Source organism: Coregonus clupeaformis, unplaced genomic scaffold (assembly GCF_020615455.1).
Source record: "Coregonus clupeaformis isolate EN_2021a unplaced genomic scaffold, ASM2061545v1 scaf0353, whole genome shotgun sequence".
Classification (NCBI taxonomy): Eukaryota; Metazoa; Chordata; class Actinopteri; order Salmoniformes; family Salmonidae; genus Coregonus; species Coregonus clupeaformis.
In genome coordinates this window covers 118307-406664 of record NW_025533808.1, presented here as the reverse complement: position 1 = coordinate 406664, position 288358 = coordinate 118307, and the positions used below count along the sequence as shown (strand labels likewise).

Sequence of the window (288358 nt, the reverse complement as noted above, 5' to 3'; positions counted from 1 at the left end):
CTTAATATTTGGTACAGTAACCTTTGTTTGCAATTACAGAAATCATACATTTCCTGTAGGTCTTTACCAGGTTGCACACACTGCAGCAGGGATTTTGGCCCACTCCTCCATACATACCTTCTCCAGATCCTTCAGGTTTCGGGGCTGTCGCTGGGCAATACGGACTTTCAGCTCCTCCAAAGATTTTCTATTGGGTTCAGGTCTGGAGACTGGCTAGGCTACTCCAGGACCTTGAGATGCTTCTTACGGAGCCATTCCTTAGTTGCCCTGGCTGTGTGTTTCGGGTCGTTGTCATGCTGGAAGACCCAGCCACGACCCAACTCAGCACTCTCTTACTGAGGGAAGGAGGTTGTTGGCCAAGATCTTGCGATACATGGCCACATCCATCCTCCTCAATACGGTGTAGTCGCCCTGTCCCCTTTGCAGAAAAGCATCCCCCAAAGAATGATGTTTCACCTTCCATGCTTCATGGTTGGGATGGTGTTCTTGGGGTTGTACTCATCCTTCTTCTTCCTCCAAACACGGCGAGTGGAGTTTAGACCAAAAAGCTCTATTTTTGTCTCATCAGACCACATGACCTTCTCCCCATTCCTCCTCTGGATCATCCAGATGGTCATTGGCAAACCCAGACGGGCCTGGACATGCGCTGGCTTGAGCAGGGGGACCTTGCGTCGCTGCAGGATTTTAATCCATGACGGCGTAGTGTGTTACTAATGGTTTTCTTGAGACTGTGGTCCCAGCTCTCTTCAGGTCATTGACCAGGTCCTGCCGTGTAGTTCTGGGCTGATCCATCACCTTCCTCATGATCATTGATGCCCCACAAGGTGAGATCTTGCATGAGCCCCAGACCGAGGGTGATTGACCGTCATCTTGAACTTCTTCCATTTTCTAATAATTGGGCCAACAGTTGTTGCCTTCTCACCAAGCTGCTTGCCTTGTCCTGTAGCCCATCCCAGCCTTGTGCAGGTCTACAATTTTAACCCTGATGTCCTTACACAGCGCTCTGGTCTTGGCCATTGTGGAGAGGTTGGAGTCTGTTTGATTGAGTGTGTGGACAGGTGTCTTTTATACAGGTAACGAGTTCAAACAGGTGCAGTTAATACAGGTAATGAGTGGGAGAACAGGAGGGCTTCTAAAGAAAACTAACAGGTCTGTGAGAGCCGGAATTTTACTGGTTGGTAGGTGATCAAATACTTATGTCATGCAATAAAATGCAAATTCATTACTTAAAAATCATACAATGTGATTTTCTAAGATTTTTGTTTAGATTCCGTCTCTCACAGTTGAAGTGTAACTGATAAAAATTACAGACCTCTACATGCTTTGTAAGTAGGAAAACCTGCAAAATCTGTCTGTGTATCAAATACTTGTTCTCCCCACTGTACATGTCAGCTACTTTTTTTTTGGTAATCTTTATTTTAACAGGGAAAACAGACTGAGACCTGGATCTCTTTTACGGCTGTGCCCGTAACATGTTGACATGTACAGTTTTAGACATACAGACAAGAACATTTCAAACATACAAAACAAAAACACAATGTTCACAGAAACAATCACAGACAACATCATATTGTTCCTCCATAACATTTTTAAAATGGGCAAGGGACACCAAGTGCAACTTAAGTTGGATCTGCAGTTTGTTCCATAAATAAGGTGCAAAGGAACTGAAGGCAGTCCTACCCAACTCTGTAGAGACCACAGAAGTCTCTAATGTAATCCACATCTGTGATCTGGTTTTAAAATTAGTATATCTAGTGGAAATTAATGATGATATATATGGAGGTAGATATATACTACAGCGACTGAAATGGCTGCAACACTTAACAAAGAGCTGCAGTTAGTTTCAGAGTGGGTAAGAGTAAGTTAGTCCTACATATTTTTAAAACTAAAAGCATTGTATTTGGGACAAATCATTCACTAAACCCCTAAACCTCAACTAAATCTTGTAATAAATAATGTGGAAATTTACCGAGTTGAGGTGACTAAACTGCTTGGAGTAACCCTGTATTGTAATCTGTCATGGTCAAACATATTGATACAACAGTAGCTAAGATGGGGAGAAGTATGTCCAAAATAAAGCGCGCTCTACCTTCTTAACAGCACTATCAACAAGGCAGGTCCTACAGGCCCTAGTTTTGTCGCACCTGTGGTGTTATTTGCATATTGCATCCTGATTGGCCATACGCTAATGAGGGTCTGTGGAATGTAGAGGTTAATGAGGAAAGCTCTCTCTGTCTCTCCGGTTGGCTTGTAATGTGACGCAATGTCAAGTTAGCAATACCTGTGCCTTCATAAAGATACACCATTAGTAGTTATTTTACTCACATACAGACAAGTTTGATTACACGACACTGGTGTAGAAGTGGACTAGAACGAGTGTATTTACTAACAGAGTTTAGCTTACAGTACCTGGTTGAAAAGTTTTGGGAAGAAAATCGAGGAGACTAATCAGCATGGAAGACGTCGGGAGAAATGCAGCAGCCACCGGCAGCTGTGGGAAGAGGCCAGCCGCCCGTGCAAGGTGCAGCCGGAGGGGCACAGATGCTCACGCACAGGCCCAAGTGCTACATTCAGCATACAGCTGATTTTCTAAACCTCAAGAATGGACCAAATGTATTAGGAGGTTTGAGCGCTTTCGTCAGGCTGGTAGCCATGATTAGCTGTTCAGGAGTCTTATGGCTTGGGGGGTAGAAGCTGTTAGGGAAGCCTTTTGGACCTAGACTTGGCGCTCCGGTCACCGCTTGCCGTGCGGTAGCAGAGAGAACAGTCATGACTAGGGTGGCTGGAGTCTTTGACAAATTTTAGGGCCTTCCTCTGACACCGGCTGGTATAGAGGTCCTGGATGGAAGGGGAAGCTTGGCCCCAGTGATGTACTGGGCTGTACCGCACTACCACTCTGTAGTACCTTGCAGTCAGAGGGCCGAGCAGTTGCCATACCAGGCGGTGAATGCAACCAGTCAGGATGCTCTTGATGGTCAGCTGTAGAACTTCTTGAGGATATGAGGGACCCATGCCAAATCTTTTCCAGTCTCCTGAGGGGGAATAGGCTTTGCCGTGCCCTCTTCATGACTGTCTTGGTGTGTTTGGACCGTGATAGTTTGTTGGTGATGTGACACCAAGGAATGAAGCTCTCAACCTGTTCCACTACAGCCCGTCGATGAGAATGATGAGAACTTTTGTGAAAGAGCACAGTTTGAAAGATATGGCATACAGAAGCATACCGGATGGACATCATGAAAATGATCGGAGAGGTTGAGGATAGAGGAAGTTCAGGAGTAAAAACAAACAAAATATAATTATTGTAAATTGACTGTGTCCATAAAATGTATATAGTATGTATAAGCTGGAAGTAGAGGCATAAGCGTTGTTGTTCACTAGTTTACTCCAATTAGGGGTGGGGTTGGAAAGTAATAAAGGAAAATAAATGTAAAAAAATGATATGTATATATATGTATGTAAATATATTTATATGTATGTGTATGTGTATGTATGTATATGTGTATATATATATATATTTGCAAGAAAGAAAAAACATATGTGGGATTGGAAGTGATGCAGACAATACATTGATGGAAGTTACAATCTATCTGCAATGTTAAAGCTGATATACCCCCTAAATTTTTTTTTATAATATATATATATATATATATATATACGTATAAATATATATATATATATATATATATATATATATATATATATATATATATATATATATATATATATATATATATATATTTAAAAATGACTTCTAGGACGGCAGTTTCAGACTGAATGTATGGAACGATCGATACAGCAACGGAATTAAATTCAGGATGAGTCCTCAAGCTACAAAACACCTTAGCTAGATGTTAAATTGTGCAACTAAGACCTTCCCGCAAAAACATCAAAATGAATTACAGATTTCTTGATTTAGCTTAGATTAATTCAGACTATTTTGAGGGTGAAGTAGTAGTGGCTATGTTGTTGCTAGGTAACACGCTAAGATTCAGAATTTGCTGTGAAGGGGTTGCTGAGTCGGCACAGGACGTCCACTCGGAAGAGGCTGCCAAAGGGTGCAGTAGATCACTCGATGACTCAACAACTAGCCATTGACGCATATCGAGTGATCGAAGTGTTTGGTTTGAGATTCAGCTACAGAGAAGTTTGTACTCCTTAATTAATAACCTAAGGGGAAAGTTTATGTACAAGTGAGACCAGCTAGAAGCAGGTCCTTGTATGGTAGGATATTTAGCCTTTATTTAGGTTACGTGTCATTATTATTTGGTTATGATTTGGAGTTCCAATCCATAGGCTAATCGGTGCTTTATCAGGCCTGTGAGTCAAACTCGTGCTAAATTTGTGATGCACCCAACTGTCAGAGATGTGGCTATTTGGAGACAATTATTTTCACCTTACAGACACATTTACCACAAATTTAGTTTATTCTCTCTTTTCAAAATCGAAACAATTATCAAAAACTAAACTAAAACCTTAAAGATTGAATCCGCATTAGGGGAAAAAGCACAACTGTTCACCACAGCACTTTCGTCATTGTTTTTATTTTGTTGTAGAAACTGAGTAGAAACGGAGTAGAGGAGCCTCCAACAGTACAAAAAAAGTTTTCGCCCTCCCCCTCCTGGCATTTTTCCTATTTTGTTAACTTACAACCTGGAATTGAAATAGATTTTTATTTGGATTCCATGTAATGGACATACACAAAATAGTGCAAATTGGTGAAGTGAAAAATAAATAAAAAACTTGTTTCAAAAAAAAATAAAAAATAAATAAAAATAAAAGTGGTGCGTGCATATGTATTCACCCCCTTTGCTATGAAGCCCCTAAATAAGATCTGGTGCAACCAATTTCTTCAGAAGTCACATAATTTGTTAAATAAAGTCCACCTGTGTGCAATCTAAGTGTCACATGATCTGTCACATGATCTCAGTATATATACAGTGGGGATAAAAAGTATTTAGTCAGCCACCAATTGTGCAAGTTCTCCCACTTAAAAAGATGAGAGAGGCCTGTAATTTTCATCATAGGTACACGTCAACTATGACAGACAAATTAAGAAAAAAAAATCCAGAAAATCACACTGTAGGATTTTTTATGAATTTATTTGCAAAGTATGGTGGAAAATAAGTATTTGGTCACCTACAAACAAGCAAGATTTCTGGCTCTCACAGACCTGTAACTTCTTCTTTAAGAGGCTCCTCTGTCCTCCACTCGTTACCTGTATTAATAGCACCTGTTTGAACTTGTTATCAGTATAAAAGACACCTGTCCACAACCTCAAACAGTCACACTCCAAACTCCACTATGGCCAAGACCAAAGAGCTGTCAAAGGACACCAGAAACAAAATTGTAGACCTGCACCAGGCTGGGAAGACTGAATCTGCAATAGGTGATCAGCTTGGTTTGAAGAAATCAACTGTGGGAGCAATTATTAGGAAATGGAAGACATACAAGTCCACTGATAATCTCCCTCGATCTGGGGGCTCCACGCAAGATCTCACCCCGTGGGGTCAAAATTATCACAAGAACGGTGAGCAAAAATCCCAGAACCACACAGGGGGACCTAGTGAATGACCTGCAGAGAGCTGGGACCAAAGTAACAAAGCCTACCATCAGTAACACACTACGCCGCCAGGGACTCAAATCATGCAGTTCCAGACGTGTCCCCCTGCTTAAGCCAGTACATGTCCAGGCCCGTCTGAAGTTTGCTAGAGTGCATTTGGATGATCCAGAAGAGGATTGGGGAGAATGTCATATGGTCAGATGAAACCAAAATATAACTTTTTGGTAAAAACTCAACTCGTCGTGTTTGGAGGACAAAGAATGCTGAGTTGCATCCAAAGAACACCATACCTACTGTGAAGCATGGGGGTGTAAACATCATGCTTTGGGGCTGTTTTTCTGCAAAGGGAGCAGGACGACTGATCCGTGTAAAGGAAAGAATGAATGGGGCCATGTATCGTGAGATTTTGAGTGAAAATCTCCTTCCATCAGCAAGGGCATTGAAGATGAAACGTGGCTGGGTCTTTCAGCATGACAATGATCCCAAACACACTGCCCGGGCAACGAAGGAGTGGCTTCGTAAGAAGCATTTCAAGGTCCTGGAGTGGCCTAGCCAGTCTCCAGATCTCAACCCCATAGAAAATCTTTGAGGGAGTTGAAAGTCCGTGTTGCCCAGCGACAGCCCCAAAACATCACTGCTCTAGAGGAGATCTGCATGGAGGAATGGGCCAAAAATAGTGTGTGAAAACCTTGTGAAGACTTACAGAAAACGTTTGACCTGTGTCATTGCCAACAAAGGGTATATAACAAAGTATTGAGAAACTTTTGTTATTGACCAAATACTTATTTTCCACCATAATTTGCAAATAAATTCATAAAAAATCCTACAATGTGATTTTCTGGATTTTTTTTCCTTATTTTGTCTGTCATAGTTGACGTGTACCTATGATGAAAATTAAAGGCCTCTCTCATCTTTTTAAGTGGGAGAACTTGCACAATTGGTGGCTGACTAAATACTTTTTTTCCCCACTGTACACCTGTTCTGAAAGGCCCCAGAGTCTGCAACACCACAAAGCAAGGGGCACCATGAAGTCCAAGGAGCTCTCCAAACAAGTCAGGGACAAAGTTGTGGAGAAGTACAGATCAGGGTTGGGTTATAAAAAAATATCAGAAACTTTGAACATCCCACGGAGCACCATTAAATCCATTATTAAAAAATTGAAAGAATATGGCACCACAACAAACCTGCCAAGAGAGGGCCGCCCACCAAAACTCACGGACCAGGCAAGGAGGGAATTAATCAGAGGCAACAAAGAGACCAAAGATAACCCTGAAGGAGCTGCAAAGCTCCACAGCGGAGATTAGAGTATCTGTCCATAGGACCACTTTAAGCCGTACACTCCACAGAGCTGGGCTTTATGGAAGAGTGGCCAGAAAAAAGCCATTGCTTAAAGAAAAAAATAAGCAAACACGTTTGGTGTTCGCCAAAAGGCATGTGGGAGACTCCCCAAACATATTGAAGAAGGTACTCTGGCCAGATGAGACTACAATTGAGCTTTTTGGCCATCAAGGAAAACGCTATGTCTGGCGCAAACCCAACACCTTTCATCACCCTGAGAACACCATCCCCACAGTGAAGCATGGTGGTGGCAGCATCATGTTTTTCATTGGCAGGGACTGGGAAACTGGTCAGAATTGTAGGAATGATGGATGGCGCTACATACAGGGAAATTCTTGAGGGAAACCTGTTTCAGTCTTCCAGAGATTTCAGACTGGATCGGAGGTTCACCTTCCAGCAGGACAATGACCCTAAGCATACTGCTAAAGCAACACTTGTGTGGTTTAAGGGGAAACATTTAAACGTCTTGGAATGGCCTAGTCAAAGCCCAGACCTCAATCCAATTGAGAATCTGTGGTATTACATTTACATTTACATTTACGTCATTTAGCAGACGCTCTAATCCAGAGCGACTTCCAAATTGGTGCATTCACCTTATAGCCAGTGGGATAACCACTTTACAATATGTTTATTTATTTATTTTTGGGGTGGGGTAAGGTGGGGTAGAAGGATTACTTTATCCTATCCCAGGTATTCCTTAAAGAGGTGGGGTTTCAAGTGTCTCCGGAAGGTGGTGAGTGACTCCGCTGTCCTGGCGTCGTGAGGGAGCTTGTTCCACCATTGGGGTGCCAGAGCAGCGAACAGTTTTGACTGGGCAGAGCGGGAACTGTGCTTCCGCAGAGGTAGGGTGGCCAACAGGCCAGAGGTGGATGAACGCAATAGTTATGCACGCTCAATATTTATTTATTTATTATTACTTGTTTGTTACACAATATTTATTTATTTTGCATTTTCAAAGTGGTAGGCATGTTGTGTAAATCAAATTATACAAACCCCGAAAAAATCAATTTTAAATCCAGGTTGTAAGGTATCAAAATAGGAAAAATGCCAAGGTGAGTATGAGATGAGTAATGCAAGATATGTAAACATTATTAAAGTGACTATTATTCCATTTCTTAAAGTGGCCAGTGATTTCAATAGGCAGCAGCAGCCTCTAGTGTGCCAGTGATGGCTATTTAACAGTCTTATGGCCTTGAGATAGAAGCTGTTTTTCATTCTCTCGGTCCCAGCTTTGATGCTCCTGTACTGACCTCGCCTTCTGGATGATAGCGGGGTGAACAGGCAGTGGCTCGGGTGGTTGATGTCCTTGATTATCTTTTTTGCCTTCCTGTGACATCGGATGCTGTAGGTGTCCTGGAGGTCGGGTAGTTTGCCCCCAGTAATGCGTTCGGCAGACCACACCACTCTCTGGAGAGCCCTACGGTCGCGGGCGGTGCAGTTGCCGTACCAGGCGGTGATACAGCCCGACGGGATGCACTCAATTGTGCATCTGTAAACGTTTGTGAGGGTTTTAGGTGCCAAGCCAAATTTCTTCAGCCTCCTGATGTTAAAGAGGTTCTGTTGCGCCTTCTTTACCACACTGTCTGTTTCAGTTTGTTAGTGATGTGTACGCCAAGGAACTTGAAGCTTTCCACCTTCTCCACTGCGGTTCTGTCGATGTGGATAGGGGGGTGCACCCTCTGCTGTTTCCTGAATTCCACGATCATCTCCTTTGTTTTGTTGACGTTGAGTGAAAGGTTATTTTCCTGGCACCACACTCCCAGAGCCCTCACCTCCTCCCTGTAGGCTGTCTCGTCATTGTTGGTAATCAAGCCTACTACTGTTGTGTCGTCTGAGTTGGAGGAGTCATGGGTGAACAGGGAGTACAGGAGGGGCTGAGCACGCACCCTTGTGGGGTCCCAGTGTTGAGGATCAGCGAAGTGGAGATGTTGTTTCCTACCTTCACCACCTGGGGGCGGCCCATCAGGAAGTCCAGGACCCAGTTGCACAGGGCGGGGCTCAGACCCAGGGCCTCGAGCTTAATGATGAGCTTGGAGGGTACTATGGTGTTGAATGCTGAGGTATAGTCAATGAACAGCATTCTTACACAGGTATTCCTCTTGTCCAGATGGGATAGGGCAGTGTGCAGTGCGATGACGATTGCATCGTCTGTGTATCTATTGGGGCGGTAAGCAAATTGAAGTGGGTCTAGGGTGACAGGTAAGGTAGAGGTGATTTGATCCTTGACTAGTCTCTCAAAGCACTTCATGATGACAGAGGTGAGTGCAACGGGGCGATAGTCATTTAGTTCAGTTACCTTTGCTTTCTTGGGTACAGGAACAATGGTGGCCATCTTGAAGCATGTGGGGACAGCAGACTGGGATAGGGAGAGATTGAATATGTCCGTAAACACACCAGCCAGCTGGTCTGCACATGCTCTGAGGACGCGGCTAGGGATGCCGCCTGGGCCGGCAGCCTTGCGGGGATTAACATGCTTAAATGTCTTACTCACGTTGGCCACTGAGAAGGAGAGCACACAGTCCTTGGTAGTGGGCCGCGTTGGTGGCCCTGTGTTATCCTCAAAGCGGACGAAGAAGGTGTTTAACTTCGAAGAAGGTGTTTAGCTTCGAATGTGGGTTCCTCTCTGTCAAAGAACATTTAGAAAACTGATGGAAATGCCTTGGATTACATTAAGGGACATTTCCCTTCTCTGCTTCAGTTAAATCCTCCTGATGTAATGGAGGTGATGGAGGTAATTGGTCATTTAAAGATATCAGCAGCAGGTCATGATGAGATTGGTGCCTCTTTGGTGAAATCAGTGTCTTCCTCAATTACTGACCCTCTAACATACAGTACCAGTCAAAAGTTTGGACACACCTACTCATTCCAGGGTTTTTCTTTATTTTTTACTATTTTCTACATTGTAGAATAACAGTGAAGACATCAAAACTATGAAATGACACATATGGAATCATATAGTAAAAAAAAGTGTTAAACAAATCAAAATATATTTTATATTGGAGATTCTTCAAAGTAGCCTCCCTTTGCCTTGATGACAGCTTTGCACACTCTTGGCATTCTCTCAACCAGCTTCATGAGGTAGTCACCTGGAATGCATTTCAATTAACAGGTGTGCCTTGTTAAAAGTTAATTTGTGGAATCTCTTTCCTTCTTAATGCGTTGGAGCCAATCAGTTGTTTTGTTACAAGGTAGGGGTGGTATACAGAAGATAGCCCTATTTGGTAAAAGACCAAGTTCATATTATGGCAAGAACAGCTCTAATAAACTAAGAGAAACGACAGTCCATCATTACTTTAAGACATGAAGATCAGTCAATATGGAAAATGTCAAGAACTTTTAAAGTTTCTTCAAGTGCAGTCGCAAAAAACATCAAGCGCTATGATGAAACTGGCTCTCATGAGGACCACCACAGGAAAGGAAGACCCAGAGTTACCTCGGCTGCAGAGGATAGGTTCATTAGAGTTAACTGCATCTCAGATTGCAGCCCAAATAAATGCTTCATAGAGTTCAAGTAACAGACACATCTCAACATCAACTGTTCAGAGGAGACTCCGTGAATCAGGCCTTCATGGTCGAATTGCTGCAAAGAAACCACTACTAAAGGACACCAATAATAAGAAGAGACTTGCTTGGGCCAAGAAACACGAGCAATGGATATTAGACCAGTGGAAATCTGCCCTTTGGTCTGTTTAGTCAAAATTTGAGATTTTTGGTTCCAAACGTGTCTTTGTGAGACGCAGAGTAGGTGAATGGATGATCTCTGCATGTGTGGTTCCCACCGTGAAGCATGGAGGAGGAGGTGTGAATGTGTGGGGGTGCTTTGCTGGTGACACTGTCTGTGATTTATTTAGAATTCAAGGCACACTTAACCAGCATGGCTACCTCAGCATTCTGCAGCGATACGCCATCTCAACTGGTTTGCGCTTAGTGAGACTATCATTTGTTTTTCAACAGGACAATGACCCAAAACACACCTCCAGGCTATGTAAGGGCTATTTGACCAAGAAGGAGAGTGATGGAATGCTGCAGCAGATGACTTGTCCTCCACAATCACCTGACCTCAACCCAATTGAGATGATTTGGGATGAGTTGGACTGCAGAGTGAAGGAAAAGTAGCCAACAAGTGATCAGCATATGTGGGAACTCCTTCAAGACTTTTGGAAAAGCATTCCTCATGAAGCTGGTTGAGAGAATGCCAAGAGTGTGCAAAGCTGTCATCAAGGCAAAGGGTGGCTACTTTGAAGAATCTCAATTTGTTTAACACTGTTTTGGTTACTACATGATTCCTTATTTCATAGTTTTGATGTCTTTAATATTATTCTACAATGTAGAAAATAGTAAAAAATAAAGAAAACCCCTTCAATGAGTAGGTGTGACCAAACTTTTGACTGGTACTGTATATCTTTACCAAATCTATGCAAACTGGTATTGTTCCTAAAGATTTGAAAATGGCCGAAGTTATCCCCCTCTAAAAATCTGGGGATCCAAGATCTTTTACAAATTATCACCCAATATCTGTACTATCATGTTTTTCTAAAATCCTAGAAAAATTGGTGTATAAGAGAATGTTGAAACATTTAAATCAACATTATTCTAGATGAGCACCAATATGGTTTTCGTAAAAACTACTCCACAGTATGGCTCTTTTGCAACTTATGGTGAAATCTTTAGAGCCCTTAACAACAATGAATACGCTCTTGGCATCTTTTTAGATTTATCCAAAGCATTTGACAGGTTTGATCATGAAATATTACTTTCTAAATTGCATTATTACGGTTTTCATGATTATACATGTAATTGGTTATATACACTGCTCAAAAAAATTAAGGGAACACTTAAACAACACAATGTAACTCCAAGTCAATCACACTTCTGTGAAATCAAACTGTCCACTTAGGAAGCAACACTGATTGACAATACATTTCACATACTGTTGTGCAAATGGAATAGACAACAAGTGGAAATTATAGGCAATTAGCAAGACACCCCCAATAAAGGAGTGGTTCTGCAGGTGGTGACCACAGACCACTTCTCAGTTCCTATGCTTCCTGGCTGATGTTTTGGTCACTTTTGAATGCTGGCGGTGCTTTCACTCTAGTGGTAGCATGAGACGGAGTCTACAACCCACACAAGTGGCTCAGGTAGTGCAGCTCATCCAGGATGGTACATCAATGCGAGCTGTGGCAAGAAGGTTTGCTGTGTCTGTCAGCGTAGTGTCCAGAGCATGGAGGCGCTACCAGGAGACAGGCCAGTACATCAGGAGACGTGGAGGAGGCCGTAGGAGGGCAACAACCCAGCAGCAGGACCGCTACCTCCACCTTTGTGCAAGGAGGAGCAGAAGGAGCACTGCCAGAGCCCTGCAAAATGACCTCCAGCAGGCCACAAATGTGCATGTGTCTGCTCAAACGGTCAGAAACAGACTCCTTGAGGGTGGTATTAGGGCCCGACGTCCACAGGTGGGGGTTGTGCTTACAGCCCAACACCGTGCAGGACGTTTGGCATTTGCCAGAGAACACCAAGATTGGCAAATTCACCACTGGCGCCCTGTGCTCTTCACAGATGAAAGAAGGTTCACACTGAGCACATGTGACAGACGTGACAGAGTCTGGAGACGCCGTGGAGAACGTTCTGCTGCCTGCAACATCCTCCAGCATGACCGGTTTGGCGGTGGGTCAGTCATGGTGTGGGGTGGCATTTCTTTGGGGGCCGCACAGCCCTCCATGTGCTCGCCAGAGGTAGCCTGACTGCCATTAGGTACCGAGATGAGATCCTCAGACCCCTTGTGAGACCATATGCTGGTGCGGTTGGCCCTGGGTTCCTCCTAATGCAAGACAATGCTAGACCTCATGTGGCTGGAGTGTGTCAGCAGTTCCTGCAAGAGGAAGGCATTGATGCTATGGACTGGCCTGCCCGTTCCCCAGACCTGAATCCATTTGAGCACATCTGGGACATCATGTCTCGCTCCATCCACCAACGCCACATTGCACCACAGACTGTCCAGGAGTTGGCGGATGCTTTAGTCCAGGTCTGGGAGGAGATCCCTCAGGAGACCATCCACCACCTCATCAGGAGCATGCCCAAGCGTTGTAGGGAGGTCATACAGGCACGTGGAGGCCACACACACTACTGAGCCTCATTTTGACTTGTTTTAAGGACATTACATCAAAGTTGGATCAGCCTGTAGTGTAGTTTTCCACTTTAATTTTGAGTGTGACTCCAAATCCAGACCTCCATGGGTTGATACATTTGATTTCCATTGATCATTTTTGTGTGATTTTGTTGTCAGCACATTCAACTATGTAAAGAAAAAAGTATTTAATAAGATTATTTCATTCATTCAGATCTAGGATGTGTTATTTTAGTGTTCCCTATATTTTTTTGAGCAGTGTAGTTATGTATATAATAGAGAACAATTTGTTTATGCAAATGGCTATGCATCTACCAGGGCCAAGATATCCTGTGCTGTGCCACAGGGTTCGATAATTGGACCTTTGTTATTCCTAATCGATATCAGTGACCTTGCTGCTGTGTCTTCTACTGTACTTCTCATTATCTTTGCTGATGATACCAATTTGATTTTATCACACAATAATTTTGATTCACTAATTAATGAAGCCAACTCAGGTATGGCCACATTTTCTGAATGGTTCCAGATAAACAAATTATCTTTAAATGTTAAACAATTCAACTTTATTGTATTCAGTAGTAAGAATAAGAAATATTGTTTAAAAAAAATACATAAAAAAAAAGAGCCAGAATCTTAATTGATGGGAATTAACAAGTCACCTCCACTAGATTCCTTGGAGTTCTAATTGATGAAAAGTTATCCTGGAAATATAATTTACAATTTGTCTGTAGCTAAGTGAAGAAATCTGTTGGTATCATCAGAAAGATTAGTGGTTTGGTTCTTCAGGCTTGCTTCCTAACTCTTTACCATAGCTTAATTTAGCTATATCTCATTGACTAATATTGTCTGGGCCAGTACATATGCCACCTACTTACACAAATTACTCATCATACAAAATAAATTTGCAAGACTAGCCACCTCCTCAAATTACCTGGCTCCATCTGCACCTTTGTTTAACCCTCCCGTTGTCCTAGGGTCAAAATGACCCGCCACTGTATTGAACCAACTTTATTTAAAAAAAATATTTTTTGGATCATTTGTGAGAAGGAGGCAGTAATACTTTCTTTAAAGTCTCACTGCCTCCTTCTCACAAATGATCCCAAAAAAATAAAAAATAAATAAAGTTGGTTCAACACAGTGGCGGTGTCACACCCTGGCGCTGGGACTCTATATGTTGAGCCAGGGTGTGTTCGTTCTATGTGTTATATTTCTATGTTGGGGGTTCTAGTTGTTCTGTTTCTATGTTGGCCTGAGTGACTCCCAATCAGAGGCAACGAGTGTCAGCTGTGGCTGGTTGTCTCTGATTGGGAGCCATATTTAAACTGTCTGTTTTTCCCTTTGTGTTTGTGGGTTCTTGTTCCGTGTTGGTCTATGTTACCTAGGACGTTACGTTATCGTTTTGTTGTTTTTGTATCGTGTGTGCACTTTAATTAAATAAAGTATGTTCGCTCAACACGCTGCGCATTGGCCTACTCAATACGACGATCGTGACAGAAGAACCCACCATACAAGGACCAAGCAGCGTGTCCAGGAGCAGGCAGACTGGACATGGGAGGAAGCGCCGGGAAAGGAGATGGAGAGGTTGGCGATGGCCCAGGTGGGCAAATCGTGGTCCTGGGAGGACATGCTCAGGGGCAAAGGGCCATGGGCTAGGATTAAGGCCCTGGCGAGAGAGGAGCAGCGGCGTCAGCAGTGTCATCGTCGGACGGACGAGAGGCAACCCCAAAACAAAATTTAGGGAGGGGCACACGGCATGGGCGGCTGGGCAGCAGGAGGCTGCCACAGGGCGATTTGGAGAGGAGGCCACCGGGTTTGGGGGGCCAGAAGGCAGGTTGGCGGAGCCTGGATGGAGAGCGGAACCAACTTCCCGTACTCAGGCATGGCAGCATGGGACGGGGCAGGTTCCGCGGTATGCGGAGCGGCGTACGGTGCCACGAGTAGTCCGGTACGTCCTGTGCGAGCACCCCGCACGTGTCGTGCGAAGGTGGGTATGCAGCCAGGACGGAGTGTGCCGGCTCAACGCTCGTGGTCTCCAATGCCTCTCCGCGGTCCCGGATATCCTGCGCCAGTGTCACGTGCTGTTATGCCAGTACGGGTACACAGCCCTGTGCGGATGCCTCACACCGAGTGTGTGAAGGTAGGCATTCAGCCAGGACGGGTTGTGGCCGCTCTTCACTCCAGGTCTCCTATCCGTCTCCACAGCCCGGTCCGGCCTGTTCCTGCTCCTCGCACCAAGCCTATGGTGCGCATCGCCAGCCCGGCCCGGCCTGTTCCTGCCCCTCGCACCAAGCCTACGGTGTGCGTCGCCAGCCCGGCCCGGCCTGTTCCTGCCCCTCGCACCAAGCCTACGGTGTGCGTCGCCAGCCCGGCCCGGCCTGTTCCTGCCCCTCGCACCAGGCCTACGGTGCGCATCGCCAGCCCGGCCCGGCCTGTTCCTGCCACTCGCACCAAGCCTACGGTGTGCATCGCCAGCCCGGCCCGGCCTGTTCCTGCCACTCGCACCAAGCCTACGGTGTGCGTCATCAGCCTGGCCCGGCCTGTTCCTGCCACTCGCACCAAGCCAGGGGTGCGAGTCGTCAGCCTGGTCCAGCCCGTTCCTGCTACTCGCACCAAGCCAGGGGTGCGAGTCGTCAGCCTGGTCCAGCCCGTTCCTGCTACTCGCACCAAACCAGGGGTGCGAGTCGTCAGCCTGGTAAAGCCCGTTGCTGCTCCACGCACCAAGCCAGGGGTGCGAGTCGTCAGTCCGGTGAGGCCCGTTCCGGCTCCACGCACCAAGCCAGGGGTGCGAGTCGTCAGCCTGGTCCAGCCCGTTCCTGCTACTCGCACCAAGCCAGGGGTGCGAGTCGTCAGTCCGGTGAGGCCCGTTCCGGCTCCACGCACCAAGCCAGGGGTGCGCATCGTCAGCCCGGTCCGGCCCGTTGCTGCTCCACGCGCCAAGCCAGGGGTGCGCATCGTCAGCCCGGTCCGGTCCGTTCCTGCCTCACGCACCAAGCCAGGGGTGCGCGTCGTCAGTCCGGCACAACCCGTGCCTGGGTCACCGGTGCCTAATCAGGTACCGGTCAACGGCTCCACAATGGAGCTGAAGCTAACCGCTCCTGCTACGTCCAGTTCAGCTCCAGCCAGCGGGGCCAGACCGGACCAGGGGCGCTATGGGGGGTTTATTGGAGGGTGGTGGGCAAGCCCGGAGCCAGAACCGCCGCCGAGGAGGAATGCCCACCCAGCCCTCCCCTGTTTTGCTCTGGTTGAGGCGCGGTCACAGTCCGCGCCTTTAGGGGGGGAACTGTCACACCCTGGCGCTGGGACTCTATATGTTGAGCCAGGGTGTGTTCGTTCTATGTGTTATATTTCTATGTTGGGGGTTCTAGTTGTTCTGTTTCTATGTTGGCCTGAGTGACTCCCAATCAGAGGCAACGAGTGTCAGCTGTGGCTGGTTGTCTCTGATTGGGAGCCATATTTAAACTGTCTGTTTTTCACTTTGTGTTTGTGGGTTCTTGTTCCGTGTTGGTCTATGTTACCTAGGACGTTACGTTATCGTTTTGTTGTTTTTGTATCGTGTGTGCACTTTAATTAAATAAAGTATGTTCGCTCAACACGCTGCGCATTGGCCTACTCAATACGACGATCGTGACAGGCGGGTCATTTTGACCCTAGGACAACGGGAGGGTTAAGACACTCAATATCTTGTCTGTTTACGATGTGAATGTACGGCAATTATGCACTTTCTTCTACAAATACTCATACCTCCCAGACAGTTTACCTAAAACCTTCAATGGATTCTTCAAAGTTAATTCTGAAATCCATCTATATAACACAAGACACTGCAATAACCTTCACCCTCCCCACTGCAGCACCTCACATAGTCAATTCTCTATCAGATACAGAGGCACCATACTCTGGAATTCTTATCTTCACATTTGCCAAAACCTCATCATCCCTCAAAAACTACAAGCTAAGACTGGGGGTCAGCCTGATGAACCAAACTACCCAATAATCCCCTCCATGTAGCCTCACACTCACACTCACACACACGCACACACACACATAATCAAACAAGGTTTTTCTTGTATACTGAATATATCATGTACAATGATAATTAATATGCTTTGTTTAACTGATTGAACACATTTGTATTTTATTTTAACTTATATTTGTGGTGTGGTTTTCATATAAGCCATTTTGGGCTTCCAACCTCACCTGCACACCGTTTTTACCTGTTTTTTTAATCTGTACTATTTTGTCTTTCCCTTTTCTTTGGTGCGAATAAATAAATCCTAAAAACCTATATCTGCCTCATTTGAACGAACATTCCCAAAAAGTTTATACAACCTTCTCTGTCTGTAACGTATATTGAAGTTGCACAAGTAGCATGCAGTCCCTACACACTGCATTGGAGCAAAAACAATCAGTGTTTTGTATGATGATGAAGTCTAACTGAGTGTACAAAACATTAGGAACACCTGTTCTTCCATGTCATAGACTGACCAAGTGAATCCAGGTGAAAGCTATGATCCCTTATTTATGTCACTTGTTAAATCCAATTCAATCAGAGTAGATGAAGGGGAGGAGACATGTTAAAGAAGGATTTTCAAGCCTTGAGACATGGTTTGCGTATAATAATATGCCATTTAGCAGACGCTTTTATCCAAAGCGACTTACAGTCATGCGTGCATACATTTTTTTTTTTGTGTATGGGTGGTCCCGGGGATCGAACCCACTACCTTGGCGTTACAAGCGCCGTGCTCTACCAGCTGAGCTACAGAGGACCACATATGTATGTGTGCCATTCAGAAGGTGAATGGGCAAGACAAAATATTTAAGTGCCTTTGAACAGGGTATGGTAGTAGGTGCCAAGCGCACCGGTTTGAGTGGTCAAGAACTGTAATGCTGCTGGGTTTTCCACGCTCAATAGTTTCCTGTGTGTATCAAGAATGGTCCACCACCCAAAGGACATCCAGCCAACTGTGGGAAGCATTGGCGTCAACATGGACCAGCATCCCGTGGAACACTTTCGACACCTTGTAGTCATCCCCTGACGAATTGAGGATGTTCTGAGGGAAAAAAGGGGTGAAATTCAATGTTTTGTACACTTTGTGTACAGTTGCTGCCAAATCATAGCCACTAGCCAGAGTCCCTGAAAAAAGAATGTAACTCTCCACTTCAGTTTTGCTTTGGGGCAAAAAACGATCTGCGTTTTAACCACTCAATGATCATGCAAGTACTGCATGAGTAGGCTACCTAGTTTTTCCACCTTTGGGCAGCCGAACATTCTAGGCAGAGCATGTGTATCCGGACCGGTAACCAGAGTCTGATAATGGTCAAATTAGTTTCGCTGCGCCCGGTGTGCTATTATTTCCTTACATCGTTTGTCAACCACTGCTTTAGACTCCCTACTATTTGTGATGATAATCTTCATAGTTATGCTGCCATATCATAGCGAGAGTTGCTGAAAAAAGAACTAGCCAATGTTTGCAATGATAATAATCGCTATTTTGACTGCCTGTATGTTTGTAGGCCCTACGAATGAACATGTTGATCATGTCTTTTGTGTAGGCTACAACATGAAAAAAAGATGAAATCGCGCTTGAGGCATGGAATGCATAGTTCTAACATGTCGACCATATCTTTAGTATACATAATGAAGTTTCTCCCTCCATTCCAATGAGGGGGAAGTGGCAGTTTGAGTAGTGAGCACTAAGCAGAAGCTACATTGGCAGCAGAGTGGGCAGCAGCTACCTTTTAAAACACTTACACACACATGTGCAGAAATCTCCATATCAATAGCCACGGCAAGTCGGATTCCAGAAAATCCGGAACCGCAGCCACTCCCTAAAAATTATGGGGTGTATTCATTACGACGATTCTGTTGCAAAACCATTTACTCCAAGCGTAAAATGTTTTGCAACTAAAACGAGAGTTTCTATTAGACAAATTCTGGTATGTCCCTCCCCATTTCATTCCGTTTGCTCTGTTTGCTTCCATTTGACAGTACGTCCAACCGGCCCCACAACCGCAGACCACGTGTATGGCGTTGTGTGGGTGAGCGGTTTGCTTATGTCAACATTGTGAACAGAGTGCCCCATGGTGGCAGCGGGGTTATGGTATGGGCAGGCATAAGCTACTGACAGCGAACACAATCGCATTTTATCAATGGCAATTTGAATGTACAGAGATATCGTGAAGAGATCCCGAGGCCCATTGTTGTGCCATTAATCCGCCGCCATCACCTCATGTTTCCACATGATAATGCATGGCCCCATGTCGCAAGGATCTGTACACAATTCCTGGAAGCTTAAAATGTCCCAGTTGTTCCATGGCCTGCATACTCACCAGACATGTCACCTGTTGAGTATGTTGGGATGCTCTGGATCGACGTGTACGACAGCGGGTTTCAGTTCCCGCCAATATCCAACAACTTCGCACAGCCATTGAATAGGAGTGGGACAACATTCCACAGGCCGCAATCAACAGCCTAAACAAATCTATGCGAAGGAGATGTGTCGCGCTGCATGAGGCAAAGCTGGTTTTCTGATCCACGCCCCTATGTTTTTTAAAGGTATCTGTGACCAATAGCTGCATATCTGTATTCCCAGTCATGTGAAATCCATAGATTAGGGCCTAATGAATTTATTTCAGCTGAATGATTTCCTTATATGAACTGTAACTCAGTAAAATCTTTGAAATTGTTGCATGTTACATTTATATTTTTGTTCAGTATAATAAAAGAAAGGGGGAAACAACATAATTACTAAAATACTTGTAGCAGGATTTCATTTGAAATCTCTTCAATTTGTCCCTCAGTTATTTATGCATGGATGAAAGTAAATAGTGCATTACTAAAGGCACATTCTTAGAAAGGTCCTGCTGTTCAATTATTTAACTATATAGCTCCAACTGTTTATAACTATCATGTCAATGTTATCTCATTTGTCAGTATTCTCAAGTTGTAATTTTTTTAATAATTTGAATTTTTGCACTGACATTTTAGTTAGGGCATGCACACAGAAAAAGTATATTTAATTTTGCACTTCACTTGGACATTAGCATACCTAAATACCTTTCTCAGACAAGTGTAGGTCAGGCATCAAACTAAATTGAAATAGCTGCAGAGAGCGCTTCATTCAGGCATTACAATATTTTCTCTAGAGTCTAACCATATGGAACACACCCAAAATAAAGTATGACTGCAAGGCCACCGATCCAGACGGGCTGCAAGGTGGCCATAAATGACAAGCACTTCAGTGATTGGACACAGACTGCACACCTTTACCTTTGACCTTAGATGGGCTGCCAACATGGCCCTCTGTGCAGATGAGATGGAGAGCACAGAGTGAGAATAAGTGGGTTACAGTTGCGAAAAAGAAAGGAAACAAGTAAAGGTGTGGTGAAATCCAAGCCTAGTCTAGATTCGTTTTTAGATTGTGTATCTGCGGAGCAGAAGGTTGCATGCTTTGCATCTCAAAAAGAGATTGGAGTGGAATGTTTTATGTATGGATTTTCAAAGCAGGGCGCCTATCAAGAGGGTTATCTCTGGGGTGGGGCATGAAGTAAATGCAGATGATATAACTGAAGACCTAGATGGAGTGGTTGGTGCACATCGACTGACCCATATGGTGGATGGAGTAAAGAAATGTGCTTCATCAAACTATTGTTCTTTGATGAAGAGTCTCTCCCTTCTCATGTAAAGTTAGGATTCATGAGATACCCTGTTAGAGCTTTTGTGCACAAGCCCCTTCAGTGTCATAACTGCAAAATACATGGTAATGTGTCAAGTGTATGCAGACGGGAAGAGTATCATATGCCAGCTGAGTTGAAATGCTGCAATTGTGGTGACGAACATATGCCCAAATTCCTGACGTGCCCTGTTAGGGTAAAGGAGACAGAGGTGGCAAGAGTAAAGGCTGTCCAGAGGGTCTCCTATCTGGACGCGATGAGAAGAGTGGAAGGAGCGAGTGGTGGTGAAGAAACAATGGTAGTAGAGCCACCACCACCAGTGAAGTTTTCACACCAACTGAGGGATCATGATATATTACATGTTAAAAAGGTGGGCTTTGTGTCATTTATTGCAATGGTCATAAACTGTAAAGCACAGAAGAAGTCAGAGAAATTGGATTGGACTGTGACTGAAGGAGGGGGATGGGTTTTGCTTGTTGATGTGTCTGTCTATTTTTGTATTTTGTATGATATCGTTTTTCCTCCTTTTCCCGCAATGTATTTTGTATTTTCTCGTTCAATAGCCCGTCCAGTTGGTGGCGGTAATGCCCCATTAACATTTGATGCCAACCGCTGTTAAACCCCACCGAAGAAGAAGAGCTGCCAACATGGCGGCGCACATGAGACGCTTGACACATAGGTACAGAGCAGTGATAAACAAGAATTTAACATCACGTATAAGCCTCAGAGGATGTTTATCAAGGTCATATTCTCAGGTTCAAACAGACTTTTCGTCTAATCAGGTGCGGCGTACGTTCACAGATTTTTTTCATGAACTCTACCAACACATCATTGTGCCATCCTCCCCGGTTCGTCCGCGGGGAGACCCGAGTCTCCTGTTTGTCAACGCAGGCATGAACCAGGTAAATTGAACAGGCATCGGTTGGTGTTCACATTAAGTATTAGCTATAGTATTAAATACAGTAGACACTCATTTGATTATTGGCAAGGGGCTGTAGCGAAGAAAGCTAGCCTCATGCATGACACTGGAGATTTGACACCTCTGACAGTTCTGTTGCTCACTGGGTGTACAGTTCCGCGTGAACAACAGAAGTGAGCGAATATAGGCAATAAATAGGCCTACTAGCTAGCTATCTAAAGGCAATTCCAGTCAAATGCAGATTTTGTATCTTGTTGACTGTCCGTTGATTTTTTTTGCATACTACTAGTTATGCAAGTCAACAGTTGTGTATACATACCATACCTTAGGCCATACATCAAATGCCTTCATAGCTTTTTTGGGGTGCTGCAACTTCATTGGCTCTGAGTTGGAATGATGCCTCTCTTCTCCTCTTCACTTAGTTCAAGCCCATTTTCCTGGGAGCAGCAGACCCGCGCAGTGAAATGGCCACATACCGGCGGGTGGTGAATAGTCAGAAGTGTGTCCGGGCTGGGGGTAAACACAACGACCTGGAAGATGTTGGTCGAGATGTCTACCACCACACCTTCTTTGAGATGTTAGGAAACTGGTCCTTTGGTGATTACTTCAAGGTGTGTGACATACATAAAATGTGTGACATACAGGTAGCTATGATTCTATGATGCCATAGCAGTTTAAAAGGCAGGTGTAAAAATGCACATAAGCCTACTATGGAGAGTTAATTTTAAGGTCTACTTCATGGCAATTTGCTACAATGAACAAACATAGTAAAAATATAGTCTAGATGAGCAATTCATGTGTCATGAAATAACTAGTGACCGGGAGACTCATGGGCGGCGCACAATTGGCCCAGCGTCGTCCAGGGTAGGGGAGGGAATGGCCGGCAGGGATGTAGCTCAGTTGATAGAGCATGGCGTTTGCAATGCCAGGGTTGTGGGTTCGATTCCCACGGGGGGCCAGTATAAAAAAAATATGTATTCACTAACTGTAAGTCGCTCTGGATAAGAGCGTCTGCTAAATGACTAAAATGTAAAATGTAATAAGTTAAGGGACCACTATGGCATTTATGCCCCTTCAGATTAGGGTAATAAGCACTCTTATGTCCCTGTGCAGGAGGAAGCGTGCACCATGGCCTGGCGTCTACTCACAGAGGAGTACAGGATTCCTCCAGAACGCCTCTACGTCTCATACTTTGCCGGTGATGCCACCTCTGGTTTGCCAGCAGATGAGGAAACGCGCCACATCTGGCTAAGCATGGGGTATGAAAGCCATAGTTTCCTCTCCAAGATAATAACAACTTCCTCACTCATTTGTGTTTTGATCCTTCGCCATTCTCTTTTTTGGTTTATGTTTTTGTTTGTAGAGTGCCCTCTGATCACCTCCTGCCATTTGGGATGAGGGACAACTTTTGGGAGATGGGGGAGATTGGCCCCTGTGGCCCCTGCACAGAGATCCACTATGACCACATTGGGGGCCGTAATGCAGCCTCGCTGGTCAATGCGGACAGTCCTGATGTTGTCGAGATTTGGAACCTGGTCTTCATGCAATACAACAGGTGCTATACCTACTACCAGGGGCTGATAGTTTGGTTTTTAATTAACCATACTAAATACTATTTAGAACATGCTGTTTAGTATAAAAACGTTGCAGTAAGCAGCAAATATCAACATTCTAGGCTCATTCATAGGAATGCATCATCTAATGCACAACTGCGTTGTTTCCCACCATTCATACATTTTGGTACAGCCCATCCTCTTAACATGTGGGTCTGAAAAGGCAATTCTCTTCCTAAATAGTGTGCAGTGAATTCATACTAGATGAAAAGCCGAAATTAGTATGACTTCCTGACATTTCCGAAATGTAACATACTATAAAACGTTCTATTTTGCATACCCAATCAGAGTACTATTTAGAATGCAAGTATGGGTATTCGGACAAGCCCACTTGCTAACTCATTTCGTCTTTATTTCAGCCAAGGTCATGTCTCAAAGATAAAAGATAAACAAACACAAGCACTTTTGGCACACACAGCTAGCTAGCTAGGAGCAATTTCTGCTAATGCTCATGCACTCTAACCTTGACAGAGGATGTTAGCAAGACGACAACATCTTTACATTATTGTGTGACGAAAATATATTCCATCTGGAGTACACTCTACTATGGACTGTTAGACTTGAGTTTTCCATGACTGAATCACATTACTAGGGTGGATTGTGTGTCTGTGTTTACAGCCTATGTCTGACGCTGTGCTTGCGTTTGGCTGTTTCAGAGAGGCAGATCACAGCTTGCGGTCACTCCCCCAGTTCAGCGTGGACACTGGCATGGGTCTGGAGCGACTGGTGACCGTTCTCCAAGGACAACGCTCCAACTACGACACTGACCTCTTTACCCCTCTGCTGTCTGCTATACAACAGGTAAGTTTAGTTTGTTTGCAGATAATTAAGTACAATAAAATAGAGGATCAAATAAAATAATTGAAGAAATTTAAAGAAAATACATGTGCAGGTCAGGAAGAGAAGCAGACATTTTATTTAACCTTTATTTTATCAGGGAGTCGTACTGAGACCAAGGTCTCTTTTACAGATGAGCCCTGAATTACATTAATTACAAAAAATACACACATCAAAATGAAAGCAGAAAGAAAAGCACGGTCATAAAAAACAAACACATTCATGAGTAATAATGTCCTTAATCAGCTTTGTGAATTGCCCTAGAGGCACCAGAACATAAAATGTAAGAACATTTTGAAGATTGTTCCAAAAATATTTACCTAACTCAGTAGAGAACAAAGGAATTTCCAGAGTTAGCCATTCCTGAGACCGGTGTGGTAACTTGTATGTCTAAAGTTTAGTAATGATGTTAGGTACAGTGGGACTTTTTGTAAAGTGGCTTTATAAATGAAAACAGCAATGTATCAACCTACGTGATATCGGAGGGCCAACCAACTTTCTGGTAGAGAATGCAGTGATGAGTACTAAAATTGTTGCGCGTAAAAAGCACAGTGCGCTATGATAAACTGCATTTAACGGCTTTAATGAAGTGGCAGCTGCGTTCATATAGATGATGTGGTCCTCTGTAGCTCAATTGGTAGAGCACGGCGCTTGTAACGCCAGGGTAGTGGGTTCGATCCCCGAGACCACCCATACGTAAAAATGCGTCTGCTAAATGGCATATTATTATTATTATAGTCTAGGACCGACGTCGACTGAATAATCTGCTTTCTACTATTTAGCGAGAGGCAGGACCTATTTCAATAGAAGAAGCCCATTTTTCTCAGCTTCTTAAGTAACTCATCGATATGCTTTTTAAAAGACAGCTTCTCATCTATACAAATGTCAACAGTGTGCAAAGCTGTCATCAAGGCAAAGGGTGGCTATTTTGAAATATATTTTGATTTGTTTAACCCTTTTTTGGTTACTACATGATTCCATATGTGTTATTTCATAGTTTTGATGTCTTCACTATTCTACAATGTAGAAAATTGTAAAAATAAAGAAAAACCCTTGAATGAGTAGGTGTTCTAAAACTTTTGATCGGTTGTGTATATTTATCTCTTTTTTAAATATATTTTCCTTTATTATTTTCTCCCAACACCACCACCCCTCCCCTAATTGGCGTAAACTAATGGACAACAACACTTAGGCTTCTACTTCCGGCTTATACATACTATATACATTTGACGGACAAAATGTATTTTACAATAGTTATCTTTTGTTTGTTTTTAACTCCTTCCTTCATCTAATCCCTATCTCTGAAGAGCATCCAGTTTGATTTCTATTTGCCATATATTTTTAACAGTGCTGTTTCACAAAAGTGCTGATCCTACTGTATATACATTTTTCGGACACAATATATTTTATATTAGCTGTCTTGTTGTTTTTCGTCCCACCCTTCAGCTCCACTCAACCCCTCCCATCTATCTCTTAACACCATCCATTTTTTATTTCTATTTGCCATATATTTTTCAACTGTGTTGTGATGTTTCACAAAAGTTCTGAACTTTTCTATTCTCATAGTTTCTACAGATTGTAAATTAAAGATAAACATTTTTGCTAAAAGTATTATTATATTATTGATCGATTGACTATGACTTTTCAAACCACCCAGTAGTGCTATTTGCAGAGTTAGCTCCAGGTAAATGTTGCAATTCTGTCAAGTAACTTTTAAACCAGGTACATGCAGCATGGTCTAGGTCAATTGAGGAAAGCCTCTGAATTAGCAGTGAGTGATCAACACTATCGAAAGCCTTTGACAGGTCAATGAAGAGGGCAGCACAATGTTGCCTTATATCCATACAGTTAACCACATCATTTGTAACTAGGGATGCAGCAGAGATATTGCTATGACCTGGTCTAAAACCCGACTGATGTACATTTATACTGAACAAAAATATAAACGCAACAATTTCAACGATTTTACTGAGTTACAGTTCATATAAGGAAATCAATCAATTTAAATAAATTCATTAGGCCCTAATCTATGGATTTCACATGACTGGGCAGGAGCGCAGCCATGGGTGGGCCTGGGAGGGCATAGGCCCACCCACTTGGGAGCCAGGCCTAGCCAAACATAATGAGATTTACCCCACAAAAGGGCTGTATTACAGACAGAAATACTCCTCAGTTTCATCAGCTGTCCAGCTGGCTGGTCTCAGACGATCCCGCAGGTGAAGAAGCCAGATGTGGAGGTCCTGGGCTGGCGTGGTTACACGTGGTCTGCGGTTGTGAGGCCGGATGGAAGTACTGCCAAATTCTCTAAAACGACGTTGGAGGTGGCTTATGGTAGAGAAATGAACATTCAATTCTCTGGCAACAGCTCTGGTGGACATTCCTGCAGTCAGCATGCCAACAGCATGCCAATTGCACACTCCCTCAAAACATCTGTGGCATTGTGTTGTGTGACAAAACTGCACATTTTAGAGTGGCCTTTTATTGTCCCCAGCACAAGGTGCACATGTGTAATGATCATGCTGTAATCAGCTTGTTGATATGCCACACCTGTCAGGTGGATGGATTACCTTGGCAAAGGAGAAATGCTCGCTAACAGGGATGTAAATAAATTTGTGCACCAAATTTGAGCTAAATAAGCTTTTTGTGCATATTAACATTTCTGGGATCTTTTATTTCAGCTCATGAAACATGGGACCAACACTTTACATGTTGCGTTTATATTTTTGTTCAGTATAGAATACATTTCAAAGATAAGAAAGATCTTAGCTGAGAATTAATCAAGGATTCACATTTTTTAGCTAGACAAGAAAGTTTAGAAATAGGCCAATGAGTAATGAGCGAAACATGAGCTAAACCTTCCCTACATAGGAAATAAAACGTGATAACTTGCTCTATTTGTGCGTGATTGTGAAATTAATTATGACACACAATTTGGACAATGAACCTATTGTCTTACACCCACTGCTCTCTCCAGCTACTCTTGCCCTATGGTTCTGTTGCTCCCACGGGATTAAATGTATGTTCACTGACATCTATATCTTTCTTACAGGAGAATATTAGTGCCAAATTATTTGTTTGTTTGGTTTGTTTCTTTTTCTCATTTATTTCACATCTAAATTCATCTAGTGCTCCAATTGCCCTGAGTATAGAGGGAGGACTGGAGAGGCGGATGTGGGCAAAGTGGACATGGCATACCGCGTCGTTGCTGACCACGTGCGCACCCTGTCTGTCTGCATTGCTGACGGAGTCTACCCAGGCATGTCTGGGGCCGAGTGAGTCAACCTGCTGTTAGTCTCTCGCTGCACCATGCTCTGATTTTGGCTCATGCACAACAGGCAATCTGAAAGATGCCAGACTTACTAAGCTTTTCCACTTCATTTAGGAAGGAAATGATAACACCTAAAGGTATAACAAAAGGGTAGTTAACGCTAGAACCTGCTGGCCTTTGACATTTTAGTCATTTTAGCAGACGCTCTTATCCAGAGCGACTTACAGTTAGTGAGTGCATACATTTTCATACTGTAAGTACCTGATAGAGAACGTTGAGAGCGTTACCAGGCGTCTCCTTTAGCATCAGATGCATATCAACCCGCAAGGTGCCCAAATATAAGCACGAACGCGTGATAAATAGTGCATAAACACTAGTGGCACAGTGGTCTAAGGCACTGCATCGCAGAGCTAGCTGTGCCACTAGAGATCCTGGTTCGAGTCCAGGATCTGTCGCAGCCGCCCGCAACCGGGAGACCCATGGGCGGCGCACAATTGGTCCAGCATCGTCCAAGGTAGGGGAGGATTTGGCCGGCAGGGATGTGGGTTCGTTTCCCACGGGGGGCCAGTATGAAAAAAAAGAAGAAGAAGAAAAAACTAAATGTGTATGCATTCACTAACTGTAAGTAGCTCTGGATAAGAGCGTCTGCTAAAAGACTAAAATGTAAATGTAAAAATAAAAGAACTATTAGTTATATGTTTAGATAGAGTCAAGGATATGTGTTGTCTAATTCTACAAACTTCTAGTGAAAAATATGCTATTGGAAGAATAATCATTTGGTGGTGTTTATAAAGGTCTTAGAACATAAGAACATAATAGCATTTTCATTATTTTATGTTACAAGTCCATCACAAAGAAGTCCATTATAATGTTGTTTTGGCAGGTCTAAAGAAACATTGTGGAAATAAGAAAATGTATTTAAAAGAAAACAGAATAGCATATTTAAAGTGTATTATGTTTATTATGTTACTAGTCAAAACATTTGACATGCATGTGACTCTGAAGGAGGATTTGATAAAGTGATGCTCCTTTCCCTGCATCTGTCAATTACAAGATGTGCCCATCTCTAAAATGTACAATTTGACAACTGATAATATTGTCACTCATCAGACTATTGCCAATTTAATCTTGTCTTATTATGTGTGAAATTAGTTTTGGTATAGTTTCGATGGGCCGGCTGTGCAGGCTGACAGGCCTTTGTTTCCCCTCACTCATCAACTTGGATAGAGTCTAGGATATGTTTTGCATTATTCTAAAGGCCTGCTGCAACACGTAGCATGTTTTCGTTTCCCTTACAATACATTTGAATAGTAATAGAGTTACAGTAAATATAACAGTCCCATAACAGCTTCTTTTTACAAAGTAAAACTTAAAAGATAATGATATCCCACAAGGCGCGCGGTTAAATTCTTTGCTATAAACATGAGCGCCAACGCTGATAAATAGACATAACACAAAGTCGTCATTACACTATTGTCTTTCTAAATGAAATCAACCTCTTCACGCACCTTATCATTCAGTTAGGCCTAATTTTAATTCAATTGTGAAGTAACGTGCACAATTATCACCCATTCATCCATTTGTCATTCATTCAGTGAAGAGCGAGAGAGACGCATTCGCGCCTGGCTGGGTACCAACGTCCTACAGCGCATTATCTTGGCGGGTTAAGTTGGGAATAGGTGTGAATAAAACAGGTAACAAGGCGCTATAGGCTGTTTGCGATTTCAAAATTCTGACAAATGAGCAATGTAAAATACAAACATTTTGGAGGAGCAGGACGTCATTCTTTTTTTTTTTTTACCAAATCAAAAGTCAGTTGCTGTTGGCCGATAGCGGTTCTAGTGTTAAAGGTTAAATTAACTGAGAGTAATATTTCAATCTAAAATTAACATATCTCAATCCCAAAGATTGAGAAAGAAGATTGAAATGGTGAAATGTGTCTGGGATTGAGACAAATAGCTGAATCTACAAAACAGACTGTGGGAGGTCTGAACACATCTGACAATAATTGGACAATTGTAATTCTTATTCTCTTTCAATTATTGTGTGTGTGCGTGCATTTGTGTGGGCCTGCTGCAGGTTGGTGTTGCGCCGTATCCTCCGGCGAGCTGTGAGGTTCAGCACTGAGGTACTGCAGGCCCCTGAGGGAGCGCTGGCAAGCCTGGTACCCACAGTTGCTCGTATCCTGGTGAGTTTGGGCCTGATATCAGACTTGTGACCTTTGTGCCATCATGATCTTGATCCTCTCTCAACCACATCTCATTCTACAGGGTGATGCTTATCCTGAACTGCATAAAGAGACAGATAGGGTAAGTTAATTACCATGAAATGAGAGAAATTACATCAACAACACGACAACAACAACACATTTAATGACGGTTCAAAAAAAAAAAAGGGCATATACAAAATTCTGGACATTTCGTACACAGCCACATTTCCTATTAAGATCTGTTTTATTTATTTTCAGATCATTGATATAATCAATGAAAACGAGGCCCAGTTCCTGTCCTCTCTGAAGCAGGGGCGCAGAGTGATTGACAGGACACTCCAGAGATTGGAGAAAAATGACACTCTATTCCCAGGTCAGCTTCAGTATTAGGATACTAGGATACAGTACTAGGATAGGGTAGGGTATGTAATAGGGTATTTGTGTTCTACATTTTTTGGGCAATTTATTTCTGTAGTCAATCCTTTGTGTGTGTGCTTATCTCCTAGCGCCTGTGGCCTGGTCTCTGCATCGTAACCTGGGCTTTCCTCTGGATCTCATTGGACTAATGCTGGAGGAGAAGGGCTTGAGTGTTGACCAACAGGCCCTTTATGAGTTGGCCATTGAAAATGAAAAGGTAACTACAGTCAGTGCTTTTCTTTTCCTCTCCTTTTCTCTACCTGAAGCAAATATTGGTCTAATTTAGCTTTATGAAGCTGCATAGCCAATTACTGTAAAGTAACTGTCCAGTGTTTCCTGATTCTATGAAATATCACCTTTAATTAATTACAATGAGTGAAATAGTTTTCCTTCCAAAAAATGGTAATTAGGTATTTCTGTGTTTGAATGGTGTGGGCGTATACCAGTCATTACAAATATTAATGTGAGTACACCGCTGATTGGCCAGCTCAGCCAATGAACCAACATGTTCTATGAGGATATAGCAAGCATTTTCGAAACAGTCTGTTTGAGATTCAAATTTGAGGTGGAGTTTTTGTGTTTTTTCTCCAATTTATGCTTTGGCCACAAATACGAGTATAGGACGAGTCAAAAACAATATTTGGGTATGAGTTAAATGTGAGATTTTCACTGGACATCTACTTTAAACATTAAACTTGTATGATTTTACCACATATTAGTTTGTTCCTTTACTCAACACTGCATTATTTAATGAGTACTACATTTACATTAAAATAATAAATTAATGCTTAAGAATAAATTATGTATGGTTTTAATCTATTGAAACTATGTGAGGCCATCCAGCTTTTTCAGCATTCTTTGCAGATAACTGTTTTTACTGACAATTATGTACCCCATTCCATGGCAGTCTCTCCTCTCCCCACCTTAAGTGTAAGGTTCAGACCTCTATTGGGGATACGCTGGTCCATCTGGATCTGCACAGCCTAGCCCAGCTGCAGAGTGGAGAAGTCCCCCACACAGACGACTCTCCCAAGTACCACTACAGCTTGGCACAGGATGGCAAATATGGTATGAATGAGTTCTCGAGATGGAGACAACATGCTCACTCACAATTACAGTAATTAGTCTAAAATGGTTGGGTGCTGGATCCTCGCTAGGAAAATCCTTAGAGAATGAATTAGACAGCACTCCAAAGGATAATCTTCAATACTGCTCCAAAGGATAATATTCAATCAATATTATTATATTCAGGTCAATTATCCTTTGTATTGCTGTCCACTTTATTCTAATAATAATAATAATAATAATAATAATAATAATAATAATAATAAATAATAATAATAATATGCCATTTAGCAGACGCTTTTATCCAAAGCGACTTACAGTCATGCGTGCATAAATGTTTGTGTATGGGTGGTCCCGGGGATCGAACCCACTACCCTGGCGTTACAAGCGCCATGCTCTACCAGCTGAGCTACATTCTCTCTGAAAGGAGCCCTGTGTTTTTTATCCAGTGTTCCAGCCCTGCCATGCTACCGTGCAGGCCCTGTACTGTGGACAGTCTCTTGTCTCGAAGGTGGCCGGGGGCCAGAGGTGTGGTGTGGTGCTGGACCGGACCTGTTTCTATGCAGAGCAAGGCGGGCAGTCCCACGACCAGGGCTACTTCATCAGAGATGGACTGCCGGTCAGTGTTCGCTACACCTTGTTTAAGACGCCATGTTTATGTCATGTTTAAGTGCACTGTGTCACAACGCGTGTCTGTGAGCTGCTTGTTAGGGATGGGCCTGAAAATGTCCATACATTGCATGTTCAACTTTCCTGCATATGAATGTCCTATCCCTCAGCTAAATATTTACTAAGCTATTGAAACTAAATTCATTGAATCATTCCTTTCATGGTATGTTTACTTGCCTAGTTAGCTGAATTGGCTGGAGTTGATCCCTAGGGTTTTGGGATGTTGTGTGTGTTCCCTCAGGATATCCTGTACCCTGTTGAGGCTGTGCAGCTTGCTGGGGGATATGTGGTTCATCAGGTCACTGCTGCTGAAGTGCTGAGAAAAGGAGACCAGGTCCAGCTCTACGTAGATGAGGTATAACAATGTTCTACAGGTCACCTCTTAGCTTACACAATGGACCTTATTTAAACAGCAGACATGATCATTTGAAATCCAGCCTAGTTGGGTAGAAGGAAGCAAAAGTGCTCTGTTGAAGTCTATGGAAAATAGTGCTGAAACTATCCTCACGTTCAACCTTTAAATGAACAAATAAGTCATCAATCATCAGAGTATCTATAGTCACACTGTATTTGACTGCCAAACCTGTTTAAACATATGTTGGTTACCATAGACCAGGGGTGTCAAACTCATTCCATGGAGGGCTTAGTGTCTGCAGGTTTTTTGGATTTTCCTTTCAATTAAGCCCTAGACAACCATGTGTGGGGAGTTCCTTACTAATTACATTGACATTTTAGTCATTTAGCAGACGCTCTTATCCAGAGCGACTTACAGTTAGTGAGTGCATACATTTTTTTTTCAATTAAGTGGGCTTAATTCATCAACCAAGTACAAGGGAGGAGCAAAAACCCGCAGACACTCGGCCCTTCGTGGAATGAGTTTGACACATGCCATAGACAAATGCAGGTTAGCTTATAAAAAATATTTATTCATAAGGCTTCTGCAACAAAACTACGTGTGTGTTATTTGTGATAAATGTGTGTTTGTGCGCTTTAAATCTATCCGACTGGGCAAAAACTGGTTGAATCAACGTTGTTTCCACATAATTTCAGCCAAAAAATGTAATGTGAGGATGTTGAATCAATGAGAAAAACTGATTGGATTTGCAAAAAGTCATCAACGTAAGGGAATGTTGTATTTTTTTCACAAAACTTTTCACCTAAATCCAATGACAGGGTGACATTTTTGGTTGATTTCATGTTGTATTCACATGAATGTAAATCAAAACTAGACGTTGAACTGACGTCTGTGCCCATTGGGATGTTTGTGACGTATACTTTGTCATAAATATGATTATGTTAATAGCATATTACATGTCATAATTGAATTTGCTAATAAGAAAATACATGTTTATTCACATCCAGCCACAGAGACTAGCCTGCATGGTCAAGCACACAGCCACACACGTCCTCAACTTCGTCCTCCGTCAGCTGCTGGGTCCTTCTGTGGAGCAGAGAGGCAGTCATGTCGCTGCAGACCGCCTACGCTTTGACTTCAGCGTCAAGGTATACAATACGACCCGTTTTTAGCCCCTCTTGAATTTGATCATTTGTCGTTGTCCTCTTGGACTTTACATTTTTAAAATACTCATAGCAGCCTTGGGTGATTCAGCTTATAGTATGACAACTATCTTATATTATCTATCCACACATTTAAAACCAAATTCAGCACAGAATTTCGAAAACAAATGTTATTTAGCAACATAAGGATTGCATCAATCATCAGCTCTCTGTTTAATCTTGAACCCTTGTGGGGCTTTCACATATCTCTGTATGATCCGGATCCTGGAGCGTTTGGTACCCTGATCCGCACTATAAAGCGTATGTGAAACGTAAATGAATCCTGGCCGAAACGAATCCTGGACCCAGCCCAGGCTGTGGGTCCAAGATCCAGTACCAGGTATTGTGACGCAGCAACACTTTATGCTGATGTTCACGTGCAGAAACGTTCAAATACAAAGTTGCTCATTCAACTTTTGTTAGCCAGCAAAGGTTAGCTAGAATACTATTAACTAGCTTAATTAGGTAAATCAGCTCAAATAAAATACAATTACATAAAATAAGAGGAAGGGGTGACATGGACTGTCTGTGAAACCAAGACCTTACTGGAGATCTGGGGAGATGAGGATCAAGGCGGAATTGTCAAACACCCACAAAAACACAGTGTTGTGTGGGAAAATGTGTCCTGTACTGCTCTGCATTCCTGTACTGCTCTGCAATTTGTGAACGTATGGGGGCAAAAGGCTACACAAGGAATGCAGAGCAGTACAGGACACATTTTCCCACACAACACTGTGTTTTTGTGGGTGTTTGACAATTCCGCCTCGATCCTCAGGATAGGAGGACCAAGAGGAAAAGGAAGGCACCTGACACACACAGCACCATGGCAGCAATTGCAGACACACAGAAGAAACAATTTGTGGAGTTCATGAAGTTGGAGACTGACCGCCTCTTGAGCGAGGAGGAGCAGGCAGATCAACTGGTGGCATGTACAGCAAATGAGGAAAATAACAGTGAAAGGCAGCTTCAGCAAATGGAAGAACTCCTCAGTGAGAATAAGAGCTTTCTTACTGTGTTTCAGCAGCTGGCAAACACATTTGAACATGTGGCAAGGGCCCTTGTCCCACCTCACCAAAGCTGTCCCCCAACAACACAAAGCAGGCCCAACAACACAGCGTGGTATCCCCCCACAACACCATTTGGAGCTTCAGTGTACTCACCTATACACCATTTAGAAGGCTCCATCAACATCCACCACGACCACATGTCGTCGTCTGTAGCCATCCATTGCAGAATTTTTGTCTTGTCTGATTTGATAAAATACATATAATTCTAATTAGTTCAGTTTGGTTTTTAGATAATAAATCAGATTTAACAAACATCAATTGATGCAAATATTTATTATGTAAGGGATAAACGCCGTCGTTCTCAACATTACCTTGGAAATAATGGACGACGCAGCAGGACGAGGCGGAGCCGTTCATTCCTTATGTTCCGTTGCCATGTTCAGTGGCAACGTTCTTATCCCTTGCCTACTGCTAGCTAGCCAACTAGCTATGGCTACACAGTCACTACCTCTGCAGCCAGAATAACAGCAATGTTTATTCCGTTGCATTTGTTTAAGCTGTTTATTACATTTACATTTTAGTCATTTAGCAGACGCTCTTATCCAGAGCGACTTACAGTTAGTGAGTGCATTCATTTTTCATACTGGCCCCCCCGTGGGAAACGAACCCACAACCCTGGCGTTGCAAGCGCCATGCTCTATCAACTGAGCTACAGGGGACTGTATTCATAAACCATGTGCCATGGAATCGGTACATATCCCGCTTATACCACAGTTGCCAAAGAAAACAATACTAAGCACACCGGTAGAAATAAAAAACAAATAATTAATAATTTCATTTATATAAGCAAATTCATACTTTCTCATCTTTTGGTTGCTATCGACGCGACCCAGTCGTTTGTTTGATATTTATGGACGTGACCCAGTCGTTTGTTCTTTATGTTCCGTTGCCATGCTCACTGGCAACGTTGTTATCCCTTGCTTGCTAGCTAGCCAGCTAGCTACGGCTAACACAGTCATGCCCTCACCAGCTAGAATAACAGCAAAGTAGCTGTTTTCTATTGACATTCATTTCGATACATCCATAACAATAAGCTGATAATACCCCATTTTGACCTTGCATAGCTAGAAAAGTTTACCTTCTCGTCAGGACACTCATCAACACTGACTGTTAATTACAAGGAGTTCACATTTAAGTGATAATGCCCTCGAAGCCGGTGTTTGGAGGATATATTGGCACAGGTGTTGTTAGGCCCGAGACGAAGTCGAAGGCCGGCAAACCGTGCCAATATATCCTCCAAAACACCAGCTTCGAGGGCATTATCACTTTTATACAACAGGTTACCAACATATTCAAATAATTAAAAACGTTATTTTGATTTAGTCTTACTATTTTATCCTTCCACGAGATATAGTCCCGACACAAATCTTGGGTTGCCACCCAAGCCGGCTGGTCGTTCGTTCGATCGATTTGGTTGCCAGAGACACGACCCAGTCATTAAGTATTTTTGTTCTAAATCTATGGACTCGACCAGTCATTCGATCTAAATGTTCCGTTGCCATGATGGCTGGCAACATTCTTATCCCTTGCTCGCTAGCTAGCCAACTTTGGCTAAAAATGCTACCAGAATTACAGCAAAATCGCTTCATTTGCTTATATATTTAAGCTGTTTTCTAGTGATTTTTTTGGGGGAATACATCCATAACAATGAGCTAATGATGTGCGATTTTGCCTGGCATAGAACATTTGCCCTCTTGCCAGGCCACAGTTCAGAAGAGATAGCCAACTACATAGCTAACACAATCACTTCAAACTGAAGCTGGAATTACCGCAAACTAGCTGCATTTTGTGTTTTTTATTGACATTTCTTTGTATATATCCATAAAGACTATGCTGATTCATGATTTTGACTGGCTGAGAAAAGCTGCCTGTCTGTCTCGTCCTGACTCCCGACACGTTCATTAGCATAGGACAGCTGGAGATCGAATTTCAATATCGAAACAATGTTGCAAATGTCGGAGAGACGGATTATTACAAATCTCCGCTGTTGAAAACCAAATACTATTCTAAAAGAAATGGGAGATAATGTCTAGATGCTTTTTATACTGTAGTTCTAGAATATTCAGTACATTGCCTGGCTGAGCTAATGAGACAGTGGTTTGCGCAGTCAGATGGAACAGAGTAAATAGGCATTTCAATGTCATAGATTTAGCCTGTGGTAACTTGTGGAATATACACCGTCTGGAACGCGGTTTTAACCAATCAGCATTCAGGATTAGACCCACCCGTTGTATAATGACAATGTAATAGCCAACGATTGTCATCTTGAATAGATAAGGCCCCTGTAGCCTACTGTATGAACATGGATTACTTAAATGTTGTTTTTATACAACACAAAAAAACAAGACCAAGCCAATTAAGTATTTTTTTCATTTAATTCAATTGATTGTTTGCACAGCCTGTGTTTTGATTTTTAAAAATACTGGTTCATCGTAATATACAATTATTAAAATATATTTGACAGTTTTGCTTGTCATAACAAACTTCAGCAACTGATGATTTTGTTTAATTTTAAAGCCTGGCAAAGTATGATGCGAGTGCATCTCTGACATCACTGCTGCTGTGGTAGGCCCTGTAGTACCTGGTTCTCTCTTCCAGTTGCATTGCTGGGAATTATTTGTTGTTGTACTTCATCCTCCTCAAAAGACTCATTCTGAATTTCACAGCAATGATGCAGCACACAGCATGCCGTAATTAGTATGTTCATTATGTCACGGCCCCTCCTCTGCAGTGCAGGGGCGGTTCCTCCTGAGCCTGCCTGTGACAAGTGGGGGCTCGTCTGTAAGTTAAAGTTAATTGTACTGTAGTCTTACTTTAGTATTTTAGTTTACTTTAACATTTTGTCATAGTTGGTTAAAGTTTTGTCTAGATTGCCTTTGCTTTATTATTGATACGTTTGTTTATTTGTAATTTGGCTTATTTGACTATTGTTTTATAGTCAATTTGGGTTAGTTTAGTTCAGATTGACACATTTTTTGTTTGAGGGGATGTTTTGGTTGGGCCAATATTGTTGGAGAGAGCGTTGAGAGCCATGTGTTCTTTTGGTTTAGTTAATTTGGTAGTTACATTTGGGTAGCAATTCACTCTGGGTTTTTCTGGGTTGTTGTTCAAGTGGGAGTCCTCTCCTGTTCAGGCTTATCAGCGAGTGTCAGTAGGAGGCTTGTGGTGTTTTTGTTTTAGGTGGCAGTGAACATGGGTAGAGCTTCCCTTTTCCTTTTCCCTTACATCAGCTCGGGAGCACCTCCGTGCCAGTTTCTGGTTGTCTTTTCCACTCCACTGGTTTTGTGTGCATAAAACCTCACCACATGTGACTGCACGAAGACTAGGGCCAGTTAGTTCGTTGTTTTTGGATGATAGTGGGGTGTGGCTCTTGTCCTTGAACCCAGACTGACAGCAGGTGAATTGTGTTTTGTTTTGGAGCATTTGTAATGGTTGTATTGGCTGAGTAAAATGTCTTACATTCTGAGTGGTTTTGTTCAAGCTCCTTCAGAAGTAGCCTTAGAGTTGTGTACTAAGGAGCAGTTAATTGAAATTGCTGAACATTATCAGATTGAGATTGTTGATAATTTTTTAAAAAGAGACTGTTAAAGCAGGGTCTTATGGAAATAGGTGGTTTTTCGGGTCAATCTGCTAGTAGTGAGGGTACAAGTTTTCAGTCTTTCATTAACTTTTGAGCAGCAGAGGGAGCTGTTGCATATGCAGTTGGAGATAGCGCGATTGAGAAATGCTAATAGACCAGAGGGACTACCACAGTTTGATGTTTCACGGAATCTTTGTTTGTTGCCTAAATTTGATGAGTCAGATCTAGACACATACTTTGCTTTATTTGAGCGTATTGCGGAAGCTAGAGCTTGGTCAGATTTGGACATGACTATGTTGTTGCAATGTGTACTTACAGGTAAAGCACGCGAGGCTTTTGTAGCACTGAGTGTAGCTGACAGTAAAGTGTATGATAAAGTTAAATCAGCAGTTCTGAAGGTCTACGAGCTTGTGCCAGAGGCATCGTCAACGTTTTCGTTACAGGAAAAAGTTAGATTCACAAACCTATTCTGAGTTTGTTTGTGATTTGACTTCTGCATTTAATCGTTGGTGTACAGCTTCTGAAGTTAGTACTTTTGAGGGTCTGTCTAATTTGATTGTGTTAGAACAGTTCAAAAATTATGTGTCTGACCAGGTTGCTATATACATGAATGAACGTAAAGTTAAGTCTCCAAGTGATGCAGCAGTCCTTGCAGATGAGTACAGGCTAACACATAAAAGCCATTTTGAGTCAAACAGTGACATGTACCATAAAGATAACTTTACTTCTAGGAATAGTAGGTCACCTTATTTTGGAGCTTCTTTTCAAAGGCCTCAGCAGAAGTTTGGGTCTGGAGGACTTAAAGCACCGGTTAATGCTAATACCTGTCGCTACTGTTTAGTTGAAGGACATTGGAAGAAAGATTGTCCTCTACTTAAATCAAAAAAGTCAGGTCAAGTTAGACCTGCTGTGATGGCAGCTCCTGTTACAGCCTCTGACTACCAGAGAGTTTGATTCTCAGTCTTCCCACTGTGATTTTTCAGCCTTTATTTCAGATGGTGTAGTGTCCCTGGAAGATGGCAACCAAAATGTTTCAATCAAGATCTTAAGAGACACTGGAGCTTTAGATTCTTTTTTTTGGGAATCTGTGTTGCCGTTCTCCAAGGAGTCTGATACTGGCAGATGTGTAATGGTACGTGGTGTGGGTTTAGTTCCACTCTCCTCTCCTTTACATGAAGTTACCCTAAAATGTGGTCTGGTAGAGGGTGATGTAGATGTTGGGGTGAGACCCCAGTTGCCAGTAGAGGGAGTACACATGATTTTGGGGAATGACTTGGCGGGTAGTAAGGTGTGGGCAGATGGCAAATTAAACATCTTTATGAAGCAACCTTCAGTGTCCCCAGCAAGGGTATCTCCAGATCTCAACTGTGTGTCTCCTAAGGTATTTCCAGTTTGTGCTGTTAGCCGCGCTGCCTCTCGTAATGATGTTGAGAGTAAGCCAGAAAGTCTTGAGTTGCCAGTCAAACTCCAGACAGAACAGTTGACTAGTTCTAGAGATTCATTGATAGCTGAGCAAAAGGCTGATACTACCTTGGCTGATCTGTTTGATAAAGTTGTTCCTGATTCAGTGGTGAGGAATAGCGCTCAGTGTTATTTTCTTCTTGATGGGCTGTTGGTCAGGAAATGGGTTCCATACTATGATCAGGGTCTAGGAGAACCAGTCTTTCAAATAGTTGTACCTACTACTTTGCGAAATAAAGTGTTGCAAACTTCACATGATGATGTGGCAGGTCATATGGGTGTTCGTAAAACTTATAATGGTATACTCCGTAATTTTTTCGGGCCACGTTTAAAGCGGGATGTAGCTCAGTTTATTAAAACTTGTGATACGTGTCAGCGCACAAGCAAGCCAAACCAGGTTTTAAAGCCAGCACCTTTGTATCCAATACATTTACATTTACATTTTAGTCATTTAGCAGACGCTCTTATCCAGAGCGACTTACAGTTAGCGCATACATTATTTTATCGAACCCACAACCCTGGCGTTGCAAACGCCATGCTCTACCAACTGAGCTACATCCCCTGCCGGTCATTCCCTCACCTACCCTGGACGACGCTGGGCCAATTGTGCGCCGCCCAATACCAGCCGTAGGGCAACCTTTTGAGCATCTTATTATCGATTGTGTTGGGCCTTTACCACGGTCCAAGTCAGGTCATAGTTAAAATAAATAAATAAATATGCCATTTAGCAGACGCTTTTATCCAAAGCGACTTACAGTCATGCGTGCATACATTTTTGTGTATGGGTGGTCCCGGGGATCGAACCCACTACCTTGGCGTTACAAGCGCCGTGCTCTACCAGTTGAGCTACACAGTTACTTATTAACTGTTATGTGTCAAGCAACTAGATATCCGGCAGCTTTTTCCTTGCGTACCATAACTTCAAAATCAGTAGTTAAAGCGTTAACTCAATTTATTTCAACATTTGGGATTCCAAAAATCATCCAGTCAGATCAGGGGTCTAACTTTACCTCCGATTTATTTGCTCAGGTTCTCAAACAGCTTAAAGTTAAACACAACAAGTCTACTGCGTTCCATGCCCAGAGCCAGGGTGCTTTGGAACATTTTCATCAAACTTTAAAATCCTTGCTTCGTGCATCTTGTACAGAACTGTCTGCAGATTGGGAGGAGGGGTTACCTTGGCTGTTACTAGCTGCTCGTGAAGTAGTGCAGGAAAGCACAGGGTTTAGCCCAAATGACTTAGTGTTTGTTCATAAGGTGCGTGGGCCTTTAGCAGTGCTGCAGGATGGTGGTTTGCCTGAAGAACCACCTCGGAACCTTATTGACTATGTAAATGGTTTTAGGCTGAAGTTGTATAGGGCTGGTGAACTGGCGAAAGAAAAACTAATGTTCTCAACAGAAAATGAAACTGAAATATGACGGACAGGCTGAGCTCCGTGGGTTTAGTCCCGGTGATCATGTACTTGCTCTTTTGCCTCTTGTAAGTTCACCTTTTCAGGCAAAATACTGTGGTCCTTTCACTGTGTTGCGCAACGTGTCAGATTTGAACTATCTTATTGAAACCCCTGGTCATAGGAAGTCCTCTAAATGATGCCATGTGAACCTGTTAAAATATTATCACTCCCGTGATCTAAGCAAAGTGGAAGGCACTCCAGTGGTGAGGTCAGCGTTGACTGCTGCTCCAGTCACTACATCTTGTGGCTTTAACTTTGTGGAGGGGGGAGAAGAGGAGGTAGTTAGGGTTTCGGATGAGGTCTTACAAGGTCGGTTGAAAAACTCCCAGACTTTGCAAAACCTTGGGGTGATGAATTGGTAGCTCTTATGAGAAGCTACCCTGTTTTGTTTTCTGACACTCTATCGAAAACCCATTTAATTGAGCATGACATAGATATCGGAGATGCTAAGCCTATTAAACAGAGATGTTATCGTGTATCTCAGGAGAAGAGACTGCAGTTGGAAACAGAGGTGCAGTATATGTTGGACAATGGTATTGAGGAGCCATGTTGTTCAAATTGGGCTTCACCCTGTCTTCTGGTCAAGAAGTCTGATTCCACTTTTAGACCTTGCACTGATTATAGAAAAGTTAACAATGTTACTAAAGCAGACCTGTACCCTCTTCCTAGGATGGAGGACTGTATTGATCAAGTTGGGTCGGCAAAGTATGTTAGCAAATTTGATCTCTTAAAGGGATATTGGCAAGTACCCCTTACCAAAAGAGCTTGTGAGATTGCTGCCTTTATAACTTCATCTGGTTTGTTCTCTTATACAGTGATGCCTTTCGGCTTGCGGAATGCTCCAGCCACCTTCCAGAGGCTGATGAATCGGGTGGTCTCAGGTCTGGAAGGGTGTGCCGTGTATTTGGATGACGTGGTCGTATACTCAGACTCTTGGGAGGAGCATGTCGGTAGAGTGCAAGCCCTATTCGAAAGACTGGTGTGGGCCAGGTTGACTATCAATTTGGCAAAGTGTGAGTTTGCTAAAGCTACAGTCACATACCTAGGCAAGGTTGTGGGTCAGGGTGTTGTCTGTCCCGTGGAAGCCAAGGTTCAGGCTGTGAAGCAGTTCCCACAGCCCTCCACAAAGAAAGAACTGATGCGCTTCCTGGGAATGGCGGGGTACTACCGTGCTTTCTGTAAAAACTTTTCGGTAGTAGTGTCCCCCCTGACCAATCTGTTGAAGGCCAAGGCTGAATTTATCTGGTCCACCCAGTTAAGGCTCTTTTGTGTTTGGCACCTGTGTTGGCAGCACCAAATTTTGGGAAACCTTTCAAATTGCAGGTAGATGCCAGTCAAATTGGTGCTGGGGCTGTGCTTCTCCAGGAAAATGATGACAATGTTGAGTGTCCAGTCAGTTTCTTTTCCCGGAAATGTAATAAGTATCAGCAAAACTATTCTGTAATTGAAAATGAGGCTTTAGGTCTCATTTGGGCTTTACAGCACTCCGAGGTCTATGTTGGTTCTGGTTTAACCCCTGTAACTGTGTTTACTGACCACAACCCACTTATTCTTCTGAAGTCCCTGCAAAATCCAAACCAGCGCCTGATGCGTTGGGCTTTGTTCTTGCAACCATTCAACCTCGATATTAGACATATTAGTGGTAAGGATAATATCATTGCTGATGCTCTGTCCCGTGCTCCTTTAGCCTAGTTTGTATTTTCTCTCTGCTGACCCCTGCGGGCTGTCTGCGCCTCTTTTCTCTTAAATTGCTCCCCAGGTACCAGGACTGCTGAGTTTGAGGACGGACAGTCAGCTAGGGGACACGGGGCTACTGTTAGAAGCCGGGACTGGTATCCGTTTTTTTTGGTTTTTGGGAGGAATTTTGGATTGTTTTAAATATGTTGGGTCGTAATTTGGGTTGAGGGTGGGACCCTCATTTTAAGGAGGGGGGTGTCACGGCCCCTCCTTTGCAGTGCAGGGGCGGTTCCTCCTGCAGGCAGAGGAGGGTCGTTAGTGATTGGAGTTGGTGTGATTGGAGCCACCTGGGCTCAGGGGATTTAAAACTGCTTCACTAACCACTCTCTCGCTCTCCCTGCTCCTCCAGGTATGATCCTGGTTTGTTTGTTCCTTTGTAGGTTTACCTAGTTTCCACTCAGTCATGTTCACACACACACAGATTCATGCATCCATGCACCTTACCTACACCCTACATTATGACATTTCCACACCTCATTCCTTTTTCTTTGTTTAAAGTTAATAGTTTTTGGTTTACAATAAAGAACCTTTTGATTGGCCTATACTTGTTGTTCATGTCCCCTCATTTTTGCCACAGGCTATGAGCCAGCCTGTGACAATTATGTCAATGTGAGAGTCATTGTGTTTATGCAAACACCTCCATCTTCCCTTCAGTCGACCAAAAGCCCCCTCTACGGTCATGCGAGAACTACTGAACCTCTCATTACAGTTGGTATTTTATTATACTCTATAGGGGCAACAAGTTGCGCGGAAATAGCCAGGCATCTTTTTACTCACCTTGTTGCATGTTTTTGGATGAGTATGCTGAGAAACATATTCAACCTCTAACTCTTGATTCATCCTTAGAAACCGTTGGCCTCGGCGTTGTTGTGTGAGCCTCCTGTGTCGGTTTAGGCAGATAGTTTGCCGTTGTCCTGCTGCTCTTACATCGTTCAGTATATGCATCATGGTCCCGACATTTCGGCTATACTGTTGATTCAAGGAAATCATAAGAGAAAGTAAAAAATAATTGTAAATTGGTCTCCATGTTTAAGCTAGCAGGGTTTTAATGCAGACAGTCCCAGAATTCCCAAAACCATTCTGATACGTTTAAAACATTCATTGTGAAACCCAAACGTATTCTGTGGAATTGTCGCGAACGCTCCAGAGAACCGCACCAGGGTACCGAATTTCATGTGACAACACCCTTAGAAAAAAACTCACTGACGTATAGAAGCATGAAAACACTTTTTGGGATGTGATAATAATCATTGATTTCTGGTGGTCATTCTGTAGGGATCATTGAGTATTCCCCCGCTCCAGGAGATTGAGAGGAGCATCCACAACATTATCACAGAGAATAATGCGGTGTACATAGAGGAGGTTCCCCTGGCCCGGGCTAAAGACATCCCAGGACTAAGGACTGTGGATGAGGTAACCGTGTGTTGATTTGGGGACACTCCTACGCAGATTAAAAGGAATAATGATGTTCGTAACTGTATTTGCAAAGTGTTGTTCATGCACTTAGCAACATACATTGTAAGTGTCAACCCAATGGTTGCAATTTGTAAGTGCAAGATATACTGCATAATAGTGTGTTGGCATTGGAGGATTCATGAATCCTCTGTAATTCTTCCTAGTTGTACCCTGATCCAGTGAGAGTGGTGTCCGTAGCAGTTCCCGTGGCAGACCTGTTCAATTCTCAGACGGATAGACGGACGTCAGTGGAGCTCTGCTGTGGAACGTAAGTGTTGTCTGTCTGTCTCTGTCCATCTCACTCAATCACTCTTTCTCCCTCTCTCCGATAGATTCAAAAGGCATTTTTAAATGTATGACTTAATATTACTTGTTATTTACCATAAGATATTACGAAATGACAATATGTCTCACCTTTCGGCATGTGAGGAAGAGCCAAAATGTGAAAATGAGAAGAGACAGTCGAATTTATAAGCTTTATCGTGGGTTAAGGTTAGAAACAGAATGTATTTGGAGGAGTAGATTTGACAATTCCTATAGTAGTGAACAATACTAAATATTATATGTTCATTGGCTGTTCCAAAAGGGCCAAGCGTTTTTCTCTTTTTCAGGCATTTACTGAGGACCGGGGAGATCGGGGATTTGGTTATAATTTCCGAGAGGCAGATGGTTAAAGGGATCAGCCGTATCGTGGCAGTCACTGGAGACGATGCTAGAGAGGTGTGTTCTATACAAGCAAGAAGGCATATGATTAAATAGGCCGTGACTTATTGTGAATATACCAGAGGTGCATAGTAGCGGACTATATACAATCACGTCACTCATGTATTCTCATGTTTTACAACACCAGTTAGTCCCTCACGCAAGGCTTTTATGTTGCTGTTTCAGTATTAATTATGTACATTTTCCAATTTAGATTTAGGAAGTCGTATATCACTGATTTTTTTTAAAAACATTCCATGATCAAATAATATCTAATTTTTCCTGAAGTGTGCACTCCTTCACAACTTCCCACAAATCTAAAAGCATTGGATTGTTGGAGGCATGGGCTAGTGGGAATTTCCACCATATTTCTTAAACCAGTCGTTTCTTTTCAAATCAGTGAAGGGTAGTGAACAAGTGCACACTTTGGGAGGAAGGAGAGATAATTGGGACATTGCCCAAGTTGAAAGTTTTGGCAAATCACAAGGCTAGCAAGTAGTTTTCAACGAGATCCATTCTGATATTTGTTGTTGTTTTGGTGGCTCACAGGCTCGAGAGGCGGGACAGGTCCTGACCCAGGAAGTGGAGTCTCTGTTGGCACGTCTTGCAGTGGTCGCCAGCCCCTCCCTCGCAGATGCCCACCGGCTGGCCAAAGAAGTGGGCATACTGACAGATGTATGTATGCTTTTCCACTCCCGCCCCACTGACCTAACTGATAGTCATCAGACAGACAAGATTGAAAATGCTCCAAAAGGCAATTTCAGACAGTATTCAATTATGGCTTAAGTGTTTGAATAGCCGAGAGCATGGGGCCTGCATTTTTGTCAAAATTGAGTTATTTGACATAGCCTTGTTCTGTTCAATGTTCTCTACCTATAAAGTACTCTAAATACCTCAATTCATGTTGTTAAGTTCAAAAGAATACAAGATAAAAATTGGTTACACCATTCAAACTTTAAAGCCAATTTTCTCAGAATCATCTTTTTGCAGATAGAACCTTATAGTCCCAAGCTATCACATTACTTTAAATAGTTAGAATTAAATGCAAATATGACACAAATGCATAGGCCTTATATGTGTTTTGTCCCAGGCAGTGGATTGCACTCCCATACCACAGTGGAAGCGGAGAGACCTTCAAACTCGCCTCAAAGGCCTACAGAGGACAACCAACACAAGCATAAGGAAACTGGAGACCAAAGAGGTAACTCAAGCACACAACCCCATTGTCCTTTCAAACGTGTATTATTTCCCCCACAATAGCTACTTGACTTTAATGTGACAGGTAAAAAGTTGATCCTATTTTCTAACTTTTTGTATGTGAGAATACACATGAGTCACAACAGCATTATAAAACAATCACAGTTGTTAATGCATGATAAATAATGGTAATGTACTATTGTACTTTTAACTACTTTCTCTTTCTTACTTTTGTCCAATTTGCAGGCTGCTGTGAAAGCCCAATCACTATTCAAAAAGAATGGCAACAAGACTATTGTAGTGGACACTGTGGACACAGACTCTATATCAGTATGTTTTTCCATCTGAATTTCTGATGAGGCTCAGTATGTGTTCAGCATCCACAATTAGATAACTTTGCCCCATATTAAACTAATGCATCAGTACTCAGAGTGAGTTACTATATTTTATCAATCACTTTTAGTGCAACCATCGTTTTTGGGAAACAGCTTAGATTCTAATGATGCGCTTAAAGTGGGATTTAATGATGAACTTACCGTTACTAAGGCTCTGAGAAACTGAGCCTCGAATGTAGCATCTAGTTGATCCCGTTGCTGTCATTGTAGGTGCTGATGAAGACAGTGAACCAATACAGTGACAGAGCCCCAGGGACCCTGGTCATGCTACTCTCCCACCAGCAGCCATCGGGGAAGGTCCTGTGCGCGTGCCAAGTGCCCAAGGTATAGGGTCTAGCTCACACATCACTGTATAGGTCAAGTGAAAGTAATTGAATAGCAACAATTGTAACAACTAAAGCTGCATACAGTCTGAAGACACCTGTCTCTTATCACGCTCAATCTCTTTGTCTGTTTTTGTCTATGTGCCGGCCCAAACAGTCTCTCTTTTTGTCTGTATCTTTTCTCTTCTCTCTTACAATCAACACCTATGTATTTGGACATTGACGCTAACATTTAAATGTGTCTTTCTACTCCAGCATTTTGGATTTGAGGTCATATATTACAGTATAGAATGTCACCTTTTATTTTAGGGTATTTTCATACATATATATGTTTTACTGTTTAGAAAAAGACAAAGTGCTTTCATTTCTTAATGGTAAAAAAGATAGGGGAGAGTGGGGTAAGTTGTGCCGAAGGGTTTGCTGAGCCACCCCTTGTTTCTAGGAAACCATACACAAAATTAATAATGTGACCAAATATTTAGGAAGAGGTCATCATTTCATGGAGTCTGTGAAGGAAGAAACCTCATGGAAAAAGTGGTAAGCAAGTTAGGTCCAAAAAACAGATTTTCACAAAGTCAAATTAATTTGTGTTATATCTAAACCAAAGTAGATTGTTTTAAGACTGTTTTATACATCAGTTGGGGTCTCTATAAGTACAATATGAGATCCTAAACCTAGCATGAAAGTGCATCCTTGTAGCTGTATGGGCTAATATGGTCAAAATGATTGCTTTGTGGTAAATTGATCCAATGGCTAATCAATATACCTCAAATGAATTACATTTTGGCACAGTATTTTGAAGACACCTCATGTTCGTGTGATTAGTCAAGTTCAAATGATGAAAGATACCTTCCTCAGTTGGATTCGCCCTCCTCTATTTTCTTCCCAGGTGTAATGCAAGGCATTATTGCTGGGATATGAGGTTACACCAGGACCTGAGTCAATGTTAAAAGTGTTTGAAAAAAGTGCAAAGTGTTAGAAATGTGTCCCTATGCTAACCCTGTCCCTATGCTCAATTTACCCCATACCCGGGGTAAGTTGTGCCAAGAGACAACTTCTTTTGGACAACTATGGTTTTCAAAACTGTTATGTTTACATGAATTCTGATTATTTTCGGGGATAAACAACATCCTGAAATATATGTAGATATCTTTGTTAGAAAGAATAGTATATTTCCTTTGATATAGTGATCCTGAATGTAAATAATGGCTCAACATACCCCACTCTCACCTATGTACAGTGAATTCGGAAAGTATTCAGACCTGTTGACTTTTTCCACATTTTGTTACGCTACAGCCTTATTCTAAAATGGATTACACTATTTATTTCCCTCATCAATCTACACACAATACCCCATAAAGACAAAGCGAAAAAAGTTTTTTTTAGAAATGTTTGCAAATTTATGACAAAAAAACTAATAAGAAAAACACTTATTTACATAAGTATTCAGACCCTTTGCTATGAGACTTGAAATTGAGCTCGGGCATCCTGTTTCCATTCATCATCCTTGAGATGTTTCTATAACTAGATTGGAGTTCACCTGTGGTAAATTCAATTGATTGGACATGATTTGGAAAGGCACACACCTGTCTATATAAGGTCCCACAGTTGAAAATGCATGTCAGAGCAAAAACCAAGCCCTGAGGTCGAGGGAATTGTCCGTAGAGCTCCGAGACAGGATTGTGTCGAGGCACAGATCTGGGGAAGGGTACCAAAACATTTCTGCAGCATTGAAGGTCCCCAAGAACACAGTGGCCTCCATCATTCTTAAATGGAAAAAGTTTAGAACCACCAAGACTCTGCCTAGAGCTGGCCGCCCGGTCAAACTGAGCAATTCTGGGGAGAAGGGCCTTGGTCAGGGATGTGACCAAGAACCCGATGGTCACTCTGACAGAGCTCCAGAGTTCCTCTGTGGAGATGGGAGAATCTTCCAGAAGGTCAACCTTCTCTGCAGCACTCCACCAATCAGGTCTTTATGGTAGAGTGGCCAGACGGAAGCCACTCCTCAGTAAAAGGCACATGACAGCCCGGTTGGAGTTTGCCAAAAGGCACCTAAAGGACTCTCAGACACTGAGAAACACGATTATCTGTTCTGAAACCAAGATTGAACTATTTGGCCTAAATGCCAAGCGTCACGTCTGGAGGAAACCTGGCACTGTCCCTACGGTGAAGCATGGTGGCGGCAGCATCATGCAGTGGGATATTTTACAGCGGTAGGGACTGGGAGACTAGTCAGGATCAAGGGAAAGATTAACAGAGCAAAGTACAGAGAGATACTTCATGAAAACCTGCTCCAGAGCACTCAGGATCTCAGACTGGGGGCGAAGGTTCACCTTCCAACAGGACAACGACCCTAAGCACACAGCCAAAACAACGCAGGAGTGGCTTCAGGACAAGTCTCTGAATGTCCTTGAGTGGCCCTGCCAGAGCCTGGACTTGAACCCTATCGAACATCTCTGGAGAAACCTGAAAATAGCTGTGCAGCAATGCTCCTCATCCAACCTGACAGAGCATGAGAGGATCTGCAGAGAAGAATGGGAGAAACTCCCCTAATACAGGTGTGCCAAGCTTGTAGCGTCATACCCAAAAAGACTCAAGGCTGTAATCGCTGCCAAAGGTGCTTCAACAAAGTACTGATTAAAGGGTCTGAATACTTATGCTAAAATTTCTAAAAACCTGTTTTTGCTTTGTCATTATGGGTTATTGTGTGTATTGATGAAGGGAAAAAAACAATTTAATCAATTTTAGAATAATGCTGTAACGTAGCAAAATGTGGAAAAAGTCAGTGTCTGAATACTTTCCGAAAGCACTGTACGAAAATACTCTCAAATAAAAGGTTACTTTTTTTTTTACTGACGCCTTATATGAAACATTTGATCTCAAATCCAAAAATGCTGCAGTATAGAGCCAAATTAAAACATGTAGCTTCACTGTCCAAATACATATGGTATTGTGTGTGTGTATGTATATTCACACACTCTTGCCTGCCTGTTCTCTCTCTCCATCACACCAACACTCACTCTACATCTTTGTCTCTCCATAGGGCTTTAGTGCTCTTTCTGCAAGTGACTGGGCCCTGACAGTGTGTACCCGCCTGGGAGGGAACGCAGGTGGCTCTGCCACTGTGGCAAAGGGCACAGGGAGTGTGGCCGACCTCACTGAGGCACTCAGGTGTGCTGAAGAGTATGCCCAGGACAAGACACAAAACATACGCTGAGTACAAACGTCCAGGGATCACAAGCCCACATTTACCATAGGGTGTAGGCAAAATATACCCCTGTTCAATGGAAAAGTTATTCAGCTGCCACATGGGGGGTTGATATAATATACTAGCCTAAAGAATATATACTGATAAAATCTCATATCACAGCATACTACAGGTCGAAGGAACCTACCGTTTTGGGGGGGAATAATGACTGTGAGAAGGTCAGTTCGGGTGACTTTTAAAAGGACAGCCTACTCTAAAATGAATTAAAATAGAATGATACTGACATCTAAAGTAGAATTTCACCTGATGTAGCTATAAATAAATAGGCTGAGGGTTACCCATCTGCATTTACCCCATTGGGCTAATCATTAGCTAGATCATAAACATTATCCTGTTGCTAGTTAGCAACATACTGATGACTTGAATGTCCGAAACGTTGCACTGGCACTCAGCCAAGGATCATGTACTGTGAATATAATGTAGGCCTACCTATCTGTTACACCTGACCCATGGTACATTTAGCCCTGGTCTCCCCTATGCATTCAACACCATTGGCGAGCGCTAACGCACATAAACCATGCCACTGCTAAAAACTCTGGTTTTAAAATGGTGCACTAAGTGGAGTAACACTAGAAAGCTCTGTGATCCTCTTAACAGTGGCCATCAACAATGGTGTCAAAGGTGTGTTTTCCAGTGACTGCATTAAGAATGTTGTAGGCTACAATGACTTGGCATGCATGTTTTTCTCCACTGGCAATTTGAAAGCGCTTTGAGAGGGGTCTTCTTTTCTCGCATAGAATGTGACGAGCTGACCAATTGTATATGTACACTATTCTACTATGGGGTTGTCTAATTTTGCTGTTGCTTTACTTGTGTTGTTGGCTGGGGGAAATGAAATGTGGACACCAATTTTTGATTAGATAATTCAACATTCATATAACCAAAGGTACCGGGTCTCAGCTCTGCCTGGCTCTCATTTGGATCATAGGTGCCGGGCCTCGGACCCAGCGGGATCCGGACCAATTTAACCCCTGCTCTTATTTATTATGGATGCAAGTGTCTGACATTTCTGGCAGGACCCAGTATGTACATGTGTATGATAAGCATTATGAATAAGTAGTCAGTCAGAGATTTATATTGTTGTATTGTGCCTCTGTCCTAAGATTGTGGAGAATGAGGAAAGTCCAGTTTGTCCTGCGATGTACTGACTGCCAGCCTTGTCAATTTTTACAACGTATGAGTGTAAGCATTATGCATATTCCAGTTGTCTACTTTCTTTGTTTTAGAAGGAATAAAGACATTTGAGGTAATTTATTATTGTACAATTTTCACTAATTATTCACTTGATAACCTTGAGTAACTCAAAGCTCAAATTTTTACAATAGGTATAATTGTTTATTTAAATCGTTAAGGCATAATGGCAGTATTATTGAATCCTAAATTGTTGTATGACAGTTACGCTTTTTTGGTCATCTTCTCGTGCTGTAAAATTAAAGCCGAAATAGAAACCCATCTCCAAAACTCCACATTCATTGAATTCATATACTAAACTCAGCAAAAAACGAAACGTCCTCTCACTGTCAACACATTGGTAGGTTGCTGGAGTGGATGTTCAGGTGATAGCTCGTAGTCATGGTAGGTCTCCAGTAGCTGATCTTGGTTTGTCACTTGACAGGAGTCATCTCTGAGGTTGGTTCTTGGCAACAGTTGATCCATGTGTCTCCTCCAGATGATGTTTTCCGGTGTGTTAACTGTGTAGGACACAGGCCCTGTTTGTGCAACCACTGTGGCTGGTATCCACTTTGGACCTTTGCAGTAGTTTCGAGCAAGAACTCTCTCTCCAGCTATGAAGCTTCTGTCTTTTACTTTGCTCCGTCTCTCCACCTGTGCTCTCTGTTGCGTCTGTACAACCTGTCTCGTCTTTGGAGGTCTCAGGAGGTCCAAGTCGCGTGCGAAGCTGTCTTTTCATCATGGCTGACGCGGGTGCCACTTTGGTTGTAGCGTGGGGAGTGTTTCTGTAGGTTAACAGGAAGGTGTTTAGACGCCTATTGAGGGAGCCGTTCCATTGTGATGATTTTAAAGCTTGCTTCATCGTTTGGACAAACCTTTCAGCGAGGCCGTTCGTTGCAGGGTGATACGGCGCTTACTTGATGTGCTGAATTCCATTTGCTTCCATGAATGACCGGAACTCTTAGACACCAGTTGGGGGCCATTATCACTAACGAGTTGCGTTGGCAAGCCGAAGAAACTGAAAATTGACCGTAGCTCTTCGATGGTTCTCTCCGCTGAGGTGCTCTTCATCACTGTGACCTCAGGCCATTTGCTGTGTGCGTCAACTACGACTAAGAACATACGATCCTCCAGTGGGCCTGCATAGTCTACGTGGACTCGCTGCCAAGGCTCCCCTGGGAAGTCCCATGGGGGTAGTGGCGCTACCTGAGGCATGTTCCTCATCTTTTGACATGCAGAACATGACTTGACCTTGTCTTCGATAGCTGCATCCAGACCTGGCCACCAAAAGTAGCTGCGTGCAATCTCCTTCATTCGCACCATGCCACAGTGCCCTGAATGGAGTTCTTCAAGCACCTGCCTTCTCAGTGGCGGCAGTATAATGACTCGAAAACCCCATAGCAAGCATCCAAACTGAACTGTGAGCTCGTTTCTTCTCACTAGGTAAGGTTGTAGGCTGTCCGACATCTCTCCTTCTTTTCCACGAGTGACAATGTCCACGACCTCAGACATCACTGGATCAGTGTGGGTGAACTTTTTCACTTGGACAGATGTAACTGGGGCGTTCGTCACTTCCTTGAAGTAGAAGATTTCAGCCTTGGAGTGCTCAGTGTGTGCGACAGGTAAGGGAAGCCTTGAGAGGCCATCTGCATTGCAGTGCTGCTCAGACCTTCTGTACTTGATATCGTACTAGTGAGCAGATAACAATAACGCCCATCGCTGCATGCGGCTGGCTGCAAGCGACGGAATGCCGGTGTGGGGACCAAAGATGGAGGTGAGGGGTCTATGGTCCGTCAGCAGTGTGAATCGTCGGCCAAACAGAAACTGATGACATTTCTTAACTCCAAACACAATGGTGAGTGCGTCACGTTCTATCTGTGCATAATTGCTCTCGGCTTTACTTAAGGTCCGTGATGCGAAAGCAATTGGCCTTTTTCACCTGATGGCATGATGTGTGACACAACCGCACCAACGCCATAAGGCGATGCATCACATGCCAACTGTAATGGCAAGTTGGGGTTGAAGTGGGTTAGGGCCTCTGACTGAGCTAAGGCTGTTTTCACTTTCTTGAAGGCCTCCTCACATCCGTCTGTCCACTTCCACTGTCTGGTTTTGTTCAAAAGCTCATGCTGTGGCTTTAACATGTTAGCTAGGTTTGGCACAAACTTTGCGTAGGATGTCAGTAGTCCTAAGAATGATCTCAGCTGACTCACGTTCTGTGGGGATGGAGCTTCTGCAACGGCCTTCACCTTCGATGGCGCCTTGTGGAGCCCCGAGCTGTTGATGACGTGGCCTAGGTACTCAACAGAGGGCCGGAAAAACTCGCATTTGTCCTTCCGGACCCTCAGACCGTACTCCTCCAATCTCTGTAGTGTAGCGTTCAGGTTTCTCAGGTGCTCCTGCTCGTCTTTGCCGGTGATGAGTAGATCATCGAGGTAACATTGGACCCCAGTAAGCCTGCTTAGTATCTGGTCCATAGCTCTCTGAAACAAGGTCGGAGCTGAGGTGATTCCAAAAGGAAGCCTCCGGTACCTGGACAGTCCTTTGTGAGTCACTATGGTCAACAGTTATTGTGACTCTTGGTCCACATGTGTCTATAGATAGGCCTGACATCAGTCTATCTTACTGCATTTTTGTTCTCCAGCTAAACCAGAAAAGAGGTCGTCAATGAAGGGTAGTGGATATTTTTCAGCAGTCAAGACTGGGTTAATGGTGACTTTGAAATCACCACAGAGTCTGAGTGATCCATCTTTTTTTTTGACTGGAACAACGGGTGTAGCCCATTCACTAACATTCACTGGATCCAATACTCCACTCTCGACTAGTCTGTTTAGCTCAATTTCAACTTTTGGTTTTATGGCGTATGGGACAGGTCTAGCTTTGAAGCATTTTGGCTTGCTGTCTGGTTTCACGGTCAGTTTAACTGTTATGTCCTTCATACTGCCAAGTTCTCCTTTGAACTCATCCACGTGTTTCCTCAATATCCCTTGTAGGTTTGTGTCCTCTTTTGCGACCATGTGAATTTCCTGCCAGTTTAGTTTGATCTTTTCCAGCCATGTGCGTCCTAGCAATGCTGGATGGTTGCCTTTCACAATGTAGAGTGGTAGCTTTACCTTCTGTTTGTTGAGCTCCACTGTAACAATCACGCTTCCTCTCACTGGAACAATCTCACCGGTGTATGTTTTCAGCGTCATCTTTGTGGGCTGTAGTGTGAGGTGATGTAGTTTCTCCTTGTATACAGCCTCAGACAGCAAAGATATGGCTGCTCCAGTGTCCACTTGCATCCGTACTGCGTTTCCATCCAGTGGCGGTGTCACCCAGTACCCGTATCCATTGTCTGAAATTGACATAACATGCAAAGATTCTTCCCCTTCAGACAGGGTATCACTTTGTTCATCCTCTGTGTGCTCCATTTTATGCACTTTCTTTTTGTACTTCCTGAAGTCGCTTTTCCTTTGTTCAGTACTTTTGTTTGATTGTGTCTTTTTGTTTTTACATGCACGTTCGATGTGACCCTTTTTACCACAACTTCTGCAGTCTAAGTCTTTGCACCAACACTCCTCTGCTTGGTGACCTGGTTTCCCACAGTGATAGCATTGCTTCCCACCTCCTTGTTTTTGAACTCCATAGACACCTTATGCTCTTTGGTCGATGCACTTAGCTGTTGTGCGTCTTTATTTGCCATTTCCATTGACGTACTCACTTCTATTGCTCTCTGCAATGTTAAGTTACTCTCAGTCAAAAGGCGTTTCTGAATTGCCATCGCTGCGCATGCCACACACTAACCTATCACGTATAGTGTCACTCATTGATCGCCCAAATTCACAGTGTTCAGATAACTGTTTCAATACAGCCACAAACTGTGAGATTGATTCCCCCTCTTGATTTTTCTTATGAAACCGTAATCTCTCTGTGATTATCAGTGGTTTTGGAGAATAATGTCCTTTTAAGGTAGCCACAATTTCATCATATGATTTATCACCAGGTTTTTCAGGTGTTACTAGGCTGCGCAGTAGATTGAATGTTTTTCCTCCCATAACAGTCAAAAAATGGATTTACAGTCATTTGATTGAAGTACCATTTTTTTGCTAGCCAGATAAATATGTTGTAGGTAGATAAGTGATAATGCACGGATGTATCATCTCATTATTAATTAATTTTTATACATATAAACCATGACCCCTGATTTGACCTATGACTCCTTCAATGCAGATACTGTACCTTTGTATGACCCTAATAAACAACTATATTGGTAATGCAAAGGAAAAGTGCCGTATCTACAATCTAAATGTGTTTATTCAACTTTCTTGTTTTTCTTGTTGACTTTGTAATGGTAATTAATTTGACTTAGGTGTCGTAGGTCAAATCAGTTGTCATGGTTGATATGCATAAAAATTACTTCATAATAAGATGATACATCAGTGCATTATCACTTATCTAGCTTATCTGGATAGCAAAAAAAACTTTAAAGCCATTTTTCTCCGTTTCACTGTGGCATAGTTACTGCATTTTGCCTTTGTAGGGCATTGATCTTTACAGACAACGACCAAAAATATTGATAATTATTTTTTATTTTTTACTTACCCCACAGCCAGCATTAGCGTCGCTGCTAGTGAAACACTGGGAGTGATACGGCCTATGGCAGGAGGCTTCAAAAAGCAAAACTAAATCCTCAAAGTCACTTCAAATCAAATGTTATATCAACCCAAATACCATAAGTTGCACATATAAAATATTGGAGGATATTATAGGAATTCTGGTATTTATATAACATTTACCATAGAATATTAATTTTTTGGAGAATACACACAAATTCAGCACTGTGTACATTAGAGGGTAGCTGGGTACTGATTACAGTTCTACCACTGACATATGAGCTGTTTTGACTGCAACTAAGCAAATATATAAGGTCATTTTGATTTTGTACACAGCTATACCTAGTAATAACCAATTATAACTAATGTTCCCTCAAAACAAATTAGGCACTGAGCACATTTGAGGTCTGCTGTGCGCAAACTTGAACGTTGTAAAAAATTATGTGAACATTGAGGCTGTACCCGCTTTAAGTTAGTTTCAGACGGTGGTCAAGTAGGCTACTGTGGCTATTTGATCATAATGTAGACCTACCAGAGTGGCCTACCATCAAAAACAATGGTTAAAATGCATCCCATAATGTTTTAACATGTAAATAGCTGTTCTATCATTCAGCCTACAGTAGCAGCCAATGTGTGGTGTTCAATGTAAGCCTACATTCCATGACTTTTGAAAAAAAAAATGCAGGGCTTGACATTAACCTGATATTTCAACCTGCGTGTCCTGATCGCGTCTGGTGTGGGTGGACAAAATCAACATGCGCGTGATGGCGCACGCACGCGAGCGAGCGGTCTGGTCAGCATGTTAGGATCATACCATCTGAAAGTGAGGATAGTGAGCTTGAGGACAGTGACAGCAATGAAGAATGGACGCCAGAATCAGGTTTGAGAGGCTGTGAAATAATAGTTTATGCCCAACTTGTATTTTCTTATGAAAAGAGTGCTTGTTTCTAATATACAGTATTTCAATTAATAAATGTTCTGAAAATATCAGATTTGCTTGATGTTTTAGTACCCTTATAGCACAGTGTTGCCCTATTGGCACACAAAAAAGGTCTGGGTGTGGGGTGTAAAAGTGTTTTCTTTTATTTTTAATACATTATCAGAAAGCCTAAATCTTCCAAAAAATAGAATGGAATATTTGTATATATATATCTGAGTTCTGTATTAGAGTTCTTCAAGTATTTATACCATTGGCAGACTTTGTATACCATTGACAGATTTGTAGATGCAGAAAAAATAAGGTAATTTGGGTTTTGTATACAATATGTGGTATAGAAAAGTACAATCTTAGGTGAGTACATGGGGAGATATATCTGATGATCTGTCTATCAGGTCCCCCTCCACCCTCTGGTGGTATGGATAACTTATTATGTATCCAGAGAAACCTAGATTCAAATACTACAGGCAGAATTAGGTGTTTTTAGCTGGGGTCAAAATGACCCCTGTAAGGTTCTGTATTTGTTTTCTTAGTTCACCCTTTGTTCTTGTACGTAGCCCTGTTTCTTTGTGTTCTTGAACGTAGCCCTGTCTTTCATTTTTGTTCATTGATTTCACCTGTGTTAGTTACTCACCTGGTCTCATCAGCTCCTTATTTAGTTCAGTTCTTTCTGTTTGTGCCTTGTAAAGTATTGTGTGTTTTGACTCTACTAAGCCTTTTTATAGCTCGTTTGTGAGAACCAGTTTTAGCCTCCAGTCCTAGTTTTTGATTATCCTGCCTGTTTGCCTACCTGTGTATGACCATTGCCTGCCTGTGACCACGATTCCTGCCTTTTGCGAAGGTGAAATAAACACCTGCCGCGCTCTGCATGTCAATCTACACCTTTTTCTCCCTGAGTATTTATTACAACCCCAAAGTTATAATTAAGAACAAGTTGATTGACAAAGTCATGAAAAAGTTTAAGAATTGAATAAACCACCTTTGAGCTATGATAATAAATATGCCTCTGCGGTCAAATGTCCCCAGTTGGTAGTATGAGGGTTGGTAATATTTTATTCTTTAAAAATAATTGTTTTATAATAAAATAAAGAAGAAGCTAAAATAACTATATTAAAATAATAGCAATAATATTGCTAACCAAAAGCCATGCTAACAAGGTTTCCAAAATACTGCAATATGTGTTGAGGTTTTTGTACAGGGATGTTTTGTAAAAGATATGACAATTGATACAAATTAGAGCATAATAGAGACTGGCATAACAAACACAGTAAGTAAAGAAGATGAGGGCAGCAATCTGGTGATATGTTTACATTTTATGCGGTGGCTGGTGGCTACAAGTACACTTCAATATTTATTCAGCAGTCACTCTATGACTAAAGACACTGCTGGTCACCACAATGGTCCATCTAATTAGGTCAAAATTATACTATAGCGAATGATCTGCAATTCATTCGGAACAGTTCAATTTAAATCCATGTCCTTTGTTTTCCAGCAGGGCGCTCCAGAATTCTGAGCCCTCAGCTGAGTGAACAAACAGCAGTTTCCCCTCTCTTGTGGGCAGCCTATCGTCAATCACAACATCCACCCACTGTCCATACTGCCAAAACTGGAAAACCGAGCAGAGGTAGAACATGACTTCCCCTTCCTGTTCAGCTTTAACCTTAATCTTTTTTTCCTTTTCACCACTCCTCACAAATAAATCACTCAAGGTCGAAGATTTCCCTGAGAGCACAATAACATATAGGACAGGGTTACCCTACACCCCCAATCCTAACTTTTGGAGTGAAAATTCACTTTAGGGGGTAAAAAGACAAATTGATCTTAAATCAGCACTTAGGAGCAACCTCATCCATCACTACCAAAAACACATTGCTCACCTGGAAGTGAAAGATGCCAGCGTAGTTCTCCTCAAAGCTCTGCCCAGGGGGTACCACTCGAGACAAGTCAATGTCTTTGTCCAAGGTAAGAGAGGCAATGGCTGCCAGCAACCAACAGTCACCTGTATACATACACCAGTGGGTGTATAAGCAATAAAAAATGGGTATATATTCTTATGAATGCTTTATATACCTGAATCATTCTAGGGAACTTTGAGATTCTTCTGGATATTCATTTGTTTATTTTTATTTAGGTAATAATCCAACTTTATTGAATAACTTAATTTGTTAAACACTTCATATCTTACACTCGAAGTGCTAATAGTAAAATCATTGCATTTTAATACGTTAGTGTGCTACCAAGAAATGGCTCTGTGGCTTGGTAGAGTATAGTATAAATTGCCATAGATTACCAAAATTACAGAAAATTCCAGTAATTTTGGTAAATTACTGGTAGTTTTGTATCCCTTATTATTAAATACTAATATTACATGGTGCAATATTGTGAAACATAAATGCTGAATTGTTTGAGACTGCAGATATGTCAGCTCCGGGTAACAATTTTTTGAAAGAGAAATCAAAGTACTGTAAAAGCAAGGCAGAGTTAAGTGTACAAACATGAAGAGTAACAGCCAAAGCGAAGGGAGTACACAGCACACCAGTAAGCAAACATTCTCAGCATGAGTCATTCTTCATGACTATATGAATGGGCACCCTATGAATGTATAGCACCCTATATGGTAATAGAAATTGAGTCAAATCTATACTCCAAATAAGTGTCCTATTTCATTTCCAATCAGTAGCTAGCTGTGAATAAAATCTTGTTTGCTCAGTGTTGCACACTTGAGTCTTTCATGTCTGTGTAAATTAGGGGTGGTGTATTTTTACTACAAAGGGCGAACCTTGTGTACCATTTCTTAAAGTAGCAGCATAGTAGTCAAATGATGCTAATGTGTACTGTAGGCCTATACATTAATGTACATTTATTAGAACATTTCTGGGACACTAAAGTAAAGTGGGAACCTACCACATACAAAAAGTGTATAGACACTATTTTAAAAGTAAGAGGTTTTGCACAATTTGTTCCACTTCCATTTCATTCCCATTGTCTAGATGACTACAGTGACACACACCTTTGTTGTTGAATACATAAGCATACAGTATGTGTGTCACGAATTCGGCCGGGGCTGCCTCCCCTCCTTGTTCGGGCAGGCTTCGGCGTTCGTTGTCACCGGAGTACTAACCACTGCCGCCCCAATCATCATCACAATTGTCTTGTCTCGTTATCACACACACCTGGTTCTAATCCCCTAATTAGTCTGTGTATAAGTGTTCCCTCTGCCCCCTTGTCCTTGTGGGTGATTGTTTATTGTGAAGGTTGGTGAAGCGCATGTATTTTGTTCGATGGGAGTATTTTCCCGTGTGCCTTGTATTTTCCAGTGCACCTGTTTTGTGCCCTGGAGTGTGTTTTGACACATTTCTGCGTAACCTGTGGTGAATTATTATTAATGAACTGTAGAGTTTAATGGACTATGAGGTAGAACTGGGTTAATCAAGAGCATAAAGTTAGAATTCTTTGTTACTGGGCCAGGAATTGTATTGGGTCATTTAATTTCACTGTGTGGGTGAGTAGAGAGGGAACTAGGGTCAGATTGCTTGCTCTTGCTTAGATCCATGGTTGTCTTATCATATCAAAGACTGAAACTGGCTTGGGCCGTTTGTTTTGTCTTCAAACACAGTGAAAAGAGCCAGGGTTGAACAGAGTTTAAACTAAACATGAGTGTTTTATCAGCTTAATATTGCAGATTGTAACTTCCATCAATGTAATTGTCTGCATCACTTCCAATCCCATGTTTTTTATATATATACAGTGGGGAGAACAAGTATTTGATACACTGCCGATTTTGCAGGTTTTCCTACTTACAAAGCATGTAGAGGTCTGTCATTTTTATCATAGGTACACTTCAACTGTGAGAGACGGAATCTAAAACAAAATTCCAGAAAATCACGTATGATTTTTAAGTAATTAATTTGCATTTTATTGCATGACATAAGTATTTGATACATCAGAAAAGCAGAACTTAATATTTGGTACAGAAACCTTTGTTTGCAATTACAGAGATCATACGTTTCCTGTAGGTCTTGACCAGGTTTGCACACACTGCAGCAGGGATTTTGGCCCACTCCTCCATACAAACCTTCTCCAGATCCTTCAGTTTTCGGGGCTGTCGCTGGGCAATACGGACTTACAGCTCCCTCCAAAGATTTTCCATTGGGTTCAGGTCTGGTGACTGGCTAGGCCACTCCAGGACCTTGAGATGCTTCTTACAGAGCCACTCCTTAGTTGCCCTGGCTGTGTGTTTCGGGTCGTTGTCATGCTGGAAGACCCAGCCACGACCCATCTTCAATGCTCTTACTGAGGGAAGGAGGTTGTTGGCCAAGATCTCGCGATACATGGCCCCATCCATCCTCCCCTCAATACGGTGCAGTCGTCCTGTCCCCTTTGCAGAAAAGCATCCCCAAAGAATGATGTTTCCACCTCCATGCTTCACGGTTGGGATGGTGTTCTTGGGGTTGTACTCATCCTTCTTCTTCCTCCAAACACGGCGAGTGGTTTAGACCAAAAAGCTATATTTTTGTCTCATCAGACCACATGACCTTCTCCCATTCCTCCTCTGGATCATGCAGATGGTCATTGGCAAACTTCAGACGGGCCTGGACATGCGCTGGCTTGAGCAGGGGGACCTTGCGTGCGCTGCAGGATTTTAATCCATGACGGCGTAGTGTGTTACTGATGGTTTTCTTTGAGACTGTGGTCCCAGCTCTCTTCGGGTCATTGACCAGGTCCTGCCGTGTAGTTCTGGGCTGATCCCTCACCTACCTCATGATCATTGATGCCCCACGAGGTGAGATCTTGCATGGAGCCCCAGACCGAGGGTGATTGACCGTCATCTTGAACTTCTTCCATTTTCTAATAATTGCGCCAACAGTTGTTGCCTTCTCACCAAGCTGCTTGCCTATTGTCCTGTAGCCCTTCCCAGCCTTGTGCAGGTCTACAAATTTATCCCTGATGTCCTTACACAGCTCTCTGGTCTTGGCCATTGTGGAGAGGTTGGAGTCTGTTTGATTGAGTGTGTGGACAGGTGTCTTTTATACAGGTAACGAGTTCAAACAGGTGCAGTTAATACAGGTAATAAGTGGAGAACAGGAGGGCTTCTTAAAGAAAAACTAACAGGTTTGTGAGAGCTGGAATTCTTACTGGTTGGTAGGTGATCAAATACTTATGTCATGCAATAAAATGCAAATGAATTACTTAAAAATCATACAATGTGATTTTCTGGATTTTTAGATTCCGTCTCTCACAGTTGAAGTGTACCTATGATAAAAATTACAGACCTCTACATGCTTTGTAAGTAGGAAAATCTGCAAAATCGGCAGTGTATCAAATATTTGTTCTCCCCACTGTATTCCCCTTTATTACTTTCCAACCCCGCCACCCTTTCCCTACTTGGGGTAAACTAGTGAACAACAATGCTTAGGCCTCTACTTCCAGCTTATACTTACTATCTACATTTTATGGACACAGTCAATTTTACAATAATTATATTTTGTTCGTTCTTTTCTCCTGAACTTCTTCTACTCTCAACCTCTCCGATCATTTTCATGATGTCCATCCGGTTTGCTTCTATATGCCATATCTTTCAAACTGTGCTCTTTCCCAAAAGCTCCCACCATACAACCTATATACTTATTATGGACACAGTATGCTTACATTATTAGTTTTCTTGTTATTATTTTGTTGTTAGTTGTTATTAGTCCCATCCTTCAGCTCCATTCAACACCTCCCATCTATCTCTTAACACCATCCATATAGGATTTCTATTTGCCTTATATATTTCAACTGTACTGTGATGTTTTACAAAAATTCTGAACCTTTCTATTCTCATTGTTTCTACAGATTGTAAATTGAAAATCAACATTTTTGCTATAAGTATTATTATATTATTGATCGATTGACTATGACTTTTCAAATCACCCAGTAATGCTATCTGCAAGGTTAGCTCCAGGTAAATATTGCAATCCTTTAGCCATTCCTGGACCTGTGTCCAAAAACAAGCTACAAATGGACAGTACCAAAACAAATGATCTAATGATTCTGTCAGTCTTATCATATCAAAGACTGGCTTGGGCCGTTTGTTTTGTCTTCAAACACAGTGAAAAGAGCCAGGGTTGAACAGAGTTTAAACTAAACATGAGTGTTTTTGCAAGATAAGGATTGATTGATTGTAGTGCTCTGAACTTAATGAAAGTTGAGTTTAGCCGCTCTCAGAGACAAAGGAAGTGGGCGGAGCAATAAAAGAGCGGGAAAACGGAAGAGGACTATATAAGATGGAGGGAGACCGTAAGGGGGTGTGCCACTCTGCAGACTGGTATCGGCTTTGTTGAAAACTTTAACAAAGTCATTTCTTGATGCAACAAAAACTCTGTAAGACCTTATTTGTAATAAAGTATAGTGGTTATTTTCCACAACATAATTGGCGATCCCGGTGTAACAGTGTTGCTTCCGTCCCTCTCCTCGCCCCTCGCTTGAACCAGGGACCCTCTGTACACATCGACAACAGTCACCCTCGAAGCACCGTTACCCGTCGCTCCACAAAAGCTGCGGCCCTTGCAGAGCAAGGGAAACAACTACTTCAAGGTCTCAGAGCGAGTGACGTCACCTATTGAAACGCTACTAGTGCGCACCGCTAACTAGCTAGCCATTTCACACCGGTTACACAGGCAGGCTGGTTATAGAGATCTTTGATTGCTTTACCGTCTGAGAAAGTTTGAGCGACACACACAGATTCAGTGGCCACTATTTAAAGAAAGGTAAGCGGCGTTCTTACTTGAGCTGTGTGTTTCGATCAAGCTGAATCTGAGGGTGGGGTACGGAAGGGTACTCTCCAGAAATGTAAGGACCAGATTTAGCAGAAGAAGCAGAGTTTTTGTTGGAATGAGGAATAAGCATGCATGCAATTGATTGTTGATGAGTTAAATCCTACGGATACCGCTTTGGGGAGCTAAAATTAGCACCCCAGAGGACAGCTCGGGGGTAGGTGACTAGCCAAACGTCCACTACAGATACCGCTCTAACGTGTTGATCATTGTTAGAGGCTGCTAGGGGGTAGGTTGGACATACATTACTAAAACGGCCTACGGCTACCGCTCTAACATGTTTATCATTGTTAGAGGCTGCTCAGGGGTAGGTGACGCATCAGCCTGGGTGAGGTGATGCACAAATTAGACAGCGAATCGGGTAAAAATTAAGTCATCCTGAGAAGGTGACACCATAAATTGGATGTCGCGCTTTTCATCCCTAGTAGGTGAATGGTTGTGAATGCCGCCGGGGCTTCAAAGTATAGAGAAATAATAAGATAGAGTAGGTCTGCTCATCTTGTGTGTGGGAATGGTTCGTTTGAGCGGCTGTGGTTCATTCAATTGTGATTAAGTTGTCATTTGGTCAGCTTCGTTCAATCGTCTGACACTATTGTTCGTCCTGCTTGTCATTCTGTCTGACTCATTTAAGCACGAGTGGCGGCTTATCTGTGTGGGTGATCGGACAACAAAAAGAAATCCTGTAAATAATAGCCTTGTCTTTGTGGAGAAAGTGTAAGGAAAGGGACTATATTTTAGGTCGTTTGAAGGCTGGTGGAGAAAGGGAAAGCCCAATCTTGCATTAGGGAGAGAAGAATTAATAGTAAGTGGATATTCATTTACTAACGCAAAGGAGAGAGAGAGAAATCCTGTTGGAGGAACAGGTCACTTATACGGGGGTGATCATATGATGTCGACACATTGAATTTCGGTCAAGCTTTTAGGGGGTAATTAAAGTTGGGAAATTTAGAAGGGATATAGGATTATGGTAAAATTGAGCATAGTAAAGGAATATTCCTGTAGGTTATGCAAATAGTGATGAAGCGTGTTTGAGAACAACGTTGTGTGAATGTGATATGATGAAGAGATAAAGAGGTGTGTATGATAATGTTATATAGGTGTGGATAATAAGCTTTTTTATAGAATTATATCTTGGGGGGTGCACAACGCCGCCTGGCATAGAGTAGTGTAAGATCAGTGACCAGTCTATAGGATTCTGAGAGGATGCTATGACTGAGGGACGGGGGTCTAGGTTGTTAAATTGATGTTCCGCTGGGACTAGATTAGGGGAAATTAACATGTGGCAATAAAGAATCATTAGAAATACGATTGCGGTGGATGATATGAATAATACTGACATATGATGTATGTTATGTGTGGGTAATTGATTAATAGAGAGTGGATAAAAGTGGAATAATATATAAGTGCTTGCTTGCGGGCCCAAACACGTAGACGTACATAGGGGATGGGAGACAGTACATAGAGCGTGTGGTAGAAAAGGTTAAGCATTATAATAGCTATCTATCATTTCAGAAGCAGAGGTGATATAGTCAAGGAATGTTAGTAAATTAGGGGGAAAATATAATTCATTTGGTTAAGTCGTTAGATCTGTTTCCAAATCAATGAATGTGGGTTTGACTCGTTGACTGCTAAGTTATTTACATTGAGCGTGTGAGATCTGTGTCCTTCAAAGCTATTTTGTGATAAATGTGGTATATGCCAGATACTAAAAATACAGACCATTTATAATTGGAATAACGGAGGATGTACTTGTCATTCCGATAAAGCATAGATTCTGCATTACTGACTAATATCTAGATTTTCTGATTATAGTCCAATTACATTTATGGGTTGCTTAGATTTATAGAACAGTCAGTGTTCATTTTGTGTTATAAGACAACGATTTAGCAGCTGGCTGATTTCAAATTGAACGACTCCCGTATTCAACCGGAATAGGGGGGGAGAAAGATAGTTAGTTATTTTCTGTGGCGCCGAATTACATTTTGGTCAGATGGCAGACGCTCTTATCCAGAGCGATTTACAGGAGTGGTTAGGGTTGGGTGCCTTGATCGGGGGCACATCGACAGATTTTTTGCCTGGTCGGCTCGGGGATTAGAACCGGCAACCTTTCCGTTGCTGGCACGGCACTCTTGACCACTAGGCTACCTACCACCCAAATTGAGTTGATAATTTGAAAACTACTGAGAATATAATTGGCGTGTAAAAGAGAGACACTAGTGAGTACAAATCTAGCTGTAGGGGAGATTAATAATAGAAATCTAGATAGGAGAATTTAGAATAGGGAGTAGCAGTCCAGATATAAACAAGGAAAGGGGAGAGTTGAAATCCAAGGTTTGGGAATAAATGCCGAGACGAAGATTAGAAAGAGAACCACGGAAAACAGATACAAAAGTTCAGATACGGGGAAAATAGAGTACGTTAGTACAACGGGAGGGTTTTTGAAAAGTAGAGTAATGAGGATATTGATCGGGGAATGTAGGGTGTGGTCTAGCGACCTAGAACGAATAGGGTACTGGGAAAATAGCTAGGGACAGGAAAAGTCTCCAGGGCTATTTTATAGGTTTGGGATAAGATAAGGGAACAAAGAATAAGAAGAATATTAGAAGAGAGAGAAAGAGAGAAATCATGGAAAGGGAGAGTGAACCAATAAAGGCTGGTTCAACTACACCACCACCATACACCAAAGGGGGGCAGTATTCTCAGGTCACAGGTTTAGTCGCAATAACAGGGAATGTAGAGATAGAAGATTGTAAATTGACGGTATGTATGGGTGACAGCGCGAATGAGGGTTACAAATAGTCAAATGGTGTATCATGCTGCATTTAAACAATCGCTAGAGGGGTTGAATTTGAGTGTTATGGATTGTAGTAAAGTGTTATGGGTGTCGAATGGCCGAAACCAACATCACATTAGTAAACGATTTTATAGGAGGGGGGCCACAGGGCATGTGGGAAAGTACAACCAACGAGGCAAGAGATAGCATATTTGAGTTTTCGACGTCACAAAGCATGTTGGGGGTGATTGAGTGGTAGCAGTGCGGCTAGGGAAAAGCCTAGGGGTTTAAATCTTATGGGATTTTATTTTGTTTTATGTGCACTGGATTGTGGAATTCACTGGAGAAGGGAGCAGTCACAAGTGATGTTCTTGAGGGTTTTCTTAGTAGGGGGATCAGGAGATGTGGCAGGAGAGCGAGAATTTCGAATTTAGATTGTATGGACTGATTAAGAGGTATCAAAATGTAAACTAACTAAATGTGTACTTTATCTTCCAGGAAAAAGGGGGGAGTGATTCTCTTTTCTTTGAAATATTTTCTGAGACTATAAATAAGGCCTGGCCATTTTTTTGTTTGTTTATTGTTTTACTATATGGTGTTCAAATAACCACAAACAAACCACTTGGTTTGAAATGTTAGCTGTATAATATTTTTATTTGTATTTTAGGTTTTTTCACGGGATGGATGTGAAATATCTTGAAGGGGCAAACACATGTAATTTGGGCTTTTATTTACTGAGGGATAAGTAAATACGGGTGATTTATTTTGAAATGTATTGACGGTTGTTAATGAGTGGTATACTATTGATGGAACAATTCATTGAATGATTTCAATGACCTCTGCAAGCTGTCCTGGCTTTATAGTGTGACTTGATCACCCGCACTGTAAATCCGGAGGCATGTTGAATTGGGGGTTGATTATAATAAGGAATTGTGAAGAAGTATATAATTTGGCATTCATCCTATACATCATTCCAAACAGGACAAGGATGAAGTGAGAGAGTTAGTTGGGTTAAGATATCATCAAGGGTTGTCATTTTAAGTTCAATTATTATTTTTGGTTTAACAAGCAATATTGTTGTTGTTTTTGTTTTTTGAACACATGAATCACGATGTGATGCGTGTCCAAAGGGGGGAAGTTGTTAACGATTTTGTTCTTTTGGGATTACAGGGGTTTTACAGGTGTTTTAATGATTTTTGGGCTTACAGGAGTTTTAATGGTTTTTAATGGTTTTAATATTTTTAATGTTTTTGTGGTAAGACATGCAAATTGTTTTAAGGATATGAGCAGTAGTAATAATGTGTTATGGGTTAGGTTAAATCTTTTTTGTTTTTGTGATAGGAGGCAGGGTGTAGAGGCGGTCTGTCTATGAAATGAGTGGACTACAACGAGCTGGAAATAGGTGCGCTTCATAATCTCAAGGCTTCTCCTGACGGATGAGAGGACATAAGTAGCATACTGTGTCTCACCTAACCTAACAATGTTCTTAAGATTTTTTTTCCCATGGGTGAAGGGAACTCTGCCCAACGGAGTAGGAGAATCTGTGTATTTTCTGCGCCCTGGAGACTATGTGATGGTAAAAGACTACGGAAGAAAGAGTTGGAAAGAGTTGGCCTGTACCAGGTGTTGTTGGCTACCTCAATGATGGTAAAAGTGGCGGAGACAGATACTTAGATCCATGTTTCCCACTATAGGAGTGTTCCAACCCCAGAAGAGGAAGATGGCCCCGCCATTGGGTAGCATTGTTATCTTTTGTGTGTGTCTGTGCTTGTGTGTCCTTGCAGCAGTAACTCCGAGCTTCCTTATGGGTAGGCTGATAGAAGGACACTCTTCGCAGACCGATGTCGATAGATTGAGAGGGACTCTGGCTGATCCGGAGACCCTAGTGACGGAAGAAGGTTAACAGCTAAAGTGACCATACATCGTCGTCCAGGATACACCAACGGCGGTACGGATAGAGGGGAGCGCGATCGGGTATCATCTAAACCATTGTACCAGAGTGAGGGAACTGATGACTAAGAGACCACCAAGACTTTCAAGACCTTCTAGATCTTCGAGATATTCCAGACATTCAAGACATTCAAGACGCACCAGATATCCCCATCATTGATTTCTTTGCACTTGACTAGTTCCCTGAGAATAATGGGAATGGGGTACTGATAATAGTAAAGAGCAGAAGAACAAGACATATAAGGGATATAGACAGGATTAGAATGTATATTCCTGCACAGGCAGGAACCATAACTAAAATACAGAAAGGGATCACTATTAAAATACAAGGGTTAAATGGTTATTGGTGTGGGAGGAACCAGCACAAGGAGTATGGGGAAATCACATGGGGTAACGGTGACCTTAAGGTAAGATAATAAAAGAAAAAAACAAATGGATCATAGACATAAGGATAACAGTTCAAAACTTAGATAAACAATTTGATGTAGTACTTAGTGTTAGAGTTCCAGGGGGAAGTGTTGTTGGAGTAGTTATTCCTTGGGAAAGTGCACTAAACCCTGTACATGTTAGAGCCATACCAAATACATAAGAAAGGGAATGGAAGGAGCCGTTAAACAATGATTGGTATAGATGAGTACAATATATTACATTACAATTAAATAAAGAAAATAGTCTAATATGCACCACATCTCCGTTTAAAGAATTAACAGTAGTTCAAAATCTCCACAGTTACCAGGACTGTGTGCTAGGATTCAATCACAACTTTTGTAATATTTAGGAAATTCTAACTATAAACAATTTTATGATCAACCAGGATGAGGAGAGAAGTGTAAGCAATTGTTAGAATAGGAACAAGGAAAAGGGAAACACCAGAGTAATATCAAATGGACTATGAGGAAATATAGGAATGTTACAATAAAACAATTGGGTTATATAATTTGGGAGAATTCAAGGGAGAATGTGAAACTAGGTGGCGTTTAAACAGATAGCCTTTGGAATACAGGGACCCCTCAAATAAAAATCTATCAGGCAGCAGGATCAAGTATTAGAAATTGGTATTAAGAATGAGTGGTGAAACATAATAATTTGTCATATAGTCAATGCTTATAGGGATGTTTTGGATTAGAAATTAACTCAACTAAACTGTTTTGATCTGTCCTTTCCTGAGGTTACTACGGATAGTGTCGTAATGCATAGCAGAGATAATTCGGTCCAGAACGGTGTAAACCTCAATAAAAACCAAAAACCCTCTACCCAGCTGAAGAGGAGCAACAAAGGCGTTGAAGACGTTCCTGTCCGACACCACCTCTGCCAGGAGACCTGAATCCAGCATCAAATCAAAGCAATCAATTGCCTTCTCTTTTGTGCCTTTTCTCTCAAGAATGTGACAGGAGTCCATGTGGAGTGAGCAGGAAGAGAGATCTATGCAAATACAACATTCTTCATAGTTTGGGTATACTGGTTGGCAAAATGGACAAAACAGAATGATGGTGGAGGTGGGGCGGCTCAGGTGTGACATTGGAATTGAGACATTGCCATGGGCAATCCAAGATGAACTATGAAGCTATCTGAAGAACATAAGGAGGACGCCAGAAGATTGAGTGCCGGTAGAGGAAGGGAGTGTTAGTTGAGGTAGTGTGTTGAATTGAGGAGGTAGTATACACTGCTAAATTTATAGTAATTTAGACTAGGAATGCATTGGGATACTGATCTGTTGTAATTCTCGTTATGAGGAAGGTCATGTTAGAATTGTGGTAATATAACTATACAGTATGCCAGTGTCAATATGTGCCAAGGTGAGAGTTTTAACTTTGAATGATGGAACCAAGGTGACTAACTAAGAATTGTCATTCTAAATTTGTTTTGGGTAATTAATTTGAGTATGATTATGAATTGTAAACTGACAGATTGATCTGAATGAAGTTATGTGAGTTAAAGATATTGATATTATTCTTAAACATGTCCTAGGTAGTATGGCTAAAACAACACTACAATAGTTTTAATGTGTTAGGATACTAACACTTATATTGGAATTGGTTTAGGTAGAAATGTTAATATTGTTCATTATGAGTATAACTTTGAATGCAAGGATGGTGATTGATAGCATAAACATAATATACTTTTGTAAGGTTATGGGATTAGTCATCCCATGAGGAGGGATATGTGGTGAATTATTATTAATGAACTGTAGAGTTTAATGGACTATGAGGTAGAACTGGGTTAATCAAGAGCATAAAGTTAGAGTTATTTGTTACTGGGCCAGGAATTGTATTGGGTCATTTAATTTCACTGTGTGGGTGAGTAGAGAGGGAATCTGCCCTAGGGTCAGATTGCTTGCTCTTACTTAGATCCATGGTTGTCTTATCTTATCATACCATTCCTGGACCTGTGTCCAAAAACAAGCTACAAATGGACAGTACCAAAACAAATGATCTAATGATTCTGTCAGTCTTATCATATCAAAGACTGGCTTGGGCCGTTTGTTTTGTCTTCAAACACAGTGAAAAGAGCCAGGGTTGACCAGAGTTTAAACTAAACATTAGTGTTTTTGCAAGATAAGGATTGATTGATTGTAGTACTCTGAACTTAATGAAAGTTGAGTTTAGCCGCTCTCAGAGACAAAGGAAGTGGGCAGAGCAATAAAAGAGTGGGAAAACTGAAAAGGACGATATAAGATGGAGGGAGACCGTAAGGGGGTGTGCCACTCTGCAGACTGGTATCGGCTTTGTTGAAAACTTTAATAAAGTCATTTCTTGATGCAACAAAAACTCTGTAAGACCTTATTTGTAATAAAGTATAGTGGTTCTTTTCCACAACAAACCCTGTATTTTTGCGGATTAAAGCCTGTTTTTCTGTGATTTACCCTCCTGCGCCTGACTCTTTTAACACCACTACATCACAATGTGAGATAACATCCTTAATAACCCTGCTTTGGGGTGTGCACTATATTGTCTGGAAGGAATTGGTGTAGTAAAGGTGCCGTTTGGATATGTAAAGCTAATTTATTTTCAACCAAACAAAGTATAATCTCATCACACCTTATCTCATGTTATGGCAAATACACAGAACAATATAGGTATGGGGATAAGGTGTCAAACTCACCCAAAGCCCCTTGGCAGATGTCAGTTCTCGTGGCTCCTTCAACAATGACCTGAGGGCTTGAGCACAACTCCTGTTTGGAAAACGCATAGGTTGTTTACCTAACAGAATTAATATAGGAGGAATTCGGTTCATTTAAAAAGACTAAGCAATTGGTACTTTGCTCCAGATTATGCTAAAATGCACAATATAAGGCATGAATTGTTTCCCTACATTAAGACCAAATGAGCTGTATGGAGTTTAATTTGTTTCAAGGGCAGAGCAAAACAGTGACAGAATATAGGTACAGTACATTGAATTTGCATGCTTGAGACAGGGTGCCAGCACAAATACAGGCAGTAAGTTGCAATTACATTTTTATCAAGACTTAATTTACCTTCCAACACATCTAAATAATTATCTGCACTATGGTTAATCTTCAATCAAGAGGTTTGAGACAGACTAGAGAAATGTCACCCAATGGCAATCAATGATGAAGAAATCACATTTTCAGTTATTGACTAATTAAGCCTATTTATGCCTGAATATATTCCACCTGTCTGTGAAAATAAGTCATTGGGGCATAACATAGAAACTTGAGCCATGAGGAGGTTACCCTGGTGACATGGACACAGAAGTTATTTGGGAGGAGGGGGGGTTGGGGTGTTAATTGTTCCACCTTACAATTTCATTTTAATCTGTCAATTGTGGTAAGAAGATGTTGTCCATCCATGTATTTTTGTAAACAAATCCTGAACAATCCCAATACACAGAATATTAAATAAGGACACAGAAAGTAAGAGAAGGGAAAACAATGGGGCCTTCTAAAACAAAGTAAAACAAAAGCCTGAACAAGTTATTCATCCAAAAGACATGTTGTGAGCTCGATACATATATCTTGATGAAATTGCAACAAGAACCAAAGTAAGAATCAGATTGATAAGTGCCTCTTTGTTGCTGCACATCTAACAAACTACTAAAACAGAAATGGCTACTATCATGTGAGACGTGGATTGTCTGCCACATCCTTGTAGATATACCTCCTTCAGCTATCCTCCTTATACTGAGACAAAGTCCTTACCGTTGGTCTTTTCCACTCCACGCCCCGGGTTTTTGAGGAGTAGCGACCCAACTCATTGTACCCAAGAGAGTTCCAATCAGCAGGGAAGGATGGGTCACTGAAGAGTTTCCCGCTCTCCAGACTCTCCTCAGGCTCTGGAAGTCTTGCTTGTTAAAGGGGATGGCCTTGTCGTTGCTGCCTTCACCTTCCTCCCTAGCTTTCCTCCTGGCCAAGTGGTTAGCTATACTGGACATGGTGCTGTGAACTCAGATGGCTGCAGTATGTGAACTGTGCTGTAGTTGCTCCTGTGTGTATAGTAAAAGGCTTTTGGGACTGGGGAGATAGGTGTGAAGGGGTGGAGTCAATTCACCTGCAGTCTATAAAGACAGAGGTGGAGGTGTGGCATCTGTTGCCTGCACCATACAGGTATTGGCCTAAGATGTCTCAGCATTGTTGAGGAACACATTCAATTCAATGACCTGTATTAGTTCCCAGGGGGTAATTGTAGCTGACATACAACAACAGCAAAAGAGGAGTGCTGTGTGTGTGGACATTGATGGTCCTTCAAAGGGACCCCTATTATACAAAGTAGACTAGTTACTATTAGCCTAGACTATTATTAGTTTACTTTGTTAATGGAAAGTCTATCAGTGTTGGCTACACTACAGAGAACGTTCAATTAATATTAAATGCCCAGTGAATGGTAGAGATCTCTGATGCAGTTTGATTTTGGGAACTTGGAGCTAAATTGTTAATCCACGTGCATTGAGATTATTTATTTTAAAATATGTGTTAATGTGCAATTAAAGATGTGAACATTGTATGGAGATTTTAGATTGATCCCTTTCTTTTTCCGTAAGAGATGTTGAGAAAACACTCATTCATTTGCTTCTGACAAGCCACGCCTGTAAAAGTTTTGGGCGGAGAGTCACAACAAAACTTTCTATGGGACTGAAACATCTGTACATTTTAGGTGATAGCGACGTTGTACAGCATCTCACTGAAAAAGTCTAGAATGGCGTCTAACCTAGCCAAAAAGCGGGCATTGGCTGCAGGATTTGGCACCAATGCCAATGCCGTGAAATATCTCAATCAGGATTTTGAAGCGCTTAGGGCGCAATGTTTAAGTCGAGGAGGGCTATTCTCGGATCCAACTTTCCCAGCCGCACCCGAGTCTTTGGGCTTTAATGAACTTGGACCAAGCTTGTACAAAACTAAAGCAGTGCAATGGAAAAGGCCAGGAGTAAGTCTATTTTTTCCACCCATTAATGTTATATGCTTTAGTTTATTTAGAAATGTTTATTTGAAACATTATAATATATAGGGATTTCCTATTTCCCATCATATTTACTCCGTTCGTATTGTTGCCCCGTGCGTTTTTAACTACCCCGTGCATCATTTTGCCTATAGCCTATTCTGCGAGTATTTTCTAAAATATTCAGTAGAGGGGCTTTTGACGCAAACGAACTCAACTGCGTCAATAGCCTTTTCATGCTGCAGAGATTTGTCCACAAGAGGCCAGGATAAAACCAAGCTAAACATTGATTTATGCACTTCAATGATTGTAAAGATTTTGGCATTTGCGACGGCATAACAATATTTCATATGCTATGTAGATTGTGAATGTCTTAATATACCATTTGACAATTTTACTAGATTTATCAATTTTCCCTTTGCTTTTATATGAGATATCCTAAGCATAGAAAATACTGTAGGCTTTGTTTGTTTTTCTGCTATTGTGGTTAATGCATGGTTAAATGTGACATAATATCCTCAGGAGTTGTGCTCAAGTCCAGAGTTCATTGTTGGAGGAGCCACCAGAACAGATATCTGTCAAGGAGCTCTAGGTAAGTTATGTTACACTATTGTAGGCTCCACTGCAAAGCAATTTTTATGGGAAAACTGCCTTTGGAAAAAGCATCAAACGCAAATTGGACTAGTACAGCCCCTACACTCATGTCTTAAAACGTCAACTTCATGCACTGCATAAGCCCTACATCACAAGGCAGAACATTCCATTACACCATAGCCTATTTGTCAACAGTATTTTTATGTTATATACAATTTTCTGAAATTGACCATATTGAATTATCATTATAATTGCTCACACATTGATGTCAGAGATGTACCTACCCCAATTCTCTGTTGCTGATGAATGCAGGAGCAGATTTCAGGAACAGGACAAGACACCCTCTTTTTGACTGATGACTGACATAAGGGTGTGTATGTAATAGGCCTATCTGGCTTATATGATTCTGATGGTCATAATGCTGCTTGACAGTGTCATAAAGTGTATATTCTTAGTCCAAGCAAAGTGACACAGGATGGTCATACTGCTTCTTGACAGTGTCATACAATTTAAAAACATGACTGTAAACAATTCAATACAACAACAACACAGGATTTAAGAAACAAACTTTCAATCGAAAGGAAATTTCTTGGCAGGGAAAAAACACATTGGAATGTAGGTGTCATAACCAGCCATAGAATAACGCAATATACACTACCGGTCAAAAGTTTTCGAATACCTACTCATTCAAGGGTTTTTCTTTATTTTGACTATTTTCTACATTGTAGAATAATAGTGAAGACATCAAAACTGGTTGAGAGAATGCCAAGAGTGTGCACAACAGGTGTAAATAAATGGGTCATGACAGTGTTATCACCATATTATCACAGGTTATGACAAGTTATGTCAGCTGTTATGACATATTATGTCATGGTTATGACCCTATCATAATGTGTTATGACGCTAGGTGTCAAGTAAAGTGTTACCGAATTTTGTATTTATAGTTTTGCAAAAGGGCATCTAAGATATGCAATCCAGATACAAAGACAAGAAAGTGATCTGAAGTTTGGCAAATTAATTTGGGTATTTGATCATTGTTGTTCTGCAATAGGTACGTTTGGCCATAGTTCCGGAAAAAAACGCTTGCACGTGATTGAGAAAAACGGTATAATATAACTAATATTTTGTTACCTAGTTTTGTTAATTTGATTTCCTCAGTTGACTTAACTTGAACATTTAACTCAATGGCCTATGTCCTCATAACAAACGTTATGATAGGACGCTAGTTTACAGAAATGTTTGTCTCCAGTTAATGTTTAGCCTACCATTGCAAATGTCACAACTGCATTGAAAATATAATAGATATCAACTAGTTAAACCACTTAGAATTAGTTATTTTATTGTCAAGTGACTGTTGGCTTTTCGCTGTTGTCTGGGTGGACCTACCAGATCTGTTTATTGTTCCCTGTCCCCATTCAAACCTAGAGTATATGAGAGGAGATTAGCTACTGTCACGCCCTGACTCTGGGGACTCTTATTTGTTGAGTCAGGGTGTGATTTTCTATGTTGTATTTTCTATGTTTGGATCTAGTATGTCTAGATCTATGTTGGCCGGTGTGGTTCCCAATCAGAGGCAGCTGTCGCTCGTTGTCTCTGATTGGGAACCATACTTAGGCAGCCTATTGGCACTAGTGGGTTGTGGGATCTTGTTCCGTGTAAGGTATGTTGTTTGTCTACCTTGGACGTCACGTTTCGTTTAGTTTGTCGTTGTGTTTATTCGGTATAATAAACATATCACGCTGCGCCTTGGTCTGACCCGTTCATCAACGAACGTGACAGCTACAGACATATCCTTCCAGTGTGTTGCCACATGTCACAATGCACTCTTGTTTGCATTGGGCAATACCTTGGTGCACTCACTGCTTGTGGTAAACATGATAATACATATATTCCCAAAAAGTACACAACCTTCATCTATATAAATAACCCAAATATACAAACTTAGATCCTGTTCTTTGTTTAATTTTTTATTTAGGTGACTGTTGGCTTTTGGCTGCCATTGCCTCTTTGACGCTCAATGAAGATGTCATGGCTAGAGTGGTCCCCATTGGACAGAGCTTTGGGGAAAGTTACGCTGGAATTTTTCACTTTCAGGTAAAATGAAAGTGAAGAAAGTGAACAAATGTTGGGCTTTTGTTTGGTAGAATTTGTAATCAATGTGTACTCACCCAAAATACAAATAGGTAACAATGTGTACCTTTTACTGTAATCAAAATATACTACACGTTTTTAAACATTTAAATCCATAGGTTTGAAAATACACATGGTCTAAACTGAATAATTAAGGTACGAAATTGTATTGATTAATTTCTCTCCCTCCCATTACACAGTTTTGGCAGTTTGGGGAGTGGGTGGACGTTGTCATTGATGACAGGCTGCCCACAAAAGATGGAGAGCTGCTGTTTGTTCACTCAGCTGAGGGCTCAGAGTTCTGGAGTGCACTGCTGGAGAAGGCCTACGCCAAGTGAGTCTATATTCCTTGCACTTAATGATAAACTGGCAGTGTAGCAGTCAAAAATCTATGCGGACAGAACGCAAATATTGCATGGCAAATGCTAGGAATACAATACTTTCTTTAGGCAATGTAGGGAAAATATTGTGTGACCTATTTTAAACATCTGTGTGATCTAGTCTTTTTAATTTCACAGTCTTTCTGTCTTGCCCACAGGGTGAATGGCTGCTACGAGGCCTTGTCTGGGGGCTCCACCACTGAGGGCTTTGAGGACTTTACTGGGGGCATTGCAGAGAACTACGACCTGAGGCAACCCCCTTCGAACATGTTCCAGATTATTAAGAAGGCAATCGAGTCAGGGGCTCTGCTTGGCTGCTCCATTGACGTAAGGCTCTCTTCTCGGTCCTTTTCACGCTGTTTATTTTAACAGCACAGTTGTCACCATAGACATCGTTAAAATATATGTTTCAAGTTATCCTGTTGGATAGTGTGTTGGTTATACAGGTTTTCTTTGCACAGTGTGTGCCTTTAGAAATGGAAAATGGATGTGTGAAATACATTACGAGAGGTAGAGTAGAAAGGGGAAAATGTGTAACATAAACAGATCAATCAATCAATCAAATTCTGCAGTGCTTTTTTAAACACATTTGTTACAAAATGCTTAATAACAGTAACCTAGACCTAAGCCTAAAAGACAAAAGACCAAGCAGGCGTCTCAGTGGCAAGGAAAAAGTATTTTGGTAGGAAGTAACCAGGTCGTGTTGAAGTTTAAAATATATACAGTATGAACATCTAGGTCTTGTATAACAATTCAGTTCCGAGTTCATTCCAAGTTTTTTCTCACACCACTACAATTCTTTGGTCAAATCCCAGTTTTCCTGTGTTGGTGCAGATAACCAGTGCCGCTGATTCGGAGGCAGTCACACAACAGAAGCTGGTGAAAGGGCATGCCTACTCCCTAACAGGGGCTGTTGAGGTGAGAAAAAAACCGAAAGCCTTCCAAAATGAAAGTAGATGGTGTAGATGCGTGGAATTTTTAACATTTTGGTCACTGTAGAATAAAAAAAAGATAAATAGTTACATTCTGCTAACTATAAACATTCTGGTTATGGCAGAAGGGTGACTTAATGTAAAGTGTCATTCCACCACCCACATGGGTCCATGAGGGTAATTATGTGTAAGTTGTGCGTGTGTTTAAGGTGACCTATCGTGGCCGTAAGGAGAAGCTGATCAGAATACGTAACCCTTGGGGTCAAGTGGAGTGGACAGGGGCTTGGAGTGACAGGTGTGCCTTTATCAGAACAATAGCTCAGAGAAATGAATGCTCCTTGTACCTTATAGTAAAATGACCTTTCACTGCTTTGCCCTCCTTGCAGCTCCTCCGAGTGGAACTCCGTGGATGATTCAGAGCGCCAGAATGTCAAAGCTGATGATGGAGAATTCTGGTACAACAATTGTAGTTATTTAGAGTTGATAACCATGTGTCTGATACTAACACATTTGGGTAACACACTGAGCTGCTCCCCACAACAGTGTCATAATAATGTCATAAACATTACATATCTTATTTACATTTTAGTCATTTAGCAGACGCTCTTATCCAGAGCGACTTACAGTTAGTGAGTGCATACATTTTTCATACTTATGTCACCAAATGCCAAGTAGCAAACTTTTCAACAATGTGTGTTATAAGGCGATGAATACTATAGTTTAGATAACCGCCTCCTTTTAACGCTTATTCTTGAAGAAGAGTTTCCAAATAAATCACGCTGCCAAATTATATTAAGGTTTATGCTAATTTCTGAACTTGCACAATGGTTTTGCACTACGAAAATGTCGCCCTTATGTCACGGGCGCGATGTGAACCCTGGTCTCTCACAGGAGAAACCAACGTCTTGACCTAGAACAAGAGGAAATGTCCTCTTGGGCCAGTGACATTGATTTTGAAGTCACTTGCAGGTGACTTGCTACCTCATCACAAGACTATGAGCCCGACTCATGTCCGCTAAACTTAGGCTAAAATTGCTAGATCTAGCCAAAGCCTTAAGAACTCTTTTAGGCAAAAGATTCTAGCTGTAGCCAAAGCCTTAGACACCTGTTATGTCATATGCGTTCACGTAACAGTAACTATTGTGCCTGAAAAGGTTTTATGTTATGACCATTGAAAGGTGCATTCTGTAATTTCCAGTCAAAAGTGCTGCCCCTGTTCTTGTTTCTAAACTGAAGGGTGGGTTGTAGCAAATGTTGGTGTTTTTTGTTACGCTTACGTTTTTCTGTTTCGTTTTTTTGTTACGCTTCTTGCCCAAATGTTTTCATAGTACCTGAAATGAAAATGAAATGAAAGTTACAAAATGCACCTACCTTTAAAGTGTATCTGTCCCCTTTAATCGATCAACTGTATCAGCTAAGGATTCCACCTATTCTTGCCCATGTGCAGGATGTCATTTACAGAGTTCCTGCGGCATTACTCGCGCATAGAGATTTGCACTCTGACCCCAGATACGCTAACGGATGACTCTGTGAAGCACTGGAGCGTGTGTAACTATGATGGTAGCTGGAGGAAGGGTTCCACTGCTGGGGGGTGCAGGAACCACGCCCGTGAGTACAATTGCTAAAGTCTTCAAAAGTGACCATATTCGTCTCTATACTTTCACATAGAGAACAGAGAACCATTCATTTCAATGGAACCTATTTGATATTCATCAATAGTGCAAAAGCCAGTACAAAAGCTGGAATTATATTCAATTCATAGCAATGTTTACAAAGCTGGCAATGTTTACGCAGTGTCTTTGTTTAGTGGAATCAGTGGTAGCTGTTACAAATGCTGTGCACAACATTTTATTGAATATTAGCACAACATTCCAAGGATATTTGAAAGTAGACTAGAAATAGCACTTTGTTGTTTGTGAAATTATATATTGCTAATGTTTGTTTAAAACCTAAATAAAACGTAATAATTGGAATGTTAGCTAATGTTGGCTGGGAATGTTCTTGGTTTGCTGGGTGTACTGTTGTATTCAACCTCATTCAGCTTAACACTCCTCAAACAAAATACTTTCCAAGTAAACTCACACTATTTCATGCTTTAAAAAATCCAAGACACTTCAGATTATTCCATTACCTCCCTCCCAACTCCAGACACCTTCTGGATGAACCCCCAATTTGTGATCAGGCTGGATGAGGCGGACGATGACCCTGACGATAACGAGGTGGGCTGCAGCTTCGTGGTGGGCCTGATCCAGAAGAACCGGCGCCGGCTGAGGAAAGTAGGCGAGGACATGCACACCATTGGCTTCGCCATCTATGAGGTGAGGAAGGTCTTTCTCAACCCCCTGCGGTGTCTCGAGAAAAGGCGGTAGGTTTTAGCGGGCAAAGCAGTTTCACAAAACATTCCACTTACCCCATACTCCTTGTACAATTTGGACGAATTGAACTAGATAGTCAAGGTGTTCAGATCTCAAAGGAGTCTGACATGCTCTGTTGGCATTGGCCGATTTTGTCAAATGTATTTAAATGTTTTGTTTTTGGCGTTGGCCGATTTATATATTTGGATAACTGTTTATTTCGATGCTGCAATTTTCCAACTGACTGAAAATAGCTGTTATTTAGTCAGGATTTCATTGTCATTATGAGATGATTCTAAGACTATATAAGGGGCTCATACATGCATATCAGAATTCTTACAATGCATTATAATTGCATCACATTAACAGATATTTGCAGAAGACAAATGAGTTGATATGAGGTGAAAATATAGTTTTTTTCTTTTGTTGTAGGTTCCACCACAGGTGAGGGATTAACCAAAGTGACCGTGCAGTGTGTAATGACCAAATGTCAACAAAGGTCTTCTATGTATGTTTACATATGCTACAGTACCCTCCTTTTACTGTATTCCATACCAGGGGTTGGAACCGGTTCAGGGAACAGAACCAAAAACTGGAAAATAATAAACAATTTCGAAGAACAGAACCAGAACCGAGAATGAAAGTGAGCTCTACTGTTACGGAACAGAACCGTTATTTTAAAAGCATGGGAACCGGTTAACAATGTTATTTTACGTTCCAGGCATTTTTTTCCAGTCCTACAAAAACATGCAACATAGCACCTATGCAAATCCTTCACTGTCACTCAGAAACGTATTCCACTGTCTGCCTGCCTGCCAGCTGGAAATCTTTGCCAGTGTGTGTGTTTAGGCTACCTGCCCCTCCCTCCGAAGCATGCATAGTCTACTGTAGCTACTGACGTTACAGGCGTGATTCAGAAATTATGGAGAGAGATTTTTTATTGGTCAATGGATTAACTTTTTCAATGCTAGATAAGGATACTATAGTTATCACGTTTCACATTGGATTTATTAACTACAAAAAGGTAAGACGTGTTTTTATTTTAATTATAGTGCCGCTCTGCATACAAAAGCTTGTTAGCTAGCTAGCCTGTTAGCTAGCTCTGGTCTAGCTCTTGAAAACTCTAGGCGGCATTATGTGTAATGTAATGGAACTGAGAATTATGATCAAGGGCTAGCTCTGGTCGAACGTTATAGTTAAGCCAAAACTCTCTGAAGTACAAAGACATTCAAAGTTCCTTCATAGAAGCTGCTCCTCCGTAGGTATAATTCTGTTGGCCTAATTAAGATAATGCATGTCATAACAACAAGATGCCCAGCGCTCTCCTCACCCGCAAAATTTCAGTTGCATGTCGCACCCTGCATTACACTTGTCTGTCCAATGCATCTACATAGCTTGCCCGCTCCATAGCAAGCTGCTTTATCCATTGGTAAAATCATGTAATTTCGAGCTAAACGTAAAACTTTTTTCAGAGGTTTAAAAAGGAACAGAAAGGAACGATATAAACTGTTACTGCTTTTTGGTTCGAACCGGTTCAGAACTTTATTTTGCTGGTGGGAACAGCAGAATGGAACAAAAAAATTGTTTCTGTTCAGAACGAAACAATTGGAAAATAATTTTGGTTCCAACACCTGTTCCGTACTTTAAATAACCTTTATGACTGCATTTTGTTTGTTTGTTTCTTAAAACACACCCTGCATCTTTCCCTGATTTGGTTCATTCTCCTGTCAGTTTCATGGCCAGAGAGAGGTTCACTTGGACAATAATTATTTCCTGACACATGCTCAGAAGGCCCGGTCTGAGACCTTCGTCAACCTTCGAGAGGTTAGCACCCGCTTCAAAATGCCCCCCGGGGAGTACCTCATTGTGCCCTCCACCTTCGAGCCACACCTAAATGGTGACTTCTGCCTCCGCGTTTTCTCAGAGAAGCAGACTGAGACTCGGTAATGCTCTCACCTTTGTTCAGGTTTCATCCATTTTCAGGGCCAAGGGCCGATTCAGTAAATGATTAAATTACTCCTGCACACACAATTACCTCTGAAATGTAATGTGTTGATAGTCTGACTTGTTACTGCCTGCTAAGATATAACATTTTTGTTTTGTTTTATGTTGTGCTATCTAGACCATGTGACGATCCTGTCAAGGCAGACTTAGATGATGTGAGTAGTGCACAGACTGCCTTGGTTTCACTTAATTTTATGGTATTGTTTCCACTAGTATTTACCTGGTATTTACTAGGAAATTGGGTAGTACCAATGCTTAAGGTACTTTCTGATACTTAACACAATAATGAATAGTGCCTAGTCGTCCTTGTTAAGAAGAATCCCAAAGAAACAAACATGTTCTTCATAGGTTATTACTATGTAATTACCATTTTACCATGCCATTTCTAGTAAATATCTATTCGTTTATGTACTGTAAAACAAAGTTTGAATCCTGTTTCTTGGTTTATTGTGAGTATTGCTCTCATATCTTTACATCCATAAACATTCTTTTTATGTTCTAATATCAACTATATTATGTTTTAGGAGACTGTATCTGATGATGACGTCGACGCAGGATTTCGAGGCTTGTTTACAAAGCTTGCAGGAGATGTACATTCTTTTTTACACATCATTCTTTTGACACTTTTATCAGTGCATTACAACCTCATAACCACCTCGTCCACTTACAAAGGATGTTCGAGGGTGAACCTAAACATCATTCATCTTGAAAAGGTTTCTCTTTGGGGTTCTTGAGTATTTTATATGTATTGTCTTTTGTTTTATTTCTTCAGGACATGGAGATCTCTGCAGCAGAGCTGAAAACCATCATGAATAAGATTGTCTCCAAACGTAAGCAAAAGTTTTGTTTTGTGGATCTGAGGCAGATGTGAAGTGTATGTAGCTATGCAGTGTTGGATAGCCCATTGTACAAGTGATTTCACCCGCCCTGAGATCTAGTCAACTGTTGCTCACCCCGGTTGCACGGTTGACTTGAGTGACAAAGTGTTGTTGGGAACATTGGATCGTCCAAGGTTTGCTGTTCAGGGATGGTCTCTGTTACTCCTCCTACTTAGAAAGCGCACAGCATCAGATGGACCTGAAGGCTATTCCAGAAAGATGAATAAAGCAAATGCAAGCATTTATTATTTAGGTTACACTCATTGATGGCCTAGTACAAATGTATCAGTGCAACAAACAACTAGCAAATTCATCCACATGATTCTTGGAGGAGGTAGGACATTTGATTTCATTGGTTGAGAACATGTGAGTGTAGCCACAAAATCAGGATAGAGTTGAGCTAACCTGTGATGAAGCAGGTTTTTTGTGGATGATTCATTGTCATCGTTTCAGCTGTCTCTGGAGCTGAAAATTCTATCTGGAGCGGCATTGATTCAAGATCTGACAAACATTTGCTGGCTAACTCATTAATCTCCCTTTTCTGGAATATCCCTCAATAGTCATTTTTGTTGTTTTGCAGGAACTGATATCAAAACAGATGGCTTCAGTCTTGAAACCTGTAGAATCATGGTCAACCTCATGGATGTATCCTTTCTTTCCGTCAGTATTCCCATTCTAAATATGTTTGCTGTGTTTCAAACCGTTCCATTTATTCCATTACAGCCATTACAATGAGCCCATCCTCCTATAGCTCCTCCAAACAGCCTCCTCTGTTCTACACTATAGTATGTCAATCTCCTAACTTATATCACATTAACTAAAGTAATGCTTTCATCTGCTTGCCAGTGGTACGAATTTCCTTATGTTCCATGTTCAACCAATTATTCGATATGGTGTGCTCGTACTGAAAGTTTGAATCTTAACTCTACAGTAGGACAGTGGAAATGGAAAATTGGGCCTTGGGGAGTTCGCTACTCTGTGGAAGAAAGTGCAGAAGTACCTGGTAAGATATGTGTCGAGAAGGGTTTGAATTTCTACCCCGATGTGGGTGCCCTGATTGCTATTTTCTATTGGTAGTTCCCAGCAATTTCTACAACAGGTGCCACAGGTATGACAGAACATGCTCAACCAAAAACAATGATGAGGTGCATATCTTAGATTAGTCACACAAAGAAAAGCGGAGGGTCTTGACCCCTGTAATACGCTCATATTTATTGCAAATAGATGGCCATCGTTTCGGCGGCGGGTAGCCGAGCAGTTAGAGAGGCGAGCAACGGTAGGGTTGCCAGTTCCAATCCCGGGTCCGACGGTAATAATCTGTCTGGAAGTGAGCTGGCAACCAGAGGGTATCCTAGATGCCATTGTGTGCCCTTTAGCAAGGCACTTAACAACAACAACAGCTCCCTGGGCGCCCAGTGTGGCAGCCCCCCTGCATCGCTCCCTGTATGTGAATGTATGTGTGTCTTTCGGAGGGGTTGGGTTAAAAGCAGAAGTCAAATTTCGGACCTTGTGTTCAATTGACCAATAAAGTGATCTTAATCTAATCGACAAAGTACAGATATGTTCAATCTTTTACGACAAATATAAGGGCTCATATTTTTTTACACTAGTACTTCACAAGGAACATAAGATACTCAACATTTACAACAAAACTAAAAGATAAACTAACAAACAAAATTCTACTTAGGAACAATGCACAATGTATACAATTACACATTACATTAAGTTGGAAATAGTGGATGTAGTACTTACCTATGCTGATAATGTGGAGCATGCCATGTTTAACCTGGCAGTAATGCATTTGACGTCATTGTTATGACCATATGTTATAACAAAAAAATATTGAATTGGGTAATATGTGCCATTTGTTCCTACAGGGTATCTATAAGAAGAATGACATGGACAATTCAGGCACCATGAGTACTCCAGAGATGCGTATGGCCCTGAAAGAAGCAGGCGAGTCTCTTGGCATTTTCTGATCCTGTGACTACTTTTTAATTGAGCCTATCTTTTTGGCTTCCTTGGAGATTTCGCAGATCTGACATATATGGGTTGGTGAAAGTGTTCACCGTTAAGTAGAAGTAGATAGGGGAAAGGACAAATATCAATAGTATTGTAATGAGGCACCCGATTTGGAAAAGGACTGGTGCTAGTAACCTTAGAGTTCAAATTCCAGAAACTGAGTCGTTGAGCAAGGCCTAAGCTTATTGGTCATATAAGTGAATAATGTATGTGCATAACAGATGAAAAACCCATTGAAGCAGTTTGGAGTAAGGTGAATTGAGCTGAACTGAAGGTGTTTGCAACAGAAATAAAGTCTTAGGTACACAGGCTGTCATTGCACTCAATGCTTCACTGCTCAGTTTCTAACAAGGAAACTCTTCTTTTCCTTCCTCAGGCTTCACTTTGAACAACAGCATTTATCAGATCCTCATAGCTCGCTACGCTGAGCCAGACATGACCATCGACTTTGATAACTTTGTGGCCTGCCTTATGCGTCTGGATATGATGTTCAGTGAGTATTGTTGGCTTTCTCAAAATCCCAATCCATAAGATTTCCTGTTGTTCAATGGTCATCATTTCAGTTAATGATATAGCCATTTATTCTTGAGGAATTAAACTTACAGTTGCCTTATGAACATCTGTTTTACCCTATCATAACCCAAAGCCTGTTGTTTCACTCCAAATTATGTCGTTTGTTCTCTTCCAAACCAAGTGGCTGTTGGGCTGAAACACAAACTCCAGTTTGTGGTCATTTTAAAACTAATGAAGAAACAGTGTTTTAAAATGATATAAAATCAAGCAAATCTAACACTAGGCACTGAATTAATCATTTGGGCTGTAACCTGTGTGTTTGTTTTTACTGTAAATAATTGATAACTACTCTATTTTTTACAGGAGTCTTTAAGAAGATTGATGCTCATGACAGTGGCTCCATAGAGCTCGACTTCCATCAGGTCAGTTAATTAATTATTCAAAGAAACAATGAAGACTGCTCTGACTTGCATATGATGGATATGGTACTGCAGATAGCTTGGATTCACAACACAGGTATGCCTAATGCAATATGATGGTCTGTTCTTTTTGTTACAGTGGCTAACATTTGTGATGATCTAGAAGACCCCTGTTCATTCCAAAGAAAAAAATGTGAAAGTAAAAAAAAACAAGTATTAAATAAATTATTTAATGGAATTGTTTTAGATTTTTATATCACATTTTTGTATGGATTTTATTCAATGCTGCATAGTATTGTGTATTCATTAAGACATTACTAACTGTGGTATGGTATTACTGTGGTAGGTTTAATGTGAATGTCATTCTGTAAGAGGAACAACAATATATTTGTTCGCAAGCACTGTAATATGTTACTTTTTGTATTAGAAAATATGCCTTGTAGAGATTGTGAAATTGCTTTTTATTTTGGCTTGTTTTATGGAATGTCCACATGGAATTCCATGCAAATGCTTAAATAAAGATATATTATATTCTAATAATGTTAACAGTCGGAAATTAATCAATCGGCTATATGTAGGCTTTTAGGTTATAAACCAACGGTCCATAGGCATATACGGTCTATGATGCGCAGTTGCGCACTAACTACACACGGATCTTGGCCCTTTAATAATACGCTAAATAAGATTGGGTGGATAAAATTGGCTTGGTGGATTCGATTATGCTGAGCCGCGGGCCACCTGGCATTGGCCCGACACGTCATCGGGCAAAAGCGTGACTCCCTTCACAAACCAAACAGTAATCTGATCCGCTCGGTCATTTTGTCAATAAGGCAGCATGATGCATCGCCCAAAAACATACAACATCTCTTTTCCATAAAATAAATGTTTGAATTTTCTAACTAGTTTTCAATGGGAAGTCAGATAAAGCGTTTTTATCAAACGCAATCCCTTTTGCATGGGGAAACACAGAGGTAATTACTACAGGTGCTTTATTGCGTCTCTTTTGTTTTGAACGGGACACCTGGCTCACGCCCGGGAGGCGGCCCTTTTCCAAATCGAATGCAATCAATTTTCAGCCGACGCAAAACACACCAACACCGGCGCCAGGCGGGATTCATCGAACCCTCTCATTTTGATGCTGCTAACTCCTCCCACCGGAATGGGCTGGGCAAGACACTGCAGTAACAACACTGATTGCAGCTTTGTTCTGGCCTTCTTTACTCATATGACATGATAGACATATGTACACATATCAGTTTACAGAGAAACTGAACGTCACATCGAAAAGTGTCTAAAAAAAATTCGAGTCAGTGGTAAGTTATGTCTGATTTATGATTTGGAATGCCAGATGCATGTCTCTATGTGATTGTGTTATTGAATTGGACAATTTACCGGAATGAAATGCGCTGAAACTCAGCATAAAAGCAGAAATTGCATGTTACCATGCTTCATTGCAATGATAATCTATGTCAAGCATGTCCAGTCATGGAAATTAGTTTTGCACGTTATGATCATGCAATATGATATGATGAACTGCTGCATGTCAGCTGATTCCTCCAAACATGGCAGGCGACTGACTACTTTCTTCATAGAGAGACGTTGTCGTTGATGTCTTTTTACGATATAATTTATAAAACAAAATGATTTTTCTCTGAAATCCTCCATTACTGTCATACTCCCTTTACTTGAAATGCTACTCTCTGACATTGTAATTTATACAATTCTAAAAAGATAATGAGCTCATTTGATCCACTGAAAACATTAACAAATGTGATATTCACAGGGATTATTGCAGAACGTAAAGTAGCCTATAGGCCTGTACTTTAAATGACTCTCAACCATGCAGATTGTGGTTCAATGAATTGTTATTAAGGAGGCTAACTGATTGTTATTATGGGCTTATTGTAAAGGTGATGCAGCTTTCTGGAAGGGGTGTGAACCTGATTAGACTTATCAATACTCAAAGCAACAATTTGATCAATTTGTATAGGCTATTGGATTTATCCACGAAAATGATCATGACATTTTCTTGATGACCATGAAATGAACAAGAAATGCTAATTTAATGCCATGTTGTTACATATAATGTTGGCAGGCAAATTGGATTTAGTTACAATGGACTTGCCACAAGCATTTCAGTTTCAATCAACAATATTGATTCAAATGTATTGTTGCAGCCTTGTGTATTGATATATCAATCCAAATGAATGCATTATTAGTATTTTTTATCTTGTTACAGTATGAAAGCAGAATTAAAATATGGAGTATACCCCATAAAAATTGTATTTGATTGGTAATAGAAGACTAGTTCTGTTTATTGTATTAGGTGCATTGTGTAAATTAGTGCAAAAACAAAAGGGGATTCAAACTGTTTTAAAATTGAGCATCACTACCAGTTTATTGAAGTGTGTTTGATTTCCACAGCAAGTGTCTTTGGATGGAAGAAGGGAGTCATTGTCTGCAACAATTTCATTCTGTTTTTAGGACGTACTTTGTGATGTACCATACAGATGTACTGTCTACTACAACGATCGACTATCATACCATAAACCTTTTTTGTTATGAGACACAGTTCAGCGTTCAAAAACAGTTGCTTCTTGTTATAGGTCTGTGATGCTACAGTGCCGCTGTGTTGAAAGCAAGCCCTGCCCCCCTCTAGTCAATGAATTTAGTGAATGACATGACACACTGTACCATTCAGCTCTATAGGTACCTATAAGAGTTCTCTACCAGCTGCTGTCCTTATCAATCTCATGTCAGTGAAATGTACAACACGGACAACATGGACAACGAACAGTGTTGCTTGCTTGCATGTGTGTATAGCTCACTGCTTTGCTATACTACAGTGAAATTCTAGCTATGTATGTTTGTGACTGCATCTGTGAAGACTGAATCCTAAATTAACTGGACTTTTGTTTCCCCAAGCCTGCTGCCACTGTACCACTGAAGGACTGAAGGTACAATAATATAGATATGTGTTCTTGTCATGGTCTGTTCAGTGACTGGAATGGAGTCTAATGTACAGATTGGAATTGCAGTCCCTTCTCTAACCTAACCATCAAATAATGTTTTATGCTGTAGTTTCAGTTTTGTGACTGACAGAATTGCATGGATGGACACAAGGTGTCCTTCCTCTATATCCAATTATGTTAGAGCAGTGATCACTTTTTGTAGGGCAGGCCAGGAAGAATGCCTCTTCAAAGTACAGTGAGGGAAAAAAGTATTTGATCCCCTGCTGATTTTGTACGTTTGCCCACTGACAAAGACATGATCAGTCTATCATTTTAATGGTAGGTTTATTTGAACAGTGAGAGACAGAATAACAACAAAAAAATCCAGAAAAACGCATGTAAAAAATGTTATAAATTGATTTGCATTTTAATGAGGAAAATAAGTATTTGACCCCTCTGCAAAACATGACTTAGTACTGGTGGCAAAACCATTGTTGGCAATCACAGAGGTCAGACGTTTCTTGTAGTTGGCCACCAGGTTTGCACACATCTCAGGAGGGATTTTGTCCCACTCCTCTTTGCAGATCTTCTCCAAGTCATTAAGGTTTCGAGGCTGACGTTTGGCAACTCGAACCTTCAGCTCCCTCCACAGATTTTCTATGGGATTAAGGTCTGGAGACTGGCAAGGCCACTCCAGGACCTTAATGTGCTTCTTCTTGAGCCACTCTTTTGTTGCCTTGGCCGTGTGTTTTGGGTCATTGTCATGCTGGAATACCCATCCACGACCCATTTTCAATGCCCTGGCTGAGGGAAGGAGGTTCTCACCCAAGATTTGACGGTACATGGCCCCGTCCATCGTCCCTTTGATGCAGTGAAGTTGTCCTGTCTCCTTAGCAGAAAAAAAAATAATGTTTCCACCTCCATGTTTGACGGTGGGGATGGTGTTCTTGGGGTCATAGGCAGCATTCCTCCTCCTCCAAATATGGGGAGTTGAGTTGATGCCAAAGAGCTCGATTTTGGTCTCATCTGACCACAACACTTTCACTCAGTTCTCCTCTGAATCATTCAGATGTTCATTGGCAAACTTCAGACGGGTCTGTATATGTCCTTTCTTGAGCAGGTGGACCTTGCGGGCGCAGCAGGATTTTAGTCCTTCACGGCGTAGTGTGTTACCAATTGTTTTCTTGGTGACTATGGTCCCAGCTGCCTTGAGATCATTGACAAGATCCTCCCGTGTAGTTCTGGTCTGATTCCTCACCGTTCTCATGATCATTGCAACTCCACGAGGTGAGATCTTGCATGGAGCCCCAGGCCGAGGGAGATTGACAGTTATTTTGTGTTTCTTCCATTTGCGAATAATCGCACCAACTGTTGTCACCTTCTTACCAAGCTGCTTGGCGATGGTCTTGTAGCCCATTCCAGCCTTGTGTAGGTCTACAATCTTGTCCCTGACATCCTTGGAGAGCTCTTTGGTCTTGGCCATGGTGGAGAGTTTGGAATCTGATTGATTGATTGCTTCTGTGGACAGTTGTCTTTTATACAGGTAACAAACTGAGATTAGGAACACTCCCTTTAAGAGTGTGCTCCTAATCTCAGCTCGATACCTGTATAAAAGACACCTGGGAGGCATAAATCTTTCTGATTGAGAGGGGGTCAAATACTTATTTCCCTCATTAAAATGCAAATAAATTTATAACATTTTTGACATGCGTTTTTCTGGATTTTTTTGTTGTTATTCTGTCTCTCACTGTTCAAATAAACCTACCATTAAAATTATAGACTGATCATTTCTTTGTCAGTGGGCAAACGTACAAAATCAGCAGGGGATCAAATACTTTTTTCCCTCACTGTATTTGAGCGTAGTGCTTGTTCTGCCCTTTAAGTACCCAGCCATATAAAATAAAAAAATACAAATAAATTGGTAATTTAGCAGACGCTCTTATCCAGAGCGATTTACAGGAGCAATTAGGGTTAAGTGCCTTGCTCAAGGGCACATCGACAGATTTTTCACCTAGTCGGCTCGGGGATTAGAACCAGCAACCTTTCGGTTACTGGCACAATGCTCTTAACCACTAAGCTACCTGCCGCCTTCATGAACAAAATATGACCTGAGATTAATGGAGTGTTTTACATTTTTTGTGAAAAACTCCACTGAAAGTGTATGCTCAATAGTCAAACGGTATCTTCGAAAGGCTAGCATTTTTGTAAGCCCACTAATTAATTGACATGAAAATACCAGTGGAATTCCAGATAATCCAAACGCCTTTACATTGTGGCACTCAGTTTTATCTATGAAATATTCAGACAGCACTCAGAGAGAAGGTCCTACCCATGGCTGCTCTGGGCCCATCACTGCTCCTAGTTCTGAGACATTATCTCCATTGTCATGAGTAAAAAGCGTATACTGATAATGAGCCACATCGTACAGTGTCCTCTCTCATTTGAAACAATGTCCCTCTGCCTGCAAGTGTATTCTGTCGAGGCTATTTATATGCTAGCTTCCAGTAACCCACCTCTTAACACACACACACACACACACACACCCTCACACACCCTCTTATTTTTGTCCGTCCCAGCATGTACCCATTCGGAGGGGTCTCAGCACGTATCCAGAGGGACAGACTACACGCTGAGGGAATGGGAACCAACGAGCGGGCGCTGAAGTTCCTCAACCAGGACTACGAGGCCTTGAAGCAGGAGTGCCTGGAGAGCGGCTGTCTGTTCGAGGACCCCTGCTTCCCCACCGAGCCAACATCCCTGGGCTTCAAAGAGCTGGCCCCCCACTCATCCAAAACCCAGGGCGTGGAGTGGATGAGGCCCACAGTAAGAGACTGATAGGAGTTACACTGCTCCAAATTAATATTGTAGTTGAAGCTATACAAGAGATACACATGCAAATCCCTTGGTTGTATCAACCCAAGTAAGGATTTGTCCCTAAACTCATGAATGGTATTGCAAAAAAAGAGCGAGTGTAAACTGTTCTAGTAGTATCTTAAAAGCTTTTGCTCCAGCCTCTGAATCAAACCCTTGTTCCTGTGTGGTTAGACTGCAGGATTTGTATGTGCTACTTGCAGACACAGGGTACCCTAGATACATTTTGCGCCTGAGCTGAGAATTAAATTGTTATTTTGGCATGGAGGGGCACGATGAATGGCATGTAATGAGAAAAAAACAGATGCTCTTTTCAGCAGAGGGTTAGAGCGTTTAGAGTTAGCATTTAGAGTTAGCATTTCACCAAACCTGAAAAGGTGCTGTAAAAGATGAATCTATCATTCTGACATCTGTGCACTTACCGATAATTCCTCCCACCCCATGCAAAGGTAAAACACTCAAACAACAAATCAGACACCCTCCCTTGATTTTATATATACACAAATGGTTGTTGATACATTGCTGTGTTAACAATGTTCTACCTAGCCTGGGTGCCAGTCTATTTCTGCTTTCAAATAGTTGTTTTATGTTGGTCTTGGAACATTTATTTTATTCTTTACTACAGCAAAATGTTTGGTGGACAAAAAAATGAATGTAACTCAAAATCCCTCTTTCACGCAGCATGTGATGACACTGTCATTCTGTAGCAGAGGTAATGACAGCACTGATGATAGTTTAACGGTAATGTGGATGTGGGTGGGCGGGAGAGCTCACTTCAGTCAGCGTCCCTTGCCGGGGAGTGGTGAACAAACAGTCTAGAGGCCTACATGCCAGACATAGCTCCTCCAACAGCTGCTGCTTGTGTATACTAACTAACAGCACGAGCCGCTAAATGATTTGAACATATTAAGGCTGAGAGGGCAGTCCTACTCTCTCACACTAGCGGCAGCTGTTTACTCCTCAAATGATGCTTTGATGTCATTGACAGAGTAACAATCTACTTTTGACAGCCTTTCTGAAAGCTTGAAAAGTTTGACTAAAGATACTTTCTGTGTCAGTGCAAAATGTACATGGTTGAAGTTGCAAAATCATAAGGATACTGTAGCTACACAAGCTTTTGCACCAGATTTAAAAACATCAGCCACATTTTCATTCATGATATTTGTCTCGATGTGTACATATTTGTAGGTATTTATTTGATTGTTTCTGGTGTTACTTCATTTTCAATAGGAGCTTTCAGATAACCCTGAGTTCATTTTGGGCGGAGCCACAAGGACTGATATCTGTCAAGGAGCACTCGGTGAGTATCAATGTGTTTAGGTGTCAATGTGCTGTAATAGTTTGACACTAAAAGGGGGTTTAATAGCCTTACAAAGACTGTTATATACAGTACCAGTCAAAAGTTTGGACACACCTACTCATTCAAGGGTTTTTCTTTATTTGTACATTGTAGAATAATAGTGAAGACATCATCTATGAAATAACACATACAGTGCCTTGCAAAAGTATTCATCCCCCTTTTATAAAAAAAAATGTGTAGGTATTTTACCCCCTTTTCCTCCCCAATTTCGTGGTATCCAATTGGTAGTTACAGTCTTTGTCCCATCGCTGCAACCCCCATACGGACACGGGAGAGGCGAAGATCGAGAGTCGTGCGTCCTCCCGAAACACAACCCAACCGAGCCGCACTGCTTCTTGACACAGTGCCCGCTTAACCCGGAAGCCAGCCGCACCAATGTGTCGGAGGAAACACCGTACACCTGGCGACCGAGCCAGCATGCACTGCGCCCGACCCGCCACAGGGGTCGCTAGTGCGCGATGGGACAAGGACATTACATTTCTTTACATTTACATTTTAGTCATTTAGCAGACGCTCTTATCCAGAGCGACTTACAGTTAGTGAATACATTTTTTTTTTTTATACTGGCCCCCCGTGGGAATCAAACCCACAACCCTGGCGTTGCAAACGCCATGCTCTATCAACTGAGCTACATCCCTGCCGGCCATTCCCTCCCCTACCCTGGACGACGCTGGGCCAATTGTGAGCCGCCCATGAGTCTCCCGGTCGCGGCCGGCTGCGACAGAGCCTGGATTCGAACCAGGATCTCTAGTGGCACAGTTAGCACTGCGATGCAGTGCCTTAGACCACTGCGCCTCTCAGGAGACATCCCTGCCGGCCAAACCCTCCCCTACCCTGGACGACAATGGGCCATTGTGCGCCGCCCCATGGGTCTCCCGGTCGCGGCCAGCTGCGACAGAGACTGGACTCGAACCAGGATCTTTGTTGTCCTTAAGCCATTTTGCCACAACTTTGGAAGTATGCTTGGGGTCATTGTCCATTTGGAAGACCCATTTGCGACCAAGCTTTAACTTCCTGACTGATGTCTTGAGATGTTGCTTCAATATATCCACATAATTTTCCTTCCTCATGATGCCATCTATTTTGTGAAGTGCACCAGTCCCTCCTGCAGCAAAGCACCCCCACAGCATGATGCTGCCACCCCTGTGCTTCACGGTTGGGATGGTGTTCTTCGGCTTGCAAGCGACCCCCTTTTTCCTCCAAACATAACAATGTTCATTATGGCCAAACAGTTCTATTTTTGTTTCATCAGACCGGAGGACATTTCTCCAAAAAGTACGATCTTTGTCCCCATTTGCAGTTGCAAACCGTAGTCTGGCTTTTTTATGGAGGTTTTGGAGCAGTGGCTTCTTCCTTGCTGAGCGGCCTTTCAGGTTATGTCGATATAGGACTCGTTTTACTGTGGATATAAATACTTTTGTACCTGTTTCTTCCAGCATCTTCACAAGGTCCTTTGCTGTTGTTCTGGGATTGATTTGCACTTTTCGCACCAAAGTACATTCATCTCAAGGAGATAGAATGCGTCTCCTTCCTGAGCGGTATGACGGCTGCGTGGTCCCATGGTGTTTATACTTGCGTACTATTGTTTGTACAGATGAACGTGGTACCTTCAGGCGTTTGGAAATTGCTCCCAAGGATGAACCAGACTTGTGGAGGTCTACAATTGTTTTTCTGAGGTCTTGGCTGATTTCTTTTGATTTTCCCATGATGTCAAGTAAAGAGGCACTGAGTTTGAAGGTAGGCCTTGAAATACATCCACAGGTACACCTCCAATTTTCACCAGCAAGCAGTGCATGGCTTAAGTTATTAACCATATCTACTTCTGAGTATACACTTATATGGATAAGGCTGCTGTCATATGCACCCACATTAGGGCGCCGACACACTAGAATTTTATGTTTGAGAATTTCGGATGGAGCAAATGCTTTTTGAAGTTGTACTGTTGACGGACCAAAACTGACAATGATGCAGGTCATACACAATTTAATGTGTTCAAGCGTCTGAGTGTGGCCTTAGCCTTAGGATTTCAACCCCTCAATCCGCAGTAGTGACGTTAGGGACCTTTAACATTGCATTAGCAATCCCCATAGCTCTCTCTATAGGGAAGTAGCTAATGGTTACTCCCCACACTAACTTCGTTACAGTACATTACCCTTTAAAAGCTGAATACATTTTAGTCATTTAGCAGACGCTCTTATCCAGAGCGACTTACAGTAGAGAGTGCATACATTTTCGTACTGGTCCCCCGTGAGAATCAAACCCACAACCCTGGCATTTCAAGCACCATGCTCTATCAACTGAGCTACACTGGACCAGAAGACTTGAGGTTGCCTGATGGTTTTAACAATGTGATGATGGTGGGAATAACCCGTTTACATTTTCATGTGTAGATCTCAGCTGTTCTTGCTGCATGCCATTGATAGCAGTCTACTGATGGTGCATGATTTCTGTTAAAGCAAATTGGAAGCAATTTTCAAAGAGGAGTTGAGGTTTTGGAAAACAATAACAAATATTTGAAGGCTTGGCTCAGACTGGCCAAAATGCATTAAGTTGGCTATTCACTCACTACTAAATGCTGAACAAGGGTGATTTGAGCTGAGTGCTTGAAATGAGATAAGTGTTTTGTTTGCTACTAACAGCAGCCTTCAATGAAAGTGGTGGGACGGAAACCGCACCAGACAATGTAAATGTTGTGTTTTAAGACATATAGGTCATATTTTAGAAAGATGCACACATGACTAATTTAGGCTATGACGCCTTTAGATTTTGAATGTTAAGATTTCTGTATGGTTATTTGACAGTATTTTAATAAATCATTTGGAGCTCAGCTAAAGCTAGCTTATATTTATTCCCCTCTCTCACACTTTCACCTCAGGTTGAAATGATTACATTTGGAAATGCCTCTATCTCCCTCTTCTCCCATCTGTGCCAGGTGCCTCTATTCTGATCCTGCTCGAGGTTTCCTCCTCGTATGAAGGTTTTCCAGGCCACTGTGCATCTGCTTGCTGTTTGGAGTCTAGACCCGGTTACTGTGAAGCACTTAATATAATAATAATATGCCATTTAGCAGACGCTTTTATCCAAAGCGACTTACAGTCATGCGTGCATACATTTTTGTGTATGGGTGGTCCCGGGGATCGAACACACTACCTTTGCGTTACAAGCGCCGTGCTCTACCAGCTGAGCTACAGAGGACCACCGCTCAGTGGTGACAACCGCTCAGTGTTTATCAATACATTTGATTGATTATTTTTTACTATTTTCCCTCTGTGGCTAGGTGACTGCTGGCTCCTGGCAGCCATTGCTTCCCTCACCCTTAACGAGAAGCTGCTACACAGGGTGGTCCCTCATGGTCAAGCCTTTCAAGACAACTACGCTGGCATCTTCCACTTCCAGGTCCAATCAATCAAACAGAATAGACATTTTAATGAAAGATAATATAATGATACAGCTTCATACAGCGTGGTAGCCTACATACGTAAGAAATAGTGACTTGCCATATTCAGATTGAAGTTTGATTTGATGGATTTTATATCAACCTTTGTAGGTTGCATACAACAGCATAAAACAATTATAACCTTCATGTCTGACTCCAAATTCTTCATCAACAGTAATGACTGTTTTGTTTGTTCACAGTTCTGGCAGTTTGGAGAGTGGGTGGACGTTGTAATTGATGATCGACTGCCTGTCAAAGATGGCGAGCTGATGTTTGTTCACTCCGCTGAGGGTAACGAGTTCTGGAGTGCCCTGATTGAGAAGGCATATGCCAAGTATGACTTTCCTAATATTATCTATTGTCTGTGTCAAAAGCTTTAAAAATGTTTAATGGTTCTGTAAAACAGGCTTTAATTCAGGTATACAGTGCATCCATCTTAGAATTGAATTTTCTTTTTGCAAAGTTTTATTTGTTACACCAAGTAAACAGTGGGTAACGATTCTATATTCATAAAGCATACATGTCACAAGTCCAGTTAGCTCTGACATCTGTAATTGTATCATACATTCCTTAAGCTTTCATCAATCTATGAAGCTATAATGATATGTTTATTATGTGCGTAGGTGTAATGTTTGTTTTATGAACATTTAATTTACAAATATTGTAGATCGTGAATACTGGTGCATTTTTGCATGAAGGGACAGAATTATTTTCCAGGATTGACACATTGTGACATTGTCATTCCTTTGTTTTGTGTTAGACTGAGTGGCTCCTACGAGGCCTTGTCTGGTGGCAGCACCACAGAGGGCTTTGAGGACTTCACCGGTGGCGTGGCAGAGATGTACGAGCTACGTAAGGCGCCTAAGGATCTGTACCGGATCATTGGTAAAGCCCTGGAGAGAGGCTCCCTTCTGGGCTGCTCCATTGACGTAAGTGGCGTCCCTGTTACATGACACACAGGACATCCTGCTGTACACATATGCAGTCCTCTCATATAGGGGTTGTTTCTGGACGGGACCTAGGTCACTGGCGCAGGTCCTATGTTCTAATCTAGGTTGACATTTTCGCCCCCATTCAGCTTTTAAATTCCTCAAAACAACGGAATCACTCACATCATGAATCTTGGCTTATTTTTTAAAAAACCTATCTTTCCACATAATGGAATTGTGAGCTGCAGTATTCTCAACGTTTTGCCTCTGGGGATGGTTTGAGCCAAAAGTGGTCTCCTAAAATGGACAGAAATATTGCTTTTGATATTACCCCATTGGACAGAAAATCTTCCCATGCCTATGGGCATACAGGCAACACTCAAGCCAACATATTTTAGGTAAACAATAACCTAACCTCCATACAGCCTCTTTAAAGTGGAGAGACAAATAGTCTGTTGTTGACTTAGAGCAAAATCACAATAATATTTTTGGCCAAAGATGTCATGTGTGGGTGGCAATAGTTGAATATGTATGATGACATCTGTTTGCATTCCCAGATCACCAGTGCCTTCGACATGGAGGCAGTGACCTTTAAGAAGCTGGTTAAAGGACATGCCTACTCTGTCACAGGTCTGAAGCAGGTGAGTGAGTGAAAATAAGGCTTTGGATAATGAATTGTGGAAAAGTGATGGATATGCCTCTTCCTGCGGGCCATTTCAAGCCTTAGGCGATTGTGCCTGATTCGTACTATAGGGCAGACCCGAACCATACTGTAATAGCGCAGATTTTTTTTTTCTCCACATTGTCCTTTCCAGCATGGTTCCATGGTGGATTCGTAAGCAGGCCAGCTAAATACAACATAGCATAGCTTGGCTCAGCTTGACCCTATTGTGAATCTGCAATTGGAGGAAAGGGAGTGGTGTAAACAGGAATATGTATTATAGTAAACGTAAACAAATCACAAAATGCAAAATAAGAGGCACGTATTCTCCTGATCTTTCAGTATACAGGCAATATTTTGCAGAAATTATTTATTTCCAAATTAATAGTTATACGGGCATCTATGACTATCAAACAACATCTGGATTGAGAAATTCTACCGTCAAATTGGAAGTTGGCAAGTGGTTACACTTTCTAAGTAAAATCTGACCCACATTTGTTTGTGTGTCTGTCTATCATCATAGGTGGATTTCCGGGGTCGCATGGAGAAGTTGATCCGTATTCGTAACCCCTGGGGTCAGGTGGAGTGGACCGGGGCTTGGAGTGATAAGTGTGTTCACATCACAACCATCATGCTTTTCTGGACACTGTGTGCGCAGTGCCGCCTCTGCGTAGACTACACGCTGCGCGTAGGGCCCCGTGGCTCAGTCGGGTAGAATACACAACGTGCATCAGCAGTTTTTCTCTTACGTCAGTCACTGACAGTCACTCAATTAGCCCATGTCAGCTAACATTTTATAAGATTGCTAGGTATGTTAGTCAAGCCAGCTATATCTAAACCTTCATGGCTGAATTACCTACCGGGCATGAAGGGCATGTGCCCAGGGGCCCTGATCTCCAGGGGGCCCCTGACCTCCAGGGGTCCCCCATTGATTTTGTTAGTCACCCAGATATTGTATGAACATGGCATAAGGCAAGGAAAGATTTATAGAATTCCAGGAAATTAGCTTTAAAACTGCAACCAAATCTCGCTTAGGGCCCCCAAAAGGCTGCGTGTGTGTCTGTGTGTACATTTACATTTAAGTCATTTAGCAGACGCTCTTATCCAGAGCGACTTACAGGAGCAATTAGGGTTAAGTGCCTTGCTCAAGGGCACATCAACAGATTTTTCACCTAGTCGGCTCGGGGATTAGAACCAGCGACCTTTCGGTTACTGGCACAACGCTCTTAACCACTAAGCTACCTGCCGTGTACATCTGTTTGTGTGCACGAGAACTCCAGTGGACCTCTTTCTGAATTCGCTATTCAAGTTTCAAGTTTTATTAGTCATATGTATCGGATACACATGGTATACACCATCCAACAACATGGTTACTTGCAGGTTCCTTCTCGACAATGCTACAACAATAAGAAATAAAAAAATATAAGAATACGAACATAAAGTAAATTACTCAGTAGAATAGAATAATCATTTTAGCATAAGTATAATACAGGAAGCCACAATTTATAGTCTAATATTTACACTTGTTTTGGGGAAGGGGGGATTGGGGGGAAAGTGTTTTAAATTGTGCAGTATTTAACAATAATAATAAAGAGTCTGTTAGCAGCAGTTGTGATGTGTGTGTGTAGCATGAATGTGTGTATGTGTATATCTGTGTGGGTGTGTGTGTGCGTGAGTGAGTGCATGTGTGCTACGATACGGAGAATCAGTGCAGGTGGTCGGTCAGTTCAGTTCAAGTGTTCAGCAGTCTGATGGCTTGTAGATAAAAACTGTCTCTGAGCCTGTTGGTATCAGACCTCATGCTCCGATACCGTCTGCCTGACTGTAAGGGAGTGAACAGCTCGTGGCTTGGGTGTGTGGGTTCCTTGATGATGCTGTGGGCCGTCCTCAGGGGCCATAACCAGCCTCTTGAAGCACTTCATGATGACCGGGGTGAGCCTATACAGGGCAATAGTCATTTGGGCATGTCGCCTTGTTTTTCTTGGGCACTTGGATGTAATGGTCTCCTTGAAGCAGGTGGGGACTACAGCCTGGGACAGTTTGAAGATGTTAGAGAAGACGCCCACCAGCTGCTAAGCACTAGGGCTGGGATGATACCAGTATCGCAATATTTTTTCCATGGCAAAAATGAAAAAACGAAGCAGAACAAACTATTTGGTCCTTTAAAAACATTCGGAATGTAAAATATTGTCTGCTATAGCTTGGAAAATAAATAAATGTGACTCTGGATGACAACATGATGATGTTTGTTTCCAACATTAGGGCTGTTTTCCTAAAGAAGGTGAATCCGCTTTGTGTTTTGTTTCCTTGCCACGATACTAATGAGTATCGTGTTACTGGTATCATCCTGGCCCTAGTCAGCACACACTCATCTGGGCTGGTGGCTTTGTGAGTATTCACTGATGAGAGTTTTCCTCACGTCAGCCTCGGAGAGCGAAAGCACCTGGTCATCCAGAGCAGCGAGTTTTAAGGTTGTTGTCAGTAAGATCTTTGCATTACATTTCTATTGATCAATTATAAACAATACTCATCACTGTCTCTCTCTTTCTCTCTCTCTCTCTCTGTGTCTGTCTCTCTCTCTCTCTCTCTCTCTCTCTCTCTCTCTCGGATATTGCTATTAGTTCGTCTGAGTGGAATGCGATTGATCCAACAGAAAGGGAGGAAATGAATTGTCACATGGAGGACGGGGAGTTCTGGTGAGTTCACATTCCGAGATATCGCTTTGTGTGTTCTCCCCCCACAACGCTCAGTTGTTTGCTCTGGTGTCCTGTTTGTTGGGGCTAGACCCTGTATACCACACCTGCACCCGATAATAATCTAACCCAACCCACACCTGACCCAAACCCGATGGAAATGTATTACCATTTTATCAAACTTTTGACAGATTCCATCTGTCTCCCTTTCTATGCTCTCTGTATATCCAGGATGTCCTTCCAGGAGTTCCTGCGTCAGTTTTCCCGGCTGGAGATCTGTAACTTGACAGCAGACGCTCTGAGTGATGACAGCCAGAGTTTCTGGAACACCATCAAGTTTGACGGAGGCTGGAGGAAGGGCAGCACGGCTGGAGGCTGCCGGAACCATCCAAGTGAGAGAACACCATGACCACTACACTACACCCACTACCTTGTAGGCACTTGTGTAGACCTGAGAGGATTGGATAGTTGTAAGCAATATGGTGACAATTCCACCTGGCCTAGGTGGTAGGAGCTAGAGGTTGATTTTGGAGTCAGGGATATACTTCAACTTCATCAGCCACTGACTGCATGTCTGTTGTTTATCACATGAGTTGCATACATTGTTAATGGATTGCATATGTTACAACATACAAACATCCTAGTGAGAACTTACCATAACATATTTTATAAGGAATAGGCAGCTTACTGGGTAAGAGCGTTGTGCCAGTAACCGAAAGGTCGCTGGTTCTAATCCCCGAGCCGACTAGGTGAAAAATATGTCGATGTGCCCTTAAGCAAGGCACTTGTCTGCTAAATGACTAAAATGAATAAATGGATATTTTGGTGTGACTCTTTCAAGTACCTAGTTATGACATTAGGGGGTGCTGTAGGATCATAGACAGAAACAGATAAAGGAGAGAAGTGAACAAGTACTGTAGCTCTGGGGCCATATGTATCGGAAGGACGTGGTCTAAGATATTTATTTGCCTGTTTGTTTCTTTACCTTTACAATTCTTCACTTGGCAAAGTCACCATACAGACCATATCAACGGCGAAGGTTGGCTAATCTTAAAACGTTTTGTAGGCAATGTCTATGGCTCGGACCTGCATTGCAATTTAGGCTACCGAAATGTGAATGCAATGTGTAGGCTAGTATTCCCATGTTGAAGCCTTTTTGTGAAAAACTGGATACATGTTTTTTATAACTAGGCCGATTTTATAGGGTTACTATAGGCCTATGCCATTTAATAAACAATCTTCAAACGCACATCCATGCTCTCCTGACAAATTGGAGTTCATGACAACGGAACATCAAACACCATAAATACACAACCACATTAAAAGCTTAGGAGCAGGTTTTCATTGGCCAGTGAGTGGTTAAGCCCTCGTTACACCTAAATTAATGAAAAGCATGCCTCTTTACACCACCGCCAGCTGTTGTGCCCATAATTCCCACTGTCAAAACGACAAAAATATTTCTGACACACCCACAGTGCTGCGCGAGTGTGCTAAGATTTACGTTTGCATTTGGTTTGTTAAAATAGAGTCCTGAGTTGAGTTAGAATTGACCACAGGCATTTTCACTCGCTATGTTCAAAAGGAACCCAAAACCCCAAAATATGCATTATCATGACCTCTGCCTTCTGTCTTTGTTAGACACCTTTTGGATCAACCCCCAGTATAAGATTACCCTGCTGGAGGAGGACGACGACCCTGAGGATGAAGAGGAGGCCTGCAGCTTCTTGGTGGCTCTCATGCAAAAGGATAGGCGCCGCTACCGACGCCAGGGCCAGGACATGCACACCATCGGCTTTGCCATCTACGAGGTGAGGGGTCAAAGATGACAAGGTGACATGCCAGTAGCAGAGGAGGAAATTAAGCCGTAATAAAAGTCGATGAAGGGTAGAATAAAGCAAAGAGACATTTAGCCAAGTAGAGGTAGATTCTGTGTATAATGTCTGTTTATTTGATGTGATACCCAGTGACCAAAGAATCAACGATAGACCAAAACAAAATGTCCCTAAAACTGACCTTGTCCTTTCTATTTTCCTTCTTTGTCATCTATCGTTACAGATTCCAGAAGAGGTATGTAACGGTTTCACGCACGCACACACAAACAGACTAGCCCTATCTACCCCCTGTCCCTCTTCTCTCAGTTTAAGGGTTGTCAAAGTGTTCACTTGAAGAAAGACTTCTTCTTGAAGCACTCGTCCTGTGCACGTTCTGAGACCTTTATCAACCTGAGGGAGGTGAGCGCACGGCTGCGCCTGCCGCCCGGGGAGTACCTGGTGGTACCCTCCACCTTCGAACCTGGGAAGGAGGCTGACTTTGTCCTCAGAGTCTTCACTGAGAAGCAGTCGGAGACACAGTGAGTACAGTACAGTAGTACTTCAGGGATGTGCAACTTAAATGGAGAAATACAGTTGTGTTCACTTCAGCAGCAAAATTGTCAATCCTAAATAATTTCTAGTCTGGTTTTCTCAATACACCTCAATCAGTTGTTGGTAATTATGTACAGATGTCGGATCTTAATTTGACCCGTTTCGTCGCAGGAGGAAATTATCCTGCAGTAGGAGGATTTGAATGTTTGAAGAAATATTTAGAATCGCAGCCAGGGGGCAGCTAGAATCGGCGTTTGTATACAATGCAGTATCGTACCTACATAGTAGGCCTACTGCAGGTCCACTGGGCACTAGTTCAACTGGTTTTAAGATGTCCTTTTTCTCGATAATATATACTGTAGATCTAAAAAATCATAGGCTGTCATGCACCATTGCGTAGGTGAGGTAGCCTACGCAATGGTGCATGAAAGCCTATGATTTGTTATGATCATGGGGGGGAGTCATATCATTTCATATTTAGTTCGTATTCACCTGTCGGCTGCCACTCCAAAATAAAAATACATTTAAAAAAAGGTACATATATACAAAGCATTGATCATTATGATCATATTACAGAGTTTAAAAATTATAATACATTTAATATGTAAAGGAAAATAAACAAAAATAAGTGCGCATCGATCCCCAACCTCCTATCCCATTCCCCCCTATCCAACATGTCTCCATCCAACCACCCACCCACAATATCTATTTTATGTTATTAAGCTAGATAAAATGACAGTTGTTGATGTGTATGGCTGCATTTCAGATACATTTTTATACATTTGAATGTTGGAGTAATAGGACCTAGGCCTAGCGTTTGACTGCCCCCGCATGGAGAGAAAAATATAACTTTTCAGGGAATCACATTTGAATTTCCTGATGCAGCAGGAAAATTCTCAGCGACAAAAGAGTGATCAAGTTAAGATTCGACATCTGTATACCACTATAGCTTCTAGACATTGGCACAACTTGGTAAATAATTGGAATAAAAGTCTGTGTGACTATCGTATTGTATTGTATGGCTATTACTGAATGTAAAAAGCCGCTTTGGTATATTCTAAACATTGCATGTAAACATTTATGGAAATTATTTGAAATATTTGCCATGTCATTTCAGAGAACTGGATGATGACGTGGTGGCAAACTTTGAAGATGAGGTAAAGAGAGCTTAGATGTTCAGGTGTCAACTACCTTGCAATAAGTGCTTACACCAAGAACTTGACTCAGGGGTGTGAATACTTATACAATTGAGACATTCCATTTTTTATTACGGGAAAGATAATAATGTATTTTTCTTTTAGTTTGAAAGTGTGGAGTAGGTTGTGTAGATCTGTTTAAAAAAACATATTTTTAAGTTACTGCAACATGTCAGAACTTTGCAAGGGATTAAATACTTTCACAAGGCACTGTTATTTCGCTTGTTGACCATGTATGAACATGGATGGACAACCGAGTCTTGATATCTTCACAGGAGGACATCTCAGAGAGTGACATTGATGACTCATTCAGGGCCATGTTCGCTCAGTTATCTGGGGAGGTGAGTTTCAAGTTTGGTTTTGGTGGCATGGCTCCGAAATGCATTTGAGTGCAAAGCTAATGTGTTTTATGTTTAAGAACATGGAGACATTTGAGTGCAAAACCATTATCTGCTTTATGTTTTAGGACATGGAGATCTCTGTCCGTGAGCTCAGGACCATTCTCAATAGGGTGGTGACCAAACGTAAGTACTGTTCATTCAATGCTCTTCAGGTCCAGGGGGTTTAATGACTCATCATCCAGTCAATGCAATTTCTGAAATGTGGTCTGTTATCCTATATTCATGTAAGAGGGGCAGACACCATTGAGGTTTTTAAATCACTTTTAAAACCCCACCTTTTTAGCCGGGCCTTTAATAAGTGATTGTTTTACACATCTTCTGTGATCTTGTTCTTTTATTTATCCTCTTTACTGCTTTCACTTTTTTCATTTATTGTTTTAATGTAAAGTGTGTTGTGATTTTTAAATTTGATTTGATTCCCAGACAGGGACCTAAAGACTGATGGGTTCAGCATGGAGTCCTGTAGAGGCATGGTCAGCCTAATAGACGTATCCTTCCTCAGCTAGTCACTTTAACACTCCCTACCCTTTGTTTCAATACATGCTCAAGTTTATTTGGGCAAAGCATATATTACAGCAGTATTAATGAAAAGTACTATGCAGAATACTATGCACACACAACAAAACCAATTGCATGATCACAAAAAAAGTATAATTACATTGATATGTGACACAGACAAATGTTTCACTCAATTTCCAATCGCTATCATGACACCTTGACTCACCTGGCACGCAGAAAGATGGCAGCGCTCGCCTTGGTATAGTTGAGTTTCAGATTCTGTGGAATAAGATCAGAAAGTGGCTGGTGAGTTGAAATATGCTGATAATTATATGACAATATTTAACTTCTGTAATAGTAAAATTGACAATGGCTTGCAAGAATGCAAGGCAGACACCCATAGCTCAAATCTCTTATTTTCCCAGGGAATCTTCCGCCAGTTTGATCTGGACAAGTCTGGATGTATGAGCTCCTATGAGATGCGTCTGGCTTCGGAGTCTGCTGGTGATTACTCTATCTTCGCACTACTGGATTGGTAGTGTTCAGTAGACACTAAATATTTTTAAATAGAGTAAAACAGAGATGTACTAGCTACCTGAACTTGAAAATAATGTGTAGGTTTTGCTACAGTGTACCTACTGAACACAATCCAGGGGCTTCAATGAAACAGCTAATGACTATAACTTATGTACTATAACTCTACATGACTTATGCACTATAACACATTATGAATTGCAGAGTTGATGTTGTCAATGACATTATAGTTAATTCAGGACTGTTGATATCACAGGAGGTTGGTGGCACCTTAATTGGGAAGGACATGCTTGTAGTAATGACTGGAGCTGAATAAGTTGATGCCATTCCATTCTCTCTGTTCCAGCCATTATTATGAGCTGTCCTCCCCTCAGCAGCCTCCACTGATTGATATCAACGGATAACACTGCTTTCATCTTTACAGTTAGACTACAGTAGCCTGGTCCCAGATCTGTTTGTGCTATCATGTCAACTCCTTGTCACTTATTGCCATTGCATTACTATTAGTTGACATGATAGCACAACCAGATCTGGGACCAGGCTTAGACTACAGTATGTGATGTCGAAAAAACACTCTCTGGTTTTCGTGTGTTACATGCTTTATGATCTTCACTGGATTTAAGCTGAACAACAGGCTGAACCAGGTGCTTGTGGCCAGATATTCTGAAAACGAGGTCATCGACTTTGACAACTTTGTCTGCTGTCTGGTCAAGCTAGAAGCCATGTTCAGTATGTATTTTTTGCCTTTGACTACACAACCTGGTCCAGAAACAACATTTAGCCTTCAAGAAATTGGATATATGTAAGCTCCCCTATGCCTGATTGGAATGGTTAGTGGAGCCATTATCACCATTTTGCATACATATCTGATCCTTTTAAATTTGCAAAGGGGGGTGAAGGCTAGGCCAGGGATTGTTTCTGGACTGATTTTGTGAATGAATTCACATGATCATTGCATAACTAGGACCAGGAGAAATTCTTGACTTCTGTCTGTACTGGTAATTCTGTCATCCAGCACCAAGACATTGATGTAGTGCTCTCTGAAGCTTACAATCATTCATCAAGTCTTCATACCATAATAATCTCCATTAATATTCTACTTATCACACATTAAAAGGATACTTCGGGATTTTGGCAATGAGCATGCTAGCAGATACCCATAGACTTAGTCTTTGTGCTAACGCTAGGTTAGTATTGGCTCGCGAAACTACCTTCCTTCATACTGGACACAGAGACATAAAAATGGTATCCACAAGTTCATCCAACTCTGGGAAGTAGATAAATGGCCTCATTGCCAAAATGCCAAAGTATCCCTTTAAGCTTCAATGCATGTGAATTGTCCATGCACTCTTCTTTAACTGGGTAATTTATATTACTTCTGCTACCCAACAACTTGGTTCAAAATGGTTATGTTTCTTTTGTAAACAGCAAGCAGGGAAATACTTTCAGAGATGTTTCATCTAACAGTCTTTTTCAGTGTGTCCAAACTCCAGACCAAACTCCAGACTTCTGCTTTAAAGTTGTTAATAATTAGACCCTAATGTGAGATTTAACTGGTGAGTCTGTGGGGGATGTGCCTGCAGTGGTGCCTTGCATCGAATTACAGGTTAAAGATGTCATTGGTCAGATGGTCAAGAAATGTTCATGGCCTTAATTATAGTGTTAAAGCACAAATAAATATATATTTCCCCTTATTTTCACAGAGGCCTTCCAGGAGTTCGATAGAGAAGGCACTGGAACTGCTAAAATGAATATCACAGAGGTGAGACCATTTGAATCTCCATGATATGTGTCTTTTAATCACTGATTCACTATGGAAAACGTAACCTCATCCACTCTGTCTTTGTCTCTCACAGTGGCTGTATATGACCATGTGTGGTTGAAGTGTATGGTGATCTTGTATGCTGTAGAAGAGGACACATACACACCCATAGTAGAGGACACCCATAGCCTCAAAGTGCCTCCAAAGCATCTCAATGCACCCAACTAAGGCTTGCATCATCTCAAACAACACCAAAGAAACTACTACTCCCTAGTTTTTATCACCACTTCAAATACCTCGCTGCCTCTGCTCAATAACTTGGGAATTGCATTTAAGCTGGTCAATTACACGTGATATGAGATGCTCTACTAAGGGAGTCGCTGCATGTAAAGCACTGCACGCATTATACAATGGCAAAGCTTTCAGGGCATACCGTCGTACAAAGAATGCCTGCATTTTTTATGTTCCATTCCATTAGGTTTTCCTCTCTTTTGTTTAACCATTGAATTCAGATGCTAGTCTGTGATAAGAGATGATGACATTGTACTCTGTGACATTATGTATTTTTTGCTACCTTTCGCAGGATCTCTGATTTTATGTAGCGCTATAGGCTGCTAATGAACTGCAAATTGTACCGATGCCTTAGTCTTTAGGATACCTCAGTACAGTAACCTACACCAGTTAAAGACAGAAATATAAAAAAGTTCATAACACTCATCTTTTTCTCAAGATGCCAATTTTAGTTGAAAAATTGGTGAGGGTTCTTTCAACTCTTTTAAACACTAAATGTAAGAAAGGGACTCCTCAAAATGTGACAAGGTAAAAAGTAACTTTGATGAGGTGCTCTGAAGCAGGATATGTTTGTGTTCTGTGATTGGTGTAGGTTATATCCAATGCAGAACTGCACATTTAATTATGCAAATAATGTCACTGAATAAAAACTGACTGATCGTGTCACTTTTGAGTTACTCGTTTTCTAAAGATAAAGAACCTACAACCTTATATTTTGGGTTATGATGACACATGACTGTTACTAAGCATGAGACATTTAATGACTCTTCCAGAATAAATGGGTAATTGAAATGACCATTGAACATGGATGTAGCAGATTTCTCAAGATGAAACAGAAACATATTACATTTGGATACATTTATTGTTCAAGCCCTCGGTTACAAATTACCATAATGTGAGAATAGTGACATCAACAAGAAAAACTGTCCTCTTCCGGGGCAGGTCTATGGGTCGGAGTCAATGCTGTTCTACTCTTTGGTCTTTGCGTCCTTGCTCTCGATCAGTCCAAGAAGAAAGGCATCTGCTTCCAGTAGTGTTGTGTCGGTGTTCCCACCCAGGAAGCGAGATGTGAGCTCGAGGTCCTCAAGACGCAGACGTACCCTGCTCCCCCTCTGGTACCTCTCTCCATCCACTGTCGGTCGTTTACATACACAATGGAACTTGGCACCAAAGTCAATGTATAAATCGTCTTTGATTATGTGAAAGATCTTGCCGATTACCATTTTGTCCTTTGCTGGTCCCATCTGCATGAGAGGAGAATTTCGTAGCAATGACGCAAATGATTTTTCATTTCTTGTTGACCCAAGTCTGACAGCAGTTCCCGTCTGATCTTGCTTCTGCTGAAGGTCTGTGTGTTGTTCATATGCTGCAGCGAAGCCACTTTTCGCCTTGTCGGCTGCTGGTTTCTGCGTTTCTTCCACAGCGTTTCCTTCTGATGTCTCCCCGCTATCTGTGCTGTATAACGACTTGCGAATATCTATTGCTCGTTTTGGAAACACACATGTGCCAGTTCTCAGACATGACACAACCTTGTACAAAGCTGCCATGTTGGTGTGTCTGCCGCAAAGGATGGTGGGTGTTTTTTTTGTGTTACATTTTAAGAAAAAATGAAGGAATACCACAATAGTCCAATCCGTACTGTATAAAAAATAACAAACTCATTACATTTTTGGTGGCAAAATTAGTAGAAAAAACAAAGCCCTTAAAAAAAACGCTATATCGTCACGTTACATAACAAGCTCTCGGCCTTCCGCGTAAATATCCGGTAGTAGCTCGAAAAAGCAACCTTACATTTCTGTACTGTGGCAAAATCATGGAGTTGTTTCTTTCTGGTCCACTTCTTCAGTTTTGCAATGCTTCTTTTCCTACTGGAGTCTCTGTCCGTGATCTAGTTGATATTTTTACGAAAGAAAAGGTTAGTATCAAAATGGTCGTGTTATCAATTAAACTGAAATAATACTTCGTTGGTAGCTAACCAACCTAGCTAACTCTGGCTAGGTGGGTCGACACATCCAACAAGCTAGCAAACTGGCTAAATAACTAACGCGGTTTTAGCGGACGCTAACTAGCTTAACTAACTTTGCCAAACAGCATTTGAGTAAAGATGGTCTTTTCTGCTCTGTATTTTTATAACTAGCTAGCTAGTAACGTTACTAGCAGTACTAGTACTAGTAGGGATGTGCATCTTTCCATTTCAAGAGATTCGATACGCATTTAGATGGGCTCCGAAGCGATACAAGAACGAAACGTAAAATAATAATAATAATAATAATAATAATAATAATGTTTAGTCATTTAGCACAGTGGTTCCCAAACTTTTTGGGGTTGTTTATAAAGGAGCTCAGTCCAGCTTTAAACGTATTCTTGAAAGTTGTAATAGTAGAATGCAAATTGGGTAGTGCATCATCAGTTCCTCTTGTCATGTTTGTCATTGCATACCTTAAAGAGCTATTTATAACTTGTCAGAAATGTCCAGATCAACTAGCCTATGTCTACGGTTTTGTATTTCATTTAGGTTTTTTAGCCCATAGATATTGTTGTAATTTTTTAGTCACTCAAAATATCACACAAATTCACATTAGACATGGCAAAATGTATGGAATTCCAAGGAAATTTGCTTTAAAACAGCACATTTCTTGTGCATCCCATGACAAAATGTGTAGAATTGCAGGAAATAAGCTTTAAACCTGCACAATTCTCTCCACCAACAAGAAGGGTGTGAAACGAACAGTGCTTTTGCCAATAGAAATAGACGTGGGGTGCGCGGGATGTTACCCAATGCTGGAAGTGGGGGCCCCGATTGGAAAAAGTTTGAGAACCCCTGATTTAGCAGACGCTGTAATCCTGAGCGATTTACAGTTAATGCTTTAATCGTAAAATAGCTAGGCGGGACAACCACATATCACAGGCATAGAAAGTAAAATGTTCCTCAAAGTAGCTATCAGTAGAGTCAGAGCTAGGGGGGTCAAGTGCAAGTACTGTTTCAGTTGTTTGTTAATTTATTTTTGTTAATCTCTCGTGTACAGATGAAACGGCGAGAATCTGTCAAAGCCCAAGTAGAACAACATACGCTTGGTCCAAGACATGCTTCAATATAGGAATCTGATAAACTATGGATTTACTATTTTTCTTGATTTTTACAAAACAATGATTGAACACCCTTTTATCTTCCGCCCTTTGGAGCTTTATGGTTTTGGAGAAAAGTTCAGGAACACGATTAGATCCTTTTTATCAAAACACATAGCTCAGTGTCCTTAACACTAGGGACTAATCCACGATTTGACATAAGTCGTGGAATTAAACAAGGCTGCTCTATTTCACCATCACTCTTTCTTATGGCTGCAGAAATGCTGTCAATTCTTATCAAGAATTCTGATATAGAAAAGCTGAGTGTTTTTGATGACCGGAATTGCACTTCAAAATATTTAATGATATCTATCTTGTGAGAATTGCTTTGGCATAGATTATATTTTGATCACAATAACTGTATTTTGTGACTCAGAAATTGAAACGGACCATTTATTTTTCCTTTGTGTTTACAGCAACACATTCTGGAGTGATATGTTTGACTGGTTAGAACAAAAATCTTTCCAATAACCCAGTTTACTAGAGATAATGTAACTTTCGGTATAATAATGGAAGATAAGAACATAGAATTTCATTTAGAATGTTTTACTTATTTTGGGTACATTTTATATTCGTAAAAGTAAATGCATAAAAATGCAGCCTTTGCTTATAGTTTTTCAGCAATATTTTTTAAAACTTTGATTCATTGAAATGTATAGGAAGAAAAAAGAAATTGATGAATTAATTAAATGTATTAGAAGACCCCATAGCTTAAGTTATGCCTCATTGTAGCCTATATTTTATTTTCTTGTTTTCTTTTATATTTTGGTTTATTTAGCTATGTTGTACCCCTTGTGTGCTCTGTTTGCCACTGACTCTATTTGAATGTATGTTATGCCATATTGTATTAAAAACATTTTTAATAAAGAGCTGCAGTATTTCCTAGTTTTGGGTTTTCGTCGTTGATTATTTGGACGACTCAGGATTGGGCGAAGGCGGTGCTTAAACTTACCCTCCAAGCTCAAAATTTAGCTCGAGGCCTTGGGTCTGAATCCCGCCCTGTGCAATTGGGTCCTGGACTTCCTGAAGGGCCGCCCCCAGGTGGTGAAGGTAGGAAACAACACCTCCACTTCGCTGATCCTCAACACTGGGGCCCCACAAGGGTGCGTGCTCAGCCCACTCCTGTACTCCCTTTTCACCTATGGCTGCGTGGCCAAGCACGCCTCCAACTCAATCATCAAGTTTGCAGAGGACACAACAGTAGTAGGCTTGATTACCAACAATGACGAGACAGCCTACAGGGAGGAGGTGAGGGCTCTGGGAGTGTGGTACCAGGAAAATAACCTCACTCAATGTCAACAAAACAAAGGAGATGATCGTGGACTTCAGGAAACAGCAGAGGGTGCACCCCCCCTATCCACATCGACAGGACCGCAGTGGAGAAGGTGGAAAGCTTCAAGTTCCTTGGCGTACACATCACTGACAAATTTAAATGGTCCACCCACACAGACAGTGTGGTGAAGAAGGCGCAACAGAGCCTCTTCAACCTCAGGAGGCTGAATACATTTGGCTTGGCACCTTAAACCCTCACAGAGCATCCTGTCGGGCTGTATCACCGCCTGGTACGTCAACTGCACCGGCCTAAACCGCAAGGCTCTCCAGAGGGTGGTGCGGTCTGCCCAACGCATTACCGGGGGCAAACTACCCGCCCTCCAGGACACCTACAGCATCCGATGTCACATGAAGGACAAAAAGATAATCAAGGACAGCAACCACCCGAGCCACTGCCTGTTCACCCCACTATCATCCAGAAGGCGAGGTCAGTACAGGTGCATCAAAGCTGGGACCAAGAGACTGAAAAACAGCTTCTATCTCAAGGCCATCAGACTGTTAAATAGCCATCACTAGCACATTAGACGCTGCTGCCTATAGACATAGACTAGATGTCACTGGCCACTTTAAGAAATGGAACACTAGTCACTTTAATAATGTTTACATATCTTGCATTACTCATCTCATATGTACATACTGTATTCTATACTATTCTACTGTATCTTAGTCCAGTCCGCTCTGTCATTGCTCGTCCATATGTATATATTCTTAATTCCATTCCTTACTTAGATTTGTGTGTATTGGGTATATGTTGTGAAATTGTTAGATATTACAGCACTGTTGGTGCCGTTTGACTAGGCTACTGATATTGCCTGGGGTTGTAGATCAATGACTGTCAACACAATGAAATGCTTAGTTCTACACTGAAGGAGAGGACGCAGTTGTCACAAAAGATTAGGTATTTCCCGACGGTAGAAAGAAAATAATTTGAGCAAAACGTTTTTTGTGAACCGCCGATTCGTAACGTTTTAATCGATTTCCTGGCCGATGCTACATTTGGATCGGTTTGGGGTCCCGAAGACTGATGCGCTCATATCTCATACATTTGAACCGGGGACCGATGCGTATTGGTTAATCATTACGTCCCTATTAGCTAGCTACTGCTACTTGCCTAACGTTTCTTCTATCGTTTTCAGGGAATCCCGTCATCAGATCTCTACGTCAAGAATAATGGACGATTATCAGAGCTTGATGAGAAATTGCAGGCTGGAGCGGTGTATCGACTGGAGCCTCGTCTCTGTGGTGGGAAAGGAGGTAGCTAACTAACTAGTTATTAAAGTCTAAGGGGCAAGCAGTCTAGCTAGCTAACTAGCTAGTCTAGCTAACTAGCAAGCTAGTTAGTTAACAGGTTAATTACTTCCATCTAGTTAGCTAGCTGTTTAAGAAAATACTAATTTACTGTTAAGCCTAAAGTTGGTGGACAGGCGTGAAATGTTACTTACATTATTCTGAATAAGTGAGTAAATGAAAAACTAACTGTTCCATTATTTGTAATTGGCAGGCTTTGGGTCTATGCTTAGGGCTCTTGGGGCACAAATTGAGAAGACCACAAACCGCGAAGCCTGCAGAGATCTAAGCGGAAGGCGACTAAGAGATGTCAACCATGAGAAAGAGTAAGATGGTCACCCACAGACTCTATTTTATCTGGGATTTGAAGTATTTTCCTAACTAGGTGTCCTAGATGAAGCTCGCCTGGTGCATTTGATCATCAATTTGCACCTTTGGTGCAATGTAATGGACCTCGGTGTGACAAGTGAGCAAATTCGTTGAGGATGCTCTCTCTTTATCACCTAAATGGCATGAATAAATAGGTAATAAAAATGAGGTCATATTGTGTGTGTGTGTCTTCAGGATGGCAGAGTGGCTTAAGAAGCAGGCAGACCGCGAGGCAGAGAAAGAGCAAAGGCGTCTGGAGAGACTGCAGAGGAAGCTGGCCGAGCCCAAGCATCACTTCACAGACCCAGACTACGAGCAGCAGTGCCACGACCTCTCAGAACGCCTGGATGACTCAGTCTTAAAAGGCACTAATTTCAAATAGATATTTAGAATTAAATGGTATAATAGTATGTTTATTGTCCATTTGTAAGAATGGAAATGTTTGTTTTTCACCCAACCTCGCTGACACACACGGTTGGAAGCTGCACAGGGCCAAACACAGTGCATAGCCCCTGGTGTAATTTTTATGGAGATATCTTTATATATAGAGAGACATTTCTTTATGATCTGTGCTATGGAAAATGATTGCAATGTAAAGGGCTGTTTGTTCCATAGAACTAATTCAAGGATGAGTCTAACAGTCAGTTTTTTAGGAATGCAAGCCTCTTCCAGCGGACTTGTGAAAGTAGACGAGGCACCGAAACGCAAAAAGCCACCTCCAAACAAAGGCCAAGGGAAAAGTAAGAAGAAATGCTTTTGGTGAGTGAGCTTTGTCATCTTGGTTCAATGTTGTTGTAAAAAAAAAAAGACATCAAATGTAATGGGGGGGGAAAAAACTGCCCAGTAGTGAAATGTTTAGGATTTTACAGGACGGGTGTTGGCGGCCTGGATGACCTGGACAGCTCCGAGGATGACGATGCTGCAAGCGACAGCGGGAACTCTCCCTCAACATCTGATTCTGGCTCAGGGGTACCCGGTAGTCCCGTAAAGGGAGCAACCTCAGCTCACACCTCAGCCTCTCAGAGCAGAGCGGAACAAACAGCAACTCCAGAAGCTCCTAGCACAAGCAGCAACTCCAGCTCAGGACCCAGCTCTCCAGAGAGCCCAGCAGAGGTGCAGACACAATCTCAAGCAGAGGCAGTAGCTTCGGGCACCAGTGACGGTGGGGAGCAGAAGGAGGTGGTCCCCGCAGAAGAAACATTCCCAAAGACCGACAGTCTAAGCAAAGCTCAGAGTAGCACTAACAAACCCACTGTGAGTTTCTTAATGTTCCACTCAATATTTGTTCTCTTGGCCCTTATTAGTCCATTATTTCATGTTTTCAATATTACATCATCCATACTTGCTCCTTGGTTTTTCTGCTTGCACCTTGGTTTTTCTGGGTCAGCCCAGAATGCAAACAAGATGTTAAGACAACCAAAGTTATGTTTAATGGCTCATAATGCGCCACGAAAGGTACTTTGCAACAAGACCAACTGCAGTCAAGCAAAATAGAACAGCGTAATGAGCAGTTACTTTTAAAGATTAACTCGTGTGTTTCTCCCCCGGTATGCAGTGGGAAGATGGGCCCTTAGACCTCCAGGCAGTGCACTCGGACAAGGAGCTGGAGACTTTGGGGTTGGACAGGCTAAAGGCAGAACTGATTGCACGGGGGATGAAGTGTGGGGGAACCCTGTCCGAGCGCGCTGCTCGCCTTTTCTCCACCATGGGGCTTTCTGCAGAGGACATCGATCCTGCCCTATTGGCCAAACCCAGCAAGGGCAAAAAGAAATAACTGCCCAGTTTCTATTACAACACCATATAATAATGAGTCTTATGCTGAGTGGACGCCTGATAACTTGGTGACAATTAAGTCAACAGATATTAGTACTTGTTATAACCATGCCATGAGCCCCAGATTCAAAGTGTCTGATTATTTTTGTATGCCCCAAATAGTGGACACATTTTAAGATTGTCCCAGCTATTGGATATACGTCAGAATTCTACTATATTCTCAATGCATTTTATAAATTTTTCTAAAGTAGATAGATTTTACTTTTTGAAATTCTATGTACTGTCCCTTATGTTGGATGAAATGTCACAAATGAAGTGAAGTCTCTTTTTGAACACTCAAAAGATTTATCACAGTATCTGTCACCAATTGGTGACAGATTTTCATGCAAATATTCAAAAATCCTAAAAGGATTTGCTCATTTTCCTACTAGAGATGTTTCCATTAAATTGATTTGTGGCGGATAAATCTGTGCGTGATGACGTAGTGCACATTAAAAAAAATAACATTTCCATGTACCGAATAAAAAATAAATGTTATAAGTTTCCATTGCATTTTTAACTCTACAGATGGTTTTGTCACACAAAATTGCGATATATAGCGAATGTGCCTGCTGTAGTCTTGGTACGTGCGCTCTAGACAACAGATACAGTACGGGTATAGCCTACATGATGAGATTATTGACAAAAGAGCGAGATTATTTTGATTTGTCAATTGCAGCCAAGCATCGATCAGAATAAGAAACTCAATATGTATTGGAAAGGAGCATCAAGCCCATCTCTGTGCACTTTCACCCCCCTGTGAAGTTCATAACTAATTTAATCTGTAGCCTAATAAACTGCATGCTTTCCCGAGTCATAGTGGGAGGACCACACAACATATAATCGCATGACTCCCAAGTTTACTTTGACATGATGGTTATTATATCAACATTTGAGTATAAAGGCGTTTCCACTGCCATTTCTCATGTAATTAATTTTACAGACACAAAAAGATCCCACCTTGTCTGGCTTATTATGTTTTGTTGACATTTGGAAAGTTTACAGCCAAATTTGCAGTTTCCATCAGGTCTGTTGTGACATTTTTTATCCAACGTACTTTACTCACATAAAAAGGTTGGATGGCAATCTGGTTAGTGAGTGGTTGTTCTCACAACTCTTTAGAAGAGCATAAATTATCTCTGGCTTAAAAAGTAGGTTTATAACTATTTTCTTGTTTTTCTGTGGTCTTATCTACCTATGTTCCTTATTTGGATATACAGTGCCTTCGGAAAGTATTCAGACCCCTTGACTTTTTCCACATTTTGTTACGTTACAGCCTTATTCTAAAATTGATTAAATAAAACGTTTTCAGCAATCTACACACAGATGATGCTGTCTCTATTGCGCTCCACACTGCCCTTTCACCCCTGGCAAAAAGGAATACCTATGTGAGAATGCTATTCATTGACTACAGCTCAGCGTTCAACACTATAGTGCCCTCAAAGCTCATCACTAAGCTAAGGACCCTGGGACTAAACACCTCCCTCTGCAACTGGATCTTGGACTTCCTGACGGGCCGCCCCCAAGTGGTAAGAGTAGGTAACAACACATCCGCCACGCTGCTCCTCAACACGGGGGCCCCTCAGGGGTACGTGCTCAGTCCCCTCCTGTACTCCCTGTTCACTCATGACTGCATGGTCAGGCACGACTTCAACACTATCATTAAGTTTGCCGATGACACAACAGTGGTAGGCCTGATCACCGACAATGACGAGACAGCCTATAGGGAGGAGGTCAGAGACCTGGCCGTGTGGTGCCAGGACAACAACCTCTCCCTCAACGTGATGAAGACAAAGGAGATGATTGTGGACTACAGGAAAAAGAAGAGGACCGAGCACGCCCCCATTCTCATCGACGGGGCTGTAGTGGAGCAGGTTGTCCACATCACCAACAAACAAACATGATCCAAGACAGTCGTGAAGAGGGCACAAAAAAACAAATTCCCCCTAAGGAGACTGAAAAGATTTGGCATGGGTCCTCAGATCCTCAAAAGATTCAACAGCTGCACCATTGAGAGAATCCTGACTGGTTGCATCACTGCCTGGTATGGCAACTGCTTGGCCTCCGACCGCAAGGCACTACAGAGGGTAGTGCGTACGGCCCAGTACATCACTTGGGCCAAGCTTTCTGCAATCCAGGACCTCTATACCAGGCGGTGGAAGGCCCTAAAAATTGTCGAAGACTCCAGCCAGCCTAGTCATAGAATGTTCTCCAAGAGGCTTCTAAACAGCTTCTACCCCCAAGCCATAAGAATCCTGAATATCTAATCAAAAGGCTACCCAAACTATTTGCATTGTCCCCCCACCCCCCTCCCCTATTTTACACTGCTGCTACCCTCTTTTTATTATCTATGCATAGTCACTTTAATAACTACCCACATGTACATACAGCGGCTTGCGAAAGTATTCACCCCCCTTGGCATTTTTCCTATTTTGTTGCCTTACAACCTGGAATTAAAATTGATTTTTTGGGGGTTTGTATCATTTGATTTACACAACATGCCTACCACTTTGAAGATGCAAACTATTTTTTTATGTGAAACAAACAAGAAATACGACAAAAAAACAGAACTTGAGCGTGCATAACTATTCAAACTCCAAAGTCAATACTTTGTAGAGCCACCTTTTGCTCCAGCTCCTTCAAGTTGGATGGGTTCCGCTGGTGTACAGCAATCTTTAAGTCATACCACAGATTCTCAATTGGATTGAGGTCTGGGCTTTGACTAGGCCATTCCAAGACATTTAAATGTTTCCCCTTAAACCACTCAAGTGTTGCTTTAGCAGTATGCTTAGGTTCATTGTCCTGCTGGAAGGTGAACCTCCATCCCAGTCTCAAATCTCTGGAAGACTGAAACAGATTTCCCTCAAGAATTTCCCTGTATTTAGCGCCATCCATCATTCCTTCAATTCTGACCAGTTTCCAAGTCCCTGCCGATGAAAAACATCCCCACAGCATGATGCTGCCACCACCATGCTTCACTGTGGGGATGGTGTTCTCGGGGTGATGAGAGGTGTTGGATTTGCGCCAGACATAGCGTTTTCCTCAATTTTAGTCTCATCTGACCAGAGTACCTTCTTCAATATGTTTGGGGAGTCTCCCACATGCATTTTGGCGAACACCAAACCTGTTTGCTTATTTTTTTCTTTAAGCAATAGCTTTTTTCTGGCCACTCTTCCGTAAAGCCCAGCTCTGTGGCGTGTACGTCTTAAAGTGGTCCTATGGACAGATACTCCAATCTCCGCTGTGGAGCTTTGCAGCTCCTTCAGGGTTATCTTTGGTCTCTTTGTTGCCTCTCTGATTAATGCCCTCCTTGCCTGGTCTGTGAGTTTTGGTGGGCGGCCCTCTCTTGGCAGGTTTGTTGTGGTGCCATATTCTTTCAATTTTTTTATAATGAATTTCATGATGCTCCATGGGATGTTCAAAGTTTCTGATATTTTTTTATAACCCAACCCTGATCTGTAATTCTCCACAACTTTGTCCCTGACCTGATTGGAGAGCTCCTTGGTCTTCATGGTGCCGCTTGCTTGGTGGTGCCCCTTGCTTAGTGGTGTTGCAGACTCTGGGGCCTTTCAGAACAGGTGTATATATATACTGAGATCATGTGACAGATCATGTGACACTTAGATTGCACACAGGTGGACTTTATTTAACGAATTATGTGACTTTGAAGGTAATTGGTTGCACCAGATCTCATTTAGGGGCTTCATAGCAAATGGGGTGAATACATATGCATGCACCACTTTTTGAAACAAGTTATTTATTTAATTTCACTTCACCAATTTGGACTATTTTGTGTATGTCCATTACATGAAATCCAAATAAAAATCCATTAAAATTACAGGTTGTAATACAACAAAATAGGAAAAACTCCAAGGGGGATGAATACTTTTGCAAGGCACTGTATTACCTCAATTACCTCGACTAACCGGTGCCCCCGCACGTTGAGTCGGTACCGGTACCCCCTGTAAATAGCCTTGCTATTGTTATTTTACTGCTGCTCTTTAATTATTTGTTACTTTTATTTCTTATTTTTTTTAGGTATTCTTTCTTAAAACTGCATTGTTGGTTAAGGGCTTGTAAGTAAGCTGTTGTATTCGGCGAATGTGACAAATAACATTAGATTTGATTTGAATGACAAAGCGAAAACAGGTTTTTAGAAATGTTTGCAAATATATTAAAAATAAAAAAGATACCTTATTTACATAAGTATTCAGACCCTTTGCTATGAGACTCGAAATTGAGCTCAGGTGCATCCTGTTTCCATTGATCATCCTTGAGCTGTTTCTACAACTTGATTGGAGTCCACCTGTGGTAAATTCAATTGATTGGACACGATTTGGAAAGGCACACACCTGTCTATATAAGGTCCCACAGTTGACAGCGCATGTCAGAGCAAAAACCAAGCCATGAGGTCAAAGGAATTGTCCGTAGTGCTCCGAGACAGGATTGTGTCGAGGCACAGATCTGGGAAAGGGTACCAAAAAATGTCTGCAGCATTGAAGGTCCGCAAGAACACAGTGGCCTTCATCATTCTTGAATGGATGAAGTTTGGAATCACCAAGACTTCCTAGAGCTGGCCGCCCGGCCAAACTGAGTAATCGGTGGAGAAGGGCCTTGGTCAGGGAGGTGATGGTCACTCTGACAGAGCTCTAGAGTTCCTCTGTGGAGATGGGAGAACCTTCCAGAAGGACAACCATTTCTGCAGCAGTCCTCCAATCAGGCCATTATGGTAGAGTGGCCAGATGGAAGCCACGCCTCTGTAAAAGGCACATGACAGCCCGCTTTGAGTTTGCCAAAAGGCACCTGAAGACTCACACCATGAGAAACAAGATTGAACTATTTGGCCTGAATGCCAAGCGTCACGTCTGGAGGAAACCTGGCACCATCCCTACGGTGAAGCGTGGTGGTGGCAGCATCATACTGTGGGGATGTCTTTCAGCGGCAGGGACTGGGAGACTAGTCAGGATCGAGGCAAAGATGAACAGAGGAAAGTACAGAGAGATCCTTGATGAAAACCTGCTCCAGAGCGCTCAGGACCTCAGACTGGGGCGAAGGTTTACCTTTCAACGGGACAACAAACCTAAGCACACAGCCAAGACAACGCAGGAGTGGCTTCGGGACAAGATTCTGAATGTCCTTGAGTGGCCCATCCAGAGCCCAGACTTGAACCCGATCTAACATCTCTGGAGAGACCTGAAAATATCTGTGCAGTGACGATCCCCATCCAACCTGACAGAGCTTGAGAGGATCTGCAGAGATGAATGGGAGAAACTTGTAGCGTCATACCCAAGAAGACTCAATGCTGTAATCGCTGCCAAAGGTGCTTCAACAAAGTAAAGGGTCTGAATACTTATGTAAATATAATATTTCCATTTTAAAATATATATATCAATTAGCAAAAATGTTTAAAAACCTGTTTCTGCTTCGTCATTATAGTGTATTGTGTGTAGACTGGTGAGGAAAAATAACAATTTAATGTTAGAATAAGGCTGTAACGGAACAAAATGTGGAAAAAGTAAAGGGGTCTGAAAACGTTCTGAAGGCACTGTATGGTTGAATAAAAGGCCATTCTCAAAGTTTCAAGGATTTACTGTAATGTGTTTAGCAAAAATAAATGAATGCAACTTCCATTTTTTAAACCATAAACAATATGTTTCTCCTTATAGCTGAAAGATAGTATTTTTGGGGGCACAATTTTCCCCTAAATTAATAGAACAAAAGGTGATATCAGATGTTTTAAATCAAGCTTGACTTAACCATTTTTTTTACTATCAAGCCATAGTATTCTTTCTTTTCTGAAGTCAGAAATCAGAAATGTAGTAAAAAATGTGAAATCATTTAAAGCCACAACCTGCCATTTCAACAGCAGACCCTGCCACCATGTTTGGTAAACTGAGAGATGGGGCTGGGGAAATGTAACCATTCTCAAATTCACAGAGAGCTAGATGCAAGGATTGATAGTCTCTGAGATTGGCATGGTAGTTTTAATCTTACTTCAACTACAAATTGTTTAAACACTTATACTGAACAAAAATATAAACACAACATGTAAAGTGTTGGTCCCATGTTTCATAAGCTGAAAGAAAAGATCCCCAAATGTTTCCTTAAGCTCAAAAAGCTTATTTCTCTCATTTTGTGCACACATTTGTTTACATCCCTGTTAGTGAACATTTCTTATTTGCCAAGCTAATCCATCTACCTGACAGGTGTGGCATATCAAGAAGCTGATTAAACAGCATGATCATTACACAGGTGCACCTTGTGCTGGGGACAATAAAAGGCCACTCTGAAAGGTGCAGTTTTGTCACACAACACAATGCCACTGATGTCAAGTTTTGAGGGAGTCTGCAATTGACATGTTGACTGCAGGAATGTCCACCAGAGTTGTTGCCAGATAATTTAATGTTAATGTCTCTACCATAAGCTGTCTCTAATGTCGTTTTAGAGAATTTGGCAGTACGTCCAACCGGCCTGACAACCGCAGACTACGTGTAACCACACCAGCCCAGGACCTCCACATCCGGCTTCTTCACCTGTGGGATCGTCTGAGACCAGCCACCCGGACAGCTGATGAAACTATTTCTGTCTGTAATAAAGCCCTTTTGTGGGGAAAAATTAATTCTGATTGGCCAGTGGGTGGGCCTGGCTCCCAAGTGGTGGGTCTATGCCCTCCCAGGTCCACCCATGCCTGCGGTCCTGCCCAGTCATGTGAAATCCATAGATTAGGGCCTAATGAAGTTATTTCAATTGACTGATTTCCTTATATGAACTGTAACTCAGTAAAATTGTTGAAATTGTTGCATGTTGCGTTTAAATTGCGTTTATATTTTTGTTCAGTATATATGACTAAACAATGGACTAATATTGCCTAAGACATTCTTCAAGAATCAATTGGTATTATATAATTACTTGAAATGACCAGTCACCTGTGAACAGCAGGAAATATTCCAGACTGTGGCTTTAGTATTTTCTTTGCCTTCGAAAAGGCATCACAAAAATGTTCATATTTCCTTCAGATGATGGAGCTGTGAGCTCAGACAAAGACTTATAAAGACAAAAACTGCATAAAGAACAAAGATAATTGGCAGAACAGCAGAAACTGGAGCAGCAACACGACAAGGTGGACTGGGGACGGGGACAGCCAAGAGTCGTCAGGCCAGGTAGTCCTGAGGCATGGACCTAGGTCCTCCAGGAGGGGAGACAGATAGAGATGGGAGAATTAGAGAGAGCATACTTAAGATCATACAGGACACCAGATAAGACAGGAGAATTACAGAAGATAGGACAGACTGACCTTAGCACCGCGGCACAAAAACTATTGCAGCATAGATACTGGCGACTGAGACAGAAGATCACGTCAGTGACTCAACCCAGTCAAATCGAGTATAGCGGGAAAAAGCCTGGCACGATGTGATGCACCCCTCCTAGGGATGGCATGGGAGAGCACTAGCAAGGCAGTGACTCAGCCCCCATAATAGGGTCAGAGGCAGAGAATCCCAGTGGAGAGAGGGGAGCCGGCCAGGCAGAGACAGCAAGGGTGATTCGTCACTCCAGTACCTTGCTTTTCACCTTCACACCCCTTGTCAAGACTCACTCAATCATAAGACCTACTGAAGAGATGAGTCTTCAGTAAAGACTTAAAGGTCAAGACCGAGTCTACGTCTCTCACATGGAACGTCAGACCATTCCATAAAAATGTAGCTCTATAGGGGAAAGCCCTTCCACCAGAAATTGCTTAGAAATTCTAGGAACAATAAGGAGGCCTGCGTCTTGTGACTGTAGTGTATGTGTAGGTATGTATGGCAGGACCAAATTGGAGAGATAGGTAGGAGCAACTCCATGTAATGCTTTGTAAGTTAGCAGTAAAACCTTGAAATCAGCCCTAGCCTTAACAGGAAGCCAGTGTAAACTAGCACTGGAGTAATATGATCGATGTTTTGGGCTCTAGTCAAGATTTTATCAACTGTATTTATCACTAGCTGAAGTTTATTTTGTGCTTTATCCGGGTAACCGGAGAGTAGAGCATTGCGGTAGTCTAATCTTGAAGTGACAAAAGCATGGATTCGTTTTTCTGCATCATTTTTGGAGAAAAAGTGTCCGATTTTTTATAAATGTTACAAAGATGGAAAAAAGCTGCTCTTTAAATATGTTTTATATGTTCGTCAAAAGAGAGAAAAGAGTCCAGAGTAACGCCAAGGTCCTTCACAGCAGTGGAGGCTGCTGAGGGGAGGACGGCTCATAATAATGGCTGGAATGGAGCGAATGGAATGGCATCAAACACATAGAAACCATGTGTTTGATGTATTTGATACCATTCCACCTATTCCGCTCCAGCCATTGCCACGAGCTCATCCTCCCCAATTAAGGTGCCACCAACCTCCTGTTCACAGTTTTATTTGAGAGGACTGTACAACCATCGAGATTAATTGTCAGATCAAACAGCAAATCTCTTTGTTTCTTGGGGCCTAGAACTAGCATCTCTGTTTTGTCCGAGTTAAAAGTAAAACATTTGCCGCCATCCACTTCCTTATGTCTGAAACACAGGCTTCCAGGGTAGAATGAAGACTTCAATGTCAATTTTCTCATTGCAATTTTCTACGTCAATGTAAAATAAATAAAACCCAACAATAAGAAGTAGAGTACTAGGGCTATCAAACTACTGTATTTGATCAGGTGACTTTCTAAATAAAATTTTCAAACACGTATTTTACATAGTGTTCTAGAGATTGAAAGACAGCAAAACCTGACATATCATGTACAGTAGTTACACCAAATTGGGAAAAAACGATGTTTACAATTTTATATTTACAATTGCTCTCCACAGATTGTAGAATTTTTGGCAGTGGGTGGTTTATCACTTATCAGTGTAATAATAAAGTCTTATTTCAGGGTGAATAAAAGCAGGAACAATTTAGCTTACTTCCTTTGTGACTAAAGCTGCATTACACAGGCATTTGGAAAGTATTCAGACCCCTTGACTTTTTCCACATTTTGTTACGTTACAATTCTAAAATTGATTAAATTGTTTTTTCCCCCTCTTCAATCTACAGACAATACCCCATAATGACAAAGCAAAAACTGTTTTTATTTTTATTTTTGCAAATGTATAAAAAAAAAAAAATTTGAAATATAATACATTTACATAAGTATTCAGACCATTTACTCCAGGGTTCTTCAATTCCCTCCAGGATCGGAATTGAAGAACCCTGCTTTACTCAGTACTTTGTTGGAGCACCTTTGTCGGCGATTACAGCTTTGAGTCTTCTTGGGTATGACGCTACAAGGTTGGCACACCTGTATTTGGGGAGTTTCTCCCATTCTTCTCTGCAGATCCTCTCAAGCTCTGTCAGGTTGGATGGGGCGCATCAATGCACAACTATTTTCAGGTCTCTCCAGAGATGTTTGATCAGGTTCAAGTCCAGGCTCTGGCTAGGCCACTCAAGGACATTCGAGACTTGTCCCAAAGCCACTCCTGCGTTGTCTTGGCTGCGTGCTTAGGGTTGTTGTCCTGTTGGAAGGTGAACCTTCACCCCAGTCTGAGGTCCTGAGCACTCTGGAGCAGGTTGTCATCAAGGATCTCTCTGCTCCATTCATCTTTCCCTCGATCCTGACAAGTCTCCCAGTCCCTGCCGCTGGAAAACATCCCCACAGCATGATGCTACCACCACCATGCTTCACTCTAGGGATGGTGCCAGGTTTCCTCCAGATGTGACGCTTGGCATTCAGGCCAAAGAGTTCAATCTTGGTTTCATCAGACCAGAGAATCTTGTTTCTCATGGTCTGAGAGTCCTTTAGGTGCCTTTTGGCAAACTCCAAGCAGCTGTCATGTGCCTTTTACTGAGGAGTGGCTTCCGTCTGGCCACTCTATCAGGCCTGATTGGTGGAGTGCTGCAAAGATGGTTGTCCTTATGTAAATAAGGTATTTCTGTTTTTTATTTGTAGCTCAATTGGTAGAGCATGGCGCTTGTAACGCCAGGGTAGTGGGTTCGATTCCCGGGACCACCCATACGTAAAAATTTATGCACGCGTGACTGTAAGTCGCTTTGGATAAAAGCGTCTGCTAAATGGCATATTATTATTATTATTAATACATTTGCAAATATTTCTGTCATTATGGGGTATTGTGTGTAGATATATGAGGAAAATGTTTTATTTAATCAATTTTAGAATAAGGCTGTAACGTAACAAAATGTGGAAAAAATGAAGGGGTCTGAATACTTTCCGAATGCACTGTATTTGGCATATTTGATACCTATCTGATCTTTTCCCTAATATGTAAACAACAACAAAAACAATGGAATCAGATTTTTTTAGTTCAGATTTATACCACATCCATATGTGGATCTTAATCCTGATACATTTCTGATGCTCCATATGTGACCTCAGTCTGGATGGGCATATCAGATTTTTTGGCTCTGACCTTAGCCTCGTGAGAACCATCCTGGGCCAGGTTTCCCGATATCGATGGCTTAAGAGTGTTTAAATGATGCATCTTTCCTACAACAGCCGAAGATGTAACATGCGTTTCCCAAAACACCATGTTGAGAGAACAGTTACTAAGTGCGTCATTGGAGCATGTCGATACTGATAGGATCGAAAGAAAAAGGCAGTGCTGCTCTCGGATCAGCTTTCTCAATTCAAATCTCACTTTAAGATTATAATTATTTCACAATACTGACAACGGATCCGCTCCTAGAGAGATACAGTATTACCACCTACGGCTGCAAATATCGAGACGGCTTGTTCTAATGCTTACCCAATAAAATGCACTAAATCACAGAGTTGGCACTTCATTTGCGCACGTTAGCACATCATTAAATATATATATATATATTGTTTAAATTGTAAAGCATTGCATTTGCGTAGCATACAGTTGAGCAGACGCGTTTTTAGGATTTCCACACTTAGGGATTTTATTTTGCAGGGTGTAGATTTTTTTTGTGCCTTTTATAAACACATGTAATGCATTCTACGTCATTTACATGATAGAAGACATTAGCAGAATATTTTTTAAATACCACACAAATTGCCAAACACAGGATACTGTGCAACTCGCTATTCAGGTAGGATGCAATTTTGTAACTTAATGTATTATTTGTTCATATTTATAATCATTTGTTTTATTATTATATATCATTGTTGGCCTATTACATATACATTTTACATTTTAGTCATTTAGCAGACGCTCTTATCCAGAGCGACTTACAGTTAGTGAATACATATAAATAATATATATATATTTTTTTTTCATACTGGCCCCCCGTGGGAATTGAACCCACAACCCTGGCGTTGCAAACGCCATGCTCTATCAACTGAGCTACATCCCTGCCGGCCATTCCCTCCCCTACCCTGGACGAAGCTGGGCCAATTGTGCGCCGCCCATGAGTCTCCCGGTCGCGGCCTGGATTCGAACCAGGATCTCTAGTGGCACAGTTAGCACTGCGATGCAGTGCCTTAGACCACTGCGCCACTCAGGAGACGATATTATAATCTAAACCAGTTCTTTAAATAGTCTATGCAAAATGTGTTTTGTTTCCTTCTGTTGAGACATTTTTGTTGTCTAAAGTAAGTTTGTTCTGTCTTTTGAATTGTGTTCCGTATTTAGTTTAAGGTTATACAGTAAGTAGGCCTGTTGTAAAATAAATATCATTGTTGTCATTTGGTGGGTACGGTAGGCACTGGTTTTCTTAGGATTAATATGGAGTTGGTCCCCCCTTTGCTGCTATAACAGCCTCCACTCTTCTGGGAAGGCTTTCCACTAGATGTTGGAACATTGCTGCGGGGTCTTGCTTCCTTTCAGCCACAAGAGCATTAGTGAAGTCGGGCACTGATGTTGGGCGATTAGGCCTGGCTCGCAGTCGGCGTTCCAATTCATCCCAAAGGTGTTAGATGGGGTTAAGGTCAGGGCTCTGTGCAGGCCAGTCAAGTTCTTCCACACCGATCTCGACAAACCATTTCTGTATGGACCTCGCTTTGTGCACGGGGGAATTGTTATGCTGAAACAGGAAAGGGCCTTCCCCAAACTGTTGCCACAAAGTTGGAAGCACAGAATCGTCTAGAATGTCATTGTATGCTGTAGCATTAAGATTTCCCTTCACTGGAACTAAGGGGCCTAGCCCGAACCATGAAAAACAGCCCCAGTGTCACGACTTCCGCCAAGGCTGCCTCCCCTCCTTGTTCAGGCAGGTTTCGGCGTTCAGCGTCACCGGCTTACTAGCTACTGCCGATCCATTTATCATCACTCCATTTGTCTTGTCTTCAATCACACACACCTGGTCCTTATTCCCTCATTAGTCATTGTATAAGTGTTCGCTCTGCTTCCTTGTCTGTGTGGGTGATTGTTTATTGTGGAGGTTAGTGAAGCTCGGTGGAGCGTGTGTATTTTGTATCGACAGGAGTATTTTCCCATGTGCCTTGTATTTTCCAGTGCGCCTGTTTTGTGCCCTGCAGTGTGTTTGACGCATTTCTGCGTAAACCTGTATTTTGCAGATTAAAGCCTGTTATTCTGTGATTTACCCTCCTGCGCCTGACTCCTTCAACACCACCTCATCACACCCAGACCATTATTCCTCCTCCACCAACTTTACAGTTGGCACTATGCATTGGAGCAGGTAGCGTTCCCCTGGCATCCGCCAAACCCAGATTCGTCCGTCAGACTGCCAGATGGTGAAGCGTGATTCATCACTCCAGAGAACGCATTTCCACTGCTCCAGAGTCCAATGGCGGCGAGTTTTACACCACTCCAGCCGACACTTGGTATGGTGATCTTAGGCTTGTGTGTGGCTGTTCGGCCATGGAAACCCATTTCATGAAGCTCCTGACGAACAGTTATTGTGCTGACGTTGCTTCGAGAGGCAGTTTGGAACTCGGTAGTGAGTGTTGCAACCGAGGACCAACGATTTTTACGAGCTACGTGCTTCAGCAGTCAGTGGTCCCGTTCTGTGAGCTTGTGTGGCCTACCACTTCGCGGCTGAGCCGTTGTTGCTCCTAGACGTTTCCACTTCACAATAACAGCACTTACAGTTGACCGGAGCAACTTCTAGCAGGGTAGAAATTTGACGAACTGACTTGTTGGAAAGATGGCATCCTATGACGGTGCCACGTTGAAAGTCACTGAGCTCTTCAGTAAGGCCATTCCACTGCCAATGTTTGTCTATGGAGATTGCATGGCTGTGTGCTCGATTATGTACAGCTGTCAGCAACGGGTGTGGCTGAAATAGCCGAATCCACTAATTTGAAGGGGTGTCCACATACTTTGTATATATAGTGTATACAGTATCTTTACCAAATCTATGCAAATTGGTATTGTTCCTAAAGATTTGAAAATTGCCAAAGTTATCCCCCTCTATAAATCTGGGGATCCAAGATCTTTTACAAATTATCGCCCAATATCTGTACTATCATGTTTTTCAAAAATCCTAGAAAAATGTGTGTATAAGAGAATCTTGAAACATTTAAATCAACACTGTATTCTATATGAGCACCAATAGAGTTTTCGTAAAAACTACTCCACAGTATGGCTCTTTGGCAGCTTGTGGATAGAATCTTTAGAGCCCTTAACAATAATGAATACGCTCTTGGCATCTTTTTAGATCAATCCAAAGCGTTTGACACGGTTGATCATGAAATATTACTTTCTAAATTGCATTGTTACTGTTTTCATGATTATACATATAATTGGTTATATAGTTATGTTTATGCTAGAGAACAATTTGTTATGCAAACGGCTGTGCATCTACCAGGGCCAAGATATCCTGTGCTCTGCCACAGGGTTCGATAATTGGACCTTTGTTATTCCTAATCTATATCAATGACGTTGCTGCTGTGTCTTCTACCGTACTTCCCATTCCCTTTGCTGATGATACCAATTTAATTTTATCACACCATTTTTATTCACTAATTAATTAAGCCAACTCAGGTATGGCCACATTTTCTGAATGGTTCCAGATAAACAAAATATCTTTAAATGTAAAAACTATCGAACTTTATTGTATTCACTAGTAAGAATAAGAAATATTGTTTTAAAAAAAGAGCCAGAATCTCAATTGGTGGGAATGAAATGGAACAAGTCACATCCACTAGATTCCTCTGAGTTCTAATTGATGAAACGTTATCCTGGACAGATCATATTCAATTTGTCTGTAGCAAAGTGATTAAATCTGTTGGTATCATCAGAAAGATTAGTGGTTTGGTTCATCAGGCTTGCTTCCTAACTCTATACTATAGCTTAATTTACCCATATCTCATTTACTGTAATATTGTCTGGGCCAGTACATATGCCTCCTACCTATGCAAATTACTCATCATACAAAAGACATTTGCAAGACTAGCCATCTCGTCTAATTACCTGGCTCCATCTGTACCTTTGTTTAATAAACTCAATATATTGTCTATTTAGGACATTAATGTATGCCAATTATGCACTTTCATCTACAAATATTCATACCTCCCAGACAGTTTACCTAAACCCTTCAATGGATTCTTCCAGGTTAATTCTGAAATCCATCTATATAACACTGCGATAACCTTCACCTTCCCCACACCTCACAAAGTAAATTCTCTACCAGATACATAGGAACCATACTCTGGAATTCTTATCTTCACATTGCCAAAACCTCATCATGCCTCACTAACTTCAAGTGAAGACTGGGGGTCAGCCTGATGAACCAAACTACCCAATAATCCCCTCCATGTAGCCTAACTCTCACACTCACACACACACACACATAATCAAACAAGGTTTTTCTTGTATACTGAATATATCATGTACAATGATAATTAATATGCTTTGTTTATTTATTTAAAACATATTTATTTTTTTGGGAAAAACATATGGATTCTTTAGACATTCAGAAAGGTGAGAAAATGCATGCTGAGGGGCAAATAGAGAGCCACTCTACAAATTATCACTAACCCAAACAGGTCTATAATAGATAGAAAGACAAAATATGTTACAGCTTCCCCCGGTCTCCCCTTACTAAAAGTGAGCGTGCAACTTTCAAACGATTTCCCCCACTCTTCCCTACCAACAAATCAAGGAAATTCTGATGAACGCCACAAAGTTTTCAAGGACGGTAGGTAACTATTGAGAAAAGTAGCAAGCCCATGTTTCAATAGGCGATAAGATATTGTGTCATGAAAAGAGTGTGGATATTTGGCCTGGCAAAGCAGTTTAATGCGCTGATGGAATGGAAGCTGATACTGGTCGCATTCCACTGCTTACAGTGCATTTCCACAGAACACTATGGGGGTGATGAAACAACGGAGCCCCATTCATTTTCAATGGAGGGAAGCGAAGTGGACAGTGGGACCGTTGGGCGATGCGAGCATAGGCGAGGGAGCGTGAACAGAGCAGGACCAAAGTTGGGGAAAGCTGAACTTTATGCAAATACTCTGCGATAACGCAACGCTATTGACCAATCGAAGCTCACTATAGCTTCCATCCCTTACTGGATTGGCTGTTGATACCTAGCACTACCTAATCTGCTTGCTAGCTTCCACATGAGGGCGAAGCTAGAGTGGCTATTGGAATTATTGTGTTATATGGAAATGTACGATCAGGGGCGGTGTGTTCATTAGGGCGATATGGGCGACGCACTGCCAAACGGGAAAAGGAAGGGATTTTTTTTCTAATCAATTATATCACGGCAACAGTAGTTTTCAGTGTTCTAATCTAGACGTCTGATCTGCCACTAAATGTCCAATCAGGCTAAAGTCGTGCTTCAAATGGCCCCGCCCGTTTTGGGGCGATTTCAGTCAGGTTGAAAATCGCCCCAGAAGTCTCTCAGACTCTCATGTAAAATCTTTTTTTTTTCAAATATCAGAGCTTTCAATACAATCTCTATGGGTTCCGGGAGGGCTTACACTTACGTGCTTTCGTCATACGTAACATAACCATGAACATAACTAAGAAAAGAGCGGGTAGCAGCGTCAATCAATTCACGTACTACTGTGAAGATGGCTAGCGTTCAGTGCAACTCGATTGTCTCTTTGAAAGAAGTTCATTTTTGTCGGCGAACAAATCAAGATAAATTGGCAACGAAACAATTAGGACCTCCCAGACCAAATTTAATAATTCAACAGGTTTCTACACAGACACAGCTGGTGCTTGTGCTGAGGTACATAGATAGCAAGAAGATTTTATTTTTTTCCTGGGGCTTTTTCACAAAATCATGCCCCACGTCGACATTCTGTACCAGAAGCTACAGAAGAAGGACATCGATGCTGTCTTCATCAAACGTGCCCTCGACAGCTTCACAAGCAGTGTGCAGGCCATAAGGTAAGATTAAACAATATCATTCGATCTTTCTCAAAGCGGAGCTTTATTTGAAAATGTATGCATGAAAGGAGACATCATCATATTTACAAATCTATACAATTGGCCAGAATATGGTTGTTCATTTTTACAAAGCCATACAGATAGCTGTGTTTACCTTTTCTAGAAATTATTTTCAAATTCTGTTTTCAGGCAAAATGTCTATCACTGTTCATTTTCACAAATCTATACAAGAGGGCAGAATATGGAAGTCTATAAAAATGTCTTATTACCAATAACTTGCATCAATGTTTTCAGTAGCCTCTATCAAAAGCTCCTGCTTGCTTGTTGTGAATTATGCTCAGGTGCACATATTTCCAATTCAACCATGAGGCCTTTTTGAAGCAAGTAATGTGTATATCAGTATTGACTTATATGCTGCCCCTGTCTTCATGTTGTTGCTGGACATATCTTTTTTTAAATGTGTGTAGGTCACCTAAATCATCAGAAAAATTGCCCCCCCTGAGAATTTTTTCAGGAGCCGCCACTGTGTACGATCCGTCATTCGATGACACAGTCAATGACGTGATACCAACCATTGGTTGATGCATGCAACGTCTAAGCAGTGGAACGCGACCACTGTAATTATTAGTTTTTTACTCTGCTGGTCTCGGCTGGTCTCTGGAAGAAATTATGAGTCCTCATTGTCTGAGACCGAGTCAAGACTGAGTAAAAATGTATCAGACACTGAGACAAGACCGAGAAACTCAAAATGTGGTCTTGATTACTACAACACTGAACTGTTCCTTGTAGTTACTGCAGACTGCAGATAGATATTATAGGGAAATATGGTCACAATGCGGACACAGTGGACAGATAACAGACACATTTTATTACCATGTGTAAACGTGACAGAACTTGCTTGGATCATCTTGATCAGATAATGAAAACCACATTAGCGCAAGGTGAAAACAAGGCTTTTGGGTTTGTACAGCCTTTAGTAGCATTTAGAAAGCATATCGTACACACCTGGGAACACACCTAGGGGTCCGAGGATGACTACAGGACAGAAATAACACACTTTACCCAATGGTAAAAGGAAAACAGACTCATTTTGTATGTGAAAAACAACAACAAGGAAACAACAATAAACTTCAGAACTATAAAAGATGATACCGGGCCCATTCACATTGACTCAGAACAAATAGAATCAGTTGAGCAATACAAATATCTTGGAACTATAATTTACTCAAAACTCTCCTGGTGTCACGGTTTACTAAGCCAGAACCCAGAAGCAGACCAGGACAAGGTACGTTGAGACAAAGGTGAGTGTTTATTTAACAGATTCCCGAGTGAGGCTGAATAATCCAGGGAACAGAGCGGGTGGCGTGGATGGGTTGTTGAGGGTGCAGTGGTTGGTCCGGTAATGGCTCGGCAGCCGCCGACCATCAGGCAGAGGTGGGGAGAAGGTTCCGGGTGAGAGACTGCAGATAGAAACAAACGGAGGTAAGTACACGGCAAGCCAACAAGGTGCAAAACAACAAAACTAACACTAGTAGCTTAGAGGCTGATACGCTGACAAACATACTGTTCATGGCTAACGATCCGGCAGGAACTGGATGTTAGGCCAGAGCCTAAGAAGGGTGATGATCAGGACCAGGTGTGCAGATTGCTGATGGGATGCAGGTGCGGAAATCAAGAGCGCTCCCCGGAGCGTTCCCGAACCCTCGGGAAACTGGAGATCACGAACAGAAACACTAGTCACCAGACAGGACCCGACTCAGACTGCCGGGATCGTTACACCTGGACTGCAAACACACAACAGATATACAAAAAGGGACAACAACGCCTGTATTTCATGAGGATATGAATTAAATATCAGGTCAATAAAAGAATAACAACCATATTCTACACACCTTGTTCAGAGTGTTGTCACTTTCTGTTTCCAAGCCTATCCATAAAAATAAAATAAAAACTACACAAAATAGTAAAGCTGTCAAGCTAAATCAGTGGAGTTAATCTCAAGAACATGGAAGCGCTGTCCTTGGAGAGAGTAGTGAGGGCAGGAGCGAGAATCGCCTTCGACCTGACACACACACTCAACCCACTCAATCAGCTCCTACCATCAGGCCGCCGATGCAGAGTCCATCTTTACAAAACCACCAGAGCTCAGAAATCATTAATTCCCACCATTGTAAATCAATTCAGTATAAATCAAGAAATAACTGCTCAAACCCCCCACCAGAATTGACGAACTGAATTACGAACTGTGTCCACATGTCTGCTGTAGTTATTGCTTGTGATTTCTGTATGTATTTCTGTATTTATTGCACTTATTGGTGATGCTGTGCTGTTGTTTGTTCAGATGGAAGACACATTTCACAATAAAGAATTATTAAATATCTCATCAGAAAGTTCGGACCTCTTGGTGCAACAATTTAAGTTTTGGACTCACAGTAGCAGTGACCTGGGTTTGTGTCCTGGTCGGGCTACTCCCCATATTCGCTACACTGGTGTTAGAAGTGGGATGGTGAGGCCATCGAAAGTGTGTCCCAAGGGACTTGTGAGAGAAATATGGGGATGGCAGTAGCATTCAGTAAGCATGTAGAGACCTTTGTACAACAACTAGTGACCTCATCGAGAGGTGTAATAGTCAGAGTCCCGAATTTGCTACAATATGTTCAAAAACAGCAGTCTTCCGGTAGCCTAATATGGATGAGTGTAAAAATGATCATAATGGTTAATTTACATTATCATTAGTCTTCATTTTATTTTGTGGATATGGTTACTGATTTACTGATCTATTTGTGCATATGTAGCAGATGGGGATCTGTGAAACTCACTCCTCAGCCTGAAAGTGTCACCCCTTGCGCTATTGAAATAGGCATTTTCTGGAAGTGCAATGGGTTGGAACGCTCTAGGAGGGCGGTCATGTGTGCTTGCGAGGCAGAGGTCCTGAGTTTGCGCTGGGTAGGAGCCGAATTGTGTGGAAGTGGCACTCCCTAAGTATGCAGTTGCCACTTTGTCATTTGCAACTTCCATACTAATACAATTCGGTTTTGGTGAGCTGACTGGACTGGTTTTTAGTTGAGACAATATTTGTTTTGTCCTTAAGAGTTCAAGTAAATAAAACAGATGTGTTACAATGATTCCAATGAGGTGTAACTAATAGGACATAAATCAAATAACACTTTACAAAATGCCTGTGGACACTGACAGTCACACTTTGCAAAATACCTTTGCATGCGTTGCTGGATAAGGGGACTTTTATTCTGAAAACCAAACGGAAGTGTTACTTTGTCGCTACCTAGTGTTTATTGTTGGAAGAGAGGCTCACAATGGAATACGTCGGGCTTCTAATTGCCGGTATTTATATTCCCAGAGCGTCCGCGTCCATTTTCGCTGTTGTTCAAAGGGACCGTGAAGCAATTTGCCGAATGTGTTTCTGACGCTTCTCAGTAGCTTACTCTCGTGAGGCTGATTGCTTGGTTTCCAGACCTCGTCACCTTGGTGGTGGATTTGTAAGGATATATTTAGCCTATCTCGTTTGGGATATTGCCATTTGAGCAAGAGAAGACGCAAACGGAAAATCAAATTGGATTGCCAGGTAAAAGACGCTGGGGCTTCATTTAATTTGTTTTGACATATGGCATGAAGGTAAAGACCTACATACAATATAGACTATTGCGAGGGTTCACGTGTTTAAAAATGTTGACGCAGCGCAGCAATCATGCAGAATCGCATTTGCACTATTGTGCTCTGGGCCTGTCACGCCTATAGGCTAGTTGAGGGATAACCTATTTTATATAATTTTATAGTAGCCTAGACTATTTTATTAATTATTTCAATACCAAACAACGTCGTGTCATATGATCTAATTGACGTACCAAGAAAATAACCGCATTTAAAATAATTTTGCACTGAGCTGTCTTTGCAGAAAGGCTTTGTAGGATCCAGTGAGCGGAACAGTCTTGACTCTAGCCCAGTTTCTAGACAGATATTGTAATCTCCATCTAACAGCATAGGGTAACTAGCACCCCCTGTAATTATCACAGAAACGACTTTATGTTACACTTTCCGTTGCTGCCACTACCCGAGTTATGTATCTCATCTACATTTTTTAAGTCACTAACAAAACTGTTCTGAGGTAAGTTGATCTAATATTTCGTCATTTAGAAGAAAAAATAAATATATAGAACAATTTCAACAATTTTACTGAGTTACAGTTCATATAAGGAAATCAGTCAATTGAAATAAATTCAGTAGGCCTTAATCTATGGATTTCACATGACATAGGCCCACCCACTTGGGTGTCAGGCACAGTTTTCCCCTCAAAAGGGCTTTATTACAGACAGAAATACTTCTCAGTTTCATCAGTTGTTTGGGTGGCTGGTCTCAGACGTTCCCGCAGGTGAAGAAGCCGGATGTGGAGGTCCTGGGCTGGTGTGGTTACACGTGGCCTGTAGTTGTGAGGCCGGTTGGACGTACTGCCAAAATCTCTAAAAGGATGTTGGAGGCGGCTTATGGTAGAGAAATGGACACAGATCTGGTGGACATTCCTGCAGTCAGCATGCCAAATGTACGCTCCCTCAAAACTTGAGACATGTGGTGTTGTGACAAAACTGCACATTTTAGTGGCCTTTTATTGTCCCCTGCACAAGGTGCACCTGTGTAATGATCATGCTGTTTAATCAGCTTCTTGATAATCCACACCAGTCAGGTGAATGGATTCTTGGAAAAGTTGAAATGCTCACTAACAGGTTGTGTTCACTTTTTCCAGATTTTGTTACGTTACAGCCATATTCTAAAATGGATAACAAAAACTCATCAATCTACACACAATACCCCATAATGACAAAGTGTAAACTGGTTTTTAGAAATGTATGCAAAACGGAAATACCTTATTTACATAAGTATTCAGACCCTTTGCCATGAGACTTGAAATCGAGCCTGATCATCCTTGAAATGTTTCTACAACTTGATTGGAGTCCACCTGTGGTAAATTCAATTGATTGGATATGATTTGGAAAGGCACACACCTGTCTATATAAGGTCCCACAGTTGACAGTGCATGTCAGAGCAAAAACCAAGCCATGAGGTCGAAGTAATTGTCCGTAGAGCTCTGAGACAGGATTGTGTCGAGGCACAGATCTGGGGAAGGGTACCAAAAAATGTCTGCAGCATTGAAGGTCCCCAAGAACACAGTGGCCTCCATCATTCTTAAATGGAAGAAGTTTGGAACCACAAAGACTCTTCCTAGAGCTGGCCGCCCGGCCAAACTCAGCTGTCAGGGGAGAAGGGCCTTGGTCAGGGAGGTGACCAATAACCTGATGGTCACTCTGACAGAGCTCTAGTGTTCCTCTGTGGAGATGGGTCAACATTCAAGAAGGACAACCATCTCTGCAGTGCTCCACCAATCAGGCCTTTATGGTAGAGTGGCCAGACGGAAGCCACTCCTCAGCTTGGAGTTTGCCAAAAGGCACCTAAAGACTCTCAGACCATGAGAAACAAGATTCTCTGGTGTGATGAAATCAAGATTGAACTCTTTGGCCTGAATGCCAAGCGTCACGTCTGGAGGAAACCTGGCACCATCCCTACGGAGAAGCATGGTGGTGGCAGCATCATGCTGTGTGCATGTTTTTCAGCTGCAGGGACTGGGAGACTAGTCAGGATCGAGGCAAAGATAAACGGAGCAAAATACAGAGAGATCCTTGATGAAAACCTGCTCCAGAGCGCTCAGGACTTCAGACTGGGGCGAAGGTTCCCCTTCAAACAGGACAACGACCTTAAGCACTCAGCCAAGACAACGCAGGAGTGGCTTCGGGACAAGTCTCGAATGTCCTTGAGTGGCCCAGCCAGAGCCTGGACTTTTACCCAATCGAACATCTCTGGAGAGACCTGAAAATATCTGTGCAGCAACGCTCCCCATCCAACCTGACAGGGCTTGAGAGGATCTGCAGAGAAGAATGGGAGAAACTCCCCAAATACAGGTGTGCCATGCTTGTAGTGCCATACCCAAGATACAATCTTCCCAGCTCAGCAGATTTAGCTGTGAAGAGACAGAATCATTAGATCATTTGTTTTGGTACTGTCCATTTGTAGCTTGTTGTTTGTCACAGGTCCAGGAATGGCTGAAGGATTGCAATATTTACCTGGAGCTAACCCTGCAGATGGCACTACTGGGTGATCAGAAAACTCATAGTCAATCGATCAATAATATAATATAATAATACTTTTAGCAAAAAATTTTGTTTTCAATTTACAAAGGTGCTTCAACAAAGTACTGAGTAAAGGGTCTGAATACTTATGTACATGTGATATTTCAGTTTTTTATTTTAAATACATTTGCTAAAAAAAATCTAAAAACCTGTTTTTGCTTTATCATTATGGGGTATTGTGTGTAGATTGATTGAGTTCAATCTTGGTTTCATCAGACGAGAATCTTGTTTCTCATGGTCTGAGAGTCCTTTAGGTGTATTTTGGCAAACTCCGAGCGGGCTGTTATGTGCCTTTTACTGAGTGGCTTCGTCTTGCCACTACCGTAAAGGTCTGATTGGTGGAGTGCTGCAGAGATGGTTGTCCTTCTGGAAGATTTTCCCATTTCCACAGAGGAACTCTGGAGCTCTGTCAGAGTGACCATCGGGTTATTGGTCACCTCCCTGACCAAGGCCCATCTCCCCTGATTGCTCAGTTTGGCCGGGCGGCCAGCTCTGGGAAGAGTGTTGGTGGTTCCAAACTTCTTCCATTTAAGAATGATGGAGGCCACTGTGTTCTTGGGGACCTTCAATGCTGCAGACATTTTTTGGTACCCTTCCCCAGATCTGTGCCTCGACACAATGCTGTCTCGGAGCTCTACTGTCAATTCCTTCGACCTCATAGCTTGGTTTTTGCTCTGACATGCACTGTCAACTGTGGGACGTTATATAGACAGGTGTGTGCCTTTCCAAATCATGTCCATTCAATAGAATTTTCCAAAGGTGGACTCCAATCAAGTTGTAGAAACATCTCAAGGATGATCAATGGAAACAGGATGCATCTTCTTTTGCTTTGTCATTATGGGGTATTGAGAAAAAAAATCCAGAAAATCACATTGTAGGATTTTTAATGAATTTATTTGCAAATTATGGTGGAAAATAAGTATTTGGTCACCTACAAACAAGCAAGATTTCTGGCTCTTACAGACCTGTAACTTCTTCTTTAAGAGGCTCCTCTGTCCTCCACTCGTTACCTGTATTAATGGCACCTGTTTGAACTTGTTATCAGTATAAAAGACACCTGTCCACAACCTCAAACAGTCACACTCCAAACTCCACTATGGCCAAGACCAAAGAGCTGTCAAAGGACACCAGAAACAAAATTGTAGACCTGCACCAGGCTGGGAAGACTGAATCTGCAATAGGTAAGCAGCTTGGTTTGAATAAATCAACTGTGGGAGCAATTATTAGGAAATGGAAGACAGACAAGACCACTGATAATCTCCCTCAATCTGGGGCTCCATGCAAGATCTCACCCCGTGGGGTCAAAAGGATCACAAGAACGGTGAGCAAAAATCCCAGAACCACACGGGGGGACCTAGTGAATGACCTGCAGAGAGCTGGGACCAAAGTAACAAAGCCTACCACCAGTAACACACTACGCCGCCAGGGACTCAAATCCTACAGTGCCAGACGTGTCCCCCTGCTTAAGCCAGTACATGTCCAGGCCCGTCTGAAGTTTGCTAGAGTGCATTTGGATGATCCAGAAGAGGATTGGGAGAATGTCATATGGTCAGATGAAACCAAAATATAACTTTTTGGTAAAAACTCAACTCGTCGTGTTTGGAGGACAAAGAATGCTGAGTTGCATCCAAAGAACACCATACCTACTGTGAAGCATGGGGGTGGAAACATCATGCTTTGGGGCTGTTTTTTCTGCAAAGGGACCAGGACGACTGATCCGTGTAAAGGAAAGAATGAATGGGGCCATGTATCGTGAGATTTTGAGTGAAAACCTCCTTCCATCAGCAAGGGCATTGAATATGAAACGTAGCTGGGTCTTTCAGCATGACAATGATCCCAAACACACCGCCCGGGCAACGAAGGAGTGGCTTCGTAAGAAGCATTTCAAGGTCCTGGAGTGGCCTAGCCAGTCTCCAGATCTCAACCCCATAGAAAATCTTTGGAGGGAGTTGAAAGTCCGTGTTGCCCAGCGACAGCCCCAAAACATCACTGCTCTAGAGGAGATCTGCATGGAGGAATGGGCCAAAATACCAGCAACAGTGTGTGAAAACCTTGTGAAGACTTACAGAAAATGTTTGACCTGTGTCATTGCCAACAAAGGGTATATAACAAAGTATTGAGAAACTTTTGTTATTGACCAAATACTTATTTTCCACCATAATTTGCAAATAAATTCATTAAAAATCCTACAATGTGATTTTCTGGATTTTTTTTTCTCATTTTGTCTGTCATAGTTGACGTGTACCTATGATGAAAATTACAGGCCTCTCTCATCTTTTTAAGTGGGATAACTTGCACAATTGGTGGCTGACTAAATACTTTTTTCCCCACTGTACAATCTTAGTGTTAGGCTTTCAAAGGCACGTCAGACAAACGGATTGTAATTTTACATTTTCAAATATGGAAATGTGAAGTGCACATTTGGACTCATGGTTTTGTGGTTTGCTTGTATGACATCAAAGTGGTAATATAATCCTCAATGTCTCATCTTTCAGAACACATCGACTCCTTTTGATTTACAGCATTTCGCGCTCTCAGACAACAGCCAATGCGTTCCAAGTTAGGCGCAAATCAATGACAGTTTGCCATTTTCAACCCGTATACGGGATGACGGGCTGTGAGTGGAAAGGGCTACACAGAAGCAAACTGAATGAAACTGGGAGGGACCTAACTGCATTTGTCTAATAAACTTGTTTTAGTTGCAAAACGTACGTTTTGGAACTGTTTGGCCCTTCACGTCAGCGGGCGAAAGCGGGGAGGGAGGAGCGTCCTTCTCAAATCGAACAGTAATCTGCTCGTCCATGTTGTCAACAAGGCAGCATGGTACAGCGTCCAAAAACACACATCGCTTTCCATAAAATAAATGTTTGAATTTTTTAACTAGTTTTCATTGGGAAGGCAGATACAGATCCCTAGTAATTGCTACAGGTGCTTAATTATGTAACTTTTGTTTTGAGTGGACTTCGCTGTCGGACAGAGCGGGGCACCTGGCTCACGCCCGGGAGGCATCCCGTTTCCAAATTGAATGCAATCAACTTTTAGCCGATGCAAAACACGAGATTAATCGAACCCCCTCATGGATTACACGCCAGGTGTGAAACACAGACCGGTGTGTGCCCGGATAGTGAAAACACAACATGGAAACCATCCATGTTTGGTTTTAATTTACAGGTGGGTGATAGCATCTAACAATTGGATTTACTTATTTCTTGGGCACCGCTAGGCAACGCAAACAACAACTTTCTGATCAGAACTGTCAATTTTTTTTTACCCTTCGACCTGGGAAAAGCTATGTCAAACAGGCACAGACACAGGTCGGTAATTAAATTGAACGATAGCTAACTGTTAAACTGCTAGATGGGGAATACAATCTCCATCCAGAAGCTACGCTATCATGAGTCTTACTCTAATCTACACTATTTTGAGTAGATTGCTCTGCAGAATTTTGGCTTCTTTTCAAATTGGACTGTAACTACCAATTGGATATCACGAAATTGGGGAGGAAAAGGGGTAAAAGTACAAAAAATAAAAATAAATAAAAATGTTGCTTCCTTCCTCCATGGTTTTCAAAATGTTGGTGTTTGTTTCCCCCTTAAAGACTGCGTATCGGTCTGTGTAATTTGAAGATAACTACAGGAAACCGTGTAAGTCGTACAGAGGATAGCTAGATTGTTCATTTAGAGCAGTGGTCACCAACCTTTTCTGAGTCAAGATCACATTGGCAGTCAAAAAGCAAGCTGAGATATACAGCTCAGATTTCTTTTAGACATGACTAATATAAACCAGTTCTATAGCAATGAGGTTTGTGCAGTAGGCATATTACATTATCACGGCATATTGGCTATATGCCTGGCCTGGCAATATTGTTCTTACATTTACGTCATTTAGCAGACGCTCTTATCCAGAGCGACTTACAAATTGGTGCATTCACCTTATAGCCAGTGGGATAACCACTTTACTATTATTATTATTTTTTTAAAATTTGGTGGGGTAAGGGGGGGGGGTTAGAAGGATTACTTTATCCTATCCCAGGTGTTCCTTAAAGAGGTGGGGTTTCAAATGTCTCCGGAAGGTGGTGAGTGACTCCGCTGTCCTGGCGTTGTATTATATTTTCAAACTCTAGCTTTGATAACAGAATAGATCAGTTGGTGTAGCATTTGCGAGACGCAGCTGAGTATAAATTGAAATGATTTGCTTTTTATTTTACTGGACTGATGGTACCTGCATCTGATGGTCATGGTGCTTTCACGACAACTGGGAACTCAGGGGGGAACGAGGTCAAATCATGACGTCAGTGATCTTCAGGTCGGAAAGTTCCGGTCGGAAAGATGCCTGAGTTTCCGACTTGAAATTCTGAGTTGGATGAACGTTCAAAATGATTTTTACCAGTCGGATCTCGTTTTTTTTTCCAGAGTTCCCAGTTGTCTTGAGCTCATTGAAGTCGGAAGTAGGAGATTTCCGGGTTCCCAGTTGTTTTGAACACTGCATTAGTCTCAGCGGTTTTTCGTCTTCGTTATTTCTTTGTGTAATCCCTCAGGCTTTTCTGTTTTCTGTATTTTGCATGTTACTGTTGTTTAATATAGTTTAAAAAAAGTAAAAATAATAGTCTCAGCGGAGGGAGGGAGAGAACAGCAGAGGGTCCGCATCTCACGGTTCCTGCTCTCTCCTTCCTTTCCTCCGGAGAGACTGATCAGAGAGAGGGGACACCGTCTTCCACCTGATGGAGAAACTCGAGTCGCGCCTCATCTGCCTCATAATTCATGTTATTCCTATGACCAGAAAAAGTTAACTATTCCTCGATATTAAAATAGACATGACGAGCTGATAATAAAAATGGGGCTATCGCAGGGCTAAACACAGGGCTATCGATACACTTACTCATTCATTGCAGTGTGAGTGGATGTAGGGAGAATCACGTTTTGTATTGGTGTTGAATAAAAACAGTGACAGTGCAGAATAAAAACTTAGACATGAACTCACTCATAGTAACAGCAGCTCTTTGCTGTATTCTTTGACAGTCTCTCTGGTCATGGTTTTAAAAGTCATGAAATCTCACATAGGCTAGTATCAAACTTTGGCCAGGGTCGTGGAAGCTGTTGGTATGGTGAGTTGAGATATCCGATTGGCCAGCGCAGTAGGCACACTCGATTTAACCACAAATTTCCCACAAGTATTTTTGACTTTTCAGACAAATTAAATGGTTCCAAATGCGAACACTTTGCCTACCCGGTGTGCAGGGCTTCTGAATTAAGTGCAGATACCTGCAACAGCGCAACACAAAAAAAAAAGAAATTCAAGCCTTTGTCGTTGGCTTTTCTACAGAAATGTTAGAGCAATTCTGTTTTTAATTTGACATTGCTGCTGTACTGTGGTTGTGTGTGTAATGAAGGTGCTTCCCTTCAGTGGATCACATTTGATCACATATTAGCAGTGTTGTCTTCGAGTCCACATAAAGCGAGACCGATTCAAGACTGAGACCGGAGCCAATTGGGTCTGAGTCAAGACGGGGGGGGGGGACAAGGGGTCCAAAACCGAGACCAGAAAAATGCGAGTCCAATTCAAGACCATGATTGTAATTTTGTCAAATCGCCACCATAATAAGAGTTCAAAATGTCCAATATTTCTCTGTTCATATTTCTGAACAACATATGGATTCTTTAGCCATTCAGAAGTGAACAAATGCATGCTGAGGGAAAATAGAGCTAATCTACAAATTATTACTAACCCAGACACAGTAGGGAACAATGGGCCTTCTACGCTAAGGATTTATAAAATAATAATAATTATATTGTTATTTTTAATGATGTTCTGATTTCATCTCTTCAGTTTTAGTTGGAAAGGGAAAATATATCCAATCAGGATTTGGATTTGCTGGTCTCTGAGGAGATACAGTAAATCTAGCTAGATACAGTGGGGGGAAAAAGTATTTAGTCAGCCACCAATTGTGCAAGTTCTCCCACTTAAAAAGATGAGAGAGGCCTGTAACTTTCATCATAGGTACACGTCAACTGTGACAGACAAAATGAGATTTTCTTTTCTCCAGAAAATCACATTGTAGGATTTTTAATGAATTTATTTGCAAATTATGGTGGAAAATAAGTATTTGGTCAATAACAAAAGTTTCTCAATACTTTGTTATATACCCTTTGTTGGCAATGACACAGGTCAAACATTTCTGTAAGTCTTCACAAGGTTTTCACACACTGTTGCTGGTATTTTGGCCCATTCCTCCATGCAGATCTCCTCTAGAGCAGTGATGTTTTGGGGCTGTCGCTGGGCAACACAGACTTTCAACTCCCTCCAAAGATTTTCTATGGGGTTGAGATCTGGAGACTGGCTAGGCCACTCCAGGACCTTGAAATGCTTCTTACGAAGCCACTCCTTTGTTGCCCGGGCGGTGTGTTTGGGATCATTGTCATGCTGAAATACATTTTTACATTTTTAAATTTTAGTCATTTAGCAGACGCTCTTATCCAGAGCGACTTACAGTTAGTGAGTGCATACATTTTTTTTTTAATTTTTCATACTGCCCCCCCCCCGTGGGAAACGAACCCACAACCCTGGCGTTGCAAATGCCATGCTCTACCAAGACCATGAGCTACATCCCTGCCGGCCATTCCCTCCCCTACCCTGGACGACGCTGGGCCAATTGTGCGCCGCCCCATGGGTCTCCCGGTCGCTACGACAGAGCCTGGATTCGAACCAGGATCTCTAGTGGCACAGCTAGCACTGCGATGCAGTGCCTTAGACCACTGCGCCTCTCGGGAGACAGACCCAGCCACGTTTCATCTTCAATGCCCTTGCTGATTGAAGGAGGTTTTCACTCAAAATCTCACGATACATGGCCCCATTCATTCTTTAATTGACACGGATCAGTCGTCCTGGTCCCTTTGCAGAAAAACAGCCCCAAAGCATGATGTTTCCACCCCCATGCTTCACAGTAGGTATGGTGTTCTTTGGATGCAACTCAGCATTCTTTGTCCTCCAAACACGACGAGTTGAGTTTTTACCAAAAAGTTCTATTTTGGTTTCATCTGACCATATGACATTCTCCCAATCCTCTTCTGGATCATCCAAATGCACTCTAGCAAACTTCAGACGGGCCTGGACATGTACTGGCTTAAGCAGGGGGACACATCTTTCACTGCAGGATTTGAGTCCCTGGCGGCGTAGTGTGTTACTGATGGTAGGCTTTGTTACTTTGGTTCCAGCTCTCTGCAGGTCATTCACTAGGTCCCCCCGTGTGGTTCTGGGATTTTTGCTCACCGTTCTTGTGATCCTTTTGACCCCACGGGGTGAGATCTTGCGTGGAGCCCCAGATCGAGGGAGATTATCAGTGGTCTTGTATGTCTTCCATTTCCTAATAATTGCTCCCACAGTTGATTTCTTCAAACCAAGCTGCTTACCTATTGCAGATTCAGTCTTCCCAGCCTGGTGCAGGTCTACAATTTTGTTTCTGGTGTCCTTTGACAGCTCTTTGGTCTTGGCCATAGTGGAGTTTGGAGTGTGACTGTTTGAGGTTGTGGACAGGTGTCTTTTATACTGATAACAAGTTCAAACAGGTGCCATTAATACAGGTAACGAGTGGAGGACAGAGGAGCCTCTTAAAGAAGAAGTTACAGGTCTGTGAGAGCCAGAAATCTTGCTTGTTTGTAGGTGACCAAATATTTATTTTCCACCATAATTTGCAAATAAATTCATTAAAAATCCTACAATGTGATTTTCTGGAGATAGTTGACATGTACCTATGATGAAAATTACAGGCCTCTCTCATCTTTTTAAGTGGGAGAACTTGCACAATTGGTGGCTGACTAATTACTTTTTTCCCCCACTGTAAATCAGCCATTGGCTAGGCCATCAGAAGCTATATAGAAGGCATCTACCATTCAACTGTATTAGGGCAAAATGTTGAAGTGACAGTGAAATCAACCAATCACATTTTGACTTAATGTGTGGGACCATTTTTACAAAAACCTATGGAAACTTCTGCCTTCTCGAAGGCCAACAGGTCACTGCGCAGTAGCGAGCAGTAGTTTTCCCATGGTCTAGCTAGCTTTTGTTGTCGGCTAGTTTGCAGCAGCTGCAGCAGGTGTTGTTGCTAATTTGTTAGCTTCTCCCTTTTCAAAAATAACTTTCAACAAGAAGTTACGTTTTTTAAATGATCATCATCTGGTGAGTGGAACTGTGTTTTTAATTGCAGCACACTTGCTGTTGTTAGTGTGAAACGTTGCATTTAAATTTTAGGTCACCGGTTACTTTGTGTGCTAAACGTTAAATGTTTTTTGCAATGGGTAATACAAGTAATACTTGTAAATTTCGATTGGGGAATGCTTGATGGTTGTATTCTTATGATTGGGACCTACTTGCTTATTATTTCAGTGAATGGACTGCTTATCCTTTAACATCATGCTGTGTGTGACTGCTGTCTTTCCATCGGCCCTATGCAGTAGTGTAGTGGTGCCTGGAGAAGTGGAGAAGGCATCCTGTGTGAAAAACCTTATGTTTTATGAGTTTTCCTATAGATTGTTTTTGGATCTTCACAAAAAAAAAAAAAAACTTTAAAAAAAATAGAAAATAAATAAATAATTTATGTTCTTAGTCCACAACAATGCTTAAACCACATCAATCTGATTGGGTGGGCCTGGCTCCCCAGTGGGTGAGCCTGTGTCCACCCAGGCCCATCCATGCCTATGCCCCTGATGCAAACAGCCATTTATATTTACATTTACGTCATTTAGCAGACGCTCTTATCCAGAGCGACTTACAAATTGGTTCATTCAACTTATGATAGCCAGTGGGACAACCACTGTCCTATGGACAGATACTCCAATTTTTGCTGTGGAGCTTTGCAGCTCCTTCAGGGTTATCTTTGGTCACTTTTTTGCCTCTGATTAATGCCCTCCTTGCCTGGTCTGTGAGTTTTGGTGGGCGGCCCTCTCTTGGCAGGTTTGTTGTGGTGCCATATTCTTTAAATTTTTTAATAATGGATTTAATGGTGCTCCGTGGGATGTTCAAAGTCTTTGATATTTTTTTATAACCCAACCCTGATCGTTACTTCTCCACAACTTTGTCCCTGACCTGTTTGGAGAGCTCCTTGGTCCGCTTGTTTGGTGGTGCCCTTTGCTTAGTGGTGTTGCAGACTCTGGGGCCTTGCAGAACAGGTGTATATATACTGAAATCATGTGACAGATCATGTGACACTTAGATTGCACACAGGTGGACTTTATTTAACTAACTATGTGACTTCTGAAGGTAATTGGTTGCACCAGACCTTATTTAGGGGCTTCATAGCAAAGGGGGTGAATACATATGCACGCACCACTTTTCCGTTGTTTCAAAAAATTCTAAAAAATAATTTTTTTTTTCACTTCACCAATTTGGACTATTTTGTGTATGTCCATTACATGAAATCCAAATAAAAATCCATTTAAATTACAGGTTGTAATGCAACAGAATAGGAAAAACGCCAAGGCACTGTATTTACAGACCGATATAGATGTCTTCAGCGCGGGCAATTCCAATGCCAGGTTCATGGGTTAGGTTCCTGCTTCACTAACTATTGTATTAGAGGTAATGCTAATGGCATGCAGACAACCTGGGTTCAAACCCAGACGGTCACACAATTATATAAACTTAATTTTCTGTGGAGTCTTTCAGAGTGTGCATGCATGTGCATGTACCCACTATAATTCTGCACAACCACTATTGATAGAGGTGTGAAAGTATCTTGCAGAATCCGCCACAGACATTTTACAAGGAATACACTCATTTTTATGATCTTGATGGTTGAGTCAAGCTTCATGGATAACATACAGCTGGCGGGATATACGCTGCATCGGCAAGATAGAACAGCTGCCTCCGGTAAGACAAGGGGTGGCGGTCTGTGTATATTTGTAAACAACAGCTGAGGCATGAAATCTAATATTAAGGAAGTCTCGAGGTTTTGCTCACCTGAGGTAGAGTATCTCTTTTCTCCGTGTATATCAATGATGTCGCTCTTGCTGCTGGTGACTCTCAGATCCACCTCTACGCAGACGACACCATTTTGTATACATCTGGCCCTTCATTGGACACTGTTAACAAACCTCCAAACGAGCTTCAATGCCATACAACACTCCTTCAGTAGCCTCCAACTGCTCTTAAACACTAGTAAAACTAAATGCATGCTCTTCAATCAAACGCTGCTGGCACCCGCCCACCCGACTAGAATCACTACTCTCGACGGGTCTGACCTAGAGTATGTGGACAACTACAAATACCTAGGTGCCTGGTTAGACTGTAAACTCTCTTTCCAGACTCACATTAAGAATCTCCAATCCAAAGTTAAATCTAGAATCGGCTTCCTATTTCGCAACAAAGCCTCCTTCACTCATGCTGCCAAACATGCCCTCGTAAAACTGACTATCCTACCGATCCTTGACTTCGGCGATGTCATTTACAAAATAGCCTCCAACACTCTACTCAGCAAATTGGATGTAGTCTATCACAGTGCCATCCGTTTTGTCTCCAAAGCCCCATACACTACCGACCACTGTGACCTGTACGCTCTTGTTGGCTGGTCCTCACTACATGTTCGTCGTCAAACCCACTGGCTCCAGGCCATCTATAAATCACTGCTAGGCAAATCCCCGCCTTATCTTAGCTCATTGGTCACCATAGCAACACCCACCCGTAGTCTGCGCTCCAGCAGGTATATCTCACTGGTCATTCCCAAAGCCAACACCTCCTTTGGCCGCCATTCCTTCCAGTTCTCTGCTGCCAATGACTGGAACGAATTGCAAAAATCTCTGAAGCTGGAGACTCTTATCTCCCTCACTAACTTTAAGCATCAGTTGTCAGAGCACCTTACCGATCACTGCACCTGTACACAGCCCATCTGAAATTAGCCCACCCAACTACCTCATCCCTATATTGTTATTTATTTTTGCTCTTTTGCACCCCAGTATCTCTATTTGCACATAATCTCTTGCACATCTAGCATTCCAGTGTTAATACTAATTGTAATTATTTTGCACTATAGCCTATTTATTGCCTTACCTCCATAACTTGCTACATTTGCACACACTGTATATATATTTTCTGTTGTATTTTTTTACTTTGTTTTTTTACCCCATATGTAACTCTGTGTTGTTGTTTTTATCGCACTGCTTTGCTTTATCTTGGCCAGGTCGCAGTTGTAAATGAGAACTTGTTCTCAACTGGCTTACCTGGTTAAATAAAGGTTAAATAAAAAAATAAATAAAAAAAATCTCATGATAAACTGTAGACCACACTATTTACCAAAATAGTTTTCATCTATGTTTTTCGTAGCTGTCTATTTACCACCACAAACTGATGCTGGCACTAAGATCGCTCAATGAGCTATATAAGGCCATAAGCAAACAGGAAAACGCTCATCCAGAGGCGGCGCTCCTAGTGGCAGGGGACTTTAATGCAGGGAAACTTAAATCTGTTTTACCTCATTTCTACCAGCATGTTAAATGTGCAACCAGATGGAAAAAAACTCTAGAACACCTTTACTCCACACACAGAGATACTAAGCTCTCCCTCACCTGCCATTTGGCAAGTCTGACCATAACTCCATCCTCCTGATTCCTGCGTACAAGCAAAAACTAAAGCAGGAAGCACCAGTGACTCGGTCAATAAGAAGTGGTCAGATTAAGCAGATGCTAAGCTACAGGACTGTTTTGCTTGCACAGACTGGAATATGTTCCGGGATTCCGATGGCATTGAGTATACCACATCAGTCATTGGCTTCATCAATAAGTGCATCGATGATGTCGTCCCAACCAGAAGCAATGGATTACAGGAAACATCCGCACTGAGCTAAAGGCTAGAGCTGCTGCTTTCAAGGAGCGGGACTCTAACCCAGATGCTTATAAGAAATCCCGCTATGCCCTCCGACGAACCATTAAACAGGCAAAGCGTCAATACAGGACTAAGATTGAATTGTACTACACCGGCTCCGACGCTCGTCAGATGTGGCAGGGCTTGCAAAGTATTACAGACTACAAAGGGAAGCACAGCCGCGAGCTGCCCAGTGACACGAGCCTACCCGACGAGCTAAATTACTTCTATGCTCGCTTCGAGGCAAACAACACTGAAGCATGCATGAGAGCAGCAGCTGTTCCGGACGACTGTGTGATCACGCTCTCCGTAGCCGTTGTGTGTAAGACTTTTAAACGGGTCAACATTCACAAGGCCACAGGGCCAGACGGATTACCAGGACGTGTACTCTGAGCATGCAGTGACCAACTGGCATGTGTCTTCACTGACATTTTCAACCTTTCCCTGACTGAGTCTTTAATACCAACATGTTTCAAGCATACCACCATAGTCCCTGTGCCCAAGAACACTAAGGTAACCTGCCTAAATGACTGCAGACCAGTAGCACTCATATCTGTAGCCATGAAGTGCTTTGAAAGGCTGGTCATGGCTCACATTAACACCATTATCCCAGAAACCCTAGACCCACTCCAATATGCATACCACCCCAACAGATCCACAGATGATGCAATCTTTATTGCACTCGACACTGCCCTTTCCCACCTGGACAAAAGGAACACCTACGTGAGAATGCTATTCATTGACTACAGCTCGGTGTTCAACACCATAGTGCCCTCAAAGCTCATCACTAAGCTAAGGACCCTGGGACTAAACACCTCCCTCTGCAACTGGATCCTGGACTTCCTGACAGGCCGCCCCCAGGTGGTAAGGGTAGGTAACAACACATCTGCCACGCTGATCCTCAACACGGGGGCCTCTCAGGGGTGTGTGCTCAGTCCCCTCCTGTACTCCCTGTTCACCCATGACTGCATGGCCAGGCACGACTCCAACACAATCATTAAGTTTGCCGACAACACAATAGTGGTAGGCCTGATCACCGACAACGATGAGACAGCCTATAGGGAGGAGGTCAGAGACCTGGCCGTGTGGTGCCAGGATAACAACCTCTCCCTCAACGTGATCAAGACAAAGGAGATGATTGTGGACTACGGGGAAAAAGAGGACCGAGCACGCCCCCATTCTCATCGACGGGGCTGTAGTGGAGCAGGTTGAGAGCTTCAAGTTCCTTGCTGTCCACATCACCAACAAACTATCATGGTCCAAACACACCAAGACAGTCGTGAAGAGGGCACGACAAAGCCTATTCCCCCTCAGGAGACTGAAAAGATTTGGCATGGGTACTCAGATCCTCAAAGTTATACAGCTACACCATCGAGAGCATCCTTACTGGTTGCATCACTGCCTGGTATGGCAACTGCTCGGCCTCCGACCGCAAGGCACTACAGAGGGTTGTGCGTATGGTCCAGTACATCACTGGGGCCAAGCTTCCTGCCATCCAGGACCACTATACCAGGCGGTGTCAGAGGAAGGCCCTAAAAATTGTCATTGACTCCAACCACCCTGGTCATAGACTGTACTCTATGCTACCGCACAGCAAGCATTACCGCAGCGCCAAGTCTAGGTCCAAAAGGCTTCTTAACAGCTAATCAAATGGCTACCCGGACTATTTGCGTTGTTCCCCCCACCCCCTCTTTTACGCTGCTGCTACTCTGTTTATTATCTATCCATAGTCACTTTAACTCTACCTACATGTACATATTACCTCAATTACCTTGACTAACCTGTGCCCCCGCACATTGACTCTGTACCGGTACCCCCTGTATATATCCTAGCTACTGTTATTTTACTGCTGCTCTTTAATTATTTGTTTTTTTTGTTTTTTTGTTATCTATTTTTTACTTAACCAACAATGCATTTTAAGATAAATAAGTGTTAAGGGCTTGTAAGTAAACATTTCACTGTAAGGTTGTATTCAGCACGTGACAAATAACATTTGATGTGGGTGGGATGATTTGGAAATAAGTCTGACTTTATTGTGATATCCTAGTCACGTAAAAAAATTAGTAAATCAATGAAATTTGAGAACCTCCTAACAAAAATAATAAGGTATTCAAATGGTTTACTGCCCATAGCTTGTCTGTCAAAATGATAACTAGATAAAATATTTTGTAGTCTGTAGCAATTGATCATCAATCATCATCCATTTACCCTATTGTCTTTTGGGTAGTGAATGGAACTCTTCAATCTAGATGAAGTCCCTTCCCATTAGATCAGGGGTGTCGAACTTATTCCACGGAGGGCCGAGTGTCTGCAGGTTTTTGTTTTTTCCTTTCAATTAAGACCTAGACAACAAGGTGAAGGGAGTTCCTTACTAATTAGTCACCTTAATTAATCAATCAAGTACAAGGGTGGAGTGAAAACCCGCAGACACTCAGCCCTCCGTGGAATGAGTTTGACACGTGCATTAGATTATACCGTGTACCAGGGTATTTTGAAATATGGCAGGTATGATTTCCAATACCATTGAAACACATTTTCTTTAAAGGTATGATTTTCAGAAAGGTACAAATCTGGATACCGCCCAATCCATCTTTCCATTGGCTCCGTGTTTCTGACATGGAAGCATTGGAGGGAGAATCTTAATATTTGTGATTATAATATTTTATATCATTAAATTCTGTCATTCTTTTTCTCTCTCATTCTCTCTCTCATTTTCTCTATTCTCTTACTATCTCATGTTTTCTCTCTCTGCTCTACCTTTTCAAGTCAATTTACTGGTTAGCTTGGGTCTGTGTAATGGACACAGAGAAAGCTTTACATTCATTTATAGAGCTCCTGCATGGGACCCAATCTACTGCAGCTAATGAGTGAAGATAAGAATTGTGTCAGAGAGGGGTGCACAGTCAGAACACAGCACTTGTTAAACTTCACTACAGCATGTCCTTCCCATTGACTAGGCAATGTACAAACAGGCTATGTACAAGTGGTAAGAAATACATGGACAATCATGGGACTTCTACGATATGTTTCTGTGTTTGTTGATAAGCACTGCACTCATGTTAAGCGGGTGTGTTCTTAAAGGCTACCTATAAAAAAAATGTTGTCTCTCTGCTCCTTTTCCCCTTGTTGCACACTTGCTGTCTGTTTGGCGCAGATAATCTCACTCTCCCAGAAGAACATGCCCAGTGCAGATATGTGATAATGAGCAGCCGGTGCTATATGAAGGTCCACCACAGTTTCCCTTTGAGAAATTGCAATGAGTGTAAAAAATAATTGGCATGTATACATACCACTGGAGTAGAGTTCTTGTTTTGGCCTAAACAAATAGATACACAGTACTTCTAGAATTCTATATTATACATTCTAAAATAAAGTATATGTTATATGGAGGGAGTATAGTGGCTTCTAGTATTCATAAATGGCTATGATTATAATTTATGTGAAATCTGCATCTGCTTGATGCAGTGTTATGTCTCTTTTCCATTGCAGTGTTGTTGACATCATGAATTAATATGATAAATAATAAAATAATATATACAGTGGGGAAAAAAAGTATTTAGTCAGCCACCAATTGTGCAAGTTCTCCCACTTAAAAAGATGAGAGAGGCCTGTAACTTTCATCATAGGTACACGTCAACTATGACAGACAAAATAAGAAAACATTTTCCAGAAAATCACATTGTAGGATTTTTTATGAATTTATTTGCAAATTATGGTGGAAAATAAATATTTGGTCAATAACAAAAGTTTCTCAATACTTTGTTATATACCCTTTGTTGGCAATGACACAGGTCAAACGTTTTCTGTAAGTCTTCACAAGGTTTTCACACACTGTTTCTGGTATTTTGGCCCATTCCTCCATGCAGATCTCCTCTAGAGCAGTGATGTTTTGGGGCTGTCGCTGGGCAACACGGACTTTCAACTCCCTCCAAAGATTTTCTATGGGGTTGAGATCTGGAGACTGGCTAGGCCACTCCAGGACCTTGAAATGCTTCTTACGAAGCCACTCCTTCGTTGCCTGGCGGTGTGTTTGGGTTCATTGTCATGCTGAAAGACCCAGCCACGTTTCATCTTCAATGCCCTTGCTGATGGAAGGAGGTTTTCACTCAAAATCTCACGATACATGGCCCCATTAATTCTTTCCTTTACACGGATCAGTCGTCCTGGTCCATTTGCAGAAAAACAGCCCCAAAGCATGATGTTTCCACCCCCATGCTTCACAGTAGGTATGGTGTTCTTTGGATGCAACTCAGCATTCTTTGTCCTCCAAACACGACGAGTTGAGTTTTTACCAAAAAGTTCTATGTTGGTTTCATCTGACCATATGACATTCTCTCAATCCTCTTCTGGATCATCCAAATGCACTCTAGCAAACTTCAGACGGGCCTGGATATGTACTGGCTTAAGCAGGGGGACACGTCTGGCACTGCAGGATTTGAGTCCCTGGCGGCTTAGTGTGTTACTGATGGTAGGCTTTGTTACTTTGGTCCCAGCTCTCTGCAGGTCATTCACTAGGTCCCCCCGTGTGGTTCTGGGATTTTTGCTCACCGTTCTTGTGATCATTTTGACCCCACGGGATGAGATCTTGCGTGGAGCCCCAGATCGAGGGAGATTATCAGTGGTCTTGTATGTCTTCCATTTCCTAATAATTGCTCCCACAGTTGATTTCTTCAAACCAAGCTGCTTACCTATTGCAGATTCAGTCTTCCCAGCCTGGTGCAGGTCTACAATTTTGTTTCTGGTGTCCTTTGACAGCTCTTTGGTCTTGGCCATAGTGGAGTTTAGAGTGTGACTGTTTGAGGTTGTGGACAGGTGTCTTTTATACTGATAACAAGTTCAAACAGGTGCCATTAATACAGGTAACGAGTGGAGGACAGAGGAGCCTCTTAAAGAAGAAGTTACAGGTCTGTGAGAGCCAGAAATCTTGCTTGTTTGTAGGTGACCAAATACTTATTTTCCACCATAATTTGCAAATAAATTCATTAAAAATCCTACAATGTGATTTTCTGGAGAAAAAAAATCTCAATTTGTCTGTCATAGTTGACGTGTACCTATGATGAAAATTACAGGCCTCTCTCATCTTTAAGTGGGAGAACTTGCACAATTGGTGGCTGACTAAATACTTTTTTCCCCCACTGTATATATATATATATATATATATATATATATATATATATATATATATATATATATATATATATATATATATATTACATATATATATTACATATACCTATATATGTTTGTGTTTTCGGCAGTCCCCAAATTATAGCTCCAGTGGATCGTTTGACAACTATAAGGAACCAGGATTTAAGTGTTGGTTTCTTGCCTTTTTGTTTCACTCTTGAATAGGTAAAATCTTTGAGTCCACAGTGGAGCTGCTTAGTATGGTGAGTGAAGACAACTTGTTCCAGTTGAAAGTATGGGGATCAATAGTATTTGGGTCTGTAGGCCGAGGGTTAGCACTAGCAGCCAGTCCTTAAGAAATTGGTGCGGAACCTGGCAGTGTGTCAGAGAAGGATGGGACAACACTCACACACATACACCTAGACATATGGTTGTGATGCAGGACACACACACTAACCTTTGATGTTGGTGAATAATGGGGTTTGCATTTCGCCGCTGTACCCTGACAGTTTGCTATGGCGCAAGGCACCAGGCCTGTGTTAATGGGAACATACAGTTGAAGTCGGAAGTTTACATACACCTTAGCCAAATACATTTAAACTCAGTTTTTCACAATTCCTCACATTTAATCCTAGTAAAAAGATTCCCTGTCTTAGGTCGGTTAGAATCACCACTTTATTTTAAGAATGTGAAATGTCAGGATAATAATAGAGTGAATGATTTATTTCAGCTTTTATTTCTTTCATCACATTCCCAGTGGGTCAGAAGTTTACATACACTCAATTAGTATTTGGTAGCATTGCCTTTAAATTGTTTAACTTGGGTCAAACGTGTCGGGTAGCCTTCCACAAGCTTCCCACAATAAGTTGGGTGAATTTTGGCCCATTCCTCATGACAGAGCTGGTGTAACTGAGTCAGGTTTGTAGGCCTCCTTGCTCGCACACGCTTTTTACGTTCTGCCCACAAATGTTCTATAGGCTTGAGGTCAGGGCCTTGACTTTGTTGTCCTTAAGCCATTTTGCCACAACTTTGGAAGTATGCTTGGGGTCATTGTCCATTTGGAAGACCCATTTGTGACCAAGCTTTAACTTCCTCAGTGATGTCTTGAGATGTTGCTTCAATATAGCCACATCATTTTCCTTCCTCATGATGCCATCTATTTTGTGAAGTGCACCAGTCCCTCCTGCAGCAAAGCACCCCCACAGCATGATGCTGACACCCCTGTGCTTCACGGTTGGGATAGTGTTCTTCGGCTTGCAAGCCACCCCCTTTTTCCTCCAAACATAACGATGGTCATTATGGCCAAACAGTTCTATTTTTGTTTCATCAGACCAGAGGACATTTCTCCAAAAAGTACGATCTTTGTCCCAATGTGCAGTTGCAAACCGTAGTCTGGCTTTTTAATGGCGGTTTTGGAGCAGTGGCTTCTTCCTTGCTGAGCGGCCTTTCAGGTTATGTCGATATAGGACTCGTTTTACTGTGGATATAGATACTTTTGTACCTGTTTCCTCCAGCATCTTCACAAGGTCTTTGCTGTTGTTCTGGGATTGATTTGCACTTTTTGCACCAAAGTACGTTCATCTCTAGGAGACACAATGCGTCTCCTTCCTGAGCGGTATGACGGCTGCATGGTCCCATGGTGTTTATACTTGCATACTATTGTTTGTACAGATGAATGTGGTACCTTCAGGCGTTTGGAAATTGCTCCCAAGGATGAACCAGACTTGTGGAAGTCTACAATTTTTTTTATGAGGTCTTGACTGATTTCTTTTGATTTTCCCATGATGTCAAGCAAAGAGGCACTGAGTTTGATGGTAGGCCTTGAAATACATCCACAGGTACACCTCCAATTGACTCAAATGATGTCAATTAGCCTATCAGAAGCTTCTAAAGCATGACATAATTTTCTGGAATTTTCCAAGCTGTTTAAAGGCACAGTCATTTCAGTGTATATAAACTTCTGACCCACTGGAATTGTGATACAGTGAATTATAAGTGAAATAATCTGTCTGTAAACAACTGTTGGAAAAATTACTTGTCATGCACAAAGTAGATGTCCTAACCGACTTGCCAAAACTGTAGTTTGTTAACAAGAAATTTGTAGAGTGATTGAAAAACAAGTTTGAATGACTCCAACCTAAGTGTATGTAAACCTCCGACTTCAACTGTAGTTGTCAGCAGTGACACTGGGATTTACGACTTGCTATTCATGTGATGCCCTTCTATATATTTCATATATTTACTTGCTGTCTACGTGGGCTGGAGAAGTGCATTTTTTTATATCCTTCAAAATGGTCACAGATACCTTTTTAAAAGAAAAGGTAGAGGCGTGGATCAGAAAATCAGTCATATATCTAGTGTGACCACCATTTGCTTCGCGACACATCTCCTTCGCATAGAGATTATCAGGCTGTTGATTGTGGCCTGTGGAATGTTTCACTCCTCGACAATGGCTGTGTGAAGTTGCTGGATATTGGTGGGAACTGGAACATGCTGTTCGTTGTCCGTAGCTTATGCCTGCCCATACCATAACCTCACTGCCACCATGTTCTGTTCACAACGTTGACAACAGCAAACCGCTCTCCCACACAACGCCATACAAGTGGTCTGCGGTTTTAAGGCTGTTTGGACGTACTGCCAAATTCTCTAAAACGACAATGGAGGAGGCTTATGGTAGAGAAATTAACATTCAATTCTCTGGCAACAGCTCTGGTAGACATTCCGGCAGTTAGCATGCCAATTGCACGCTCCCTCAACTTGAGACGCATGTGGCATTGTGTTGTGTGACAAAACTGCATATTTTAGTGGCCTTTTTATTGTCTCCAGCACAAGGTGCACCTGTGTAATGAACATGCTGTTTAATCAGCTTCTTGATATGCCACACCTGTCAGGTGGATGGATTCTCTTGGCAAAGGAGAAATGCTCACTGACAGGGATTTAAACAAATTTGTGCACAACATTTTAGAGAAATACACATTTTGTGCGTATGGAACATTTCTGGGATCTTTTATTTCAGCTCATGAAACATGGGACCAACACTTTACGTATTGCGTTTATATTTTTGTTCAGTGTATTTATCCACATTCATAATATAATATAATGTAATTTATGTGCCCAAATTAGACGTTAAGGATGCATTGTGGAGTAGTGGTGTAAGAAATAGACTTTATTATGGTATCCTGCCACATCTTGCCTTTTGACTCAATAAAATTATTGTTGTATAAAATCTATCCCGGTAGGCTATTTTATTGCGTAAGATCTTCTGCTTGGCAGTTAAATCAAGCAGAAATGGTTTGAATGGTATCTGAAGCTTCCGTATATGAATGAACTAAGATAATTATTTAGTTTACAGCACTTTGTTCTCACGCAAAGCGGACGGGGGGGGACAATGTTGGGATGGGCTGAGGGGTTTCCATGTCCTCCACCATGAGTCACATGTTTCCACTGCATCCTGGCAGTCCATTGAGTGTTCATTGTCACATCTGTGAGAGTTTGAAGTGGGGAGTGAAAGAAAGCGGGAGGGAGAGTGTTTTGAGGTGGGGAGCGAAGGAGAGAAAGCAAAGGCCTGTGGGTAATAGAGGGATTTCTCTGGTCTGCAGTGACAAAGAGGAAAGGTCCATTCATATTAAAACAGAGTGTGACGATTTTAATAATTGTCACTTATATGTGAATTAGAGTTCGGGCATTCTGGCCTCGAGTCGGATGCATTTTTACCCAGATTCTTTGTCGGCCGACCTGCTATCACGTTGCCTTTGGTGACCATAACTCGGACCAATGTATTTATTTTATTTAACCTTTATTTTATCAGGGAGTCATACTGAGACCTAGGTCTCTTTACAGATGAGCCCTGAATTAGAAAAGTTCACACATCAAATACAGAAATAAGAGAACAAACTTGGGGCTGAAAGAAGATATGTAAATTGCATGTCGGCCCATGTGGGGGAAGTGCTGAGTTGTCATAAGTTGAAGCTTTTGTTGTCCCGACTCATTTGTATTTAAATTCAGCTTAAGTGTGGGTTGCTGAGGAATACCAAATCTGTTATATTCTTTCACCCCACCCCACGCCACCTCTCTAGCTCTTCTTCATTCTTAAGAGCGAGAGGGAGCTCATTAGCACTCATGAGCTTTCCCTAAAGACACCGCACACATTATATACCCTTACTGTATTTCTCGTTCTCTCTCTCTCTCACTCACTGTCTGACTTTATTACAAACCCGTGGTTGTAGCATAATTCCTCCCTGCAGACCAAGGAAATTCAATCAGATGGATCATTTTAGATTGTATTTTATGTGCACTTAATTGCAGCTCATGAGACGGCCCCAAACTTTTTCCACTCTGTGTGTAACTCTTCTACTGACATGGAATTGGTCTTGTAGGAGAATTGTCCTGTTTCAATAATAATGTGTATGCAGTATATTTGTTTACACAACTACTGCCTTTGTTTGCTACACACACTTACATTTACGTCATTTAGCAGACGCTCTTATCCAGAGCGACTTACAAATTGGTGCATTCACCTTATAGCCAGTGGGATAACGACTTTACAATGTTTTTATTTTATTTTATTTTATATATATATATATATTGGGGGGGGGGGTGGGTTTATGCTAATAAACGGAGTCTACCTTACAGTACCCCAACTCTTCTGGAATATGTTTGTCATCAGAAGGGTTCATTTTTATTTCATTAAGCCCTTTATGTGTACTTTTCTGACTGCTCTCATGAAGTCTTAGGGCAATGGAAAGTAATCACATTTGTACTCATAAGACAGATCATGGGCTTTTCATCAGGATGGTTAGATGGCTGCATAACACTATGTTCAGACACAGCTACAAAGTCATGTCAAACAAAAAAAAGGACACTTTTCCATACCAAGAGCAGTAAAAGAGCACTGTATGAAATGAAGTGGTGCACCTGGCCACACTTTCTCAGTTGTGCTGAAGACCGCAGTGTACCTGGATTGAAAAATACCAAAGCCCCTTTTTTCGTCTGCTAGGATTCAGTGGTAACATGTAGTAGTGAATTTGGGGGGGGGGGTAGCCTGATCTGGAATCGAACCCATGTCTCTGTGACTCAGTCCAACACCTTAGTCATTACCCCAATGGCTAAAACCTCTTGATGAGGTTCCTACTTTGTACTTACACTTCCAGTCAAACGTTTGGACACACCTACTCATTCAAGGAATCATGTAGTAACCCAAAAAGTTTTTAACAAATCAAAATAGATTTTATATTTGAGATTCTTCAAAGTAGCCACCCTTTGCCTTGAAGACAGCTTTGCACACTCTTGGCATTCTCTCAACCAGCTTCACCTGGAATGCTTTTCCAACAGACTTGAGGAGTGCCCACATATGCTGAGCACTTGTTGGCTGCTTTTCCTTCACTCTGCGGTCCGACTCATCTCAAACCATCTCAATTGGGTTGAGGTCGGGGGATTGTGGAGGCCAGGTCATCTGATGCAGCACTCCATCCCTCTCTTTCTTGGTAAAATAGCCCTTACACAGCCTGAAGGTGCCAAGATTGTGCAAAGCTGTCATCAAGGCAAAGGGTGGCTATTTGAAGAATATAAAATATAAAATCTATTTTGATTTGTGTAACACTTTTTTGGTTACTACATGATTCCATGTGTGTTATTTCATAGTTTTGATGTCTTCACTATTATTCTACAATGTAGAAAATAGTAAAAATAAAGAAAAACCCTTGAATGAGTAGGTGTGTCCAAACTTTTGACTGGTAGTGTAGTTGTACAAGTTACTTTCTACTTAAATTACCCTTCCTTTGTAAAGAATTGGTTTCAGAAGCATCCCACTTCTGACACCAATGCAGCTAATTTGGGAATAGCCTCACTGGAACTCGGTCATGGGTCTTTGCAACTGTCAGTCAGACACCTTAGTCATTACGAAGAGGCTCAAACCTCTTGTCATGATTACTAGGTTTTGTACTAAGGTCGCTACAATGTTGTGCCCTAATAATGAATGGCAACACCCACAACTGAACCTGTGGCGGTAAGTTTAAAACATTTATATAACACTACTTCACATCCCTGCAACATTTTTTTTTCTCATGAGGTAAGGAAGTAGTAGGCTAAGGTATTAAGTAGGTCCTGTGTAGCTCAGCTGTAACGCCAGGGTAGTGGGTTCGATCCCCGGGACCACCCATACACAAAAAAAATAATGTATGCACGCACGACTGTAAGTCGCTTTGGATAAAAGCGTCTGCTAAATGGCATATTATATTATAAGTATTTCTGAACCCTGTTCTTCAATAACCACAGACAAATCAAAATGATCATTATCAAGGCTGCATAGGAGGTACAACAACATTACTTTTTCTGTGATATTTTACCTATTGAGTCCACATCCTTATTTAATCGTTGGGAAATTCAATGTTGTCAGTAAGATCTTTGCATAGAATTTCTGTTGATCAGCTAAAATTCAGCTGCCAGAACTCCACACTCATCACTATCTCGGCTCATTTTCTCTCTTTCTCTTTGCTTCTCTACTCTGATCCTTCTGATACACAAGTTGAGAAGAAAAAAGAAAGTGGGACGATTAGGTGTGAAAAATAGGTTGGGAACATCCCACAGTATCCATAAAGGGAATGCCGTCACCGAGTTGTAAGGCTCAGACAGATAGTCAGTGCAATCCCTGGAGAGTGGCAGCTGCAAGACTTTCTAAGCTGAGAACTCTGAAGCAAGCAGACATGCCATCTTTCGGGGAATGCAAATAGGCCAAACCCCTTTAATCTTCGCCCTCAACAACATCAAGACCAATTGCACAGTTCATACTGATCCAACCTGTATTAGTTTATCGTCCAGTCAATCTTGGGCATGACTGTACAAGTGCATGGAAAACTCTGAAACAGGTTACACTGTATTACTACTCAGACAATGTATGACTCAATAGCCCTGTTTATAACTAACATGCACCCTTTGTCCTGATCTTGCCCACATTCTGATTGTGACAGCTTTAGACCGGTTTAGACGATTAAAAGACACATTGTGATATGATTGTGATCAGATCTTCCTGACCACTTCCGGAGGTAGTCAGGCACACATTGTGTCTGGATATCAATCAAGTGTTAACCGATCTAGATGGTCAAACCATTTAAATCATAATTATACTGGCCTCTAAAATCATTGACCGGTAGCACCATTCACTAATGGCATCAATAATTATCTTAAAAATAAATAAATATTATTTTGAAAGAATCTGTCAGATAATTTGCATACAGGGAGACACCAGCTGATCTGGTCACAATGCGGACACAGTGGACGGATAAGAGACACATTTCAATACAATGTGTAGACGCGACAAACCTTGATCAGATAGTGATTGGATCATATTGATCAGATCACGAAACTCATGTTAGCGCAAGGTGTAAACAAGACAAATGACTGAATAAAATGGCTGAAATAATGTGGTGACGTTCTTCAGGGCACCAATAATTTCAACTATTTAATAACATCAACACTATTGAGCTATTTTAGACCCCACCACAGACAGCTTGTTCAGCTATGCCTTTAGATAATAATGCATTGTCCATGTAAAAACTATGACACCTTTGAGGATAAAGGTGTTTTTATTTTTTGTTTGTTCTTGTCATAAATATTTTGTGCAAATTAGTACAAATCATTATCTGTGGGATTGAATGTCAGAAACTTAAATCAAATAAAATTATATTTGGCACATGCGCCGAATACAACGGGTGCCACCAGAGGTCTCTTCACAGTCCATGTCAAGAACAGACTATGGGAGGCGCACAGTACTACATAGAGCCATGACTACATGGAACTCTATTCCACATCAAGTAACTCATGCCAGCAGTAAAATGAGATGAAAAAAAAAAAAAAAAAGATAAAAATACATGTACACATGGATTTTGTGTTATAGATGTGTGGTAGTAGAGTAGAGGCCTGAGGGCACACACTTAATTTGTTGTGAAATCTGTTATGAATGTATTGTAATGTTGTTAAAATGTATAACTGCCTTAATTTTGCTGGACCGCAGGAAGAGTAGCGGTTGCCTTGGCAGCAGCTAATGGGGATCCATAATAAATACAAATACAAAGGTGCTACACATACATTGTTTTTTTTCAAAAAATGTCCATAATATACAGTGCTTTCGGAAAGTATTCTGGCATATGAGCCTTTCCTAATGATTCAAAGTTAGAAAATGATAATAAAAATAAATAAACAGATCAATGTGCAGGGGTATGAGGTATTTGAGGTAGATATGTACATGAAGGCAGGGTAAAGTGTCTAGGCATCAGGATAGATACAAATATTAGTGAAATAAAGAATAGAGTAGGAGCAGCATATGATGATTGTAAATGTGTGTGAGTGTCGGTGTAGTGTGTGTGTATATGGTGTGTAGTCCGGAGTGATTATTGTTTTTTGGGGTTGGGGTTTAGATTATTTGGGTTGAATGCTGTAACGCAGAATAAAACAATTAATAAAAGTCCCATGATGGTAGTGACTGCCCATTACTAGTAATAAATCATTTATTCACATTACTTAAAAAACCAAAAATCAGTTGTAGTGTATATTACATTTGTTTTATTTGATTACTTTGTTTCATTCCAAGTCATCATCTCATCTCTATAGAGCTCCCGCCTATGCTGTCAGACAAAATCACTATTTGGTAGTTCTTCAAAGTAAATAAGGCATACTTTTATGACTGCTGAATACCAACTATCAATCACTTAGATTGCAACTATCAATCACTCGCAAAGCAACAGCGGCTCTCTATATCCTCACAATCGCACATTATTCTCTCCCTTTGCATGTCTGCCCCACACTAACCTAACGTAGCATGGTCGTTGTATCTAATTACCACGTTTTATGCGTTAAACTATGTAGAATATTGGCCTGTTGGAAACTACAACTCCCTACTACATCTCACAGTTCAGGCTGGATCTGATTTATCTCTAGGGAAACTGTGCAATGTGTGCATTTAGCTTACAGGAAAGAAAAAGAACTACATGGAATTCAAATAATTGAACCAATGTCCGTCAATTAGTTGTTTAATAACTGAAATGTTGGTTAATCATTGAGCACTAATGATGTGTATAGTCTTGTGAGTGTACATAGTCAGTGCAAGATAGGGTCAGTGCAGGTAGCCTGGGTAACCCATTAATTAACTATTTAGCAGCTTTATGGCTATTTAGCGGTCTTAAGGCTTGGGGGTATAAGCTGTCTCGGAGCCTGTTGGTCCGAGAGCTGATGCGCCGGTACTGTTTTCCGGACATTATCAGAGTGAACAGTCTATGGCTTGGGCTGCTGGAGTCTTTGGCAATTTTCTGGGCCTTCCTCTGACAGCTGAAAAATAAAACGATGGATGCACTCTCTAGGAGCTCAGATGCAATAATTTTATAACCAACGTTTCGACAGCCAAGCTGTCCTTCCTCTGACACCGCCTGATATAGAGGTCCTGGATGGCAGGGAGCTCGACCCCAGTGATGTACTGGGCTGTCCGCACCACTCTCTGTAGCACTTTGCGGTCGATGGTGGGGCATTTGCCATACCAAGCGGTGATGCAGCCAGTCAAGATGCTCTCAATGGTGCAGATGTAGATCTTTTTCAGGACCCAGTTACAGAAGGAGGTGTTCAGTCCCAAGGTCCCCAGCTTGGTGATGAGCTTGGAGGGGACTATGGTGTTGAATGCTGAGCTGTAATTTATGAACAGCATTCTCACATAGTTATTTCCCCTCTTGTCCAGGTGGAAGAGGGCAGTGTGGATCTGTTTAGACGGTATGCGAATTGGAGTGTGCCCAGGGTGTCTGGGATGATGGTGTTGTGTGTCATGACCAGCCTTTCAAAACACTTCATAATTACAGATGTGAGGTTACCTTGGAGTTCTTGGAAACAGGGACAATGGTTAGAGTCTGCGGGTTTTCGCTCTTCCCTTGTACTTGATTGATCAATAAGGTCACTGATTGGTTAGGAACTCCCCTCACCTGGGTGTCTAGGTCTTAACCTTTTCACAAGTGAGTTCCAAATATCTCTAACGGTCGCCCCAGCGTGAGTTGCTTTATGCATGTGATGTCAGAATGCACTCACTGTTCCAAAACAGTTAACACGCACTGCCTGCTAATTATCTATAGGCTATGTTTCAACTTGTCAATTTCAAATTATTTTCTAACAAGTTATATTTTCAGTTGAATTGAGGTGTGTTCCGCCTCATTAATTCACATAGAAGTAGCTATTTCAGTGTTGCGGACAATTTATGTTTGAGGCTTTACTGAGCCGGACAAATTTCCCTCTTCGAGGAGAGCCCTGCGCATTCTTGCACGAACTGGCACATTTTCTGGCTGGCGCTCGCATTTTTGTTTTCCTAACAAATAATAACTTTGTACATGTGTGCGTTCCTATCAAAGTAAGTTCCTTATTTTCTGTATATCGTGTTGTCGTTTCTACTGTAGCATACAGTATGTATGGATGTATGGAGCATAATGTATTTACAGTTTTATTTACATGTTTTCAAGTACTGGTGACAAATAATGCATTCCGAATATTGCATAGATTGTAATGGACACCTATGATGTGTATAAAATACTTTTTTCAAGGTTGTACTGATTTATAATGAGCTAATGCTAAGCTATTTGCGGTGCCATGTTTGTTGACATTATATAATGCATTCTGGGTGTCACGTAAACGTCTGTCAGACCAAAGATGTTATAATGAGGTGAAGGAATGGTTCACTCATCTTTCGAATAAACTTCCAGAAGTGAATGAAGGGAAGTGAATGATCGTAGACGACACACCCCCTTCAACATGCATACTGCAAACAGACCAAACTCATCTTGTCTCCTCTTGTCTTTGGTTGACGCGAAAAAACAAATATGGCGGCGCGCACAAACTACCCATCGTCGGATTACTTTCAATTTCTAGAAAGTGTTTTACTCAATTATTTTGATCAATGTTGAGCTCACCCGTGATGTGATGAATTATATTGTGGTTTCTGTCAGCCGAGAGTTCTCTAAATATGACCGCTTGTGTTACGTCAATCTTCCCTCAGTTAGCGCTAGGTCTAATGTAGCCTACATTTTCCGGTTTGGATGATTGTGTATGCTGTCGCTACTTCTGTGAATGTCTGAACATTGCGTCCAAAAATAAACTGGTCACATTCAGGACATAACTTTGTAAGGACTGTGTTTGTGCAAAATGTTTCTGTGAAAAACCAGTGTGGCTAGCTCAAATGCTGACTGTTGTGTCAATCGAAACTGGACGTTCTAAATAAACGTTCTAATCACATCGGTTTGAGCGTACGCTGCAGGGACCACTATAGAATGATCACACCTGTTTGTTGGCACGTGTGAAAAGGTTAATTGGACAGATTGAAAGGAAATAATGAAAACCAGCATACACTTGGCCAGCCCTCCATGGAATGAGTTTGACACCCATTGGTTAGAGGAAAGAGCAAACCTTCCTTTTTGGTTTACACTTCCAATGAATACCCTCTTCATAATGGATGAAGCACATGTGTAATACATTTATTATGCTTTCATATGATAATGTTACCTTTTTTTTCTGTGACAAGAGACAGTTGAGATCATTGAAGCCAGTACATGACATTTCATTTGTGTCTGGCTCTTCTTGAAATCTCATTGCTCTTTGAGTTTGGTTGATGTCTTTGACAGTGTCTGCTTATCATGTCTCTGTCACATTCTGTTGTTGGCAGTGTCGGTCTCTGGGAGGATTTTTCTGTTATTGGCTGTTTGTTTGAATTGGCACTAGTTCACAAAGCAGGTGAAGACCCACACTGGGTTTGGACTAATGAGGGGAAACGCTGTTTTGGATGGTCGTTTAATGTAATTCCAGTGCTCCATTACGTCAGACAGACACTTGATAGAAGAAGACACTCCATAACTGTGCTATAAAAATATTTATTGTCAAACAGATGGAAAAGGGGTCTTAGAAAACATCTACCAGAAAAGGCTTAAAAGGGATTAGAAATGAATCAAAACACTAATGTTGAAGTAACGACCCCTAACTAATATCAACACCTATATTTTAGTTTTGGATAAATTATTTGTAAGTTTAAGTACATTGGCCTGTGCCTTGTAATTCCATGACCAAAAACCCACATATCTTAGATATTTTCTAATTTCTCTCCCTTATGAGGAGGAAGGGTAATGAAAGTTCACAGAAGTAACAAGTAAAGGTACAGTGCCTTCAGAAAGTATTCACACCCCTTGACTTTTTCCACATTTTGTTGTGTTACAGCCTGAATTTAAAATGTATTACATTTTGATTTTGTGACACTGGCCAACACACACTACCCCATAATGTCAAAGTGGAATTATGTTTTTAGATTAATTTAAAATGAAAAGCTGAAATGTCTTGTCAATAAGTGTTCATTCCCTTTGTTATGGCAAGCCTAAAATTGTTCAGGAGTAAAAAATTAGCTTAATAAGTTAAGGAGTTTTTGGAAAACGTGGTCACATAAAAAAACTGAGATTTTACCGTCATTCTGTTACCAAACTTTACATCTGCACTGTTCTTCGATTTAAATGTGTTTTTGTAAAATGTTCTGTGGAAATTGTTAAAAATTAGTCCTTGTGCATAGAGTTGTATGGTTTGTTTAATTTTGCAATCAATGGTTTGTATTTGACATACGTGTAAAGTGAAAAATCTGAGTTTCAGCGTCATTGTGTTACTGCGAGGTGCCCTTAACACACTTATTCTGCTTTGTGAAATGGTCCATAGCGGCATAGCACTTGCTCTATTTATTGAATTGTGTTCACAACAAGTTCTAGTTTTAGAAACAGTAATTTACAAAGATCTGAGGTTTCAGATATTTTCTGATTTCTATATAAAGTGCACAATTCCTCTCCCTAAGTGACGATGTTTAGGTGTTTTTTGTTGTCATAAATGGTTTATCTGATATCTGAAATAATCTGTGGTTTCACCCTCCTTTTCCCTCCTTCCTTCCACGATAGGTTCCCAGGAAGATGCGGCTGTGAGCTTGCTCAGAGTGCTGATCCTGTGGGTCTTCATCTGATCGTGATCATGGGGATATGGCCAGGTGGTGTCCGGGCCTGCATTGCAGGCCAGGAGAACTGCTCTGCCAACAATGAGTCCAAGGACTACTGTTACTCAGCCCGTATCCGCAGCACCGTGCTTCAGGGCCTACCCTTTGGAGGGGTCCCCACCGTCCTCGCGCTGGACTTCATGTGCTTCCTGGTGAGTCTGCCTAGAGATCAGTCTTGCCTGAATTTCAAATTGATCCCTATCCCCATTCCAGTGTTGCAGGTTTTTCCTCTCTCCCCCGTAGTTAATTTATTGACTTATGTCACTGATTCATTGGCCAGAGATTCTACTTACCTGGGATCCCAGGTCAGCAACACTTATGACCTGAAGGTCCGGATTTAAGAAAAGGGGTCCTAGTGACTTTATGCTAATCTGCAATGATCACATGGGTATACAATATATCTATGTGTATATATCTATGTGTGTGTGTTTATATGTATATCTGTGTGTGTGTATATATACAGTACGTATGTATACAGTGCCTTCGGAAAGTATTCAGACCCCTTTGCTTTTTCCACATTTTGTTACGTTACAGCCTTATTCTAAAATGGATTAAATAAAACATTTTCCTCAGCAATCTACACACAATACCCCATAATGACAAAGCGAAAACAGGTTTTTAGATTTTTTGGCAAATATATAACAAATAAACATAAGTATCTTATTTACATAAGTAATCAGACCCTTTGCTATGAGACTCGAAATTGAGCCCATGTGCATCCTGTTTCCATTGATCATCCTTGAGATGTTTCTACAACTTGATTGGAGTCCACCTGTGGTAAATTGATTTGGAAAGGTACACACCTGTCTATATAAGGTCTCACAGTTGACAGTGCATGTCAGAGCAAAAACCAAGCCATGAGGTTGAAGGAATTGTCAGTAGAGCTCCGAGACAGGATTGTGTCGAGGCACAGATCTGGGGAAGGGTACCAAAACATTTCTGCTGCATTGAAGGTCCCCAAGAGCACAGTGGCCTCCATCATTCTTAAATGGAAGAAGTTTGGAACCACCAAGACTCTTCCTAGAGCTGACCGCCCGGCCAAACTGCGCAATCGAGGGAGAAGGACCTTGGTCAGGGAGGTGACCAATAACCCGATGGTCACTGACAGAGCTCTAAAGTTCCTCTGTGGAGATGGGAGAATCTTCCAGAAGGACAACCTTCTCTGCAGCACTCTACCAATCAGGCCTTTATGGTAGAGTGGCCAGATGGAAGGCACTCCTCTGTAAAAGGCACATGACAGACCATGAGAAACAAGATTCTCTGGTCTGATGAAACCAAGATTGAACTCTTTGACCTGAATGCCAAGCATCATGTGTGGAGGAAACCTTTCACCATCCCTACGGTGAAGCATGGGGGTGGCAGTATCATGCTGTTGGGATGTTTTCCAGCGGCAGGGACTGGGAGACTAGTCAGGATCGAGGCAAATATGAACGGAGCAAGGTACATAACATCTCTGGAGAGACCTGAAAATAACTCTGCAGCAGTGCACCCCATCCAACCTCACAGAGCTTGAGAGGATCTGCAGAGAAGAATGGGAGAAACTCCCCAAATACAGGTGTGCCAAGCTTGTAGCGTCATACCCAATAAGACTCAAGGCTGTAATCGCTGCAAAAGGTGCTTCAACAAAGTGCTGAGTAAAGGGTCTGAATACTTATGTAAATGTGATATATATATTACTTTTTTTATAAATTAGCAAACATTTTGATAAACCTGTTTTTGCTTTGTCATTATATTATATATTTATTTTTTTATTAATTTAACGACATCTCCTCCCTGTGTTTTAATGTGCCGGAAGTCGAATGACAATTGCAACAAATATGACTGCACCCTTGTTGCTTGGCTACATAAGGTGAATAGTACACTGATCAGGGTTGGGGTCATTCTATTTGATTGTCAGTGCATGAGAGAGATTGAAATTCCAATTCAATAATTTATAAGCAACATGTATGTTCTATGAGGGTTTTTCTGTTTTAAGTGGATTTTCAACTAGCTTAAAAAAAAACGGTAATTGTGATGGAATACGCTTGAAAAGTGGAGGCCTCATAGAAAAAAAGTTAACATTGCTGGAGACACTGTCTCCAAAACGGCAAGGTGTCTTAAGCAGTGTTCACTTCCAGTCAATTCAAAAAGCAAATAGAAATTCCACTTAAAAATTTGACAGAAAAACCCTCCTAGAACATAAATGTTGCTTAGAAATTATTGAATTCAAATTTCAATGTATCTCATGCACTGACTGAATCAAATGGAATGACCCCGAATCTGATTAGTGTACTATTCACCTTATGTAGCCAGGCAACAAGGGTGCGGTCATATTTCTTGCGATTATCTATCAAAGTCCGGTGCATTAAAACACAGGTAGATTTAATTAAATATGATATATATTTGTCAAAAGAACTAAAGAACGTGTACAGAATTAGAAAGATATGGTGTGTTTTCACGTAAGCACTCGGAAGCCGACGTTGGCATTCCCATAGACTTAACATGGGGTTAGCTAGATAGCTTTGTGGCACATCATATTGCAAATATCCTAATGTTATCTACATAAAAACATTTAGTTTTTTGTCTTTTTTCATTGTCCAACCGCATTGCCCTTTCATTTCTTGATCTTTGATTGAAAAGGGATAAAGCCTGTATGGATGACGACTATTAGATAATCGACTAAACTAGCTAACTACCCCGCCATGTTAAGTCTATGGGAATGCTTACATGCTAACGTCTGCTTCTGAGTGCTTATACTATGCGAAAACACAGGTTCATTATTTTTTTTATTTTTTTCTCACCAGAGAATTACCATATCTTTCAAACTCTGTACATGTTATGTAATAGTTTTAACACATGTAATTCATATTTAATGACTTCTCCTCCCTGGGTTTGCTTGTGTGTTAATGCGCAGGAATTTGAAAGACACATGCGTTCAAAATGGCTCAGGTCAATTGGGCGGGCCTACATAAGGTGAATAGGGCTAGGCTATTCAAATCCAGACCAGTAAGTTCGTCAGTAGTGTTGGTTTTCTTTTCTCCCTGGGTGTTAATTGATTGATGTCATTGATTGGTCTGAGTCCATTCAACCTTGTGTCCTTGTCATTTAGGTCTGAATCAGTCCCCGATTACAGGGGAGGAAGGGTATGGTTTGACAAATCTTATTGAATCTTATTAAATTCATTTAGAAACTTTACACCCACCAACTATGGATATCAAATTGGACAAGTCGGTGAGTGAGTTCAATGGTACCAATTTTTTACCAGTCCTAAAGGTTTGGCTGTAGTTCTGGTGTGGAACAGTATGCTCCTGTTCATGACTAATTGATGGTGAAATCCATAGTGCTTTGTGACCATGGGAACAATGGATTGACCTACATAGTGGCTGACTGTCTAGCAGGGGCGTTATTCTAATGAAGCTGTACTGTGTCATTGGGGGTCACCTCACTTCCTGTTGTCTTTTTAATGTATGCTTGCCAATTGAATTTAAGGTAATGAGATAAAAGTAGGGAAGTTATTACCTAATCTGCAAAGTAAATTAACAAGGTAATGAATCAATGCTTATTGTCTCAGGTTAGGTGTATGAGTAAGATAACTGTCTCAGTGCATGAATTAACAGGTCTACATTCACATGGCCACATATTACTGGGCAGCCAAGGTCACAAAGTGGTGGGTTATGGCTGTGCGTTGGTAAGCATTATCTATAACTATACATCTATGAAATAGATGTGTCCAGAATGCGTTTTCACCCAAAATGACAGGGTCTGGTAACCGAATAAGTGTTCCAAAGAAATATTGTAATGTGTGCCTGTGCCCTCAAAGATCTATGTATCTCAAGGATTTTGTTTCACGGGACAATGTCACGTTGATGCTCATAAAGTAGCATATAGCACGTCCCCCTCCCAAAAGAGGTTTCTAACTTCAAGGGTCTGTCTATTCCTGGTTAAATAAAATATACTAACAACATGGACATGATATCATAACACAATGAACAGATGAAAAGGCCAGATAGTTTAATCAATGTATTTCATATTATTACTCACATCTTTGTCAGCATAAGGAAAATGTGAAATAAATATGCAAAACTGAATCCTTTTTGGAGTCTGAAAACTGAAAATGTTTTAATTACCCTTTAGAATTAAGCACCAATGTTGCTCCTTTCTATTGTCGTCCTCTAATACATCTACCTCATATAATGTGAAGTGGGGTCTGAAATGATTGACACCCTTGATAAAGATGAGCAATAATGACTGTATAAAATACATACAGTACCTGTCAAAAGTTTGGACACACCTACTCATTCAAGGGTTTTTCATTATTTTATTTTTACTATTTTCTACATTGTAGAATAATAGTGAAGACATCAAAACTATGAAATAAAACATATGGAATCATGTAGTAACCAAAAAAGTGTTAAACAAATCAAAATATATTTTAGATTCTTCAAAGTAGCCACCCTTTGCCTTGATGACAGCTTTGCACACTCTTGGCATTCTCTCAACCAGCTTCACCTGGAATGCTTTTCCAACAGTCTTGAAGGAGTTCCTATATACGCTGAGCACTTGTTGACTGATTTTCCTTCACTCTGCGGTCCAACTCATCCAAAACCATCTCAATTGGGTTGAGGTCGGTTGATTGTGGAGGTCAGGTCATCTGATGCAGCACTCCATCACTCTCCTTCTTGGTCAAATAGCCCTTACACAGCCTGGAGGTGTGTTGGGTCATTGTCCTGTTGAAAAACAAATGATAATCCCACTAAGCCCAAACCAGATGGGATGGAGTATCGCTGCAGAATTCTGTGGTAGCCATGCTGGTTAAGTGTGCCTTTTTGAATTCTAAATAAATCACTGACAGTGTCACCAGCATAGCACACCCACACCATCACACCACCTCCTCCATGCTTCCCTGAGGGAACCACACATGCAGAGATCATACGTTCACCTACTCTGCGTCTCACAAAGACACGGCGGTTGGAACCAATTTCACCGGTCTAATGTCCATTGCTCGTGTTTCTTGGCCCAAGCAAGTCTCTTCTTATTGGTGTCCTTTAGTAGTGGTTTCTTTGCAGCAATTAGACCATGAAGGCCTGATTTACGCAGTCTCCTCTGAACAGTTGATGTTGAGATGTGTCTGTTACTTGAACTCTGAAGCATTTATTTGGGCTGCAATCTGAGGTGCAGTTAATGCTAATTAACTTATCCTCTGCAGCAGGGGCAACTCTGGGTCTTCCTTTCCTGTGGCGGTCCTCAGGAGAGCCAGTTTCATCATAGAGCTTGATAATTCTTGTGACTGCACTTGAAGAAACTTTAAAAGTTCTTGAAATGTTCCTGATTGACTGACCTTCATGTCTTAAAGTAATGATGGACTGTCGTTTCTCTTTGCTTATTTGAGCTGTTCTTGCCATAACATGGACTTGGTCTTTTACCAAATAGGGCTATCTTCTGTATACCACCCCTACCTTGTCACAACACAACTGATGGGCTCAAACGCATTAAGAAGGAAAGAAATTCCACAAATTAACTTTTAACAAGGTACACTGTTAATTGAAATGCATTCCAGGTGACTACATCATGAAGCTGGTTGAGAGAATTTCAAGAGTGTGCAAAGCTGTCATCAAGGCAAAGGGTGGCTACTTTGAAGAATCTAAAATATAAAATATATTTTGATTTGTTTAACACTTTTTTGGTTACTACATGATTCCATATGTTATTTCATAGTTTTGATGTCTTCACTATTATTCTACAATGTAGAAAATAGTACAAATAATGAGTAGGTGTGTCCAAACTTTTGACTGGTACTGTAATTCAAATACTGAGCTATATTGTATGCAAACAAAGGGTAAATTGTATTATTTTATACTAATACAATTGCTCAGAGAGATTTTGTGTAACATTTAGTATTTCTCAAAAAGGTAGGAGTCAAAATTATTGATACCCCTAAAATAGTCAAAAGTTTTGTTTTGGTTGTGTTTCAGATTATTTTGTGCCCAGTAGAAATGAATGGTAAATCATTTGTCATTTTGGAGTCCATTTTATTGTAAATAAGAATAGAACCTCCCCTGTTTTTGGTAATGGTGAGAGGTTAGCATGTCTTGGGGGTATGATCTTTGACCCTCTAACTGTCTCACTCACATTCATGTAGAAGTGTTTAGAAACACATTATTCTATTCTTATTTACAATGACTCCAAAATGGGTACAATACATAATTTACCATAAATTTCTATTGGGCAGAAATGTATCTGAATTGCAGCCTAAACGAACTGCAAATGCGTCCAAGAAGTTTGTAGTCACAAGCTTGATATAGTCATTGCGTACTAGGAATATGGGACCAAATACTAAACTTTTGACTACTTTAATCTTTAGGGGTGTCAATTTTGACCCCTATTTTTTGTTTTGTTTTGTTTTACTTAGATTATTAATTTTATCTTTCCAATTTTTGGGAGCATACACTATATTTGTATTATATTGTATTTGTTTATTTCTGTCATTATTGTTCATCTTTATCAAGGGTGTCAATTTCGGAGCCCACTCTAAGTGCTTACTGGTCTTACTAAATTTTTTTAGAACAGCAGTGACATTGCTATAAAATCCATTTGAATGATACACAGATGTTCCTGGGGCTCAACCGAAAAACACCAAAGAAGATGAAAATCATATAGCATTACTTTCCTCTGTGCTTTCAGGTGCTTCTCTTTGTCTTCTCAATATTGCGGAAAGTGGCCTGGGATTATGGACGCTTGGCATTGGTGACAGACGCTGACAGGTAGGCATAACAAATTACTCTGAGGTTACATCACACACACACACACACACACACACACACGCACACACACACACACACGTACACTGCCCAGATGTAGTCCTACTGGTTATTGGTCCTTGTCTGTTGAATTGTGAGAATTACTTGCCTATTATGACTGTGTGCCTTAAGTATCCCCATAACCATTCCTTCCTACCTCTTCCTGAAGATGATTGGTTTGCAAGTCATTCAGGGAGACTTGTTTCACTGTCACTTACATACTACTCATTTCTGGAGCTGGATATGAACAACGACTGTCTGTGCTGCAGGATTTGCTCACACAGCAGAGCAACTAAATCTTCTTTAGGGAATCTTCTTTTCACCAGTTTATTACCATAACCCCATGGGATACTTATTTATCAATTATGAGTAATCTATGGTTTGGGTATGTTGGTAATAAATATGGAAAGAATGTATAACTAGTTAGCATACTTACTGTATTTTATTGTTGTATTAAATCCATCACCTTGAATGTACATGATCTGATGCAGTGCAATTAAGAAGAGAAATAACAAGTTTCGAACTCCTTGAGTACTGAATCAGTCATTCACTAAGAATATTAATGTAATGTTGATTGAAGTCATAAACTTACCGTAAGGTACCCATACCTTGATGTTATAACTCATTACACTGCGATGCAGTCGAACATTTTTTTACTGTACTGCTCAGCTGGAAAGCTTCTTGTAAGGCTGTCATTTTTACATTAAATATTTACAAAAGACAGTCAATGGAGCATCTTACCAAGCACTCTCTATTCTGCAGCGCTTTTTAGTCAGCTTCCTTCTGGGCGCATCTCACAGGAGGCCTTTACACTGATGGGTTAGCTATCTGACATTAAAAGAAGTTCACCATCCCATTACACATCAGTGATCATGAATTCATGAATTTCATCAACCAATTTGTTCCATAAAACAAGTGTATACTTAGAAGACTTGTCCAGGTAATCCAGTGTGTACTTAGATACTGTAATGATGATGTAGCAGTTGTCCTACTGGGGGAATGTTACCAAATATACTCCATACTTGCTGCACGGTCACTTTTGCACAAGATTGAGAGAGTTGGCCTTGCCCAACCAGACACAGGCTTAGACAAGATTTTGAGAACTGCCACAACAAATTAGTTTGTAAAAATATTTGGTAGCACTTTATAATTACTCCACATAATAAATAATTTATAATGGATTAGGACTTGCATTCAGAAAGCCTGTCAGAGCAGAAAGTTAAACAAATGAATGATCGTAAACAAACAATGTACATGCAAAAATACATATTAAAATAAACTATTCTAAAGAAATCTACCTGCAACGGAGCATGCTGGGAAATATGACAGAGGCCCCTCCCAAATTTAACTCCATGTCTCTGGTTACTCTTAATTGAGTTAAAAGTACTCCGTCCCAACTAACTCCAGAGAGCGTATCACTCTGAGAGTTCAGATAACTCAAGTAGAGTACAGTGGGGAAAAAAAGTATTTAGTCAGCCACCAATTGTGCAAGTTCTCCCACTTAAAAAGATGAGAGAGGCCTGTAATTTTCATCATAGGTACACGTCAACTATGACAGACAAAATGAGGAAAAAAAATCCAGAAAATCACATTGTAGGATTTTTAATGAATTTATTTGCAAATTATGGTGGAAAATAAGTATTTGGTCAATAACAAAAGTTTCTCAATACTTTGTTATATACCCTTTGTTGGCAATGACACAGGTCAAACGTTTTCTGTAAGTCTTCACAAGGTTTTCACACACTGTTGCTGGTATTTTGGCCCATTCCTCCATGCAGATCTCCTCTAGAGCAGTGATGTTTTGGGGCTGTCGCTGGGCAACACGGACTTTCAACTCCCTCCAAAGATTTTCTATGGGGTTGAGATCTGGAGACTGGCTAGGCCACTCCAGGACCTTGAAATGCTTCTTACGAAGCCACTCCTTCGTTGCCCGGGCGGTGTGTTTGGGATCATTGTCATGCTGAAAGACCCAGCCACGTTTCATCTTCAATGCCCTTGCTGATGGAAGGAGGTTTTCACTCAAAATCTCACAATACATGGCCCCATTCATGCTTTCCTTTACACGGATCAGTCGTCCTGGTCCCTTTGCAGAAAAACAGCCCCAAAGCATGATGTTTCCACCCCCATGCTTCACAGTAGGTATGGTGTTCTTTGGATGCAACTCAGCATTCTTTGTCCTCCAAACACGACGAGTTGAGTTTTTACCAAAAAGTTCTATTTTGGTTTCATCTGACCATATGACATTCTCCCAATCCTCTTCCGGATCATCCAAAGGCACTCTAGCAAACTTCAGACGGGCCTGGACATGTACTGGCTTAAGCAGGGGGACTGCAGGATTTGAGTCCCTGGCGGCGTAGTGTGTTACTAATGGTAGGCTTTGTTACTTTGGTCCCAGCTCTCTGCAGGTCATTCACTAGGTCCCCCCATGTGGTTCTGGGATTTTTGCTCACCGTTCTTGTGATCATTTTGACCCCCACGGGGTGAGCTCTTGCGTGGAGCCCCAGATCGAGGGAGATTATCAGTGGTCTTGTATGTCTTCCATTTCCTAATAATTGCTCCCACAGTTGATTTCTTCAAACCAAGCTGCTTACCTATTGCAGATTCAGTCTTCCCAGCCTGGTGCAGGTCTACAATTTTGTTTCTGGTGTCCTTTGACAGCTCTTTGGTCTTGGCCATAGTGGAGTTTGGAGTGTGACTGTTTGAGGTTGTGGACAGGTGTCTTTTATACGGATAACAAGTTCAAACAGGTGACATTAATACAGGTAACGAGTGGAGGACAGAGGAGCCTCTTAAAGAAGAAGTTACAGGTCTGTGAGAGCCAGAAATCTTGCTTGTTTGTAGGTGACCAAATACTTATTTTCCACCATAATTTGCAAATAAATTCATTAAAAATCCTACAATGTGATTTTCTGGATTTTTTTTTCTCAATTTGTCTGTCATAGTTGACGTGTATCTATGATGAAAATTACAGGCCTCTCTCATCTTTTTAAGTGGGAGAACTTGCACAATTGGTGGCTGACTAAATACTTTTTTTCCCCACTGTACATTTAACCCAAACAATTTTAACACCGTGATTTCAATTCTCCTTGATTTACTGTGTACCAATCCTTGATGGCCGCTTTAAGTACAATAATAGTTTAAGACTTATTTGGTTATTTTAAGGTGACCTGGGTCTGCTTATGGATAGGATGTACGAGCTTTCTAAATGCTTTGTGTCCTTTGCCTTTCTGAAATAGTTCTGTCCTCCTTAAAGGACAGAGAGAGAGGGGCAAACCATTTCCTGCTATAGTCCCACAGCTGACTGGACAATCTCTTTTGCGCCACATACTTCCTGTTTTCTTGTCTGTCCTGCTCTCTCTCTCCCTTGTCGCTCCCTACACACACACACACACACACACACACACTAGTGCTGAACGATTAATGCTTTTTGAGGTTGGTTTCAGTTTGGTTTTTGAAAAATAATCACGGTTTTCAATTTCGGTTAGATTTTTTTTCTTCTGTAACTTCACAGAATAATACAATTAGCTAATAAAAGCCCCATGATGGTAGTGACTGCCCATTTTACTGCTTATCACTTAATTTATTCACTACTTTACTTCCTCTCATGCGGTCTGTGTGTGGTCTTGTTCCCCTGGTCAATCGATGAATTGAATCAACCAATGGGCGAATTTCTGCCGATTTAATGCTGGGTTCATAGCCAAAAAAAGTTTCCCAGCTTTCCAAAAAATGACGCCGCTGACAGAAGTGGAGTCACCACCTGCGTCGGCCATATGGTCGCGTACTGCACAGCGCTGTAGTAACTCTCCCCCGCCTGGCTCACACAGCAACGCTGCTCTACAAGCAAACACATTTTGGGCGGGAAAGAGAGGCAAGCACCTAATGCTATGTTAACTGCTCCTGCGCCTAGATGGAGAAAAACGCACCCTGTGTCTCCGTGTCTGCCCAGACAAGAATAGGCAGCTGTAGGCACAGTGGATTGTGGTCATTGTACTTAATTACCAAATTTTCTGCACTAAACTATGTTGAATATTTGCCTGTTGAAAAGTCCAAATTCCCACAGTTTGTGCTGAATTTGATTTCTCTCTAGAGAAACGGCGCATTGAGTTAACATTTTTGTTAATCGCTCAGCAGTAACAGACATACGTACACACAGCTGTTTTCTTGCTTTCAGGGGCTCTCTCTTTCAGAGCTGTGATGAGGCAGGGGTCACCAGTGTCGCAGTTGTGTGTGTGTGTGTGTGTGTGTGTGTGTGTGTGTGTGTGTGTGTGTGTGTGCATGTGGGGTGAGGGGATGGGGGGTGACATCTGATCAGGGCCCATGTTATGTGATGGTTCGCCCCTCATCCTCACCCCGTCTATGGCTCTCATAAACCTGTTCTGCTCCTATACATTGTGTAACATCCAATTTGTTGACACTTCAGGATTTCTATCCAGGACTAACCTTAATGAAGTAAATGTGTACTCCTTTTCATGCCAGTTATGCTAATGTTTCCTCTTTTTGTTTCACTGTGAAGATCGAAGAAGCGTTTCAGCGGATTGGAGGAGCGGGAATAGTATGTTGTTTTTTAAACACGTTTTGATTATCTCCTGGTTTTCCAGCGTCTTCTCTCTTCCCTGGTTGCTTTACTGCCCTAACTGTACTTGTTGTCCTGCTCGCTGGTGGACTAACACACTGTTTTTCCCTTTCGGATAGGTGTGCATGTGTGTGCGTGCGTGCTTGCAATCCAATTCCAGAATAGACTGGAATCAACCCCAAAATCGGGTGTCCTGTGGGTTGGTGTGTGTGTGAGAAAGAAGGTGTATGTGTATCTATCTTATTAACAAGCAAGATGGTTTGGTGTGAGGGCTCTGTCACTGCTTTTTGCTGTGGATTTATTGGGTGTCGACTCTGACTTTTGTTAACCCACCATAAGTGCCTTGTGTGTCAATAACCATACTGTTGACTTTCACCAGTGTATCTGCCATGGCTTCTGATGCTTTGACTGTCACCTAACATATGAATCTTTTGACATGCATGCTTCCTTTTACACATTTGAATATAACATAGTCGGAGAAGGGAAAAGGGTAACTATGATACACTGAGAGCAAATAATACAAGGTAAAAGGTGCATCAGTGTGGATGTGAACTTCCCTAGGCCCTCTTGCTGTGGCGTCTTTGTGAATCCTTGTGACATTAGCTGTGATGCTAGCACCTCCAGAGTGGACCCTTTTTTAGACCATAAGAAGCCACGTTCTCAACAGGCTGGGTTCTCATTCAAAAAATCACCCCTTCCCCTCTGTCCATTCAGGGCCATGAAGGGGTCAATAAAGGAAGAGGAAAGGACTGTTTTCAGATTTGAATCCAGCTAGAATGTGGAATGTGGTCTTCTGTCCTGACAGTGAAATGTATACTGCCCCCATTTCTGTACATGTTGTCATTGGACTACGTTTACTGTTGGACTGTGGTAGATCTTCTGTTGTAGGATGTAAGGGTGGGAGATTACAATATACATCCAGTGCTGCAGCTAAAACGCAACCTATTTGTAGACTTTGGGCCCTATTCAAAATCGCTAACTGGCTTTCCGGAATATGTCATAACAAATCCTAGCCTTCAAGAAATTATGGAGTAATACTGTTGTTGTTGAGGCCAGGCACCACACTAATAGTGTATTTTTGGCCCCTTAATCACAATCACCTAGGCTGTAGAGCCCCACAGTGGAGGTGTCATAATACCCATAAAACCTAGCAGTCAAACAGGGAAATGGTTCCAATCATTTTTCCACCATAGATTTTTCCCATAGGGAATTTTAGAAACACTTAAAATAAGGGATGTGTTTCATGTAGGCTTACCATGGCGTGACGTTTTGATAACCGTGTAAATCTCTCTCGGACAAGGTGATTTTGATCAATATATTCGGCTCTATTTACTCTGATTTAGAAAATGCTAATTAGCATCAAAGTAGACATCATGCAAAACTACAAATCCCTGCAAGCTCCTGCACGTTATCTCTAGTTGACACCTTTGCTAAAAGGTATTGTGTCAATTTAAAACTTGCACAAGACAGTTCACTGAACTGTCCATTTTAAAGAAATGTTGCCAATTTAGTCAGTACTACATTTAGCTAACATTAGATGGTTAAACCAGACATTCTTACATTTGCTTCGATTTGGCACGCTCGTCCAGATCATGGCATTTGTAGTTCTTTATGATAGCCACATTTGCAGCTAATTAGCATTTCTTTTGGGGGGGATAAATACAGGCAAATATATTGATCGAAATCACCTTGTCCTAAAGAGATTTACATGGTTATCAAAACCTCACGGCAGGTTAAGCCTACATGAAACACAGCCATTACTTTAAGTGTTTCTATATCCCCTATGGGAAAAATCTATGGTGGAAAAATGATTGGAACCATTTCCCTGTTTGACCTCTAGGTTTTATGGGTATTATGACCCATACTGTGGTACTCTATATAATAAAAAATGCACATATTTGCATATCCTGTAAATCCATTTTTCTGGAAACTGTTATTAGCCCGTGGTGCCTGGCCTTGATTTGCATATATATATATTGTTTTACAGGATTTCTTGTAGCATTTAAAATGCTAATTGCTCATGCTGAGAAGACAGTTAATAGGTTGAATTGAATAGGGCTCTTGGCGTTTAATGCAAAAGACACTGCCTCCTTTGTCCTGTCAATTGCTCAGTGGAGCTCTAATCACAAAATGAGATTATGCATATCATAGATAGTACACTACATGACCAAAGTATGTGGACACCCGCTCGTCAAACATCTCATTCCAAAATCATGGGTATTAATATGGAGCCTTCTGGGAAGGATTTCCACTAGATGTTGGAACTTTGCTGCAGGGACTTGCTTCCATTCAGCCACGAGCATTAGTGAGGTTGGACACTGATGTTGGGCGATTAGGCCTGGCTCGCATTTGGCGTTCCAATTCATCCCAAAGGTGTTTGATGGGGTTGAGGTCAGGGCTCTGTGCAGGCCAGTCAAGTTCTTCCACACCGATCTCGACAAACCATTTCTGTATGGACGTCGCTTTGTGCACGAGGGCATTGTCATGCTGAAACAGGAAAGGACCTTCCCCAAACTGTTGCCACAAAGTTAGAAGCACAGAATCTGTTAGAATGTCATTGTATGCTGTAGCGTTACGATTTCCCTTCACTGGAACTAAGGGGCCTAACCCGAACGATGAAAAGCCCCAGACCATTATTACCCCTCCACCAAACTTTACAGTTGGCACTATGCATTGGGGCAGGTAGCATTCTCCTGGCATCCGCCAAACCTAGATTTGTCCGTCGGACTGGACTGCCAGATGGTGAAGCGTGATTCATCACTCCAGAGAATGCGTTTCCACTGCTCTGGAGTCCAATGGTGGTGAGCTTTACATCACTTCAGCCGACGCTTGGCATTGCACATGGTGATCTTAGGCTTGTGTGTGGCTGCTCGGCCATGGAAACCCATTTCATGAAGCTCCCATTGAACAGTTATTGTGCTGACATTGCCTCCAGAGGGAGTTTGGAACTCGGTAGTGAGTGTTGCAACCGAGGACAGATAATTTTTTTGCGTTCTGTGAGCTTGTGTGGCCTACCACTTCGCGGCTGAGCCGTTGTTGCTCCTAGACGTTTCCACTTCACAAATGCAGCCCTTACAGTTGACCGGGGCAGCTCTAGCAGGGTATACATTTTACGAACTGGCTTGTTGGAAAGGTGGCATCCTATGACGGTGCCACGTTGAAAGTCACTGAGCTCTTCAGTAAGGCCATTCTACTGCCAATATTTGTCTGGAGAATGCATGGCTGTGTGCTTGATTTTATACACGTCAGCAACGGGTGTCGCTGAAATAGCCGAATCCATTAATATGAAGGGGTGTCCACATACTTTTGTGTATATATTGTGTATTTCCTCAGGCATGTTGGGCAGCACAATGCAATGGTGGCCAACATAGATCGTTAAAAGCCTTTCTTCTGTCTGAAAATTATACTGCTAGCACATAACCATTATTTAGCTTGAGGGTACCCTCAATGATGCCTACCTTATTGTCTGGATGTTTGGCATCCTTGGGGCACCCTCAGCCAGAGTTGTTGGTCTGATTTGCACACTGTGTATGTCTCTTGTCCTATAGAGTGAGGGGTAACCCTTTACTTGACACCTCCCTGACAAGGCAGATGTCATAAACCGTCATTACGCTGTTGGCTGACGCTATCAGACTTTACAGTCATGACGCAAACCGCTATCTAGGCATCTATCTAGCCCCGCGAGTTTGACGTTTGTGTAGCTACTAATGTTGAACTTGTGGAGCTCGACATCTATTATGTCTTTTCACATAGCAGCCTTCTTGATGTTGGCCTTGGAGTGGGGAGTTCAAGTGAAATGTTGTGTGGTTTTGTTAGTGCATAGTATCTACAGTAAAAAAGTCAAAAATATGTAGGATTATGTCATGTGACAATGACTAAATGAACTATTTTCTGATTGACACCTCTGTGCGTACCAACTCAGAGCTCTGCTCTACACTCTGCAATGCTTGATTGGCCAGTAATTCTGCTGTGGATGATGGGATCTTGAATGTGTCATGTTAGACCCTCCGAGAGATGGAGAGTTTATCAAACTGACAATAAAATATACACAGAATGGCATGGTTCTACGGACATTATTGAGGAACTGTTATGGGTTAATTAATAAAAGGGCATTTTTTATGATAAATATGCAGTAGTGAAACATAATGTGGGTTGGGGTCAATTCCATTGAAATGTTTTAAGGAAGTCAACTGACATTCCAATTTTCTGTTTACTTTCTGAATTGATGGAATTTAAATGGAATCGACCCCATTAGCTGTGACAGTACTGTTCATTTTAATTGTGAAGAAATTCCTCTAGCCTCAATTCCATTCTGTTTCAAACCACAAATTAACAAACTAAACAGTTGCAGGACCCGGTCCTGCCTTGTTCTTCGTGCCTCCGTCAAAGCCTGACACTTGTCCTCTTTTTCCAGTGTTGCCTCAGCTCTGCATTCTGAAACGCCAGACCGCTATGAGCGTCTCACTTCAGTCTCCAGCTCTGTCGACTTCGATCAACGGGATAACGTGAGAAATCCCTACCTCCTCCCTCCGAATGTCTCCCCACCACTGAGGTTGTCTCCTACTGGTCACACGTGCATCTCTTTAAACGACTCAATTGGCTTTGCCTCCCATCCCTGTTAAATAATGCAGGATAAGCAGAGGACTGCAAAGCCGCTGGTTGCCAGCCTTGGATGTGGGTGGAGTCAGGTGGGGTGGGGGTGGGGGGGGGGACCTGTCCGCCAGACACAGATTTCCACTTAAAGTGTGACTCCTGATGGAGACTCCCCACCCCTTATAGATACAGTACATATATGTTTTATCATAAGGGAGACTTATCTCCTTATCTCTCTTGACTCTTCCAACTAATGCAACACAATATCATATATGGTGATAGTTTGAAATAATATCCTTAAGGTGAAATGCCCCAGTGTGTGGAACAGACACTCATAGATGAATTGTCCTTTAGTCCAAACAACTTGTGACTGTATTACAGAAATATAAGCTAAAGCTAAACCTGTCAGTTATCCACACACCAATGTCCTTCAAGAACATTCTATGCAACTCCATACCATATCCCTGAGTAATACGTAGCACTGTAATCACCCTAGGAGGTCAATTCAAGTCCAAATTATCTCTTTCTACCTCCTAGCCTTTGAATCCCAGCTGGTAGGCTAAGGCGCTTCCTCCACTCTCCCTGTCTGTTCACTAAAACTCACATCACGTTTGGGCCAACGCTATACATCAATTTAAGTTTTTTTTTAAATCTCCATGTGTTGATGTAATTTCAGCTGTTATGAAAACACCTTTGGAAATGTGACTGCCGACTAATCATGTTTTCAACTGCAAATTTTGTTTTAAACTGCATATTTTTCAAATGTCTGATTTTTTTTATTGTGCATTTCTACACTGCAGGGCTTCTGTTCCTGGTTAACTGCCATCTTCAGAATAAAGTAAGTGGGTCTGTTATCAACATTCTATGTAAATACTTGATTGGGAAAAAGCTAGAGATCATGCATGTCAATGTTGCCACAAAATGTGCAACCGAATGAATAGTGCAGCTACAAGACCATCGCCAAGCAGCTTGGTGAGAAGGTGACAACAGTTGGTGCGATTATTCGCAAATGTACTCCTGAGTGGCGCAGTGGTCTAAGGCACTGCATCACAGTGCAAACTGTGCCACTAGAGATCCTGGTTCGAATCCAGGCACTGTCGCAGCCGGCCGCGACCGGGAGACCCATGGGGCGGCGCACAATTGGCCCAGCGTCGTCCAGGGTAGGGGAGGGAATGGCCGGCAGGGATGTAGCTCAGTTGATAGAGCATGGCGTTTGCAACGCCAGGGTTGTGTGTTCGATTCCCACGGGGGGCCAGTATAAGAAAATAAATTTAAAAAATGTGTTCACTAACTGTAAGTCGCTCTGGACAAGAGCGTCTGCTAAATGACTAAAAATGTTTTTTTTTAAATGTGCTAAAGACCACACCTCTGATAAGAACAAACAGTGATAAATAACTATCGCCCTATTTCAAAACATTCTTGCCTAGCAAAAATATTAGAATCCTTCATTAATTCTCAGCTATGATCTTATCTATGAAATGTATCCAGAATGTTCATCAGTCTGGATTTAGACCAGGATATAGCACCATCTCTGCTGCATCCCATGTCTGCCTGCTTGAACGCCAATAACTCAGATACACATGAAACCCAGGGAATCGATAGAACAGAAATGCACAGAAACAATATAACATTCAAAATGTGTGAACCTTTCCTTTAAAAACGACTTGACAGATCTAACACAATGTATATCTATAGTGTTCAGTTAAGTTTCCTTAATATAACAAAAGGTGTTCCGCAAGGGCTGATTCTTGGTGCAATACTTTTTACTATCTACATTAACAATATTGGTTTGCCAGTGAATAATTGTAAACTGCACCAGTATGCCGATGATACTGTTGCGTATTCTACTCCACCGTGGACCAGGCTCTAGCTGACCTACAGACTGCTTTCATTGTATTACAAAAATATACGAATTGACCTAAAATGTGTATTAAAATACGGGAAAAACAAAGGATATGTTGTTTTCTAGAGCGCTCTACAATGACTCTAAAGATGTAAGCATCTTACAAAATCTCAGCGTACAAATATCTGGGCATTTGGATAACTGAGAAGCTGAGAATAAAACTGGACTTCTATAGAAATAGGTCATGACTCTGACTTAATTGTAGAAAGCAGATCTTTCAGTCGACGTTCCTACCAGTCCTAGACTATGGTGACATCATCTACATTGTTGCAGCTGCCACTTCATTAAAGCCGTTAGATGCAGTGCACTTTGTTTTATCACAGGCAACAGGTTTTGCACTCATCACTGCATTCCCTATCATTAAGTAGGCTGGCCCTCTTTGACATTGCGTAGGTCAAAACATTTCATTCTGTTTATTTATAAAGCCCTTTTGCTAAAACTCCCGTATTACCTAACATTGTAACTAACCTATACAGTGAGGGGAAAAAAGTATTTGATCCCCTGTTGATTTTGTACGTTTGCCCACTGACAAAGAAATGATCAGCCTATAATTTTAATGGTAGGTTTATTTGAACAGTGAGAGACAGAATAACAACAAAAAAATCCAGAAAAACGCATGTAAAAAAATGTTATAAATTGATTTGCATTTTAATGAGGGAAATAAGTATTTGATCCCCCCTCAATCAGAAAGATTTCTGGCTCCCAGGTGTCTTTTATACAGGTAATGAGCTGAGATTAGGAGCACACTCTTAAAGGGAGTGCTCCTAATCTCAGTTTGCTTCTGTGGACAGGTGTCTTTTATACAGGTAACAATCAATCAATCAGATTCCAAACTCTCCACCATGGCCAAGACCAAAGAGCTCTCCAAGGATGTCAGGGACAAGATTGTAGACCTACACAAGGCTGGAATGGGCTACAAGACCATCGCCAAACAGCTTGGTGAGAAGGTGACAACAGTTGGTGCAATTATTCGCAAATGGAAGAAACACAAAAGAACTGTCAATCTCCCTCGGGTTAGAACCTCCTTCCCTCAGCCAGGGCATTGAAAATGGGTCGTGGATGGGTATTCCAGCATGACAATGACCCAAAACACACGGCCAAGGCAACAAAGGAGTGGCTCAAGAAGAAGCACATTAAGGTCCTGGAGTGGCCTAGCCAGTCTCCAGACCTTAATCCCATAGAAAATCTGTGGAGGGAGCTGAAGGTTCGAGTTGCCAAACGTCAGCCTCGAAACCTTAATTTTACATTTACGTCATTTAGCAGACGCTCTTATCCAGAGCGACTTACAGTTAGTGCATACATTATTCTTTTTTATTTTCATACTGGCCCCCCGTGGGAATCGAACCCACAACCCTGGCGTTGCAAACACCAACTGAGCTACCTCCCTGCCGGCCATTCCCTCCCCTACCCTGGACGACGCTGGGCCAATTGTGCGCCGCCCCATTGGTCTCCCGGTTGCGGCCGGCTACAGCAGAGCCTGGATTCGAACCAGGATCTCTAGTGGCACAGCTAGCACTGCGATGCAGTGCCTTAGACCACTGCTCCACTCGGGATGACTTGGAGAAGATCTGCAAAGAGGAGTGGAACAAAATCCCTCCTGAGATGTGTGCAAACCTGGTGGCCAACTACAAGAAACGTCTGACCTCTGTGATTGCCAACAAGGGTTTTGCCACCAAGTACTAAGTCATGTTTTGCAGAGGGGTCAAATACTTATTTCCCTCATTAAAATGCAAATCAATTCATAACATTTTTGACATGCGTTTTTCTGGATTTTTGTTGTTGTTATTCTGTCTCTCACTCTTCAAATAAACCTACCATTAAAATTATAGACTGATCATGTCTTTGTCAGTGGGCAAACATACAAAATCAGCAGGGGATCAAATACTTTTTCTCCTCACTGTAGAAGTATGAGTTACCATATCCTGTCGCAGAGATGACTAACTTTTGGAAATTCCTTCTGTTACTAGTTAAAGCTGCTTTTAGTTTGTTCTATAAGTGATGTGCGAAGAAACTTCAGAATACCCTACAGTTGGACGCATTGGTGCCTTTCAGGCAATTCAGATTGTTGGTAGAGGTACCTCTTCACTGTGGAATGGAGTTGTTTTTTATGATTGTTTTTTGTCTTTTCAAATCAAATTTTATTTGTCACATGCGCCGAATACAACACCTTACTGTGAAATGCTTACTTACAAGCCCTTAACCAACAATGCAGTTCAAGAAATAGAGTTAAGAAAATATTTACCAAATAAACTAAAGTCAAAAAATCAAATAACATCAAAAAGTAACACAAGAAAATTTCATAACAATAACGAGGGTATATACAGGGGGTACCGGTACCGAGTCAATGTGCGGGGGTACAGGTTAGTCGAGGTAATTTGTAAAGTGACTATGCATAGATAATAAACAGCGAGTAGCAGCAGTGTAAAAACAAAGGGGGGTGGGTTCAATGTAAATAGTCTGGGTGGCCATTTGATTAATTGTTCAGCAGTCGTATGGCTTGGTGGGTAGAAGCTGTTATTGAGCCTTTTGGTCCTAGACTTGGCGCTCTGGTATCGCTTGCTGTGCGGTAGCAGAGAGAACAGTCTGACTTGTGTGGACTAGAGTCTTTGACAATTTTTTGGGCATTCGTCTGACACCGCCTAGTGTATTGGTCCTGGATGTCAGGAAGCTTGCCCCCAGTGATGTACTGGGCCGTACACACTACCCTCTGTAGCGTCTTACGGTCAGATGCTGAGCAGTTGCCATACCAGGCGGTGATGCAACCGGTCAGGATGCTCTTGATGGTGCAGCTGTAGAACTTTTTGAGGATCTGGGAACCCATGCCAAATCTTTTCAGTCTCCTGAGGGGGAAAAGGTGCTGTCGTGCCCTCTTCACAACTGTCTTGGTGTGTTTGGACCGTGATAGTTTGTTGGTGATGTGGACACCAAGGAACTTAACTCTCGACCCGCTCCACTTTGTGTTTCCTATGGTCCTTCTTTGATTGTGTAATTGCTTGGCCTTGTCATGCAGGGCTCCCTTGAAAAATAGATATTGGTATCAATGGGACTCCATGCCTAAATAAAGGTTCAATAAAATAAAAATCCAATACTGTAATCTAATACAGTTTTTACGTTCCCCACAAACAATACATTTACTTACACCATTTTTTTAAAGAGGGTAAATGACCTTTTTTAAACAGTCCCTTGAAAACAATTTTGGGGGGTGTATCCCCTTTTGTACATTTCAGTGCACAACCGGCAATTTGGAAGGGCTGGGTTGTTAAACCATGGGGGCTATTTGAAATTCAAATTATAATGGTCTTTAACAATGCAAGTGTTAATGAATTTACCTGCAAAAAACACAGCTCAATTCCCACAGACAGTAAAAAACTGACCTGGGCAGAAAATAATTTGTTTTTTGTAGTTTATTTTAAAATACCAACTTTTCAAATACTCTAGGTAGTCGAATATAGAGTTTCAAAAATAGAGTTTTCAAAGGCAATTATTTTCTTTGCTGATCAAATACAGGTCTCAGAAAAACAAATAATATTTGATCATTAACACATGGTTTGGAGGGCTCTCAGATAAGAATCTTAATATATCACCTAGAAATAAATACATGAGGGACATAGAATCATCTCAACATTAGATTAGACCACTTTTGCAATTTCTAAATGACTAACAAATATATTTTCATAATGAGTGAGACATGATGTCAAGTGTTACTGTATAACCTTAAGTTCTTATACATGTGTAGTTACTTTGATTATTACAATAGCAACATTGGTGTTACGTAGGACTTTGTAAATTGTTTTATAAGTGCATAATAGAGTAATACCATAGTTATTAAAACTCTCAGCTCATTGCTATGCAATTATCAAAGTGTTATTTAACAACATGCTAATAAAATGTTGCTCCAAAAGTAATTTGTTTTATTACACAGGCATAAGAACAGTTTAATGTTAACAAAATCTGGCTATTAAATGTCGAAAGGGGAAATAATGTAAGAACTGCCTTCTTGAATCAACTACAGCCAAGGTAGGTTGAAAATCATGTTAGTTTATATTCTGTGTAAACTGTCCCTTTAAAGATGGTTATAGTGTGTTTGAAACAAGCACACTTACCCTCAGATGGAAAAAGGGGTTCAAAATTGTTTTTGCTAAGCATCCATCTTGCTGTTTGCAAATGGCTTTGAATGTCTCTGCAGTATTTTCAGGTATCATAAAATCAATTGCAGCTTTCGACCTTTTCAGTGGCATGTTGATAGTCATACAGTAGTTGAGCGTCACAACTTGTTTATACTTATCTGTACAACATTGGTTTGACTTGATTATCTACACCTGGGGCAATGGACATTCAGTAGAATGTACATTTAGAGAAGTTTCAGATATAAATGTATTGTGTAGATCAAATATGATCTGCTGTCGGATAGATTGGAATAGTATAAGAAATTGTATGTGCTCTATTCATATATTTCTATCTGCAACATGCAGTTCCAGATACAGCAGTTCCAGATACAGCCGTGCCATTAGTTGAAGGCACCCAATCCAATAGTTTTTGAAAATAAGTCACTTCCTGAGGTGTATAAAAACAGAAAAGTAGTTGCTTTCTCAGATCTGTATTCACATAGTTTTAAAAACTGTTACTTTCTGAGATCTGTATTCAAATAGTTTAGAAAAATTAACTATTTGGAGGGATCTGTATTCAAATATTTGCAGTCACCTCCAAACAAACTATTTGTTCCTCCCAACAAAATGTTGACTTTCCACAAAGCATACACTGCTCGAAAAAATAAAGGGAACACTAAAATAACACATCCTAGATCTGAATGAATGAAATAATCTTATTAAATACTTTTTTCTTTACATAGTTGAATGTGCTGACAACAAAATCACACACAAATTATCAATGGAAATCAAATTTATCAACCCATGGAGGTCTGGATTTGGAGTCACCCTCAAAATTAAAGTGGAAAACCACACTACAGGCTGATCCAACTTTGATGTAATGTCCTTAAAACAAGTCAAAATGAGGCTCAGTAGTGTGTGTGGCCTCCACGTGCCTGTATGACCTCCCTATAACGCCTGGGCATGCTCCTGATGAGGTGGCGGATGGTCTCCTGAGGGATCTCCTCCCAGACCTGGACTAAAGCATCCGCCAACTCCTGGACAGTCTGTGGTGCAACGTGGCGTTGGTGGATGGAGCGAGACATGATGTCCCAGATGTGCTCAATTGGATTCAGGTCTGGGGAACGGGCGGGCCAGTCCATAGCATCAATGCCTTCCTCTTACAGGAACTGCTGACACACACCAGCCACATGAGGTCTAGCATTGTCTTGCATTAGGAGGAACCCAGGGCCAACCGCACCAGCATATGGTCTCACAAGTGGTCTGAGGATCTCATCTCGGTACCTAATGGCAGTCAGGCTACCTCTGGCGAGCACATGGAGGGCTGTGCGGCCCCCCCAAAGAAATGCCACCCCACACCATGACTGACCCACCGCCAAACCGGTCATGCTGGAGGATGTTGCAGGCAGCAGAACGTTCTCCGCGGCGTCTCCAGACTCTGTCACGTGCTCAGTGTGAACCTGCTTTCATCTGTGAAGAGTACAGGGCGCCAGTGGTGAATTTGCCAATCTTGGTGTTCTCTGGCAAATGCCAAACGTCCTGCACGGTGTTGGGCTGTAAGCACAACCCCCAGCTGTGGACGTCGGGCCCTCATACCACCCTCATGGAGTCTGTTTCTGATTTGAGCAGACACATGCACATTTGTGGCCTGCTGGAGGTCATTTTGCAGGGCTCTGGCAGTGCTCCTCCTGCTCCTCCTTGCACAAAGGCGGAGGTAGCAGTCCTGCTGCTGGGTTGTTGCCCTCCTACGGCCTCCTCCACGTCTCCTGATGTACTGGCCTGTCTCCTGGTAGCGCCTCCATGCTCTGGATACTACGCTGACAGACACAGCAAACCTTCTTGCCACAGCTCGCATTGATGTGCCACCCTGGACGAGCTGCACTACCTGAGCCATTTGTGTGGGTTGTAGACGCCGTCTCATGCTACCACTAGAGTGAAAGCACCGCCAGCATTCAAAAGTGACCAAAACATCAGCCAGGAAGCATAGGAACTGAGAAGTGGTCTGTGGTCACCACCTGCAAAACCAGTCCTTTATTGGGGTTGCCTATAATTTCCACCTGTTGTCTATTCCATTTGCACAACAGCATGTGAAATGTATTGTCAATCAGTGTTGCTTCCTAAGTGGACAGTTTGATTTCACAGAAGTGTGATTGACTTGGAGTTACATTGTGTTGTTTAAGTGTTCCCTTAATTTTTTTGAGCAGTGTAGTTAAAACTAGTTATACCAGGTCTGCACATGACTTGGTCTCAGTCTGGGCTTTTGGTGGTTTAAAATGAAAAAACATGTAACCCCTACCCCTTTAACCAAAAATAAGGTCAAAAAGTTAAAAAAGAAGGTTCTTGTCTCTGTGTAAATGGGGCTCAACTTATACTCCAAAAGTTAACCCACTTCTCCTGCCCTTACCCCACCTAGGGACGAGGAGATCCGGGAGAAGTGTGGTGAGGACGCCGTGCATTACCTTTCCTTCCAGCGCCACATCATTGGCCAGCTGGTGGTTGTTGGGGTTCTGTCTGTGGGCATCGTCCTGCCAGTCAACTTTTCTGGAGACCTTTTGGGTGAGTGTGCCAGATTTCCCTTCATTTCTATTAACGAGATGTACCTCTTGTTTACCTTATAAATCCCTTATTAATGAGATCACCTTAAGCTAAAGACACACATATTTTTTGTTGTCATGTGAGACTTTGTATATAAATGATGTGACTTCAAATTATTATTTTTTTACAATGGAACAATATGAAGGAAGTCGTATTCCATCAGATTTGCACATAGAAGTAGCATATCTGCTCTCCATTGTACAGTTAGTTTACAAAATCTCCTATGACAACAAAAACACATGGATCAATGAGTCCTTGTTTTGGGGTTATGATATGCCAAAATGGACATTCTAGACGATTCTGTGCTTCCAACTTTGGCAACAGTTTGGGGAAGACCCTTTCCTGTTTCAGCATGACAATGCCCCAGTGCACAAAGCGAGGTCCATACAGAAATGGTTTGTTGAAATCGGTGTGGAATAACTTTACTGGCCTGCACAGAGCCCTGACCTCAACCCCATCGAACACCTTTGGGATGAATTGGAACGCCGACTGCCAGCCAGGCCTAATCGCCCAACATCAGTGTCCAACCTCACTAATGCTTTTGTAGCTGAATGGAAGCAAGTCCCCGCAGCAATGTTCCAACGTCTAGTGGAAAGACTTCCCAGAAGAGTGGAGGCTGTTATAGCAGCAAAAGGGGGACCAACTCCATGCTAATGTCCATTTTGGAATTAGATATTCGACAAGCAGGTGTCCGCATACTTTTGGCCATGTAGTGTATCTCAGCTGTTAGGTTGTATTCTTCTGCAGACGACTTTATCTACGTTGACTATCATAGCTAAATTGCTACAAGAAAGTATTATTTAAATTGACCAACAGATATCTAAATACAGATAATATAAATACTTAAATGGAAATGTCACAAGTAAATGTCTATAACAGTGTTTTCTTTTTGTCACCAGAAAATAATGCATACAGCTTTGGGCGGACCACTATAGCAAACCTGAAGTCTGGGTTGGTACATTTTTTATAACACGCTTTTGTTATTTTGTTGGTTATTAAACCAATGGCATTATTTGAACAGAAAGAATGATGGTAGTTACGGAAAATCCCAGCAGGCAAAACTGGTTGCAGTGACTTTATTAGTAAGTATTTTGGTACATCATGATCAGATGATTGGTTGTAATGTTTTAAATATTTTAAACAACCAGCAAAAAAATTACTTATTGGTTGTCATCTGCTTATCTGACCAGATAACAACCACAATATACTGTCTTTCCTTGACGTCTTAATGACATCATGAAAAATACATCTTCATGTTGTTGTAGTCTGACCTTCCCTGTAACTATTCCCCAGGTCATTGCTGTAAATGAGAATGTGTCAACTTACCTGGTAAAATAAGGGTTAAATAAATAAACAGAAAACCAGTTTACAACTAGAAAATTATATCAATATGACATTCCAACCCAAATGTTTGCCCACTAGGATGTGTAGGTCCACAGTTATCAAGTGTTAGTGTTGACTTATCAAATCTCTTCTGCGTTTTCTCAGGACTAACCTCTTGTGGCTCCACACTTTGTTTGCGTTCATATACCTGCTTCTGACTGTGTACAGCATGAGACGACACACGTCCAAGATGCATTACAAGGAGGACGACCTGGTAAAGTTGATTTATTTTATTTATCCAGCTTAGACAAATTCAGATGAATGCAATGTCCCTTAATCAGTGGGCTACTATAGGAACATTTGGAATGTAATAGTTCTGATGTACAGTAAAAACAAAATTTTTAGCAGTCATAAATCAAGGCATATGCTCTTTTTCAGGTGAAACGCACTTTATTTATCAATGGGATCTCCAAATATGCCGAAGAGGTCCACATAAAACAACACTTTGAGTAAGCGTTTCTCTGGTTTCATTTATTGTCAGGCATCAGCAAGGCATTGGCTTGCACCTGCATGTGTGGTATATTATACAGTGGGGTCCGAATTTATTGACATCATTGATAAAGATGAGAAATAATGACTGTATAAAATAAATAATTCAAATACTGAGCTATATTGTATGCAAAAAAGGGGAAATTATATTATTTTACACGAATAAAATTGCTCAGAGAAAGAGATTTTCTTTAACAAGTAACATTTTCTTTCTCAGAAAGTTAGGGGTGAAAATGATTGACACCACTAAAGACTTATAAATATAGTAGTCAAAAGTTTAGTATTTGGTCCCATATTCCTAGCATGCTGTGACTACATCAAGCTTGTGACCCTACAAACTTTTTGGATGCATTTGTAGTTCCTTTTGGTTGTGTTTCAGATTATGTTGTGCCCAATATAAATGAATGGTACAGTTGAAGTCGGAAGTTTACATACACTTAGGTTGGAGTCATTCAAACTTGTGTTTCAACCACTCCACAAATTTATTTTTAACAAACTATAGTTTTGGCAAGTCGGTTAGGACATCTACTTTGTGCATGACACAAGGAATATTTCCAACAATTGTTTACAGACAGATTATTTCACTTATAATTCACTGTATCACAATTCCAGTGGGTCAGAAGTTTACATACACTAAATTGACTGTGCCTTTTTAAACAGCTTGGAAAATTCCAGAAAATGATATCATGGCTTTAGAAGCTTCTGATAGGCTAATTGACATCATTTGAGTCAATTTGAGGTGTACCTGTGGATGTATTTCAAGGCCTACCTTCAAACTCCAAAGAAATCAAGCAAGACCTCAGAAAGATAATTGTAGACCTCCACAAGTCTGGTTCATCCTTGGGAGCAATTTCCAAACGCCTGAAGGTACCACGTTCATCTGTACAAACAATAGTACGCAAGTATAAACACCATGGGACCACGCAGCTGTCATACCGCTCAGGAAAGAGACGCGTTCTGTCTCCTAGAGATGAATGTACTTTGGTGCGAAAAGTGCAAATCAATCCCAGAACAATAGCAAAGGACCTTGTGAAGATGCTGGAGGAAACGGGTACAAAAGTATCTATATCCACAGTAAAACGAGTCCCATATTGACATAACCTGAAAGGCCGCTCAGCAAGGAAGAAGCCACTGCTCCAAAACGGCCATAAAAATGCCAGACTACGGTTTGCAACTGCACATTGGGACAAAGATCATACTTTTTGGAGAAATTTCCTCTGGTTTGATTAAACTAAAATAGAACTGTTTGGCCATGATGACCATCATTATGTTTGGAGGAGAAAGGGGATGGCTTGCAAGCCGAAGAACACCATCCCAACCGTGAAGCACGGGGGTGGCAGCATCATACTGTGGGGGTGCTTTGCTGCAGGAGGGACTGGTGCACTTCACAAAATAGATGGCATCATGAGGAAGGAAAATTATGAGGATATATTGAAGCAACATCTCAAGACATCAGTCAGGAAGTTAAAGCTTGGTCGCAAATGGGTCTTCCAAATGGACAATGACCCCAAGCATACTTCCAAAGTTGTGGTAAAATGGCTTAAGGACAACAAAGTAAAGGTATTGGAGTGGCCATCACAAAGCCCTGACCTCAATCCTATAGAACATTTGTGGTTAGAACTGAAAAAGTGTGTGCGAGCAAGGAGGCCTACAAACCTGACTCAGTTACACCAGCTCTGTCAGGAGGAATGGGCCAAAATTCACCCAACTTATTGTGGGAAGCTTGTGGAAGGCTACCCGAAAACGATTGACCCAAGTTAAACAATTTAAAGGCAATGCTACCAAATACTTATTGAGTGTATGTAAACTTCTGACCCACTGGGAATGTGATGAAATAAATAAAAGCTGAAATAAATCATTCGCTCTACTATTATTCTGACATTTCACATTCTTAAAATAAAGTGGTGATCCTAACTGACCTAAGACAGGGAATTTTTACTAGGATTAAATGTCAGGAATTGTGAAAAACTGAGTTTAAATATATTGGCTAAGGTGTATGTAAACTTCCGACTTCAACTGTAAGTAATGTATTGTCATTTTGGAGTCACTTTTATTGTAAATAAGAATAGAATAATGTCTAAACATATGTTTCTAAACATGACCAATAACAGGGGAGGTTAGCATGTCTTGGGGGTATGATTTCTCACTCATCATTATTCACGATTAATTCAGGATCATCTGTAATCATGGGAGCTTCCACATTAATGTAGAAGTTTTTAGAAAAATATTATATTGTTATTTACAATAAAAGTGACTCCAAAATGACACCGTACATTGTTTACCATTAATTTATATTGGGCTAAAATAATCTTAAACACAACCAAAATGAACTGTAAATGCATCCAACAAGTTTGTAGAGTCACATGCTTGATGTAGTCATTTCATGCTAGGAATAAGGGAACAAATACTACACTTTTTACTACTTTATTTATAAGAATATTTAGGGGTGTCAATAATTTTGACACTTACCTTTTTGAGAGAAAAAATATTACTTGTTATACAAAATATCTTTCTCTGAGCAATTGTATTGTTATAAAACAAAAAATTATTGTTGTCTATCAACGATGACAAGCCACCAGGGTCTGACAACTTGGATGGAAAATTACTCAGGATGATAGCTGATGATATCGGCACTCCTATTTGCCATATCTTCAGTCTAAGCCTACTTGAAAGTGTGTGCCTTCAGGCCTGGAGGGAAGCAAAAGCAATTCCGCTACCTAAGAATAGTCAACCCCCCTTTACTGGCTCAAATAGCCGACCCATCAGCCTGTTACCAACCTTTAGTAAACTTTTGGAAAAAATTGTGTTTGACCAGATACAATGCTATTTTACTGTAAACATATTTACCACAGACTTATAGGGAAGGACATTCAACAAGTACAGTACTTACACAAATGACTGATTGGCTGAGAGAAATTTATGATAGAGATTGTGGGAGCTATTTTGTTAGACTTCAGTACGGCTTTTGACGACATCGATCATAGTCTTTTATGGCTTTACACCCCTGCTATATTGTGGAGAAAGAACCTGTCTAACAAAACACAGAGGGTGTTCTTTAATGGAAGCCTCTCCAACATAATCCTGGTAGAATCAGGAATTCCCCAGGGCAGCTGTCTAGGCCCCTTAATTTACTAATGACATACCACTGGCCTTGAGTAAAGCCAGTGTGTCTATGTATGCGGAAGACTCAAAACTATACACGTCAGCTACTACAGCGAGTGAAATGACTGCAACACTTAACAAGCTGCAGTTAGTTTCAGAATGGGTGGCAAGGAATAAGTTAGTCCTAAATATTTTAAAAACGAAAATAATTGTATTTGGGACAAATCATTCACTAAACCATGAACCTCAAATAAATCTTGTAATAAATCATGTTTAAATTGAGCAAGTTGAGGTGACTAAACTGCTGTAGTAACCCTGGATTGTAAACTGTCATGGTCAAAACATGTTGATACAACAGTAGCTAAGAAGGGGAGAAGTCTGTCCATAATAAAGCGCTACTCTGTCTTTTTAACAACACTATCAACAAGGCAGGTCCTACAGGCTCTATTTTTGTCGCACCGGGACTACTGTTCAGTTGTGTGGTCAGGTGCCACAAAGAGAGACCTCCGAAAATTACAATTGGCTTAGAACAGGGCAGCACGGCTAGCCCTTAAATGTACACGGAGGGCTAACATTAATGATATACATGTAAATCTCTCATGGCTCAAAGTGGAAGAGAGATTGACTTCATCACTACTTGTTTTTGTAAGAAGTGTTGTCATGCTGAATGCACAGAGGTGTCTGTTTAAACTACTAGCACACAGCTCGGACACCCATGCATACCCCACAAGACATGCCACCAAAGGTCTCTTCACAATCCCCAAGTCAAGAACAGACTATGGGAGGCGCGCAGTACTACATAGAGCCATGGCTACATGGAACTCTATTCCACATCAGGTAATGGATGCAAGCAGTAGAATCAGATTTTTAAAAAACAGATTAAAATACACCTTATGGACAGCAGGGACTGTAAAGACACACACACACACACCCACACACAGGCACAGACACACATACACATAAGACACACACTCTACACACACATACACATATATGTTGTATTGTAAATATGTGATAGTGGAGTAGTGGCCTGAGGAAACAAACTAAATGTATTGGGTAAAGTGTTATGAAATGTAATATTTTAAATTGTATATAACTGCCTTAACTTTGCTGGACCCCAGGAAGAGTAGCTGGTGCCTTGGCAGCAGCTAATGGGGATCCTTAATAATTGTTTTAGCATAATATATAGCTCAGTATTTGATTTGTTTTTGATTTTATACAGTCATTATTGCTCATCTTTATCAAGGGTGTCAATTTCGGACTCCACTGTATGTGCCTTCAGAAAGTATTCATACCCCTTGACTTATTCCACATTTTGTTGTGTTAGTCTGAATTCAAAATGGATTAAAAATATTATAATCTCACTCATCCACACACAATACCCCATAATGACAAAGTGAGAACATGTTTTTAGAAAGTTTTGCAAATGTATTGAAAATGAAATACAGAAATATCTAATTGACATAAGTATTCACACCCATTTGCTAGGGCACTCCAAATTGAGCTCAGGTGCATCCAATTTCCTTAGTCATCCTTGAGCTGTTACTACAACCTGATTGTGTCCACCTGTGGCCGATTCAATTGTTTGGACATAATTCAGAAAGAAACACTCCTGTTTATATAAGGTCCCAAGGAACTGCCCGTAGATATCCGAGATTGAATTGTGATGAGGTGTACAGTATATCTGGGGAAGGTGTCGTGGAAATTCACCACTAAGGACTCAAAGTCAAAGTTAATCAACATATCTTTATTATCACGGCCGGAGAGGTTACAACAAACGTAATACTCAAAGTACAAGTCTGTCAGAAGCTCTGAAGGGATGCTCTGCCTTCAGCACTCTTTATACTCATGCACAAACTAGGCGTCTCTGCTCTCAGGGTGCAATAGGCTGATCATGACCTTGCACACACAGTTTCTAGGCGTTGGGCCAAAGTAACAGTGTGTTTCCTTCTTTCTGTTCTTCAATCAGTCCCTTCCCTGAGAGAAGTCACAGAACATCCTAACACAATAACAAGAAACAATACGCTACACGTAGTCGCGCATTTGCAGAGACACAAAGGACACTAAAAATGTCCACTACAAAAGATACAAAACCATTTCTAGATTGTTGAACGTTTCCAAGAGCACAGTGGTCTCCATTGGTAAATTGAAAAAATATGGAACTACCCAGCTGGTTGTCCATAAGCATAAGGCAAAAGATTATGTGGTCTGATGAGACCAAAATTGAACTATGTCTCGAGAAAACCTGGCACAGCTAATCACCTGTCTAACACCATCCCTACTGTGAAGCATGGTGGTGGCAGCAGCATGCTATAGGGATGCTTTTCAGCGGCAGGGACTGGGAGACTGGTAAGGATAGAGGGAACAATGAATGGAACCAAATACAGGCAAATCCTTGATGAGAACCTGTTTCACAGTGCAAACGACCTTAAACTGGTGCAAAGATTTACGTTCCAACAGGACAATGACCCCAAGCATACAGCCAAAGCAATGCTGGAATGGATTTTTGAACAAGAATGTGAAAGTCCTTGAGTGGCCCAGGCGAAGCCTAGACTTGAATACTATTGAAAATCTGTGGAAATACTTGAAGATTACTGTTCAATGTCGCTCCCCATCTAATTCAACAGAGCTTGAGAAAATCTACAAGGAAGAATGGAAGAAAATCCCCAAATCCAGATGTACAAAGCTGATACAAGACAACTCAAAGCTGTAATCGCGGCCAAAGGTGCTTCTACAAAGTATTGACTCAGGGGTGTGAATACTTACAGTACCAGTCAAAAGTTTGGACTCACCTACTCAAGAACTTTGAAAGTTTCTTCAAGTGCAGTCTTCGCTGTGCAAGCCACTTCTGAAGAGACTTGCTTTAGTTTGGTTCCACGCTGTGTTTTGAGACCTGCGCCACAGTGAAGATTTTTGCTGGTGACACGGTCAGTGATTTATTTAGAATTCAAGGCACACTTAACCAGCATGGCTACCACAGCATTCTGCAGCAATACGCCATCCCATTTTGTTTGGGCTTAGTGGGACTATCATTTGTTTTTTCAACAGGATAGTGACCCAACACACCTCCAGGCTGTGTAAGGACTATTTGACCAAGAAGGAGAGTGATGGAGTGCTGCATCAGATGACCTGGCCTCCACAATCACCCAACCTCAACCCAATTGAGATTGTTTGGGATGAGTTGGACCGCAGCGTGAAGGAAAAGCAGCCAACAAGTGCTCAGCATATGTGGGAACTCCTTCAAGACTGTTGGAAAAGCATTCCAGGTGAAGCTGGTTGAGAGAATGCCAAGAGTGTGCAAAGCTGTCATTAAGGCAAAGGGTGGCTACTTTGATGACTCTCAAATATAAAATTTATTTTGATTTGTTTAACACTTTTTTGGTTACTACATGATTCCATATGTATTATTTCATAGTTTTGATGTCTTCACTGTTATTCTAAAATGAAGAAAATAGTAAAAAATAAAGAAAAACACTTGAATGAGTAGGTGTGTCCAAACTTTTGACTGGTACTGTATTTCTTTTTCAATACATTTACAAACATTTCTAAAAACATGTTTTCACTTTGTCATTATGGGTTATTGTGTATAGATAGATGGGTGAGAAAATAAATCTATTTAATCCGTTTTTTATTCTGTTAGTAACACAACAAAATGTGGAATAAGCCAAGAGGTATGAATACTTTCTGAAGGCACTGTATGTGGGAAGTGAGTTAAGATGAGTGGTGTAAAGTACTTAAGTAAAATACTTTAAAGTACTACTTAGTGGTTTTTTGGGGTATATGTACTTTACTATTTTATATTTTTTACAACTTTTACTCCACTACATTCTTAAAGAAAATAATGTACTTTTTGCTCCATACATTTTCCCTGACGCCCATGAATGCTTAGCAAGACAGGAAAATTGTATAATTCACACACTTATCAAGAGAACATCCCTGGTTATCCCTACGTTTCTGAACTGGCGGACTCACTAAACACACATGCTTCATTTGTAAATGATGTCTGAGTGTTGGAGTGTTCCCCTGGCTATCCGTACATTTAAAAAACAAGAAAATCGTGCCGTCTGGTTTGCTTAATATATATATTTTTTTATGATTTATACTTTTACTTTTGATACTTACGTATATTTTAGCAGTTACATTTACTTTTGATAATTAAGTATATTTAAAACCAAATATTTTTAGACTTTTACACAAGTGGTAATTTGCTTGGTGACTTTCACTTTTACTTGAGTCATTTTCTATTAAGGAATCTTTACTTTTACTCAAGTATGATAATTGGGTACTTTTTCCACCACTGGTTAAGATTGCATTGTCAGCATATTGTACCAGTCAATCTCCTGTTCTGGATTAAACCCAAGCACATTGGAATACAGGCACAGCTGTTTTAGGCCCAGTCAAAATAGAACTCTGACAGTGAATGATTGTGTAAGTTCCCCCGTTTACCTTGAAGACACCACGGATGAAATTGTTCCCCATCTGAATTATAATTTAGAAATGCTCAAATGAAATGTAAAACCAAGGTGACTCACTGATAGACACATGTTAGTGTACTAATATTGGAGGTGTAGCTCAACTTATTCTATATACTGAACATCGGTATATATTCGGTACAATTTTTTATGGTAATGGTAATTGTTCTGTTTTGTTTTCTTGCCATTGTCACACAGACAAGCCTATGAGAACTGCATTGTTCTGGATGCTCGAATCTGCTACAACGTAGCCAAACTCATGTCCCTGAATGCTGAGAGGTGAGACCTTTTACCTGCTGTTCACCAATTGTGTTCAATCTCACTTTCCTTTAGAATGCTTCATCACAATTTCAGCCCCCAACATATCCAACCCCCTCTACATAAAATGGCAGTGCTTGACAAAATGGTACAGATTTAGGATTGCAGGTGCAGCCTAGCCCCCGAAGTGACTCTTTACACTGTATGCGAAGATTTCCTTTGTGTTGTCTTAAGAATTCAGCCTTGTCTGTGTTGCTCTCCACATCCCTCATTCTATCACACCTCTGTGAAACAGGTTCCGTTGTCTTTATATCCTGTGGGTCTGATATCTGATTGGAAGTTAACGCAACAGTAATGCTATTGGTCAACAACTCAGATTTTGAATCCAAACAAGTCAGATTCTTATAAAAAGCTCTTAGATTCATTGTCTCTTTCTCTTTGTTCCTGACCTGCGTTGGTGAAATATACACTGTCTTTCTGTCTCTGTCTCCCCCAAGAGCTACGGGACATGGCACAAGTCATGACTTCTCTCTCATTCCCTGTCTGATCATGCCTAGAATAATGCCTTGTAACTTAAGCTTATGCCTTGTATAATTGAATCATTTATTTTACAATGATATTACATATTTTTGCCTTTGACAACTCAGACCTTTCTTGATAGCCTATTACTGTAACTCAACTATAGTTGCTTGCATTTTGCTAAATAATCTTTATGGAGTCAGAAAAACATTTAAATAGGCTAATTACATAGTCTTATCACGGGTCATGTGAGGTATATATTATCTAGCCTATATGATAAATATTACTTTACTACAGGATTTTAATTTGATCACACTTTTGTTGCTGAGATTTGCCCGTGCTGCAATGCAGATGAGTGATTTACATAAATTCACTGAAAACCCGCACTAACACATGGTTATATTATCCGTATTCCACTTTACACGTAGCCTCATTTTGACCAGCGATCAAGCAACACGATGGACTAAACGTTAAAATCCTGTTTCTGCAGGATTATTTTGCTGCGACAATACAGGTCTAATTAAGATCCTACATCTGTAGTTACTGTAGAAGAACTCCAGGTGGAATTTATTCCTGCCTTTTTGAAGGAGACAAAAAGCACCCAAAAGCATAAAATTGTTGACCAGACGTAGAGATATTACATTAATTAAATGAATTACCTCCTCACGCTCAACAAATGGGTCAAGGCAAGTGTAAGGTCCATAAAATAGTGTTTGAATTGTATATGGAGACGCAGGGTTGGGGGAGTAACTACATAATAATAATAATAATAATATGCCATTTAGCAGACGCTTTTATCCAAAGCGACTTACAGTCATGTGTGCATACATTTTTACGTATGGGACATGAGGAATAACTAAACCTTAACCCTTACTTTAACCATTCGGAGTTAATGCCTAAACTTAGATTACTTTACTGAGTTTGGGTAATCCAAAAATTACGTTACTAATTATCATTTTGGATAGGTAACTGTAACAGATTACATTTAGAAAGTAACTGTTACATGTTTACTTCTTGGATTACATTTAAATGCAGAAACGATGATTTGCGAAAAAATACATTAACTCCTTTCTGTTTTCTCAATGACATTCAATTCAGCATTGGAAAAAATTAACGCAAGTGTAAGTTTGTTCCACACGAGCGAGTCTGACCAGAAGTCCGAGACCACTATGATGACACACCAAATGTGTTTGATGGATCCTTTTTGTCTTCTAATGCCTCTTCAAGGAATAATCCACTCAAACTACATTTGGGTATTTTCTTCATTAGTTCACTGTTAATACAGTGATGTGGCAAGTTACACTTTGCTTCTTGAAAATCCTATATCTTGAACAGGTAGTTCACCCGTGATACAAGTCAGTATTCAACATCCATCCATGTCTGAGGACGTCGGGAGATGACGTGGAAACCAGCCACTAGGGGCAACAGTGAGCGCTGTTACCATCAAGTAGGCTTTGGTTTTGCTAGGGTGTTGTGAACGGGGATGGTGGATGGGTGTCTGCCTCTGGTTCCAAAGATTGCATGTTTGAATCCAGTGATAGAAAGTTGTTTTTGTCAGCATCTGCCTCTGGTTCCAAAGGTTGCATGTTCGAAACCAGCGATAGAAAGTTGTTTTTGAAATTTTTGTTTTAAGCCTATCCCAAACCTTAATCATTACCTTAACCATTCGGAGTTAATGCCTAAACTTAGATTACTTTACTGAGTTTGGGTAATCCAAAAGTTACTTTACTGATTTATAATTTTGGATAGGTAACTAGTAACTGTAACAGATTACATTTAGAAAGTAACCTACCCAACCCTGTAGACGAACAACTTTGTTTAAAGTTAGTCACAGTTATGGACACTGTTGCAAAAACATGTTATCTGTGTGACCTATAAGATATTGGAGGAGAGAGGCCATATTCTTTAGGTCAGTGAGTTCTGATGACAGAAGTTGCCCTTGATGACTCAGCAGCGGCCATTTTGATCTCCTCCTACTCGCCCACTGGTGCTAAACACTATTGATCTCCAGTGGATGGAGAAATCCTCTGTGCTACTGGTATTGAGTGCCAAAGTTATGGGTCGAAATGCACTCACTTGAGCCTTGAGCCTTACTTTGTCTGTTGTGTGAGCGTGTATATGCATGTTTGCGAGTGTATGTACTGCTCTGATGAGATTGTATGGACGTACAGTATGTCACCATGCATGTGTGCAGGATTGTGCGTTGATGTGTGCACCACGTGCAGAGCTCTCAATATGAATTTTGTGTCCGCGTGTGTGTCGCCTCACAGGAAGAAGACAGAGCGCAGTTTAAAGTTCTTCACTGATCTCATGGCCAAAGAGCACATGCCCACCATGATCAACCCCAAGCCCTGTGGCCACCTCTGCTGCTGTGTCATCAAAGGCTGTGAGCAGGTTGGACACCCAGAAAACCATCACATTTATTAGGCTGTACCTTTAGGGATGTGCAAATTAAACTACTGTGCAATGTTATGTCAAGTATAATCTGTCATTGTATTTCAGGAAGAGGCGGTGAGCTTCTATACTAAGCGGGAGGCCAAACTGAAGGAGGAGTACAGAAAGGAGAAAGAGAAGGTGAACACCAAACCTCTTGGCATGGCGTTCGTCACTTTCCAGAATGAGGCCATGACTGCAATGTGAGTCGATCTCGACATAATTTGATGTTTGTGTGGTGTATGTGTTTGTTTGTACATGCATGCTCTGCTATATGTGATCAGGATGGTCTTTCAAAATGCCTCAGTAGATCAGTGCCATCACCAAATGCCAAATTTAATAAAAGCTTGTTTAGCCTACCCAATTTCCCTGCCATTTACCACTTTTCACAGAATCCTAAAGGACTTCAATGCCTGCCAATGCCATGGCTGCACATGCCGCCAAGAGCCCAGGTCATCCCAGTTCAGTGAAAGTCTCCACATCTACAACTGGAGTGTGAGCTATGCTCCTGACCCTCAGAACGTGCGTTGGTAAGAGACAGTGTCCTGCACAGGGTGGGCCAGCAATATAAATAGAATTTAGAATATAATTAGAATAACACTCATTCTATTTCTATGGGGCCAGCACCAACTATGATGTTGAGGTAGAACAAAGGGGGGCGGCAAGAAAGGCAAAAAGAGACTATCATCCTTTAGAAGTGCTGAGTAATCCTTTCTGCATGAGCAACTGCACTCCACGCCTTTGCACTCAAGGACAAAATGTGGCTATGGGCAGAGATGGAAAGAGGGGATGGGCTTATGACGGGTATTTGTCCAAAACTCATTAATGCTCCTCAGCCCCACTTGACCTCCAGTCAGCTCTTTTCCTGAACCCCTGACTTTGGTGCTTCGTGGCTTACTTGCCAATAATTTTAACCCACTCAGTCTCCGCCCATGCTTAGCTGGCTCCACATCAAATCAAATAAAACGTTATTTGTCACATGCGCCGAATACAACAGGTGTAGACTTTACTGCTAAATGCTTACTTACGAGCCCTTTGCCAACAATGCAGAGTTAAAAAGTAAGACAAATTTGCTAAATAAAAAAAGGAAGTAATAACACAATAAAAGAACAAGGTTATATAAAATAAGTACCTTTACCGAGTCAATGTGCAGGGGGTACGAGGTAATTGAGGTAATATGTACATGTAGGTAGGGGTAAAAGTGACTAGGCAATCAGGATAGATAATAAACAGCGTAGCAGCAGCGTATGTGAAGAGTGTGAAAGTGTGTCTGTGTGAGTGTGTGTGTGTGTGTGTGTGTGTGTGTGTGTGGCGTCAATATGCATGTGTGTGCGTCGGAATGTTAGTGTAGTATGAGTCCAGTGAGTGTGCATACAGCCAGCATTTTATTAGGATCCCTATTAGCTGTTTGCGAAGGCAGCAGCTACTCTTCCTGGGGTCCACAGCCAGTGTAAGAGAGTCAGTGCAAAGAAAAGAGGGGGTCAATGAAAATAGTCCGGGTAGCCATTTGATTAACTGTTCAGCAGTCTTATTGCTTTGGGGTAGAAGCTGTTCAGGAGCCTTTCGGTCCCAGACTTGGGTTAGGGTTAGGTAGCAGAGAGAACAGTCTGACTTGGGTGGCTGAAGTCTGTTACTATTTTTGGGCCGTTCCTCTGACACCGCCTGGTATAGAGATCCTGGATGACAGGGAGCCAGTCAAGATGCTCTCAATGATGCAGCTGTAGAACTTTTTGAGGATCCGAGGGCCCATGCCAAATCTGTTCAGCCTCCTGAGGGGGAAGAGGCATTATCATGCCCTCTTCACGACTGTGTTGGGTGTGTTTGGAACATGATTTGTCCTTAGTGATGTGGACTCCGAGGAACCCATAATCCACTCCACTACAGCCCCGTCGATGTGAATGCGGGAGTGCTTGGCCCTCTGTTTCCTGTAGTCCACGATCAGCTACTTTGTCTTCCTGACGTTGAGGGAGATGTTGTGGTCCTGGCACCATACTGCCAGGTCTCTGACCACCTCCCTATAGGCTGTCTCATCGTCGTCAGTGATCAGGCCTACCACCGTCGTGTCGTCGGCAAACTTAATGATGGTGTTGGAGTCGTGGGTGAACGGGGAGTACACCCCTGAGGGGCCCCTGTGTTGAGGGTCAGCGTGAGGGATGTGTTGTTGCCTACCCTCACCACCTGGGGGTAGCCCGTCAGGGAGTCCAGGATCCAGTTGTAGAGGGAGGTGTTCAGTGCAGGGTCCTTAGCTTAGTGATGAGCTTGGAGGGCACTATGGTGTTGAACGCTGCGCTGTAGTCAATGAACAGCATTCTCACGTAGGTGTTCCTTTTCTCCAGGTGGGAAAGGGCAGTGTGGAGTGCAATAGAGATTGCATCATCTGTGAATCTGTTGGGGCGATATGCGAATTGGAGTGGGTCCAGGGTGTCTTGGATGATGTGAGCCATGACCAGCCTTTCAAAGCATTTCATGGCTACAGATGTGAGGGCTACGGGGCGATAGTCTTTTAGACAGGTTACCTTGGCGTTCTTTTGCACAGGGATTATGGTGGTCTGCTTGAAACATGTAGGTATTACAGACTGGGTCAGGGAGAGGTTGAACATGTCAGTGAAGACACTTGCCAGCTGGTCAGACCATACTCTGAGTATGCGTCCTGGTAATCCGTCTGGCCCTGCGGCCTTGTGTATGTTAACCTGTTTAAAGTGCTTACTCACGTCACTGGGCAGAAAGGGTCAATATCCGGGGATGTCTTTATCTATATATTTCGGGATATCTGACATTTTATTAGATATAAGGAGTAGACATGCTCCAGATACGCATGTCCTTAATTTCATATACAGAGCTAGGATATTCTCCGTAATGGGGCAGTTTCTACATGCATCCAATCCGGACCTCAGAATGAGGTCCAGGGAGATATCTGGGGTGAGATATGTTCAAGACACGCACCTGATGCGCGTGCACCCGCTTACATATTTGTAGAATATTCTAACTCCGGAAAGGGTATGTGTCAACATGCTGACATACTCTAAGCCTTTATACTAAGGCATGAACGAATCCACATATTTTCTGAAATGTATCATATCTGTTAGGCTTGGGCGGTATACCGTATATACCGTTTATCGGGGTATTTGGAAATAGCCACAGGATGGTTTTTCAATACCGTTAACTATTAAATTAAAATACCTGCAGTCAACTTGTGAAATAATTTAGGAGATAAAGAAGATTGAGTTCTTCATTTTACCTATCACATAATATTTCATTATGAATCTTACCGGTAGTCCCGGTTGTTTCCAAACACCCAACTATGACAGACCGGAGCGTTGTGGGTCACTCACTGTTGTGCAGCACATGCCAGGTGATGTATCCTGAACAAAAATATAAACACAATATTCAACAATTTCAACGATTTTACTGAGGTACAGTTCATATAAGGAAATCAGTCAATTGAAATTCAATTCATGACTGGGCAGGGGCGCAGCCGTGGGTGGGCCTGGGAGGGTATAGGCTCACCCACTTGGAAGCCAGGCACACCCACTGGGGAGCTAGGCCCAGCCAGTCATAATAAGTTTTTCCCCACAAAAGGGCGTTATAACAGACAAAAATACTCCTCCGTTTCATCAGCTGTACGGGTGGCTGGTCTCAGATGATCCCACAGGTGAATAAGCCGGATGTGGAGGTTCACGTGGTCTGCGGTTGTGAGGCAGGTTGGACGTACTGCCAAATTCTGTAAAACGATGTTGAAGGCAGCTTATGGTTGAGAAATGAACATTACATTCTCTGGCAACAGCTCTGGTGGACATTCCTGCAGTCAGCAGGCCAATTGCTTGCTCCCTCAAAACCGGAGACATCTGTGGCATTGTGTTGTGACAAAACTGCACATTTTAAAGTGGCCTTTTATTGTCCTCAGCACAAGGTGCACCTGTGTAATGATCATGCTGTTTAATCAGCTTCTTGGCAAAGGAAAAATGCTCACTAACAGGGATGTAAACACATTTTTGCACAGCATTTGAGAGAAATAAGCTTTTTGTGCGTATGGAAAATTTCAAGGATCTTTTATTTCAGCTCATGAAAAATGGGACAAAGACTTTACATGTTGCGTTTATATATTTTTTCAGTATAGTTACAGTATAGATTTCACAATTAAATGTTTGCAGCTAAATATCCTATAACTATTAACTGTCTAAAATGTGCTAAATGCTCTGCAGTTGTGCATTTGGTTTGCTAATTTAGTAGCTATTTAGCTATCGAGCTAAGTGGTTCGCTTCTTCCAAAATCAAGTTTAGCTTGGTAACAGCAGAGAATCTCCTCCTGGATACTGCTGTCTGATATTTGTTTTGTGCATGCAGCAAACTGTGAGTAGCATTTTTTAGTTAGTTGTATAACTTGATGAGCTGAGATGTCTGTCCTACAAATACTTTAGGTCAGAGACTATAAAATGTTCGCAATGCGCTCGTTAGCATTTAGTTAGCGGTCTCTATTGGATGTTACATTTACTTGTTAGCATTGCTAACCTTCAGATTACAACAGCGCCCCTTGTGTTCAGTGCCAGTATTACTGAATATCCCGGTATGGCACAAGGTCGGTATGACAAACTGGATACAGCCTAAGCCTAATATCTGTAGTCATTACCGGATCATTTACGTGACCGTATTTAAAAAAAAAAAAAAAAAAATTCAATAGATTTCCTTACATAATGTAATATTCATCCTCGTATGTCTGATCGAAAATGTGCTAAATCCGACTCATGACATGTCCAGCGCCCAAATTATTTTACCTGTTCAGGCGCCGAAAATCATCGTGGTTCTTCACATGAAGGTGACATATCTGAGCGTTCATTTGCACCATATTCAGTAGTAGGCTATGCAAGACACAGAAAGGCAAACATCGTCATATTTCATCCAAGTTGCTATTTCCAAAGCATATCTCTGCTATTTCTGTTTAAAAAATGCTGCATAGCAAATCCAGAGCTCCAATCACAACACATACTGTATTTTCTGTAAAGATGCAAACGTAGGCCAATCTTTGCTAAAAATGTATTTTATTTATTTAACAGAAATTAAAAGTTGCACACCCTCAATAACCCTGCCTGCCCTGTTTGATTTTGACAATGGATGCGATGGGTGCAGATTGGGTCGCCAGCGGTGGTCCCTCGCAGTCTAGACACTGCTCGGTGGTATTATTTGGTCTGTGATCCACTCCAAACTCTCAATGCATAAATCATAAATCGAAATTGTGTCAATATTGCAAGAAAATATTATCCTTTCACATAACCATACCACAAGGTAGCTACTCTACCTGCTTCATTCATGACGAGAAAACTAACTGGAACAAGCTAGCTAGCTAGCCAAGTTGCTAGTGTTAAGTTGCGTCAATTCAAATCTGGTATTGGAACAAAAAGAGGTCAATACACGTCTTCTAAAATAGATTAGTATTTTAATTAATGCAAAACACTTCAATGGTAAATATGATGTTCGTATATACGGGTCCACTGAAATACCACGCAGGGCACTCAGAGAACTGATCCATTGTTCTAAGTTCTTCTTCAAATACTCTGACAGAGATAGGCCAGCAGGGAGCGGGAACTATCAGAGTAGAGACTGAGCGTGGTTTAGACTTACTCAGCCTATCGTTGGCGCACAGGCTGGTCCCAGTCCCTTGGCGTTTCACTGTTGCCAGGCATAAGTTGTTATCATCACAACTTGTCCCAAGTCAGCACTTTTGCAGTTTCCCTGTACTTTCCCACCCTAACTATACTCTTTGTACCTACGTCCTTGGACGGTTCAACAAAGAGGCAGTGTGTGTATGTGAGAATCACAAGTCTGTCTCACCCTACTCCCTAACATTCCTCACATTAATCACAGCTTATGTTAAACAATGTATATCAGTACAGTACAAACCTATTATGTTTAATCATTAATGCATTCTTTCTAAGCTAGGCATCACATCTAGTTATAAGAAAATAGATCCCCACACTAGTTAGCTAGCTAGCTTATATTGACCAGTAATACAAAATCTGCCTAAACGTTTTAAAACGTTAGCTGTCACCTTGAGGCTTGATAGGGGGTAAAAATGTTTTTTTAGAAGGCAATTTTGTTATTTGTCAGCTTGCTAGGCTACCAGTTAGCTTTTACCCGCCTATCAAGCCTAGCTTGCTACTGCTGCTGACCAAATTTAGCTAACGTTCTTCATTCTAGTTACTAAGATAACTAAAACATCCTAAATTAGCTACTCACTTTAGCGTTAACTTCTTTGAGGTATTTTCTGAACAGCTTCTCACCTCTTTGTTTATCCAGTTGTCAGTTTGACCACACACCCTTTACACACTCATTTGTTGCGCCCAAATTCAAAAATGACAGTTGGAACTCCACAGCAGAAAATATGTGATTCTTGTTGCTAGGCTACCAGTTATAGTAATTTAGTTTGCGGTTTGTGCGTGCCTTTATCCAGAGGCAATATCAAAATTATAGCTAGTGTCTGAAAGAATGATATGGTTTAATATTTGTCAAATTATTGAGCATGTCCTGAAATAAGCATCAGAAATGTTCCTAATTTAGCATATGAAAATGCATATCAAGATCCTGATATGGACCTCTGTCAAGAGCATATGCATTGTATGTGCTGAGAAAAAATACTTTGTAGGCCTACTGTCAATATTTGTCATCATATAGAGAAAATAAGATGTCCACATATGCCTATCTCAGGATATCTAATGAGTCAATATCCTGCCATACCATTTATGATATCCAGAGGGAATCCAAAAATGATTTGTGCATGAAATAAATATATATTTCATATTTGTCAAATTATTTAGCGTGTGCTGAAAACTTAGAAATGCATCAGAAATCATGCTATAGCATATGAAGATCCGGATATGGACCTCAGCCAAGAGAAGCATATCTGGAATCAATATAGCTTCATATCTTGAATGTGCTGAGAAAACAGATATGCAATGTATACAGTCAGTATTTGTCAACACGAAGAGAGAAAATAGGATGTCACATATCTCAGGATATTGAATGAGTCCATAGGACATTTCCATTTGTGATATGCGGAGTAATCCCAAAATCATATATGTCTAAATGCCTTATCTGGATTCAGACTTTTTCAGGATATGGTGCATATCAAACATATGGAAAGCACATGTTTGACTCCGTTCCATTTATTTAATTCCAGCCATTACAATGAGCCTGCCCTCCTATAGCTCCTCCCACCAGCCTCCACTGGTGAGGACGTCGTCGTAGATGCACTTATTAATGAAGCCGGTGCTGTGGTAAACTCTTCAATGCCATCGGATGAATCCCGGAACATATTCCAGTGTGTGCTAGTGAAACAGTCCTCTAGCTTAGCATCCACTTCATCAGACCACTTCTGTACTGAGTGTGTCACTGGTACTTCCTGATTTAAGTTTTTGCTTGTAAGCATGAATCAGGAGGATAGAGTTATTGTCAGATTTGCCAAATGGAGGGTGAGGGAGAGCTTTGTATGTGTCTCTGTGTGTGGAGTAAAGGTGATCTAGAGTTGCACCGGTGACATGCTGGTAGAAATGAGGTAAGACTGATTTCAGTTTTCCTGCATTAAAATCACCGGCCACTAGGAGTGCCGCCTCTGGATGAGCATTTTCTTGTTTGTTTATGGCCTTATACAGCTCGTTGAGTGTGGTTTTAGTGTAAGCCAGCATCGGTTTGTGGTGGTAAATAGACAGCTACGAAAAATATAGATTAAAACTCTCTTGGTAAATGTTATGGTCTACAGTTTATCATGAGGTATTCTCGCTCAGGCGAGCAGAACCTCGACTTCCGTAATATTAGATATCGTGCATCAAAGAGCCGCACACCACCACCCTTGAGTTTACCCAACGCTGCAGTTATGTCCTGCTGATGTATAGAAAAACCAGCTAGATTTATATTTTCCATGTCCTTGTTCAGCCACGATTTGGAGAAACATAGGATATTAGATTTCTTCAAAATACGTTGATAGGATAGTCTCAAACGGAGCTCATCCAGTTTATTCTCCAGTGATTGCACATTCACCAATAGAACGGAGGGTAGAGGTGGTTTATCCACTCGCTGACATAGTCTCTTCAGGTATCCCACACGCAAGCCTCTATAACACCGCCTCTATCCTTTCTCGAATGTCAGGGATTTGGGCCTGGTCCTGGATGAGCAGTATGTCCTTCGCCACCAACTCATTGAAGTAGAAATCCTCCTCCAAATCGAGGATCGTTGTTCTGATATCCAGAAGCTATTTTCGGTCATAGGAAACCATGGCGATAATATTAGAAGATCAGCAAAAATAAATAAAAATAATAGCACAATTTGTCAGGACCCGTAAAACAGAATAGTAGTATGTGCGTGTGTACACGGGTGTGGTGTTATCTCGTTCACTGAATTTTGTTCAATAGATTTGATATCAACAAATCTTTGGATTTTGACATCTTTTAAGTGATGAACACCAACACTAGTGTGTTCTATTTTTCTTATTTATATTACCTTAGCAGAAGGTATTGTATTAAGTCTGATATGAAGGTAACACTTTAATGTGCATGTTGGGATGACTTGTTTAAATGCTGGATGGTTTACAAATGATCTCTGTGTATGTCAACTTCTCTCTGACAGGGAGCACTTATCGTTGGGGGGGATTTCCTGGTGGATTCGCTGCTTCATCATCAACTGCATCCTTTTCCTCCTGCTCTTCTTTCTCACTACACCCGCCATCATTATCTCCACGATGGACAAGTTTAACGTCACCAAGCCTGTGGAGTATCTCAATGTAAGGAAATCTTCGATATCCCCCAATGTATTTCACTACATATCAAAGGTTTTGTTGTGGCCTGGCTGGTCTAGCAGCCTCTGCCACACAGGTCCTTAGTCATCTGGGTTGTGTTTATTAGGGCAGTGGTTCTTAAACCTCTCCTTGGGGACCCCCAGCCGTTCCATGTACAGTGAGGGGAAAAAAGTATTTGATCCCCTGCTGATTTTGTACGTTTGCCCACTGACAAAGAAATGATCAGTCTATCATTTTAATGGTAGGTTTATTTGAACAGTGAGAGACAGAATAACAACAACAAAAATCCAGAAAAATGTTATAAATTGATTTGCATTTTAATGACGGAAATAAGTATTTGACCCCCTCTCAATCAAAAAGATTTCTGGCTCCCAGGTGTCTTTTATACAGGTAACGAGCTGAGATTAGGAGCACACTCTTAAAGGGAGTGCTCCTAATCTCAGTTTGTTACCTGTACAAAAGACACCTGTCCACAGAAGCAATCAATCAATCAGATTCCAAACTCTCCACCATGGCCAAGACCAACTAGCTCTCCAAGGATGTCAGGGACAAGATTGTAGATCAACACAAGGCTGGAATGGGCTACAAGACCATCGCCAAGCAGCTTGGTGAGAAGGTGACAACAGTTGGTGCGATTATTCGCAAATGGAAGAAACACAAAATAACTGTCAATCTCCCTCGGCCTGGGGCTCCATGCAAGATCTCACCTCGTGGAGTTGCAATGATCATGAGAATGGTGAGGAATCAGCCCAGAACTACACGGGAGGATCTTATCAATGATCTCAAGGCAGCTGGGACCATAGTCACCAAGAAAACAATTGGTAACACACTACGCCGTGAAGGACTGAAATCCTGCAGCGCCCGCAAGGTCCCCCTGCTCAAGAAAGCACATATACATGCCCGTCTGAAGTTTGCCAATGAACATCTGAATGATTTGATGAGACCAAAATGGAGCTCTTTGGCATCAACTCAACTCGCCATGTTTGGAGGAGGAGGAATGCTGCCTATGACCCCAAGAACACCATCCCCACCGTCAAACACACCGTCAAACACACGGCCAAGGCAACAAAGGAGTGGCTCAAGAAGAAGCACATTAAGGTCCTGGAGTGGCCTAGCCGGTCTCCAGACCTTAATCCCATAGAAAATCTGTGGAGGGAGCTGAAGGTTCGAGTTGCCAAACGTCAGCCTCGAAACCTTAATGACTTGGAGAAGATCTGCAAAGAGGAATGGGACAAAATCCCTCCTGAGATGTGTGCAAACCTGGTGGCCAACTACAAGAAACGTCTGACCTCTGTGATTGCCAACAAGGGTTTTGCCACCAAGTACTAAGTCATGTTTTGCAGAGGGGTCAAATACTTATTTCCCTCATTAAAATGCAAATCAATTTATAACATTTTTGACATGCGTTTTTCTGGATTTTTTTGTTGTTATTCTGTCTCTCACTGTTCAAATAAACCTACCATTAATATCATAGACTGATAATTTCTTTGTTAGTGGGCAAACGTACAAAATCAGCAGGGGATCAAATACTTTTTTCCCTCACTGTATTTGATATATTCCAGAGCTAGCCAACCTGATTCAACTTGCCAACTAATCATCAAGCCTTTGACCAGGTAATTTAGTTGAGAGCTAGTTCAGGGCTACAACAAGATTGTGAAACGTCTGGGGATCCCAGAGGAGAGGTTTGAAAAACACTGTGTTAGGGTAGACCACAAAATAACATTTTAAAAGGTTTTGCAACGGAAAATGAAAAATTACCATTGTTACTGGTGAATTCCAGGTAGTCCCTTTCCATTTCCTTCCCTTAATGAACACAACCCTGCTTTCCCAGGTCTGATTCAGTCCTTGATAAGAGGGTAAGAATGAAAACCAGCAATGCTTCTGCCGTAATTTAATAGTCATACCCTGCCTTAATACTTTGCTCAGTGAGAAATGAGTCATTGTTCTTAGCATGGTGTTACAGATTGCAGTTGGACAGAATCTAAAGCTTTTTGGTACAGTGCTGAATCTGAGGGCCTTTGAGGAGCAAGGCTTTGTTGACTATTGAGGAAGTGTCTTTCTTCTGTTCCCTCCTGTCCTTTTTCTCCAGAACCCCATCGTCACCCAGTTCTTCCCCACTTTGCTCCTGTGGGCTTTCTCTGCCCTGCTGCCCACCATCGTCTACTACTCTGCTTTCTTCGAGAAACACTGGACGAGGTACTGTTCACTTTCCTATCGTTAGCTATATGCTTTTGCAAGTTGCACCGAGGGTTAGGCCATACTGGTCCTAGGGATTTTCCAGGTCCAAATGGGTTGCTGATTTGGTGTAAAGAACAGAAATCAGCACACACAGCGGGGACTGGAGTTGCTCTTTCCTGAGTTATGAGAGTTATCAATCAATCAGATGTATTTTATAAAGCCCTTTTACATCAGCAAAGTGCTTTACAGATACTCAGCTTAAAACCCCAAAGAGCAAGCAATGCAGAGGCAGAAGCACAGTGGCTAGGAAAAACTCCCTAGAAGGCAGGAACCGATTGACTAGTAAAACGCACACACTGCCCTCTGATTGGACCAGAAAACTCTCAATCAACACAGGTCGGGTGAGCTAGCGAACAGATTGCTGATTTGCAGTACAGAAAATCTGCAATCTGCAACAATTACTATCATAGGCCTACTGGTCTTTTGGTATGTCAAAATTGATTGAAAAGCTTGCATTTAGGCTACTGTGGTGAAGGTGTAGCATAGGCGCATATCTCCACTTGTGCTCTCCAAACTCCTGCCAGTAGAGAGTGCTTTGTTCTCTTGTTGAAATGTTTGCTTTTGCTTTCAAATGTTTAAATGCATATGTGGAAAATATATATTCCATGTAATCCTACAATAATTGCTAGCGTTTCATCATTCCATTCCCGTAACGTTTATTGCAACACTTAGACATTTCTGTTTCATGTTTGATACGATACATTTTCATTTACCATTTCTTACCCTTTGAGTGGGCTCGCGCAATGTTTATTGTGCTCATGAACGTTCGCAAGACTCATGAGGTAGAAGTGCTGTTTATTTAATTCAATGTATGATTTCCTTTGTTCATATTTCCCGGGTTATGTCAGACTATGTCTCTGTCATTTGTGTTATGTGAAATAGGAGCACATGCCTCAGTGGCAGGCACGTGCACATAGGGCTCTACCTGTGTAGAGAGTAATAATAATAATAATAATAATAATAATAAGCACATGCCCCTTTGCCCTTCCAGTCTCCAAAGTTCGTTTTTCTGTGGCATGCTTTCCATCTGATCCTGCAACCTCCGCTACAAGTAGGCTGTATAATTTAGCTTGCTCTGTCTGGACTCCAGAGTAAGTAAGGAGCCTTTCACGAGCTTGTGAGAGCCATAACGGCAGGAGCCGATCTCCTGTTTCTGTAGCGTGAGGCAGCTTGATGTACAAGTACACCCCCTGGACAGGACGCTAGTCTACCACAGGGCCTTACCCCCAATCTACAGTATCTCCTTAATACTGCCAAGCAGAGACGCATCAGGTCCCATTTTTACAGTCTTTGTGGTATGACTCAGCCAGGGATTGAACTCACAACCTTCCAATCTCAGGGCGAACACTCTAACCACAAGGCCACTGCGTTGACTTCAGAGTAGTGACATGATATATCCCTAGTTGACATTGGCTACTAAAATGAATGCCCTTCAGATCCACATGCAGGTGTAAAGAGCAGTTTATGCCTCACCGTTTATGGCAGTAATGACAGGCTACACTTACACAGCGATTGTGGACGCATGTTTACGTGTGCACACATGCATGTGCGTGCGTGGGGGGTTGCAAGTTTTGTACCACTCCTTTTTGGGGGTAACGGGTCAAAAAGTTTGAACCACTGGGATGATAGTGGTAACAAACAGTTGGGTTGGATATAGTAATGGCTACAGTATTTCTTACAATCTATTTTGACTGGAATTGTGTTGGTAATTGTTAATAGTGCAGTATTTATTCCAGTTCAAAATAGTTTAGCAAAATACTTTACTCATCATATTGTGCTGCTTTTCCCTCATTTTGTAATAATTGCTCAACAAGTCTGTGACCGCGGAGAAGCTATTTTTGTTTCTTTTTGACCATTTTCTTTTAAAACAATCACAGTAAGGTACTTAATTGTTACCCAGAAATTATTTGATATTGAGATAAAAACGGCTGCATTGGATCTTTAAGAGTACATGTGGCCATTAAGGTTATGTTCTGAGAGATCTTTAATTCCGACAGCTCTTTGTGCAGATGTGATGTTGACAATGGGGAATAACCAAAATATATGGGAGGGGTTTCTTTCAGTTGACCTATATAATTTCCACTCAATCTGTTCTTGATTTTGGGTTTTCTAATGATCACACACACTTCAATTAGTATAATTGTAGAGATGATGAATACTCTGACGATTACCGATGGCTTTCTGGCGCCAGCGGCTGCCGGTGCATCACCCAAGTGGGTACTACAAATTAGTAGTGTAGAGGAGTAGCTAGCCAGCTACCTACAGAATCCATAAGGAGAGGCTGGGGACGTCGTGGACAGCGAGGTGTGCTGATGGCTGCGGACCTGATATGACCACTGACATCCCTGGCTGTGACTGTGACCAAGATGCTCCCTCCTCCCTCCACCGCTCAGACCGTTCTACCTCCCTTCTTGCCTCAACTCCCAGACGTTTTGATTTTGTTCAATTTGTTGTATCTCATTTTATTAATTGAAATGTGTTTCTTGTATGTGTTACTGTCATTCAGCTTTTAACCGCCATAGTACACATTCAACTAAATGAAATAAACCATTATCATCATGTAAGTGATGTAATGCTCCTTCAGTGACATTGGTATTTTTCTCTGTTTTTTCATGGGCAGGTCGGGGGAGAACCGGACCACCATGCACAAGTGCTACACCTTCCTCATCTTCATGGTCCTCTTGCTGCCTTCACTGGGTCTTAGCAGGTACCTGTTAAATGATGTACTATCTATGTTTTAAAGGCGCAAAACATTTCATGCGGGTCATTGGTTATTTCAACTAAGGGAATATACCCCTTCAATATTTTTATAATATCCCCTATGAAATCCCTTAGACATGCTCTGGAACTTTGGCATCTACTAAGTATTTTTTTATCCTACATCTTTGTGCTGGATGTGTCAATGTGTAGTTCATGCATAATCTATGAGCGGAATTACTGTCTTCCCTCAATTAGCCACGAAATCCCTAGTTTGAAAGCGACTGTTTTTCTGGAAGCTGTGCTGCGTCATTTTCCCTAGATTTTCCCCCATGTCGGTCCGGGCCGCCTAGCAATTCGAGTTTTGCCAATGAGCTTCAGCCCCTCTCCATTTGAGTGACAGCTAGCAAGATACACACATAGCAGAGCAAAAGAGAGCGCATTGACATGGTGCACATATCTGCACATATGTGACGTAGTACGCAATTTTCGGGGGCCACCTTTGGCTCGTGAGCGCTACTTTCCGAACTACTGGCTAAAAAGTATACAAAAGTCCCAGAGAATCTAATTAATAACCCCAAAACCTAAGCTGTTGCTATATTTCTTATGCCATCATAGAAGACTTTGAAATATACCTGTACATGAAATGGTAAATGTAGAGGCAAATGTTATAGCTGGCACCTGGAAAGAGAAGAGGTTTAGCCATAGAAATCAGCAGGTGAAATACAGTAGTTTTCCTTGGCCCTAGGTAGGAAGTTACATTGCCTGGCTGTGCAAGTCCACCTTGACCCAAATGCCTTGTAGAGATCGGTCTTGCTCTGTTTTTGCCAAATTACTTTATCGAATAAATGGCACATGAATAATCAACCAATGTCTGCCTACAGATTTCGTCCAAATTATGACCCAACAGAAAAGCTAATTTGATTTCATTTTTTTGGTTGCTTTTAATACAGTTTGGATGTCTTCTTCCGCTGGTTGTTTGATAAGAAATTCCTTGCTGACGCCACTGTCAGATTTGAGTAAGTATTTCTATTTTTATAAAGGAGGACTGTAATTAAGATCCAGTCCTGTTACAGCTGGTATTTGCCTGGTATTATGGGGGAAATATCTAGTACGTCCTGGCACTGTACTTTCAACACAATTGCTAACCACCTGGTACATTAAGGCACATAAGTGTTTGTCTCAATGAAACCAAAGCATAAGTACTGTGTGATTTGTCAGGCCATTACTAGTAAATACCAGTGACATGTATTTACAGTACTATGGTAAATGCTATCTAATCGCACTGGTGGTGCCTCCCCCTCGTTTAAGGTGTGTCTTCCTCCCTGACAACGGAGCCTTCTTTGTCAACTATGTCATCGCCTCAGCATTTATCGGTAACGCCATGGATCTGCTGCGGATTCCAGGCTTGCTGATGTATATGATCCGACTGTCCCTGGCCCGTTCCTCTGCAGAGAGGCGTAACGTAAAGAGGGTAAGAGTTCTTAAGGAATATATTGCCGCTGCTGTGCTCAAAGTTCAATTGACTTTTCAATACTGAATGTTTCTGGGTCTACAGCATCAAGCGTTTGAATTCCAGTTCGGAGCGGCCTACGCCTGGATGATGTGTGTCTTCACTGTAGTTATGACGTACAGCATCACCTGTCCAATCATCGTCCCCTTTGGTGAGTCAGCCCACCTCTCCCCAGAGAGGGAAAGGGGTAAGAGGGAGAGAGGGAGGAGAAAGTGAGAGACGGAGTACGGGAAGAGAGACTGGGGAGAGGGAGGACTACCTACTGGCAGTTCTTTGTATGAGTCAGAATGAATCACCAAGGAAATGAGGGAAAACTTAACACTGCATTACGGCAAGAACAGGCTTACCCACTCCTGGTGTGTACATACAGTATTAATATATCACTACTGTGCATCTCTTTGTAAAAGCACTGTATAGGTACAATATGCAATGTATCTTTACTAAGACATACAGTGCCTTCAGAAAGTATTCATACCCCTTGACTTATTCCACATTTTGTTGTTACAGCCTGAATTCAAAATGGATGAAACATCTGTTTTTTTTAATCCATCTACACATAATACCCTATAATGACAAAGTAAATACATGTTTTCAAAATATTTAGCAAATGTATTGGAAATGAAATGCATAAATATCCAATTTATGTGAGTATTCACACCCCTGAGTCAATACTTTGTAGAAGCACATTTAGCAGCGATTACAGCTGTGAGTCTTTCTGGGTAAGTCTCTTAAGAGCTTTCCACACCTGGATTGTGCTACATTTGCCCATTATTATTTTCTAAATTCTTTAAGCTCTGTCAGATTAGTTGTTGAACATTGTTAGACAAACATTTTCAGGTCTTGCCATAGATCTTAAAGTAGATTTAAGTCAAAACTGTAACTCGGCCGCTTAGGAACATACTGTCTTTTTGGTAAATAACTCCAGTGTACATTTGGCCTTGTGATATAGGCTACTGTCTGGTGGAAAGCAGACTGAACCAGGTTTTCCTCTAGGATTTTGCCTGTGCCTAGCTCCATTCCGCTTCTTTTTTATCCTGAAAAACTCCCCAGTCCTTAACGATTACAAGCATACCCATAATATGATGCAGCCATCACTATGCTTGAAAATATGGAGAGTGGTACTCAGTAATGTGTTGTATTGGATTTGCCCCAAACATAACACTTTGTATTCAGGACAAAAAGTTAATTGCTTTGCAAAAAATTTAGCAGTATTACTTAAGTGTCTTGAAAACAGGATGCATGTTTTGGTATATTTTTATTCTGGACAGGCTTCCTTCTTTTCACTCTATCAAATAGGTTAGTATTGTGGAGTAACTACACTGTTGTTGATCCATCCTCAGTTTTCTCCTATCACAGCCATTAAACTCTGTAACTGTTTTAAAGTCACCATTAGCCTCATGGTGAAATCACTGAGCGGTTTCCTTCCTCTCCGGCAACTGAGTTAGGAAGGACACCTGTAGTGACTGGGTGTATTGATACACCATCCAAAGTGTAATTAACTTCACCATGCTCACAGATACAGTATATTCAATGGCAGCTTTTTTTATACCCATCTACCAATAGGTGCCCTTCTTTGCCCTTTCATTGGAAAACCTCCCTGATCTTTGTGGTTGAATCTGTGTTTGAAATTCACTGCTCGACTGAGGGACCTTACAGATAATTGTATGTGTGGGGTACAGAGATAAAGTAGTCATTTAAAAAACATGTTAAGCACTATTATTGCACACAGTGTGTCCATGCAACTTATTATGTGACTTGTTAAGCACATTTTTATTCCTGAACTTACTTATTAGGCTTGCCATAACAAAGGGGTTGAATACTTATTGACTCAAGACATTTCAGCTTTTTATTTGTAATTAATTTGTAAACATTTTGAAAAACATAATTCCACTTTGACATTATGGGGTATTGTGTGTAGGCCAGTGACAAAACATATTCATTTAATACATTTATATAGTCAGGCTGTAACACAACAAAATGTGGAAAAAGTCAACGGGTGTGAATACTTTCTGAAGGCACTGTACTTGGAAAGACAGGCCTGTCCATAGTGAAAATAATTGTATTTGTTAAATATAAGTTCATAGTGATACATAAGTTATTTATATATATATATATATATATATATATATATATATACAAGTTGAAGTCTGAAGTTTACGTACACCTTAGCCAAATACATTTAAACTCAGTTTTTCACAATTCCTGACATTTTATCCTAGTAAAACTTCCCTGTCTTAGGTCAGTTAGGATCACCACTTTATTTTAAGAATGTGAAATGTCAGAATAATAGTAGAGAAAGTGATTTTATTTCAGCTTTTATTTCTTTCATCACATTCCCAGTGTGTCAGAAGTTTACATACACTCAATTAGTATTTGGTAGCATTGCCTTTAAATTGTTTAACTTGGGTCAAATATTTCGGGTAGCCTTCCACAAGCTTATCACAATAAGTTGGGTGAATTTTGGCCCATTCCTCCTGACAGAGCTGGTGTAACTGAGTCAGGTTTGTAGGCCTCCTTGCTCGCACATGGTTTTCAGTTCTTCCCACAAATGTTCTACAGGATTTAGGTCAGGGCTTTGTGATGGCCACTCCAGTACCTTGACTTTGTTGTCCTTAAGCCATTTATCAAAACTTTGGAAGTATGCTTGGGGTCATTGTCCATTTGGAAGACCCATTTGCGACCAAGCTTTAACTTCCTGACTGATGTCTTGAGACGTTGCTTCAATATATCCACATAATTGTCCTTCCTCATGATGCCATCGATTTTGTGAAGTGCACCAGTCCCTCCTGCAGCAAAGCACCCCCACAGCATGATGCTGCCACCCCCGTGCATCACGGTTGGGATGGTGTTCTTCAGCTTGCAAGCATCCCTCTTTTTCCTCCAAACATAATGATGGTCATTATGGCCAAACAGTTCTATTTTTGTTTAATCAGACCAGAGGACATTTCTCCAATAAGTATGATCTTTGTCCCCATGTGCAGTTGCAAACCGTAGTCTGGCTTTTTTATGGCGGTTTTGGAGCAGTGGCTTCTTCCTTGCTGAGCGGCCTTTCAGGTTATGTCGATATAGGACTCGTTTTACTGTGGATATAGATACTTTTGTACCTGTTTCCTCCAGCATCTTCACAAGTTCCTTTGCTGATGTTCTGGGATTGATTTGCACTTTTCGCACCGAAGTACGTTCATCTCTAGGAGACAGAACGCGTCTCCTTCCTGAGCGGTATGACGGCTGCGTGGTCCCATGGTGTTTATACTTGCGTACTATTGTTTGTACAGATGAACGTGGTACCTTCAGGCATTTGGAAATTGCTCCCAAGGATGAACCAGACTTGTGGAGGTCTACCATCTTTTTTCTGAGGTCTTGGCTGATTTCTTTTGATTTTCCCATGATGTCAAGCAAAGAGGCACTGAATTTGAAGGTAGGCCTTGAAATACATCCACAGGTACACCTCCAATTGACTCAAATGATGTCAATTAGCCTATCAGAAGCTTCTAAAGCCATGACATCATTTTCTGGAATTGTCCAAGCTGTTTAAAGGCACAGTCAACTTATTGTATGTAAACTTCTGACCCACTGGAATTGTGATACAGTGAATTATAAGTGAAATAAACTGTCTGTAAACAATTGTTGGAAAATTTACTTGTCATGCACAAAGTAGATGTCCTAACCGATTTGCCAAAACGATAGTTTGTTAACAAGAAATTTGTGGAGTGGTTGAAAAACAAGTTTTAATGACTCAGTGAGGAAAAAAAGTATTTGATCCCCTGCTGATTTTGTACGTTTGCCCACTGACAAAGACATGATCAGTCTATAATTTTAATGTTAGGTTTATTTTAACATTGAGAGACAGAATAACAACAAAAACATCCAGAAAAATGCATGTAAAAATTTTTATAAATTGATTTGCATTTTAATGAGGGAAATAAGTATTTGACCCCTCTGCAAAACATGACTTAGTACTTGGTGGTAAAACCCTTGTTGGCAATCACAGAGGTCAGACGTTTCTTGTAGTTGGCCACCAGGTTTGCACACATCTCAGGAGGAATTTTGTTCCACTCCTCTTTGCAGATCTTCTCCAAGTCATTAAGGTTTCGAGGCTGACGTTTGGCAACTCGAACCTTCAGCTCCCTCCACAGATTTTCTATGGGATTAAGGTCTGGAGACTGGCTAGGCCACTCCAGGACCTTAATGTGCTTCTTCTTGAGCCACTCCTTTGTTGCCTTGGTCGTGTGTTTTGGGTCATTGTCATGCTGGAATATCCATCCACGACCCGTTTGCAATGCCCTGGCTGAGGGAAGGAGGTTCTCACCCAAGATCATCCATCGTCCCTTTGATGCGGTGAAGTTGTCCTGTCCCCTTAGCAGAAAAACACCTCCAAAGCATAAAGTTTCCACCTCCATGTTTGACTGTGGGGATGGTGTTCTTGGGGTCATAGGCAGCATTCCTCCTCTTCCAAACACGGCGAGTTGAGTTGATGCCAAAGAGCTCGATTTTGGTCTCATCTGACCACAACACTTTCACCCAGTTCTCCTCTGAATCATTCAGATGTTCAATGGCAAACTTCAGACGGCCCTGTATATGTGCTTTCTTGAGCAGGGGGACCTTGCGGGCGCTGCAGGATTTCAGTCCTACACGGCATACTGTGTTACCAATTGTTTTCTTGGTGACTATGGTCCCAGCTGCCTTGAGATCATTGACAAGATCCTCCCGTGTAGTTCTGGGCTGATTCCTCACCGTTCTCATGATCCTTGCAACTCCACGAGGTGAGATCTTGCATGGAGCCCCAGGCCGAGGGAGATTGACAGTTATTTTGTGTTTCTTCCATTTGCGAATAATCGCACCAACTGTTGTCACCTTCTCACCAAGCTGCTTGGCGATGGTCTTGTAGCCCATTCCAGCCTTGTGTAGGTCTACAATCTTGTCCCTGACATCCTTGGAGAGCTCTTTGGTCTTGGCCATGGTGGAGAGTTTGGAATCTGATTGATTGATTGCTTCTGTGGACAGGTGTCTTTTATACAGGTAACAAGCTGAGATTAGGAGCACTCCCTTTAAGAGTGTGCTCCTAATCTCAGCTCGTTACCTGTATAAAAGACACCTGGGAGCCAGAAATCTTTCTGATTGAGAGGGGTCAAATACTTATTTCCCTCATTAAAATGCAAATCAATTTATAAAAAATGTTACATGCCTTTTTATGGATTTTTTGTTTGTTATTCTGTCTGTTATAGACTGATCATTTCTTTGTCAGTGGGCAAACATAGAAAATCAGCAGGGGATCAAATACTTTTTTCCCTCACTGTATGTGTATGTAAACTTCCGACTTCAACTGTATATTAAATAAATATATTCTGGACATACTGAATATGCAACTATATTTTGAATTCCCCTGCATATATGTACATACTGTTTATTATAATACATTCGTGTTCAGTATGGGTAATATACAATTGTCTACTTTAGTAAGGAACATTTGCTTAATGGGCAAAAGTGAGCACACAGTTGTTAATTTAGTAAATACTTTAATCTGGAGAGAATTATTGAAGATAGAGGTCACATGCAAACACTTTCAAAAGTGAGTTGACATCATGTACTGTGCTATAAACAGATTTTAAAAAGACAGCCACGTGCCCTCAACTCAGGGATTTCAACTGTAGCAACCCAGGTCTAACCCCCCAAAGAGCAAGCAAAGACTATTATCAGAATGTCAGTTGTCTCCAGCAAAGACTTAAAACGGGTGGGGGGAGGTGTATGTTCAGTAGTTATATCGGTTAAACAACAGTTCTCAACCAAAAAATGTTGTCTCCCTATTTCCAGGTCTGATGTACATGCTGCTGAAGCACCTGGTGGATAGATACAACATGTATTACGCTTACCTTCCCTCGAAACTGGACAAGAAAATCCACTCGGGTGCTGTCAATCAGGTGGTGGCAGCTCCGATCCTCTGTCTCTTTTGGCTGCTATTCTTTTCCACCATGCGCACAGGTAAGGGACTGGGGGATGTTTTTCTTCCCAGACACTAAGTGGTAAAGTGGATTGTTAAGATGTGTTAGTACCTAACACTTACCACCTTATTCGGAGGCTGAGCCCTGAAGTCAAACCTTGTAACTTACCGTCTCTTTGCACTGTGTTGTAACCCAGGCTTTGTGACCCCCACGTCCATGTTCACTTTGGTGGTCCTAATCATCACCATTGTGGTATGCCTGTCGCACGTCTGCTTCGGCCACTTCAAGTACCTCAGCGCTCACAACTACAAGGTACGGGTCACTGTGCTCAAGGTACGGCTCACCAACACGCCAAATGTCCAGTCCTTCAATTCAGGTAGCAGACTTAGGCCAAGGAGGACCATAGAGGAGAATCTCTGATAGCTCTTTTCCCTTCTTTCCCCGCTTTCTTCCCCCCTCTGGTCTCAAACAGATTGACACCAAGGAAACTGATGTTGACGTGGTTGAAAATGGCCGCCCACCACTCCGCACCTTCTCTCCTTCTAATAAGTCTCAGGTAAGCAGAGAAGCCAATTCTTTTTGTTTTTGGAGTATTCCAAGCTGTTGAATTGTGGGGGGACTAGAATGGAACTGTCCAGATAGCACACTGACATTGGCCCAATGTGATCGCAATGCACAATATGCGTCATTTTGTCCAGTGGGCCAACAATGTGTGTTTGTTTGCTCCCTTGACAAACAATCTGACTTTGGCCCAAATGAGAGCTTTAATATTTTTTGAAGCTATACAGTACTTCGACATTGTAGCCCACTTTAAAAGCAAGTTGAGACTGACTGATCTACAAATCACCTTGCATCATAAATAACTACTCAATATTTGTAGATCAGTCAGTCACAATGATGAATTACCCATGATGCATCACGGTTTTAATGCTCCTGAACACTGCCAATGTCAAGTGTTTTCGGATCATGTCATCGGAAATACTTATCTTCCTCTATCTTTTTTAATACAAAAGATAGAAATGCACCATGTTCATGTGGTCCTCTGTGGCTCAGTTGGTAGAGCATGGCGTTTGCAACGCCAGGATAGTGGGTTTGTTTCTCAAGAGCACCCATATGTAAAATGTATGTACACATGACTAAGTCGCTTTGGATAAAAGCGTCTGCTAAATGGAATATCATGGCCACCTAATCATCCCCTTAATTAGCATATATCACTCCTCACCTCTGCACCATGCTAGCTGATGTGTGGTGAGCGTTCTGGCACAAAATGGTTTCCGTGCATTACCCAGGTGGGTGCCACACATTGGTGGTGGATGAGGTGAGTTTCCCCCTTATTATCTAAAGCGCTTTGAGTACCGAAGTTGGTTGAAAGGCGCTATATAAATCCAATCCATCATTATTATAAACTTTTGACAATTTGCTCCCTGGGTATTCCCTGTCCCAGTGGTTGTTTGGAGTCAGCAGCACTTTTAAATAGGCCTTAATATCAATTATAATATATCTGTAATAGTAAAGGAGTTAAATTCCTTAAGGAAAAAAAAGTTGCTTGTTCACTGGCCATTCTGATCATCTTCAATGTAAACAAACAGCATTGTCTTGCTGATTTACTATTGGTTCACGTTCTTGGCAGTTGAACATGTAAACAATATAAAATTTTCCCGCAAAGAATGGTAGAGTTCCTGCCCGACTAGATGCGCAGGCGTTGTATTGCATCAACCAATGGTTGGGTCAACTGTGCAGTCGGGCATCAGATTGCTATATCATATGATGTGGTTAACTGATATGTTAAATACCTACCCAGGGCTTTGTAAGAGCTGGCATTGGTCTGCAGTGTAGTCGGGCAGGAACTCCACCATTGTGTGTGTTGGGTTATGATGAAGGGTGAAGCAATACCAAGCTAAGTAGTATTCTTTCCAAAAATGATCAGTACAATGTTAAACACCTTTAACTTCTCAGATGCCATTTATAAGCATATGAATGATGAGGTGCAGGATCCTTCATAACATTGAATGTTTGTTTCTTTTTTCCTTAGCAACCAACGTATATTGCCCAGGTCTTACAGGACCCAATCACGGATGAGGCTTACACAGGCAGTGGGGAGGAAGATCGGGGGTCCTCACAGGATGAGGAGATCAACGCTGGGAATAGTCTCAATGAAGCTGATTTCCAGTCAGGTGAAGACAGCCTCATAGCCAACGAGGTCCACCAGTAACACCACTAACTGAGAAGGGGAAAGAGAGACAGTTGGTGAGAGAGGGATTTTGGAGAGGATGAATGCCAGACAAGAACAACAAACCACCAACTTCACTTTGGAATCTAAAACCATCTGCACCTTTTTTCGGTTGTGCCTCTGCACATTGGCATTACCAGAAAATGCCTGATACACTCACATGGTATAATTGTGAGTGGTTTTGTTAAGCCTAATTTGGAGCTTGTCTGTGCGGATTCTTCAAAGTCCCCTCTCAGTGTATTTTGAACACCTATCTGCGCTATATGAATCTGGGCGTTGACGCCCCTTGTTTTATTTATTTATCTACTGGAGTCCTACACTTTTTGGAGCTTCTATGGAGCACCAGTCCAACACTGGTTTTCATCAAACCCAAAAAGATGGAGTCCCAGGAAAGAAACCATATACAATAGGCTAGGCTTTGTACATATCCCAAAGTATGCCAACCGTTTTTGTGTCTCTTATTGGGAAGAGGGGGTCAAAATCGTACCTGGTTTGGGATTCTTTTCATCCATGTTTCCTTACTTGTGTGTTTAACTACTAAATCCCAATCAGGGTGGCTCAGGACTGGTGAAGAGGTCATGAAAATTAGGCCACAAAACCGCCAATGAAATCCTGCTCCAAGCACAGGTCCCATGAACTTTTATGGGTCTACAGACTCATACCCAAACTAAACTTGGTTCATTCTTGTCAACGGGCAAAGCACCCTGCATTAGGTCTTCTTTCTCATAGTTTATGAACAAAATGACTTGCTTGCCCCTTTTTCTTTGATATCTTCTGTTCGTCATAAGATATTCACTCTGCCACTGAACATCCTAGCTAGTGGTTGGAGACGCCATCTTAACGTGACATAATGTTTTGATACGTTTTTTTATTTTATTTTATTTCACTTCATATGTCTCACGTCACTGAATGGGCACTGTTGGATGATATCAGGGCCATCACATCGGCCCTCTATGGTGTCATAGACATTCCAAAGACGGCAGTGGGCATGGCATGCTAAACAGCCAACAGACCAGGCTCCGCTCAGTTGGATTGTGGTGTTTCTGGTGTGACTTGTGTTGTCATGACGTGTCTACAGTCCTCCTGCCTGTGATGCCCTGTAAGTCACCTGGTCTCTCTGCTCCCCTCCACCCTGTCCCTCTCAGTTTCCAAAGGGTCAGTCATGGATGGCTTGGTGACTCTTACAGCCACTGACTTGTACAGTTTTTTATTTATTTTATTTTATTTTATTTTTTATTTCACCTCTACTACCTTAAACATATGAAATAGGAAGCTAATTTTCTTGTCAGCGCATAGTTCAGTAGGCAACTTCTACTCTAACTGGGTTCTGTTCACCTTGGAGAACTTGAACATTTGCACAATTGTTCAATAGTTTAGCTTATGTTGTAGATCCAGGGAAAAGCAGTGCTTTTGCACTTGATCATGACCTTTTTAAGCCTGGAGTTTTCAGCACTCCTGTAAGAGGGTATCTGTATGGGTTCTGTCTGTGTTTATGCGCACTAACAGTAGATCAATACATGAGAAGGATTTCAAGGTCAACTACAGATTTAGTCTATAGGTAGGAAAAAAATAGGTTTACAATTACTTTCATGCGCGTGCAGCATTAAAATATTTGTTTAGTTTTTGTAGTCAAGCCTTGTCTTTCGTCCCACAGGGAACACAAAACAAAAAAAAAGGTTTCAATTGTGAGGACCCACTTTGTGTTTGTTGACTATGGTCATCAGCTGGTGCCTGTTGTTTTGAGACAAAAAGTGTTCAAAGAGAAACTAGACCGAGGGGTGGGTGGGGGCACTGGGAGACATGAAGAAACTGGTCTTGCCTCAAGTTGTACTCTCTACCCTTAAAGTCCTCCAATCAGAAGTACGCTGAGGTGAGCTAAATTATATGCATCTCTAGAGGAGCCAAGTCCCAATGAATTAGCTGTTTTTGTATGCTTCCTCTCAGAGGGAATAGTAATGAAGTGTAGATGAAGAAATGTAGCCTTAGTAAAGTATTTTGCTCCTCAGGAGTCATACTTATGGAAGATAATTGTTCAGATATACAGCACCAATGAATAGCGACGCTTCCATTAATTTTTTTTCACATCAGTTTGGGTGCAGTGCGTTTTCATGCACTTGGATAAAAAGTACCATTAAGTTGTCTCTGATTGAAGTGCAATCAGCCAGGTGTCTGGTTGAGAACAAAGTGACATCATGGGCTGGCCCTTCTGGCTTAGATGTCAGCCATCTTTGTTTTGCACTTTCTGGAACAGAACTGTGGTATTAAGGCCAGGATCTATTTTGGCCCTCAGCCTCTTTTCTCAGCCCGCATAGCAACTACTCATTTGGTGTTCACAGTTATACCCTGGGAAAGTGTGATGACATTTCAAAGCCAGTGTTCACTCTCTTTTCTAAATGGACTTCAAGCACAAAACACATGAAAACACAATCAAATACTTCTATAAAAGGCATTGGGTAGAAATAAATGAATGCACAAATACGTATATAATTTCATACATATCTTAAATTACCACGTTTTCATGAATTTGATATAATCCTGTCAAAAACAGAAAAAAGTGGATAACAGAACAAAGGCAGAAATAGATGCAACTTTCCCAGCATATTAAATCACTGGGTAAGTATAGTCAATATACAGCAGTGATGGCTCTATCTCCCAAATACTGTTAAGTGGAGCATTCAAAGTATTTATTTATTAACCCAGCCAGTCCTTTCAGATCTGTGAACACCATAGGGATAGGGCCAAATGGAAGAGGCTAGGGACACACATTTTACCAGGCCCAAGAGTGTGGCTCCACTGACTAGTCCAACAGATGAGGTGCACTGATAGTGAAGGTCTGCTAGAGGTCACTGTATACCTGTGTTTTTTTATTACTATAATTATCATGTTTTGGAACGGGACGAATCGTCTCTTTGCAAAATAATTTGTTGTAACAAAAAAAGGATGCAATAGCAACAAGGAACATGCAATAGCAACACGTGCGACATTCAGCAAAGAAATAGAACTAGAGCAGTAACTTAAGGAAATGTTGAAGTCCTCAGGTGTACTTTTTATTTTTATTACATCTGTGTTTTTTTGTTGTTTTTTTAACATTGTATTAGTTGTTTTCAACTTTAAGCATTTTGATCTGTTGACTAAGCTAATCTATGAAAGCTGTGGCTATTGGTAACATTAGTAGCTTTCTATCAGAGGATTTTTTTTGCCATGGCTGTCTTGTTATTAGCAGCACATGTTCCTCTGTAGACACACTGAAATTACCATTGTATTGTGGTTTGTCCCTGTTTGAAAACCATAGCTACATGCTGGAGATATTGTAGCTGTTCTGTGTCTACTCTGTTCTGTAACTTCTGTTTCCCTTTTTAAGTGAGTGTGCACTAAGACGCCGTTCATGATTTGTATGCACACTAACACAAGACTTAACAATAATCCAGTGAAAGTACATTTTCCTGACACTATAGGAAATCTTGTTATAGAGGCTTGCTTGCTAGCTAATAGACGGTCTCTTTCTCAATGGAAATTAAGTTACTTTACAGTAACAGTATTCTACAGTGACGAAAAAGGCTTTGAGATATTTTTGTAAATCGCAAAAGGAACTGTGTTCAGTGACACAGCCTATTCCAGATTTGATACCGATTATGTTGATAGCTGTGACAATGCTGTTACATGTATTGGGATTTTTTATTTATCATGAACTGATTTTTTATTTTATTTTATAATTGTTGCTAAGGATTTAAGTTATGAAAAGAAGAATGTGATCTAAAAAATAAACATGTCAAATGCTTGGATAGAAGGATTGGGATTGGGAATGGTTTGCTTAAAGTTTATGATTAGATGTCAATATATATTTTTTGTAAATAGCCATCATAATTCCCTATTAAATAATGGTAGTGTTATAGAGCACATAATCTACAGTTTCTATAAAACATGAATATTGGTAGGGATACATATAAATACAGCAAATGGTCACACGTTTGTTTGTTTTGAAGCCTCTGCTAACATTCATGCTGGTTCCATTCACTAAGACAACTAAGGAAAGTTTAATTTGATGCTGTAGATTTGTCAGGTTGTCTATACTATTTATTTTGACTTTTGTCCAAAGGTCTGTATGGTGAAGCATTTGTCAAAATCTGTTCCTTGATCAATAAAATCGTCATTCATCCTTCATGTTGGTTTATAAGAACATGATTGAGCAGCGATCCCTGTGGTAGCAGAGATTCCATCTCTTGACATAATGCTATTCCCAATCTCTTTCATATTTAATACTTTTTGTGATAGAACAGTAGGGGAGAGCGGGAGAGAGATGGAAGGGCACCTATGGTAAAGTGGCCGAGCGGTATGTTTGGTCCGGAGTCAGGAGCGGTACCGCTACACCAGACTCTGGCAATAATTTACAATCCGATCGCACTTTGTAGACATTTTTAAAGGTCATTTCCAATTGAGCGGACATATGAAGTGACCGTAAATGCGGTCTCAGCTCTCACGCAATTACACCTCCGACACGTCTAAATAAAATAAATGAAAAGCTATGCGTCTGCCCGCTAACACGGGTTACCGCTGATCTTATTGAGTCCATACTTGTGAACATTCAAACAAGTTTAAGGGCTCTATTCAATCGGTATCGCTGAAGTTCAGCGCTACGTGATTGAAATCTAAAGGACATTTTCCCGCGTTAGCAGAGAACGCATTCACAGTAAGCGCTGCATGTCGGCTCAATCGGAATTAGCTTTAAATTAAATGTTGCGCAATCTGTAACGCTTCAGTGATAGATTGAATAGAGCCCCCAGTTTAATTTTTTTCTCTGTCTCAAAATCCACATCAGACAATTTAAAATCGGACGTAGTGGCACGTGATATAACGCTACATGTATAGCTGTTCTCATAAGATAACCTGGCACATTTAGCCATAAGCTAACCTGACGAGTTGGCCGGTGATTATTTCCTGTAACAAATTCCGCATCAGCGTATCTTAGACTTTTTATCCACCAACCAATGGCATTTCTTAAAATAGGTCAACTTGGCCACCAGTGGGATATTTTAATACTCCAAATTCAAGGTTTACTTTTGTTTCTGCTTTGTAACAAAATATAGTGTGCCAAAATTGCATGATGCATCCATGACTAGGTTACCAGCTACTAGTACTAACCTTAGACAAAATTCAAAAGGCATATTTTCGTATATATGACAAAATCACACATTTTTGCTTATCCGTTTCACACACATCCATGTGCTTTTACGGAAAAAAATATAAATGAGGTCCTTACAACATGTACGTTTATCGTACATCGTAAAAAACGAAGAGCCTCATGGACTTGTCAAATAGCTGTCATGTAACATGTACCTGAAATTCACAGTGCACATTAAGCATGGGTTCAAGCCCCTCTTGTGTCAAGCTTTTTTGTTGGGATGCTCGATTCAAATAACACGTGACGAAGTGGATGATTATAATATTGCATATAAAAGGTTATACATGTAAGTGTAGCCTACAAAATAAATTAAGTGGTGTTTTTGGTCTAAAAGTAACCTTATACTATACATTTTTGGTATGCCTATTCTATTCTACTGTATGACTATTGCCCCGTAGCACTCACTTCTGTCATCATGAAGTGCTTTGAGAGAATAGTTAAGGATCATCAAGGACATCAGGCCAAAAAGATCATCAAGGACATCAACCACCCGAGCCACGGCCTGTTCACCCCGCTACCATTCAGAAGACGAGGTCAGTACAGGTGCATCAAAGCTGGGATTGAGAGACTGAAAAACAGCTATCATCTCAAGGCCATCAGACTGTTAAATAGCCATCACTAGCTGGTTTCCACCCGGTTACTCAACCCTGCACCTTAGAGGCCGCTGCCCTATATACATAGACATGGAATCACTGGTCACTTTAATAATGTTTACATACTGCTTTACTAATTTCATATGTATATAGATACAACTGTACTGTTGGAGTTAGGAACACAAGCATTTCGCTACACCAGCAATAACATCTGCTAAATATGTGTATGTGACCAATAACATTTGATATTATGTAAAATACAAATTAATAATTAAGTGATCTTGAGAGACATTGATTCAGCTTTGATCCAAACTTTACTAAATGAGCGCCATACTGAAAAGTGGCAGAGCGTCGCTCCGGTGCGCTCTGGCACCGGCAGCACTCAACCCACAGATAGAAGAAGGAGCCAGTTACCAGTATCTTTGCTACACCCCTGTGTAGCAGTAGCACATGGCGCATTTCCATTGAGGAATTTACCCGTGTTTTACCCAAAAGGCTCAGACCTTTCTGTGTCCATCTACACGTGCCGGCACCCGTGTCTCACTGTGTCATGGCCCTGGGTATTTCTTAGCTTTCATTTACGTAACAATGGCTAACTTTAAAAGTCTTTAGTGTCACACTCCTGATGGAAACTTAAGGTTACTTGCGTAACCCCGGTTCTATATTATGAGTGAGACATCTCACTAGTGGAATTCACCAACATCTCCTATGTAGCTCGAAGAACCAATCATACACGTCTGTCGGATGGGTCAAGTGGCGAATGAGGGAGCCCCTCCCCTCATACTAAAGAGCCATTGCCTGCCCTCTGATCATTATCGAGTGTGCCGAACTTCCTCACCGTCTTGCGAGTACGGGAATGTGTTGAGATGTCTCACTCATAAATTCAGAGAACCAGGTTTTCGCAAGTAACCGTGAGTTCTCTTTTAATTATTTGTTTTGACATCTCAATAGTGATATATGGCCAACTCCCACCCCACCCATCCCAAACACACTTTATTCATACGGGCAGTGGATAACTTCTACATAAGTATGCCAGCCATTTCCTTGTATGAAGGTCATGTGGTGGCAACCAGCGATGAACAACAAGTTTTCGGGCAGCAGTCAACCCAAACAGCCAATCCTTTTGCCGTTTCTCATTCAGCTGCATACCTGTATCATCGTTAAGCAACAGTGGAATTGGTTCAACGGGTACAGTTTTATCAATCATGTCAGAGAGAATAGACGACACATTCCTCCAGAACTCATAAACCTCCGGACAATCCCATATCATATGTTTGTATGTGTCAAGTGTATTGAGGTTACATAGGTCACGGTATGGGCTTGGAGCCTGTTTTGCATGAAAGTGATCTCCAATAAGATCTATGACAAAGTTTAAAATGAATTAACTGATGGTTTGGGTTCTCTGATGAGGGAAATATGATCTCCCAATCAATAGCCTCATCATCGACAGCCAAATCCTTTACCCATGCTTTAACCATTGAAAGGTATTTCTGCTTTAAGAATTGAAGATGAGAGTAAATAGCAGAAACAAAACCTCTGGACTGGAATGTAAAAATCCACTCTATCATCGGGTGCCTTCCCAAACTTGTACCCCATGGGACCCCATAGGCACGAAGCGCTGACCGCAGTCTAAGATATAGAAAGAACGACGACCCTGGCAAATCAAAACAAAGACTGAGTTCCTGAAAACGAAGGACACTTTTATTGAAGGGATAGAACAATGTTGGGAAGGGTGAGTCAAAGAGCAGTGGGCCAGATTTGAACCCATGCCGACTCTGGCATGTGGGTGCCGGGATTAGCAGCTGTAACTGCTGGACCACACAGGCACTGAGGCCACCAATAATTTATTCTGCCTATTGCTTGACTTGAACATATAATAAAACAATTGATTAAAACAAATTATTTTCCCTAAGGAAAAATACACCTAACCCCTACAAATGTGTCAATTTATGATAATCCACATAAGGATTCACATGAGACGCTCTGTAGCCTGCACATAGCATACTTGAACTGGCGCCCAGTGGACTTGCAGTCTAATGTACAATGTAGGTATGGTGTACTGCATTGTATACAAACACTGCTTTCAGCTGCCCCCTGGTGGCAATTCTAAATATTTCTTCAGTCATTCAAATCCTCCTGCTGCAGGATTATTTTCCTCCAACGACGAAACGGGTCGAATTAAGATCCAACATCTGTGAATGTCCAATCGCATGCCTGGGATTTTGGACAGAAATGTGATGCCCAATTCTATATCAACGCCTAGGCAATGGTGCACTGTAAATCTGTAAATTAGAAGACGCGGTGGAGCTTTCATTTCACATACACCAACAACTCTTTTAGATCTTCACAAGTGTCAGGGATAGGGAGCAGGGTTTGATTTAGGATTTCACTTAAGATGTGCAGATGCCACATCATGGCCACATCCATCCTACTAGTGTTCACTGCTGTCTTGAGGTGTTGAGCAATGTGTGCAAAACTACGTAAGGAATGAAAAACACTGACCCTGACTGAACCCCATGTCATCCTTATCATGCATCTCCACATAAATACTTCTCATGAAATATGCGCTCAGCAGACAGTTTAATTGGAGATTGGGAAATCCTGAGGTATTTCTCAGGGTTAAGCTGGCAAGAGGATCATGACTGTGAGGAATAGCAGAAATTCATCATGTACTCTGAAGTATGTAATCGGCATGGGGGAATATGGATGTTTCTATTTGCAGACAGAAAGAGCACAGTGAAAAAGTAGCATTGGAGCACACATTGAACTATGTTGTGAACTAGGGAAATATGTTGTGAATTAGAAAAGTGCATCCAAGGCTCATCCCTCTGATGAACTCGTAGGAACGCACCAATTCTATGCCTCTGAGACCACATGCCACATGAAGCCACTTAACATCTTTATGATTTAGCAGTGGATTATATAATATTTTCTGATTACATATTTATTAGTACACACTTTCCTAGAGCATTCAATAATATTTATAATAATATTTCAGTGCCATCTGCATTAAAGTTTGATTAAATGACTTTATGTATTAAAAACCTGGAAAAAATACACATGGTTCCATTTTTATATGCAAAGTTCATATTGACGTTTTGGTACAGTTATTCTTACATGACATTGAATAGAGTAGGTGACAATGACAAAGTGCAGTGAAGCATTAAAGTAATGCTGCATTACTTTCCCTTTCCTCCATATCTCATAATGGCAAAGAAAAAAAAACATGCTTAAATTGGGGGCATGAGTTATCAAGCTATACAAAAATGGAAGAGGTAGTGTACTCTTATTTGCTATACACAGTAACATATGTACATTAGCACATAATATTTATAATATTATAATATTAGCACATAATATTTAAGTGATACCCCGCTAGGCATAGCTTCGAGATATTGTTCTCATCTCCTGCTACTGTAAAGCAGGCTTTTTGAAGGCTGCTAATCATACTGTCGTAATTTAAAGTGAAACTATACTGTTTTTGGGACACTCCATTAAGACATTAACAATACACTACTGTAAGCAACATTTAAAAAATTCATGGAGATATGGCAGTTTGCAACGACAGTCATTGTAACAGAGCTCTTTGAGTCATTTCTTAACAAAATGAAGGCTGTCAAAATGACCATGGCGTGGAGCTGATTTGGCTTTGTCCGTGTTTGTCAGCTCTTGTTAGGGCACATGACTAAAGGTAGACTTCGTGAGATGACGTTGCATGCACGAAGTAAACACAATATTGGGTACATTTCCACAACAACTAAGAGTGTTGATGCACGAGGCTAAACTTATTTTCAGTTTTGGTCCCGTAGCTGTTTTGGTCCCGTTGTGGCAGTGTGAAGCGCACCCATGCACATGTGCAGATACCAGAGGAGACTGTGGGAGGACCTATAGTAGGACGGGCTCATTGCAATGGCTGGAATTGAATAAATGAAATTTGATCAAACATATGGAAACCACATGTTTGACTCCATTCCATTAATTCCACTCCAGCCATTACAATGAGCCTGTCCTCCTATAGCTCCTCCCACCAGCCTCCCCAATGGCAGATTCGCGCTCATCTCAATATCTGCGGTATTGCTTGTTGCAACGTCATCTTGCTGAGTCTATCTTTAATAGTGCACACTGCACATCACTTTCTTGCAGGGATTGTGTCATCCCTTTGTTGTAATGTTATTCATGATTACACTGTATACACTGTCTATTGCACTCATACTGATTAAATATATTTGCCAATAAATGGCAGTTAATATAGCCCTAAATTGTGTTTGACTTGCTTCGTATTGAGCTCATGGCTTCATAAGGATTCAGCTTAATAAGGATTCAAATTGGAATACTACAGAATCAAAAGGGAAGCACTGAATTGCATAGAATGTTATCTCCCATGGATAGTAGGAACCTGTAGATGCCTAATTTCACAAACGCTCTACTTAGTTCAGTTTTGGTTAGTTTGGTAGCTGTCAAACAAATAAATCCTCACACTATCGGCTGTTAAAGGTAATGTTCTGGCGTTTGCGGAGACCGCATTCACGATAAACGCTGTATATGTCAGTTCAATTGGAAAATTACCTTTAAATAGCGCATAGCCGATAAAGTGCTATCGGATTGAATCCTGGCCTTAAGCTGCTTGCCACCTTCTGTTCTTTGGAAGACCAGATTTGAGGTGAATCAGTATTGCTTGTTTAAAAAAGAAACAAATACATTTTTGACAATTTGTTACAATGCAAGTGTTATGGGTCGTGTTTGGGTTATCGGTTATGTTCTCTACAGGGTGCCATTTTAGACCAGGCCTCTGAAGAGGAATGAGAGGGACGCTCCCAGAGCCAATCCTAGGGACAAGAAGAAGGCCATAATGGCTCCAGCTGTCTCCGCCTCATGAGGAGCAACTTTTCTGTGGAGAGAGAGAGAGAGAGAGAGAGAGAGAGAGAGAGAATGACAGCCGATCAGGGTGTGGTAAGATTTTAGGTGCAATCTCATTTCTGTCAACCTGGGAGACATTATCTTCTCGTAATGACCCTTGCAACGTGAGTAAACTAACCATAACGTTTTAAATAGACAGGAGCTCCAAAAACTGCACCTCACAATTTCTTTGTGTGTACCATGTGTGTCGTGCCTCGTCCTTCTAACAGACATAATTATCACCCTATTTCTAAACTTTCTAGCCTAGCAAAAATGGTAGAATCCTTGATTAATGCTCAACTAAGCTCTTTCTTAACTTCAAAATATATTCTAAATGTGCATCAGTCGGGCTTCAGACCAGGGCATAGCACCATCTCGGCAGTATCATTGGTTTTACATTACGTAGTAAATTGTTTGGATAGGAAGCAACACTGTGCTGCTCTATTTATTGACTTGTCTAAAGCGTTCAACACTGTCGACCGCTCTTTACTAATTCAAAGGTTGTCTGAGATTGGCCTGAATCAGGTGTCATGTAATTGGTTTATGGTGCCCACATTGATCGTGTCCCTGCTTATAAATATCTGGGCATCTGGATTGACGAAAAGTTATCTTTTAAAAAGCATATGGATGAGTTAATTAAAAAAATGGGCTTCTTCTTTAGAAATAGATCATGCCTCTCCCTGAACAGCAGAAAGCAGATCATTCAGTAAACTTTCCTGCCATTGCTAGACTACAATGACACCATTTATATGACTGCAGCTGCCACTACACTGAAACCATTAGATGCAGTTTACCACAGACAGGCGACAGGTTCAGTACACATCATTGCATCCTATATCAGAAAGTAGGCTGGCCGTCTCGTAGATCGATACACTGCTCTATTTTTGTTTATAAAGCCCTCTTGCACAAACTTCCACCGTACCTTACTTCATTGTTAAATTAAACGAGTCACCAGACCTGATCACAGGGATGGCTAACTCTAGAGGTCCCGTTGATCTCTACGGGAAATCAGCATTCTGTTTTTTTGCACCCTGTGTATGGAATGATCTGCAGACCTCTGTGCTCCGTTACCTCTAGGGCAGTTCAAGTTAATAATATGTTTTATTGTCACATACACCAGATAGGTGCAATGAAATGTGTTGTTTTACAGGGTCAGCCATAGTAGTACAGCACCCCTGGAGCAAATTAAGGTGAAGTGCCTTGCTCAAGGGCACATCGACATATTTTTTACCTTGTCAGCTCGGGTATTCAAACCAGCGACCTTTCAGTTACTGGCCCAATGCTCTAACCGCTAGGCTACCTGCCCCTTGTTGAGGAATGTGATTGCTTTTCTTAAATTGCTTGTAAATATTATGTTTTATTACGTTGTATTTGTATATTTTGTATAATTTGTGTACTTGCAAAAAGAGGCCTAGGTCTCAATGGGATTTCCCTGTTAAAGAAAAGTTAGTGTGAATCACGCTGCATATTATAATCGTACTAATCCCGTCTATTACATTTTTTTGTTAGCAAACGGTTCGTTTGCTCACAGCGCGTCATTGCGAGAGGAAAATGTTGCCCTGTACCTTGAAAGTTTATCTATTTGGGTTTGTGCCCAGGCGTAGGCAAGAGGTCTTACTTGGGCCCAAAGCACATGCAGAGGCTGGCCAGGTATCCATTGGAAAAGGCAAAGAGGATCATGAAGACAATGAACCAGGCGTCGTGTTCAAAGAAGACAGGCAGGTTGTAGCGGGGCTGAACGTTGCACAGCATGAAGAGCGGCACGAAGATCACACGGGCCACCAGAAGAATGGGCACCAGTTTGCTGTCCTTCCCAGGCTGAAAGTGAATGGCAGAGGGATGTCAACACTACTGTACCTTAGCCACACACACCGCATGCGCATGCAATGAAATGCACAAGGATGTGTAAATGACAAGTGCTTTATTTGATAGAGGAAGTCTACAACTTCAATTCCCTTTTGAGAATTTTTTTTTAATGTTCAATAAAACATTACTGCAGTGTTTGTTTTAAGCTGATCACCACAAGACAAGTTAGTCGATAAGATAAGGTATTTATTTATTTATTTAAAATTCAGGGTAGTTCAGTGTTAACCTGTATTTTCTTCTCTTCTAAAAAACAGATGGTAAATTTACCTCTATTGTTCTGATTTTTCAACATCACAGATTTTGTTTGCAAGATCAAGTATGGAGTATATTTGAAATGCATTTTCAAGGAATTTCTTAGAGTTTTTTTTGGCAGGCAGCATCTGATCAATAGTACTTATTAGTATTACTCTAGCACCTGGCGCTAACATGGGTCCTGTCCTGATCTTGTCACAATTCTGATTGTCCTCACATTTTCAGAAATGTGTCTAAAACTGGTATTAAAACGTGTCTCTTATCCTCAGATCCTCAAAACGTTCTACATCTGCACCATTGACTGGCTGCATCACCGCTTGGTACGGCAACTGCAAGGCACCCGACTGCAAGGCACTACAGAGGGTGGTGAGTACGTCCCAATACATCACTGTGGCCGAGCTTACTGCAATCCAGGACCTCTATACCAGGCGTTGTCAGAGGAAGGCCCAAAAAATTGTCAAAGACTCCAGCCACCCAAGCCATAGACTGTTCTCTCTGCTACTGCAGTGGCACCAGTGCACCAAGTCTGGAACCAACAAGACCCTGAACAGCTTCTACCCCCAAGCCATAAGACTGCTACATAACTAATCAAATGGCTACCCGGACTACCTGCATTGACCCTTTTTGCGCTAACTCTCTTGCACTGACTCTATGCACACACACTGAACTCCACACTGACACCCCAACACACACATTCTACATATGCCCACAATTTTAAATGCATTTAGGCTGAGCTTTCGGTCGTTAGACTTTCATCAAAGCATTCAAAAACACACAATGGCCACGTGCGTCAATGCAATTACATTTTAGTCATTTAGCAGACGCTCTTATCCAGAGCGACTTACAGTTAGTGAATACATATATATATTTTTTATACTGGCCCCCCGTGGGAATTGAACCCACAACCCTGGCGTTGCAAACGCCATGCTCTATCAACTGAGCTACATCCCTGCCGGCCATTCCCTCCCCTACCCTGGGCCAATTGTGCGCCACCCATGAGTCTCCCGGTCGCGGCCGGCTGCGACAGAGCCTGGATTCGAACCAGGATCTCTAGTGGCACAGTTAGCACTGCGATGCAGTGCCTTAGACCACTGCGCCACTCAGGAGACTAATCAGACATGATGAGCAACATGTGTACAACACAAATGCCAGGAGGCACATCAGTAATCAATTATCTCAGAAAAAGTGACTTGAGCTAGAGTTTATATTGCCTATATGTGGCCTCTGTCATTGTGTGTTTTTGTATGCTCTGATGACGGTTTGACGACTGAAAGCTCAGCCTAAATAAATTGAAAATTGTGCATTAATCCTGAGTGTGCAGAGATTCCTTTTCATTTTCAATAGAAAAACAGTTCAAACGAAATGAAATGCAGCTAGTTTGCGGTCTTTCCAGCTTCAGTTTGAAGTGATTGTGTTAGCTGTGTAGTTGGCAAGTTAACAAAGGGGAAGAGCCTCCATAGCAAACATTTTTGTATGGCATAGCAACTTGCCAATCGAACTAATGACAAGTGTGTAGATTGATGAGGGATTTAATTTAATCCATTTTACAATAAGGCTGTAACGTAACAAAATGTGGAAAAAAGTGAAGGGGTCTGAATACGTTCCAAATGCACTGTAGCTATGGACAACTGCAAAAGTGTTGCTGCAGCTCTCAAAAACATTGCTGCCCTGAATTTAGCTAGTGCTATCGACAAAGCTCAGTGGGCAAAAGTTTTAAGTATAGAGACAACTTTCAGGAGGACAATGCCATGCTGATTTAAATAGATGGGTGTGGCTAAGGCTTAAGAGGGTGTGAACGATGCTGAATCGGTGCAAACAAAGAAGAGCTCTATACCAAGTGTGAAAATCTCTGCAAAATCATTCAAGAGCATTTTCTCCTATTTGTCTCCTAAGTGGGTTTACAGGTTAATCAACTTTCAAAGCAGCATAACTTTCCCTTGTTTCCTCCATCTACAGTGTATATGATACACCATATTGAAGCTTTGATTCTGTACTTTTATTTAAAAAAAATAATAAAGCAAATCGCAATATTTGACTTAATCTCACATAAAGGTGTTGGGTCACAGATCGACTATCCTCCAAACCAAGGCTTCTAGGGCCTTCTATCACTTAACTGTGTGTGGAAAGCAAAATGCAATCCAGACCTATGAGCTGGAATCCTTACTTCACAAAGTTTGAATACGAATCAGTTAGTTTCAGACCTTTCCGTTAAAAGTGACCAATTTCAAGTGTTTTGTTGCTGACTTACCCACATACACACAGCAGTAAGGCTTCTCCCAACCCAGTCGCTGAGGTTGAAGAGCAGGAAACAACACACCGGGATGAAGTACAGCTCTGAGAGGAGAGGGCAATGTACAATAAGACACCACATCTGTTCATTTGTGTTTCATTGATTGTGAATTATTGAATATGATCATTTTGTAAAGGCTTGCAAAATGACTAGTGGTATACTCTAATATGGACTCATAAACCATGCTCTTATCATAGATATTCATACACACACACACACACACACCCCAGGTGCCTCCATCAGCGATGGTAGACTTGACATCCACAGTGACTGCTGGGAAGGTGCCGATGGTGATGGTGAAGGCAAAACACACAGAGAGAGCCAGGACCCAGATCTACAGTAAATGGGTCAGAGGTCAAGAAGAAAGCACATTAGACCAGCTGAGCCCCCCACAGATGCCTGCTCCCATGCAGATATACCCTTGACAAGCACTATTGTGCTTGCATGCCTCAGTTAATTCAACCCAAAAGAAAGATAGAGAGCAGTATACACTGTAGAACTGTAGAATATCAAAAGTGTGATTGAAGGTGCTCTTTGGTGTAGGGATCTACTTTCGAAGTCATGGAAAAACAAATATTTAAAAAGTATTTATTGCTACGGCATTTTAATCCATTTTAAGAACTTATATAAAGAGTGTCTTGGTTTTCATGATTTTCCAATTCATAAAGTGAATTGAATTTTATGTAATAAATTTTTTTAAACTCAAAAACGAATATGCTATGAAAGTGACTGGTCATTCCACATGCTAAAGACAGCTAAATAAACTGCAATTTAGTTATAATTGGGTCGTCCACGAAATGAGTGCCCTTTGATATTGTAAGTAGAAATTGTGCAGCAATATTGAATTTTAAAAGCATGTTATATTCAACGAAGTTCCCTTTAATATAGACCACATGGAGAATTCAATAAATCAGATTTTTTTTATATATGAATAAATTGCTAAAGTGCCAAAATTCTGCATTTTGAAATGTCCCTCCGTGCACCCTCTGTTACTTCCAGGAAGATTTTAACCCACTTAACACCAAGATCTCTCCAAGTTTTCACCATGATTGTAAAGCCCTAGTTATGTTGTTGCTTCGACCAAGTCATTTCTGAAATGTATTATTTATTTAATGTGATTCATTTTTAAAGTAAAAAAAAAACTACCTGTCCCTCATTTTAAGGTCAACCCTGTTCTGTGAACTGAACTCTCATTTGAATATGGTGAAACTAACTAATATTTTTTTGCAAAAGAAACATTGAACATGATAATTTTTTGTATCTAAAATTGATTGTGAAGCTCAGCAAAGTCACTTATAGATGATTTGAACATCATGTGCGAAAAATGCTAATATCGGTCCCATGACTTGAATGGGATTTGTGCCACACACTAGCATATGGAAATAGTGCCAAGTAAACTAAACCAAAGCATGGATTGCAGTCATACCTTTTCCATAGACTGCTTACAGAGTAAGGAAACCAATATGTAATTTTGGAATTAGAACATTTTACATGGGAAAAATCTTTCTGCTGTTTCAGAGTAATTGCGTTTCCTCCATGTTCCCTAAACTTCCTTGCTCCGCGAGAGAAGCAGAAATGAAAGAGAAAACTTTACCAATGTCAACTTGATCTTACTGACGCACATCGTTTTATGACATTATTCTGGTGAGAACTGCTTTATTTAGTCTTCTAGCTCAACAAGTTATGACAGAAGACATGCTGCTAGTATTTTATTATTGACAAGTTGATTAAGAAATAGTCTACCAAATGTCAGAAATTATAAGCAGAAAAACATCTAAATTAGTCTTAAAACCTTTTTTCTTCCTGCACCCCCTGCACCCCCTGCACCCCCTGCACCCCCTGTTCCACCCTCCCTGGTGACCTGCGCTATAGTTTAGTTTATTAGCATCCCTATTAGCTACTGCACAAGCAGCAGCTACTCTTCCTGGGGTGCACAAAAAACGTACAAATACATGACAAAGTACAAAACTGTTATAGACAAGAACATAAGATATTACATAAATCTTTTTTCTTTAAGAGTTACAGTGCATTTGGAAAGTATTCAGAACCCTTGACTTTTTCCACATTTTGTTACGTTACAGCCTTATTCTAAAATTGATTAAATTGTTTTTTCCTCATCAATCTACACACTATACCCCATAATGACAAAGAAAAAACAGGTTTTATTAATATTTGCACACACAAAAAAACAACAACTTTAATATCACATTTACATAAGTATTCAGAACCTTTACTCAGTTCTTTGTTGAAGCCCCTTTTGCAGCGATTACAGCCTCAAGTCTTCTTGGGTATGACGATACCAGCTTGGCACACCTGTATTTGGGGAGTTTCTCCCATTCTTCTCTGCAGATCCTCTCAAGCTCTGTCAGGTTGGGTGGGGAGCGTTGCTGCACAGCTATTTTCAGGTCTCTCCAGAGATGTTAGATCGGGTTCATGTCTGGGATCTGGCTCGGCCACTCAAAGACATTCAGAGACTTGTCCCAAAGCCACCCCTGCGTTGTCTTGGCTGTGTGCTTAGGGTCGTTGTCCTGTTGGAAGGTGAACCTTCGCCCCAGTCTGAGGTCCTGAGCACTCTGGAGCAGGTTTTCATCAAGGATCTCTCTGTACTTTACTCCGTTCATCTTTCCCTTGATCCTGACTAGTCTCCTAGTGCTGAAAACCATCTCCACAGCATGATGCTGCCACCACCATGCTTCACTGTAGGGATGGTGCCAGGTTTCCTCCAGACGTGACGCTGGGCATTCAGGCCAAAGAGTTCAATCTTGGTTTCATCAGACCAGAGAATCTTGTCGAAATTGAGCTCAGGTGCATCCTGTTTCCATTGGACATCCTTGAGATGTTTCTACAACTTGATTGGAGTCCACCTGTGGTAAATTGAATTGATTGGACATGATTTGGAAAGGCACACCTGTCTATATAAGGTCCCACTGTTGACAATGCATGTCAGAGCAAAAATCAAGCCAATTCAAAGGAATTGTCCGTAGAGCTCCGAGACAGGATTGCGTTGAGGCACAGATCTGAGGAAGGGTACTAAAACATATCTGCAGCATTGAAGGTCCCCAAGAACACATTGGCCTCCATCATTCTTAAATAGAAGACGTTTGGAACCACCAGACTCTTCCTAGAGCTTGCGGCCCGGCCAAACTGAGCAATCGGGGGAGAAGGGCCTTGGTCAGGGAGGTGACCAAGAACCCGATGGTCACTCTGACAAAGCTCTAGAGTTCCTCTGTGGAGATGAACCTTCCAGAAGGACAACTATCTCTGCACCACTCCACCAGTTAGGCCTTTATGGTAGAGTGGCCAGACGGAAGCCACTCCTCAGTAAAACACACATGACAGCCCGCTTGGAGTTTGCCAAAAAGGCACCTAAAGACTCTCAGACCATGAGAAACAAGATTCTCTGGTCTGATGAAACCAAGATTGAACTCTTTGGCCTGAATGCCTAGCTTCACGTCTGGAGGAAATCTGGCTCCATCCCTACGGTGAAGCATGGTGGAGGCAGCATCATGCTGTGGGATATTTTTCAGCAGCAGGGATTGAGAGACTAGTCAGGATCGAGGAAAAGATTAACGGAGCAAAGTACAGAGAGATCTTTGATGAAAACCTGCTCCAGAGCGCTCAGGACCTCAGACTGGGATGAAGGTCGACCTTCCACCAGGACAACGACCCTAAGCACACAGCCAAGACAACGCAGGAGTTGAATGGGAGAAACTCCCCAAATACAGGTGTGCCAAGCTTGTAGCGTCATACCCAAGAAGAGTCAATGTTGTAATTGCTGCCAAAGGTGCTTCAACAAAATACTGAGTAAAGGGTCTGAAAACTTAGGTAAATGTATTTTATTTTTGTTATATCTAAAAACCAATTTTTGCTTTGTCATTATGGGGTATTGTGTGTAAATTGATGAGGGAAAAAAACTATTGTATCCATTTTAGAATAAGGCTGTAACGTAACAAAATGTGGAAAGAGTCAGGGGGTCTGAATATTTTCCGAAGGCACTGCATATATATTGTTTGTCTCATGGTCTTTTCATTGTTTTTATTCATTTTCCTGTAAAGTGCATTGTATTGCATCCGTGTCTGAAATGTATTATATAAATAAAGTTTGATTTGATTAACTGAAGCGTTACAGATTGCACCATCAAAATGTAAAGCTAATTTCCGCAGCGTTTACCGTGGCGTGAATGCAGTCTCCGCTAACACGGGAGCATTGCCTTTACATTTCAATCCCGCAATAAAGCTGAACTTCAGCGACATAATTTACCTTCTTGAAGATGGTCAACATGGACACGTTTTGCTCCTCTTCTCCTTGTTTGAAAACTGGTCTATTCTCTGTAGCATTTTCTGAGGGGGTAAGGAATGTGGCAATCCATTAAAGGGGTAATCTGCAGTTCAAACAATAACAAAGCGGATACCCCACCACTGTTTCAGTAAACAGCTAAGGGATGGGGCTGGAGATATGTAACCACTCTCAAATTCATAGACAGAGCTATGGATGCAAGGAATGACCATCCATGATATCAACATTCAAGTTTTAACCATGTTTTGAGGCTATAGAGTGTTTGTTTACAATAAAATAGTTTACAAACAGGAGTAAAGCATGCTTCGGGCCATACTTACGAACATTAGAATAGGTTTAAGTAACATTTTTTGCTCTGTCTCAAAATGTGCATCAGCCAGTTGCACGTTATACAACGCTACATGTATTGATAGCTGTTCCCATAAAATAGCCTGGCACATTTAGCCCTAACCTGACCAGCTGGCTGGTGATTATTTCCTCTAACAAATTCTGCATCAGCCTATCATGGATCTTAGACTTTATATCCACCAAGCAATATCATTTCTGAAAATAGGTCTTGGCCACAAGAGGGATATTTTAAACCTCCAAATTCAAGGTTACATTTGTTCTACTTGGTCTCTCACAATTGTAGTGTGGCAATATTGCGTGATGCATCCTTGACTAGGCTACTAGCTTCTAACGTTAGAACAATTCAAGAGGCACGTTTTCACATATGACAAAATCCCACATTTTAGTTGATCAGTTTCACACACATTCATGTACTTTTAAATATAAATGAGGTGTATACAACATGTACGTTTATCGTACCTCCCCCAAAAAAGACAGAGCCTTATGGACTTGTCAAATAACTGTCATGCACCATTATCACCACCGCTTCCAGGTGGTACACATTGCTAAATTGGTTGACTCAAAATCAACAGTGCAAGTTAAGCATGGGTTTGAGCCCCTTTGTGTCAAGCTTTTCTGTTAAAATCCCCTACGGTCTTAAGGGCCCGGGACCGGCCAAATTCAATGTTTCATCAAATAATTGTTTTATATATACATTTTCTTTATACCTTCAGGGGTCCTAAAATAAATAAAAATAGCTAAATGATCCTTGGTCATAGGATCATCTAGCTATTTTATTTTGAATTTTATATATATATACAGTACCAGTCAAAAGTTTTAGAACACCTACTTATTCAAGGGTTTTTCTTTATTTTTACTATTTTCTACATTGTAGAATAATAGTGAAGACATCAAAACTATGAAATAACACATATGGAATCATGTAGTAACCAACAAATTGTTAAACAAATAAAAATATATTATATATTTGAGATTCTTCGAAGTAGCCACCCTTTGCCTTGATGACAGCTTTGCACACTATTGGCATTCTCTCAACCAGCTTCATTAGGTAGTCACCTGGAATGCATTTTAATTAACAGGTTGGTAAAAGTTAATTTGTGGAATTTCTTCTTCTTAATGCATTGAAGCACATCAGTTGTTTTGTGACAAGGTAGGGGTGGTATACAGAAGATAGTCCTATTTGGTAAAAGACCAAGTCCATATTATGGCAAGAACAGCTCAAATAAGCAAAAAGAAACGGCAGTCCATCATTACTTTAAGACATGAAGGTCAGTCAATCTGGAAAATTTCAAGAACTTTGAAAGTTTCTTCAAGTGCAGTCACAAAAACCATCAAGCGCTATGATGAAACTGGCACTCATGAGGACCACCACAGGAAAGGAAGACCCAGAGTTACCTCTGCTGTAGAGGATAAATTCATTAGAGTTACCAGCCCAAATTAATGCTTCACAGAGTTCAAGTAACGTACACATCTCAACATCAACTGTTCAGAGGAGACTGCATGAATCAGGCCTTCATGGTCGAATTGTTGTAAAGAAACCACTACTAAAGGACACCAATAATAAGAAGAGACTTGCTTGGGCCAAGAAACACGAGCAATGGACATTAGAATGGTGGAAATCTGTCCTTTGGTATGATGAGTCCAAATTTGAGATTTTTGGTTCCAAACAGTGTCTTTGTGAGACGCAGAATAGGTGAACGGATGATCTCTGCATGTGTGGTTCCCACCGTGAAGCATGGAGGAGGAGGTGTGGTGGTGCTTTGCTGGTGACACTGTCAGTGATTTATTTAGAATTCAAGGCACACTTAACCAGCATGGCTACCACAGCATTCTGCAGCGATACGCCATCCCATCTGGTTTGCGCTTAGTGGGACTATCATTTGTTTTTCAACAGGACAATGATCCAAAACACACCTCCAGGCTGTGTAAGGGCTATTTGACCAAGGAGAGTGATGGAGTGCTGCATCAGACGACCTGGCCTCCACATTCACCCGACCTCAACCCAACTGAGATGGTTTGGGATGAGTTGGACCGCAGAGTGAAGGAAAAGCAGCCTACAAGTGCTCAGCATATGTGGGAACTCCTTCAAGACTGTTGGAAAAGCATTCCAGGTGAAGCAGGTTGAGAGAATGCCAAGAGTGTGCAAAGCTGGCATCAAGGCAAAGTGTGGCTACTTTGAAGAACCTCAAATATAAAATATATTTTGATTTGTTTAACACTTTTTTGGTTACTACATGATTCCATATGTGTTATTTCATAGTTTTGATGTTTTCACTATTATTCTACAATGTAGAAAATAATAAAAATAAAGAAAAACCCTGGAATGAGTAGGTGTGTCCAAACTTTTGACTGGTAATGTATATATATATATATATATATATATATATATATATATATATATATATATATATATTTATGTGCAATACCTAAATCAGTGATTGGCATTAATTTTGGTTTGACAATTAGGCTATTGTTGTTATAATTTTACTGTCAAAATAGGGCTCCAGAATTGCATATTTTTTTGTACAAATATCACATATGCTAATTCACTTGGGGCTAGGTCAGGTGGGGCAGAGGCACCTGCGGACAGGGCGGCTGGTGGATGCGCTGCATCTTCTGGGCATTGTGAATGATAAATAAGACTATGAATTACTTTTAGAAGGGCCGGGGTCCCTTTATAGGGTTGGAGGGGGGGCGGGAGTCAAGACATCATGGGATAAATTATGATACAATAATTATCACAGTTAGAATTTTGAAACCTCCTTTCTTCAGTAACGTCATAGTAACCTAGTATTGGCAGGATGATGCAATAGTAACCGTGCCATTCCAAACACAAAAACCGGGAAAATAAACAAAAATACATAACACACCGGAATATAAAGTGGATCATCCGATGTGGGAGGACCTTCTTTTGAGCCTAAAATGAAGAACATCGGCCCAATATTGTAGGAGGAGACTTTCCCGCAGTTTAGAATCCTTAGCATATTATAATATAGATTTGTAATCACCTGGTACCCCTGCACATCGACTTGGTAGGCTACTGGTACTCCCTGTATATAGTATAAATCAAATCAAATCAAATCAAATTTTATTGGTCACATGCGCCGAATACAACAGGTGCAGACATTACAGTGAAATGCTTACTTACAGCCCTTAACCAACAGTGCATTTATTTTAAACAAAAAAAGTAAGAATAAAACAACAACAAAAAAAGTGTTGAGAAAAAAAGAGCAGAAGTAAAAATAAAGTGACAGTAGGGAGGCTATATATACAATAGAATAAAGTGACAGTAGGGAGGCTATATATACAGGGGGGTACCGTTGCATAGTCAATGTGCGGGGGCACCGGCTAGTTGAGGTAGTTGAGGTAATATGTACATGTGGGTAGAGTTAAAGTGACTATGCATAAATACTTAACAGAGTAGCAGCAGCGTAAAAAGTATGGGGTGGGGGGGCAGTGCAAATAGTCCGGGTAGCCATGATTAGCTGTTCAGGAGTCTTATGGCTTGGGGGTAGAAGCTGTTGAGAAGTCTTTTGGACCTAGACTTGGCACTCCGGTACCGCTTGCCGTGCGGTAGCAGAGAGAACAGTCTATGACTAGGGTGACTGGAGTCTTTGACAATTTTGAGGGCCTTCCTCTGACACCGCCTGGTATAGAGGTCCTGGATGGCAGGGAGCTTTGCCCCTGTGATGTACTGGGCCGTACGCACTACCCTCTGTAGTGCCTTGCGGTCAGAGGCCAAGCAGTTGCCATACCAGGCGGTGATGCAACCAGTCAGGATGCTCTCGATGGTGCAGCTGTAGAATTTTTTGAGGATCTGAGGACCCATGCCAAATCTTTTTAGTCTCCTGAGGGGGAATAGGCTTTGTCGTGCCCTCTTCACGACTGTCTTGGTGTGTTTGGACCATGATAGTTCGTTGGTAATGTGGACACCAAGGAACTTGAAGCTCTCAACCTGTTCCACTACAGCCCCGTCGATGAGAATGGGGGCGTGCTCAGTCCTCTTTTTTTTTCCTGTAGTCCACAATCATCTCCTTTGTCTTGGTCACGTTGAGGGAGAGGTTGTTGTCCTGGCACCACACGGCCAGATCTCTGACCTCCTCCCTATAGGCTGTCTCATCGTTGTCGGTGATCAGGCCTACCACTGTTGTGTCGTCGGCAAACTTAATGATGGTGTTGGAGTCGTGCCTGGCCATGCAGTCATGGGTGAACAGAGAGTACAGGAGGGGACTGAGCACGCACCCCTGAGGGGCCCCCGTGTTGAGGATCAGTGTGGCAGATGTGTTGTTACCTACCCTTACCACCTGGGGGCGGCCCGTCAGGAAGTCCAGGATCCAGTTGCAGAGGGAGGTGTTTAGTCCCAGGATCCTTAGCTTAGTGATGAGCTTTGAGGGCACTATGGTGTTGAATGCTGAGCTGTAGTCAATGAATAGCATTCTCACGTAGGTGTTCCTCTTGTCCAGGTGGGAAAGGGCAGTGTGGAGTGCGATAGAGATTGCATCATCTGTGGATCTGTTGGGGCGGTATGCAAATTGGAGTGGGTCTAGGGTTTCTGGGATTATGCTGTTGATGTGAGCCATGACCAGTCTTTCAAAGCACTTCATGGCTACAGACGTCAGTGCCACGGGTCGGTAGTCATTTAGGCAGGTTATCTTAGAGTTCTTGGGCACGGGGACTATGGTGGTCTGCTTGAAACATGTTGGTATTACAGACTCAGTCAGGGACATGTTGAAAATGTCAGTGAAGACACTTGCCAGTTGGTCAGCACATGCTCGGAGTACACGTCCTGGTAATCCGTCTGGCCCTGCGGCCTTGTGAATGTTGACCTGCTTAAAAGTCTTACTCACATCGGCTACGGAGAGCGTGATCACATAGTCGTCCGGAACAGCTGGTGCTCTCATGCATGCTTCAGTGTTGCTTGCCTCGAAGCGAGCATAGAAGTGGTTTAGCTCGTCTGGTAGGCTTGTGTCACTGGGCAGCTCGCGGCTGTGCTTCCCTTTGTAGTCTGTAATAGTTTTCAAGCCCTGCCACATCCGACGAGCGTCAGAGCCAGTGTAGTATGATTCAATCTTAGACCTGTATTGACTCTTTGCCTATTGACTCTTTGCCTCTTTCCGGGACGTTGTGAATGAACCAGGGTGTGTTTGTTTTGTTGGGTATTTGTTGTGGGGTTGGTTGTAAGGGTGTATTCGGTTGGTTGTGTTTTGGGTGTGTTTATTGTGGTGTCGTGTGACTCCCAATCGGAGGTAACGAGTGTCAGCTGTCGGCTCGTTATCTCTGATTGGGAGCCATATTTATTCTGTCTGTGTTCTCATGTGGGTTGTGGGTTTTTGTTCCAAGTTTAGTCTTTGTTACTGTTGGACTTCACTTTCGTCTTTTGTTTTGTATTGACGTGCTTTTCTTATTAAAGTCATCATGTTCACTCGCAACGCTGCGCATTGGTCTCCTGATTTAGACGATCGTGACAGAAAAACCCACCACAAGAGGACCAAGCAGCGTAACAAGCGGCAACAGGACCTACCTACACAGGATTTATGGACGCCTCCAAAGGATTCCTGGACATGGGAGGAGATACGGGCTGGAAAGGGTCCTTGGGCACAACCGGAGGAATATCACCGCCCTCGTGAAGAGCTGGAGGCAGCTAAAGCCGAGAGGAGGTGGTATGAGGAGGCAGCACGGAGTCGAGGCTGGAAGCCCGAGAGTACTACCCAAAAATTTCTTGGCGGGGGGCTAAAAGGGAGTGTGGCGAAGTCAGGTAGGAGACCTGCGCCTACTCCCTGGACTGACCGTGGAGAGCGAGAGTACGGGCAGACACCGTGTTACGCAGTAGAGCGCATGGTGTCTCCTGTACGCAGGCATAGCCCGGTAAGGTACATTCCAGCTCCACGTATCGGCCGGGCTAGATTGAGCATTGAGCCGGAGGTCATGAAGCCGGCCCTACGCATCAAGCCATCAGTGCGTCTCCTCGGGCCGGCTTACATGGCACCTGCCTTACGCATGGTGTCCCCGATTCGCCCACATAGCCCGGTGCGGGTTATTCCTCCTTCCCGTACTGGTCGGGCGACGGGGAGTATACAACCAGGTAAGGTTGGGCAGGCTCAGTGCTCAAGGGAGCCAGTACGCCTGCACGGTCCGGTATTTCCGGCGCCACCTCCCCGCTCCAGCCCAGTACCACCAGTGCCTACACCACGCACCAAGCCTCCTGTGTGTCCCCAGAGTCCTGTGCGTCCTGTTGCTGCTTCCCGCACTAGCCCTGCGATGCGTGTCCTCAGCCCGGTACCTCCAGTTCCGGCACCACGCATCAGGCCTACGGTGCGTCCCCAGGGCCAAGCATGCCCTGTTGCTGCTTCCCGCACTAGCCCTGAGATGCGTGTCCTCAGCCCGGTACCTCCAGTTCCGGCACCACGCATCAGGCCTACGATGCGTCTCGGCCGGCCAGAGTCTGCCGCCTGCCCTACGGCGCCTGAACTGTCCGTCTGCCCAACGCCGTCTGAACTGCCCGTCTGCCCAACGGCGCCTGAACTGCCCGTCTGCCCAACGCCGTCTGAACTGTCCGTCTGCCAAGCGGCGCAGGAACTGCCCGTCTGCCATGAGCCTGCAAAGCCGCCCGTCTGCCATGAGCCTTCAGAGCCGTCCGCCAGACCGGAGCCGCTAGAGCTCTCCGCCAGACAGGAGCAGCCAGAGCCTTCCGCCAGACAGGATCAGCCAGAGCCTTCCGCCAGACAGGAGCAGCCAGAGCCTTCCGCCAGACAGGATCAGCCAGAGCCTTCCGCCAGACAGGATCAGCCAGAGCCTTCCGCCAGACAGGATCAGCCAGAGCCTTCCGCCAGACAGGATCAGCCAGAGCCTTCCGTCAGACAGGATCAGCCAGAGCCTTCCGTCAGACAGGATCAGCCAGAGCCTTCCGCCAGACAGGATCAGCCAGAGCCTTCCGCCAGACAGGATCAGCCAGAGCCTTCCGCCAGACAGGATCAGCCAGAGCCTTCCGCCAGACAGGATCAGCCAGAGCCTTCCGCCAGCCAGGATCCGCCAGAGCCGTCCAGCCAGGATCCGCCAGAGCCATCCAGCCAGGATCCGCCAGAACCAGCCAGCCAGGATCTGCCCCTCAGTCCGGTGCTGCCCCTTAGTCAGGTACTGTCCCTTAGCCCGGTGCTGCCCCTTAGTCCGGTGCTGCCCCTTAGTCAGGTGCTGCCCCTTAGCCCGGTGCTGCCCCTTAGTCCGGTGCTGCCACTTAGTCCGGTGCTGCCCCTTAGTCAGGTGCTGTCCCTTAGTCCGGTGCTGCCTATTAAGCAGTTTGTGACTGTGGTGGGGTGGGGATCACGACCGGGGCCAGAGCCGCCACCGTGGACAGACGCCCACCCAGACCCTCCCCTAGTCTTTATGTTGGTGCGTCCGGGGTTCGCACCTTTAGGGGGGGGTACTGTCACGCTCTGGTTCCGGGACGTTGTGAATGAACCAGGGTGTGTTTGTTTTGTTGGGTATTTGTTGTGGGGTTGGTTGTAAGGGTGTATTCGGTTGGTTGTGTTTTGGGTGTGTTTATTGTGGTGTCGTGTGACTCCCAATCGGAGGTAACGAGTGTCAGCTGTCGGCTCGTTATCTCTGATTGGGAGCCATATTTATTCTGTCTGTGTTCTCATGTGGGTTGTGGGTTTTTGTTCCAAGTTTAGTCTTTGTTACTGTTGGACTTCACTTTCGTCTTTTGTTTTGTATTGACGTGCTTTTCTTATTAAAGTCATCATGTTCACTCGCAACGCTGCGCATTGGTCTCCTGATTTAGACGATCGTGACAATAGGCATGTTAGCCTACTTTTACTTGTTATTGTTATTCGTTGTTCACTGTGTATTTAGACTATTCCTCCTGTCACTTTTCAAAAAAAAAAAAAATCTTTATCTTAACTCTGCATTGTTGGAAACGACCCATAAGTAAGCATTTCACTGTTAGTCTACACCTGTTGTTTACGACGCATGTGACAAATAACCATTATTTTGATTTGATTTCATCTTCATTTACAAGGTTTTGGCTGCACTTCCCTTCGCAACACTATCACAATAATTGTAATTCTACATTTCAAAAGAATAAACAATATCTCACCTGGGATTCGAACTTGCCGCAAAAGGTGACAAGAACCAGGAGCCAGGCTCACTAAACTGTGAGCAAATCATTCAGTTGACATTTTGTGTATGTTGTAGTACCATTGACTATCGCGAACCGTTTGACTACTGTTAAGGACGTTCTTATGGAAAAGTATTCCATCACGTCCATCTACATCAACATTTGTAATTGGCGGATGCAGAACTTGTTACCGGATATAATCACTGCCACCTGGTCAGGTTAGCATAGGGCTAAATGTGGCAGGTTATCTTATGGGAACAGGTATACATGTAGCGTTGTATCACGTACAACTACATCAACGATTGTATAATACCCTGTGTTACACATTCCTACATCATACTGCCATGTTCATGTCCATGGTCTTTTGAATGGGCTTGGTGAGTATATGATCAAATTCATGAAAACGGTGTCATATAAGATACAGTATCTAAAAAATATATTTGAGTTTGTGGATACATTTACTTCTGTCAGATGTCTTTGCGCTGAAGACCATTGATCTACATTTTTGCCCATTGAAGACCATTCAAAAAGCCTACAAGGCTACTTGCATAGGGTGTTGGCTGATGCGCATTTTGAGACGGACCATAATTTTAAACGTAAACTTTTTCAATGTTTGCAAGTATGGACCCGCTTATATTTTGGGTTCAGGTGGGGTTAGACAACTACCCACTGGTCACAGACGTCAATTCAACGTCTATTCCACATTGGTTCAACCAGTGTGTGCCCAGTGGGTAAGATCATTTACAAAATAAACCCAGAATACAATTATGTCATTCATTTGGAATGGATAACATTGCTTAGTTCATCATCAACAATAATTTATATATTTGCTAGCTTTATGTACAATTGATTATATACAATTGATTATACATTACAGTGAGGGAAAAAAGTATTTGATCCCCTGCTGATTTTGTACGTTTGCCCACTGGCAAAGAAATGATCAGTCTATAATTTTAATGGTAGGTTTATTTGAACAGTGAGAGACAGAATAACAACAATAAAAATCCAGAAAAACGCATGTCAAAAATGTTATAAATTGATTTGCATTTTAATGAGGGAAATACGTTTTTGACCCCCTCTCAATCAGAAAGATTTCTGGCTCCCAGGTGTCTTTTATACAGGTAACGAGCTGAGATTAGGAGCACACTCTTAAAGGGAGTGCTCCTAATCTCAGTTTGTTACCTGTATAAAAGACACCTGTTCACAGAAGCAATCAATCAATCAGATTCCAATCTCTCCACCATGGCCAAGACCAAAGAGCTCTCCAAGGATGTCAGGGACAAGATTGTAGACCTACACAAGGCTGGAATGGGCTACAAGACCATCGCCAAGCAGCTTGGTGAGAAGGTGACAACAGTTGGTGCGATTATTCGCAAATGGAAGAAACACAAAATAACTGTCAATCTCCCTCGGCCTGGGGCTCCATGCAAAATCTCACCTCGTGGAGTTGCAATGATCATGAGAACGGTGAGGAATCAGCCCAGAACTACACAGGAGGATCTTGTCAATGATCTCAAGGCAGCTGGGACCATAGTCACCAAAAACAACAATTGGTAACACACTACGCCGTGAAGGACTGAAATCCTGCAGTGCCCGCAAGGTCCCCCTGCTCAAGAAAGCACATATATAGGCCCGTCTGAAGTTTGCCAATGAACATCTGAATGATTCAGAGGAGAACTGGGTGAAAGTGTTGTGGTCAGATGAGACCAAAATCGAGGTCTTTGGCATCAACTCAACTCACGTGTTTGGAGGAGGAGGAATGCTGCCTATGACCCCAAGAACACCATCCCCACCGTCAAACATGGAGGTGGAAACATTATGTTTTGGGGGTGTTTTTCTGCTAAGGGGACAGGACAACTTCACCGCATCAAAGGGACGATCGACGGGGCCATGTACCGTCAAATCTTGGGTGAGAACCTCCTTCCCTCAGCCAGGGCATTGAAAATGGGTCGTGGATGGGTATTCCAGCATGACAATGACCCAAAACACACGGCCAAGGCAACAAAGGATTGGCTCAAGAAGAAGCACATTAAGGTCCTGGAGTGGCCTAGCCAGTCTCCAGACCTTAATCCCATAGAAAATCTGTGGAGGGAGCTGAAGGTTCGAGTTGCCAAACGTCAGCCTCGAAACCTTAATGACTTGGAGAAGTTCTGCAAAGAGGAGTGGGACAAAATCCCTCCTGAGATGTGTGCAAACCTGGTGGCCAACTACAAGAAACGTCTGACCTCTGTGATTGCCAACAAGGGTTTTGCCACCAAGTATTAAGTCATGTTTTGCAGAGGGGTCAAATACTTATTTCCCTCATTAAAATGCAAATCAATTTATAACATTTTTTACATGCATTTTTCTGGATGTTTTTGTTGTTATTCTGTCTCTCACTGTTCAAATAAACCTACCATTAAAATTATAGACTGATCATGTCTTTGTCAGTGGGCAAACGTATAAAATCAGCAGGGGATCAAACACTTTTTTCCCTCACTGTATATTCCTTAAGAATCAAGGGCTATATATCATGAATTTAAAAGTCCAAAAAGGTATGTAGCAATTGCAGATTGCCCCTTTAATGTATTGCTATCTTCCATGATTGATAAAATTGGTAATACAAATATGTTTGAATAGAAATATATTCAATGGGTGTCTTAGATTTACTTTTCTATACAATAAAATAAAAAGGACAATTCTCTTATTTCTACATTTAATATTTTCACAAATATAAGAAACAGAAATTGCTGTCATTTTACCTTTCTTGAGAAGATCCAGCTTGTTCTCCTCATCACTAACCCTGTTTCCACTTTGGCTCGTATAATATTGGTAGAACTCCTAAAATAAGGTTCAGAATGACCAATTATTTCACACTGGGGATGGTAGTTAAACGGAAGAGATCAACTGGAATGGCTCAAATGGAGGTATTACATATCTTGTTTTCTTTAACAACACTGGGAAATTAATAAGTAGTGAATTAAAAGTTGTGAAAGGGTAACCAGGGTAACGGAATTACGCTGAGACGCAGATGTTTCACTTTAAAATGTATACCAAAGAAAATACATTGATTTCAAAGTTTAACAAACCATAAAACTCTATGCACAAGGACTACTTTTAACAATTTCCGAAGAGAATTTACAGGAAACACTGTGCAAATACAAAGTTTGTGAACAGAATAAAACTGAGGGAGATTTCACCGTAATTCTATTACGGTAAAATTGCCCGAAAGTATTACTTGCATTACTTATTATCATTGAGTAGACTCTCCTAAGCACCTTTTCAGCCAAATTGATGTAATAACATATTAAATCCAGAGTTCAGTTATTACCAGTTTAGGGAGGACCACATAGGATATTATGGCCAATAAGATCACTGCACAGGCTGTGATGAAGTATCCAAAAGCAGCATCATTTATCTCTGAGCCACCTGGTGAAGGAGAGAGAGAGAGAGTGAGAGAGAGTTGATTTTGAAATGCCACGGTTGCCCCCTCTTAAAAAAGGTGTATCATCTCTCAGACTTACTTGCGATAGCACAGATCATGGAGAAGGCAGCGAAAGTGCCCGCCAGGCCTTGCCCACTCATGATGGGCGTGGTGTATTTGGCAGGCATTAGGCCTGCCATGCCAAACAGACTGCCCTGCAGGATAGCGCCAAAGGCTGAAGAGGTTGTAAAAAAAACAGTCCAGTCATACAACAACAAGGAATTATCGCTTGACGAATGAATAACTACTCAGACAGTGATTCCAATATGCCCCAATTATCGCTTGTACACTCCCCTACATATTTATTTGGACAATGAAGCTAAATCTTTTAATTTGGCTCTACTGTATACTCTAGTATTTGGAGGTGTTTCATGAGGTGACAGAACAGAATGCCTTTTATTTGAGGGTATTCTCATACATATCTGTTTTACCATTTAGAAATGAAATTATTTGTCATAAGTATTTGAACAAATTCAATTATAGTGTATTAAATTAGTCAACATTTTTGTATTTGGTCCTATATTCCTAGCACACAATGACTACATCAGACTTGTGACTCTACAAACTTGTTGGATGCATTTGCTTTGGTTGTGTTTTGGATTATGTTGTGCTCAATAGAAATGAATTGTAAACAATGTTACCGCTATTACCTTTTATCAAATGTGTGGTGAGCCCACAGATTGTGGATCTTAACTTGATCACTCTTTTGTCAGGGAGAAATGTCCTGCTACATCAGGAAATTCAAATGAGCCTTGTGATTCCTTGAAAATGTGCAGTTCTCTTTCTATCCATGCGGGGGCAGTTGAGTCATTGGGATCAGGCCTGCTATCAAAATAATATTATCTCTAGGTCCTACTACTGCAACAGTGTTTCTGAAATGCAACCATACATATCAACCACCGTCATTAAATATAGTTTAATAACACAAAATAGATGTTGGTCTACCACTAGGCTATGACGTACACGTGTGAAGTGTATCCTAAGGTTACGAATGACTTGTCAAAATTCAGTTCAATCGTGGCCTGGGATGGTCTAGCGGTTAGGGCCGTTGCCTTCAGGGCACAGATATAGGCCTACCATGTCAGTGTGGGTTCGATTCTGGCTTACTCCCTTCTGGCAAAAACGACTCCCATTGTTAGGGCAGAGACATGAGCATCTCATCATTATATACAGATCTCTGACTAAGGTAACACCGACATCATCTTGATGTGATGTGACCAATAATGGTTGCAATTGAGATCAGCTGTGCGGATGAATTTAGAGCATATTGATGGTTTAACGAAACATCAACATGCAATAATCTAGTGCCATCAATGGTGGCAATAGGCCCCTTGTTAATAGGCTACTGTTTGTGTTTCCCTGGCTAAAGTTGATTTGGGCCATCAGTTGATTGACAGATGTAGGCCTACTGTATAACAATAAACTTTCCTCCAGTGTGTATGCTCGCCCAGGTTTTATAGTTAGGCTATGTATAATTTGCAGAGGTGGGTAGAGTACTGAAAATCTGTACTTAAGTAAAATTACTGTTACTTAGATTGTAATTTACTCAAGTAAAAGTAAAAGTAGCCCTAATAAGAAACTACTCAAGTGAGAGTAACAAAGTATCCGGTCAGAAAACTACTTAAGTAACCTACTAGTTACAAATATAGTTTGGTAATTTTTTTATGTTTTGCTAAACTGTGACAGAAAACAAAAAGGAAAACAACTTAGTGCAATTGATTTGACATTCATTTATTATTTAAGCCTGCCAGCACCATCTTGCAGATGTACTCCAGCACAGAGGTGTAATCATTATGCAGATTCTGTTGCAAAACATATTGCAACAGAAACCGTTTACTCCAAACGGAAAATGCTAACTACAGTTTCTATTGGACAAATTCAGGTAGGTCCCTGTTTGCTTCCGTTTGGTTCTTAATTAAACAGTCAACGGTTTCCGTAATGAATACACCCTAGGTAGTCTCCAATAAAGACTCACATCAAACTAAGTTCGTAGGCTGTACAGTTTCAATTACGGTCTTATTAAAAGTTAGCTTAATATCTATTAATGTGCTCAATTTCAGAAAAAGGTACAGTGAGGGTGAAAAGTATTTGATCCCCTGCTGATTTTGTACGTTTGCCCACTGACAAAGACATGATCAGTCTATAATTTTAATGGTAGGTTTATTTGAACAGTGAGAGACAGAATAACAAAAAATCCAGAAAATCCAGAAAAACGCATGTCAAAAATGTTATAAATTGATTTGCATTTTAATGAGGGAAATAAGTATTTGACCCCTCTGCAAAACATGACTTAGTACATGGTGGCAAAACCCTTGTTGGCAATCACAGAGGTCAGACGCTTCTTGTAGTTGGCCACCAGGTTTGCACACATCTCAGGAGGGATTTTGTCCCACTCCTCTTTGCAGATCTTCTCCAAGTCATTAAGGTTTTGAGGCTTATGTTTGGCAACTCGAACCTTCAGCTACCTCCACAGATTTTCTATGAGATTAAGGTCTGGAGACTGGCTAGGCCACTCCAGGACCTTAATGTGCTTCTTCTTGAGCCACTCCTTTGTTGCCTTGGCCATGTGTTTTGGGTCATTGTCATGCTGGGATACCCATCCACGACCCATTTTCAATGCCCTGGCTGAGGGAAGGAGGTTCTCACCCAAGATTTGACGGTACATGGCCCCGTCCATCGTCCCTTTGATGCGGTGAAGTTATCCTGTCCCCTTAGCAGAAAAACACCCCCAAAGCATAATGTTTCCACCTCCATGTTTGACGGTGGGGATGGTGTTCTTGGGGTCATAGGCAGTATTCCTCCTCCTCCAAACACGGCGAGTTGAGTTGATGCCAAAGAGCAAAATTTTGGTCTCATCTGACTACAACACTTTCACCCAGTTCTCCTCTGAATCATTCAGATGTTCATTTGCAAACTTCAGACGGGCCTGTATATGTGCTTTCTTTAGCAGGGGGACCTTGCAGGCGCTGCAGGATTTCAGTCCTTCACGGCATAATGTGTTACCAATTGTTTTCTTGGTGACTATGGTCCCAGCTGCCTTGAGATCATTGACAAGATCCTCCCGTGTAGTTCTGGGCTGATTCCTCACCGTTCTCATGATCATTGAAACTCCACGAGGTGAGATCTTGCATGGAGCCCCAGGCCGAGGTAGATTGACAGGTCTTTTGTGTTTCTTCCATTTGCAAATAATCGCACCAACTGTTGTCTCCTTCTCACCAAGCTGCTTGGCGATGGTCTTGTAGCCCATTCCAGCCTTGTGTAGGTCTACAATCTTGTCCCTGACATCCTTGGAGAGCTCTTTGGTCTTGGCCATGGTGGAGAGTTTGTAATCTGATTGATTGATTGCTTCTGTGGACAGGTGTCTTTTATACAGGTAACAAGCTGAGATTAGGAAACAACTCTCTGGTCCATGATCTCTTCAGACCTCTTTACTTTCTTGATTAGCCTGATTTATTTTTCTTGAATTTCCTCTATACGCAATTCAGCTTCTAGCTGCCATATATAATGAAATAAAACTCAACTCAGTTATAGTTATCCTGCTAGTTGTGAATGCCCCCCCAAAACAAATACCTTACTGTTGTATGTGTCATTCTTGCACTAACACTCACACTTGTATTTTCTTACTAGCACTGATTTTGCTGATAGATGCTTTATTGACAAATGGTATTATTTGCAATGACTGTAATATGTGGTTGTTCTCTCTACCTTAGTTGAATGCACTGACTGTAAGTCGCCCTGGATAAGAGCATCTGCTAATTACCAAAATGTAAAATAAAGACATACGACATTGAGGTTGCTGAGGCCTAGTTCTACTTTCAGGACAACTCAGATGATTGAAGGGGAAAAGATTTGACACGTTAAAAAGAAGAAGGAAGGGGGCAAAAAAGGGACCTTAGAAAGGCCGGAAAAACTCACAGTTTATGATGACAATCTTGATCATGGTCAACGTGAAGAAGGGGAGGGGTGCCATCTCTATTTTTACCAAGATGGCCGTCAGAAGAAACACCACCAAAATCACTGCCAGGCTGCCCATGATCCGAAACTTCTGAGGAATCCTGGGAGTTAGAGAGTTGGAGTGAAATTTCTGAGGTCAATCTTATGCTGATTACAAGTGGTTCTCCTGCAAAGTATACTTTTTACACTACTGAACCGAGCTGGGCCAAGCTGAAATGTGCTGGCCTGGCTATGCATCCACTGTAGTTGCTGGAACCATGCTGGAAAGGAAAATGTGAAAAGAAAATATCTGAGCTAGCAAAGTGCAGATTGGGTCGGCACGATAGTGTAAAAAGGGTACAACCGTCTAAGTTGAACCCCAAAGGGATTCTAAACATGCCTGCTCAATACAGGCACACATTATCATATTAGCTTGTCCAGCAAAAGATTAAAGTCCTACTCCAGTCAAAGATTGTCTATTATATTGGCAAGATATTCAAGTGACCACTCTAACAATGGAAATACATGTTCTCAAAGATGGAAGGCAGGCGGGAGGAGGCGAGATCAGGTGGGACCATTCTAGCCAATGAGAGGGCAGATATGCGTGCGAACAACAGGCCATAGAGATAGATAGAGGACTCATATTTGTATCTGTGCCATTATAGTGTCTGTGAAAGCATTGGCAACGCCATTGAGACTTTCTCCATTTTAAAGTAGTACACTTTCTTCTTCATTGGCTGATTGCTCCCATCTCATAGGAATCCCCACACAGTTGACTACTTTAAAATGGTGGAAGCCCACAATGGCAATGTCCATACTAAAACTGGTTATAGCCATGATGAGTCCTCTATCTATCTCTATGACAACAGGCACACCTCTGATATAAAGTCATTTTTTTCCAAGTTGCCCATGCGTCCACTTATAACAGTGCATTCGTAACAACCTAGCCATTACGAAACTTCTGTTCGTTCAAATAAGCCTCACGTAGCAATTTTTTAAATTTAAATTCGTCACTCTCATTGACCTCCATACAAACATTTCTCACTTCATGGGCTTATTTTCGTGGACAGATTTTGGGTGGAGTAATGCCGTGCTAGTCGGAAATTTCCGAGTTGCTAACTGGTTGTAGTTATTAGTGCTGAGCGATTAACCCAAATTGTTATTTTTGTTATTAACAATTAATTGACCGACATCGGTTCAATTACTTGAATACCATTTAGCTCTTTTGTTGTGAGCTCAACATGCCATTTCTCTAGAGAGAAATCAAATAATTCACAAGAGAAATCATGTCAAGAACTGTGTGCGACACTGGGCTGAAGGGAGTTGTAGTTTTTAAATATTCAACATAACCATAATCCACTGCACCTGTTCTTTCCAACTCGGACCGAGATGGATACACTTTTAAGCTTGCTATGATAGGTTAGATACACACAGACCGTATGAGAGAGGAATGTACACAACACAACAAGAGGGATAGAGACAGTTGGTGAAAGTATGCCTTATCTACTTTGAGGAACTAGTAAATGATTTAGTCAGACAGCTCTGCAGCATGCTTAGGCAGGCTAGCCTAGCTAAATAGGATGACTAAAGACAGTACAGTTATGGGGAGCACAGAGAACATTGTTTGGCTGCTACTGCCTGAGCAGAGATGAGATGATGACTTTAAGGAATGAAAAATAATAAAGTAATCCAATAAAAACTAAGTAATATAAAACTGAAATATTTCATTATTTCATAGTAATTTCCTATTTTTCTATTGATGTCTACACAATGTGGACCTCACTATTTCATAGTTAATTTAATGTTGAATAAAATTATCGAAACCAAAATCAAAAACATATTTTTTTATAATCGAACCGAAACCGAACCGACCTCAAAAGGCACTAATCGCTCAGCACTCCTAGTTATACACGTACCGCGTTCAACCAGTTAGCAAGTCAGAACTGTCAGCATTTCCTAGTTCCGACTAGCATGTGAACACGGCATATAACCTTTCGCTTTGCCTCTTCCTCTCTGCTCCAGTCTCATTTTCACCTCATTTAACGCCTGATTTACTTAAAGCGGCAGTGCAGTCCAAAATGTATATATTTCCACACTATGAGGTTGGAATAATACTGTGAAATCGTGAACATTATAATAATGCACTTTTAGTGTAAGAGTTGTTTGAACAGACTACATGAAATTCACATCACCAAGCAGTATACACTGACTGTACAAAACATTAGGAACACCTTCCTAATCTTGAGTTGCACCCCCTTTTGCCCTCAGAATAGCCTCAATTCGTTGGGGCATGGGCTCTACAAGGTGTCGAAAGCGTTCTACAGGGATGCTGACCCATGTTGACTCCAATGCTTCCCACAGTTGTGTCAAGTTGGCTGGATGTCCTTTGGGTGGTGGACCATTCTTGATACACACGGGAAACTGTTGAGCATGAAAAACCCAGCAGAGTTGCAGTTCTTGACACACTCAAACTGGTGCACCTGGCAGCTACTACCATACCCCGTTCAAAGGCACTTAAATCTTTTATCTTGCCCATTCACCCTCTGAATGGCACACATACACAATCCATGACTCAATTTTCTCAAGGCTTAAAAATCCTTCTTTAACCTGTCTTTTCCCATTCATCGACACTCATAAGGGATCATAGCTTTCACCTGGATTCACCTGGTCAGTCTATGTCAATGAAAGAGCAGGTATTCCTAATGTTTTGTACACTCTGTGTGAGTTAATAGACCAATAACAAAGTGAGTTTTCCCTCTTCTCTGCCAATACAAGCTAGTTTTTAGGTTCCACATCCCTCCCATTGGGCTCCTCCAATTAGGCCCCTCTATCAGACCACTCCCAGACTGTCCTAGCAAAAATCTTGCTTGAGAAATTGCATTTTTGCTAAGATTTTGTTATTTTTGTTTATTTTTGACCATTTTAATTGAAAACAATCACACTAATGTACTTAATTGTTAACCAGAAATGATTTGATATTGAGATAAACACAACTGCATTGGGCCTTTAATAAAAGGCGCATCTCAATAGGTGGTCCAGGTATGACATGACATGACACAAGTGTGAGAGTGGGCCTTTCCTCTTTTGTTCTCCATTGCTCCTCTATTGTTCCTCAAGCAGGAGGGGTGGCCAATGACATCACATTATACCATCAGACCAACTCCTTGAATGCCCTAATCTTCAGAAGTTCCCAGTTGTCTAAAAAACACTATTTTTCTCAAACCATTATGTTTTTACCCTTGTGTGTGTACATTACTGTATTTATAACTTTTGGAGTAGAGCTTTAATGCATTAGGAAAGATGTGGGTGGGGTGGTGGGCAAACCTTTGATGCAGGACTGAGTTGAGACAGGTGAAGACCAGTAAAGGCACCATGGCACAAAGCGTCATTACGTTATTGAACTTGGCCTCCAAAAGGCTACGGTTGTCCCCTTCTCCCCCTGTCCCATTGCCTGACAGGTCGGTGCCCATTTGGGAGGGGTCGCTGAGACGGCTGGTAAAATACTGTAGAGACAGAGGACAGTCACTTAATTTGAGTTAATTGTTGATGTGTGGTGATAGTTCTGGCACAACATGGCTGCCATGCATCACCCAGATGGGTGCTATCCATTGTCAGTGGATGAAATACAATAATGTATAAAATATACTATAATGTAAAGCACTTTGAGAAAATTGGAAAAATGCTATTGAATTTAAATCCAATCCATCATTAATTATTATAATGAATAAATTAGGGGTTATCAGTATTTATATTAATTATCATTGGCTATTAAGAATATCTGAAAAGTAAGACTTGAGACATATTTTGAAATGAATGCAGACATTTCACTAAATGCTCTGGCATTGTATCTCTGAAATGTATTCTTTAATTATTCACACTCTTAAAGTAGATGATATGAAAATATTGTGTGCTCTACCATGGTGGCTGTCATAAAGAAGTTCCATGGCAGGAGAGTTCCTAAGCCCAGCATGAAAAAGATCAGCCACACGCCATTGTTTCTGTTGGATGACAGAGGAGAGGAAACTAGGCTTACAGACTTTATTTGTAATTTGACAATAAATACCATAGTATGTAGGCCCACAGAAATGATAAGGTAGAATGGTAATTACTTGACTGTTATGAGACAACATGTGGGATTCAATTAAGCAAATTCCAGTAATTTTTGCGGGACTAGGTGCAACCAATGGGGGAACCCTGGACGTCTGACTGACCTCAAGGTGAGCACGCTAACCACAGTCCCTAAAGAGTTAACTCCCTTAGGGGAGCTCGTAACAGACTTCCAATCCAAAGGTTAACGTAGAGGTTACATTACCATTTGGGTCCAAGAAGTCACAAAGCCTGTAGATTTTTTTAGCATAAGCAAGCACCACGTTCCAATATAATTTGCCAATATCCATATCAAGAAGGACTAGCCAAAGTGTCACAGAAACTTGATACTATATCTGTGGGTGCATTGTCAAAATTTGAAGATGTCGCCATACACATTCAACACATAAAGAGGCTGCTACTCACTTGTCTTTTGGCTCATGGACGGCCATTATTTCTCTTCAGTGATTACTGTCACCCTTTTCCACAGCTCAGCACCAAACCTGAAAGAAATGGGATGGATTGAAACACATTTCACGTCTTTTTCCTTCAGTCATGTTGAGGAATTACAAGAAAACAAACTCATATTATTATTATTTTATCAACTACTTTAGAGAACAAACACAAATAGGGTTTTAGGAGATAAAACTGGGATAGTGGAATAAAAAAATATTTTAATGAATATGGGTCTATGAGATCTGAAAACTAGGGTTAGACTAGTTTCTTAATTAGTGATATTAAATAGCCTACATTTCCACAGTACTGAAACTTAAATTGAAGGTCTAAAATGAAGGTCTGCTGACTCTTTGGATGCTATTCAGTAGCATCCTGACTAATAGCCTAGGCTACAGTGTTTTGCTCCTGTACAATGTAAGATTAATATTCTTCATATTACCAAATATCGAGGCATTAGACAGAGAGAGCATCATGCAATGGGATGAGAGATAAAATACTTACAGCAACAGACTCAGTATCATTAACTACCCATTTCCAGCCAGTAGTCAAGATCTTCTTATTTTATAAAGCTGAGAGGTAGGCTCATGGACATTCTAAGAACTCAGATGTTGACTCCTCCCAGCGCATACAGTTGCCAACTATGTGTGCATTTCAGCAGATGATAGTGACTAACTGGCGCTATCTTAATGTCTTCTCTGCCCCCCAGCCCCCCCGACACATATAGGGCTTTTCCATATTCCCCACACTACGCGGAAGAGAGCTGTGATGTGTTAATTGAATAACAACTTCAAATGAATAAGCTACATCATTTTTCTCTATCTTCTTAATAATTGTATGGGCCTCAATACATTTTCAATTGGGATCTGTAGGCTATAGCATCTCACAAGTTAGCCTACTGTGTTCAGTCTCTAGGACAATACTGGTGAGAATGGATGGTCTGATTAGGTTAATCATTCTAACAGAATGTGCAATTCAACCTTATACCTAACTTCCTTCCTTCACCCTTTTCATTGCCCATTGTCTCTTTTATCTTAGTCTGTGGTGCAATCAATAGGAACCACCCCTCCCTATCTCTCTCTATCTCTCGCTTTCTCTCTCTGTCCCTCCCTCTCTCTCTCTCTCTGTCCCCCCCCCCTCTCTCTGTCCCTCCCTCTCTCAGGCATGCACGTTCACAGACCTTTTTTCTTTAACAGCTGTCACTTTTTCTCTTGTCAAATTTAGCCTAGGCAACTAAAGCACAATGCAACTCATCAACTCACTCAACTGATTGTTTTAGCCTACATTGTAGAGCGGGTATAAGTTATGTTTTGCCTTATTATCAACCCTAGAACACCCTTGGAGAATAGCCTATAGCCTATTTGCCTTCAATACACATCACCATTCAGTAGCCTAGGTTTAGAACTGCAACAAGCCTCTAAACCTTCCATGGTAAGCAAAGCAGTATAAAGCCCACTACCATTTGGTCAAACAATAGCCTACGTATAGCCTAGTCTGCACTCTACAAAATCACTTAAAAACACATAAACTGTGCACTAAAATCTGAATGCATCATTGGTCTACAGCACGGTACATGGTACACAGTACCATGACGTGCAAGGCATCAATGTTGCATAATTCTACATACATTTTCCTGGCACAGTTGTATTTACACAGACCTTAGCTCCAAATCAAACAGATACAACTGTCTCAAGTCAGTAGGAGTAGTCATGTCTGACAAAATAGCATGGAATGATGTTGCTGGTGGGTTTGAGTTGAGTGAAAGCTGTACGAGGTTAAGCAACTCACCCTGAAGGACCTAGGAGATAGGCCTACATGAAGGAATTTACCTCTGGATAAGATCCCATGTGATATCAGAAAGAAATAGGTATGAGGGGTTGCTTGACAAAGACAGGTGGCAGTCCTTGTGAAATATCAAAGTGTGTCAACTCAACGATGGACGAATGCCACACCCAAGCAAAATAACATTTGTCCAATTGAATAAAAGGCACATGCAGTACAAGTTTTTGTAAAAGTAAGTTGAGCTTTTTTGAAACAGAACCTCAAATCATGAAGGGAGGCCCTCCTAAACTTTTTCAGTCCAAACTGAGATGAATAGTAGCCTAATCATGGCTAGGCTAACTCTTAGAGAATCTTAAGTGATGAGCAATTGTGGTTGATCTTGCCTATCCAAAGACTAATGCAGGCCTAATATTTTATGTAGGGTCTAATCTTTTATATAATTTAAGTAGCCTAATCTTTAACAACATAGGTGCTATTGCACTCTTAGCATTGGCCAGTTTTGCTCCGCATTAGAACGAACATATGAAAACCGGTCACTTTGCTGGCTAGGCACACAACCTATCAATCATCCCAACACTGTGTCATTCAGTCAGTCTATAGGCCACTGGTCCTTCTGGTTATCCATAGTAACATTGCCCTCTTGTGGTTGTTATAGATAAAGGAAACTAGGCCCAGTAAAATCTCAGAGGATCGTTCACCATGTTTTCCAAACTGTGGTACAGTATACAGTGGGGAAAAAAAGTATTTAGTCAGCCACCAATTGTGCAAGTTCTCCCACTTAAAAAGATGAGAGAGGCCTGTAATTTTCATCATAGGTACACGTCAACTATGACAGACAAATTGAGAAGAAACAAATCCAGAAAATCACATTGTAGGATTTTTAATGAATTTATTTGCAAATTATGGTGGAAAATAAGTATTTGGTCACCTACAAACAAGCAAGATTTCTGGCTCTCACAGACCTGTAACTTCTTCTTTAAGAGGCTCCTCTGTCCTCCACTCGTTACCTGTATTAATGGCACCTGTTTGAACTTGTTATCAGTATAAAAGACACCTGTCCACAACCTCAAACAGTCACACTCCAAACTCCACTATGGCCAAGACCAAAGAGCTGTCAAAGGACACCAGAAACAAAATTGTAGACCTGCACCAGGCTGGGAAGACTGAATCTGCAATAGGTAAGCAGCTTGGTTTGAAGAAATCAACTGTGGGAGCAATTATTAGGAAATGGAAGACATACAAGACCACTGATAATCTCCCTCGATCTGGGGCTCCACGCAAGATCTCACCCCGTGGGGTCAAAATGATCACAAGAACGGTGAGCAAAAATCCCAGAACCACACGGGGGGACCTAGTGAATGACCTGCAGAGAGCTGGGACCAAAGTAACAAAGCCTACCATCAGTAACACACTACGCCGCCAGGGACTCAAATCCTGCAGTGCCAGACGTGTCCCCCCTGCTTAAGCCAGTACATGTCCAGGCCCGTCTGAAGTTTGCTAGAGTGCATTTGGATGATCCAGAAGAGGATTGGGAGAATGTCATATGGTCAGATGAAACCAAAATATAACTTTTTGGTCAAAACTCAACTCGTCATGTTTGGAGGACAAAGAATGCTGAGTTGCATCCAAAGAACACCATACCTACTGTGAAGCATGGGGGTGGAAACATCATGCTTTGGGGCTGTTTTTCTGCAAAGGGACCAGGACGACTGATCCGTGTAAAGGAAAGAATGAATGGGGCCATGTATCGTGAGATTTTGAGTGAAAATCTCCTTCCATCAGCAAGGACATTGAAGATGAAACGTGGCTGGGTCTTTCAGCATGACAATGATCCCAAACACACCGCCCGGGCAACAAAGGAGTGGCTTCGTAAGAAGCATTTCAAGGTCCTGGAGTGGCCTAGCCAGTCTCCAGATCTCAACCCCATAGAAAATCTTTGGAGGGAGTTGAAAGTCCGTGTTGCCCAGCGACAGCCCCAAAACATCACTGCTCTAGAGGAGATCTGCATGGAGGAATGGGCCAAAATAGCAGCAACAGTGTGTGAAAACCTTGTGAAGACTTACAGAAAACATTTGACCTGTGTCATTGCCAACAAAGGGTATATAACAAAGTATTGAGAAACTTTTGTTATTGACCAAATACTTATTTTCCACCATAATTTGCAAATAAATTCATTAAAAATCCTACAATGTGATTTTCTGGATTTTTTTTCTCAATTTGTCTGTCATAGCTGACGTGTACCTATGATGAAAATTACAGGCCTCTCTCATCTTTTTAAGTGGGAGAACTTGCACAATTGGTGGCTGACTAAATACTTTTTTTCCCCACTGTATGACCGGATCCCATGCACAGAGGTTCACAAGCCAACTTGGAAAAAATCTCTGATTGCGGATTTGCCTGACTATAAATCAGGACAAGATCGTCTGCTAAATGACCAAAATGTAAATGTATTTGTATAGGCCTGTCCTTTGTCATCTAGGCTTATAAAGGCATTTTTATCAGTTTAAACATAGGCTACCAGATATGTCAGCAGATATGTTCTACAGTATTTAGACCCAACTGAATTAAGATATTGTACAAAAACACACTGTCACTCTTCTTTACAAAATATGATTGAGGGTTCAAATGAGAAGCACTAAGCTTGAGCGAAGATAGTGGAGTTATTTTGAAGAATAATTTAGGCTACTGTCATGTTAGGCTAATTATTATCAAGGTTTTATTATTGGTTAGGCTGTCTTGTACACATGCACAGCTATAAGCTGAACTGCAACATACAGACAAAAAATAATAAGGGAAAGATCCATCTGGTGAAAAACTCAGAAAATAAATTACAAAAACAATGTTTTAAGGGTCCCACCTGTTTACGTGACATATTTAGCATCAGCAATAGCCAAAAACAGAAAGGAAACTTAAATTGTGCAAACCAACCCTCAATTTGACCGATGCACATCAATAGCAGTAGCAGGTGTATGTAAACTGAGTTTGCTGTAAGACCTTAATGTATAGGTCAAAATGTATGGCTGGGTTGCTCATTCGAACTTTTTTGGCTACTGCTACATTGAAACATTAAAGGTTGTTCCAAGAACCCCTCAACTAACCAAATGTGCAAATATGAACCATTGAATAGCAAAGGTTCCTTCAGGAACTCCAGGGGTTCCTTGAGGCTCTCCAGGGATCCTCGAGTCACCACTAATTCTAAGAGTCTATAGAATGGTCACAATTTGAAAGAGAAGCATGGCAAATGTGTTACCTAGAGGGTACCCATGGGAGTAAATGTCTTTCCTGTTTATCTGTTCTGTTGTATTGTCATCACATGTTAAGGTTGGAAACTGACAATTTTGTATATTCAATAAGACTTACTGAGGCGTATGAGTTCCTTCAAGATCCTATACAAAGTTGGAATAGTACTACTGTTATGACTTCACATCCCATTTGATCTTCGTCCATCAATCATCTTGGCTACAAACTGCTCTTTGCTCTGATTTGGATTGTTTGAAGACTACTATGGGTGTTTCTCCTCACTGAACAGACACTTTCCTTTCTATAGAAATGTGTCACTGACTTCTATATCTGATCACATTCCTATTGTCAAGTTGGATTTCATCATTTGATTGTTGAGGAGATAAATAGTAAACAGAGTTAGAAGGTACTATTGTACTCATATCAGACAATATCCATCCTAATCTTTTTTAAGTCCAGTGGCTAGTGGGCCACCATGAAAACAGACCAAACAAAACCACTGTCATAGATTTAAATGCTGAGCTGTTAATCACATGCTGAGAGTACACCAAAAAGGGGAAATGAAATGTGGCCAAATGACAAGCAACAAAAGTAGTTTCAAACATAATATAATTTGTGTGAGTAACAGACAATGCCAACTGTAAGCTTTTTAAGTCTCTAATGTTAGAGAAAATGAGTCATATTCTCTGATGTAACAGCCAAATAAAATGTGGATTGCTTCTCCCTTCACCTGCATTGCAGAGTGGAGGGAAACATTGACATTATATTTATAAACTAGCAAACATGGAAACCGTTTCAAATCTACCCCAACTCTTATGATAGTCAAGACAATATAATTTTTTTTTTAACATCAATCACTCTAGAGAGTAAAGTATATTTTACTGTATTTGTTGCACAGCTCAGTGCTATTTTGTGTGAGCAAAATGGAGCCCTATGTCTCACATCAGCCTGGTATCAGAGCAAAACGTATGATATTTTACTAAAATCCGTGCTACTTCATTTAGTATGATATGTTATGTTTGGTATGACACTAGGTCATACCAAACGTACAAAACCGTCTAGCAACCCAAAGGTTGCGTGTTTGAATCTCATCATGGACAACTTTAGCATCTTGGCTAATTAACAACTTTGGACTACTTACTACTTTTCAGCTACTTTGCAACCACTTAGCATGTTAGCTAACCCTTCCCTATAGCCTTAACCCTTTAACCTAACTCCCAACCTTAACCCCTAACCTAACATAGCACATCATACTAAAGCAGTCGAACGTAATATATCATACTAAAGCAGTCAAACTTAATATATCATACTAAAGAAGTAAAATGTAATATATCATACTAAAGCAGTCAAACGTAATATATAATATTAAACGGGTCAAAGCAAACTGGTGCGATCAAGATGTAGGATACTATACAGTGGGGGAAAAAAGTATTTAGTCAGCCACCAATTGTGCAAGTTCTCCCACTTAAAAAGATGAGAGAGGCCTGTAATTTTCATCATAGGTACAGGTCAACTATGACAGACAAATTGAGAAACAAAAATCCAGAAAATCACATTGTAGGATTTTTAATGAATTTATTTGCAAATTATGGTGGAAAATAAGTATTTGGTCACCTACAAACAAGCAAGATTTCTGGCTCTCACAGACCTGTAACTTCTTCTTTAAGAGGCTCCTCTGTCCTCCACTCGTTACCTGTATTAATGGCACCTGTTTGAACTTGTTATCAGTATAAAAGACACCTGTCCACAACCTCAAACAGTCACACTCCAAACTCCACTATGGCCAAGACCAAAGAGCTATCAAAGGACACCAGAAACAAAATTGTAGACCTGCACCAGGCTGGGAAGACTGAATCTGCAATAGGTAAGCAGCTTGGTTTGAAGAAATCAACTGTGGGAGCAATTATTAGGAAATGGAAGACATACAAGACCACTGATAATCTCCCTCGATCTGGGGCTCCACGCAAGATCTCATCCCGTGGGGTCAAAATGATCACAAGAACGGTGAGCAAAAATCCCAGAACCACACGGGGGGACCTAGTGAATGACCTGCAGAGAGCTGGGACCAAAGTAACAAAGCCTACCATCGGTAACACACTACGCCGCCAGGGACTCAAATCCTGCAGTGCCAGACGTGTCCCCCTGCTTAAGCCAGTACATGTCCAGGCCCGTCTGAAGTTTGCTAGAGTGCATTTGGATGATCCAGAAGAGGATTGGGAGAATTTCATAGGGTCAGTTGAAACCAAAATAGAACTCGTCGTGTTTGGAGGACAAAGAATGCTGAGTTGCATCCAAAGAACACCATACCTACTGTGAAGCATGGGAGTGGAAACATCATGCTTTGGGGCTGTTTTTCTGAAAAGGGACCAGGACGACTGATCCGTGTAAAGGAAAGAATGAATGGGGCCATGTATTGTGAGATTTTGAGTGAAAACCTCCTTCCATCAGCAAGGGCATTGAAGATGAAACGTGGCTGGGTCTTTCAGCATGACAATGATCCCAAACACACCGCCCGGGCAACAAAGGAGTGGCTTCGTAAGAAGCATTTCAAGGTCCTGGAGTGGCCTAGCCGGTCTCCAGATCTCAACCCCATAGAAAATCTTTGGAGGGAGTTGAAAGTCCGTGTTGCCCAGCGACAGCCCCAAAACATCACTGCTCTAGAGGAGATCTGCATGGAGGAATGGGCCAAAATACCAGCAACAGTGTGTGAAAACCTTGTGAAGACTTACAGAAAACGTTTGACCTGTGTCATTGCCAACAAAGGGTATATAACAAAGTATCGAGAAACTTTTGTTATTGACCACATACTTATTTTCCACCATCATTTGCAAATAAATTCATTAAAAATCCTACAATGTGATTTTCTGGAATTTTTTTCTAATTTTGTCTGTCATAGTTGACGCGTACCTATGATGAAAATTACAGGCCTCTCATCTTTTTAAGTGGGAGAACTTGCACAATTGGTGGCTGACTAAATACTTTTTTCCCCCACTGTATAAAAAAATCTAAACATATAGCCCAACGTTTGTAGAACAACTAAAGTTACATTAATAACTCTCTAAAAAAATAAAATAAAATAAAAATAATAACTCTTTGTTAACCGCTCAACACAGAATAGCCGCATGTGCACTCCCTCAAATTGTTTGGAGAAAATATTATTTCTATTTTATTCAGCTTTGTTCAATTTTATTCTTCATACTATAAAATAATGCCACGGAATTCTAAGCAAATCTTGTCTGCTAAATGAACTGGTGTAGCCCACAGCCATTTGGCATAGCCAGATCAGGACCTAACATAAGGACAACTCAGAGTATGCTATTCTGTTCTTCTAAAATAGACTACATTTTCTTCATATCATGCTTCTTTAGACCTGTCTAAAATAAATAATGGATTTATTGTGAAGGTGTAGGCTATAGTACATGGATTTATTAGACTTTTTTAAATGTAGATGTTCCAAAGGTCTGCTTCAGTGACTTGTGTGGAAGCCAGGAGATGCTAAATGTGTTTATGTTAATTACTGGTCAATTACCGTGAGACCGACAGTTATTTGCTTGACAATCACCGGCTGATGAAATTTCGTGACTGCCACAGCCCTACTCTGAGACCAGGTTGCTCAAATGACATTCATGAAAAGTATTCTACAAGACACTGCATCATGTTTTATCACTGCCAGAAACACTTTTTTTCTTAATAGCCCTTTCCCTTTTAATCAATTATTCATTAATTTAATCGCTGTAATGGTGTTTATTATAAAACCTCTCATACCACCTTTCAGAATAAAAATAATAATAATGTGGCAGTCATGTTTTAACTGCTAAAACAAGGATGATAAAAAATAGGCCTGGATAGTAGATAAGGAACAACAGTAAGGCCAAGTCACACCTGCACATTTGTCCTGTATGTGTCCTATGTAATGTGTGGAGGGCTTGGACACTGTTTCCAAGTTCCTTGTAAATATGTCACACTGCAATGTCATCTATACTAAACAAAAATATAAACGCAACATGTAAAGTGTTTCATGAGCTGAAATATAAGATCTCAGTAAAGCTTATTTCTCAAAAATGTTGGGCACCTTGTGTTGGGGACAATAAAAGGCCACTCTAAAATGTGCAGTTTTGTCACACAACACAATGCCACAGATGTCTCAAGTTTTGATGGAGCTTGCAATTGGCATGCTGACTGCAGGACTGTCCATCAGAGCTGTTGCCAGAGAATTTAGTGTTAATTTCTCTACCATAAGCCACCTCCAATGTCAATTTTATCGATGGCAAAGAGATACTGTGACAAGGTCCTGAGGCCCATTGTCTTGCCATTCATCCGCAGACATCACCTTATGTTTCAGCATGATAATGCACGGCCCCATGTCGCAAAGATCTGTACACAATTCCTGGAAGCTGAAAATTTCACAGTTCTTCCATGGCCTGCATACTGACCAGACATATCACCCACTGAGCATGTTTGGGATGACCTGGATCGACGAGTACGACAGCGTTTTCCATTTCCCGCCAATATCCAGCAACTTCGCACAGCCATTGAAGAGGAGTGGGACAATATTCCACAGGCCACAATCAACAGCCTGATCAATTCTTTGCGAAGGAGATGTGTCACGCTGCATGAGGCAAATGGTGATCACACCAGATACTGACTGGTTTTCTGATCCACGCCCCTACCTCTTTTGTTAAGGTATCTGTGACCAATTTATGCATATATTTATTCCCAGTGAAATCCATAGATTAGGGCCTAATATTTTCTTTAATGAGTCTGACGCGAAGGATATACTGTTTCTCCCGGACCAGACCCAAATCCCCGTCATTCGCATGAAGAAAAGACGGAGATACAGGGGGCGCAGATCCGGGTACCTTGTGAGAATTTGTTGGCGAGTGGGTAACCCGCCTCTACCATCCGTTCTATTGGCCAACGTGCAATCAGTGGAGAAAAAACTAGATGAGCTCCGTTCGAGACTGTCCTACCAACGGGACACTAAAAACTGCAATATCTTATGTTTCACCGAGTCGTGGCTGAATGGCGGCACGGATAATATACAGTTGGCTGGGTTTTCCGCGCATCAGCAGGAAAGAACAGCTACGTCCGGTAAGACGAGGGGTGGTGGTGTGTATCTATTTGTCAATAACAGCTGGTGCGCAATGTCTAATATTAAGGAAGTCTTGAGGTACTGCTCACCTGAGGTAGAGTACCTCATGATAAGCTGTAGACCACACTATCTACCAAGAGAGTTTTCATCTATATTTTTCTATTTACCACCACAAATCGATGCTGGCACTAAGACCGCACTCTAGAGCCTAAAGCTGCCGCTTTCAAGGAGCAGGACAATACTCCGGACGCTCATAAGAATCCCGCTATGCCCTTAGACGAACCATCAAACAGGCAACGTGTCAATACAGGACTAAGATTGAATCCTACTACACCGGCTCTGACGCTCGTTAGATGTGACAGGGCTTGCAAACTATTATAGACTACAAAGGGACACCCAGCCGCGAACTGCCCAGTGACGCAGGCCTATCAAACAGGCTAAATGCCTTTTATGCTCGCGTCGAGGCAAGCAACACAGAAGCATGCATGAGAGCACCAGCTTTTCCGGATGACTGTGTGATCACGCTCTCCTTAGCCGATGTGAGCAAGACCTTTAAAACAGGTCAACATTCACAAGGCCGCGGGGCCAGACGGATTACCAGGACGCGTACTCAGAGCATGCGTGGACCAACTGGCAAGTGTCTTCACTGCCATTTTCAAGCTCTCCCTGACCGAGTCTGTAATACCTAAATGTTTCAAGCAGACCACCACAGACCCTGTGCCCAAGAAAGAGAAGGTAACCTGCCTAAATGACTACCACCCTGTATCACTCACGTCGGTAGCCATGAAGTGCTTTGAAAGGCTGGTCATGGCTAACATCAACACCATCATCCCGGAAACCCTAGACCCACTCCAATTCGCATACTGCCCCAAAAGATCCACAGATGACGCAATCTCAATCACACTCCACACTGCCCTTTCCCACCTGGACAAAAAGGAACACCTACAGCACCAGTCAAAAGTTTGGACACACTTACTCATTCGAGGGTTTTTCTTTATTTTTTACTATTTTCTACATGGTAGAATAACAGTGAAGACATCAAAATATGAAATAACACATACGGAATCATGTAGTAACCAAAAAAGTGTTAAACTAATCAACAAATATTTTATATTTGAGATTCTTCAAAGTAGCCACCCTTGGCATTCTCTCAACCAGCTTCATGGGGTAGTCACCTGGAATGCATTTCAATTAACAGGTGTGCCTTGTTAAAAGTTAATTTGTGGAATTTCCTTCCTTCTTAATGCATTTGAGCCAATCAGTTGTGTTGTGACAAGGTAGGGTTGGTATACAGAATATAGCCCTATTTGGTAAAATACCAAATCCAAATTATGGCAAGAACAGCTCAAATAAGCAAAGATAAACGACAGTCTTACTTTAAGACATGAAGGTCAGTTAATCCGGAAAATTTCAAGAACTTTGAAAGTTTTTTCAAGTGCAGTTGCAAAACCCATCAAGCGCTATGATGAAACTGGCTCTCATGAGGACAGCCACAGGAAAGGAAAACCCAGAGTTACCTCTGTTACAGAAGAGAAGTTCATTAGAGTTACCAGCCTCAGAAATTGCAGCCCAAATAAATGCTTCACAGAGTTCAAGTAACAGACACATCTCAACATCAACTGTTCAGAGGAGACTGCGTGAATCAGGCCTTCATGGTTGAATTGCTGCAAAGAAACCACTACTAAAGGACACCAATAAGAAGAAGAGAATTGCTTGGGCCAAGAAACACGAGCAATGGACATTAGACCGGTGGAAATCTGTCCTTTGGTCTGATGAATCCAAATTGGAGATATTTGGTTCCAACCGCTGTGTCTTTGTAAGACGCAGAGTAGGTGAACGGATGATCTCCGCATGTGTGGTTTCCACCCTGAAGCGTGGAGGAGGAGGTGTGATGGGGTGGGGGTGCATTGCTGGGGACACTGTCAGAGATTTATTTAGAATTCAAGGCAGATTTAACCAGCATGGCTACCACAGCATTCTGCAGCGATACGCCATCCCATCTAGTTTGGGCTTAGTGGGACTATCATTTGTTTTTCAACAGGACAATGACCCAACACACCTCCAGGCTGTGTAAGGGCTATTTGACCAAGAAGGAGAGTGATGGACTGCTGCATCAGATGACCTGGCCTCCACAATCACCCGACCTCAACACAGTTGAGATGGTTTGGGATGAGTTGGACCGCAGAGTGAAGGAAAAGCAGCCAACAAGTGCTCAGCATATGTGGGAACTCCTTCAAGACTGTTGGAAAAGCATTCCAGGTGAAGCTGGTTGAGAGAATGCCAGAGTGTGCAAAGCTGTCATCAAGGCAAAGGGTGGCTACTTTGAAGAATCTAAAATATAAAATATATTTTGATTTGTTTAACACTTTTTTGGTTACTACATGATTCCATATGTGTTATTTCATAGTTTTGATGTCTTCACTATTATTCTACAATGTAGAAAATAGTAAAAATAAAGATAAATCCTTGAATGAGTAGGCGTGTCCAAACTTTTGACTGGTACTGTATGTGAGAATGCTATTCATTGACTACAGCTCAGCGTTCAACACCATAGTGTCCACAAAGCTCATCACTAAGCTAAGGACCCTTGGACTAAACACCTCCCTCTGCAACTGGATCCTGGACTTCCTGATGGGCCGCTCCCAGGTGGCAAGGTTAGGCAACAGGTAGGCAACAACACATCTGCGACGCTGATCCTCAACACGGGGTCTCCTCAGGGGTGCGTACTTAGTGCCATCCTGTACTCCCTGTTCACCCATGACTGCGTGGCCAAGCACGACTCCAACACCATCATTAAGTTTGCTGATGATACAACAGTGGTAGGCTTGTTCACCAACAATGATGAGACAGCCTATAGGGAGGAGGTCAGAGACATGCCAGTGTGGTGCCAGGACAACAACCTCTCCCTTAATGTGAGAAAGACAAAGGAGCTGATCGTGGACTACAGGAAAAGGAGGGCCATTCACATCGACGGGGCTGTAGTGGAGCGGGTCGAGAGTTTCAAGTTCCTTGGTGTCCACATCACCAACCAACTATCATGGTCCAAACACAGCAAGACAGTCGTGAAGAGGGCACGACAATGTATTTTCCCCCTCAGGAGATTGAAAATATTTGGCATGGGTCCCCAGATCATCAAAAAGTTCTACAGCTGCACTTTTGAGAGCATCCTGACCGGTTGCATCACCGCCTGGTATGGCAACTGCTCGGCATCCGACCGTAAGGCGCTATAGAGGGCCCCGCACATCACTGGGGCCAAGCTTCCTGCCATCCAGGACATATATACTAGGCAGTGTCAGAGGAAGACCCAAAAATTTGTCAAAGACTCCAGTCACCCAAGTCATAGACTGTTCTCTCTGCTACCGCATGGCAAGCGGTACCGGAGCGCCAAGTCTAGTTCCAATAGGCTCAGTAACAGCTTCTACCCCCAGCGGTCTAAGACACTGCATTGCAGTGCTTGAGGTGTCACTACAGACCCGGGTTCGATCCCAGGCTGTGTCGCAGCCGGCCACAACCGGGAGACCCATGATGCGGCGCACAATTGGCCCAGCGTCGTCCGGGTTAGGGGAGTGTTTGGCCAACTGGGATGTCCTTGTCCCATCGCGCTCTAGCGACTCCTTGTGGTGGGCCAGCTGCATGCACGCTGACGCATGGCTTTTGACCTTCGCCTATCCTGAGCCCGTACGGGAGTTGCAGCAATGGGACAAGACTGTAAGTGGATATTATGAAATTGGGGAGAAAAAGGGGTAAATAAAATTTAAAAAGAAAGAAAGAAACAGTTTCTACTCCTAAGCCATAAGACTGCTGAACAATTAATGTAATGGCCACCCGGACAATGTGGCTTAGTTTTGTTTGATAAAGTCAATTTTTATATTCCCCCCAGCCATCTAGATGTGTGAAAGTTAGTGTATAAGCTAATGATCCATCATGTATGACATTCCTAGGAGTGTGTAAACTTACATTTTGTATTACCATATAATATTTGTATGTTCTCTATAGTTATGTACTTGAAAGTGTATCAACTGACCAATTCGGCACATTTGGGCAGACATGATACAAAATAGTCCAGTATTGTAATGCTTCACTGGATCAATCTGAAACTGTGCACACACACTGCTGCCATCTAGTGGCCAACATCTAAACTGCGACTAAACTGCAATATTATATTGTGGCCTTTCTCTTGCATTCCAAAGATGATGGAACTAAAAAAAGAATAGAAAATGCATGTTTTTTTGTTTGTATTATCTTTTACCAGATCTAATGTGTTATATTTTCCTACATTCATTTCACATTTCCACAAACTTCAGTGTTTCCTTCCAAATGGGTGCATATCCTTGATTCAGGTCCTGAGCTACAGGCTGTTAGATTTGGTTATGTCATTTTAGGCGAAAATTGAATAAAAGGGTCCGATCCTTAAGAGGTTAAGGGCTTTTAAGTAAGCATTTCACGGTAATGTCTACACCTGTTGTATTTGGCGCATGTGACAAATACAATTTGATTTTGAATTGATTTGATTTGTTTTAATGAATTTATTTGTGTAGTTAATCAGACATGTTAAAGTTGCCCACCAAAATGGAAGAACACCCCTGGTTTAGGATAATATTCCAATACTGTGGTAAATACAGTACATAGCCATCTTCAGATGCAGAATCAATATGACTTACTGTATGTGACGTGAACTGACGTGACATTATATTTTATTAACACAGATTTTTTTTTTTTTGCATCCAGGAGCAGGGTTGTTAAACATAGATTGTATCTACTTACAAATCTTAGCTACTCCGTAGTTGTGCTGTCCTCTTCTCACCTGTTGTTGGTCATACACAGAAGTCATGGAGTTATTGTATTCTTTCTCTCTTTCAATTCAACCACTACACATGTAGTCTTATCCCTTTCTCTGAAATACCTCATTGAACAACCTTAGTCGAACCAATAATACCCTGACTTCAGCTCTTGGAAAAGTCCTTGTCGCTTGCGCTGCAGTTTCTCCATTACGCAATTTATTAGTCCTGTGCTACTTGGTTTTTTCATGCTCATGTCACATTTCTTCCTTCCCCTTAAAAAGACAAGTGTATTTTTCAATGACTACTTATACGAGAGAATAGAATGCTGCATACTCTAGAAACGTTTCTTTAGCATGCCTAGTTTATGACTACTATGTTTTTTAAAAACATAATCAGGGTGTGAAATATTTTCGGATACTCTTGCTGTTGAAGTGCACAACAAGCGAGAGTCTGATCTTTTTTATCACTGTTAAAATGAAATGTGTGACTTGATTTTAAGGAATATTTTATGATATTTCAACATTTAACAAAATGTTATGTAAGGCTCTATCCATGCTAGTCCCCTTGCGCATTCAGTGGAAATCATTAACAGGATTAATAAAGATATTGACCATGAGTGCATTTTTATCCTGGATGAAATACCTGATTGACTTCAATGTGCATACAGAAAAACCTTTATCGTACTTTCCTGGATTAAAATAAAAATGAAGGTAATTAAAAGCTCTTACTTCCCAAACAAAACAATATGTGTCATTATAGAGTGGTCAGAAAAGTCTCAAGTATTGTTGTAAAAAATGTAATTCATGGCAGAAGGATAAAGCTTTATCTTGCTGTATACAACATATTGCCATATTTGGATACTTGCTTTAGCTCTCTGTCAAAGTCAACTAACATGTGATCATTAATTAAAAAGAATCCATGTAGATGTCATGCTGTGTATATTTACTTCTGTCTACTATCACTCACAATAACAGGCAACAATAATTACACATTTTGAGATCAGATAGAAATTCCACCACATAAACAAACACTAAGACACTGGCAGTTGAGGAAAAGTTGCTGAAACATGCAGAATGGAGCTAATTGTCCATATTATTGATCATTGCTGGTCTGACAAATGTGTTCACATGGTGTGAGAAAGGCTAAACGTTCTAGTTGTGCTTTACTTTGTACTGTTTTTCTAAGATAGGTGTTGGTGAGTGTGTGGTCTTTCTAAATATGACAAACTGAGGAAAGATTGTCTGTAAGTGAGACAAATGATTTGAGTAAAAGTAAATAAGCTAAAGGAAAAGAGTAAATACTTACTTGCAATCGTCTAGCAGAACTATGATCCCCGGCGAGCGATGTCTCAACAGCTGAGGTTCAAAGACCAATAGGGCCTTATCTGAAATGCTCTGTGTTCAATGGGAGTGGTAAAAAAAGACAGCAACCTCCATAATGACTAATTACTGAAATACTTTACAATACTTTATATTTAATCTACCTATTATGGAATAAATAGAATAGGTCCAAAATTGCAAGCTTCAAGCTAAATCAAATGCACCTTGAACACAAATATTGGAAGGTTTTTTAAATATTTAACCAGGTCGGCTAGGGACTCCTATACTTCCTGTCATGCAACCACTAAAACATTCCATTCAACAACTGTCTTTCTCAGTAACCTCACTTTGTTTGCCAAATCCTTATTGATGTCAACAATACATGTTTTAAATTAAAGTCAAAGTTGTGCGTACATATATCAAGTTAGGTTTCAGGCTCTCTTTTAAAGTCACAATCTAGAGTTTGTGTTTCAGCCCAATATGCTGGGGGGGTTGAACAAAATCACACAAAAATTATCAATGGAAATCAAATTTAATCAACCCATGGAGGTCTGGATTTGGAGTCACACTCAAAATTAAAGTGGAAAACCACACTACAGGCTGATCCAACTTTGATGTAATGTCCTTAAAACAAGTCAAAATGAGGCTCAGTAGTGTGTGTGGCCTCCACGTGCCTGTATGACCTCCCTACAACGCCTGGGCATGCTCCTGATGAGGTGGTGGATGGTCTCCTGAGGGATCTCCTCCCAGACCTGGACTAAAGCATCCGCCAACTCCTGGACAGTCTGTTGTGCAACGTGGCGTTGGTGGATGGAGCGAGACATGATGTCCCAGATATGCTCAATTGGATTCAGGTCTGGGGAACAGGCGGGCCAGTCCATAGCATCAATGCCTTCCTCTTGCAGGAACTGCTGACACACTCCAGCCACATGAGGTCTAGCATTGTCTTGCATTAGGAGGAACCCAGGGCCAACCGCACCAGCATATGGTCTCACAAGGGGTCTGAGGATCTCATCTCGGTACCTAATGGCAGTCAGGCTACCTCTGGTGAGCACATGGAGGGCTGTGCGGCCCCCCAAAGAAATGCCACCCCACACCATGACTGACCCACCGCCAAACCGGTCATGCTGGAGGATGTTGCAGGCAGCAGAACGTTCTCCACGGCGTCTCCAGACTCTGTCACGTCTGTCACATGTGCTCAGTGTGAACCTGCTTTCATCTGTGAAGAGCACAGGGCGCCAGTGGCGAATTTGCCAATCTTGGTGTTCTCTGGCAAATGCCAAACGTCCTGCACGGTGTTGGGCTGTAAGCACAACCCCCACCTGTGGACGTCGGGCCCTCATACCACCCTCATGGAGTCTGTTTCTGACCGTTTGAGCAGACACATGCACATTTGTGGCCTGCTGGAGGTCATTTTGCAGGGCTCTGGCAGTGCTCCTCCTGCTCCTCCTTGCACAAAGGCGGAGGTAGCGGTACTGCTGCTGGGTTGTTGCCCTCCTACGGCCTCCTCCACGTCTCCTGATGTACTGGCCTGTCTCCTGGTAGCGTCTCCATGCTCTGGACACTACGCTGACAGACACAGCAACCCTTCTTGCCACAGCTCGCATTGATGTGCCATCCTGGATGAGCTGCACTACCTGAGCCACTTGTGTGGGTTGTAGACTCCGTCTCATGCTACCACTAGAGTGAAAGCACCGCCAGCATTCAAAAGTGACCAAAACATCAGCCAGGAAGCATAGGCACTGAGAAGTGGTCTGTGGTCACCACCTGCAGAACCACTCCTTTATTGGGGGTGTCTTACTAATTGCCTATAATTTCCACCTGTTGTCTATTCCATTTGTACAACAGCATGTGAAATTTATTGTCAATCAGTGTTGCTTCCTAAGTGGACAGTTTGATTTCACAGAAGTGTGATTGACTTGGAGTTACATTGTGTTGTTTAAGTGTTCCCTTTATTTTTTTGAGCAGTGTATATATTTTTGAAAAGGTTGTCACCAATGTGTCCAACTGTAGGGTATTCTGAAGGTTGTTCCATAAGTGAGATGCTAAGAAACTAAAAGCCATTTTACGTAAACCTGTAGTGACAGACGGAATTCAAGCGTTAGCCATCCCTGTGAGCTGGTATGGTATCTCGTACTTCTATAGGTTAGTAACTATGTCTATGTTAGGTAATGTGGGAACTTTTGCAAAGGGGCTTTATAAGTGAACAGAATGCACTGATTCGACCTACACAGCGTCAGAGAGGGCCCCCAGACTCTACCCCCGGACCATTCACTGGCCTGCCCCAAGCCTGGATCAGGATTCAGACATGACACAGATAAGGAACTCCACTGCCGAACTCTACCGCTTTCAGGCTGCCGAGTTGTAGACTCAGCGATATGATGTAGATGCAGAAAGTAAACAGGATAGTGGGTCAATTTCCGCAACAACTAAGAGCGTTGAAGTGCGAGGCTCAACTTCTCTGCTGTCCCGTGTAGCTCAGTTGGTAGAGCATGGCGTTTGCAATGCCAGGGCTGTGGGTTCGATTCCCACAGGGGGCCAGTATGAAAAATAAATAAAAAATGTATGCACTCAATAACTGTAAGTCGCTCTGGAGAAGAGCGTCTGCTAAATGACTAAATTGTCAAATGTAAATGTTTTGGTGCCCTGGCTACCACGCTGTAACAGCGTGAAGCGATCCTGTGTACATGCGCAGATACTGTGTGTGACTGTGAGAGCGAAGTCTGCATCTTGCTCATCTCAATATCTGTGGCGCAAAAATGTAATCCATCTACCAGCAGCTTCAGCTATCCCCCACCATGCCCCCTGACCAGGTTCTGGCTAACACTACCCCCACAGCCTGCTGTTTCTCTGCCCTCTCTCCTGTTGATGTGGCCCACATCACAGAGTTGGTCACCAGATCCAAATCCTCTACCTGTCCACTGGAGCCCATGTCCACGTCTCTGGTAAAGGCATGCCTACCTTCCCTGTACCTTCTCATGGTCGACATTATTCATTATTCCCTCTTGATTGGAAATGTTCCTCCTGCACTCAAAATGGCTGCTGTCATGCCCATCATAAAGAAACAAGGAATGGACCCGGATAACTTTAACAACTACCAGCCTATTTCCAACTCCCCGTTTCTAGCCAAAATCCTGGAGCGAGCAGTTGCTACCCAACTACAGTGTCACTTGACCAACCATGACATGTACAAACCTCTTCAATCAGGGTTCCGGGCCAAGCACAGCACAGAGACTGCACTGGTAAAAGTAATCAACAACCTCCTCATTGCCACTGACACTCGCCTGCCACAGCATCCTCCTCGACCCCATGGAAACGGTCCTGGGCATCACCGGAATGTCACTCAACTGGTTCTGGTCCTACGTGGCTGACCGGAAGCAGTATGTGTCCTTTGGAGACTCCAAATACCCCCCAACCCCTGTCAACCAAGGCATGCCTCAAGGTTCTGTGATTGGACCCCTGCTGTTCATCATCTACACACTTCCCCTGGGCCAGATCATCCGCCACCATGGTCTCAACTTCCACTGCTATTCGGATGACACCGATCCCACCTCTGACCTCCCTCCTCCGTCTCTGATCGACTGTATCCAGGATATCAAAAACTGGATGACATCGAATCTACTCAAACTCAAAAGCAATACAACTGAGGTCATGCTGGTCGCTCCCAAGGCTCTCC

General features: G+C 41.7%; 7 protein-coding genes across 13 annotated transcripts; 5 read left to right on the top strand and 2 right to left on the bottom strand.

The window, feature by feature from the left end:
- The first annotated feature begins 21338 nt into the window (after window positions 1–21338).
- LOC123484543 (alanine--tRNA ligase, mitochondrial-like) lies at window positions 21339–51143 on the top strand. Its single transcript, XM_045215008.1, has 22 exons — window positions 21339–21598; window positions 22038–22226; window positions 22729–22874; window positions 22979–23170; window positions 23885–24029; window positions 27192–27337; window positions 29413–29521; window positions 29604–29642; window positions 29801–29915; window positions 30049–30176; window positions 30889–31027; window positions 31474–31643; window positions 31935–32048; window positions 33056–33196; window positions 43825–43962; window positions 44169–44272; window positions 44616–44724; window positions 45256–45381; window positions 45797–45907; window positions 46150–46233; window positions 46509–46622; window positions 49665–51143. Exons 1-22 carry the CDS (start codon window positions 21344–21346, stop codon window positions 49836–49838), a joined length of 2988 nt encoding a protein of 995 aa, XP_045070943.1. The 5' UTR covers window positions 21339–21343; the 3' UTR covers window positions 49839–51143.
- Window positions 51144–73219: 22076 nt separating this feature from the next.
- On the top strand, window positions 73220–86396 carry LOC123484545 (calpain-2 catalytic subunit-like). Of its 2 annotated transcripts, XM_045215011.1 has the most exons (21): window positions 73220–73510; window positions 74045–74114; window positions 76092–76210; window positions 76447–76580; window positions 76785–76953; window positions 77461–77544; window positions 77768–77853; window positions 77945–78013; window positions 79006–79166; window positions 79707–79876; window positions 80345–80356; window positions 81644–81855; window positions 82035–82071; window positions 82441–82506; window positions 82689–82746; window positions 83375–83439; window positions 83729–83797; window positions 84672–84750; window positions 85193–85309; window positions 85693–85751; window positions 85888–86395. In XM_045215011.1, the coding sequence occupies exons 1-21, from the start codon at window positions 73283–73285 to the stop codon at window positions 85909–85911; spliced, it is 2088 nt and encodes a 695-aa protein (XP_045070946.1). In that variant the 5' UTR covers window positions 73220–73282; the 3' UTR covers window positions 85912–86395. The 2 variants fall into 2 exon arrangements, with proteins under 2 accessions (XP_045070946.1, XP_045070947.1); XM_045215012.1 differs by lacking the exon at window positions 80345–80356 and having other exon boundaries at window positions 85888–86396.
- Window positions 86397–86516: 120 nt separating this feature from the next.
- LOC123484544 (calpain-1 catalytic subunit-like) lies at window positions 86517–108360 on the top strand. Of its 2 annotated transcripts, XM_045215009.1 has the most exons (23): window positions 86517–87061; window positions 88674–88705; window positions 91276–91522; window positions 92801–92870; window positions 96208–96326; window positions 96567–96700; window positions 97127–97295; window positions 97853–97936; window positions 98480–98565; window positions 100578–100652; window positions 100881–101041; window positions 102288–102457; window positions 102705–102716; window positions 102788–102999; window positions 104130–104169; window positions 104484–104549; window positions 104675–104732; window positions 105033–105097; window positions 105345–105413; window positions 105533–105611; window positions 106257–106370; window positions 107345–107403; window positions 107498–108360. In XM_045215009.1, the coding sequence occupies exons 3-23, from the start codon at window positions 91277–91279 to the stop codon at window positions 107522–107524; spliced, it is 2115 nt and encodes a 704-aa protein (XP_045070944.1). In that variant the 5' UTR covers window positions 86517–87061; window positions 88674–88705; window position 91276; the 3' UTR covers window positions 107525–108360. The 2 variants fall into 2 exon arrangements, with proteins under 2 accessions (XP_045070944.1, XP_045070945.1); XM_045215010.1 differs by lacking the exon at window positions 106257–106370.
- Window positions 108361–108537: 177 nt separating this feature from the next.
- Window positions 108538–109281, bottom strand: LOC123484547 (28S ribosomal protein S28, mitochondrial-like). The gene has a single exon (XM_045215014.1). The coding sequence runs from the start codon at window positions 109239–109241 to the stop codon at window positions 108663–108665; it is 579 nt and encodes a 192-aa protein (XP_045070949.1). The 5' UTR covers window positions 109242–109281; the 3' UTR covers window positions 108538–108662.
- Window positions 109282–109364: 83 nt separating this feature from the next.
- On the top strand, window positions 109365–116120 carry LOC123484546 (replication stress response regulator SDE2-like). Its single transcript, XM_045215013.1, has 7 exons — window positions 109365–109609; window positions 113289–113406; window positions 113654–113765; window positions 114004–114173; window positions 114462–114567; window positions 114678–115062; window positions 115364–116120. Exons 1-7 carry the CDS (start codon window positions 109508–109510, stop codon window positions 115580–115582), a joined length of 1212 nt encoding a protein of 403 aa, XP_045070948.1. The 5' UTR covers window positions 109365–109507; the 3' UTR covers window positions 115583–116120.
- A 19097-nt stretch (window positions 116121–135217) lies between these two features.
- On the top strand, window positions 135218–232859 carry LOC123484548 (CSC1-like protein 2). 3 transcript variants are annotated; one of them, XM_045215018.1, is made up of 24 exons: window positions 135218–135482; window positions 168009–168252; window positions 174761–174840; window positions 179390–179428; window positions 183864–183954; window positions 184843–184880; window positions 192465–192607; window positions 193546–193597; window positions 194135–194243; window positions 194408–194478; window positions 202291–202371; window positions 205140–205263; window positions 205372–205505; window positions 205695–205832; window positions 213915–214068; window positions 216173–216279; window positions 218942–219028; window positions 219972–220037; window positions 220330–220492; window positions 220577–220682; window positions 226343–226510; window positions 226667–226782; window positions 226943–227026; window positions 228503–232859. In XM_045215018.1, the coding sequence occupies exons 2-24, from the start codon at window positions 168079–168081 to the stop codon at window positions 228680–228682; spliced, it is 2505 nt and encodes an 834-aa protein (XP_045070953.1). In that variant the 5' UTR covers window positions 135218–135482; window positions 168009–168078; the 3' UTR covers window positions 228683–232859. The 3 variants fall into 3 exon arrangements, with proteins under 3 accessions (XP_045070953.1, XP_045070952.1, XP_045070954.1); XM_045215017.1 differs by having other exon boundaries at window positions 226667–226803; XM_045215019.1 differs by lacking the exon at window positions 179390–179428 and having other exon boundaries at window positions 226667–226803.
- Window positions 232860–237481: 4622 nt separating this feature from the next.
- LOC123484549 (equilibrative nucleoside transporter 1-like) lies at window positions 237482–284761 on the bottom strand. Of its 3 annotated transcripts, XM_045215021.1 has the most exons (14): window positions 284669–284715; window positions 283347–283386; window positions 268442–268518; window positions 267846–267927; window positions 267254–267432; window positions 263912–264051; window positions 260037–260171; window positions 259844–259941; window positions 259275–259353; window positions 248037–248116; window positions 244002–244110; window positions 243735–243820; window positions 240987–241186; window positions 237482–239360 (listed from the first exon to the last, which is right to left on the bottom strand). In XM_045215021.1, the coding sequence occupies exons 3-14, from the start codon at window positions 268465–268467 to the stop codon at window positions 239249–239251; spliced, it is 1326 nt and encodes a 441-aa protein (XP_045070956.1). In that variant the 5' UTR covers window positions 268468–268518; window positions 283347–283386; window positions 284669–284715; the 3' UTR covers window positions 237482–239248. The 3 variants fall into 3 exon arrangements, with proteins under 3 accessions (XP_045070956.1, XP_045070957.1, XP_045070955.1); XM_045215022.1 differs by lacking the exon at window positions 283347–283386 and having other exon boundaries at window positions 284669–284761; XM_045215020.1 differs by lacking the exons at window positions 283347–283386; window positions 284669–284715 and adding an exon at window positions 268973–269069.
- Between the last annotated feature and the right edge of the window lie 3597 nt (window positions 284762–288358).

Bases quoted from the DNA above. Each gene is read 5' to 3' on its own strand.
- LOC123484543 (XM_045215008.1), top strand. From the start codon at position 21,344: ATGGCGGCGCACATGAGACGCTTGACACATAGGTACAGAGCAGTGATA. The intron at 27,338-29,412 runs GTGAGTCAACCT...GGCCTGCTGCAG, and splicing joins CCAGGCATGTCTGGGGCCGA to GTTGGTGTTGCGCCGTATCC. The intron at 44,273-44,615 runs GTAAGTGTTGTC...TCTCTTTTTCAG, and splicing joins GTGGAGCTCTGCTGTGGAAC to GCATTTACTGAGGACCGGGG.
- LOC123484545 (XM_045215011.1), top strand. From the start codon at position 73,283: ATGGCGTCTAACCTAGCCAAAAAGCGGGCATTGGCTGCAGGATTTGGC. The intron at 76,211-76,446 runs GTAAAATGAAAG...CCCATTACACAG, and splicing joins CTGGAATTTTTCACTTTCAG to TTTTGGCAGTTTGGGGAGTG. The intron at 82,072-82,440 runs GTGAGTAGTGCA...ATTATGTTTTAG, and splicing joins TCAAGGCAGACTTAGATGAT to GAGACTGTATCTGATGATGA.
- LOC123484544 (XM_045215009.1), top strand. From the start codon at position 91,277: ATGTACCCATTCGGAGGGGTCTCAGCACGTATCCAGAGGGACAGACTA. The intron at 97,296-97,852 runs GTAAGTGGCGTC...TTGCATTCCCAG, and splicing joins TTCTGGGCTGCTCCATTGAC to ATCACCAGTGCCTTCGACAT. The intron at 104,170-104,483 runs GTAAAGAGAGCT...ATATCTTCACAG, and splicing joins TGGCAAACTTTGAAGATGAG to GAGGACATCTCAGAGAGTGA.
- LOC123484547 (XM_045215014.1), bottom strand. From the start codon at position 109,241: ATGGCAGCTTTGTACAAGGTTGTGTCATGTCTGAGAACTGGCACATGT.
- LOC123484546 (XM_045215013.1), top strand. From the start codon at position 109,508: ATGGAGTTGTTTCTTTCTGGTCCACTTCTTCAGTTTTGCAATGCTTCT. The intron at 113,766-114,003 runs GTAAGATGGTCA...GTGTGTCTTCAG, and splicing joins GATGTCAACCATGAGAAAGA to GATGGCAGAGTGGCTTAAGA. The intron at 114,568-114,677 runs GTGAGTGAGCTT...AGGATTTTACAG, and splicing joins AGTAAGAAGAAATGCTTTTG to GACGGGTGTTGGCGGCCTGG.
- LOC123484548 (XM_045215017.1), top strand. From the start codon at position 168,079: ATGGGGATATGGCCAGGTGGTGTCCGGGCCTGCATTGCAGGCCAGGAG. The intron at 179,429-183,863 runs GTATGTTGTTTT...CTCTTTTTCCAG, and splicing joins GGATTGGAGGAGCGGGAATA to TGTTGCCTCAGCTCTGCATT. The intron at 219,029-219,971 runs GTACCTGTTAAA...CTTTTAATACAG, and splicing joins CCTTCACTGGGTCTTAGCAG to TTTGGATGTCTTCTTCCGCT.
- LOC123484549 (XM_045215022.1), bottom strand. From the start codon at position 268,467: ATGGCCGTCCATGAGCCAAAAGACAA. The intron at 259,942-260,036 runs GTAAGTCTGAGA...CTCCTTCACCAG, and splicing joins CATGATCTGTGCTATCGCAA to GTGGCTCAGAGATAAATGAT. The intron at 259,354-259,843 runs GTAATAACTGAA...ACCTTATTTTAG, and splicing joins ATGTGGTCCTCCCTAAACTG to GAGTTCTACCAATATTATAC.